The 261,247-nt window shown below is 29.0% G+C and overlaps 1 protein-coding gene across 2 annotated transcripts; it reads right to left on the bottom strand.

Moving 5' to 3' along the window:
• Window positions 1-72,626: 72,626 nt before the first annotated feature.
• On the bottom strand, window positions 72,627-230,308 carry LOC129960800 (polycomb group RING finger protein 5-A-like). Of its 2 annotated transcripts, XM_056074452.1 has the most exons (9): window positions 230,083-230,308; window positions 123,632-123,728; window positions 105,314-105,401; window positions 100,880-100,964; window positions 90,695-90,759; window positions 88,159-88,242; window positions 79,172-79,374; window positions 78,730-78,810; window positions 72,627-72,957 (listed from the first exon to the last, which is right to left on the bottom strand). In XM_056074452.1, exons 3-9 carry the CDS (start codon window positions 105,399-105,401, stop codon window positions 72,910-72,912), a joined length of 654 nt encoding a protein of 217 aa, XP_055930427.1. In that variant the 5' UTR covers window positions 123,632-123,728; window positions 230,083-230,308; the 3' UTR covers window positions 72,627-72,909. The 2 variants fall into 2 exon arrangements, with proteins under 2 accessions (XP_055930427.1, XP_055930428.1); XM_056074453.1 differs by lacking the exon at window positions 123,632-123,728.
• Window positions 230,309-261,247: the final 30,939 nt, after the last annotated feature.

Below are 261,247 nucleotides of genomic sequence, written 5' to 3'. Positions count from 1 at the left end.
ACAGAGATAAGGTCTAAAAATTGCTAGACTCGAAGGTTATTCGACTAGACGTCTACAATGATGAGACAGTCAAGAAATCCAATAGTTATTGTTTAATAGGCAAATTCTTGATAAACGGATAAATATGGATTCTCTGGAAAAGAAAGGCACAGGGCCGATTAGAATTAAGCATTCCTATTTAGAGTATTGTACTAAAACCGTAAACACAATAATGGCAAATCTTGATGGTATGCATTTCAGAATATGTGAAAATAAATGCACAAAACGAGAGAGAGAAATCATGATATTTTTTTTTCTATTTTAATTTTTCTTGCATTAATAAATTAAACTGACTTTTGAGTGATAAGGACAATTGTTAAATTTGAGCCATCTTTTAAATTTCCCTAAATTATTTTCCGAATTCGCTGTCATGTGTACGTCGCAATTATTTGCTTGAATTCTTATTCAGTACCAATTCTACCCATTTAATTTTTACTATATCTTAAAGAAAGGTTTCTTTTTGGCATCATGGGATAGAATTTTTTTCACTTATTAAAATTGTTACAAGTTTTTTTTTTTTTTAATTTGGACCTCTTTTTCTTTCTTTATCAAAACTTTTTACAAGGAAGTCTCTTATTAAAAATTTTAACACTTTTCTTTTCATATATAAAATTAGAAATTGTGTTTAAATGCTTGCATCGCATTTTAAAGATATACGAGACGTACTTTATAATGAACCTTATAATTCTGAGTCATGGTCTGATGATAAAAATAAACCTCGAGGCGGTCTCATCTTTTCTTTATTTTTGCACTAGATGATGTTTGAACCTTGATGGTTTAAGCATGCATCAAGTCCAGTCATATGGTTAAGCATGCACTAAGTAAAAGTGTCGAGTCTTCCTTGGAATTTGATCTCAAAACCTTGACACACAAGTGCTATGAGGTTTAACCTCTTAAACGTCGTGCTCAGCCTTTATAACATATTGGAATTTCGTTTCCAAACTTAAGTTGAAATTAAAGAATTCGAAGATGTTATAATTCGATACAAAAATCCCACATAATCCACAAACATTTCAAGTATTCATATGGACTTACTAATTACTTGTTTTACTAATTCATTCTTAACTGAATTAGTAAAACAAGTACATCCCCGAATTAGAAGGAATAATTCAAATTAGATAATGAAAAATAAGTTAAAGGCTTTACTTTTACGTGATTTCTATACTTCTAACAATCTATAATTTATATGCATGATAAAAATGGTTGAATTATACGACGATGAATGAATTATGTTTATTTTAGAGATTATATACTATATCCTAGATTCTATACGCTTTCTATCTTTATGAATAACTAATGCATGGAATGTTTTTTTTTGTGACATTCTATTCTTTACACTTTGAAATATATATAACGGCGATTTTACATCTTAATGATCATTAATTTTTCTTTTCATTGCTTTGAAATAGAGATATTCAATTCTAATGACTCAGTAATAGCTACTCAATTCTAACCATTCGGTATTATTCTCTTTACTCTAAACAGATTTTGTTTCTACAGAATTTTTTGTATTTGTATCAATTGCTTAATGAAGCTAAATGTTTGAATTTAAAAGCATTAATCGCTCGCCAGTAAACAAAATGTTACAAAATCATACTCATGAGTCACACTCACCCATTATGTGCGCTACGTCAATTTAATTTTGGAATTCATTGCAAATATTAGATTTGTTATTTGTAGTATTACGTCAGAAGATGTAATAAGATAACGTGCAGTTATACGTCGAATGACCTTGCGGCGACATTTACCATATGATTAATGTCACATCAGTAGGCACTCTCTTTACTATATATATAATGATATGTCTTAATCTAATTTAAATCTTAATTTAATTTCGAAAGTTGTTATCTTAATTTAGTCCATACTAAACTTCATTCTAAAAGGTTTTCTTATTTCCTGATCCAACTAATTATTTATTTATTTAATTAATTCTACACGCGCTCTATAACACTAATGACTACAGCATTTTAACACGCTCAGAGTGAAGAGACAAAAATCACTAGTGCTTACAACATTCTTTTAAAGGTATCTAAGATTCCCTTTTCTAAGTCTATACATGTCAAAGAAATTCCCATCAAAATCTCATACTAAAATCAGGGAGAGGAAAAATTTCTTTTGCTTTTGCTCTTGTATCTTTTATTACTTTTTATTTGTACAAATTTTCCCTCCTCGCATGAAATATTATATATATTGTTACGAAATTTCCGGGGTTCATTTGGATAGTGGAAGTTATATGGTGTGAAGAACGCTCAATCACCAGGTGGAAGTAGAAAATAAAACAACGACGTTTATTTACACGAAGACACACAGGTTGGTTGATGGATAAGTTTTCTGGCACAAAAGCCAAATCTGGCCATACTGCGCCACGCAAATGGTAACGAAGACACACAGGAAAGCACAAAGACGACAACTATATATAGCACAGAAGACGATTATCTTCAGCCGAGACGTGCAGCAACAACAGCAGCATATAACAAGACTCTACTGCAGACAGTAGCGCACAGCTTAGTTCAGCACTAGCTTCACTCCGTCGCTGCTCCGCTTATCTCTGGAAGGCCAGTTCTTTAACGTCGATTCCGACTACTCTTCGACTTCACTGGTCCACGACGACTCTTCTCTGTCGCTTCCAACAACTCAATTCACCACAACTCCCCGGGAGCTGCAGCTCTTTTTATAGGTCTTAGGAGGCGGGGCTAGAAGCCTCTCAACCAATCAGGAACGTTCGAGGCATATCTCCTACTGGACGGATCGGGAAAATTCTCGATGTTTCGGGTATAATCTATTTTGGCGCTTAAGTCCCCAAATTCGTCGCCAAGTCGCCAAATGGTTGCCAAGTTTGTCGCCAAGTTCTGGGACCTCCTATGGAACCAACTATGCTGGGAAGCCGCATCACAGATTCGTAACAATATATATCTTCAGGGAATGCATTTGAGACAACCTCTGAGTAATTTGTTGAAGACTACTTGCTTGAATTAAGAAACTAACCAAACTGATAATCCAAATTTTCATCAAAATATCGGTAAATTAGCATTACCCTTTTGAGAAATGAAATAACAAATAGAATGTCGTAAAATAATTTCTATTCTCACACATTATCCATTTAATAAATATAATAAAGCATAGAACAGATGTTCCTCGCCATCGGTTATAATAGTTGCGAGTATTTATAAATTGCGGAAGAAAAATCCGGCAGACAATCATTTTTTATCATCAGTTGATGATTAATTCTATAAACTGAATTATTTCAATTAAAAAATTAAATAAAGGAGATGCGAACTTCTAGTCCGAAACATGGTAGCGCTGTAACGTTTCAGAGTTGATTCGTTAGCCTTCATATTATAATTAAACAGTTATTCTCACTGATCACAGCAATAATGAGAGCACAAAAAATGTATTTAGTTTTGCCTCAACGTATTTTCGTGTATAAATACAATAACAAAACAATGGAAAGCATTATAAAATATACCTACAAATAATTAAAAAAATCTATGAAAAAATTAATATCACTGAAAAGCTTATTTTTTTTTAAAAGTTTAAGTGGTAAAAAATGGTTTTTATGCAATTATATGCTTTGAGGAAAAACAATGTCTTTTAATTAGTTTTTAATAATAAATGTAATTAACATTTAAAAAAACTCGTCTTGTTAATTAAGAAAGGTGACTACGTTAAAAAGTAAATTTTTCTTAAAAAATATCAAATATTTTTAAATTCAATTTTCTTAAATTCTGAACTGTTTTCCCCCCCCCCTTAAAACGGTTTAGATTTTGTTTATAATCTTATTTTTTGGGAAGTTACATTGATTTTTGTATCTGCATAACACCCGTCTTAATGCTATTTTACATCTCTAAATGCGATTTTCCCAAATTCTAAGTTTTGGTAGAATTTTCTTTCAAAAAATATCAGAAATTAATATCTAATGCAAATTTTTTCTTCAAATTTGATATAATAATTTCTCAATATTTTCTGCAGTTCCTGACCTAGAGAACAAACATTCTGTTAGCTAAAAAATATTCTGTTGTCGTTTTGCTACTTCATAATAGGAGAAATTTTTTTAAAATGTTATTTTTCAGTTGAACCCCAATAATTAAAGAGTGACAGAAGGTGAGTTTCTTCTTCTTTTTCATTTCTTTCTTTCTTTTTTTCTTTCTTTCTTCCTTCCTTTCTTTTCTTTTTTTTTTTTTTTTGTTCAAGAACTAGGAAAATATATTAAGCTGCCTACAAGAATCAGAGGGAAATATTTAATAAACTTTTAAACTTAAGAATTTTATTTTTTACCTCTTTTTACCAAAAACATTTCTTTCCAATTTTTTTTTTTAATTTGACATTTAACTGGTATAGTTTGGTTTGATTGATGTTTTTTCAATCTATTTTTGCCGGTTTTCAAAAAATTTAACCCCGAATGTTGTCACATACCTTAAGCACTACAATCCATGAAATAACTACATGCCAAATTTGGTAGTTCCAGATCCAACGGTCTGTCTTATTGAGCGTTTAAAACAGTTTTTGGATCTTTCACATCGCGTCATACATGACCCAAATTACAGATGGTATCCAACTTATAAACAATACGATGTTTTTAAAAAGGGCAGACATTTGCGTTTACAGGAAACAACAGTTTTTGAAAGAATAATGAGTGAGTTTTTAATAAAAATGGGTGATCGAAATAAAATTTTCTACATCCTTACGATTCATGCACGTCGCTTGAAAACACACATGCATGCAATCGATAACTTTCAACATATCTTATGTAATTTCCAAAGTGACATCTTAATGTTTTAGAGCAATTGCTGATACTCTTTTTTCAAATAATTAAAAGTTGAAAGTTTTCAAGGATTTATTTCTGATTATTTAATAGAGACTTGTATGCATAAGTAGTTCTCAGTTTTATAAATAAATAAAAACTTATGTAGTGCTTTAAAATAATACATACATACATATATTACTTTTACAAACTACTTTTAACATTTTGATTTAAAAAGATGTTCACAAGCAAGCTTTGCTTTACATGATAAAAATGCTCCACATTTTCTGAAGTGCTAAAAACAAATGTAAATTTATCTTCAGAAATCTTCAGTAAAAAAACTTTCGCCTTTTTAGAAATGGTTGAGGTATTCCCTTTGTGAGGTATCGGAAAGAATTTTAGATAATTTTTTTTAATAAAATTTTTTCTCAGATTTCACAGTTAACAATTACAGTAATTCCAAAGTTATTTTGTAGTAATTTTAACACATTTGTTAGTAGTTTTAGCAGTTTTAAAGCTAAGAGTTTTCTGAAAATCCATTCCTAAGTAATTTCAGGTCTGGGATTCCCTGGTATTAAGCTTTAGCCAACCTGAAAACAACTTTTGAGCATTTTACGAGAAAATACACTATTTTTTTGAGATGGTTATTAACGTTTTATTAGATTATGCATTATTCAGTGCATCAGGTTTATCAAAAATAACAGAAAGCAAAACATTTTCCTGAGCGATAACATCCTGTTATGAATTGCTATCTACTTTAAACGATACTGAAATGAATGATTTCATGTGGATTAAAGCCTTTCTAACCCAATAACCTCTCAAGAAGTTTTCATTTAAAAGGATTATTTCTTCAAATCCTGTTGATGCGAAATAAAAACTCTCTTCAATCTGTCTTAATCTCTACTAATAACAAAGATGAATGCGTGTGTGTGTTGACATTTTACAAGTCAGACCGCTTGACATACAGTTATAAAATTTGGTTTATATATATTACCTTGGAGGGCGAGAATGTGCATCACGGAGCGATTTTCATGAAATTTTAATTAAAAATTGAGCAAACTTTTGGCGTTTGTCCGCTATAACTTCCGAAATTATAACAGCTCAAAAATAAATTTCACATCGTTCCAAAATTTAAAATTATCTTTTTAATGATACTAATTTAATATTGGTGCAAATGATTGCTAAATTTTGGCAATGTTTTAATATTTTTAATATTTTTTTATTGCCTAATTTCGAACAACTGATTACATTGATTTTCTGAAATTCAAATCGTTTTCATTGTTTCATCCAATATTTAATATAATGATTTTTCTTCCATTTCTGAAAGCTAACGAATTCTGTTTAATATCTATATAGTTTAAAGGATAAATAGAAACTTAAAATTACATTAAGACATTACTTAAAGACGATGAATGAATGAAAATTTATATTTTTAATAGCACTATGATATTAATTGACTGGACTCAATTTGAAGGGTTCATGTTTGCAATAAACTAAGAAAGAAATAAGTAAGAGAAAGAACAAGGTAAGTAAAGAACAAAGAACTAAGTAAGACAATTAAAATAACACGGCTTTAAAGCTTGACAGTTTGGTAGAATCATGGACATGAAATAATATCTAAACGGTTTAAAGAATATTAAATATAAACAGTATCATCGGTGAACCAACTGGCCGCCAAGGCAACTAGCAATACAAATGCATGCATCGGTGAATTGACCGAATTAAAGAGGCACTTCTACTGTTTGTTTTAAGATCGCGAGATTAGCACTTCTCGACGACTGACGTTAGATAAGGAGTGGTGCGCAGAAAGATAAGCGGTTATTACATCTCCAAATCCGCTATATTCTGCTTTCGCCCTATTGCAAAATGTAAACATCTACTTTCATCTTTCTTCTCTCTTCTATTTTGACTAAATAAATGCCTTCTGACGCATGCGCAAAAGCACGGAAGGTCTTTTGAATCCGAGAACGAACAGTACTTCTCTACAAAAAGGAGCAAAACTTTTCTAGTTTCCAGAGCTATGTTACCAGATAGGAGTAGAGCCCCGGAACTCTCGGAAGCTTCCACAACCTTGAGAAATTTTTTACATTAATTTCAGAGTAAATTAATCTTGTGTTTTCATTTAATTTGTAAAGGCCATCGCATATGATTAATAATCGCTTAGATTTCAGATCGTTATCCTTAGGATTTTTTCCCTTTTTTCAAATTCGCTTGCAAAATTCTTACCCATTTCTTTGCGTCTAATTGACTGACATACAAATCAAGCACCCTAACAAGCTTATTTGAGTGTTTAGATTATGCTAAAAAAATTTGCAATTTTTAAAAACATTTTTAAAAATAGCTTTAAATTGAAAATTTTGCTGAATTAGAAGGAGATACTGAATCAACTTTATTGAACAATGCTAGTTTTTTTGTTATTTTTGTACGTCGTAATATTTGTTACTTCAAAATTGCTTATATCGATTTTGAATTAAAAAATAAAAAAATATATGTCTTTGGAAGTTTAGGAGGGGTACAGGAGGCTCTCTGAAGCTTTACTGACAAGGAGCTCTACATGATTCCCCCCGGTCATGTAAGTTCCCTATTTTCATCCTTCACAGATAGATTTCCTCCAATTGATTGATTAGGGCGAAAAGAATATTAGCCTCCCTAATACAAAACACTATTTCACAAATATTTCAATTTAAGTACAGAGATTTCAAGAAAATTTTCATCTAGATAACTTAAGAAATAACCGAGCCTTTGAAATTTCTTCAGCAGAATGGACGAGGAAGGGGGATAGTGAGCTTCTTCGATAGCTGAACTTCTTCACTCGTTTTTAATTTTTCATTCGAAATAAATTTAAAACTTCGAAATAGAAAATGAAAAAGCAAGACAGGATATCTATTTGCTCTCCCAATACGAGATAGATAATTCATAAAAATAATTTTTTTGATTAGTATTAAATTTATTTTTTCAAATTTCATCAACTGTATCAAAAGGAGGAATAGTTTGTCCAAGACGCCCTTCCAAGTCTTTGGATGTAAAGACTCTAAAAATTATCTTCATTAATCGAGATTGACCCATTAACTGCCCCGATCCCTATTTGGAGATTTTGGAATTTTGAGTACACTACTCAGTGCCAAAGATATATTTAGTAAGCCTGAAAGCTTAGTTTCATCCTATATATATATTAGTCAGTATTGTCAGAAAGTGTGTATTCTGTGCTTTGCTTCTTTAGAACAAGCGGGCAAATTTGAATTTCGACTATAAGTTGAACGGAACAGGATTGTCGTATTTGAAGCATTACATTTTTGATCTTATTTTATGTTATAATGAGGTAAATATTAAATATTTTCAAAACAAGACATAATTTGAATATAATTATAATGTTTACAGCTTTCTGAGTATATATATAACTTATTCGGCCGAATTTTTTTTAAAAGGCTGCTAATGGGTTAAGATTTCATACGAGGCATCAAAAAACTATTTGTCTTTTTCTGTAATTTTACAGAATACTTTGTATCAAAATTTATTCAAGATTACCAGGAGTTACGTTTTAGTTTAGCTTAGTTATTTTAACGTCCCGTTTTAAAGTAGGGGGATTTTGGGAAGGACCTCGTAATTTTGAACCACTGTTAGGTGACGAGGACGACACCTGTGATCCCCCTCTCCAAACTTCCACAGACCAGGAGTTACGTAGATAAAATAATATAGATTCGATTTAGAAAGCGAAGAAATGACAGTTATTTGCCTAAAAAATCGAACTTGTATGATTTTTTCAAAATTTGCCCAACTTTCATTGAGATTAAATTAATATTTATATCTACTAATAGTATTTGACATTGCTAATCCTTTTTGAAATGCAATTTTTATCCTTTAAAATTTCATTGTTTTAATAAAAAAATATTTAAAAATAATCATTGACATAATCATTGCTAATTTTGCGTAATTGCATTTAAATCTTCTACCTAGAAAATAAAACTGGAAATGCAGAGAAGATACATCAAGAAAAAACAATAAAATTAACAACAAATTCTCTGTATCATCTAAAATCTTTATCATCTACTTTTATTTAAATTAAAATATCAATTGAAACAGACGATTTTTAAGAACTATCGATAGCTAATTTTCCCCTTAAATATTTAATATTTGTTGTATAAGTTTGCAAAATTTGTTGCAAATGCTGAAGTATAAAAAAGTTTATTTTCGATTAAGCAACTGACTTAAGCTTACTTTCCAGCATGATAAATCACAACTTTAAGACATCGTGAAAAGTAATAAAATAAAAGAAACATTTAAAAAAATAGAGATAAAGTAGTTCAAAGTATAAAAAAAACCATTTTTTTTTTTTTTTTTGCTAATTTCTAATTAGTTGTCGTACTGTGAAAAGTTGATAATATTTTTTATCATGTCTTATATAATATATTAATAATATATAATATAACACACACACACACGTTAAAAGCGTTTGATAAATATTCTAATTTTAAGCCAATGTTACAGTTTCAAGTGAATGGTATGTACAAATGACTTTAATACTGCACAAATTACTTAGGGCAGAAAAAATAAAATTTAAAAATCCTCGTGTTTATTTCTAAAAATGTCCAAACAAAAAATATTTTAATCCCTTTTTAGCAAAGCAAAATTTTATATTTAAAAGCTTAACAAAAATCAGTTGCGTTTCTTTCCTCCTGAAATTCCCCTTTTTTCAAAAAGAAAAAAAAAAAAAAATATCGAGAGTACCTTACCGTATTTTCATCGGGGTTTGGAAAAATCATCGCCTTATAGCTGAACTCTCATTCAGACATCCAAGAAAGAAGATGAAAGAAAAATGGTCCGAAGCTATCTATTTATGCGGCAAGAAACGTGGATCTTCTGGCAATATCGCAGAAGGTAGACTCCTAAGGGGTGAGGGTCAGATAACCCTACACTCATAAAACCTGATTCACAAAAGACCGTCATCTCCCCCAAGTGGTAACGACCAATATGTTTGCCCCAACATCCCGATAAGAACCACTACTCAATGGTTGTAGAAACCATTCCTGTTTCCCTCAATATGTTTACCTTAGGCACGAAGACTGTCAGCATTCTCTGCCTAGGGGTCCACTGTTAATGGAAAGATATGGGGAAGACGAATTTAATCCCAACCGAATTGCACATAAACATATATTTTTCCATAATAAATAAATATATTTCCCTTTTTATTGTACATTAGAACTAGCTAGCTTATTTTAATTCAGATTCTTCGGTAAATTAGTTTTTTTTTCCTGATCCCTTGAATTTCAAATTAACACAATGTTAATTAGCTATAATTCGAATATTTTGTTTGCTTAAGTCGAATTTTACAAGTTTTATTTCTAATATGTTTTTGTTAGTCAGTAAGGTACAGACTTGCTTTATTGACTAACGAAACGTATCCTATATTCACCACATATGTTTTATTTTACATTATAATGTATTTAATGAAAAAAGTCAATAAAAGCGTATTGTACTGTTTATTTTGATATTTTAATCAATTAATTTAGGTTCAACGTCTTTTATACTGTACATTTATTAAAATCACTTTCTTATTTATTAAAAATATCATTTTTAAAATTGCCTTTTTATTTATTAAGATTACTAATAGCTTATTTATTTATTATGCATTAATTTAAATTCTTGACATTAAAAATTTTTTTACTACCATTGCTAACTTAAAATTTGTAGCAATTATTTTTAAACCCAATTTTTCCTCATTCGAAATCTTGGTCAACATACTGCCTCACTTCATGAACATATTAAGGAATAAAATATAGGAAGTCAATTTAGTGATCCTCAAGGAATGTGTTAAATTGGATTTTCATTGTTGTTTCGTTAGCTTCTAATTAGCTAAATTCTACTGTATTATAAGTTTAAAATAAATATAAAAATAACAGAACTAGGAAACATTAAAGTAATTTCGTTGATGTATTTTAAATGAATCCATTAAACTGTAATCGAAAAAATGATGGAAAAAAACTACAGTTCATTGCATTCAATCGAATTTAGAATTAAACAGACGCTCACAAAAAGAATATTGTGACCTTGAAAACTCTTTAATTTATTTCTTGTTTCAGATTCTTTAAAATTTTTAAGAAAAAAATAATTTAGAAAATCCCCATGACTCAAAAGATTTAATTCAAATTTGTTAAATAAAATTTTCTCTTTAATTAATCTTTAATTAATATTTTATCCCCCCCCCCACATTTTAACTTTGAGTTCGCAGTTAATTTTTCTGAAGGTTACAAGGTCTTGAAATGGAAGAGAAAAGAAGGCCCTTGCTCCCTTCACCAGCTATACATAAAGAAGTTTAGAGTTTCAATTAAAGCTTTTTTTTTAGTTCTTCTTAATGGTTAAATAATTAATTTTTGGAATTAAAAGTGCATTGCAAAGCTCTAGGAAAGCGATAGCATTGCGAAATAAGATAGACGAAGTAGCATTTAAAAATATTTCGGATGAAGAATATAATTGAATAAATATTTGTACTGGAAAATTTTAATGATTCTGGAGACAGTTCAAAGACACATTTTTTCAATTTTTTGTTAATTACTAATTACTGAAAATAATTAAGAGAATTACTTGATTCAATATCTATTTCTAGAGTCTGAATCGGAAAAATATTGTAATAACTTTTCTGCATTAATTCTTGCTCTGATTCTTCCTATTGGATCTTCTTGAGCAATAATCAAAATTATCTGTAAAAATGTGGGACATTTGATTTTTTTAGCGCAGAAAAGCTTTTGGACTACATTGTTTTTTAAAGATCTTACTTTAAATCCATCGGACTGTGAATTTGTTAACACAATGCGTAAAATAAAATGTCCTTCTCTTCTAAGTACAGAATCGGTCCTTTTTTATCATATTAAAAAAAAAAAAATATTTGAGTAAGATTAGTTCAGTTATATTTATGTCTGGTTTAAAAGCAACATTCGGTATATTTTGGGACGGACCTCGTAATTTTGATCCACGGTCAGATGACGAGGACAACACCTGAGCTGGCACCCCTTCTCCAAACTTCCACACCACATTAGCTGGAGGAACTTTGGCCCCGATTGAATTTAACGTGTACCAGACACAATTCTTTACACCAGACACAATTCACACAGGTTCTTTAGTGGAATCGGGTCTGGAATCTGGAACCTCCCGTATCCGAAGACGAGACCTAACCACCAGGCCACCGCGGCCCTGAAGTCGGAGGAGAGGGGAACCACGCACATTTGCGAACTTCGAGTGTTTTGATTCGTATTTTTTTGCAGTCTTTCCTGAGATTTCGTGTATAGATTAAAGAAAAAATATAAATTAAACTATTTTTTCATTTTTGAGTAATTTATTTCTACTTGATTGAGATAATTATCACAATAATAATGTATTTTTTAAGTTGTAAATTTTTCCAATTTTCGATTTCACAATTTAAATAATCATATGTTATTGAAATACAAGATGATGATGCATTAATAATTGAAAAATAACCAATGCCTTCATTTTTAGGAATATGAGTCACTAAAATTAGAACGAAACGAATGAATTAATCGAAATTGGGCTTAAAATTATGCTTAAGTTCAAAACTTTTCTCATGGCACATCAACATAGCTTTATAATATTTTTCATGCATTAATTTTATGCAAATATTTTCATCTTTCAAATATTTTGTAAAACTGGACAAATTTCTTAAGGCGATGGATGTGATGCTTATTAATCCTGAGAGATAATATTTTATCCATTGTTTAATTTTTCTAGTAATTATTAAATTAAGAATAATAATATTATAAGGAAAAAGCATTAGAGAGCAAAGCAGGAATGAAAGCATCTGTATCCAACAAAAAAAATGTATAACATGCATTAGCATTTAATAAATACGTATTAAGCACTTGTCTTAAATCTGTTCTACTTCATTACAGACGCCATAATAATTACAATGGGTATTTCATACTTCTCAAAAGACCATAAACAGGATTGGTTGACTAATTTTAAGAATTTGACTAATTGAAGACTTTTGAATTTGTAAATTAAAAATAAATGTCAAGTAAACTGAACTGCTAGTCGAGGCAGATTTTGAAAATTTAAACAAATAATATGAAGATGTCAGTTGACTTACCGTTCCATTCGCCCTGAACTATTTAAATCATGTTACAAAAGTGCATTTCATTCACATTGTCTGATCAGTGTGAATCATTTCTTCAATATAAGTTGAATTTAGTCTAGAATACATTTTGAAACACTTAAACAATAACAGTTTTATCGCGAAAAGTTTTCTTTGCCCGTGAAGAAAAATGAAGTCAAGATGATCATGATTGATGGCAGATGAATTAATCTGCCATCTTTGTATGCTCTACAGGAAGGTAGGATTAAGGTAAAGACTCAGGTAATTGGTTAATAATATGAAATAGAAAAAGCATTCTGATGAGAAAATGAGTCTTTATTTAACATTTGAAATCTTTAACGTTATTGTACAGGAGCATCTCTTATTTAATTTTGTAGTTTTGACATAGAAATAAATTTTGTCTACATTTTTCATTTACTTAATATATCGACATTCCTGCATCATTCTTAACGATAGACTAGATTTTTGCAATTCAACAACTCGCATTTTTATTTTTCTTTTTTCGAAGAATAATATATTAAAAAAAAAAAAAATTAAGAAAAATCTTTTTTGAAAATGGAAACCATTTAAAAATAAAGCTTTTGGAATCGAAATCTATTATCAAAATGATAGTAATTCTATAGCACTGATGTAATTTTACTGTTGCAACAAGAACATCGATTCAAGGTTCAGTAAAAATAGTTTCCCGAAATTTTTCTATGATATTTAGAAAGCTATTTAAAGTTCAAAATCTGGATATTAGTTGACCAGAACCCTTTAAAAGAAAGTTTTAACACTTTGATATTGATTATTGCACAGCCAGCCTGTCTCTTGGTTTTCTTATGTAATTTCCTCAGACCTCAAGTAAAGTAAATTTACTTTGGAGAATTGTTATCATTGAGAATTGTTACTGAAAAGTGCGTATATAGAGATTAAATTGAAATTACCATAAATTATCCGATTTTCAAATTGGAAAAGAAAAACTTTGGTTTTTTTATTTCTTTTGCATTACCTTAGAGCCTATAAAGGGATTAAATACGTCTTTGGTTCCTTGAATTATTAATCCTTGAAATTTTTCTATGGCTCGAAACTGAGTTTCCGGCTTGTTTTGCACCCGATAAGCCCTAAAGACACAGATTCTGGAATCAATAAAATAGTTTGAAACTAATCCTCAAAATGAAATTGATAAGAGATCGTGTTTCAAATACGAAAAACGTGCCAAGAATAAAATATGACTAATATCAGATTAAAATTTTTCTGGTTTTTTTTTAAAAAAATGATAAATTGGATGACTTTCAATTAATTTAATTAAATCTACTTATCGTAAGTCTTCAAATGACGTGCAGTTTTAAAATCATTAAATGTTAATATTTTTTTTGAAAAGTTAAAAATAGATCTATGAATTAAATGATATAAAGTTTCTTTATAGTTTTCCATAATGAAGTCTTATTATTAAGTCCTTATTAACTTAATTGGCTTTTGGAATTGTTTGGAGAACATGCGGTATAGGAAAAGGAAGAAAATTCGGTAGATTAAATCCTTATTTTTTATTGCGCCTTATATGTTTTTATATAAGGCACAATAAATATATATTGTGCCTTATATTGTGCCTTATCCTTATTTTTTGAAGGAAATATAATGAATTTAATGTTACTAGCTCCTTCGGACATGCGAAATAGTTTGTAAACAGAAATGTTTGATAATTTACTTTTAAGGTACTGTTTATTCTCGGATTCTAAAACCCGCTGCTCTTTTCCACATGCGTCAGGATGTGCTTATTGTCAAAAAAGGGGTGAGAGGAAAGATGAAAGGAGAAGAGGTTTACATTTAACTATAATGTGAATTCGAATTAAGCCTTGACTTAGGAGGACTGAAAACTTCAGATAATTCTTAATATGACGGAAAAAGATACTAACTCACAATAAAATACTTTAGAGGATATTTTTTTTTTATTGTGAGGGATATAACCATTAAATTATTATGAATAAATAGAATGTTTCAGTTCTTAAAATTTGGTAATTCGCTTTTTTACATAATAATAATATTTTTAAAGATTAAAATACTTTTTTTATTGCTTATTGAACTTGATAACATTTTGAGATTAATAACGGTAGATAGTCGTTAGGTGGGTTGTCACATTTAATGATATTATATGAAATATTTTTCGCATCAGCTCTGAAAATTTTTTTGCAACTTGAACAAACCATATTAGTAATCAATACGCAATTTCAAGTTACAAATAAATAGTACGACGAGAAACGACTGGACACTCACATACACGTGGAGAAAACAGAACGAAAAAGTATCAAACGGGGCGGAAATCAAAGTCAAAGAATAAAGAAAAATCCGGAAATTCGCTTATAATTCCGCATCTCACCCCTTAGCGAACTAGAATCATCGAAAAGTGGTAGTCTCAAGATACTGAAATGAACAATACCAAACTTATTTTGCTGTTTTCCATGTCACCATTTTCATACACTTGTTTTCGTTAATTATTGTGCAGCGCTTCAGTATAATAAAATTTAGTTTTTGTAAAAGCAAAGCTGATAATATGATCTGTTATAAAGAAATGAAGCAGTCCTGATAATTATTTAGTGATATTTTATGACTTAAAATATGGGTGGAATATACCTGAACAGATTATGAATGTTTTTAAGTAGCAATTAATAGTTGGGTATTTAACAGATCTTGAATTTTGAGTAAAGATTCATGAAATATTAAAATGCCAAATACATATTGTATAATATATTTTAATATCCGTGTGATAATGTTGAGCATAATCGGGTACCCTTTTAACAATACATGACCCTAGACGATCATTTAGAGCCTTGTTCATGAACGGAAATTACGCTTTGTTCCTGGACTTCCGATCTCATATTTAATATTAAATTGTATTATGTGTTCAAATGCAATTTTAAATATATTATGTCAATGAATTATTGATGTTCAAAACGTAATTTAATGAATATTACTGAATTATGTTTCTTTCAGCGCAATTCCTTAATGTGGACATGTATCGTTAATATGTGATTTATAAAGCTGATTTTTGCTTTTTCGTATACAAAGAGACAATTTTGTAATTGTTAAAAAAAATTCAAACTCTAGAGTTTGATAAATTTTCACATTTCACACCTCCGTGAGTCTGAAGCACACATTTTACTTTTTCGTAATCATTAAAAAATTTGAACAAACGATTTTAACGAACCTTAACATTTCAGACCTCCCCGAATCTGAAAAATGTCCGTCCGTCTGTTTGTCTATGACAAAGCTAACTCACAAGGGCTTTGAGCCAGACGGTTGAAATTTGGTGTACGGTCTTTACACCAAATTTACCGATTTATATCAACTTTTAAACGAAATCCATTTGGAAGAAATCAATTGGTATGGTTTGATAACTACAAAATGCTAGGGAGATGAAATTTACTACACAGGTTTAACATCTAAAATATAGATACTTATCAAATGTATTATATCAATACATTTGGAATTAAATTAGTCAAATGGTTGATCGTCTGTCGGTCTGTACTTTCGCATGCATGTAAACTTAATTACTCATAAGCGCTATGATTTAAATCAATGAAATTCGCTATGTTATCATGACTACAAATGTAGTTTTAAATCAAATTTTGGTTTCATTCTGCCGGTTAAAAAAGGCATCCAAAATTCATATTCTCGCGATAGATTCAGTAAAAATGCTAGATTCCCTCTAAAAATCTGTATTTCGTAACTGTTGTTCATAATGCAAGTAATTCGCTGTTTTTCCCAACATCTTCATTTTTATGCCTAGGAAAGAGGATAAGACCTGTGCGGGTTGAGGTTCGAACTCGCAACGTTAGGGTTCATAGCCGAGTAACATAACCACTAGACAAAAGAGTATTCTCGTCTCCGGAAGTTGTTATCTGGCTTATGATGTTACCACCACAATAGTCCCCCACCAGTGAGTCGGTAGAGTTTATCGCGCCAAGCGTTATGGTGAGCGACGAACGTGATTATCGCGCCAAGCGTTATGGCAAGCGACGAACGTGATTATCGCGCCAAGCGTTATGGCAAGCGACGAACGTTGTTATCGCGCCAAGTGTTATGGCGGGTGACGGCGAGCGTGTGTGAGTGGTTGCTGCCGGTAGATGGAGCCACGGCAGCTGAATGAAGGATGCGCTTATTCAGAACCAGGGTCACCAATGTGCGGGTTGAGGTTCGAACTCGCAACGTTAGGGTTCATAGCCGAGTAACATAATCACTAGACAAAAGAGTACTCTCGTCTCCGGAAGTTGTTATCTGGCTTATGATGTTACCACCACAGACCTTTATTGAGACTTTTATAGTATGCGGGAAAATTCCCAGGAGACCACTCCTGCTGGTTGGAATTATTTTTGCCTGACTGAACATGATAACTCTGAGCTAAATAGAGGAAATTTGACATGCGATCTGTACACCAAATTTGTAGATTTTTTTTTTTTCAAATTTTGAAAGAAATCCATTTAGAGGAAGTTTGTTTGTCTATCCATTCCGGGGTAATTAAAGAACTATATGGATAAAATTTCACAACTTTAGCAACTTAAGTCTAGAATTATTTAAGTCTAGTTAAATTTTGAACTATATCCTTGAACTTTCGCATATGCATGTAAAAGTACTGCATGCACTTTTGCATGTGTATAACTCAAAACGTATATTTAATTGTTTTACTGTACTATGAAGCACAAAGCTCTGTGCGGGACTGAAAATAATAATCTGAGCACTCTAGCGCACAAATAATAATATCCCGCCTCTCCTCACTTCCGCGAGAGAACCATCTGACATCGATATGCAGTAATAAGGTGTCATACATAGGACTCAAAATATATTGCAATATTTTGTAGCGTGAGAACTATTTGACTTCGATGTGTACTAAAAATATCTCACATACAGAATCCAAAATTTATAGCTGTGTTTTGTAGTAAGAGAATAATCTGACTTTGATATGTACTTAAAATGTCGCATACACAGAACCCATTACAGAGCATTGAAAATAAACGCTATTTATATTGTTGCTTTTAATGTAAGTAATTACAATAACAACATCCTGTAATTGATGAAGAATTGCACAAGATTTAATAGGAAGTTAATGTAATTAATTGCAATTGCATTCTATAATATCTTGTGCAATTCTTCATCAATGTCTTTTGCAACAAGAGTTTGTCTAAGCATCATGCGATGATTGTACACTACACGGAGAACAATTTTCTTTATTAACCACTTAAGAAACAAATTATTCGTTATTGTCATATGTATACGTACAAACGTAGAAAAAAAAATAACTTTTGTTATATCCTTAAGAGACTAACTCGTTTAATTCTTTATTACTAACGGTTAATACTTCAGCCCCATCAATGCAAAACGTGGCACAGAGTATCTAGGTAAGGTAATTTATTTCAAATTGCCTATAAATAATTTAAAATATTTTTCCTCCAAGTTTTTGAACATAAAATATTCGGGCATATCTTCATAAATGTATCTTACATAAACAATGAGATATTTTTTTTTAGTTAATAGCTTAGTAATGTCAATAGTTTCATCAAGTTGCCGAGCAAATTTATTAAAATGTTTATTTTTTTCCTTCGATCACGCTACTGAACTTTTAAAAAAATATGTTATTAACATAAGGAACTGCAAATTTTATTCAGTATAGAAAAAAAAAACCAAAACAGAATGTATTGAAAGCAGCTTTTTAATGGAGGCAAGAAGCAGGAAAACGGAACTGTTGAGGAAAGGACGGGAAAGGCCGGAAAACTTACGTCACAGAAAGTAATGATGTCGCTCCAAGAGTTTACACGAGTGGGTGCGAATTGGGGGACCGAGGGAGAAATTTCACCCTCTTCAAGTTTACTGATAAGAAACGAACTCTTTTCCTCCCACGCCATGTTTTAGCCAGTGGCCCTCCTGTGTTTGAGTAGACAGGAAGCGCCATTTCTTATTTGCAAGAAAAATCATTTGGATTACTAAAAATAAGGAATAGAAATGCCTTTGATCTGTTGTGTTCCAAACTGTAATGGAAATTACAGGAATGGCCCAAGAGTAAGTGTTTTTGCCTTTCCTAAAAATGAAGAGCTTAAAAAGAAATGGTTAAGTGCCATACATCGTGAAGGATTTTATCCGACGCAGCATAGTAGGGTAAGCTTATTTAATTATTTCAAACCAATGCTTAATGTTTCTAAATGAAAAATCATTTATTCTCACATTAGAAATTTAACAGCTCAGTAATATCCATCATTCGTGATTTTAATCACGTGCATTATGAAAAGAATTATTTTATAAAATGCTGTAATACAGGTAATAATGTCTGTAATTATTGTCAATAATAATTATAATATTTGCCGTAATTATATTCACATGCTTTATTTACTATTATATCTATAATTACGTTTATATAGTTAAATTTTATTATATAACATAACGATAAAAGCATGAGAGTAAACAATAATAATTATATATTGTTTTATGTTGTATATTTGTTACTGTATTTAAATTAAACATTAAAGGAAGTCAATATTTACGAATAATTTCCTTTACAGTAGGTCTGTGAATTACATTTAAAAAAAATGATATTGAAAGAGAAACTAGTCTATTTGATTCGAAGTCAGGAAAATTATTAAGTGCCCCTCTTAAATATCCGAGACTAGTGATTGGAGCAATTCCATATATTTATCATGTAATAACCATTCATTTCGTGGAAACCATGAAAATAATAGAAACTCCTAATAATGGAAATGTTTGTATGTTTAATCGAATAATTGAGTAAATACAAACTGTGCTAATAAATCATATAAACAGAATTAAAAATTCGAAAATTAGAATTGGGCATCATTTAGCACTGCGATCAAATGAACAAAATATTCCTGCATTATGAAATGAAATCCTTAGCAAAATTAAAGTCTATTCAAAATCATCCAAGTACAGCAGTAACCAAATGGAATATAATCTTGATTTTCCCCATTAAGAACAAACGCACTTCAGTCATTATTAGGTATGAAAATATTGAAGAGAAAAGATTAAATATAAATGCGTCGTTTATAGGGGTTATTAAAGTAATCATTGTGACTGGAGAAGGACTAGCAAAACCTCTGTTGAAAAGATTAAGTGAGCTGGATTTAAATATTATGAATTGTAGAGGATAGGCGTAAGGCAAAGATAGCAACACGAAACGGAAGTACAAAGTTTTGCAATTTAGAATAGTTGCTCTAAATCCACATGCAATTTATATGTCTTGCACATCAGACTATTTAAATTTATTAATTTGTGATACCATTTCCAGCAGTATATATTGTAATTCTTTTTTTTTTTTTTTTGGATATTACAACTTCTATATGCTTTTTTTATACCCTTTGGGAAGCCAGAATGGATTCAGTTAAAGCAATGTATACACAGTTTGAAAAAATTTGTAATGTCCTAGAAGAATTTATTGAGGTAAATAGAGATAGTACAGTGGTATGCGAAGTAAAAATATTGAAATCAATAAAAGAAATGCCATTTATTTTAAACTTAATAGTATAGTTTTCAATATTGCCCAAAATTAACACTACCAATGAACTATTTCAACTAAAAACAGTTGTTTTTTATTTGGCTTTTAAATTGATCAGTAAAATTAAAACTGAAGTTCAAAATTTAAGTACAAAATTCAACACATTTTTAGACGAATCAAAAGTGATAGAAGGCAATTTGAATAATTCAGAAAATTTTCTTAAAACACGAATTTGAAAAAGAAAAAGATCATATTCCGAAATAAAAGAAGATGAAGTTAAAGAATTTGGGTATTAAAAATATCACAGCAATTGATACTGTTATTGTACAGAGAGAAGGTAGATTTAAAAATGTGTCAATTTAATCACTAATATAAAAAATTTCAAATTAAATTCAGCAAATTAAAAGTAAGGAAGAAGTGTAGTTGGTCAAGGCGTGAAGAAGCTTACAAGCATTTGCTATACAAATCATCGAAAAAAAAATGGTGATTTTTCTGAAGTAATTAAAAGCAAAAACAATATACAAATATACACGCAATAGCATTATATATAATGTTAGTAATTTTTTTTTTTTTTTTTTTTTACTTAAAAAAAAATTGCGGCTCCAAATGGTTTCTTGCACCCAATCTCCTTTATATTTAAGGCCGGCTCTGATTATAATTCAGAACTTCTGTACCTTATGTGAATATGAAATTTTCTAATCAAAAACATTTCGCAACAGATATAATTTTTAATGATGTAGTGAATGAAGAAGAAGTATATGATTATGGCAAAGGCATTTCAGGACATAAACCGGAAAATGTTTATAGATTGGCAATCTGGTCTGCAGTCAATGCATTATTCAATAATTACATGATAGTTTGAAAAGCTCTTCTAAAACCGGAAAGGAAAGAAAATTTGATAAATTTAGTAAAGATATTTCTAACAAAGCAATGATAAAATATATAGTTAAATAAGAAAGCTCTTCTAATGTTTCAAAGATTTATTGAATATTTTTTTGAATAGAATACTGTTTCGTGAAATATTGTTTTTATTGCTTTCTTGGAGTTGACGCCACGGCAAATATTCATAAAACCATAATTGTATGGAATTGTTTTGAAATTAATCAACAAAAGCATTGCAAATGTATTTTTTATATTATAATTTAAAAATTTATGTGCCATATATGAAGAAGAAATTTTGAAATTTTCTAATCAAAAATATTTTGCAACAGATATAATTTTTAATGATGTACTGAATGAAGATAATAGTTTTAAATCTAAGGGAGATACACCTACTGGGAAACCTGCCCTGCACTTAATGCAAAAAAGGTAATGCATACCAAGCACCATACCTCCAGGGTGATGTGGAAAGCGGCTGCATTTTAATTATTAATGAATTCTACAATATATGTGTGTTAAATTGCATGATATGGAAGTATATGAAATGATATTAACAAGTGAAAAGTAATTTCTCTTCACTCTCTAGCGCGCAGAGACTTGACGTTAAGGGAATGGAGTGTGCCGTCTCGTTGTGACGTCACGGAAACCCGCAGAGGCCTTGTCTATCGGGGGTTGTGGAAGAGCTGAACGATCCTCGCTGTTGACCAGCGCCAGCTATTGCGCACAATTATTACATTACCTCAGGAAGATCACGTGACCTCAATGGGACAATAGCAAATAGTTGTCTCAGCGGGGCAACTATTTTTATTGTCCCATGGGGTTGCGCGATTCTTTCTGATATAGGCGTGGCCTTCTATTGAGCGCTATCTCAGTTGCTTGCTATTATTCAAGTGCATGCGACTTTGGTTTTCGGCACAATTTGTCAAAATTTTACGCTCGTACCTATCTTCTCGTAACTTTAGGTAAACGATGTAATTTCATCCCCCAGACCAATCCTGAGCTGTTATGCGCAGGGAAGTTTACTTTCTCCAACTCTTTTTAACATTTACGTTAACGATCTACCGAGAGTTAGAAATTGTCACTTAGCAATATTTGCAGACGATACCGCCATTCTAACACAGAGTAGGGATCCACACATAGTCATTGCACAATTACAACAGCACATGACCCTTTTACAGTGCTGGCTCATCGGCTAGAGAGTAAAAGTCAACCCAAGTAAATGCGCGTGCCTCCTATTTACTAAAAAAGTGAGCCAGCCGTCCCCTTTGTAAATGAGTATAAATACTTAGGGTTAGTTTTAGACGCGAAATAAGCTTTAATAGTCATATTAAAGCAGCCCTCGCCAAAGATACAATTATGAGTAAAAACTCAACAGCTTAATTTCCAGTAAGCTATCGATTAGGCTCAAGCTTCTACTCTACAAAGCTATTTTAAGACCAATTTTAATGTACGGCTCACAAATTTGGGGGGCGACTTCTGCCACTAACATTAAGAGGTTGCAAGTTTTTCAAAATCGACACCTGAAAAAGATTGTAAACACTCCCTGGTATATCGCGAAAAAAATCTTACATGACGACCTCAAAATTGAACCTGTTTTGGAATTTATCAGAAGAACATCAATTAATTTCTTCGACAAACTACCCTAGATTCGTAACAAGTTACTTCAATTACCAGCATATGATCCAGTTGCACCCAGCTCGAAGAAGAGACCGAGAGTTGCGATCAACTTCCCCTCAGTTAAAAAACTGAGAACTAATTAACTTTGTTACCAATCTGCTGGATAAAATTTTCAAAATTATACCTGTTTTGGCCTTAGATAGCTACAATGAGCTACACGCGTGAAATTTCTGGAATTTTTTTTTTTTCAAAACTAACTAAGCAAAACAGTTAGAACAGTCCCAATAGTTAGAAAGGCACGTGCAACGTAATTCCATTAAAATTCTCTATTTTTAATAAATTAATTATATCAAAAATAATAATTATTATGTACCAAATTTCATGACGTTAGAGCTTTATTGCGCTAGTCTAAATTAGTTCAATTAATTTCAACTTTCCTTAAACTTACAAATTAAAGTATCTATTCCAAATTATGATGTGGAGGTGCTCGTGACCACTTTGTCACATCGCGGAACTCCGAAACATCACGACGTTGCCGTCTATTGCGCGCAATAGTTGGCCTCATGTGAAATAGGCATGGTCTTCTATTTCATGTAATAGTTGGCCTCGTGTGAATGTTGCTTTATTACAGTACAGTATTAAAGACTAAATATCTGAAGATTGAGCACACTTAAATTAGACAAGCTGTAGTAAAGATGGCCGTTACTAACCGACAGACCAACATAAGTTGCAAATGAATCCCATTAGAGCAGGTAAAAGATATCTCAAATTGACAATTATCTTTTGTTCCAGATGTCTGGTCGTCTGCCGTTTAACCAAAGTATAGAAATTATATACTAATATAGTCAATTATTTTACCAAAAGATATGTGGTTCAACTCTTATAAATGATATCTAATTTCACTAATTTACTGGTACTTAATACCCGAAAAGAAGCTCAATTTATATATTTTTTACTGTCAATTAAATATATTTGAACTTGGCGATCCACAAGAATTTTTTAGTGATTCCTCCGAGGGCGTGCTACCGGTTACGCACCACTGTTTTTGAAAACCGATAGAGTTTTTGATTTTTCTGAAAATTATTCATCAATTTTATTCGTATTTTCATGGGTGTCTACACGCTTTCTTTTTTTTTTGTTACTGTCTTTTAAACATTTAACATTAATTTTTTTTTTTTTTTAAATTTTACAAAAAAAAAAAAAAAAAAAAAAAGACTTAGCTTTAAAACTGCTACTTAGCTTGAGACTGACAATGAAAATATCTTATTCAACTAATAAATGACATCCAATTACTATTTATTTAAAATGTATTATCACCCAGACATTAATTTTTTTATGCGTGTTAAAATACTTCATGCTTATTTGTACGCAAAAGATTGTCCTTCATTACCTTAAGTGAAAATTTCCTTTATATATTCTAAAAAAGAGGTAAAGATCTTAAGATTTTCAAAATTGAACGATTTTTTTTTTATTTCATTTATTTTGTTCTTTTCTAATAAAAAATATTCCCAATGTATTCACCTCTTTTCTTTACAGAGCAATGATATTAAATTTCAAATTATTATTTTTGTATTTCAGTTTAAAATTTAAGTAACATATTTCTATTAACATTAAAATTGTATGGAAACATTCAAAAAAATATTATAACATTTAGTAAGAAAAATATTTGTAAAATGTGCATTTAAAAAATAACTTCCTATAATAATTAATTCCATTTTTCCGCTTATGCTTCAAATACTGGTAGTGCTGCCATCTGCTGTTTATAAAATGCAACTTAAATAGCTGTTCATTTTATTATTATTGTTCTTAATAAGCACAGAGAAATTGCACATTTTTACAATGCTGTATAACATCGAAAAGATATCGGAGAAATACCGCAGAGCATTTTGCACTATTAGGGCTTAAATCAAAGCCATCATTATTGATAAATCATTAAACATTGTTTGTTTTTAAAAGGATTTCTGTCTCACTTTTCTAGAAGGGGAAAAAATCTTCACTTTCTACAGAAGCCGAAAAAAAAAAAAAAAAAAAATCTGATATCATAATCTGTATTCTCTTCGTCGTATTTTTTCTTTAAATATTGCATACTACTACAGAATGGCAGGTCCGACTTTTGGGAGGTGCGAGGCACAATTGGAAACAATTTTCGAAAGCTTCTGGTTCCCAGAACTTATATTTATATTGTGGGTCAATTTTGACCCAGAATATAAAATTTAATAAAAAACACGTTTTAGAAAGCATGTGAATTAATGAACTAAGAAACAGAATTTTTAAAAATTGTTTCATACATTTTAGTCATTAATTATTATATATATTGTGGAATCTGAAAATAATTTCTTTTTCTCAAATTCAGTACCTGATGGCGCCAATTATACGAAATTAAAATTTAAGTAAATTAATAGATCAATTTATAAGAAAGAATTAAAATGAACCTTAAAAAAAATTAAACCTTTTATAGCCATAGAAATTACAAACGCTTGAACAATTTCAAAATTCTGACACAACAAGAAATGAGTAAAAATTCCATTACATAGAAAAAATATTTCATGAATTATTCCATCGAGAATTCGATTAAAAAGTACATTAGAAAGAGAAACAAGCAATGTTTGTCAAATGCATGATATATAAAAATAAATAAGTTCCAGATTTATATAAAAAAATTCTATTATTATTTAAATGATGCAGTAGAAAAGAACTAAAATGTTTTATTGCAGATTATTAAAATTACTACAAAGGATAAAAAAAAATATTATTTTAATATTCAAAGAAACTGTCTCAAAATTCAACTCAAACTGAATTTCCATTCTATGTCTATGATATTAAAAAAAAATCTTATTTTTTAATCCGAATATTTGAAAAATCTTTTTTTTATTAATTCATTTTAACTTCATTATCAAATGGAGATAATATATGCATATATTCACATAATTGTTTTGGATTTATTTTAAAAAAATAAAGCTTTTGTAAGCAAATAATAAAAATAAAGCAATATAAAATAATAAAAAGAGTGGAACTTGGCTGATTCAAAGTGTTTCAAATTGAAATTTATTCTATCATAATATTCAACAGTTGTAATAAATCGTACAAAATGAATAAATTAACTATGAAATTAAAAAACAAACACAATAAAATAACATTCTTTGATTAAAAAATTATAATAAACTTAACTTTTAAAATATAATGAATACAAACAAAAATAATAATTTAAATACAAAAATAAACTTAAACTCAAAAAATTTAAATAAGAATTTTTTTTAATAGGAGATGCATTGAGTAGCAGTCAAGTGCATAAAGGAATTAGTGGCCTTAAAAGTTGTTTTTTCCTGATAGTTGAGAATATAAAAGACGGCTGCAATTAACTAATAAAAACAACTCAGAAATAACTTTAAAAGTTGCAGTTTGTACTTTTGACCTTTAACAAAATAAACTCATCTTACGAATGGCTTCTCAAGATTATATTAATAGGAAATTCAAGGGGTCATGGAAAAAAATTCAAATAATCGACGAAGCATAATTAAAAACCTTCATGTTAGTCAAGTTATACAAGGATACAAATGATTTAACATAACTTTTCAAAAGTAGGTTTTGAGCAGATTTTCCTACTTTCATTGTCTAAAATGTAAACTGCAGGGCTTGAAAAAATGGATCACATAGGTCAGCAAACGAATTTAAAAAACATGAAAAAAATTATAAATGAATTTAAAAAAAAAATAAAACGATACTTGATTTTATTTTGAATAATTTCGAGTACATTTTTTGCAGCATTCTGGAGTGAAGTCTTACTGGAAGCAATTGATCCAATCGGCTAAAGCCGAATGATTTAACACAACTTTTCAAAGTAGGTTTTGAGCAGATTTGCTTACTTTCATTATCTTAAAATGTAAACTGCAGGGCTTGAAAAAATGGATCACATAGGTCAGCAAACGAATTTAAAAAACATGAAAAAAATTATAAATGAATTTTTAAAAAAATAAAACGATACTTGATTTTATTTTGAATAATTTCGAGTACATTTTTTGCAGCACTCTGGCGTGATGACTTATTGGAAGAAATTGATCCAATCGGCTGAAGGCCCCTCCCTGAAGATTGGATAATTTTATACGAAAAGTAGGGAATTAGCTATGCTCCGAGTCCTTCAGATTTTGTTCGGCATTTTGAAAGTTATTTAATTCTGCGCTTTCATTTATTTATACTGGAAATACAATTGAATTAATTCGAATTAAAATCAAGTATTGTTTAAATTATTTTTTGGACATCATTCCATTAACATTTGCAAGTTTTTATGTTATTTAAAATGCTAAAAAAAAAAAAAAAAAAGTGCGCAGCTTTATAACATAAAAAAAAAAAAATTCCGATCCTATTATTAAAGATTATTTAGACTGTGTTAAATATTTTACTATTTAGCTCAAAATTACTTTTAAATTTCTTTATTTCTTTATATTCAATACACCGAGACCAAATTTTTCAAAAGTGATTTGAAACTAAGAGTTTGTCAAAATTTGCTACTTAAATAAAGTTTAAACTAAAATTGATAAAAAAAAAAAAATGATTTAAAAAGTTTTCTGGGCAAAAAGGGCCACGTAATTTCCATTACTTAAGGTTCCTCTAGAAGGCTTAAAAAAAGATCTAATAATACTTCTATTTTAAGATATAATAGTCATAGTCGGCCTTTAGCTAATTGTACCAGTTGCTTACTGTTGGGCTTTGTAAGTCAGGGACTCGCAATCAAGTCAGTGGAGCCGTAAGTATGGGGGAAGCACAGTGTATGACATGAGCTTTATCGGAGGTTAAGAAATTAAGTTATAAAATTAAGAGAATTACATTTTTTCCATAGGAAGAAAATGTATTGTAACTGTCAAAAAAATTCGATTTCGAAATGTCAAAAGATCTACACATTTTATACCTCTCTGAGTTCGGAAATATTTTTGGAATTATGTCTGAACGCGATAACTCAAAAACTTGATGAGAAACGGAAAAAATCTTTTATGTGGTCATAACTCCAAAATTTCAAAATTCTGCCAAATTTCGGACAAATTCGTCTACAGGATATGTCTACCCATATAGACACGAAAAAAAAAAAAATTTGATTTTGTCACACAAATTGCGTGACAAAGCACATTCCCTATTTCATCCGTGTATATTACGTGACAAAAATTTTACTTCATATCTATAGAAAGACCTTTAAATTAGCCCTTTTCTGTCTTCTTCCTAATAATACGAAGCACAACAAGTTCCATATTATATTAGTATACAGTAGTTTGGTGTTCCGTATTATGTTAAAGCCACAGGTATATAAGTGGAGAAGAGAATTCTTTATTTGGCTTTCTCTTAACTCCGAAACCTTAAAGATATCCAATTATATTCCAAGATGCATATTAGTAAAGATAAGGAACATGATTAAAGATAAAATTGTATTTAACTAAGTCGTGCAGTTCTTAAGACCAGTCTTGATAATAGCATTATCATGGTCATATTTGCCCTGATAAATCTGTTCGACTAAACTTTTCCCTTTCGAATGGTGTGAAAGTTTGGAGAAGGGGGCCAATTCATATGTCGGCCCTTATCAAAACTATGAGATCCACTCCTAAACAGGTTTTGTACATCTTTAGAACGAAATTCTAATAAATTAATTCAATATATAATATAATTACAAATTAGGACATTTTTCAAGCAATCTGCAACATTTTATCCATGTGCTAAGTTTGGAGGCAGTTAATTAATCAAAGTTTCAGCATTTTTATTAGCAGTTTGCTATAAAAGGTTCATTTAACTTTGGTTTCTGTAATTGATTTCAATTTATTAAAATGTTTAAGAGTATTGTTACGGTGAACTGGTAAAAAGTGATCCTCTTGTAGAAGCCAATTCACATCTCTCAAGGACTCTAAAAATTAAAGAAATTTAAAAAATTCTTAAAAAGTTAGGGCTATAAAAATTATGAAGCAAATACGGAGTATTGGTAAGTTAAGGAAGTTTAGAAAATTAATGGCAGATTCGGATATAGTCTAGACATCCGATTCCTGTTTACGAACCAGAGATTGCATCCTTAATGGATTTTGTGTAATTTCAAGCTAGGCTTCAACTTAATAAATTAAACTAATAAAAGGATTAAATAATTATTCATAGTCTCATTTCTTTTATTTTGACACGAGCCATTACGTACTTTTGATTTACAGCTTCATTTCTCAGAAAAACATTGGCGCATTTGGAATTGAAAATGAAAATATGGAGTTATTCATTGAATTCATTGGTTAAAGATATTAATTTGATTGAAAAAGGTTTGTGAATCACTTACTGAGGGAGGACTTTGATATAAAATACCAAATGAAGAAAATTTAAAGCAAATATGATCACTGGAAAGATTAAATCGCTCTCAGTAGTTTAAAACTATGATTTGACAAGGTGATTCACTATAAAAATGATCAACTACAATCCTGCTCAATGAATTAGGCTTGGCAGAATATTAACTCGCCAAATAAGTGCATATAGTCTAACATGAGATATCCATTTGTTTAGAGAAAAACTTTTCAGCACTTTGTAACGTTTTCTTATAACAGATAAATCTAAAGCCACTATATTTAGAAGACGACAAAATCCAATACTATATTACGCCATCTACCTTGTTAAATAACCACTTCAAAAGTGAATGTTTTAATAGCACATTTATTCACTCACATGCAAGTTTCTCTATTATATAGTCTGATAATCCGTTTTTGATGCATTGGCTTATAAAATATTCAGTTAAAAACTCAGCTGCTTAACTGCTTCGAGTCGCAATTTTCTTAATATCCTATTTAGACAACATATCTCATTCGGAAAAATTATTTTTACTTCGATCCATATTAGAATAAGATATTTGAGGCATATCAGTGTGCCCGAATTATATATATATTATTTATTATTTGCTACTAATGACTTTAATTACAGCTTTTAACTTCTGAACTACTTTACAAACAGTTTATCACATGCCATCATAATGGATGCAGCTGTAATTTGTTGTCTGGCAGTAAAGAAAAATAGAAATAAGGCTCAAGTCATTCAAAATAAACGATTGATGATCATTATAAGAGTTCGACGAACTTTCTTTTCTTTTGGATCTGAAAATTAAAATTAGAGCAATATGTCAGAAAACTAAGGAAAGATCTTTGTAAGTATAATTACGATCCAGCTCCAATTAAGGTTATCATATATTTCGAACAAATATTTCTACTCAACCAAGAAATAATACTTTCATTTAATTCTCTATGGCACACGTTTAAAGCCATTTTCTGTTAAAAAGCAAACAAGAAAATGATAAGAGTTTCAAAATCAGTAAAATCTTTTTTTGTCCTGTTTGTTTCATGCAAATTTTATCTCCATGTTGTTTTAAATATTTATATTTTTTGTCTCAATTCAGTCCAGTTTAACTTAGTTAGATTAACTGTTTGCGCATATGTACAGCGTATAGAGTGCGCCTGTGGATATGCATTGTTAAACCAGATAACCACTGGCGAAGGTAGAGAACCCATCATCACTCTAATTTCTAATTGACACTTCCTCTTCTTGTTACAATAGTTCCCATTGACCTTGAAACTGTTAATTCGATCTGATCACACATGCAATTACATGAAACATTGTGTGTATTCATTTCGAACACCACCCTGACTATCATGAGATGTCGGAAAATTATGCCCAGAAAGTGCTGTGTCGCTATTTTGGAAGAATTAAGCCTTGAAAAGGTCATTTGTTCTACTAACAATACATAAAAATATTTTTGGTTTTGAGATTAAATTAAGAAAAGCGGCCCTTAATCTTCAATTTCACCTGATTCATGAATAAAAAAATTATATATACTTTGATTCTCACTTTTACATTTTATAAGATCCTATATTTTATTTCGCAATTTTTTTAGTAACTTATTCGATGTGTATTTGTTTATTTGATTTTTATTTTTGTAGGATTTGTAGACTTGAAAACTGTGTAAGCTCCTGCATTTTCTAATTACGGTCTATTTATTCGACAGTAAGAAAAAGAAATAGGTGGACCTACATTTCACAATATTTTTACTAGAATCTTTTTATGGTTAAAATTACGCATATGCTGTTACAAAGAAAAAGAATCCATTTAGATTTAAGTCTTATTTTCTGAGTTTTAACTGTTTTGTGCAATTATAAGAATAAAAAAGTGTTTCTTTATGTGTGCATCCTTTATTTATTTAACCTATAAATTTATTTCATCATAAAATAAAATCGTGTATAGTTAAACAAGCGTAAAGCTGGAAAATAAAAAACAGGGAATGGTCCATAGAGTGCGCCACCAGTCCCGAGTGCTCCACAAAAGTAATCTGTGGGCAGAGGATTAACTTTCCATTTTGGAGCTACTAAAGGGCAATTTCGGAATGAGTCTCGTCATTTCGAAACATCTGACGCTGTTTCAAAAACATCTGTGAATCGATATCCATTTCACCAGATCTTCGTGACACATAAGCGGGAAGATATTTAATCCCTCCCGCCTCATAGAGACTTAATACGCATCAGGCCCGTATAAAAGGCGAGTCCATGGAATCCGGTCTCTAATCCGCTATCACTCGATTCTGAAGACGATAATCTCTCAAGGGGCCACCGCGGATGCGCCTTAAGTCAATTCCAGGCGTTCGAAAATATTTTATTTATTTATTTTTTTATTAATCATGGCGTTTGTAGAATTCGATTCCGAGAAAAAGTTAATTTTTTTTTCTCCAGTTACAATGGAACGTTTGCCGAAATAGCTTTAGATAAAAAAAAAATATATATATATATATTCGACAATTGCACATATTGTTTGAAAACAGAATGAAAATTATAACTAATTATTGATCGACGTTAAAAAACAACAACAGTAGAATTATTTGTTTCACTCAAAGAAATATTTTAAAGTTTCTTAAAGATTGTGCCTACTGCTACTAAAGAGACTGATAATAAGCTCCTTTTGTCAAATTGTTTATTATCATTATATTGAGAACCCTGCTTTGAAGAATATGCATGCAACTGAAACTATCTGAATTTAAAATAGCTTCGTTGCATTTAACGTCCCATTTTAAAGAAACACTAGGGCTATTTTGGTACGGAACTCGTGATTTTGAATTACGGTCAGATGCCGAGCACGACACCTTATCTGGCCCTCCTCTCCAAACTTCCGCTCCACACCAGCCTGAGGGCATTCGGCCCGAAAGATTTAACATGCACCAGGCCTGTTTCCACTGCGGTTCTTCGGGTATAGAACCTGAAACGATCTGGCTATGAAGCCGAGACTTTACAACAAGGCCACTGCTGCCCGATTTCAAGATAGAACATTACCTTTCAAATAAACTACGTGCTGATTCTTAACATATCACTTAGTAATGTTATGCGTGGCATTAATATATATATATATATATATATATATATATATATATATATATATGTGTGTGTGTGTGTGTGTGTGTGTGTGTGTGTGTGTGTGTATGTATATGTATGTGTGTGTGTGTAATGATATTTTAAACTCTTAATTTAATCCCAAATTAATTTCCAAAGGCTTATCTTAATTTAGCCCATAGTAATTTCATTCTCTTATTTCTTGATCCAATTCCACTTTCGGTTTAATTAATTCAACTGAAGCTGTCTAAAAAGTACTGCGCCATCAATCTACATATCAAATGAAAGTGATGCCTTCGGTACCCTTGCCAAGGTATCAAAGGTCACCACGTGTATTGAATTGGCGCGAGGCCGGAAATCCCATATTATATAAGACTAGTGATCATTTGTTTCGGCCACTTTTGGCCTTCTTCTTTACTTCTGCTTTTGTGTCGCGCTGCGCCTTTTTGTAATTAAATCATGCCTGTCAACCGTAAGAGAACAAAACGAAATTAAAAATACAAAGTCTCATCTATGTCTTCAAACCTGCACTCTGCTTCAATCAAAATAATTTATATATATATATATATATATATATATATATATATATATATATATATATATATATATATATATATATATATATATATATATATATATATATATAATGTGTGTGTGTGTGTAACACAGTTTTTTTGAAGGCAATTTCGTGGCCGAAGACAGGGAGGAATGAATTTTTAACTTCATTTTATTTCAACCCCGGAGGTATGATTTATGTGCAAGCATAAGCGACGAGCACATCAACATAGAACGACACAGAGCGAAATGAGGAAAACCTAATGAAAATTTCATCACCGTGATTATATACTATGAGATTTTGATAGGGATTTCTCTACACGTGTCGACCCAAGAAAGGGAATCATAGGGATCTTTTAGAAGAATTTTTTTAGGTCAGCATTTTTTTATTCCTTGTGAACCGCCGACCTAAGTAATTTTACAAAGCTTATGTTGAATTAATTAAGTAGAAAAAGTGCAATGGGATCAGGAAATAAGAGAACATTTTAGAATAAAGTTGATATGGGCTAAATTAAGCTAAAAAATTATCAAATAAATTAAGTTTAAATTAGATTTTAAAATATCATTACACACACACACACACACACACACACTGAAACAGATTCATGTCATATAAAGTGGCTTTCAATGGTAAGAGGGTTGAAATCATGTTTAAATATTATGCCACTGAACCCATATCTCATCATTATACTTATAAAGATCATATCCGTTGGGAGCAATAGGTATGTTAGAAAATGGAAGTTGAGGAGCGAGAGAAATTTCAAATCTCTCTCAGATTCTAAAATTCATATTTCGATTGAATTCTTAATCATATTTCAGTTATATTTGTTGCTTCTTGTGTTAACTCTTTGCACTCCTATGTCGAATCATTTGTCCTTCCGAAGGATGTATCTTTTTGACATTTTTGTAAGATAATGATTATTATAAAAGCTGCATAATAGCAAAAATAATAACATTAATTTTTAGAAATTATAACAAACCAATAATTGTATTTGAGCTTCCTACAAGGAACCTTTACACTCATAAATGTATAATTTTGCCTCTCATTAATTATCGTAAAACAAGGTATTTATTAATTAAAGAGTACATTTGGATAATTTTTTTATAAAATCTGAATTTTATAGAATTAAGAATTTATTAATTTTCTAAAGTTTTACAGAATAATTTAAAGTTAAAAAAAAAGTGAAAACGTACTGTTTGGTTTCAATTTATTTGGAAGCGATATATTAGCTGTGATTTTATTTTATTCTTCTTCAAGAATGAAAAGACTGATATAATTTTTGTGTTATTGACAAATGAATTGATAAAAATGACAGATTTTCAACAATTTTCTATTCTGGATTTAACGCAATTTTAACGCTGGATTTTACGTTTTATTATGACTGTAATAGTATAAATTTGGTTACCTTATTTTTTTTTGTCGTGTGACTATTTTAAGCCACATTTTTGAGCAGTAGCTTCTGAGGGTAAAGACCCCTGAGCACATGAGGGCAGAGGTCTGACTTCCAGCTCAAATGGAGATAGCACACACACACTCGCTTGCACAACCCCTTTTTACAGGGGGGCTCATTCATGCACCTCACAGAGAGAACACAAGGAAGAGAACAACCATACTCGAACCAGGAATCGAACCCGGAACGCCTAGATCATGGGGAAGATGCGCTACCCCTAGGCAAGGACGCCGGCGTTGCCTTAATTAGCTAGAGAAAGTTTACATTTAAAGAAATTTATTCCTGATTTATTCCTGCATATTATGAAGTAGTATTTATCTGATCAAATCAATATGTGGTCTATAAGAGATCTTATTTCGATAAAAAAAATATTATAAATTTGAGTGTACACCTTAGTAATGGCTCATTCATTATAAACCGTAAGAGTGCAATAACTTATGGTATGATGAGCTGTAAGGTGTTCCTAAGCAATTTAAATTCGCCCTTTTTAATTATTAGTTAATGAAAATTTCGTATCAGGACCAAAAAGTATGGATGATTAATACAAAAGCAATGAATAATAAGGCTAAAATAAATACTCCTGTAGGGAATATATTTTTGTATTTATATTCAAGAAAAAAGTTAAAGAATAATTTTTTAAATTTATTTTTTATTTATTATTAAATTTCTTATTTTCAAATTTCAGACTAGCGAATAATTTTATCTCAATGACAAAAAATCAAAAAGGTTTTAAATGCAGTTACCTACAAGAGTGTTCGGACACTAAGATAAATAATACTTTATATATATAAAAAAATTAATTAATTAAAATTATATATTGCGAAACAATTTTTTGAAATCCTGCAAAGTATGAAAATATATACTATATTACTGAAATAGTTTTCTGAAACTTAAAATGTAATTAACGCTATGATACTTTTGAAGCACATTTTCAGTCTAAAGAAGTATTCGGGCACTTATAAATTAAATAAAAAAATACTTTTACTGCTTGAATTTTGATCTTTTGATTTCGTTGATCTACCCTTGCTTTTGATTACTTCTTTCCATCTGCTTTACTTTGAATTGACCAATTGCTTCAGCATATTGGGATCAATATTTCTCCACGCTACAATTAATTTTTTTATTTCAGGATATTTTTGTTCGTAATATTACTTTCATGCAAACATTCTTATATATTATCCAATAAATGTTCTGTAGGTTGTATATTATCCTATAAATATTCTATAGGTTTAAGATCGGCACTTTGGTTTTGTGTTTTAAGGAGCGTAAGGCAAAGATATAAAGCCCATAGCTTACAAATATAGGGTATATGAGTCGGATCGTTGTCTTGGTAGAGTTTAAAATTGGCCAACATTCCCATTTCTTGAACATCTTGCTTTATATTTCTTTTAAGAATGTCTAAATAACTAAATTTGTTGACTTAACTGTCAATAACTTCTAAGATTCCTGTTCCAAAGCTACTCATACAACCGCAAGCAAGTTGGGATACATTTTTTGGTATAAGTTCAGTGTTAATCTTTACCGTAGATTTTCCTTACCTCTGGCTTCCCATTAGAACAGAAAATATTTAATTTACTTTCGTTAATAAAAATTACAGTCTCAAATATTTTAAAAAAAATCTAACTAATTGCCATCTCACTTATCAGTTCGTTTTATTAATAAATGGTTTCTCTCTAATTTAGTTTAGTTATATTAACGTCCCGTTGTAAAGCAACACTAGGGCTATCTTGGGACGGACCTCGTTATTTTGAACCGCTGTCAAATGACAAGGACTAAATCTGAGCTGGCATCACCTTTCCGTACCACACCACACCAGCCGGGAGACGTTTGGCCCCCACGGGTTAACGTACAACAGACCCCCTTACACGGCGATTCTTCGGTAGAATTGGGTCTCGAAACTGAAACTGTCTGGTTCCGATCCCGAGACCTTACCACCAGGCCACCGCGGCCCGTTTCTTTCTGGTAATTCGAGCATGAAAGTCATGATTCCGTAAAACATTTTTTACAATTTGAGAGTTAAATATTTTCCCGAAACGTTTTCTAGCTTAAGTGTTAATTTAAAAACACTTACCTTCAAATTGATAGATTTTTTTTTTAACAAACCACCTGGCTGCCTTGTTCGTTCTTTATTTTCTGCAGAGCAACTTTTCTTGTATTTAGAAATTATATTAATTACTATTGATTTACTTAATTTCATGTCACTTATTTTTCGAATAACTTTTTCAATTTTATCGTGATCTACCGTGAGAACTATAAAATTGGAAAATCCACTTATTTCTTATGTTACTTTTTTTCCGGATAAATTTTCCAATTTTACGTAAAATAAAAAAAATGGATTTACTTATAAAAAAAATGGATTTACTTACGGATTACTTATAATACTTCAAATTGCAGATTTACTTATTTTTATGTCACTTATTTTTCGAATAGATTTTCCAATTTTATAACGAACAATGAGTTCTTTTTAAATTTCATTTCTAATTTCGAGTTTCTTTCAACCCATGATTCTCGTTACAAAAACACTTCCCAATTTTAATTGTTAGGACTGATTAATCAAAGGACTAAATCATCTTAAGCAAGTAAGCATTTCATTTTTTAAAAATTTATTTATCGCCAAAAGACTTCAATTTCTTTTACTGTCCGAATGCTTTTTTGTCATTTGTTTTCATTTTATTGGTAATGAAAAATGTGCAATTAATTAATTTATTCGACTAATTTTTTTCTGAAATTATGTCTAACTGTATGTTTCATTAGATAATACAAAAAGTTAGTTATTCCCAAAAATAACAGAAATAATCAACTTCAACTTTTTTTCCCCGTCAAAAGTGTCCGAATACTTTTTTACGCGACTGTACCAATTCTAACTTCGGAAGGGCTGTATTTTTCAATAATTCCTTATTGCTTCAAACTGTGTACATAATTATTTTCTCATATACGTAGTACAGAGAAAGTACAGTAATCGTCACAAAATTTGAACTCAAGATTTTGACAAATTTCCACGTTTTATTTCCCTGAGTTCGAAAAACACATTTTTGCAAAATATCCGTCTTTCAGCCTGTGGCGAAGATAACTCAAAACCGGTTTGAGCTAGAAGGTTGAAATTTGGTATATGGTCTTCACACCAAATTATATATTTAAAAAAAAAATGAGCAAGATCCAGTCAGTCTGTCCGGCGGTTCGAATATTAGTTAACGCGTTAACTACAAAACTAAAAGAGCTAGATAGATGGAGTTGGGTACATAGATTTAACATCTACAATGTAGACACCTGTAAAATTTTGAGTGAAATCGATCTACGGGTTGACTGTCTGTTGGTCTGTACTTTCAGATATATTTAAATGCAATAATTCGAAAATAAGGTGAATTAAATATATCAAATTTGGGATTTTGTGACTACAAGAGACATTTTGAGTCAAATTTTTGTTTCAATCGGTTAAGAAAAGCGTATTTAAAACAGAAATTCGTTTTTTTTGGATACTATTAATGCATACTAGAGATTAATCGTCAAACAACTCGCCAAGGGTGACACGATAAATTCGGGAAAAATGCTAATTCACGAAAGAAGTTAATATTTCGTAACTAAAATACGCTAATGACAAGTTTATTAGAGAGTATGCGAGAAAGTTTAGAAGAGACCAGTCCCGATGATTTTATGTATACTTAATAGCACATTGTAACTGCACATGCATATCAGAATGAAATCAGAAGTGGGGGAAAATCAAGTATTTTCTGAAGTTTTCTCTCTATATGAAGAGAGTTATAATATTTGTCCTTGCGTTTTCTCTAAACACCGAAAGTACTGAAAAAGAAATGGGTTAGAATGTTGAAGAATTTAAATACTATTTGCAAATTAAATACATTAGTTGTTAAATTTATATAAAAAAGTTGGATATGCTGCAGTTTCTGAGACGCACCCGAAATGACTTTTCTAGATATTCAGTTTCTTTTTTTCAGCAACGAAAAAGGAAAAGAAATAAGAATTTAGAAAAATGTATAAATATAAAAAAAGAACTTGGCATTAATAAAAAAACCCTCAAATAAATAAAAGAAATATATCGAAAACGCAACAGACTTTAAGAAGAATAAAATAAACACCAGAATTTTCTGTCAAAGTTCAACATATAGTTATACGGAATCTGAAACTAAATCAATTAGTACGTACCTTACACTTAAATTTATAGGGCAATTAGATTAAAATCAATACAGACAGATATTTCCTATTATTTCTATCACTTATAAAGACAATAGATGTTTTAAACATATTACCAGACCATGAACGAAACAATAGCGACAATTAGGAAACAATAATTCACTTCTAATATAAAAAACAAACTGTTATAATGCATATAGGATAACCAAATATTTGACGTCGTTTATTGAATTACTAATCTGTTATATTTTATGAAAGAATGTGTGAGGTTCAAACAAACCGTAACTTTCTCATCACTGAACTTAAAGAACTTTTATTCAAGATATTAGTCTGTGTTGACAGGACAAATAATGAACTAATGTAACGAAACAAGCGAAGGAAGCCTAGTTTTCGTATGCGGCGAAATTTCAATGGCGAATATTTCGAAATGTGTTGCCAGTGGGAAGGGGCAGGGGAATTTCATTTCTATAACTTTACTTTTTCCTTATTTCCTGTCATAAAATTAATATTTCAACTATAAGTTTGACTTTATATGCTGGATTTACGTCCAATTGTGAATTTCCACAGGGAATCATTTGGAACACATCCAATTTTTTAATCGAGGCCAGATGACGAAGGTCAACCTCAGGTACAAACTACCTGCCCCCAAACTCTTCACTATTCAATATTTTAACACAAATATGGTAGATCGTTAGAAGAACTGGGTCTTGTATTCACAATCTTCTATTCTTAAAGTCGTAATTTTACTTCTAGATCACCTCAATTCCTTTTATGAATAAAACTATAAAGGCTTCTCATATACCAACTTATGAATAAGATATCTTGAGTCTAGATACACAGGGTATCCACTCTAATCATGGCTCAATAATCAATTTTTAAACTGTTAGTGATAGTCATTTTTCCCGATTGGAAAGAAAATGCTTGGAATAACGTAAATAATTATATTTTATGCTTTTTGAATTAATAAATATACCGATAAAAATATTATAATTTATAAATTTTTATACAGCTCTAGGTCCTTTCAATTATTCATATTAATGAAATATTTTTGAAATTAACATTTTAAACAAAAAAGTTCCACTTTTCTGCATTTAAAACTGATCAGATTATGAAGCTCTGGATATCATTATTTTAGATAATTTCAATGGTTCAATGAAGATCTATCAATCAACAATCTATTTTTGCTCGAAGCGGCCTTTAATTGGCCGTAAATAATCAAATTAATATCTTCTTAACTCAGATAATATTAATACAGAAGAGAGCCCCCCCTTTTTTTGTTTAGAATGTTAGAATGCCCAAAATATTTTTCTAAATATTATTGTTAGAACTTAGGGATTGTATAAAAATTTAAAATTTTTTATTTTTCCATCCACGCGTTTATTGACTCAAACATCGTAAAATATAATTCTTTGTAAAATTTAAAGCATTTTTTTTTCTAATTGGAGTTACAAATCTCTAATAGTTTAGAAATTATATAAATACCAATGAGTGTATTTAAATTTTTATATATATGCTTTACGCGATTTTGACACGCATATGTTTAACATCACTCATGAGCAGCTAAGGTGATTTTGGTACACCTATTATTCACTGACTGGCGAAAAATGCTGTATAACGAATCACCCCTTCTAGAAGGGTGAAGATAAATCTTTTCAATACATATAACAAATGAATAGACTCACTAGAAATTCAATTCGCATGTTTCAAATGAATCTAGTAGAAGGGGTCTCCCGAAATTTTCTCCCATATTCTCTAGGGCCGTGGTCTCGGCTTGTGAGCCATAGGGTTTCAGGTTCGAGACTACATTCCACCGAAGAACTGACGTGTAAGGGGGTCTGTTGTACGATAAATCCGTCAGGGCCAAACGTCCTCTCGTTGGTGTGGTATGGAGAGGGGGGTGCCAGCTCAGGTGTCGTCCTCGTCATCTGACTGAGGTTCAAAATGACGAGGCCCGTCCCAAAATAGCCCTAGTGTTGCTTTAAACGGGACACTAATATAGCTAACTAACCCATTCTCTCTAATTAGTTTTACCCCCCTCCCCACCTCCGCATTCGTGGACCTTGGGCAAGGGTATGAATGCCATTAATGCTCATACTTTTATTATCCTTGTCACACACGTGAGAGATGAGTGTTTCATAGTATAGTAAAGAAAACTGGTTCTTGTATATCATTAACCACATATTATTGATGATCCATTATTATGTAAGAGCATAATAAAGTGCGAACTTTGGCGATTAATCACTAGGATGCGGTACCAGATATTTTCATGTACTAGAAAACCGAATACGTATTTCGGACCTCAATTTTCTCCAACAGATTGAAACAGAATCTGACACAAAACTACAAATGAAGTCGCAAGGTTGCATACCAAATTTCATTAATTTAAGTCTTTGTATTTTTGAGTTATCGCTTTTACATGCAAGAAAAAGTATGGACCTACAGACGGTCAACTCCTTGACATTTGACTACAAATTTAATAAAGACCAACATTAGGTGCTAATTCTGAGTATCAAATTTTATTCATCTTTTAGTTTGGTAGGTATCGTGTTATTTTGAATTCAGACAGTCGAATATTCAGACATCTTTTGAATGGATTTTGTTCAATATTTGATAATAGTCTATAATTTGGTCGACAGATCACATACTATAGTTTTTGAGGTATTGTGTTAACAGAGATATATCATTTGAAAAATGTGTTTTTCGGACTTAGGGGTTCAGAAACGTGGAGATACGTCAAAATCTCTATTTCGCATTTTTTTTGACAATTACAATATTTTATCTTTGCCTATTTATACGAGAGAGCAAAAGTATGATGAGGTTAAATTTTCTCTTAGCATTCCCTCAAGATGATGACTTTCCCACACGATCTGAATAAAGTGAAGATGAGGTATTCAATATAATAAATGGACCGAATGACATGAAATTCCATTTGCATCTTTCAATCTGCCAAACTAAAAATATGGCGAAGTTAAAGTTTCTCTAATGAACGCCCTTGGGATAATAACTATCTTTATGGCATGTAAGGAAGTATGTTGAGAACAAATGAAGCATTTTTGATGACATTTAGTAAAATGAAAAGATGTTCCAAAAATGGAGCAAACGATCGAGAACTAGAGAGAGAGAGAGAGAGACAAGTACTAAATGTGGCATACTTTATAATGTAGCTAAAAAAACTCTTATACATTTATGAATTTTTTTATTAGAATAGAAAAAATATTTCACAAAAATAATTTTAATGTACTACTTATTATTTTTACGGTATTATTCCACTTTCTGTCTCATTCATACTTTATAATGTAGCTAAAAAAACTCTTATACATTTGTGAATTTTTTTATTAGAATAGAAAAAATATTTCACAAAAATAATTTTAATGTACTACTTATTATTTTTATGGTATTATTCCACTTTCTGTCTCATTCATACTTTATAATGTAGCTAAAAAAACTCTTATACATTTGTGAATTTTTTTATTAGAATAGAAAAAATATTTCACAAAAATAATTTTAATGTACTACTTATTATTTTTATGGTATTATTCCACTTTCTGTCTCATTCATACTTTATAATGTAGCTAAAAAAACTCTTATACATTTGTGAATTTTTTTATTAGAATAGAAAAAATATTTCACAAAAATAATTTTAATGTGCTACTTATTATTTTTACGGTATTATTCCACTTTCTGTCTCATTCATACTTTATAATGTAGCTAAAAAAACTCTTATACATTTGTGAATTTTTTTATTAGAATAGAAAAAATATTTCACAAAAATAATTTTAATGTACTACTTATTATTTTTATGGTATTATTCCACTTTCTGTCTCATTCATACTTTATAATGTAGCTAAAAAAACTCTTATACATTTATGAATTTTTTTATTAGAATAGAAAAAATATTTCACAAAAATAATTTTAATGTACTACTTATTATTTTTACGGTATTATTCCACTTTCTGTCTCATTCTTACTTTATAATGTAGCTAAAAAAACTCTTATACATTTGTGAATTTTTTTATTAGAATAGAAAAAATATTTCACAAAAATAATTTTAATGTACTACTTATTATTTTTATGGTATTATTCCACTTTCTGTCTCATTCATACTTTATAATGTAGCTAAAAAAACTCTTATACATTTGTGAATTTTTTTATTAGAATAGAAAAAATATTTCACAAAAATAATTTTAATGTACTACTTATTATTTTTATGGTATTATTCCACTTTCTGTCTCATTCATACTTTATAATGTAGCTAAAAAAACTCTTATACATTTGTGAATTTTTTATTAGAATAGAAAAAATATTTCACAAAAATAATTTTAATGTACTACTTATTATTTTTATGGTATTATTCCACTTTCTGTCTCATTCATACTTTATAATGTAGCTAAAAAAACTCTTATACATTTATGAATTTTTTTATTAGAATAGAAAAAAATATTTCACAAAAATAATTTTAATGTACTACTTATTATTTTTATGGTATTATTCCACTTTCTGTCTCATTCATACTTTATAATGTAGCTAAAAAAACTCTTATACATTTATGAATTTCTCGTGATTCACACCTGTGATTCAGACCATCTATCTAATTAGATGACCTATCTTTGCTATATCTTAACTATATTAAAGACTAGCCGCCTTTGGGGACCAGCCGGTTCGCCAATCTTAATGTTCGTTAAAATTTTAATAATTAAATATTTTATGCAATTCCAACTTTAATAGATTCTTCAGCAAAATATTTTAAAACTTCAAATTTTGATAGTCATATAATTCACTCATAATATTATAAAGGCCTTCAGTCATAACGTGATATGTATCTCTCTAATTTTCAGTTACCCCTCGTAGAATTTATGCTTTAAATTAAAGTGTAAATGATTAATCTGCAATTAATATAATAATATTTTTTACTGAAACAAAGCATTTTTTTAATAATATGATTACTGATAATAGAGTCACTGAGCGTTTAAACTTTATGGGCACTAAAGAATATCTTTCTTAATTTATGTAATATCTCAAGAATTTGTCAACAAAATTTTCTGAGATTCATCATGAACAGATCGATTCATTAACAATGTTTAAATTTAAGTGCATCAAACACTAAGAAAATAAAATGAATCGTTTAAAATAATCGGTCTAAAACAGGTTTAAAAAAAAACTACTTAAAAAACGATGTACTTAAAACTATAAGCATATACAAAAAAATATATAACTAACATAAATACAATTTAATTACAAAAGCATGCAACTAACCTAAAAATAATTTAAATCATCCGTTGATAATGGTTGCCATGGCAACAATCAGAACACAATGCGCAAGCGTCAATTTTCTTCGCCACTTACGGTAACGCAAATGCATGAATTTTTCTACGCCAGTTGGGGTGCAGATTATACATTTTAAATTTCCTTTATTCTGTGTTATTTTAATTCAAAAGTACTTCAGAATGAATCTGAAACATGGATTAATTAACAATATTTAATTTTAAATGCATCAAACATTAAGAAAATAAACAGAATCGTTTGAAATAATCCGCCGAAAAATGTTAATCCTAGCCTCATTACTGTTGGGAGAAAAAAAAACTGGAGCCTTACTCATTTGGCGGTGGGGAAAATGGAAGATGTTTTTGGCGGGAAAGTTAGTTTTTAATTAATAATTAAAATTTCAAAAAAAGGGTCACCAGGTGCACATTCCTGACCTCTAAGGTATACATGTACCAAATTTGGTAGCTGTATGTCAAATGACCTGGCCTGTAGAGCGCCAACACACACACACACACACACACACACACACACACACACACACACACACACACATTGAGCTTTATTATAAGTATAGATAAGGTCATCTAATTGGGAAGTAGATTTGAATAACAGACGATTCACGCGGAAGCCAACGTATTAAATTAATTATATACTAGAATCTTACAAGTATGTACTTTCATTTTAGTCTAGAAATTTTGTGAGAGAAATTCATTCTGAACTAGAATATAACATACTTTTATACTTTGTGAATTATTTTATTCGAATAGAAATATTCCATAAAATAATTTTAATAAACTACTTGTGTTTATGATATTGTTCCATTTTCTGTCTCAAGCAAAGTTTTCATAAGACAACGATTATCGTGTATTCTGTTAGTTTTAACACGTTCCCTTCTGTGAATCAGACCTGTGATTCGAACCAAGTATCTAATTATGTGATCTATCTTTGTTGATCTAATATTGTTGTCATCTAATTAGGAAGTAGATTTAAATAACAGATGATTCATGCGGAAGCCAACATATTAAATTAATTATATACTAGAATCTTATAATTATTTACTTATATTTTAGTCTAGAAATTGTTATTTATGCGAGAAATCCTTCTGAACTAGAAATTAAGTTCAAAAACCTCTGTCGGCAAATTTGGATTATAAGCATCAAAATAAGGGAACAAGGATAATATTAAAATAATTGATCTGGAAATGAGATGAAAGAGTATTAGATTCTATTTACTTTTGTTAGATAGTTTATTGAGAAGTATAAACTGAAGTAAAACAGCAATCATTTATCTTTTTCAAATGCGAAATAAGTCATTTTAAGAAAAATGAAATTGAAAAAAAACAAAAAACGATGCATTGTAACAATAATACATTCGATTGTGAAAGTATAGCGCGCCAAGCATCTCTTGCTTATTTGGAAGTAACAGAACATCGGTTCAAATAAGGGTGTAGTAAAAATGCGTACGTGTCACCTTTTTTTTTTTATTTTACACAGCTGTTAAGGTATTCTGAAGGTAAGGTATTCCCAAAACGTACTTGCGTGGAAAAAAAACAAGCTCTGTCGAAACCATGGCAACGGAGAAGGAGAAAGAGTGAAGAGTAGGGAAAACGAGTGTCCTTGAAACGCCTACAGAAATTATACAGACTATAATTTTATATACATGACAGTGCTAATACATCGAATCCAAACTATTGAGCCCTTAAGATAACGTACGTTGATCATTTCGATTCAAATGGTATTTAATGAGCTAATTATCTTAATTTTAGTGACATATGAATTAAATAATATCACGGATCTTGACTCTATTCCAAGTCATGATGTAGACGAAGAAATATAGTTGGGCAATTATGTGAAAATATTGGCAATTAGTTGATACAATGAAAGACATTTGACTATTTGCAGAAAATTTAAAGATAAACATATTTATAAAATATTTTCCAAATGCCATATTATTTTAGGAGATTCTACAGAAAGAAATCAGTTCATGTTTACTTGAGACACATTATTTGTTCCATGTCAGTTTAATTTTCAATTTCATGGTATATCTTGGAGCTATTAAGTTACATGAAATAACAGTTACATTTGCCATGTGATTGTAATGTCATGTGTATTGATTTTGTTAATTATCCATCTAGGATAAGTATTTAAAGGACTAATTTAAATATTTCGATGTTCATTTACCCACATAAATATCTATTAAGCATTCTGTAACGGCAATGAATTCGTTAGAAAGATGTTTTACAAATTTCTACGATGCTTTTTAACTTCTATTATAGCTGTTTGTTCATAATTAAGTAGTTGATGTTTAAAAACAAATTATTTCTAAAATCACACCATCCAGAAACCGAAGCATTTCCATAGAGGAGAAACAATATCTCGTTGTTTTGATATGTTTGGGTATTGAAGAAGCTCTATAATGTCAAGTTCATATATGTCTACAGAGTGCAATATGCATTTTTCCTTTATAAATACAGGAAATAAAGGGTTGCGAATCATATGATTGCTTATTGGGTTTTAATATGTAATAGCCGGATGAACTTGGATATTTTTGCACCGAATTTTTTTACCTGAATTCTGCCTTTGGAATTTTAAAAATTAGAAAGTGAAATACAAAAGATTAAAAAAAAAAAAATTAGCATAAAAAGATGTGATAGAATTCGCCAAAACAAACAACTTTCACCATACAATGTAGGGTCGGAAAGCCGCGAGAGGACGCTTCGTCTGAAGTAGATAAATCATCCGTCTTTTGCAGAGCCCATTATTCTGACGCTATTCCTCGCCATAGATGTCGCACTACTCGAATTCGGAGAAGGCAGATATGCTCTTCATGTACGGGCGTGCAAATGGCAAAGCCAGAGAAGCGGTAAGACTTTACCGGATGCGTTTCCTGAACAGGGCGCCACCTAATTGGAGAACATTTCAACGTTTACACAGACAAATCTCGGAGACAGGTTCATTTCGCGGCGAAAGACACGATACAGGTCGACCACGGACCACGAAAACGACAAATCGAGTAGAGGCAATCCTGGAGGCAGTGGACAACCAGTCTGAAAGAAGCACGCGATCAATAGCTCGGGAGGAAAGGGTTCATTATATGACGGTGTGGCGTGTGCTGCATGAGGAAAGCTTACACCCTTACCATCTCCAGCGGGTCCAGGCCTTACAGACAACTAATTTTCCACAAAGTATAGCATTTGCTTGTTGGTTCTTGAAACAGAGCATCCTGCAGCTCCAGTTTTCAGCATCTGTACTGTTGACAGATGAAGTTACATTCACGTGTGATGGCGTATTTAATATCCACAACAATCATATATGGGCTGTAGTAAATCCATACGGTACACGTTCGAGTGGTAGTCAGCAAAGATTCTCCGTGAATGTGTGGACAAGAATGATCCACGATCACTTAATTGCGGCGTATCTGTTACCAGACATCCTAGATGGACAAAAGTACCTCAAATTCCTACAGTATTCCTCCTGATTTACTGCAACATGCAATAGCAAATGTTCGAGACATCATGTGGTTCCAGCACGACGGAACACCTGCTCATTTTCCCAAGAATATAAGAAACTACCTGGATACTGCCGTTCCGAACCGATGGATTAGCCGCTGGGGGCCAGTCTTTTGGCCTCCCAGATCTCTCGATTTGTCCTGCTTAGATTTTTTTCCCTCTAGGGACAGCTAAAAGGTGTCATGTACAAGACGCCCATCGTTTCACCGGAGGACCTCGTAGCCCGAATTAGCAGACGTTCGTGATATGCCAGGAATATTCCAACGTGCAACGATTCAATGCATCGCCGATGTAAAGCCTGTATTACAGCCGCCGGTCTCTCATTTGAGCATTTGTTATGAATAAAGGTTCTTTGTCTTCACATTGTTGTTCTTGGTCTTTATTGTATTCTCCATTTCAGCGAAGCAAGCACCCTCTCGAATCCCGACTTTTGCTTGCCGACCCCACATTGTATGGTGAAAATTGTTTGTTTTGACTGGTTCTATCACCTCTTATAGTATGGACCATTAGTTTTGCAACACCCTGTATATGAGTAATTATGTATAGACTTTCGTATTATTTTCTTTGTTAAATTCATATCTTTATAACTCGTTATTTCACTATTTCTCTAAGTAAATAATCCTTTAAAACATGAGAACTTATGAAATATCTCCATGAAGCAATTCACCGCAGATCTCGGTATAGCGTTGATCAAGTGGATTAGTTAAAAAGTAATTGTGATTTTAAATTAGATGAATATGTATGTTTTGAATTATTAGTAGGTTCATTTTAGATGATAAATTTATTATGTACCCTAATAATTAATAATGCATGCTTGTTTTTTTAAATAAATTCATGTGATTTCATCAACAATCACATTTTAGATTAAATTTATCAAAGTAGATTCCTTTTTATGCGTTTTTACTTTGTTACTTCCAAAAAAGAAAAAATGCGTCACAAATTTGTCATAAAATTATTTTAAAACTACAGAAAATATCAAAATAATCTTTGATAATTTTGTTAGATATTTGGAAGTTAATAATACATTAAGTTCAAAAAGCCTGTAGAAGTTAAATTTTCCTCTCACAACTGGATTCACAAGTCTCTCATTCTCTTAATAGTGCCGTACTCCCTTTAGTGTGGAGTGGAAGTTTGATAAAGGCTTACAGGATCAAGTGCCATCCTCGTCTTCTGACTATAGTTCAGGGTTAGGAAGATCATTCCTAAATTGATCTAATGTTGTTTCGAAGCAGGACGTAAATAATACTAAACTAAACAAAATATATTTCTTAAAGGAACCTGTGAAGAAACGGAAGATCCCTTTACAAACTCTGTAAAAAAATGGATCTAGTTATAAATTATTTGAACCTTTGATTTGATTATATATCAATAATATTTTACTAATAAAGGTAGAATTGTGGTATAATGTCTTCAAGTCTTTTCAAAAGCGGTGATTCTAAATTCACACAAAAGCTAAACATTTCTGAAATTAAAATAAATTAATGATGGGAATTTATAATAAGTTTTTCGTAAGCTAAATATTCGTCATATTATATGAACAACTCATGACTGAAAATAAGAAAATCATAAACGGCTTTTAATAAGTTTAGTTTAGTTTAGTTATATTAACGTCCCGTTGTAAAGCAACACTAGGGCTATTTTGGGACGGACCTCGTAATTTTGAACCGCGGTCAGATGACGAGGACGACACCTGAACTGGCACCCCCTTCTCCACGCCACACCACACTAGCGGGAGGACGTTTGGCATGACGGATTTAACGTGCAACAGACCTCCTTACACGACGGTTCCTCGGTGGAATCGGGTCTCGAACCTGAAACCCAACGGCTCAAAAGCCGAGACCTTACCACCAGGCCACCGCGGCCCACGGCTTTTATTAAAGCCGAGCTTATATTGAGAGAATTAAAGGGCATAGGTGGAAGTAAAGCGACTTCATGGAGATTACAGGTTGTCAATACCGCCAATCATATACTGTGTAATTTTGGCTTATTGGTGGGATTGATTGTGACGTGGTTTATTAATGCGTCTTGCAAATGTATCGGTGTAAACACGATTCGATGCTTGGGAATCTGATCTAGAAAAATATAGAATTCTACCCAAGATCTGAACAGCATCTTGTCAATTTCTCCTTTTTTACAGTTTACGTCGGTCCTTTTCTTTATTGCTAACTGTTTTTTTTTAAATTAGTGAGTATGACTGAAGAGAATAGCCCTTGTACAGACAGATCAAATTTCTAATTACCAAGTGTTATTGCATTGAGAACTAGTTCCTTCGCTCCCAGAAAACTGTGCTGTATGCACGCCTTTGTTCCAGTGAAGCTAATTTAATCTATAATACGCGGGGATATCTCACTATGCCTTCGGAAAATAACCGACAGTTCAAGAAATTGGAGAGTACGACAAATTTTGCGTGGGACATAAACAACTTTGCTATTTTAGAAATGTTAACGGAAAGGGGACATTTGGTACTAAGCCCACTTTTAAATTTGTATAGCGTTAACGAAGTTTGGAAATTACACATATATCCGAAAGGGCAATCTGATGCAGATTACATTGGCTTTTACCTTTTTAAAACGCATATCTCAGACCAAGCTGTGTATAACTGCACACTATCCATTGGAAGGCCGGATGAAACACCAGTGAAATCCTACAAGTATACCGGCGTACGATTTTTGGATAATGGTATTGGCGAGGAATTCTTCTTATGCAAGAAATACAATAGTTGGATTTCAAATGGATCGGTTAGATTTAGATGCGATATTACCAAAACCGATCAAAAGAATCTACATTCGCCAGACGGATCTTCACTTAAATCATTTGTTCACTTTAACCTCGCAGACACCGCAAACTTATCGCTGGATCTTGAAGAACTGCTGATGGTACCGTTTCATAGTGATTTGACTGTGAGCATGAGTCGTTGTGAAATATACGTCCATAAATACATATTACACGTAAGGTGCCCTAATATAAGATTTCAGAACCATTCTCTAGCTTTTGCGCCCCCGAATGTCGAAACTGAAATTAATGATGAAATCTTTGGACTCTTGATGTATTATTGCTATACTGGTAAACTGAAAGATTCCTTTGTTCCTCTTGAATTATTCCGTTTAGCTGAAAAACTGAAATTGTCATCATTAATACGCTGCTTGCATGAACAATCTAGCAGTCATCATGCTCGTTCACAAGCAGATGTAGAAAATCAAGTTATAAGCTGGGATCTAGATGAATTGAACTTTTTCGAGGAAGGCTCGAGAATCGCTCACATTCTACGCACAGCATCGTATTCAAAGCAGCTGGTTATTCAAGTAAGTTTTTCAAATGATTGTGGAAAAGAAAAATTCATCGATATTTCGTTTAAATTTTTAAGCATTACGGATTGTATACCTATTTTATTGATATGCAAAATATCATTAACTTCTCATTCTGGTCTTGAAGCTTTCAAAGAGGACCATCATGTTTTTCATCAAGTCGATCAATGGAATTTTCCACGTATTCCATGTCAAAAAGATGAATATATGTATATCTCAGGCATGGGCTTAACAATCGAATTGAGTATCTGTGATGGAACACATTCGCGCTTGGTGAGGAATATTAAGACAAAAACTAAACTTCTTACAGATTTTCAGACTGTTTCTGATAACCTTGAAAGTTTGCGTAGTTGCATGGCGTTACTTTTCCAGATAACACGCAGCACAAGTAACTTAATTTTATTATCTTCGGATAGTAAATTCTTTCGGGTACATGACGGAATCATGTGGGCACGATGGCCAGGATTAAGGACACTGATTGATAAATCTTCAGTTTCATCCGAGGAAGATTTATATAATGTTACGAATCCGTTGGAATTGAATTTGCCCTCCGAAGTTTTGGATATTTTATTACCGTATTTATACACTGGTTTTATACCAAGTTTTGATCGAGAAAAAGCTGAACTTTTTTTAAAACATAACGATTATCTGCCATTTCCTTATCATTTAATGGAAAAATGTGAGGCTGTTTTGTCTGATGACAATGGAATGCAATGTTAAAATATTTTTGATCAGTTGAAAATGTGTTGACTCTAAGTTTTTTTTTTAAAGATGAAGACATAGCATAAAAAACAGCAACTTTTTATGCCATTTGCAACATTTTATTATGGCACTTGATATTTGACTGATACCCAATATGTTGAGAAAAGTAAAATCTGAATACTGCAGACCATATGATTGAACATCATCACACAAAACTTTTATATTTAAACGAAATAAACAATTTGTAGATTAGTAATTTTTAATGACTCCTTTTTTTTTGTTCTGTTATAATATTAAGTAGTCAGCTCTATATTAAAACACGAGGGACGTGTCTTTTAAAGATGATTTTAGAAAGATATTTACTTGTTTTAGATATTAAAAGGTACAATGATTATGATTTCCAATTTCTTACTTCATATTTGCCAACTTTTAATGCATTTTGATCTATGCTTATATATTTATCAGTCCCCTAAAATTATCTGTGATTCTGTAATATTTTTAATTATAATGAAATGATAAAACGAAACCAATAATTTAGATGTAAATAAATTGCAAAAATCGATTGCAGCCTAAATTATGAAGAAATTTTAATACAATCCGCTATATATGTATATATATATAATATTAATATTGTCTGATAACTTATTATAGATTTAAGAGTCTAAAGTCCAAAAAATTAACTAGTAGAATTATATATTGAAAAGGAATGTATATTTAGAACTTTCAAAATGAAAACAGTAAAACATGTTGAAAAATTATTTAAGAAAAATTTGTTTTTATCTCAGTAAAACAATTAGCAATCTGAAGTAAATATCATTCGTGTTTCAACAAAAGCTATAATGAACGGTTTCTTTGATTTTTTTTTTAAAGAAGCATTACTGTTTTTATGGCTAATGCTGTGATTTTGTATTATTTTGTAAATGAAAAGATAAGTTAATTCCTGTTAATTTTGATGCTGAAGCTCTTTTGAATCTTTTAATAATGCTTTGGATCTCAACAAATATTCGACTGCTCTTTGAAATTCTGCCTTATTTAACAGGCTGATTGCCTTTCACTCATGCTTGTTAGTCATATCTACTATCTAATTAGATGACCCTTTTCTCTGCTGTAGTCATCGGGAGGATCATCTTAATAGAAAGCCAAGTGAATTAGAAAGTTAGGGGAAATTTCAAACTTAGATTGACATCAGGAGTAATATTTAAAAATGAGTTTAAATTTATTTTATTTATTAGTCCTATTTTTTTTTCTAGAATAAAGTATTTTGCCTATTTAAACTTTCAATAGTGAATTATTTATTTATGAACTTATGAAAATTATAATCTGAACTTATTTTTTACTCATAGCTTGTTGAAATAAATTTTTTGGAAACTATTCTTAAGATTATTTCTAAAAACAACTACACTATGAAGACGGCTTTTCTCGCTGTGTTTTATACACATAAATTTGAAATCGTTCTACTCATTATGCAACTTTTGAATACATGTTTTCACACGCTTTTAACTTGTTTCATGTTTGTAAATTTCATGCTTATGAATATGGAGTTTTGAGAGTAATTTTTTATTTTCTGATGTTACACAGTACTGTAATTTTTTCCGCTTGGTGTATTCTTGATGACAACCCAATATATTTAGATATTTATTATCAATTAATCTCTTAATTGCATTTAGTTTTGATTCCATATAAGAGACCCCATGTGATTCCGAATTTGCGGAAGATTAATAACAAGATTCCATTATTATTATTATTATAGTACTGTATCATGAAAAATATTAAAGACTAGCAGCTGTTTCAACCGCTCCGCTTGTGTTTATTTATTCTTTGTTTCTTAGAAAAAGAAAATGCAAGTTGTTTGCCAACGGATTCTAAAACCCTCCGCGCTTTTGCGCATGCGTTAGGATGGTTTAATTCGGCAAAATAGGGGTAAGAGGAAAAAAAGAAAAGAGATGTTAAATGTTAACATTAAATTCCGGAAATGGGCACATCCTTCCGCATGTCACCCCTTAGTGAGATAAAATCGTCGAAAAGAGTCGTCTCAGGATACTGAAATGAACAGTATTCTTTAACGTCTAATAACATTTGTATTTTTATATTAAATTTTTTAAGGGACATTAAAATCTTCGGTAAAAGTGTAGTTTAGTGTGCCCCTTGCTGCGCCAAGGATACCAAGTCGCCAATAAGGATGGCGCACAAAATAAAACACTTCTGCGAAACAGTTATTTTTCTGTATTCCCACTTTCTGTATTAAAATTATGAGCTTTTCTGATAAGTATTGGTTTATCTGAGATTTTGTTTGAACCTTTGGGATCACTATTGCTGCTTATCTCAACAAATTTAAAATAAGGAAGTTTTTACAAATCAGCTGCGCCGGTCTGTTATGTAGAGAGCAAAATTTAGAGCATGTGATGCCTTCGGCATCTGAAGAAGGAACAAGGCAAAATTTTTTAACTTAAAAAAACATCCTATGGCTTCGCTAGCAAAGGGAACCTAGTAGCTTCACTAGCACATTGAACATAAGGACTGTGTGGATAGCATGAATAGTGCATAATCAAAATAAAAGAAAGAACGGAAGAAGAAGCAATCAAAACATACACCATTTAAAATTTCAAACAAGTAAACTTTTCTCAACTTCATCAACTCGTAAAAATATATATATTCCACTCACCCTTCATCCACTCTGCAGGTTCAAAATATTTCATGCCATCCCATTCACCACACATTTGTTCTTGGACTATTAGCGACTTAACGAATTACTAAGGAAACCATCAGAGCACAAAAAGAATTACGAGAACTGTAAGAAATTCCATTGCAGACGATTTCTTAAAGTAAGAGTTCAGACGATTTCTTAAAGCGCATACCGATAGTTAAAAATTGCAAAAGAATAAATATTTTCTGTTCGTATTCACATCAAAAATAAGATTGCAGTGTCTTATTAGTAGTAAAAAAAACTTTTAATTATAATACAGAACTAAATTAAAATATTAATAGATATTTTTTTATTATTTTTAATTTGACATTTTTCTTAAAATAGTTGTAATTCATGTACGACTCAAACATTGTAAAAAGTAATAAGCAAAACAGCATTAGGGTTTCTAGAAGATCGTTTCGTTGGGTTGCCATATTGTCGACAAACTCAAGGGGCACACTAAACTAGATTTCAACCGAATATTCATCTTCGATTAACTACTCTACAATTATGGGATGAACGATGATTACTACTCTACAATTTTGGGATGAACGGTATTTTTAGTATCACATTCATATGGTATATGCATTTGGTACATATGTGCAAAAATTATTTTCAATTTCCTCAATAGAATTTACAATATAATTGATCATGGGAGAAGAGGGGAAATTCGAGATTGAATCTGGGAACTCAAAAAGATCACTCGTAAGTTTTATTAAAATTAGTGCGAAAGTAAAAGGGATCAGACACTGAAAGCGGTAAAAGTTGAACGGCATAAAAATTTGAAGAAAATATAAAAGCTCGCTTCATTGCTATTATTTATCTGTAAGGATAGTTGCATACATTCTGTGCAGCATAAGTTTTTTGAAACACAGTCTGGTTTCATCACAAAATTTAAAAGCATCTAAATTCCTGAGTAGCATGATACACAAACCAATTTTTATATTCAGCATATGTGGTGGAATTATAGATGGATCAAAGACCATAAAACTAGTAAATAGCTTCCTCTTCATCCTTCCTATTATCACAGATTTCTGTAATAAAACTTCTTTGCAGCTCTTTATAAATAATTAATTCTTTTATTAAAATTTTAATTCTTGAGAGCTACAATTGAGAGTTCAGGAAGTCATTGAAGGTCCAAATATTTTTGAAATATCACTAAAAAACATTTTGAATTAATTTTTTCAACCAGTAATGCCATTGGTGTGGTGCAGAATTTAGAGAGAGGAGTGCCGGTTCAGGTGTCTTTCTGGTCATCTCACCACGTTTCAGAATCACGAGGTCCATCCCAAAATTGCCTTAGCGTTGCTTTAAAAACAGGACATTAATATAACTGAACAAAATTGGCGGGAATGGTCTTCCCAAAACTTGCATGGCATTAGTGAACAAGACGTTATTTGGCAATCTTTGGCAGTGAATTTAGCCTTTTTACTGAATCTATCCTTGGCGATTTATTTGGCGGTTAATAATATCCGAAAATCAAACTTGTGTTTTAGAGAGGTTATTCCAATCGATTGGAACTAAAATTTGACACAGAACCACAATTGTAAAACTTAGTAGAAATCTATACTTTAGATGATAAATCTGTGTAGCAAATTTTATCCATCTAGATTTTTTCGTTTTGTTGTTATGTTAACTTATATTTGGACAGCAGGACAAACAGATTTTTCGCTCAAAACTGTATAAATTTGGTTGCATGTCTATATATCAAATTTCACTAAGTATGTATCACTAAGTATGGTTTGCATGATCAGATAACTCTGAAATATATAATATTCACAAAACAAGAGGGAATTTTTGTGTGCAAATTTTGTGATTTGCATTCATATTCGTACTATTTTAGGAACTTTGGATATCCAAAATTTTTTTTAATGACTTAACCCTTTAAAGGGCCATTTTTTTCTAGTCATATTATGTTAAAATATTTTTAGGCTTGAAATTAGAATAAAAAAAGGGATTCATTTAGCTTATTAGATGCATTTAATTTGATTAATTAATTTGGTTAATTAATAATTAAGTAACAAATCAAGACACATCATTTTGTCTGAGATAAAGAACTGAAGCCTCTAAGTTTCTGACTTATTAAAAAAATTTGTCAGAACTTATGCCAACCTACATAATTTTATACAAAGATTGAAAAATTTGGTGGGAAGCATACTTTCCACGGCCCTAGAAAGGGTTAACAAATTTCCTTGAGATCGATTAAATTTTTTAAATTTTATTTTTATATTCTAGGGATAATTTATTTATAATAAAAAGTTTTTAAAAAAAATGAAAAATGTAGTAGGTAATCGAAAAAGCCGATCCTATTCCCTGTTTCATAAAATATCACTTTATTAATAAAGTAATGAAAATTTATTTTATTATTTACAAGAGTACTTTTCAAACCAAAAGAAATGTCAAAAATAAGGACTTTTCAGGAATATTTTTAGGATGCTGATAGAAAAATAGATTAGGTTTGAAAGATGCATGGAAACAACGCAATTATACACTATAGGCTTGTATTTATTTCATTCCATCTAGTGTGAAAATTAATAACGAAAATGAGAGGAAATAAAGATTTATTTATGATATATAGATACAATGAAACTCTCTTTTTTGGAAAATATATTGATACCATGATATATAAATGATTCTACCTTAAAGAATAAATACGATACTTCAGAAAATGCTGTTTCAAGAACGTATTCGCATTATTTCCGGATCTAAAATTACATGATTATTAATGTCTTTCTGGGAAAGTTTTGAATAAGTTTATCTTTTCCTTCCGGAGTACTGAATTTTTTGACATTTGTAAAAGATTTTAAATATATATTTCAATAATCTTTATAAAGTAAGCTATGTTCATTTCTCTTTGTACCTTAGCTAAAAGGATTTGGGGGAGAAAATCGGTCATCATAAGCCAGATAATTGAAAATTTCTGGTTGACATCTCCTTTTTGAGGGTTTAATGTATTTTATGCATATTAGATGATAAGTATTTATTACATTTACAGTCAGTTTTTCTGCAAGATGAATCTATGACATTCGCAATCAATAAAAATGTGCAATTTTTTTGATAACAATTGCCACTGACATGTATTTTTGTAACATGTAGTTTTAATATTCGTAATATACCAAAAAAGTAATTTTACAAAAAGATACTAATTTAAAACGATAGGTATTTATACATTGCAATAAATACTTATTAGGTTTACAGTCAGTTTTTCTGCAAGATGAATTTATGACATTCACAATCAATAAAAATGAGCAATTTTATGATAATGATTGCCATTGACTTTTGTAACATGTATTTTTGATATTAGCAATATGCCAAATAAGTAATTTTACAAAATGATACTAATTCTAAACAATCCTTTGCACTTCAACACACAGGGCAAATGGCCACCACGGGTTTGCTGGCACATACGCACTCTTTTGTCGAAATTTTTCATGACTCTTTTGCATAAATGTGGATGAATTTCGTTGATGCAGCGTTGAATTTCCTCTTTCGATGCACGCGTGTTTGTTGGCTTTTGTTGGCAAAGACATTTGACTTCAAATAACACCATAAAAAGATAACTAATGGTGTTAAATCACATGATCTAGGGGGGCAATTCTCAAATTTTCGAAATGTGTCCGCCAGACTTTCATTAATTTTGAAATATTGGTCAACAATGAAAACACATTGTTTTATCGTGTTACGCTCCATTTTTACTAGCCCATAACTATCAGCTGTCAAATGGTTTTTTTAATAGAGTTGCCAACACTTTATTGCATGAATGGTGGAACATTCAAATATTTTGTTAATTTTAGGACACCCTTTATTATCTATTTTAAGAGATATATTGATCAACTGCCTCCCAAGTTTCATCACGAAGGAAAGTATCTAGCAAGGATGGGTTTAATAAAAATATTTTAGTGGATTTAATAAAAAAGGATTTTTAGCACATTTATGTCATTTTCATAAATGTGATAAAATAATTTAAAAAATTAAATACATAGAAGAAATAATTTTTTTTTCTCAAACTAGCTATCATTTGGTACCAGTAGTACTGAATCAAAACTAGTTTAATTATTTAAACTAGTCAATTAAACAGCAACTAAATTATAAAAATGATGTATTGGCATTTTTTACATCGATAGCTCTTAAATATACTAACATAATTTCTAAAATCTATCACATAAGGAATCGAATAAAAAGTGAATAGCAAATTCTATATTAGAAAGAGGGACAAGTTAAATTAAATAAAAGTAAATAAAATAAAGGAATTTTCTCTCCTCAAAATAACTTAATGATGAACAATAAAATGATATTGAATATCCCTCTACAAAACCATTTACTTTTAGAAGTATCAGAACTTCATTAAAAAAAATTATAATGATGGTTTGCATATTGAAATGTGATCAAAATCAAACTCAAAACAAAATAAACAACAACAGAAACAACAAGTAATGGGATAAACGCAGAAAGAGACAAAACAGATTCTTTTAATTTCTTATCTCCAAATGTTTTTACCCTACATGCACAATTTTTATTAAGATTACCATCATAAAACTCATGCTAGTTGTTACAACATTACTTACCAACTATATATACACGTTTTTTTTTTTTGCTAATGAATATAAAACACGAAAGGCCCTTATTTTCTTTTTCATAGCAACATTTCCAAACTAAGATGTTTCTTTTCATGCAAAAAAGTTCATTATCGATTACATAATGTAATGCCTGCTCAATTAGCTTTAATACATCTCAGTAATAAATGTAACTGATTTCTTTTGATTATCGTGGCTTCATTTGCATTCCAATAATAAGACAGAATTTTAATGTATTTGTGTCGTAATAGGGACAAAGAAAAACTGGAAGTGATTTTCTTAACTCACCAGAAATCTTAATGAGACTGAAACAAGTGGGAAGTAAAGAGATAATTCTCTTATCGTTTTAGGATAAGCATTCGCATTTCAAAATGCATTAATTTCTGAGTTTATTGAAAGAAAAAGAAATTTATCTGAAAGAAATTATTGAGAATGAAGTTATGTAAAAACGTACAATTATTTTTTGGAGACGTTTATTCATTTGCAGTAAATGAATTCATTGAATCGCGGGCAATACATAAAAAATACATAAAATGCAATTGTTTTTTGTTATTTCTCTCTATCATTTAAAGCAATTTTAATTTATCGACTCTTAATACAAAGTATATTAATTTTAATGACGATTCCATCAATCTATTTATAACGATTCGTCATTTTTAATGCATTAGTCTTCCACACAAAGAAAACATTATTATAAGGTTTGAATGAAGTTTTTACATGAAGTTTATACATTTTTGCCACATTTAATCAAATTTTGATTAATGAAAAATGTAAAATATATTTTGTATAATAATTACATCTAATAATCAAAAAATAATAAATATTTTTATTCCCGAAAAGCATTTTGAGCTTATATTGTATAAAAGCGATATACAAAAGGTAGAGGTAACTAAGAATTGATTCAAGTTTTACTTTTTCTATTAATTCCTGAATAATATGAATGTTAACGTTAAAAAATATTATTTTTAAGAATGATATGGGTACTGGCATTAAATTGATATAACATTTAAGCATAAATGTATATTTCACGAAATCACATGGTATCATTTCTATGAGCAGATAGATTAGATTTTTAGGGTTTATTTTTTAAACAAATATTTAAAAATAAATTATTAATAATTATTCTTATATACTATTTAATAATTAAAAAAAAAACTTTAGCAATTAACGCGAACAATCATGGCGAAAGATAGCTAACAAAGCCATCCATCTTTATTGTTTGGGTTGCTATACTGACGATAGACTTTACTGCACCACGAAGGTGTTATCAGTTATCAGGACTGATGTCGACTAAAAAAAATGACTTTGATTCCTAACTAGGAGGATGTAGAGATAATTTTGGAGGAGTTAACACGATTGCGCTGTGTTTGCCTTATTCTATCAATACAAGCGATTGAATAAAAAATATTCCTAACTACTCTACTCCTAAAGCAAAAAATCTTACGGAAGACTGTGACTAGACCACCACTAACTTGCTGCTTTACCACACCAACATAATTCTCCTACCCAGTCTTTGCCAATTAATTTTTAATGTAAAAATTCATGGTTCTCTCTATTTTTCTATTTGTTTTTCTTATATATATTAACTAATAACTTATATATATTATCTCTAATTTAGCACTACCTTCATAATATGTATTGTCATTGTTAAGCCACTTTTCTCCCATCCAATTTTTAAGACCGGAGGATAAGAACCTTTAAATGAAAAACTCTGCCCACCATCCGCAAACTGGCTAAATTATTTGAGATTCATTGATATCTATAATTTATTTTATTTCAATCAATGTGTCAAAATTTGTAGCAAGGATTTTTATTGTTGTAATGAAATAAAAATCTTATTTTTAAATCACTTTTTTTTAAAAAGTTACTGAAGTTAAGATGAAAAAGTATATATTCTAGATTGTTTTTCCTTTATTTAATTGTGCATCCATCTTTTGAGATTCACAGGCAGTGAAACACTTTACGAATATTGCCTACGAAATTCGTTTAAATTGTTCATACATGAAGTGCATGGAAATAACGGTCTGGAAGGGCATTTGTAGGATGAGAAATGCATGGATTTACGAACATATTTCTGGTACTGACTATGAACCATTTTTGCCAAGATTTGAGACAACTTCATAAATGATATAAGAAATTGACATTTAAAATATTTACTAACTAAAAAAAGAAAATGATAATTTGGATCAGAAAGAAGCTTTATGAGTAAATGGATGCAATAACATGTTTTCTCTGTTCAGTATTAAAATAAACTTTAAAAACTTATTATCTCGACTTATTATTTTAATTGTTTCAAAATATGATAATAAGTCAATAATATTCAAGTTGATAATATTTTCATACAAAATATTATATATAATATATTTATAAAATAAAAATATTTTTATAAAAATATTATCAATAAAATATTCACTTACTATATTGTCACGAACTATATATGACGTAGGTTCTTTAGTGTGGAACTCAATGACACACACAAGAAGTAGAGCTAAACCAATTTATTAACTGAACTCTGAACACAGTGACTGACAAATCTTCTGCTTTTAAACTAGCAGGGAAAGTTCCAGAATACTTTTCTGGAGACAGTAAGAAAAGTCCAGAACACTTGTCTGGTAAACTAAAGAAATGTCCAGAATCTTCTGGAACATGAAATAAAGGAAAACATAAAATCAAGAGATTAAATATTTACATATACTATGAATCGCATTGTCTCTAGCGGGATTCGAACTTAAGGTCTCTTGATTATAAGACCCGTGCCATGACCATTCGGCCATGAAGATTCGACTGTCTTTCTTCAATGCGGCAATATATTGACAAAAGATTGTTTTAATATTTTCAAAACTTAAAACATTGGAAAGGAAAACAAGAATCTGAAGCAAAAAAATCAGAGATTTTTTTATTAAAAAATTTTTAATGGCAGATTATATTTTTTTCAAAATGAATTTAGTATTTTTATTATTACCGCATTATTAAATAATTAATAATAAATTTTTCATAATCTATTTTAATCAGAGAACTATATATTCATTCATTACATACATCATACTATTTTCATTTCAAATAATAAATATATGAGTAAAACGCTTACAACTAAAAATTAGAAGAAATTGAAGTAAAATTCTCTAAATGTAAGTAAAAAGAATGTATTTTATTCGTAATGCATTTTGATGAATGATAATTTCTCTAAATCATTTACTAAACAAATGTTTCTATTACTTATGAAAATTTATAAAATCATATTGTGCGTTTTTTTTTTTTTTTTTTTGAACAAATTCTATTTTCTGCAAACATTTGAGACTAAAAGAGAAGTAGTTCTCTGAGTGAAAACCAAATTCTTAGTTGAAAAACCGCAATTCAATTATCCTTTGCTGACAGATTTATTACTTGATTGATCACTCAGTACTATTCAAAATCCCAGGTGTTTAAAGGGACGTGATAGTCCAGACGCGGAAAAGTTTACCCCCTATTGTTAATGGTCTGGGGAGAGCAAAAACATAAAAAGCCGATTTACGAACGTCCTGCCACTTTCTTTTTCAGTAAATTGTGTTCAACCTTTATCTTGATTGCTGCCATTTTAAGAACATTCTGAAGCTAGACAGCCGGCAATTGAGGGGTTAAAAATATTTAAATAAAGAGTATTATTCATTATTTCATCAATAAATACCCAAATTACCTAGTTCTGATGCTGATAAGCATGCACCCCGAACAAAACCCCCTCCATCACCATATTTTTCTGTTTCCACTAAGTACTTTGGATTAAGGTATCCGACTATAGGTTGTAAAAATGTTTTGTTTTTTTACAGAAAAATTTGAATTTTTTTTTTATGATCTAAAAATAAAGTTAAAGCTTCTTAGATTCTAAAACAGATTAAAAATATATATATGTAAAATAGAACTATAGATACAGTATATTCAGTAACACATAACAAATAAAAATGAAATTGGAAATAGTGGTATTTTAAACTGGAAATGAGTGATTTATTTTATTTTTACCGCAAAATTCTCCAAAATAATATTTTATATTTTTATATTAACTCTACACCCACTCAGCCATAGTTTGCTTATTTTTGGCATTTCTGTTCAAAAAAAGCTTGAAAATGTGATTTGTTTCTAGCGCATTTGGATGAACTATTTTACAAGTACAATATCTAAACACATTTTCTGAGGAACGAATATTTCACTGTAATTATTTTACGGAAAACATGATATCTCAAACTCAATTCAATAAAATTTCATGAAATTTGGTATTCATGTATCTAAAACCTTTGAGGGTGCGATAGACCACGGAATTTAAGATAGCTTCATTTTGACATATTTTACAAACACTTTCAGTTTTTCTTGTATAAGTGATCTTTGAAGTCTGTTTTAGCTATTTCGTGCTATAAAAAGTGTTTACGTATCATTTAAAAAAAAAAAAAAAAAAAATCCGCATCTAGTCGGATGCCTTACGTTCATCATTTTTCGTTCTCCATACAATTATATGCCCATCAGAACCAAGTTTTCTATCATCTGCAATTAAGACATGATTCCAATCCACTTCGCGCAAGAGTGCTCAAACTTTAAATTTTTTGCACTTACAAAATTTTTTCTGCGGGCAGAGCATCTATGTAATCCAGTTCATCTGGGAATTTGTCAAATAGACTCAGGTGAAACTGAAGTAGAAAACATTTTGGTAAATTTTGTAGAAATTTTTACACCACTCAAACGTGGATTTTTCACAAATTTTTTAACTGCAAATCTCTCATTACGTTGAGTTAATTTTGCTGGATTTTTTTTCTTACTATTTTTAGCATGTGATTTTCTGCTTTAAAGCCTTTATCATATATTGCACTGCAAAATGGGAAAAATTTACCAAGTAATCGATATGCGGAATTTCATCCAGTATGATGAAAGATAATCACTACTTAATGCTCTTTGTTGTTTTCTTACAATTACGAGCCATTTGAAAATGATAAATTGAACATAAATAAGTACGCAAACGAAGATTAACGCCAAGCGATTTTTAAAGTATCACTAAAATGCAAAAATAAAAAATATGCGGCAGACAATCATTTTAATAATGAACTTATCTGGAAATTTGCCGATGTACGGTCACTTTTCTGACGACTTTTACGTCTACCTTCTTGCATTTTTATTTTTATTAAAAGAATAAAAATAAATAAATAAAACCAATTTTCTGTTTCAGAATCATATGGAGATGATATGAAAAAGATACCGGATTTCATATTCGAATTTAATTCCAGGCGACAGCGCATTTTCTTAGTATTTTAAAAGTGCGAAAACACTTTTGGAAGTCACTCTATATACATTTTTGTTCCACATAACTGACTCTTTTTATATAACCTAAAAACAAATACGTTCAATTAAAATATTGCATGCCCTTGTATGTCAAAATACAGCTTAAAATATGCTAAAAAGTTAAAAAGGTTTTAAATTAGCATACCTTCAATAATAAAATTCGAAATCATAGAAAAATGGGAAAATTCGTAATCTTCCCAATCGACTTCAAAAAAAAAAAAAAAGAAAAAAAAAAAAAAAAGGCAGTTAGTATGCACTTTTTAAGGAATGAATAAAAGAAGGAAGGTTGTGTATTTTAAAATTTAATACTTGTATAAATGAAATTTGCGCAATTCAATAATTGCATTTCAAATGAATCATTGGCAGGATTTGATTTGCAAGAAATTAATACACTTAAGTTTTTGCAACTTTTCTAATTTGAAAGATATTACAGATAATCAATACACATCACAGTCAAAGAAATAAATAGTAACCGCTAAAAAAATAAAATTGAAGAACAATTAAGATGATAGATTTTTTAAGAAAGTTTTTTATTAGGGAGGCAACCCCCTCCCCCTTATTTTCATTATTTTTTACTTTTTAGTCTTTAATTTATAATTTATTATTACAAATATTAAAGAAGCTTAAAATCAGTTCTCTCAAACTCACTTACAGGTGGTGCCGCTTGCATGGAATCAAAATTGAGTTTTTTGGTTAACTCATAATTAAGTTCTGATAATATCAATATCGTATATTGTTATCGAGAACACACAAGTGTGCGAAATATTGAATACTTTAGTACATCAAAAAGTCATTGTAAACTCGATTTCTAAATTCCATCTGTCCAAATAGGAAACAAGTCAAGTTAAATAAAAGTATGTTTGTAAAAATTTTTTCTGAGTTAAATCCTCGTTTAAATAAGTTGGAAATGGTACCTACTTGGATAACAACAACAAATGTTGTAAATGTGATTGAAATACTTGCAGCTCAGGGTACAATTATTAGGTTTTCCTTAGGAATTGATATTAATTTTTCATGCTTACTTATTATGGGTTTAACATAAAATTGTATTTTTTGAGTTGCGAAAATAATGTTAACAATACGTGATGTATTTAACCTTATAAAAAACTGTTCTCGTGTATCTACCTTGCTTTAGTAGACAATGGCTCGGAATTAGATTTTACTGATGATGCTCCCTGTCCATGGGTTCAGTGCATGCTAAATATATAGATGTGGATTAGAAGTCTTCAAATTGGTTCGGTGCTGAAATTCGGCCAAGCACTGGTGTGGTCACTGTGCTGATCACAATTCAAAATCAGGGATTTTGTTCTCTATAACCCTATAGAAGATTTGTAGCCCAATTCCATTGTAAAATAGCCTTGTAAGTGGGTTTGGTGCTCATTAAATTCGTTGGATCAAATGTCCTCCCAATTATGTGGTGTGGAACTTTGGAAAGGGTTCAGCAGCTCAGAAGTCACCCTTATCATCTGACCATTGTTGAAAATTACTAGGTACCTCCTAAAATATCTCTAGTTGTTCTTCTAAAACGGAATGTTGACTATAAACCAAACAAATCAACGGTAAATTTATCAAAACGTCGTGTCAAACCTTTTGGATGACTGTCAACAAATTTGAAAAACATTTCTAAAGAATCCCTTTTTAGTAAAATTTCTATACTTTTAAACAATTGCTAGTTAATCCACAAATGTGTACCTAAATGTATCCTAAATGTGTAAACATTTTAGGGTTAAAATGATAATGGCTATCTACTATTTTCAATCGTATTAAGAAAGTAAATTGATCAATGATAAATTTTAGTATTCAAATAAATTTGAATTTTACTGTATTTTACAGAATGTTATAAAATTTTCAAAATTTTCCATCACCTTAATGACAATGAATGATATTAACAGATTATATTATGCCCGTTTTTGGAATGATTATATTTCGAAAGATGGTTGAAATATCGAAGGCTTATTTCGAATATATTATAAAAGTACAAAAATTGAAGATTTCTCTGTCTATTTTTTCTTTCTTTCTAGTATTATGTTAAAATAAATAATAAAAACAAAGCTACATCATTCTTTGAAAAGAAAGTACAATAAGTCCTGAATTACTAGGAACAAGAAAGGCGCGAAAAGCTGTTCAATTATTTTTTTGAAGAATAATCAATACTCTCCCTGAATTTTAAGAGGACATGCTTCGGTGAATGTTTTCACATCTTTCAAAGGGTAACAGTTGAAAGAATAGATTTTTAATAATTTTCTTCTTCCCCACTAATAAAGCTTAAATAGATTTCATCAAGAAGTTACGACGTCAATGATTTGACATGCATTTTTTTTTTAATTCCAAGTACCAGCGTCCATTATAAAAGAAAATTTTACCATAAATTATATTTTAATCGAATGTCCATCGTTTAATTTCTCTTGTTTACACCTTTTTAAGTTATCGTCATTAACTTTACAAAACCTGGTGGGTGAGAAATTCCACCCAAACATTTTAAAATTTTTAAAAGGCATTGGCTTTTATACTTGTATTTAATACTTTTAACTTCTGTTCATGTTTGACTTTTACATCGCTTCATTGTAACGCTTTTTTAGCACCACTGTTTCATTTAAATTTATTAACCTTGTACATATTTGAACTTCTTTTTTTTTGCATTTTTATGTTGATACCTTTAACTTAACATATGTACTTTAATAGTTTGCTCCATGGTTTTACCATTTGCTTGGCGCAGCATGGCCAAATATGGCTCTTGCCCCACAAAAAGCCAAATCAACCAATCCTTATAAAAGAAGTACCAGATTTTATTAAACCGAAATTTATCATGATTGGGATAAATTCCTGTATATTGGGATAATATCATGATTGGGATAATATATAAATTGGGATTAAAAGGAAACCTAGTAAAAGGTGAATCCTAGATTTAAAATGGTAATCAATTTGTTAACAGAATATGCAGTTTCAAAATGTAATCATAATTCATTATTGATTTTAATATATTATGTGGAACCAGTCTGATGAGGTTTATGGTTTTCGACACTTCGCATTGATATGAAGACGCTTTGTCAAAGGACTATTAATTACATAGTGCTGATATGAAACACCCGCATCTGAATATAATCATGTAGCTAAGAAAAATAAATGAAACTTATGTAGATATACCTCAAAGGACTCGCATCTAGTGATATATTGACTTATTTTTGCATTAAATGTTGCCCGGTTAATAATTGCTTCAGTCCCAACTGGAAAGTTTGATGACTATCTTCTTCCCAAAAGTTTTCTGATGACAAAGAGTTACGGACAACCTCTATGATAGAAATAAGTTGAAGAAATGCAAGATTATGTTGGGATTATGGGCTATCTGTGTGAATTGAATATTTTACGAGAATCTCTTGTGGTGACCAGCGTGTGGCCTCTGCTTGTGATACAATTCTGTGATACAACAATAGTCAAAAGTTGCTGCTAGTATAAGTACTTATGATTTCGAGAAATTTCAATATTATTTCTTACTTGTTTGAATACTCTGATATTACTTGCCCCAATGAATTCATGAGGATTCCAAAAAGTTTGTGTAGAAAAATCTGAGGCGAAAAAGAGAAACATTTTTACTTAGGTAAGCATTAGGAAAAAAAAAAAAAATCTGTAATTGAAGACAAATTTTGAATGCCTGGGAGGGCGATCTGAAAAAATAAATTATTTTTTGCGTCACTATATTGCGGAAAAGTTGCGAATTTGTGAGAGATTTTTAACCTATTTTATTAATTAAAAACAATAAAATTAATTTATATCTTCTACACCAGCATGGGATTTAAAAAGGATAAAAAATGGCACACATCTTCTATTTGTCTTTAATTTTTTAAATAACCAGTTTTTAGATCATCATTATCAATTTAATTTTATTTAATTGCAAAAGTTCTTTACGATAACACATTGAAAAACTAATTTCCAAAACAAGAAAATATTTTATTATCAAAAAAAAAAAAAAAATCAGCTATGAATCATTAAGAATTCATAAAGATTGAACTAAAATTTCCCTTCTTTTTGGCGGCTTTTCAGTTATTTCAGTTACACCGGGTTGAGGAGAGGAGTTCCTGATTTCCGATCAAAAATAATTCCTTTTTTAGAAAAGTCCATAAATTTAGCTTTATAAGTCTCTATAAATTTATTTCTAAATTTCCACCTTCGTTTTCATAGAATAATTGGCGGATCTAGAAATACTTATATAGTTTTTATGAACATTGTGTATTTTGAAACATAGAAGATTCCTTTCTCTTTTTATAAAGTAAAATTTATTAAAATAAAAAAGATGTTTAGTAATAATCATGCATGAAGATAAGGGCTTATAATTATTATTTTTAATTGTTTCGAAATTTTTTTTTATCTCTATAAATTATTTACTTAATTTGAAGCAAAACTTTATAATATCAATAACTTAAATATTAGAAAAACCATGTCCAAATATTAGTAATGCATTATCCAATCATTAGTTTTCTGTTAAAATTGTTTAAGGAATTTTTCCAATTACTTTTTAATTTTATCAAATGTTTTTATGATCTTTAACAAACTAAATAATTATGTATACATTTTAAGAAAGATATAATAATTAAAAGTGACATATTGCTTAAATTAACATTTAAAATAAGTGCACAACTATACTTTTTACAAAGAATATTTTCTAAGAGTGAATATATCAAAACTATATTTCATGTTAAATTAAAGGGTTCTATAATTTCAAGGCCACTCTTCCCTAAGAATCCAATGATTCAATCATAATTTCTTTATAATTTCGGTTTTCATATACATTGGTATCTAACGTAAAATCAGATCTCAAAGTATGTACTCTGTATATAGTTTCTTATTAAGCCTATTTATTCAACTACTATAATGAAAACCACATAATAAAAAAAATATTACCCGATATTTTCTAAATTATTCCGCAAAACATGCAACAGAACGAAAAATTTTAAGATCACAAATTATAGAAATTTATTCTTAAATATATTACTTCCCAAAATGAATGAGCTCCTCATATTTATTAATTCACATAGAAATGTGCAGTTAATCATTCAAAAGAGAAGAATTCAGTTTTTGCCATGCTGCATAAAAGGTGAATTCTCTTGGTTTAGTTAGATTAACGTTAGATTTTAAAGCAACAATAGGGTTATTTGGGATGGACCTCGTAATTCCGGGCCGCTGTCATATGAAAAGGACTATACCTGAGCTGGCACTCCTTCTACAAACTTCCACACTATACCAGTGATAGGACCTTTGACCCCGACGGATTTAACGTACACCAGCTCTGCTTACACGACAGTTCTTCGGTGGAATCGGGTCTCGAACCTGAAACCATCCGGTTCTAAAGCCGACCCCAGGACTCCGCTGCCTGTGCAAAGCCCCTTGGAAATCACTTCGATTTTAAAGAAATAAACGAGAGTATACCATGAGGAAATAAATAGTTTAACCGACCTTGATAAACACAAAATTTTGCATCATTGTAAATTAAAATTAACATACAATGCCACTAATTTCCAAATATTCGATTTTAGATCGCAGTAATACAAAATACATTCAATAAAATTTTAACAGGTGAAAGCAGAAGATAAATCGATGCACAGAAATATGACGTCGATTGCAGTTATGGTAAAAATAATGAGCACTAATTTTTCTTTTTTATATATTTTATTTTACATTTTATGTTTTTATGTATTAGCACACAAGCATTAATATTAAAATTTTTAGCAAAGAAAAGCAAACAGCTCATAAAGTTCATAATATTTTATTAGAAAAAAGAGCTACACAACTTTTTCAACAAAATTTTAAATACATTCGAGTTGTTTGAAGAAACACACAGAAGAAAACATTTCCTCTTTTATTTTAAAGATACAATATAAATAATTATATTTTTGCATAAATATGCAGATCGTTTAAATTCACAATGATATCTATAAGAATGCCCAAATAAATACAGATGTTATAAAACTCATTCATGGAATATGAACAACTCTTTTGAATGTATTTAATAATATGAATTCCTGAATCAGATATTTGCTTTAAAAACACATAAAAAACGATGGAAGCTTTTAACAAAGACATCTTGATAGTACAATGATTTTTATTCTTTTTATATTTAAATAGTTTAGAAAAAACATCTTTTAAAATATCTCTGAATTTACATGAGCAAACAGTTTACTCTGAATTTACATGAACATTAAAATTTTTAGCAAATACAAACAAAACGCTCATAGGCTACATAATATTTGATAAAAGAAAATAACTTCTCAACTTTTTCAAAGATATTTTAAATACATTGCAGTTGTTTGATGAAACGCACAAAAGAAAATTTTTTCCTCTTTTCTTTTAAGGATACAATAGAAATATTTATATTTTTGCAGAAATGTGCAGATCATTAAAATTCCCAATGATATTCATAAGAATGTCCAAACAAAGCGGCATTTTACAAATGGGGATAAGTAGCTAGATACTATAAATGTTTCTACACAAAATAAAACCGATAATGTTTTAAAGCATGAAATTCATTTGAGTGGTTTACAACGATTCTGCTATTAAATAAGCTACTCTAAATCTCTCTAAAATACAGATGTTACACAACTTATTCATGGAATCTGAACAGTTTTTCTGAATGTATTTAATGATATGAAGTCGTGAATCAAATATTTGCTAAAAAAAGCATAGAAAACGATCCAAATATAGCGGCATTTTACATATGGGAACAAGTAGCTAGATACTATAAATGTTTCTACACAAAATGAAACCGATAATGTTTTAAAGCATGAAATTCATTTGAGTTGTTTACAACGATTCTGCTATTAAATAAGCTACTCTAAATCTCTCTAAAATACAGATGTTACACAACTTATTCATGGAATCTGAACAGTTTTTCTGAATGTATTTAATGATATGAAGTCGTGAATCAAATATTTGCTAAAAAACGCATAGAAAACGATCCAAATATAGCGGCATTTTACATATGGGAACAAGTAGCTAGATGCTATAAATGTTTCTACACAAAATGAAACCGAGAATGTTTTAAAACATGAAATTCATTTGAGTGGTTTACAACGATTTTGCTATTAAATAAGCTAATCTAAATCTCTCTAAAATACAGATGTTACACAACTTATTCATGGAATCTGAACAGTTTTTCTGAATGTATTTAATGATATGAAGTCATGAATCAGATATTTGCTAAAAAACGCATAAAAAACGATGGAAGTTCTTTACAAAAACATCATGATAATACAATAATATTTCTTTTTTATATATTTAAATGGTTTCAAATAATATATATACTAAAATGTCTCAAACAATAAAATTTTACTCTGAATTTACATAAACATAAAAATTTAAAGCAAAAAAAAAAAAAAAAAAAACTTTATAGGCTTCATAATATTTGAATAGAGGAAAGACCTTTTCAACTTTTCAACAAAATTTTAAATACATTTCATTTGTTTGAAGAAACACACAGAAGAAAATTTTAAATAATTTTGAGTTGTTTGAAGAAACACACAGAATAAAGTTTTTCCCTTTTTCTTTTAAGGATACAATATAAATATTTATAATTTTGTATTAATGTGCTGATCGTTTAAATTCATAATGATATCTGTAAGAATGTCCAAATAAGCACAGATGTTCACTCATTGATGGTATCTGAACAATTTTTTTTAATGTATTTAATCATATGAACTCCTGAATCAGATAGTTGCCTTAAAGAGACATAGAACACGATTTAAGTTCTTTATAAAGACATCTTGATAATACAACAATTCTTCTTTATATATTTAAACAGTTTAGAAAAAACACCTACTAAAATATCTTAAATAATAACAATTTACTTTAAATTTGAATGAAAATTAAAATTCTTTTAGTAAATAAAAACCAAAAGCTCATAAGCTTCATAATATTTGATTAGAGAAAAGACCTTCTCAACTTTTTCAACAAAATTTTAAATACATTGGAGTTGTTTGAAGAAGCAAACAGAAGAAAAATTTTCCTCTTTTCTTTTAAGAATACAATATAAATATTAATATTTTTGCATAAATATGCAGATCGTTAAAATTCACAATGATATTCATAAGAATCTTCAACTATAGCGTCATTTTACAAATGGTAAGAAGTAGCTAGATACTATAAAGGTTGGAGCATTGCTACACAAAATGAAACCAAGAATGTTTTAAGACATAAAATTTATTTCAGTTGTTTACAGCGACTCTGCTCTTAAATAAAATAACATAAATACCTCTAAAATGCAGATGTTACACAACTCATTCATGGAATCTGAACAATTTTTCTGAATGTATTTAATGATACGAACTCCTGAATCAGATAGTTGCTTAAAAAACACATAGAAAACGATGGAATTTTTTTACAAAAACTTACCGATAGTACAACGATTTTTCTTTTTTATGTATTTAGTTAATTTAATAAACGCATGTGCTGAAATATCTCAAATAATAAAACTTTACTCTGAATTCTTCAGGTTTCTGATCTAGTGGATTTTTAACAATGCGATATAAACATGAAATTAAAAATCTACAACAAGGAAAAGCAAGTACATCATCAATAGCATGACTTCATAACATTTGTATAGAGAAAAACTTTTTTAATAATTTTTTTATCTTAAAAATTTAAATAAATATTAGTTCCTAGAAACTTATAAGAAAAATAATATTCCTCTTTTCTTTTACAATTCTTCTATGTAAATATTTATATTTTTGTCCAAATATATTGACGGTTAAAATTCAAAATGACACTTACAAGAATAACCGAATACAGATGGAACTATAACGAATTATAATGAAAGTTTACAAATGGAAATTTGTAGTTAGATACTAAAATTATTGGAGTATTGTCACACACTCAAAAAAATTTTTAAAATATGAAAGTCATTTGTACAGTTTAAAAAAACTCGTCTCTTAAATATGTATGAGATTTTCTCTAAAATATAATCTTAAAATAATCATTTGTAACATCTACAATTTTTCTACAATTGGAATTGGAATTGGAATTCTCGGGAAATCTACATTTTTTCTAATACAATCAATGATATAAATGCTTGAATGAGATATTCACTTTAAGGAAATGCTGAATTAATAAAAAAACCACGATGATGGTACAACAATTTCATTCTATAAATTACTTTTTATAGAACTTTTTTTTAATCCTCATCCTCATTTTTTTAATCCTCATTTTTTTTAACATCCTTAATCCTCATCCGATACTTTTAAGAACTTCAAGACCATCGGAAATCCCTGAAAATAAAGGAAAAAAAAGTTAGAAGACATTTAAGCATTAAAATAGAGTTAGGAAATTAGAAACCACAGAACAAATAAGGAAGAAAACTAACAGATTCAATTAATATAATTTTGAATGATAGTTTAACACTACTTAAGATTACATCTTTGTCTATTCATTTTTGATGTTATTTAACTTGATTTTTTGTCAAGGTCATAGAGATAGAATTTTGTAATTCATTTCTCATTCTTTATCATTTGTGCTAGAATTCTTAAATTCTATACAATGGCGAATCTCTGATGTCAATACAATTACAGGGTGCGGCAGAAAAACCCGGGCAAACAATTTTAAATAGAACTTAATTAAAAGTAAAAATATTATAACAAATAATAATAAGAGTAGACTTTTACTGATTAATAAAATTAATTTGTTTCAAAGTGGCCGCCTTTTGCAATGACGCAGAGGCGTAAATGCTTATTGAAATTTTCGGCTATGGGCCGCAAGTCTTCTACCTTTAATCTATCCCATTCCTATCGAAGCTATTGCTTTAGAGGGTCCAAACTTTTGCATGTTTTAGTGCAAGCCCCAGACTCTAAAATCGACCATACACTATAATTATGGGATTGAGATTCGGCGAGTATAGTGCCCGCTCTCCAGATGATATCACGTCTGGAAAATGCGCCTTTCACCACTCTTCTGTCTATTTGGACTTGTGAGCTGGTGTGGAGTCTTATTGAAACTCCCACTTTACATTGCCGAAGTGCGTTTTGGTTCACGGAAATTCAATTTCTAGAATGTCCCTCTGGTACACTTTTTGAATTTGTTTTAACGCCTTCATCCACAAACACCAGAGATGTTTTGCTGCTTGCGCAAATTCTGCCCCAGACCATAACTGATTTCCGATTTTTTGAGATGTTCAATAATTGTTGAAGTGTTTGGAGTGTCTACAGATTAGACCCTAGAGTTCTAGGAGTATGAGCTTTTAGAGTTTCTCATTAGTGAAAAGGAATCTCTCTCAGCGCTGACTTGCGGCCGCGCGTTTCAAAAGTTTTCGGCGTCTTTGGAGCCGCACGTTTTTGTTTTCTTCAGTGAGAAGCTGAACTTTTTGGAACTTGTAAGGCTTTAGCCGAAGCTCTGTTTTTGCCATTCGTTGCACTGTTCGGTCCCTTATTCCCAGTTCACAAGCGATCTTTCTCATGGAAACCCTCGAATTTCATTGAAATCGCTTTTTGACAACCTTACGGCTACTGAAAGTGTTCACCATACGTTTTCGTTCACTTCCTGGACTTTGACCATCATTGCCATGCTCTTTGAAACGATAAATTACATCAGACACTGTTTGCCGGGACACATTAAGCAAAGTAACGACATCATACAGTTCGTTTTCCTACTCTTAAATGGCATATCTTTTACTTGACATTGTAAAAAAGCCAAAAATCAGTACGTAAACTAAAAGATAAATTATAAAATATGTTATAATTGAAGTGGTAGACAAAAAGAAACGAACAAAAATTAAAAAGAAATTAATTAACTTCAGTTCTATGATGTAATAACTTTGTCCGAGTTTTTCTGCCGCACCCTGTATTTGGAATATTAACTATCAATTAGATCTTTAATGAAATAACTTTAAGTTTCAATTTTAATTAGAAGAAATTGGTTTCTTCCATTATTCCAAAAGCAACTCTAAGCTGCTTTTATAAAGTAGAAATATTTTCAGACAAAAGTTTTCTTCACCAATATTGCTTCATATTGACAGATGGTATATGCCCGTAAAATGAAGAGTAATTTATGACTTTATTTCTAACCCAGAAATAAAAATAAGAATACCATCCATTGGTAATTCAAATTAAATCAGGACATCGGAGATTTCTCGCATATTTCCAAAGATTTGGAAGAACGCAGGAAAATAAATGCATCTGTGGAGGAATAGGTACTGTTTACCATTATTTAAATGAATGCATAGAAATCTCGGAACTAAGAAAGAATCTGAAAATTGAAAATGATGTGATTGAAAATGAAGTACAGTACTGATGGTACCAGGTAATCTTGAAACTCTGAAGGACATGATATTAAAAATTGTCAGTTTTATACCAACTGTTTGAAAGTGTTTGGTTTTCTGTAGTTGTGAAACGTCTCCTCTAAATACTGAGTATTTAGAGAAGATTTTCTTTAAGTGATGGGCTGTACCTTGTTTAATATAGGTGAAAGGGAAGATGAAGAGGAAGGTCAATAATTAACCACTTTGTGGCTAGGGGCCAACTGCCTCAAAGAGGATGTGAGTTTAATGAATCGGTCAGTGTCATGGACAGACAATGCTAAAGACATCAGTCGCTCACAGCAAAACCTGTAGATACGTTCAGTGTTGGCGGGGTGGTCGGCTACACATAGGAAAAAGAAGTGCTTCATATTGAAGTTTCTTGATTTAGATTGTAAAAAACCAGCAGATATATAAGCAGGAGTAGATTTTCGATTAGGCAGCTATTTAGAACCGCAAGGCTGAGAGGGGTTGCAACAGGTAGGTCAATTAAAGAACATTATTTTTCTAATTGAAAAATTAAAAATACAATACAAATTTTATGATTAGGAAATATTAAGATAATAATAATAATACTTTAACAAATATAATTTGTCATCAAATTTTCGTATATTTCAGTATTTTCACTATATAATTAGAATATTTATAAACATAGAAAAACTATTTCAAAAGTATTGTGCAAACGTGGATACCGGGATGTCTGGAGTAATAATAAATAAATAAAAATAAATACTCTTTCACAAAGTTTGTAAAAAAAAAGTTAACAGAAAATAAAGCATTAAAATGCTAAAAATGCGTTGAAATGTGAAATCAAATTAAACAGTTCTTTTAAAAAAAAGAGTTTCAAAACGTGCACTGCTTAGGGCCGCAATATATCCAAATCTGCCACTGTTTATAAGCCATTTAAGATTCATTTTGCGGAAAAATCATAAAGCTGTGACTTTTACTTCTTGAAGTCCTTGCATTCAGTGGATAATTTTACGATGGAAAGAGCAAATGCAAAACACAAAGAATATGTATTATGCATAGACATTAAGAAATAATTGGTGAACTGAACAATGAAAAATAGATTGAAATAATAAACAATAGTGAATTATTAAATATATCAAAGACCTAATTAGAAAATAAAGATTATATAATATTAAAAAAAACAATCATACGTTTTAGCGGTTATTACGAAGGTGAAAATATTTTTCATCAAAACTTTCCAGGTCAAAATAAACACCAAATAAAAAGCGTAAAGTGCTTAAATAATTACGAATCAACAAAATTAAGCCACAGTAAATATCAGAAGAAAGAAAATCCCATAACATTAATTAATTAAAATGTTTTGAAAAATTTTAAGGATTTTAGTTTTAAATGATTTTTTTTTTTTTTTTTTAGTTTTAGATATATAAACGCTCCGTTTTAAAGCAACACTAGTGCTATTTTGAGATGGACATCGTAATTTTGGACCGCGGTCAGATGACAAGCACGACACCAAGCTGACACCCCCTCTCCAAACGTCCACACCACACCAGAGGGAGGAGGTTTGGCCCCGACGGATACCATGGAAGTGAATTTAGTAAAAGAGAAATTTTACTCTGGAAAAATATTATATTGATACACATCCTATGATGTATTAAAATATTATACATCATAGAATGTGTATCAATATAATACATCCTATGATTTGTTATATTTAATAGGGGAATATATAGGAGTTTTTTGAAATTTTAAATTAAGTAAATAGATGCATTGGATTCAAAATTATGAACCGAGTTATAATCAGACTTAAAAGAATATTTTAACCAATAAATTGATCGAATCATCTCTTTCAAATCTCGATATTTATTTAGGGCTGCGATTCGTTGGTTTGGACACACTATAAATTAGTGGCTTCGAGATTTAAAATGCAGTTTAGTTTAGTTTAGTCATATTAAGGTCCCATTTTGGAGCAACACGAGATCTATTTTGGAAACGACGTCGCAATTTTGAGCAAAAGTCAGATGACGAGGACGACACCTGAGCTGGCACTCCCTCTCCAAACTTCCGCACCACTCTTGTGGGAGGATGTTTGGCCCAGACGGATTTAGCGTGCACCAAACCCGCTTACACGACGGTTCTCGGTGGAATCGGGTCTCGAACCTTAAGCTCTCCGATTCCGAAATCGAGACCTTATCACCAGAGCACCGCGTGTTATGAATAAGAGAAATGTGTTATGAATAAGAGTAAACGTTAATTCACCAAGAGCCTTTCTACTGGTGGATTACCTTTTCTGACTTTTCATTAACCACCAGATTTTTGATATAAAAAATGTAGAATCTGTTTTTTTATACTTATTTTCCTGTTTCGCTTTTAAATTATTAAAAATTATCGTTAAATATATTTAATAAATAAGAGAAGTATTTTATTAAAATTCATTCACATCTTAGTTACTAACCCTGTCCTAAGTAAATCAAGTTGCTTCAGTGGCTCTATTTACAACAAAATTTTGTTTACACATATAACTAATGTATTTCCAGGATGCATCTCATAATCGGTGCTATTTTTAATGACCATAGGAAGCTATAAAACTCAAAAGAAAGTCGACGATCTTTTGATCAAACCTTCATTATCTCATGAATTTATCAACTTTCATTACCTCATGACGTTCAACAGTAAAATATATAGTTTAATTAATATTTTACAAACCATTTACCACTGCATGGCTGAAGCCCACACATTTGATCTTTCTTAAATCTAGCTTCTTATTTTTATCTAATACAAAATTAAAGAATTTATGTAATGTTGAAAAATTGTTAATACTGATAAAATTTCAAACTAATTTAATTAAAAAAAAGTGAAAATATCATCAACATTTTCTGTAAGTTAAAAAAGAATAAACAATATGGAAATTCTTTTTGGTAGATACTTGTACACAAATAATTGTATCGTTTGAAAAAAAAAATAGTTTAAAAGTAATGAAAAAACTGAAATATCCAACAAATACATCGTTGAAAGTCTTAAGGAGTGATGAAAAGTTTAGTATGGGAAAGTAAATAGTATTTCGCTAATTAGTCAAAGTTTGAATTAACTCACCTGCTAAGAGTGCATAGGAAAATTTATAATTTTTATTTAATATAAAATAGCCGTATCGTGAAAGTTTATTGTACACCTCTTAATTATAAAACTGATTATTCATTATATAGAAAATTTACTGTGAGAAATAGAGTTCTGCACCCTCTTTTAATAAACATAACGACATCTAAGCGATATATGACTTTTGTGCGCCAATCATTAAAATGGAATAAAAAAACGGTATATAGGTAACCGAAGACAATCTATAATTGAAGCAATAAAATTATCGTCAAAGGCAGTTAATTATCTTAAGCAAAATTATCGTCAAAGGTAGTTAATTATCTTAAGCAAAATTATCGTCAAGATTCCAAGTAGTACAAGCTACATGATCTGCACAATATTGCATGATAGAGGAAATAATGTATGATACAGTACAAGAGTGTAGATTCTTAAGTAATTGAGGATACTGTTAAAAAATAGTATTTCATCGCCTTGGAGAAATCTGCAAATAAAAATTCATGAGCAAACGGTGGAAACTAGAGCTAAATTCATGAGACAATAAGCTCATTCCACAGTTCCTAAACTTGGGAGCATTCAGATTACATAAATTTGACATACAGATAAAGATCATTGGCTAAATGCGCTAAGCAACTGAGGAATAATTAATAAACCTCGAATTAAAGGTCATTATGTTTAACGAAATATAGTAACTTACATTATTTCGCCAAAAGGATTGGAAGACGCCTCCCAAACTATTTCCGTTCTGCAGCACTTGATAATTGCACACAATCTCAAACTAATAAAACAATAAGAAAAAAAAATGTTGATTTATAGATTTCAGTACAAGAAAAGTTAAAAATCAAAGTTTGACTCAAATGAATCATAAGACAGAAAATGACAACAAACTCAGCTATAAAATGTAATTAATGAAAATGAAAATGAAAAATGGGTTACATACAAAAATTCTAGAATAAGAAATTTATAAAAAACTATTTAAATTAGGTAAATGTAAAAAATTCTTTTGAAGACAGTTGAAGTCGAAAAAAATGTATAATTATTATTTCAGATTGCAATTCAAAATTTTCATAATTAGATAATACTTAAGAGAAGAATATCAACGTAAATGAAAGTTATTGTGAAAAAATATAAACATTTACTTCATTGTATCTCTGGACATTCTGCAATATCCGTTTTGCCAGAAGTTTCTTTAAATGAACCACGCACGCATATCTGGAGGTCAGTACGAATTGTTTAGCCAGAGGCGGTACATTCAAAGCAATTAATTTTAACAGGATTTTTGGGTCAGGTCTGTCGATCGCCAAGTTTTCCACCGGTGATGCAGGCCTCGAGCGGACAACACCTTTGTGGGAGAAAAATGATAAATTTATTAGTGTTTAATTGATACATGCGATATAAACAAACAAAAACTGGTGATTCCCTGAATGCCAACAGATGGCACATTGAAAGGATTTAAAGCTGAATTCTCTCTCTCTCTTTTTTTCCTCAGGACTTTGGTATTCTATGTGTTTTCGATGTAAGCAGTCGCACTCTACATATACGCTTGAAAATTTGTGCATTTTAAATTACTAAGCAATAAGTTTTTCATACATCCATCGCAGCCCATTAATACAACGAATCGCAGCCCTAAATAAACATCGTGATTTGAAATAGGTGAATCCATCATTTATTGGTTATAATATTCATTTTCGTATTTAACTTTGATCAAATCTCTAATTCATATTTCTGAACCTAATTCGTCTATATACGTTATTTAAGTTACCGTGTTGGTTCGTTGTTAGCCTCAAAACCCCTATGGATAACTTCTGATAAAATCTTAAAAAAACAATTCAAAATTTCAATAAGTCGGGAGAATTGACGGGGGAGCTAAAAATTGCGTTGAAACAGTAGACAGTTCAGAAGCATAATTTCACTGTGTTAAAAACGAAAATGATTATTTATGAATAAAAATTAGAAAGTTCGTTTTCAAATTTAAATATTGATTATAATGAAAAGGAACTTGAAAAATATTCGGAAATTCAGGATGAGTAATTTTATTGTACTGTGCTACTGGAAAACACTTAAACTGAGACCGAAAGTCAAGCTGATAGCTAAAATTTTAAAAATCAGGCATTTAAAAAATTGCCTAAACTTAATTGCCCCATTTTTATGGAAAAATGGAAAACGGGAAAACATTCAAAGTATTATTTCAAGAAATAGTAATTGATATTTCAGAGTCAACAAACATAGACAAATTACTATATTTGTTCGCATCTACTGAAGGTAATGCAGCAAAATGAATTTGTGGATTTGTAAGTGAGAAAAGAAATTCAAAAAAGTGCTGGGAATTATTATGCAAAAGATTTGAAAACAGAAGTCAGTTAGCTAATTGTCAAATTCATATCTTATTTTATCCAAAAATATAAAACGCAAATTCGTCAAAACAATTATTCGAGATTCTAGATAATTTTAATGAATATATTAGAAATTTAAGTGCTTCATGCTTGGAAATAATTGAATTAATTGTATTATTCTTATTATTATAATATATCATTGAGTGGCAAAATTGCATAATTCACCGCGGGGATTTCACTTAGAACACTAAAACGTTTCCAAAGCTAAATTCTTTTAAATTTTGGTTTAGTTTATTTATATTAAAGCCCCCCATAAAGCAACACTAGGGCTATTTTGGGACGGATCTCGTAATTTTGAACCTCGTCAGTTGAAGAGGACTACACCTGAGTTGGCACCTCTCTCCAAACTTCCACACCACACTAGCGGGAAGACGTTTGGCAACGACGGATTTAACGTGCACCAGACCCACTTACACGATGGTTCTTTGGTGGAATTGGGTGTCGAACCTGAAGCCCTCCAGGTTGCGAAGTGGAGACCCTACCACCAGGCCACCGCGGCTTATAAATTCTTTTTAAGTCTTCATCGAGAGGAAACGATATCTTTAAGTAGCCGTAAATCGGTTTAGTAGAAGGAATACAGACAAAAAAATATCTATAGGTAAATATAACTGACGATAAAAGCGATTCTTTTTTTTTTATGCCAGGAAAATTCAAAACATCCGCTTTATAAGAGTTCTCTTTTCAATCGAAAAGCGATGGAAAGCCACAGAAGGAATTTGTCTTCTAAAAGATTACTGGACGGATAACTGAAATATATCTATCGGGTGCATGGTTTGCGAAGAACGACATCATACGTTTCTTATATATAAAGTAAATTTTCTAATTGAAAAATATGTGTCTGGTGTAAGGTTCTGCAATGAGTGACATCATACGTTTATTATATATCAATTAAATCTTCTGATTGCAAAATATATATCGGGTGAAAGGTTTACAAAGAACGGTATTATTTATGAAGTAAATCTTCCAACTGAGTAAAGGGAAAGTCGGGTAAGGGAAGTAAAGGGAAAGTAAAGTTGGGGAGGGTAAGTAAAGGGAAAGTCGTAGTTGTTTCTAATGGAATTCAGCTGCAAACGAATTTTCAAAATAGCTCTGTTCTTTTCTTAACTGCCATGTTAAAGGTTAAAGCTGACTCTGGGAAATTTATTGATATGAGAGCCTTAATTGGTAATGCTTCACAGTAATTATTAATATAAAAAAATCGGAGCAATTAAATTTACCGTTAAAGAATTAAAATCATAAATTAACCAATATTAACAGGAATCGGGCGGAACATTCATTACATACTTGGTAACTAAAATTTACGCCTCGGTTCGCGTCTCTTTAATCTTAAAGCCCTTGTTCAATATAAAGTCACTTTGCTTCTTCCCAATTTCGACACTCAAAAAAAAAAATGAACTTATTTAGATAAACTTATATTCGCAGATCCATATTTTTATATACCACAACAAATTGATATTTTGTTAGGTGCAGGTATTTATGCACTCCTCTTGGACAGTCTTTTATTATTGGGAATGGAAAAATATACACCTCACAAGTTCCTGAGTTTATTATCAACTTTGTGTGATCAGCTAAATAAACTCTGGACAATCGAAAGAAGTCATTCCGAACACCACAAAAAATCCTTGTGAGGAATTCTATCAACAATCGGTTTGTCGAAATGATGAAGGCAGATTCATTCCGTTCGTCCGTCCGTACGTCTGTCTGTCTGTGATAATGATAACTCAAAAAAGCTCTTTGAGCTAAATGTTGAAATTTTGTATACGATCTTTGCACCAAATCTGAAAATTTCTAACAAATTTTGAGCAAAATCCGTTCAGAGAAAGCCCGTCCGTCCGGTTGTTCGAATATAAGTCAAAACAATAACTACAAAATGAAGATATCTAGATAGATAAGATTCGGTACACAGATTTAACATCTGTAGCATAGAGACCTATCAAATTTTGAGCCAATCCAGTAGGGGGGGGGGCTTGAACGTCTGTCGGTTTGTACTTTTAGAAACATGTAAAAACGATAATTCAAAGTTGCAATGATTTAAATATATTAAATTTGGTATGGAATTTCGAGACTAAAAGTGCAATTTTGCTTCAAATCTTTGTTTCGATTGGTTGAGAAAAGCGTTTCTAATGCAAAAATTAGATTTTAGGATACTATGAACGGCATGCTATTAATCACCAAGATTCAGTAAAAAATTCAATCAAGAATCGATTCGTCAAAATGATGAAGGCAGACTCATTGCCAGCCTTCCTTTCAAACTGGACAAAACTGTCAGTGAAAGCAAGGTAAGAACTAGGTACCTATTTTATGTATTAGAAAACAAATTTAATCGAAATCCACAACTGAAAGAAAACTCCTGTAAATTCATGAATGAAAAAATTTCGGCCATATGAAGGCAATTTTGGTTGTCGGAGAGAGAATCACTTATTTGATACAAATACATCATCCACTATACAGTATGATACAAAATGAAAACTCCAGTACCCTGAAATACTGTGTTTATTTAACGCGTCGTCTAAAACTGGTAAGTAATTAAATGATGTTTTTATAATAGGATCTAGTTTAGTTTAGTTATATTAACGTCCCGTTCTAGAGCAACACTTGGGCTACTTTGGGACCAACCTTGTAATTTAGAGCCACGGTTAGATGATAAAGACGATATCTGAGCTGGCATCCCTCTCCAAACTTTCACACCATACCAACGACAGGACGACGGATTTAACGTGCACCAGACTCGCTGACACGACGGTTCATTGGTGGAATCAGGTCTCAAACCTGAAACCATCTAGTTCTTAAGCCGAGACTTTACCACCGGGCCACTGCGGCCTATCATAGGATCTAAGGTTCCAGCTAAGATTTTCTCATTTAATCAAATGCAATCAAATCTGCTTTTGTGTGGTAAATAGGGATTGTATAGGAGATCCAATAAAAATACTAAATTCACACCAAAATTATTATTTTGTAACTGTTGTGTCCCAATTCTAGGTAAGCCGTTCTATGATACGACAAGTTTAATAGAGAGTATGCTGCAATATTTTTGGGAGACGGCTCTCCTTGCTTACGTATATGATTTGCTAGTAGAATCGGACACTAAAGAAGAAGCTAAAGAAATCTTTGTCGAAATGAAAAAAATAGTGAATTCCGGGGGATTTAACTTCGAAAATGGTTTAATAATCATAAATTTATTTTGCAAAAGTTAGATCATTCCTTTGTAGCCTCAGAATCTCTACATTCACTGGACGATGAAGAATCAAAACAGAGTGTATTAGGAATGTTTTAGAATCTTCTAAGGGATTTGATTCAGTTTAGAGTTGATGGAGAAATCGCTAATGTAAAGAGATAATACTGTCCATTATTGCTAAAACATTTGATCCTCTGGGTCCATTTTCACCATCCGTAATTATATTAAAAATTGTTTTGCAGCAATTATGGAAATCCAAATCCTCTTGGGATGATTCTGTTTCTCCTACCATTCTAGAAACCTAGACTAAATTCAAGCAAGAAAGATATAACCTAAACTTGATTTCAGTTTTCGGTTCCTGGGAGTTGACAATAATTGTAGCATCCAATTAGATAATTCTGCGACGCATATACAAAAGCGTTCACTGCCGTTGTATATTTACGATCTTCACAGTATAAAATATCATTCGTAAGCTCCAAAACTCTTTTTTCTTCTATAAAACGGCTTTCTATCCCAAGGATGGATTTGTAAGAAGCTTTTCTACTGTCTGAGCTAGTGAATGGCAATTAAAAGTCCTCATCATGTCCAATAAAATATCGGTATTTGTAGACAGATATAACTATCGTATTAAATTGGATAAACAAATCCGAAGATAAAGGTAATATCTTCATGTTAAATTTGAGTTAAAAGTATCTTAAATTTAACGTCGATGTCTCATTGGTAGGTATCACATTCATTTTAAAACTCAATCAAGCCGAATGTGCCACTGAAGGACTTTTTCCAGAGCATCTCAAAGATGCGTTTTATTGGTAGAATTGCCCCGATTGGATCAAACAAGACTGTCATCCTCTTGTATCACCCTTAGAAGTTTTTACCAACTTTGACGAGCCAGGCTCTGTGCCGCAACCTATCTCTTTAATAGAAGAAATCAATCCTTTGAATGACATACTACTCAAACTTCCTTCTTATACTAAGCAGAGAAGAATGTTTACATGTTTCTTATTCATTCAAAACTGTAAATCTACTCTTAAATCAAAAGGTTCCTTTCAAACAGAAGGAGTAGAATCTTCGCTTATACTTAAATTTATTCAACAAACCGAATTCTGTCAAGAAATTAAATGTTGAAAATAAAAAAAAATCAATTTTCAAATTTCGTAAACTACTTTTATTAAATGTATTTATAAATAAAGATGTCAACGTCCTGGCATAGGGGTAGCGCGTCTTCCCCTTGATGTGGGCGTCCTGGGTTCGAGTCCCGGTTCGGGCATGGTTGTTCTTCCTCTGTTCTATCTGTGAGATGTGTGAATGTGCCCACCCCTCCTGTAAAAAGGGGCTGTGCAAGCGAATGTGATGCGTGGGTAGCTAAAACGTACTCTTGGCCCAACTAAAAACAAGAGGGCGCCCTCGGCTTAAAATTGTTGACTTCGTCAGCGAGCTTGTTCATGGCAAGTGCCATTAGAAACAACAACAACATAGATAAAGAGCTCTTTTCACAGTTGGAAGTCGATTATCAAAACATCCGACTATCTCCTATGATCAAAAATTTCCTAAATCATCTTCTTACACTTTTTATAATTCGAAATTTTCATCGAATCATCATCATGTTAGTCCAGAATTAATTTTATCCCTCATTCGTCAGAAGTTCTGGTTTACATATATTAACATCCCGTTTTAAAGCAACGCTAATGCTATTTTGGGATGAACCTCGTAATTTTGAACCACGGTCAGATGACGAGGGTATCTGAGTTGGCATCCCTTCTTCAATTTTCACACCACACCAGTGGGAGGAAGTTTGGCCCCGACGGATTTAACGTGCACCAGACCCGCTTATATAAAGGCCCTTCAGCGGAATCGGGTGTCGAACTTGAAATCCTCGGGTTCCGAAACCGAGATCTTACCTCCAGGCCACTGCGGCCCGTCAGAAGCTCTGATTTCAGTTGATCGTTCCGTTGTTCGTCATGAAATCAAACGTTGTATCGTTTGTTGTCGATTGAATGCTAAACATTTGAACCTAAGATGGGAGACTTACCAAATATTTGAATAACAAAATCTCGTCGTTTTGAAAGGGTTAAAATAGATTTTGCTAGGCAACTAATCACAAAGTATCAGTATCTTAGAAAGGCTACCCAATTCAAGTCTAACCTTTGTTTGTTCATATGCATTGCCAAACAGTTGCTTATTTCGAACTCGTGTCTAATATGTCAGTGGAAGCATTCCCCATCGTATTTCGTCGGTCATCCACCTGAGAGTTTGTCAGACTATTGATAGAACTTCGTAAATTCAGATAATTATCGAAAGCAGTTATTCAGGTTAGTCCAATAATGGTATATACAAACTTTCTTACAGTGAGAAACATCAGTTGGAAATTCATCCCGCTGTTTACTCCCCAATTTCAACCAGGTTTCAGAGTCATCCCTCAAACTCGCCAAAAGACATCTTTTTAAGACATGTAAAGGGCATTTGTTTAATTTTGATTAACTGTCTTTACAGTCTTATACTCGATAGAGGCCTTTATCTATTCAAGACAACTGGTATCACTTTCCAATGATCAAGCTGATCTCAGGTCCCTCACCACCGGACATTTCCTTGTTGGGGAACTCCCTTGAGATTTCTGAAGTAAGCGGTTCTTTAATCAAAATCTTAGTCTTTCTTGAAGATGAAAAAGTCTCTTTAATTAAAACAACAATTTCGGAACAGATAGACAAGAGACGTCCTTTATGATTTGCAAGCTTACATTAGAAAAAAAAAGACTTCTTATTTTTTCTAGTGTCGGAGATCTCGTCATTATTCAAGCCTACAATTTGCCTGGACATTGGCTCGTATCCTGCAGATAATCTCCAATTTGCTTGAACACCATCTCCATAATCCATAATATCCGATTATGGATTATGGAGATGGTGATTTGCTTGAGCAAATTATGGATTATGGAGATGGTGATTTGCTAGAACAGATTATGGATTAGGGAGATGGTGATTTGCCTGAACAGATTATGGATTATGGAGATGGTGATTTGCCTGAACAGATAATGGATTAGGGAGATGGTAATTTGCTTGAGCAAATTATGGATTATGGAGATGGTGATTTGCTTAACAGATGGTGCATTGAAAGGATTTATGATTTAAGATTTTTCTCTTTAAAAAATTTGATGCTCTGGGGTATTTTTGATGTAAACAATTGTACTCTGTATAGGCACTTGATAATGTGTGATATCATAGCCGTATGCCTAAAACCTATTCTCTGTATTTTAAATCTCGAACCCACTAATTTATCGTGTGTCCATGCCAACGAATCGCAGATAATAACTCTGTTCATGATTTTGAATCTAATGCATCTATTTACTTAATTTAAAATATAAAAAACTCCATATGATGTGTTATACAGAATATTTTTCCATAGTAAAATTTCTCTTTTTTAAAATTCACTTCCATGGTATCTCACTAACAATTTGTAAGCAAAAAGATATTAAAAAGAAAACTATCTCAGAAACTCTATGAAGATAAAGTAAGAATTATTATTTTAATTTGCATAACCGCCAAAATCTAAACATATTTAAAAAATAAATAAAATCTTAAATAACTTTTTACATATATGGATATTTTCCCTTGATTAAAAAAAAAAAAAAAAAAAAAAAAAAACTTCGTACAATTTCACGCAACTTACATTATTTACAATAATCGAAAAAATAATAATGTAAAATACTGCTTCAATTTTCGATTCTTATATGGAAATAATGGTACAAACCAAATTGCTAATGCAATTTTATAACATTTCATTTTAGTTTATTCTTTTTTCTTGTAATATGAATTGATAATCATACTACAAGGGGTGTTCAAATGAAAAGGTACGAAACGGCACTGTGGGTATAAATAAAGACTTTGAATAAAGTATACACCATAGACCTGAGCACAACGATCCCATTGATTAATGAGCTGAAAAATTCCTTATTCCCAGAATTCCTGTGGCAGTGACGAGACCAAGTACTTCACAGCGTCCTTCAGTTTGCCGTCCGAGCTGAAGCGCTTCACTTTCAGATGTTTTTTCAGGGGACAAAACACATGAAAATCACAGGGCGACATGTCCGGGCTGTAGGGCGGATGGTCGAGCTGCTCCCACTTGAACTTGCCCAATTCCGCGTGGGTGACCCTGGAGACATGTGGACGTGCGTTATCATGGAGCAGAACTACACCCTCCGTGGGTAGTCCCTGTCTTTCGTTTTTGATGGACCTGCGTAGTCTTCGGAGTGTCTCACAGTACACATCGGAGTTAATGGTTCTTCTGTGCTCGAGGAATTCAACAAGTAGCGGACCTTGGACGGGGCTCTTTATAAAAGCCTCTGCTCTCTCCTGCGCATGCGTGCTCCGATCTACGCCGGAGATTCCAATCACATTCCTAGATGTCTCGCTACGTTCTCCCATAGCGGCATAGGCAAATATGTTAGCGGTTACCTGGTTACGACGTTTCGTACCCTTTCATTTGAACACTCTTTGTAAAATTGCCATTACGAACAAACATAAGAAAGATTTTGATACATAAGAAAGATTTTGATTTCAAATCTTACCCCTAAGAAATTCGTCACCATCTACTAGCGTCCAGCTATCAGGGTCCCAACATTCAGGTTCTCTCGTTTCATCATCATCTGAATCTAACAAAATATAAAAAAAAATGTGAAAAAGTTTAAATATTTCAGACTATTATATGTAATTTTAAAAAAAAACCCTTAAAAAATTAATGCTAAAAATATATTAAATTTGCTAACATGGAGTTTAGCCACGGACAAAAGGAAAAACAATCCCAATTTCAGTAATCAACATTCTTCACAAAATTAAGAAATAATTAATTCTTCCTTGAAAGTGAAAGATATGATTATAATAAGCATTTTTTAGTATAATTTATATAAAGGTTGCTCCTAGAGCTATATTTCAAGAAAATTGCAGATTTCTGTAAGAAAAAAGAATGTTGCGTCAGTTATTTCGTTAAAAAGATGAAACTTGGTAGTTAATATAAAATAGATTCCAAAGAAGACAGCTTATTGAAAATTTATTTCATGCACAGAATAATCAGTATTTTTCTACGTGATGCTATTCTATCAAATAAAGCTTCAATTTTGGACAGAGTCTAGGACTAAGCAAAAGTTAGAAATTCACTGTTCCTAACTTCTACTTAGATAACAAATAAATTATTACTAATATAAAAATTTTCTTAATGACAGAACATTAATAAATTTAACATTTTATTTTTCAGATACAGAACGATGTTTTTATGAGTTTGAAATTATTTTTTGAATAAAACTTATTATCGATTAAACAAGTGAGATAAGCTAAAGGACATTAAATAAAACTATGCAAGTGAATTCCTCAGAAATTTAGAGTGAACGACTACAAGTACAGTCAAATCTCGCTTAACGAACATATAGCCTAATGAGCTATTCGTTTAACGATCAAAACAAAATGTAAAAAAGTGACCCGCTTAACGAATGATGTTTAACAGAACGGATGGTGAAGAGACACCGTGACGTTCACAAGCAGGGTTAGCCTGTTTCAGTATGTTGAACGCTTGTTTGAAGAGAACCCTTGTATCTACACGGGAAATTATTTGGCCGGATAGCATTGTCGAACGCGATTCCGAGAGGACTGGTGAAATGCCCGTGGAGAAAAAAAAAAGTGTCTTTGGCCAAGGTTATAGGATTAGAGGCAGGTAGCAACAACATCGTTGTGTTGGTGGAAGAACATAGCCAAAAATACCAAAGAACTCATAGAGTTGTATTCTCTGTCACAGCAAAAGAGATTTGGTTAGGAGAAAAAGAAATAGTATACTCAACAGAGCAACAAATTTACAGAGAAATAAAGAAAAAATCTGAAAGCATAGAAAATGATTGTATCGCACATTGGGAAGCATCAACCTAACAAGAGAGTAATTATGTGCGCTACAAATTCAATGAATGATATTGCTATTTCTCATTTTCACCAAATTTTGAAATCTAGCCAAAGAAAAAAGACCTCAGTCAATTTTCTTCTTAAAAAACGCAGATGCATTAGAAATAACAAACTGCATCAATATAAATTTGTTTAAGTATATTTTCGGAATGGAACGCATTGCTCTATTTTACATCCCTATGAAAAATGTTCCCCTTAACGTGTGTTTCACATTAAGAGCAAGATCCAGGAACGAATTACGCTTGTTGAGCCCTTACCCTGTATAAACAGATATTTCATGTTGAACACTTTTATGTTAATTCCTTTGGCTCCATATTAGTACATAAAAGGAATTGAAAATAGTTTTCTATTTTCATTCATTCAATAGTTTTTACCAAATTAATACATTTTTGTCAAAATTACCATTCTTATTTTTGATTGTAGTAATATTGCCATTCTTATTTTTGATTGTAACAATATTACCATTCTTATTTTTGATTGTAGTGATATTGTCATTCTTATTTTTGATTGTCGCAATATTACCATTCTTATTTTTGATTGTTAATAATATTATATCACAAATGCTGTTCTCATTTGAACAGCATTTTAGTTTATTTTAGTCATTAGAATTTCAACATGCCTATTCCCTTACAAATTCAAGTTACTGAACTAAACGGGGTCACCTGAACTGCAGGAAAGGAGTCTCTAAATGTACTAGATATATTTTAACTAATGCTTTCTTATGTTTTAAAGCGTTTTCGTTCACATGGTCATTTCTTATGGAGTCAGAGGAGAGTTATTGGAGGAGAATGAATTTGTCCCCAAAATTGTAATGAATACGTAAAGGTGTAAAACAATTTCTTTCGAAATCAATCGAAATTAACATTTAAAATGGATAGTAAAAATACAATGCTTCCTTTTAGCTACACTTCTTTTGCATACTATCGTTAGTTAACTCATGGTGAGTTATTTATTTCATAATGCCCATTTGAATGCAGGAAACAGTTTTGAGAAGAATTTCCTATAAAATGAGAATAGCTAATAGGAAATAAGTAATTTAACTTAAGAGAAAAATTATAAGAGAAACGTTAAAAGAATGAAGTTTTTATAGGAGTATTACAATAGGTTAGTTACAAGCAGCTTAATGGAGGTATAAATACAAAAATTCGCTCTGAAAGTTACCTTCTTCCAGTGGAGGGGTGGGGAGCATATTATCGACGAAATCACTGAGAAGTTCATCGTAATGACTGAAATATAAATTGAAAAGATTATAATAAAAGACCAGCAACGCATCGATTAATCAAGTATACTTACCACACTGGAATTTAAATTAATTAGAGCTCAATATAAGACAAGTTTAAATGACATAATAATAAAAAAATATTTAAATTCAAGCTATGAAAATGTTGCGAAAAAGATGCATTGATCATAGGGTATCGATAAGAAGATACTCGCAAAATTTAATTATAATATTGAAATTAAAAGAAGTTCTATTTTGAACTAATAAACATATATAGAGTATAATAAAGAATTTTAACATTCTTCATAATGTAACATTGTTTAACTTTTTTAATAATTGTTTGTGGTGAAAAGCTTATAAGCCAGATAACAACTACGAAACACGAGCAATCGCTTTTGTCTTGTGGTTTTGTTACTCGGCTGCGAACCACAAGATCACAGATTCTATCCTGGCTCATGTTCATTCTTTAAATACATAATTACACAAAAGAGTTAGAAGCATCAAACAATTATTCTGGGTTACCAGACCATAGTGATCCTAGCGGAATGCTCAGATAAAAAGAACCATAGTTATAGGTTTTCCGCCGCATTAAAAAGAGCTACTCCAATTTTAATTTAACAGTGAAGTTCCATCTGAGCACTATTTAGAAGTTCTGTCGATGCCCAAATAGTGATAAAGTTCTAGACGATTTGAAAACTATTACGCTGTTATAAATTCTGAAAAATGCGAATGCTTATCAATATATTCGTATTGAATTTCATAATCCAATGTTTATAAATTTTCAAACAATCATAGTTTTTATTACCCATAAGCAACAATCTAGAAATCTACTCTAAATTCTACTTTTGATTTTCATTCTATCTGTCTACACATTATCATTGCTACTACACTGACCTAATAGTTTGAAACTACTCTAAAATAAAAGCATTCCCAAAAGTTAATAGAAATAAACTTACATTTGTTTTTCAAAACTATCAAAGACAGTTGGTTCGTTTTATTTTCTTTGAAATCCTCCAGTGGAAAAATGACGTATTTCCACTGGAAGTTAATTGCGGCGCTCTTGATTGGTCCATGACATCATGTGGCCAACAGAATATGCTTTTTAATGATATAATAAATGCTTTTTTAATTACATAATAAAAGAGACAATATCTAATTTTCTACTTCTATACTATATGCAGATTATGGAAAATAAAGTTTAATTAAGATTATTTTTAAAAAAATTGGTATAATTCGCCTTGAATGTAATCCAAATTTGTGGATAAATTTCCTAGAAATTTTTAACACACTTTCATTATTTATCTTACTGTCAATGCAAATAGAAACTGTGTCTAATTATTTTTAATATTATTTCTCGTTATAATTATTATTTCTTAATTACTTTTTAGAATTTGAAAGGATGTATTTGCAGTGGCGCCAAAAATGCATGCGTTTTGTTACAAAAGCATTTGAATTTATTCACAAGAGCTGCACATAGATATCAATAAAAAATAGTCCATATTTTTTTCGAAAAAAGCTAAATAATCGACCTAAGTTATAGGGTCAAATCGATTACTCTGATCTTTAAAATAAGCATTAAATTTGGTTTCACGAGCCATTAATGCTGTAAGGGTACTTCTCACCAAATGAATTTTCTTGACTGATTCAAGCTTCACAATTTTTATTTGCAAGTAGATTCTAAATTTTCTACTAGTTTTCGAATTTGTATAAATACTTTTAGTTTGAGTAAAACATATAGTGAAAAAAAAATATTCAAAAGAAGGAATTCGAAGTAATAAATAATGTTACTTTGAGCACCATCTTTATCTTTTCTTAAATCTTTATTAAAAAAAATCCTTAATTATATCGTATTGCTAATGATTTTTTAAAAACATCAATAGCAAATTCACACATAGGACTCTTACGTTATTTCTATAAATGTATACATGAAAAGATAATAACAAAGAAAATGGAAATGACTAAAAAATTAATTGAAAAGTAGATTATATAATATATAAAAATGAACTTTTGTTTGTTCGTATTTTATGCGCTGTATACGGTTCATCCGATTGCTATAAAACTTTGCCAACTTATTGCTTGCACTCGAGCGATGGTTTTAGGCACAGTACAATTATTGACCTTTATTTTGAACACAATAAAATTCATAAATAAATCACTTCATACGTTTCTATGATTCAACATTATTTTGAAACTGACAATTGACAAAAGATAAACAGTAACGGCAAACGGCACATATCATTCGGAGTTAACCGCATACATATCAAAAAGATAAAATTATTATTAACGATGTTAATCAATATGAGTGAAATTAAATCGAAAATACTTAGTGCAAGCGCTAACTTTTCTTCTCTTCTTCAATGAATAGTCAACTATGCAAGCGCTAACTTTTCTTCTCTTCTTCAATGAATAGTCAACTATGCAAGCGCTAACTTTTCTTCTCTTCTTCAATGAATAGTCAACTATGCAAGCGCTAACTTTTCTTCTCTTCTTCAATGAATAGTCAACTATGCAAGCGCTAACTTTTCTTCTCTTCTTCAATGAATAGTCAACTATGCAAGCGCTAACTTTTCTTCTCTTCTTCAATGAATAGTCAACTATGCAAGCGCTAACTTTTCTTCTCTTCTTCAATGAATAGTCAACTATGCAAGCGCTAACTTTTCTTCTCTTCTTCAATGAATAGTCAACTATGCAAGCGCTAACTTTTCTTCTCTTCTTCAATGAATAGTCAACTATGCAAGCGCTAACTTTTCTTCTCTTCTTCAATGAATAGTCAACTATGCAAGCGCTAACTTTTCTTCTCTTCTTCAATGAATAGTCAACTATGCAAGCGCTAACTTTTCTTCTCTTCTTCAATGAATAGTCAACTATGCAAGCGCTAACTTTTCTTCTCTTCTTCAATGAATAGTCAACTATGCAAGCGCTAACTTTTCTTCTCTTCTTCAATGAATAGTCAACTATGCAAGCGCTAACTTTTCTTCTCTTCTTCAATGAATAGTCAACTATGCAAGCGCTAACTTTTCTTCTCTTCTTCAATGAATAGTCAACTATGCAAGCGCTAACTTTTCTTCTCTTCTTCAATGAATAGTCAACTATGCAAGCGCTAACTTTTCTTCTCTTCTTCAATGAATAGTCAACTATGCAAGCGCTAACTTTTCTTCTCTTCTTCAATGAATAGTCAACTATGCAAGCGCTAACTTTTCTTCTCTTCTTCAATGAATAGTCAACTATGCAAGCGCTAACTTTTCTTCTCTTCTTCAATGAATAGTCAACTATGCAAGCGCTAACTTTTCTTCTCTTCTTCAATGAATAGTCAACTATGCAAGATATTGTCATTCAGCGTGCAAAATATTTTAGCTGTGACGAACCGCACATTTTATTCAGATTTTATCATGCCTATACAGAATAGAATTATTATTACCTATACCTATCAAGGTAAGTTATATATAATGGAAATTTTCCAGTGAAAACAGCAATTTTTCTATTTATTCAGTGAACCGATAAACAATACAGGGTGTTTATAAAGTCCCGGACCCATTTTGATGTTTAATAACTCGTAAAATAATAAAGATATAAACAAACTTATGGCATTTATTGATGGAATAACTCATATATTTTCCTTTTCAGGTTTGAATATTTTTACTTTTGTAAATATCGTCTGCACATGTGGTTAATTTCAGATAATTTCATTTTCCAGTCTAAATATCTGTACTTTTCTAAATATTGTCTGCTTATTAATTGCATTTTTCTCTCTTTTGTTTTTGGCAACTATTGCAATATTATGTTTACTTTTGATGTGTTTGTTCTATGTAGTACTTTTGTATGTGATGTTTTATTCGAGCGGATATTAAGGAGAATGCATACACCACAAGAGAAAGCACAGATTTTATGGTGGTTCATAGAAATGAAATCGATAGTGCAAGCACAGAGACATTTCAGAAGAATCTACCAAAATGATCCTCCATCCAAAAACAGCATCTTGCGGTGGAAAAAGAATTTTCTAGAAATTGGAAGTATCGAAGATAAGAAACGTTCCAGACGTCCTTGCACAAGTGATTTTGATGTTGAGCGTGTCAGAGAGACATTTTTACACAATCCTAGAATATCTGTGAGATCAGCGGGAACAGAATTGGATATGCCAATTTCGACGGTGTACAAGGTTATTAAGAAAAAATTAAGACTGCATGCATACAAAGTTCAAATTGTTCAAGTTTTGGAACCGAACGATAGGCCTAGGAGGATGGCCTTTGCAACAGATATGCTAAGGAGGATAGAAGATGCTGCTGATTTTCTGAAGAGCATAATGTTCTCCGATGAAGCATCATTTCATGTTTCTGGCATTGTTAATCGCCATAATGTGTGCAAATGGCTCTGTGGATGCCGACATGCTTGTCGCTACCTGGCGTGAAATTGACTATCGACTTGATATTCTCCGTGCGACGAAGTGGGCACACGTGGAAGTTCATTGACAAGGGTCATGAAACTTTTTGAGTCTATTTAACCATTTATGTTATTAATTTAAATCTATCTTTATTATTTTATGAGTTATTAAACATCAAAATGGGTCCGGGACTTTATAAACACCCTGTATATCGTGTTACTTGCCTCGTCAAAAAATATACCTCCGAAACGTTCGTTACTTGGCAGATACTGGTAGATATTCTCTGGATGTCGGTAATATTATTTTTTTTCTCAATTTTGTGATAATTTAAAAACCACCGTAAAGTTACAATCAACCTATTAAAATTGATTGCTATTTCATTCATGACAAAATATTCACATTGAAAATTTTTCAAAGAATTCTGATTGTTTTTTGCTAAGAAATAATTCAAGAGCATATAAAGTTTTTTTTTAAAAAATTGTACCTCATTTTGAATCATCATTACGCTAATAGCCCCAAAAGTAGAAAATTTTGTTGTATGAAAAATAGAAATAAAATTAAATATATTTTTATTGTTCAAAATAGATATTAATTTTAGAGTAAACATTAATATCTTGCTGATAGAGAGGAAGAAAAAAAATGAGCACATTTTTATATCTTTTTGTTTTTTATTCTTGCATTTTTTTATCAGCATATGCTATTGCTATCATCACCACTTACTGCTCATAAATAGACATGAAATGATACACCATTTTATTCTACAGTAATGCCAAAAAAGAAAAAAAAAATAGTGCATTTAATTCTCTGATAAATGTAAATCAGTTTTCTTCCATGATTAACCGACAACTTAGTGTTATATATAAATGCCTTTTGTTTGCGAAAGATTTTATTTTATAAAGTTATGTATACAGGATATATGCTTGTTGCAGACGCGAAAAGTAAATAACTGAACATCACTCAAGATGTTCACTCATATTTTTATTTTCCGTTATTTTAGCATTTTTTAAAGATATTATTTATCACATATTTTGGTGCTTATTAAATGAATAGATATGTGAAAGAAATTATAATTATTAGAATAATTATATATAATTATAAGAATAATTATATTTAACCCTTTAAAGGGCTATTTTTTTCTAGTCATGATATATTAAAATATTTTTAGGATTGTGATTGGCCTAAGAAAAGAGACTCATTTAGTTTATTAGATAAATTTCTTTTGATTAATTAATTAATATGGTTAATTAATAAATAAGTAACAAATCAAGACACACCATTTTGTGTGAGATAAGGGAATGAAGCCTCTAAGTTTCCGTCTGATTGAAAAATTTGTCAGAACTTACACAAAATTACATAATTCCATACAAAGATTGATGAATTTGGTGGGAAGCATACATCCCATGGCCTTAGAAAGGGTTAACATAAGAATATTATAATTATTATATATCTGTACTAATAATAAAGATGAATGTTTGCGCGTGCGCGTGTGTTGGCACTTTACAGACCAGACCGCCATCTGACCTACAGTTACAAAATTTTTCCCGTGTATGCTTCGGAGTTTGGGAATGTGCATATCGGAGCGAGTTTTTTGAAATTTTAATTAGAATTTGAATGAATTAAAAATGAAGCTGAATTTTTTGCTTTCCCATGATTGCTTTCGAAAATATTACTACACCAAAATGAATTATGCACCGTTTTAAAATATAAAAGAAATCGTCTTTTAAAAAATACAAATTTAATAATTATGAAATTTTTTTTTTTTGAATTTTGACAATTTTTTAAAGACATTTATTTTGCCTAATTTCCAACAATGGATTACATCCATTGCTCCATGGACAATGGATGACATCCAACAATGGATTACATCCCTGAAGCTCAAATCGTTTTCATTGTTTCATCAAATATCTGACAGTGTGATTTTTTCCATTATTGAAAACTAAAGAACACGATTTCTGTTTACCATCTGTGTATTTTAAAAGGTGTATAAAAAATGAAATTACAATATTGGGATCTTTATAAGTCAGATGAACTTTACATTTAAGTTTTTAATTGCGTCATGGTATCATGTGACTGACCTTCATGAGAAAGGCTCATATACGCAGTAAACAAAGCGTATGTAAGAGACAACGAAAATAATAGAATTAATATAATGAGCATGAGCTTATTTCTACAGAAATTAAAAAAATATATTACAGAAAATTAAATATAACCAATATTTCCAATGAACTAGTCGATAGCCAAAGATTAATAGTTTTAAATGAAAAGAAAGATCCTCTTTATTGTGACTAAAACTGATCGAGTCATGAATATTTGAATTTTACTATTTTATAAAAACGCAAGATTTTAGAGCTCTCTATCTGCCATCTCAAAAAAGATAGGCCAATCAGAGCCCGGAATTTTCCCAAGGCTGATTGGCCAAAAATTATGAAAATGTTGATTGTTCTAAAATTGTTATTTTCAAAACTTTATAATTTGGCCAGATTTGATTTCAAAAGATAGAAACTTTTATTTATTTAAAAGCTGAAGTGTGAAGAATATTTCGCAGAATCTTATGATTCTTTAAAACCAAAGGTTTGTATAAAAGTTTGATTTTTTAAGCATATTTATCACTGAATTGTAGGATGAATCAGAGAATTTTTTATTGAATAATTCTTTAAAATATTGCTTAAATTATGGAATTTATTCTGCATTGCAAATAAAACTTCAATGCCGAACGTTTATATTTTTGTACTCTTATTTTTCAAAAAACATGCTTGGTTTCAACAAAATTTTTTTGTACTAATCGAAGTTCAATCACTTCCATCCATTTTATTCAAAGTTGAAATTTTACGAGAGCTGACTGAAAATTGGCGAGATGCATAACACAATGAACAAAATGGCGTAAGGCTTCTATAATGGTATCCGTTATATGACTATCAAAATTTGGAGCTGAGAAATGTCTTGTTGAAGAAGCTATTAAGATACAAGTTACGAAAAATATTTAACTGAACCATTTTGAAAGCATTAATTCAGGTGAACAAAGCATTAATTCAGGTGAACAGTTTACCAAAGAAAACTATATGATAAGTATTATATATAATTACAAGAACAATTATTCCATTGGTTGCTTTTAAGAAAAAACTAGTTAAATAATTGAAAATTTATATTAAAACTTATTTGTTTAAATGTAACAAGGTTAGTTTAATTAAATTGGCAAAGAATAATCCAGCATTTATCAAGCAGTTTTATTAAATGGAATAATAAAATCAATAAAAAAGAATTACAAATCAGAATATATCTAAACGTAAATTACTAAAAGCAACATAATTATTCTTAAAAGTTTGAGAACAGATATAGATTTAAATTTTGTATTCGTTTTTAAATTTGAAATTCTTTAAAAAGGTTATAAGAACATCTTTTTAATAAGTATTTTTTTAAATGTATTCTTTTTTGTTTTTACGTATGTTTTGTAAAAATGTATTGTTTTTTGATCAGCTTCTTGCTTGCTTTAATTTAAATTTTAAGAAAAAAGCGTAATTTTATATTGACAAAAATAGTAGTGGATTAAAATGTTAATCAATGCATCGTTAAGGATTGAAATTGTTTCTTCTTCGTTTTCAGATGTTTAGGAAATAAATGTAAAATATATTCGGCATCCAAAATATTAATAATAAATGTGTTATCAAATTCTGTTTTGATGCCTGAATTTTTAAAATTCTGTTTGTGATTATGCACAATGATATAATAATTTTAGTTAAGGCAGATTTAATCAATGAAATTTAAAATTTATGTAAGAGATAATGGGAATTTAAACATAAATAAATATATCCAGGTAAACACAAATTACCTTTTTTGATATTAGAGAATATAGAGTTTATTATGCATTAACTATTAAGAGAAATAATTCCACAGAATGTGTGTAAAATTAAATAGTTAATTCCTATAAAATATTTATTGGGAAATAAAATTCTCATTTTCAGCAATTTTTTATATTCTATTGAACTCATATGAACCGACAAGTAAAAAGTATAGTACTCCAAAGAGACATAGATTATTCTAAATATTTGAAAATCGAGACTGATAGTAAAATATTAAGGCAAAAGAGTCAAAAAGTCTTTTTCTTTTACCTTGCTTTCATATTTTTTGCCAACTACGAAGTTTTTATATATATATATATATATATATTCTTACATTACAACGCAGTGGTATATTTGTTTCAAGGATTACATGATCAGTAGCATTTAAACCTCACCTGACCGCGATTTAAAATTACGAGGTCTGTCCCAAAATAGCCCTAGAGTTGCTTTAAAACGAGAGGTTAATATAACTATACTAAACAGTAGCATTTAAATGCCAAACATAAAGTTATTAACATATTGAAATTTGTGAACGCGCCTCTAAATGCATCAATTTATGAGCAATATTGAAAATTTAATGTAACTCAAAACTACTCGTAGGAATGAGCTGAAATTTTACACGCCCTCATAAAATGGTCTTGTCCTTCGATTTAAGTCCAAATATAAGTGGGGTGCCTTTTAAAATTTTTAAAAACTTACCTTCTAATTTTGATTATATTAAAAATTACATTTTAATAATAAATATGTGCACAAAATGTGTAAAATACCTTATATTTTCATAACAAAAAGAGTTTAGGTCAATTATTATTATTATTTGTTAAGATATGAATAAAAGTTCAACATTTTATTTTAAGATTAGAAAGACAAAATTTTGTTTGTTCCTAATTTTTGAACGAACAGACCTAAACTAATGAAACGGTTTCCATGGATAACTTGATATAGTTTAAAAATTTATGAGAAACTTGGGTGTTACTATTGGAAATTTTGAAGTTTGTTCTTATTTCAATATATAGTCGCTCTTTTATGAAATCCTGAACTCTAAAATCTTTAAGAGTACGCTAAATCCTTTTAAACGATTCATATTTCTATGACGAACGACGTGAGAATAAGGATGTGTGGTTTCTTTTTCTCTTTCTCATATACGAAGTATGTAGGAAATATTTTAATTGTCAAAAAATTCTAACTCCAGATTTTGACGAATCTTCATGTGTCAGACCTCTTGGAATCCGAAAAACACATTTTTGGCATTATCTCTATTTGTCTGTCTGTGAACACAATAACACAAAAACGCTTTAAACCAGACAGGCGAAATTCCTTATATGGAATAACGACTAAATTTGTGGGTTTTTATCGAATTTTGAAACGAAATCCGTTCATAGGATGTCTGTCCATCCAACTGTTTGAGTACAAGCGAATTCGATAGCTAAAAAACGCAAATAGCTGGGTAGATAAAATTTGGCATACACGTTTAACATTTAAAATATAGATACTCATCAAGTATTGAACTAAATCCTTCGAATGATTGAACGTCTGTCGGTCTGTATTTTCATACGCATGTAAATGCAATAATGCGTAAAAGCTATGACTTAAATCAATGAAATTCGATTTGTTATGATTACAATGTAGTTTTGGGACACATTTTGATGCCAATCGGCCATCAAAATGGCATTCAAAATACAAATTCTCACAACAGATTGGATTAAAATAATAGATTGACGTCAAAGATTTATATGTTGAACTATCATTCACCAATGCTTCACCAAGGAATTATATGGAGGAAGGGGAATAGGACCTTTATAGGAGAATATACGAGAAAGTTTCAAGGAGGTTTCTCCCTTTGATTTTTTCCGCACCTGTACATAAAAGGAATAAACACACTTGCGATTATCAAGTTCCAATAAATTTTTTTTTACTTTTCATGACGTTCTTCCACCGTTTCACCACATCTAGGGCACCGGAATGCAATTCTGAAATACGTGTAGAAACAGTATTTGCAAACTGCAAAAGAAATATAAATTAGTTTAGATTTTAATTAAAGATATTATTATTTATAAATAGGTAAATAGTTTTAAAATAAAATATTTTCTATAACAAGTACACTCTGTCTCAAAGTTTATAGAACCTTGTATTTTGTCTACATTTTTTGTTGTATATAATGTATTTCGATGCAATTTACTATATAGATTTGCTATGCCAATTATATTGAAAAAAAAGCAATTTTACCCCGTTTATTTATTGCCAATTTTTAAATCATAGAATAAACAGAAATAACCTTTCCCAAAAGTTCACAGACAAAAAACGCATTTTTAAGCAAATATGCTATCGGTAATTATGACACCGATTCGGTGCCTAATAAAAATGTTGCAAGAAAAATAAAACGGTCGTTTATCCTGATTTTCATGATGCCTAAAACTTCGCAGCTTTGTATTGAAGAAATGAGTAAAATTCTGAATCTGAAATTACTCGGTAAGACTGTAAAAGTAATGTCAAATTTTTAAATCTTTCCAAAAGTGTGATTTCTCTTGTATTAACTTGTAAGGCATTATATGTGCCAAAATTTCGTTTAAGAAGACCACGTGTGAAAGATATTTGCAGTGATAGATGGATACAAAGAATGGTTTCAAATCAGAAATCGTAGGTTCATGAAATTATTAGGACTTCCAGATTGCAAATGTCCACTGCTCATGGATGAATTATAGAATTTGGTTTTATGATCCACGCACAAATGAATCATAGGTTACTACTCTCAAAGTTTCCATTAGTAAGAGATTACAATGGGCTCGTAATCATATCTACAGGGTGTTTCGCAAGGTGTGCAGCGTCTAATATTTACAGATTCGGATAGAACATGTCAAGGCGAATATTTTGATGTATAAGATATGGGGTCCCCGAATATAGCGTCATAAGTCTAATTACAAGAAGAACGTTAGTTACGAACTCGATAGTTTGTATTCCAAATTACGATGCATAAGACGACTGCACATCATGGAAGCTCCCCTAGGTGACTATGGAAATTTGAGGCAAACAATGAGAGGAAATGCGCGTTTGCAAGTAAATATCATATTCTTATGCGACTCTGTTCCCTTACAAAATTCAAATCAATTATCATTGACCGATTTGGATGGCTTAAGGAGGTTTATTTTGCAGGCACGATGATTAATAAGGTTCAATGAGTCGAAATTTATTTTTGGTTCAGTGACGAGGAGCATTTCCACCTCTAAGGATATGTTAACAAACAGATCTGTAAGTTCTGAGCCACTGAAAATCTTCATCATGCGATAGTCCGGCCACTAAACTCACTTAGGCTTACAGTTTGATGTGCGTTATCTGCCAAAGAAGTCATTCGTCCAGTTTTTTTCATCGAAACTGTCATCAGTGAAGCTTATTTTGACTTGTTGAATGAAGGTGTCATCCCATTCTTGCATGGCACAAACAAGATAAGCGATTATTGGTTTATGTAAAATGGTGCAAAACTACACCGGACTCAGCGAAACTGCGATTCCTTAGCTAAACATTTTCAAGGTAGACTAATTGGGTTGGATTACATTACTAGAACAGGCAATGATATAGAGTGACCACCTTACTCACCGGATATTAGCCCTTGGAACTTTTTTTTCTATGGGGACGTCTGAAAGACACAGTGTATCTCACACAGTCCTCAACAATGGATAACTTGAGAGCAGCAATTAAAACCGAGGGCAAGGAAATTAGAACAGATTTTTTGCAGAAAGCAGTTGCTAACTTCCACTCCAGACTTCACCATGTCATTTGTTCGAACGGCTGGCATTTCAAAAATCTGGTGCATTGACAGTTCTCAATAAACATTGATTTTCACTGTTTTTTTTTCTTTCTCATTTCTTGTAATTTTCATGACACAAGCTTCACACCTTAACTAGACTATGACACTATATTCGGGGATCCCACATGTTGCACATCAAAATACTCGTCATGACGTGTTCTATCCGAATCTGTAAAAAATAAATGCTGCATACCTTGTAGGACACCTTGTAGTATGATGATAAATGGATGGTTGTCTTTTTCATTGATAAATGGAACCTCAATGGACCTGACAGAAATATAAAATATTGGCCTGATTTAAGAAAAGACCCCAGGAGCTTTTTCAGTAGGCAAAGTGGTGAAGGATCAATGATGGTGTAGGCGACTTTCGGTTTCGACGGTCAAGTAGGTTTAGTCTTTTTAGATGGCCCACAGAATTCTACTAATTACATAGAAACATATTAGAAAATCATCTTATGCTATTTGCAGAAAGCGCAGGAGAAGGAAATTGGGAATATTGGCATGATAATGCCCACATCCATAGCTCCAATGCTACGAAAAATTATTTGAACTCAAAAAATGTTATTGCTTTTGAATAGCCACCGACGAGTCCTGATTTAAAGTTGAGAATATGTGGGACATTATGCTCTAGAATGTATCTGAGAATGGAGGGCAATTTTATTCAGCCTTGATGAAGTTATTGAAAGTGCATGGTACAACTTGGGACCAGATATATTAAAAACCTTAATTATGTAGTAGAAAAAACGTGTATGTGATATCATATTGAAAAACGGAAAGATTTTAAATTATTAAGAACATTGTATCGAGCATGTTTGGCTAAAATATCATATTCTATAAACTTTTGCGTAAAATGATGTTTCCATTTCGTTATATAATTGAAATAAAAATTACTATTTTTTCTAAATATTTCGTTGAATGCAAGTCGCATATAGTTTGAATAAACATATTTGTGATTGGTGTTTGTACATTTTGCTGTTTTGCTAAAACGTATATTTTACTAAAGTCTATAAATTTTTGGGACAGAATGTATCTATATATAACAATAATTGCTAAAATCAAACCTCATTATTTGATTATATTTCTTTTATTTAACAAATATTAACATAGAGCTAGTTTCTGGTAGCATCATATAAATAAAAAAATAACTGCACCCGAAACAAAAGTATCATATAGAGAAGAAATATCACCTTAAACATAAATTAAAAGGATATTATAAACTTTCATTTATCTTAAGAATTTTCAAAGAAGGGGTATGTATAGAAGAATTGATCAGAATGACCTGATATTTGATTTGAAAACCCGTAAATAAATAGAATTTTGTAAGATGGAGAAAAAGAATTACTTAAAAAATTTACCGACCACAGTGTGGCGATTATTATAAAAAAAATGAGGAAACTAATGAGGGAATATATTTTTCAAAGAGGGAAATAATTTCTCAGGGAAAATTATTATCTCATAAACACAAGTTTTTATGGATTATTATCAAGTGAAGAAAAATAGTCTGCCATGAGAAAATGACAATATGTGAAAAACAATAGCTCATGCAAACAGTGACAATATTATTGATATTATTACAAAAAGAGTGTCACGAAGCAATATATTTTCAATTGTCACAATAAATGTTCAGAATGCTGCTTACGGGTTCAGAAGCAATTTTTTTCCATGTAAAATCTCATTGCAGCAAGTATATTGAGGCTGAATATTCAAGCAATTCTGACCCCAATTTTTAAGTGTTTCCAATATTTCAAAATGGAAATTTTGAAGAGAATCGCTGTTATAATTTTAGCATTTTCTTCATTATGTTGTTTAAGGAAAAAGGGTTGAATGTATTTTTTTCTATACAAATTATATTAAATCGAAATTAATTTAAATCTCACTAGTTAAAAATAAACTTTTAAATTAGATTTAACGATCAGAATTATTGAAACAATTCAAATTTGTTTTTAAAAAGTACTAAAACTACAGGATATAAAAAATTACTACTACACATACCAAGAGAATTTCTAGTGAAGATCATTATAATAGTTTTTCTCTTTAATTGTATTAACTTTTATTAAATATTAATGAATAGAAAGAAAATGATTCGAAGTGTTGAGAAAGTAAAGTAAAAAGATAATAGCTTAAACATTCTCTCGAAGTATTACAGAATTTTTTCACAATAGAAAACATAGGGAATAAGGTATTACAAATTTTTATTTCAAATAGTGTCAAACTATCACAAAAAGAAAAAAATCCGGTAGACATTGATATGCTGATGGACAGTACGCCCTCAGGCGTCAAGCTCATGAAAATGCTACGACAGAACGCCTTACGACGTAAACGGCTTAATCCGTTCTATCATATCACATAATTTTATAATTATGCGTTATGACACTACGTCTATAGGCAATGTATGAAATATAGCAGTGTCTCAGCAGGCACTGCCACCAAGTTTGTACTGTCCCTCAACGTGTTAAAGTTGATTAAAAAACTAGATACCATAGATAATTAAAAGAGAGATTATACATTTAGCTTTAGAGTATTTTAGGAATAAAGTATATTAAACTTACCGGTGTGTCCACACGCGTACAGATAGTCAGATGAATCCATTTGGTTTTGGCACATACTGCACATGGGTGGCTCACCTCCTGTTGCCATCTGAAATTGACAAATTAATCATCAAACAAATCAATAAACAAAAATCCGTCTGTTAAAGAGTTCATAGTTAACAATATAGTTTTAATGAAATATTTTTCCTAGTTTTTTTTTTTTTTTCAAATAGAGAAATAATTTATAAAATTATATACAATACATTTAACACAATTTATCAAATACAGAAATAAAATACCAAAATTTATATAAAGAAAAAAATCTGAATTTTTTCAATATTCTGTATTTTTAATGTTTACAGAGAGTTGGAACCAAATTATATGAATAAAAAAAAGGGGGGGGGGATACCCTTAAAATTATGTACTGTAATCAGTCAATAGTAGGGATTGCAATACCGGACCAAAATTTCAATACCGGTATTCGGTATTTTTTAAATCTTAATACCGGGATACCGGTTTTAATACCGGTATTAGAAATTTTGGAAAAAGAAAGAAAACACAGGTGTTTCTTTGTTTTATTTGCTAGTTTTGTTAGAGAGTGCAAATATCACAAAAAATAATTTGTAACTTATAAATTATAACAGTATATAATCACAAAAAAGTAAAGAAACATCTTATTTATTTAAATCACAAAAAAGTGTAAATATCACTATTCAGTTTGTGGTACTATTACAAATTTTTGAAATGTGATCTAAAAAAAACATAATGCGTTTATTGTACTGTCATTAAGCCTGAAAAGTAATTTTGTGTAAAAATTACCAGCTGTCGAAAACGCTCTTTCGGCATCTACGCTAGTTGGTGGTACTGTTAGCTATGCGCGATATACTTTTTCCAAGTATTTACCTCTAAATCCCTCATCTTCAAATAAATCGATTTCTCGTCGGATGGTTTTGGATATAGCTGATTTCTGTATTGTATTTTGGTTCGTTGAAATTTTTTTTATTTATCGCTAATTCTAATTTTTGTTCAAGAGACAATTCCTTTTCACTATCGACATTAGCGTCATCATAATCTTCGATAATTGAACCAAATTCTGAATGTGGATAGGTTTGTGGGGAAAAAATATTTAAGAAACTTTACTCTAACTTAATCAGATTTGAATTGGTTATTTTCTTTCCTTCTTTTCATTTTCATTTTTAAAATCATTAGAATTATGTAAATACCATAAGACATTTTCTATTTCGGTATGCCTTTATTCTGTGCGATTTTTCAATGTAATATATAATTCTTCAGATACTAATGTGTGCTGTTCTTTCAGTGACTGCAACATGAAATTTATTGTTGCATTATCTGTTAATAAATTAGAATCTCTCCGACATAATGCCTCAATAGTCAGTTTTATTGGAAGTAGAGATGATATAGTTCTGGATATTAAGTGGAATTCATTATCTGAAAAATTAATTTACAGGTTTAAGTCGCTTATTGGTTGGATTCGATTTCTCAGTTTCAAAAATCGTTCCATCATTAGGAGTAAACTTTTCCAACGTGTTTTCAAATCTAATATTAACATATATTCTGTTTTATTTTCAGTTAGTATATATTTTAGTAATATATCCTTTTTATAGGGGAACGTTTAAACATTTTAACAATTTTTCGAACTTCATAAATTATAGGAAGCAATTCTTGATAGTTTAATATTTCATCTTCATTAGCAGTATCTTCTTCAAAAATTACATTGTCATTATCTTCATTGTCAATATCACTCTCACACTTACTCTTTTCAAAGTTGGAATCCGAAGTTTCTATATCCACAGTATTTGGATTCTTCTGTTCTTTATTTTTTTGGTATAATACATCTATTACTCCTAATTGAATTCCATGTGCATAGCACAACTGCTGATTTGTACCAATCAACTTTCCAACTTTTTTCATAATTGTTGCTCCATCAGTCGTTATGGATACAATATTTTCTTTCAGGGATAATCCATGTTTCGCTAATTTAGGTTTAAGCAATTAATTAAGCCATTAATTAGCCAATTAATTTCGCTCGCTAGGGAAACATAAAAACAAAAACGTATACTATATTGCTATGTTCACGATACCTGAACATATAGTGGAGACAATTTTGAAAATTTCTAGTAAATACCGAAAAACCGTTATTTAAACTTGTGAATACCGGTATTACGAAATTGTACAAATGGCTCAAAATACCGGTATTCGGTATCCCGGTATACCGGTATTGCAATCCCTAGTCAATAGTATTATGTCAAGAAAGGCAGCTCATACAAAAAAAAAAAAAAAAATCCTCTAAATCTGCCTGGATACCAAACAGTAACCAACTATACATGATATATAGTTACCCTGAGCATATTTTGAATTAAATTTCAAAACTGAATTCATTCCAAAAAATAAAATACAGCGAACGATTCCAATATACGAGGGCCATTATTTTTTCAAGCTCCAATGAACCTTAAAAAAGACAACAGTAAGATACAAAACGAATTTATTACTAAAAGTCATACCCAAACATGATTACTTTCTCCCATAATCGCTGAGAAGATTCAGGCATTTGTCATATAGGTGGGTCAGATTTCCGATTCCTATTGATATGAGTTGGATTTTCACACTCTTTTTGAAGTTTCTCATTAGGCTGGACGTTCTTTGAATCTTCTTTTAATCAGTAGGAATGTCTAATAATTTTTTAATACGCAGCACGAATGTTTTAACATTCAACTTTTAAAGTCAAAGTTTGGTTTGCTGATCGGCCAGCTCGCTGTTTGGAATTGTAGTATCCTCTTTTTTTTTTTTTTTTTGAACGATTCAAACATCTTGCACCCCTCCACTCCTTCATTGAGAAAGTGATTTAGAGCCAAGTGATTTTCACCTCTTCCCTCAATTGAAAAACTGACTAGGATGCCGAAACAATAACTCCAAATTAACGAGGAGCTTTAAAGGAACTTTAAGGCCCATCTCATATTACTGGCTGCAACATTTTTTTAAGAGGATACCGAAAACTTCATCATCTGACATAACACATTTCGAATCTTTATGGCAATTATATCGAAAAATAATCATGCTTTGCATGATTGGATAACTTTTGGTAATACATTAATTTTTTTTCTTTACACTTGTCATTTTTTTTATGGTTCAAAGAAGCTTGAAGAAAAGTCCTTGTATATAAATTTAAAAAGACATTCAATAAAAAACAAAAATTCAATTTAACTAATAAGTAGTTTATATTAAACCCATTAAATTTTGATTTGATTTAGCATTTTCAGTGCCATTATTTATTATACTTTTTCAGTACGATTTACAAAGCTTGATCAACTTGAATACAAGAAATTACTTTTAATTAAAATGAAGTTTCAATATATCATCACACATTTCAGAAAAAAAGTTATACAAAGCAACAGAAGTTTAATACGATAAAAATACAAAAATCAGAACTGAAGTGGAGAAGCGCAAATCTTTGAAGTCTTTCTTTTTGATATCAACAAATGAAGAAAAAAGAATAAATTATATCGCATTAAAAGCAAGTATGTTATTAAGTTTATATTATTTATTGTAATACGAATCTGGCATATGCAAATAAAGCTAAATGAGTGAATTAAAGTGTGATGATTAAAATATAATGGGGTTTCATCACAATTATTGTTTTTAATTGAAATTTAAAAAAATTATGTAAAAATATACTGAAAAACTACTGGGCACCGTCCAGTAAATGAAGAAAATAATCATTAAAAAGATAATTCATATCATATTGGACTTTTATTAAACTTTATGATATCTAGCACATTATTTGGCATAGATTTTTCCAATTTTTTAACGGAAAGCTATATAGATGAATTCTACAGGATTTAAAATGGAAGGGAATATGTTCTGCGCATCTCTTAGTAGCAACAGAAGTGGAACTGTAAGGGCAACGCTTATTACTTCTAAAAAAGTTTGACTATTGTTGGACTTTGAGGCAAGGACAGATTTTCATAGCCATCTAAATTGCTCTCTGAAACCTTGGGGGCCTTTACTGTGACCATTCATTAAAAAAGTGATTGTAAATTTCCGACGATACTTTTTTGTTTAATTTTTCAGTTATTATTAAGTTAGACAATTCCTTAAAAGTTATTAACTTAACTTCATGATCCCATTCGTGCAAATAGTTCTTTATTTCATATTTCATAAAAGTCGCTTAACATACATTTATCATCAACAACAAAAAAGGAACAATTTGTAATTTTTTTTTATTTATTATCACATTTTCACAAAATTGATATCGATGGAAAATGGTTTAAAGGGACAGGTTTATTGAGATAAACAAACTGATTAACCGAATTAATTAACTTAATTAACTGCTATCTTGAAATTTATCCATTTCGGGAATCGATATTTTTTCCTAATTCGATTCAACAGGCCTTTCTATGTATGTGTAAAAAATTTCATTCCAAAATTCGCAGTAGCTATTGAGCTGTAACTAATTTAGCTTTCTGAAAATTGCTCCCAAAAAGAGTCAATCCACCGGGGACCATATATTAAGTAACTCTCAGCTTTTTAATAACTGCCGGTAAAGAGAGAAAAAAAGCCATTCATTTTTTTCAAAAAATAAAATGAAATTCATGTTAAATTAAAATCGTCTGATCTGAAAATAAATTTATTAAACTAACTGCGATATTATAATTGCCGTTGAAGCTTGTGCTTCCTGAAAAATAGATCTATAAATATAAATGCATTTAATATATAGTCCCCTAAAATAAGGGCGTTGCAAATCGACTGTTGTAAATTTTATAATTACTGCAAATATTTCGAAAACTATTTGAGATATGTTCACAGTTTTTTGAATTCTGGTATTTTGGCATCCAAATTTTACTATGTTACAATTCAATTTTTCCCAAATTCACATTTAAAAATTTATGAATTCATAAAAAATATCAAATTTGAGTTATTTCTGTATTCATTTCATGATTTTATGAAATATGATAATTTTCTTTGAATAAGGGAAATTTTTTTTTGAGAAATATTTAATAGTTTCCGAAATATTGGCGAAAGTTCATAAGACTCATTTAACATTGGAAATGCCATTTTTCAAAACCCTATAACTCTCAAAATTATTATCAGAATTCCATAAAATTTTATTGAGAGGCTAATTTTATGACGACAAACGGATTTAGGGGAAAAGATGATAGCCATAATCGAAAAATTTTGAGATAGCAGTTAATTAATTAGGTTAATCAATTTGTCTATCTGCCTCGAATTATTTCACCAAATTTATGAAAATGCGATAATAAATAAAAAAGTTACAGTGGTGTTCCATTTTTTTTTTGTTGATGACTGTACCTTGTAGAACTTTATCGTGCTTCACGAATAACTGTTGATGTCTTTCTGCTGTCAGTTAATATTTTTTAAGAATACTTTTATTTTATTATAGTCTTCCGTCAATTCGTCCTCTTCTCTCTTAATAATTTGTGTCATATCATCTGGTATTAATCCAATAATTTGAACCCATCCAATATCTTTTTTAAATATCTCCTCTTTTCACTTTTCTCTCAAACAGAATCAGATATCAGATAGCCTTTACTACTAGCTTTCGGATCGAATTCTTGTAATATACTGTACAAATCAATTTTCAGTTTTGCACAAATCTCAGTATTCATTTCACCATCAATCTCAATTTTAATTCCTTTGTTATCTAATGACAGCGTCAGCGTCTATTGTTCAAATCCTATCTCTTCCCTTCTTCAATTTCCTCTTTCCTAATGTATTCTTCCTCTTCTACGAACATATGATAAGATATTCTTCGATATTCTCACGGTTCTTAATCGCCTTAATCATTTGTTCTTCTTGTTCTATGAACATATTAAAAACAAGATGTTCTTCGATATTCTTTCGGTTCTTAATTGCCTTAATCATTTGTTCTACCTCTTCTACGAGCATATTAGTGACAATATGTTCTTCAATATCCTCACGGTTCATAATTTCTTTTATCATTTAGTCTTCCTCTTCTACGAACATTTTCATGACAAGATGTTCTTCGATATGCTGACGGTTCTTAATTACCTTAATCATTTGTGGTTGAACCCTTTTTTTGTGTTTCTTCTATGCCTACTTCTGTGGCGGATGTTCATAGACAATCTTTCTTCGCTTTGTTAAGGAAAGCCAAGATATTTAAGGTCGGGTCCCAGGCAATTTAAAAATTTCACTCTTGTGGTGAGAAGATGGGGATGGGAACTGAACACCATTTCTTCAAATGCGGAACCTACCGGCAACCCCAAAGAGGGTTTTAAATCCATAACTCCCGTCACTCTATATGAAGACTCATGATTCTAAACTGTATTTGCTTTATTTAGGGCTTCTTAAATTTAGTATAAATGCCCACATCTAAACTTTCACACTAAATCACTATCTTTCTCAATCAGGATATGTTAAAACAATTCGATTCTCATCAGCGTAATTTACTAAAATATATTTCATTGTCGATTTGTAGCTCATATTATTTTTATTGATAGGCGCAATATTTAATTTTGGCTTTTTCCTATTGTTAATGATCAAGATATGAAGATTCGATTTATTTTTCTTTGAAGTGTAGATTTTAGTATAATGGATGCATTTAATAAAATTTTTAAAATTTTGTTGTATTTACAATTAAGGTTTATCTTCAGAAGTAAACAATCGTGAAAATCTTTAAGCTGAATCTATTTTTAAGTACTCTTGCTCTTTGCTATGATTTATTTATCTATATAAATAATCAGGTAGGAAATTAATAAAATGCATTAAACAATGAGCCAAATTCATTCGTATCAGAGATTCAAGACATGTATGGAACAAGGAAACATAACTAATAAAACACTAAAAAAGCATACAAAACATGAATGCAACATTAATAAAACATTACGCCAACACTTTAGTACTATAATAAGTTGATGAATTTTTTAAACAAAAAAATCATAAATGCACGAGACACTGAAAATAAAATAAGAATTTTTTTTTACATTCATTAAAAGCTAAGATGTTATGAATGTTATTGAAATTCCAATTTATTTAGAGTTATTTATATCTTTATCTCAAACATTCACTATATGTGTTATTGATCTAGGAAAATTTTCATAATTTTTTTAATATTATTATGCTCTGAAAAAAGTGTGATATTTTTTAAAAAACCCATCTATTATCTATAATACACGTTTACTCTATTCGTAACTCTAAAATTTATCAATATTTCATTTGACGTATAAGAACGCAAAGCCATTTTTCAATTCTAATTGTATCATATAAACATTATATTATTGATAGCGTTTAACTGTTAAATACTGATAATTAACAAGGAGATAGATATCATAAGAAATATAAGGAAAAGAGAATTTACTTCAGATGTTCTTAAAAATCTTTTAATTGTATTTTGTATATCCTACAGATAATATAGGATGCAATGGATTTCAAAATGCAGAATATAATCTGTAACAGAAAGAAAACAACACCGATGCGATTCCCGGCTTTTAAAATAATATTCTACTGATAAAGCATTGAAAGTTTATTCTATTTTTTTCAAGAACCCTTTTAAAACCAAAATAGATTTTAAAAAAATAACTGATGTTTCATGGAATATTTTACGAGGTTGTCAAAAAAAAAAAAAAAAAAAAAGACCAGGTTTGAAAGACGCATGGAAGCAGTGTAATACACTTTAGTCTTGTAAGCATTTCATCCCATAATATGGAAAGTTAATAACTGAAACTAGAAAACGTAAGGAATTCTTTACGTTAATTTACAAAGTAGCATCCTTCTTTTAGAAAATGTATTAATACTATCATACAAGAATGTTTCAATTTTTCTTTTTTAAAAAAGCACTATTTCAGAAAATGTTGTCACCAGAACGAATTCACATTAATTTAGAAATGAGGGAATTTTAATGCCTTGTTCCGGAAAGTTGAAGAAATTTCTTTTCCTATCCGAGTACAGAATTTTTTGACATTCGTAAAAGATTTTAACAATGTACCTTAATAATCTTTATACAGTAAGATATGTTGGTTTCTTTTTGTTTTCTTTGTACATTAGGTAAAAGAATGTGGGAAAAAATCGATCATCACGGTAGAGATAAATGTTTCCAAATGTCATTTATTTTTGAGTTTTATATGGATTCGATGCACATTAAGTGATGTAAGTATTTTCTACCTATTTTGTATCAAGATGAATTTATGATATTCAGTTTTATGATATTAATTGCTATTGAATTTTGCCGGACGCATTTTTGATATTCGCCAAATAAGTTATCTCGCTAAGTGATACTGATGTAAGACGATATGTTATATAACAGACGTCCTTTAACGGTAACTGTTGTTACTTTTCAATAATCTCAGCATGGTTCTTGAAGACAGCACATTTATTGGACATAGAAAACGAAAAGAAAAGAACACAGGTATTGACAATTACGCACACAGCATCTTGTTCGCGGGAGGAAAGGTGCCGGAACGAAGCGACAGAAGCGCAGTCACACAGATATTCCTACGCCAGAAAAATAGCCCGCTCGCTTCATCCCAACAGTAACTCTCCGTCCTACCACTGATGTGGTGCGAAAGTTTGGAGAGGAGAATGTCAGCTCAAGCATCGTCCACGTGATCTGACCGTGGCTCAAAATTACAAGGTCCATCCCAAAATAGCCCTGCTTTAAAACTAGACATTAATAAAATAGAACTAAACTCAATGGTAACTCTCAGCATTGGCATTGCAATGGTACATGCAGGGACAGGGTTATAGTTGTCTCAAATGCATATTAGTAATGCCTCCATTACATTTTATAATACTAATAAAAATATTATGTTCTGTGTACTATTAAGCATTTCTACGCCACTGGTCTTGGTTCAAATGGAATCTCATTGCTTAATTTTGGAACCAAAAAAGTTTTGTTAAAGCGTTTGCCTGATTTTTCTTATATTTGTAAACTAAAATAATAACGTAACCAATTTTATTTAAACTTTCACTAAGGTGATTCATGCAATCGCTGAACGGAAATCCAGATCGAAAGCATATACAATCGGCTGATCAGTTCTCGATATTGAACTTGTAATCAAATGCTGAAGAACGCAGCATTTATAATGATTTGTCTCCTTATATAAGGTGCAAAAGTAAAGCTAACATGTTAGGATGTTCATTGTATATACTTATATAAGATAAAAACATAGTTTTTAAGCACTTCCGTGGTCGAAGAGAGAGACACTTTTGAAAATTTTAGAACTTCGCTTTTATTCCATCCCGGGAGGCATAATTTATGTATAAGAAGCGATGACGAACAGAAGAGCAAAAAGAGAAAAGAACGATAGAAATATTTCCCCCGATGATTATATACCATGAGATTCTGATAGGGATTTCTTTACACGTGTCGATTTAGATAAGGGAATTCTATCTTTTAAAAGAATTTATTTAGATCGACACATTTTTATCTCTTCGCTTGGAGCGTGAGAGCTGCTGATTTAAGCACTTTTACAGAGCCTCTGTAGTATTAATTAAATAAAAAAAGGTGGAATCAGGAAATAAGAGAACATTTTAGAATGAAGTTAATATGGGCTAAATTAAGATAACAATTTATAATTAGTTAATTAGAATTTAATTTAGATTTAGAGATACATTACACTTACATATGTGTGTACTCAAATATGTACGTAAGTATGGGACCTGAATATGGGCATGCCATATAATGGGCATCGCATGGGGTGATGGCTGTTGCAGTGAGGTCCATTTTGCAAAGCGACTTTGATGCAAATAATTATCATCATAATAACTACCATACGATCTTTTAGTTAAAAAACTAACGGCTAGAAAAAGGTATGCTAATTAAAGCTAAAAGCTAGTAAGGTAATTAAAAAAAAGAATGAAAGAAGAAACACTTTCTGAAAAAGTGTTAAGTTATGAAAATTCTGGAAAAATGGTTGCTGTTAATTAGTCGTTCTATACGCCAGGTTAGTAAATAATATCAAGGCCATTTGTTCTTCTAGAACACAATTTTTTTATTTGGAATTAACAGGAGTCTTATTTCTATTTTAATTAATTAATTTACAATTTTTAATTCTAATTTTTTAAAATTTTTTTTAACATGTACTTGTTTTTTCATGTGAGTTTCTTTTCATGATGTTATACAATACTCTTTTTAAAAGGTATACTGATCAGCTACATCAGAAAGGAAATATATTTAACAAAAAAAAATATATAAAAAAAGGGTTTTTAAAACACGGTTTTATTAATGTGCTAAAATGGAGAATTAAAAAAAAAAACTAATCGCATGAAATTTTGAAATTAATTTGTTTTGAAATTCACTACCATTTGATGCTACTAGAAGAATAATATTTTAATTGAATCAGTAAATTTAATAACATTTTAATTAAATCAGTAAATAAATGCTACTTAACTTCTATTGTTATACTAATATCGTTATGCTGCTGTAAAAACAAAAATATACAAAATTTCAAAACTTTCAAACTTTTAAATGAGGAACCGATTACAAAATTTCATCTTAATAAATAAGAACAAATCTAATTAAGTGAATAAAAAACTCTGTTAGTATTGAATAGTAAAATTCTATTAAATATTATTAAACTCCCCAAAACCATTTGATTTTTATCGTCACCGTGTTGCCAAATTTTTATCACAAAATTATAATAATGGTTTGCAGGTTTATTTAAGAAATATTTCACGCAACCAAAATCATAATCATAACAACAATTTAAGGGATAAACTTAGTATACAAACTTACTTTAATTTCTTATCACAAAGAATTTTTCCCCCTGCACGTACAATTTTTATTAAGTTTATCATCCTAAAACTTATACTTTCCAGAGACATTCTGTACTTATATCACCATTCACCAAAAATAAGCAAGTTTCTTTTTCCTAATGAATACAAAGCATGAAAGCCTTTTATTTTATTTTCCACAGCAAAGTTTTCAAAATGTTTCTTTTCATGTAAAAAAGTTCATTATCGGTTGCATAATATAACGCCTGCTCAATTAGCTTTAATATATCTCAGTAATAAATGTAACCGATTTCTTTTGATTGTCGAGGCTTAATTTGCATTCCAATGTGAAGAGATAATTTTAATTTCTTTGTGTCGTAATAAGGACAAAAATGTGATTTCTTTTTTTAATTCACTAGAAATCTTAATGTGATTGAAATATGGGAGAAGGAAAGAAACAATTCTCTTATATTTCCAGGAAATACATTCGCATTTGAAGATGCATTAATTTCCGAGTTTATTGAAATAAAAAAAAGAAATTATTGAATATGAAGCAATCTAAGAACTTACAATTATTTTTTTTTTCAATTAAAGTAAATGAATCCATTGAATCGCCGGCAATAAAATAAAACGTGGTTGTTTTTTTAAAGCTTTCTCTGTATCGTTTAAAGCAATTTTAATTTATTGAGTTTTGAAACAGAATAAATAAAAATTAATAATAATTTCACCCATCAATTTTTAATGATTCTTTATTTTTAAAGCATTAGCCTTTACCATTGAGAGCACAATAAAAAAGTATTATGATGAGGTATGTGCTAAAATATTTTCAATCGCTATTTCGCCAAATTTTAGCAAATCGATTAATCAAAAATCAAATTATTATAGCATTTTCATACATTTGGATATTTTATTTGAAGAAACTCTGCATTTGGAATTGTATATCTAATCACAATAGATCAGAAAATAAACACTATTTCAACTTTTGGGGCACCCTGTATATGTATATTGATTATGGGCAGCATTACAATGCTAGTAACTAGAAAATTTGACGATTAAAATCATGTGAAAAGGAATCACATTTAAGATATTGCATGCCATCCTATATTAGATACTATATAAAAAAATAGCTGGAAATATTCTAAAAAGTTTGAAATATCTAAATTTACAATACATCTAATAGTAAAGTTCAAATTTACAGAAGAATGAAAGACGGAAAATTCATTTCAAAACGTCCAAAACATTTTTAACCTATACACTATAATAATGGTATTTCAGATAGAAGTGAAAAATTCCAACAGATGTTTCGTACGGCCAAGGTTCAATAGGAATGGCACTAACATAATACTGCCTGTATCACAAGTTGAAAAAATGATATATAGTTAGTCTTCCCTGCTTAATTTTCCTGTTTCTGTACGTTTTAAACATATTTCTTCATTATTGAAAATAATTTATAATATTCACAATTTCAGAAATAATAAGAAAGCTTAAAGATTTAAAAAAAATTAATTTTGTGATATTCCTAAGTATTTGAGATAAAAATATCTCAGAAAAACATTGCATTACTTCGCAAATATATTTGAATGGCTTCAATTCTTTCTGGGGAATTTGAAAAGACTTATCACCAAACTCTTAAAGAAGCAATCGCTTATGGTCAGTCATAAGTGTCAGCCATTTTTGAAACTAAAACCTACAAAATTGCTTAAACTTTTAAAATTATGAATAAAAGAATGTTGGTCGTCAAAGTAAAATTTAATGTTCATGTAAATGATGTATGGTCAATTCAATAATTATATTTCAAACGAATCAGCGACAAAAGTCATTATTAATGATAATTCCATTGGTTTTTCTCAGGTTGCTAGTTTGACTGTCAACACGAAAAATTACAACAAAGCTAGCAGCTCTAAAAACACACTGTTTCAACGAAAAAATAATTTTAGTGAAAACAATTTTTAGCGATACATTCTTATCAGTGAGCTGAAATAAAACTTTCCGTTTTCATTATTTTCTATTTTTTAATCTTTTATTTTTAATTCATTATTATAAATATCAAAGAATGTTCAAATAAATTTTCTTAAATTTACTTCAAGATAGTGCCAATAGTATGGAAGAAAAACTTAATTAATCAATTAATTGATAGTTAAATTTTGAACTTATTAAAATCATATGTTGTTATCACGAACACTTAAGTATGAAAAAATTTTAAACTCCACTACATAGGAAAATTATTGAAAAAATAATTACAAAATTCCATCTATACAAACGAGAAACTAGTCGTGCTAACATAAGTGTTCTCATGAAAAAATTCCTGACTTAAATTCTCATTTGAAAAGACCTGAAATGATACCTAATTAACACGATACGGCTGTAAATTTGATTACGATACTTGCTACTAGATGGCGCTAGTGCCGTTTCTCTTGGGAGGTGAATTTGCTGCTTTATCCACAATTGTACAGCAAGTGTAATAGAAAACTGCTTTTTTTTTTTAATTGGAAAATGCTCGCAAAGGGATGTGAAGTTTTTAACTTTCCAAAAGGTTGTTCTCTACTACCTACAGTGTCTTAGTAATAGATTATTGGAATAGGGATTTGATTTTACTGAAGATTCTCCATGTCTATGAGCATAGTGTATATTAAATCTATTGTTGAGGACTAAAAGTTGGCTCGACCTTGAAACTTGGACACATTGGTATCATCAGCGCCATCTGACCCCGATTTAAAATTCAGAATTTCGGTCTTAGTTTCGAAATGGAGCCTTATCAGTCTAGCAGAGCAGCATAGAAAACTGGAAAATATAATCACAATTTTTTTTTGAAAAATTTTCTGCATAATTAAGCAGCTGTCAGTTGATATGTATGGACATTTTAAGGTTAAAATGACATCTACTGTTTGTAATATCCAATTGTATTTTGTAAGACATTACTAACCATACTTTGTAAAATTGTCCATGCTACATTTTAACACCTGAATTAATGTGAATTTTATTATACATCATGGAAATTTATGCTAAATTTAAAATGTTCGATCGCTCTAATGATCAAAAAAAAGAATGACATCAGTTGATTATTTCGTGCCAGTCAATTACATCTCAAAAGTCGTTTCAAATATTGAAGGCTTATTTCGAAAATCTTATGAAAACTCAAAAGTTGAAGACTGCTGTGCTTATTTTAAATTTTTTCCTTGTGTCAAAAAAACGACAGAGAAACGAAACCATGTCATTCTTTGAAAGAAAATAACTTTCTTTTAAAAAAAAATCAAACGAAGCGTGTCATGAAGTACTAGGAACAAGAGAGGCGCGTAGAGCTGTTCCGGTATTTTCATGAGGAATAATCAATACTTTCATTGAATTTTGAGAGAACTCGCTTCGTTGAATGTCTTCGTTTCTTCCAAAAAGGAAAAAAAAATCTGAAAGAATAGATTTTCAATATTTTTCTTCTTTCTCACTTAAAAAAAATAAATCTTAAACGAATTTCGTCGAAAAGTTAAGGTGATACGACATCAGTGATATGAAATGCCATTGTTGTATTAAAAATCTAAATGCCATAGTCTCTTATAAAAGAAGAATCGAAAATATATGAAATGATACTGGGTCATGAATTACAAAAAAGGTTTCATAAAAATGTAAACTCGGAATTAAAATGGTTGTCAATTTGTTAGCAGAATATGCAGTTTCAAAATGTAACCATAATTAATTATCAAATTTAATATACTACATAAAACCAATTTGATAAGGTTTATGGTTAAATGATAATCACCGAAAGATAACAATTCGTAAAAATACGGAGAATTACATAGAGTTCAGAAGTTGTATTCAGTGAATACTGCGAGAGAAATATCACAGATATTTGCTTATTTAATCTATGGTGATATCACACCTTTCATTCACAATCTTCATTATGCTTATTATTCATTTCAAAAATCAAGTATATTGATATCTGTCATACCCATATGGGATTAAAAAGTCATATAAAGTGACAAAAAGCGACTGATTGTATTTTTTAGGTCTAAAAAAATATCTAGTTTATTTATTTTTTGAGGTAATACATGACAAAATTAATATCCAAAACTGAAATTTCTTCTTTTAGCAAAATAAATAAATAAATGTCGAATATTCAAATATTCCTAATGTAATAAAAGAAAAAACATTTCTACTGATAAAACTTAGTCCAGATGAATCCTTAGTCTAGATTTCTGACTTAAACTTAGATATTTTCCGACGATTTTCACATGAATATAAAGAAATAAATTGAAAGCAAAAACATTTTTTTCAATAGTTACCTTTTTTTTCGTTATAACAGCCAAGAGGCAATTGTTTACAAAAACCAACTGTTTACAAAAAGTACGATGCTATGATGAGTATATCATTTGATTTCATTTTAGGTGGTTAAATCCTAATTTTGTTGTTGATATATTTTATTAGCCGCATTTCATACTGTTATGATGATTTCGCATTTGGAATTCAGTGAAAGAAATATGGCGTGGAAATACAAATTCTGTTGCTGTGGTGTTACTGCATTGTTTTATAATCGTTTGAAAAAATGTTCCTGGAAACAAGATTTTTTCCACGGTGGGAAACGGATGTTTTCAGTTGCCTATAAATTCATATTCTTTGTTTTTAAAAAAAATTAAAAATGTTTTTAAAAGATTAAATGTATTGCTATGCTTATATCGACAAATACTTGAACTGTTCAAGTTCAGATCAAATTATTTCCTTTATTGAAAATTTCGAGTGATGATAACGAACTGAAATGAATTATGATTGAAGATGGTATGAAGAGCATCAGTGATAATCATCAATAATACGTTCACAAAAACAATCCTTCCCCTCAAGACAATGTTTTCTTATGATCATGGATAATTAATTGAGTTAAAGCTAATAATTAATTTAATTTAACTTAATAATATTAAAAAGCTGCATTTTGAAGCTAAAAGGAATTGATTTTGGGAAGATTTTGTAATTTTGAACTGTGTCCAGATAACAAGGACACCTAAGATAGTATTTCCATTTTGAAATTTCATCGCCACAAAGACCTGAAGACGCTTGACCTGAATGTCAGATTTAATATGAAGCAAGATTCTATACATTATGCTTCTTTTGTGGAATCTAGTTTCAAACATGGAATTCTCTAAATAACTATTTAATAACATAGCTAAATATTAAATGTCCTTTCATTTAACTAAATATATTTGCTTCCTGAGGCTCTTAAAAGTTTTGAAAAATCAGAAACTCAGCATATTTATATTCTTGAATTGGAACTGTATACTATTAGAAAATAGATGATATTTTTTTTTACACAATCTCTTTTATTATGGTTTTTTTTTTGTTATGGTATAATCTTGTATTAAAAAAAGGAACTTGGTTTACTCTATTAATTCTTCTGAAGAGCAAATTTAAATCCAGAGAAAGTATTATAAAGTCTCTGAGAGCAATGATTACAAATGTCAATTCTCAGAATATTTGTATTATTAAATTTATTTAATCATCAGTAAAATAAATTTTATAGTTAAGTGTATTTTCTTTAACATTCAACATTTTGTTATATGATGGAAAGTACATTCTTTTATGATTTTTCTACGTTTAATTAGTAAGTTTCTTCTTGTGCAACAATTTTTTACCCTCAAATTTATTTTAATTTTATTATGTACAAAATTGTGTAATCATAACTAATTTAATTGGAAAAATCCTTAAAAATTCTGATTTACTTAACACTCATTTATGAGTACTTTTAAAATGTACTTATTGTACAATAAAGTACTTAAATGCATTTTTTTTAACATTTTTAAAATTTCCATAAAATATTTATCCTAACATTTATTTTTCTGTAATGAGTTACTTTTATATTTTAAATATTGATACCATCGATAAATTAAATTATATATTTTATTGATAATTATAAATTTTAAATATAGATATACCGATACTATCGATTTATTTTTATATCAACAATTTGATAAACAAAAATCAAATTGTTGTAGATGAAGAATACACAAATTCGAGATCTTTTTCAACAAAATGCAATTAATTATGCATATATTTATGCATATTAGGATTAGTTATGTTGCATATTTATTTCATATGCAATATATTCTTGCAGTGAAATATTCTTCTACAAGTCTAAACATTTTATCCTAAACACATTGTTATTTTCGATAAATATTCTTTGTTTTCTTTGTATCGAGATCTTAAAAGCTCTAATGAGACATTCCAAAAGATCAAATTCATCCGGTCTAGTATCATTCTTTTCACGAAATGGAAGAATGGTATGTTCCACGAAATGGAAGAATTGGAAGAACACTCCAGAAAAAAAATTTGGGACATGAATATAATGCTCATAAGAGATGTGCATCAGATCTCTTTGCTACTTCTAAGACTAAAATCATTTTCATGCATACGTTATATAAATGTACTTATAAATCATTGATATTTTAATATATACTGTGTCAGTAAATAGTGTTGTATCTCAGCATTTTAGTATGAAATTTTTAAAAGTAATTCTGATTTATATTATTACTTTTCAGCAACAAATGCTGACAGTAACATGGGCAGAAAATAAAATGAAAAACGCAAATTTCAAAAACTAGTTTTCTGTGTGACTATAAGAGCAAATAGCTGTTTCGGTCAGTTTTTTTCTTTTTATAAAATAAATGAAAAAATTGAATTATTTTGAGGGCCTGTATTAAGTACGAAAAAGTAAAAAGAATCAAATGTAGGAAAAAATATAAATTATTTGATCCAGAAATTTGTTTAGAGGCGCTCCTCTATATTTAAGCATTTTGCCAAAGCCTGACGAGAATTCCAGTTCCATGCATTAAAAAAATGTAATATAATTTCCGAAGCTTTTGGACAAAATCGATGATTTTGCAAAGAAATATTTATTTTTTGACACCAGAAGAAAACTTTCGATTGCTGTGATCTGGTGACAGAGCACTGTTTGACTGTAGTGATGATTGACTCCAATGCTCCTTCCAAAAAGACAAACATTTTACAATGATCTCATACTATACCAGGTCAGCTTGTAGCTCCCAAAAGGACAACTAGACCGATAAAAGCAGAAAACACTTAAATGATAGTCTTCTAGTTTAATTTCATTAAAGTCTTTCTTTGGTGTAACCCTAGGATTATTTTGATACTTCCCTCGAAATTTTGAGCAGTTGACAGCAGAAGACACCTGAACTGGTGCCCCGTCTCCAAGCGTCAGCACCACACTAGAGGGAGGACATTTCCTCCCTATAGATTTGGTATGCACCATGTCCACTGACACGGCGGTTCTTTGGTTTAATAGGGTTTCGACCTGGGATCCTTTCGGCATAGAAGCCGAAACCTTACTACTGGCCCTCCTCAGATCAAGAAGCTTTTATACTGTCACCCTTTAAATTCTTTCAAAATTCTGAACCTTTTACTTCATATTATTTACTTGAAGTTATTATTTAAGATCTTTGCAATTATTGTCCACAATTTAATAATAAATTTAAGAATTATTATTTTCCAGTTTTTTAACGTCATTTAGAACACATTTATATATTTAATGTCTGGTTCTATTGAAAAAATATCGTATTATTTCAACACTTACCTGGAAAACCAGTAATCTTAATGCTCTAATATTGAAAGTAAAAAGTAAAAAAAAATATCACTTACCTTTAGCTGTTTGCTGAATCAGAAGCTGATACCAAATTTATAATGCACAATGCCACAGAGCAAAGTTTATGCACAAAGTTTAGATTTACAGTTCAACCTAAAAACCATACAAATATTAATTACCATTCTTTCATTTAGAAAGTAATGTTGACAAAAAAAAGTCTATTATATAGAACTTCAAATTATTAAGTAAATCATATGAATTTTCCAAACGCACATTAAATTATTTGTTTATAAAAGCTATCCTAATTGTATTAGACAAAGTTTTTAGCATAAGCGTTATACCAAAATCACTAAAATTTGCTATTATAATTTATTTAAATATATAAATAATATCAATATGCATTTGCTTTTATAAAATATTTATTTTGTGATGATAGGGGCTTTTTTGCGTTTTGTGAAACAAAAATAGCATTTAAGCAGACTTTTTTTATTTCATGATTTGTTTTTGAAAATATAATAATTCTGGTAACATAACATAAAACACGCTGTTTGTTTAATTCCGTCTGTGAATTCTTCGGATATCCCTACATTCAAAACTCCAAATGAGGCAATATTTTATATTTAAATCATATTTATTTTATTATACAATCACTGTTGTCTCTCGTAAAAATCATGTTGACAAAAATGTTTCCTAACTGTTAGAATATTATACTATTCTGAATAGAAGTCATGTTAGATAATGTGAGTTTCGTCCAGAAATTAATTTCCACATTCATTTGTGCATTTTGAAAGGAAAACAATTTTTTTTAAAAATATGTTTCAGTGATTGAACGATTCCATGTTTAAATTTTTAATTAAAAATCTTTAGTAAATCTTACAGTACTTAATAAAACATTCTATGGAATTTATGTTTATCTTCTTTTAGAAATCATGTTTTTAAGAAATTTATTATGTTTATCTGCTTTTAGAAATCATGCTTTCAAGAAATTTATTATGTTTATCTGTTTTTAGAAATCATGCTTTCAAGAAATTTATTGTTTATCTGCTTTTACAAATCATGATTTCGAGAAATTTATTATGTTTAAAAATATTCTTTTTTTACTTACGACATATTAGATTAAAATTAAATGTTAATTTATTTTGCAAAACCCTTTGTCTGATAAAATTAAAATCTATTTTCGGTTGGTTGTATATGAAGGCACAAACTTTTTCTCTCACAAAATTTTTTAAGAAATGAATAAATGAAAAAAAAAAAAAAAAGAATAGAATTTCAGCTAAATTATACATGACTGGTGACCGTAAAAAAAAGTTTAACAAGCAATCAAGGTTACTTTCATAAACAATAAAACATTTGATTCAACTTAAGCAGTTTCTTAAAAAATATATAAGCCAAAAAAACTCTAAGTTTTACTTACCTGTTTTTATATTTGTCTTTTTCTAAATGTACAGTTATCAATCTTATGGTATACTTACTCATAAAAGATTTGATCAAAACAAAATATCATTTTATAAAATGTCTAAGTAATAAATTAATGTAAAATTTTTCTTTTATAATGGTTTCATCCTTTAATAATGCCACTTCATTTTATTATTTGCATTACTCTGCAAAGTATGTTCTTAATATATGGTGCATTATTAAATCAAATACAATTAGGGGTAATGGATTCTAACACGAAGAATCATGAAGCGACAAAAGAAAAATAAGACTTGTAACATGAGACAAAGAGAAGCTGTTTGCTCATTATCATTGTTCTACGACGATATCATAGCGCATTATCGAGCAAAAAGTATTACATGGTATCATGCTAAGAAGATGTTGAATATAAAGTGAAGAATTTATTGATAATATAATTCTAATGGCACTGAAAACATAGGGAGGCTAAAGGAAGAAAGCTGCAAATGAATATATTTCTGTTGCTCAGCATTTAATTGAGTTGTAAATTTAAAAAAAAATGAAATTTGGAGTCTAAACATATTTCGATTTCTTCAACGCGAAAAAGGGCTTACATGCATCGCCGCAAATAAAGATTATAATGAGTTTATATCAAATGCCTTGAGATTAGTTTTCTTAAGTTTTAATTAATATGTCTTTTGAAATTAGTACGAGGGTTATTTTGGTACGTAATAATTCCTCATAATTTTGAATCTGGTCAAATGGTAATGGGGGGGGGGAGGATGCCTGTGGTGCAATCCCCTCTGCAAGCTTTTGCGATGCGTCAGCGGAAGGGTGTTTGGCCTACGGCGTCGGATTTAACGTGTTTTATACTCGCATACATAGCGGATCTTTGGTGACAACGGGTTTTAAAACTAGAGCCCTCAGATCCGGAACACCCTACTACTACGCTAATACAACAACCTGTAGTGTTTCTGAGACTCATTGTTACAAGAAGAAGGATAAATTAAAAGACAATATTAAGTAACTGAAAATTACTTCTTTAAATCTTCTTTATTTAATACTAGTTGATATTTTCGGCATTATTTTCAATTTAAATATTTTTATGTATAACATTTGAGATGAAAAAAAAAAAAAAAAACTAAACTAAACTAAAACTTCACTCAATTCTTTTATCACTTGATTGACTGCTAATGAGCCTTATTCACTAGCAATCGCTTGAAAAGAAGATTGCATTAATTCTTTCTTTCAATTATTTTAGAGGCTGTTAAATAACAAGATTAAATCAATGGGAAATTTCAAAAGATATGAAATATAGATTTAAAAAAATAGTGGCAGAGTGGATCATTGTCTCATTGCAATCGTATTTCAAAATCATCTGCTTTAAATTTTAAAAGTTTTAATAAAAATTGAAGAAAAAGTTGCAAAGAAATTAATTTGATATCACTCAAAAGGTAATAATTTTACAATGGTATTACAATATTTCTTGTGGAACAATTTGCTTCAAAATTACTGCTGAAAAATGACAAAAATTCAATTATTTTCTAATTAATTGAATATGTAACTTTAGTATTTTCAAAAATTGATGATTTTTTCCACTTGTCTCAAAAAATAAGTGTGCAAAATTTGGTTGAAATTGGCCCAGCCGTTTAGGAGATATGAAACAACATGATATGCATATATACATGACATATATATACCACAATGACTTTAACTCATATTATAAGATTAAAGTGAGAAAAAGACTGATCTCGATACCTATCAGATTTATTCTTGAAATTTCTATACATTAAAAAAAATCTTTTTTAGGTATTTTTCAATAAATTCAAAACAGAATTAAGTGTTAAGAAATTTCCACATTTCTTTTCCCACTTTTAAAATACTTCATACTCTATGTTCAAATAATTGAAGAATCAGTATAATCCTTTCTATTATGAAAACCTTTCAAGTTGATGGAATAGTGCTTAAAGAGATCGTTATTTACATACGAGTTTTTGTCCATATGTTTATGCAGATCCTTGGGTAAATAATAAAATATCTCTTTTGGACCCCAATATTTTAAGTAGGGCATGGAAAATAAAAGGATGGTCATTTTCGTTTATTATATTGAACAATGACTTTGATAAGAAAAACATACAACTCATATGAGGATCATATGTTCTTATATACACATCCTCACGCGAAAAGCACTTTGGCTTTCATCTGTTGTTTCGCTGCTTTTTTGGTAACGTTTACGCTTTTGGTTTTGATTAGTTTTCCGCCTCGAAAAGTACGAACAAAAGATTCTACAACTACCATCGAGTGTACAGCTTCTCAAAATGTTTTCCAGAAATCAACAAATACTAGGGATTGTCTATATATTTAAAAAAGGAATGAATGTGATCTCAGTTTAAGATTTGTCTAATAAAATAGCTTAGAAAGAGCGATACAGCTACAGAAAGAGAAAATATGAATATTTTAAAAATCATTCCTATCTTTTGTTTTATTAATATTTTCACAGAAATTAATTCATTTTTGTGTGATATTTTTAATATAAAAACAAATAGTTTCTTCAGCATATATTGTTAGGACTGTATTTTTTATAGTGTTTTTTTCATTTTTTAACAAAAAGGGAAAGTGGAAAAGCGAAAACAACTACTTATAAATTTGTGGCATTTTTTATTGTATCTTTTTGTGACATTAAATCTAATCATAATGTCTTTCTATTAATGTTCAACAATTCCTAGATGTATTTATACAGTTAAAAGAATGAAAATGGTTCTTACTTAAAACAAAGCTAAAACAGTTATCTTCGAAATGCAGTTGAAAAGAAATTATTTGAAAACTTTTATATCTTTATTCATTAATATGTGTATGAATTTTTTTTGTATGATATTTTTATTACAACGAATGAAAAAATTGTTGAGCACAGCAGTGTAAATTTTATGATTTGGTCTTGCAGACAAAAGAAAAAGACAACAAAAAACTTTACTTATAGATCTATGATTTTTCTCTTGTAAAGTGTGTCCCAAAATTAATGCAAGTTTAAAATTTTTACCATTCGTGCAGTAAAGTGTTGCCAACCCTATTAAAAAATCCCTTTGACAGCTGATAGTTTAGGGTTAGTAAAAGTGGAGCTTTACACGAATAGAACAATGTGCTTTCCTTATTGAACAATATTTAAAAAATAATGAATGTATGGCGGCCACAGTTCGAAAATTTGAGAATTGGCCCTTAGATCAGGTGATTTAATTCCACTGAATTTCTTTTTATGGGGTTATTTGAAGTCAAAGGTCTATGGCAACATGCCCATAAGCAAGCGTTCATTGGAGGAAATTCAACCCTGCATCAACGAAATTCAGCCACATTTATGCAAAATGATCATGGAAAATTTTTACAAAAGAGTTCGTATGTATCAGCAAAGCCATGGGGGCCATTTGCCTTATATGTTATTCCATAAATAACCCTATCCTGTGTACTTTACGATTCGATAAAAGTATAACAATTTTAAAAAAACTGTGTTTTTCAATTTAATTCAAATCTTGCGTTAACACGTTGTTCTATCATGTATCACTCCATTTTTACTAACCCTAAACTATCAACTGTCAAATAGTTTTTTTAATAGGGTTGCAACAATTTACTGAACAAATGGTGGCAAATTCATATCTTGCATTAATTTTGGGACATCCTTTACATATACTGGATTTAATCAAATTATAATATCTCTCGTATAGAGAAGAGAACTTCAATCGTAATCAAACTTGACTGCAGTTAAAGGGAAGAAAGGGAAAAAATGTCTGAGAAAGGGAATAAAAACAAACTTGAACACGAGAAGAATAGTTCAGTTGGGCGTCAAGGAGGGATCTCGAGAAAAAGTCAACCCGAGTAAAAAAATGGAGAAACGGGGAAAAAATTGCTTCCGATGCATAAAAACTGTGGAGTTCAAAAGATAAATGAAAGAGAATGAATCATTTTATTAATCAAATATTAAATTGGGAAGCGAAAGTATAAACAGATGTCTAGGTTATCTTCGTAGGAAGAAAATGGAAAATTAAAAGGATTTTTTCTTTACTCCTGATATCGGATAGGGTAATTAAAAACACTAGGGAAAATGAAATAATTCATTTTAAGTAACATTTCTGGATAATTTGTTATGTTTACAATTATCCGCATTTTCTCAAGAGAAATACGAGATTCAGTAAAATTAGAATCTGTGTGGTATATTTGTTTGACTTTCATTTTATTTGTTTGCCTAAGATATTCAAAAAACTTCCATCTTCTTTTATATTTACATATCTGTGATATTCTTTCAAAGAAAAAATAAAAGATTTTGCCTCTAACTTTGTCACCAAGCGATTGAATTCTTTTATTAAAATAAAGTAGATTTTTTTTTTTGCATTGCGACAATTGTCTAGGAATTTCTGATAGAATCTAATATTTTTTAATGGATAATCAAAGTGATTTTTATAAATGTATTGAAATAAATATTCGAAAATTATTTAAATCTGAAAAATTTATATTTTAATTATCATTGCTGAATAAAAACCACTCAATCTAAAAGAGCGTTTGAAACAAGCATATTCATTCTTATGCTTAATGTACTACTAATTTAATAATTGCAACCAAAAATATGCTGCATTATAGGCTTTATATAGTTTAAAGTATTGATTTACGGACGCTTCTTAAAAATTTGTTTCTAATGATATTTCTGCCCAGAATTGAATAAAATTATAATAATAGTATACTTACTTATGTTTAATGAAACTAAAATGAAATGCAGAAACTAATACATATTCACATACTTAATGAAATAGAGAAGTGAATAAAGTGTTACAAAACAATATATATTTAAAAAAATTTAGGCTGTTTATTAGTCATTACAGATCTATGATATGCTTACAAACATAATATGAAAGGTTTCCGATTATAAAGATTTCTGATAGAATGTAAACTTATATATTTTTTAATGGATAATCAAAGTTATTGTTATATTTCTATTAAAATCGAAATTTGAGAATATTTCAATAAGAACAAAATTATTTCCTGCATATTAGCGCTGGATAGCAACCACTGAATTTTATATAGTGTTTGAAAAATATACTGATTCTAATGTAAAAATATTCCTAATAATTAATTTACCTAAGCTAAAAATATATTGCATTAGAAGATTTATTTAGTTTTCTACATTGCTTTAAGGGTTACTTGAATACTAGTTTGAAAATGTTTGTCGAAATTTGAATAAAGATGTATTAATAGTAAATTCAATTATATTTAATGAAACTCAAATGAAGAGCAGAAATTAATATTAGGCACAAGCTGAATGAAATAAAGCTCTGAATTCAATTTTAGTTTGCATACAATTATACCTTCTAAAGTCACAAACACATGCTTAAGTGAAAAATAGAAAGATACTAAAAAATAGATAGATGCTAAAAACAGTATATATAATAATTTATAGTGAAAAGCACTTGAAGTATTTTTCTGTTGACAGTTTGAGATGTTCTTATGGGATTTATTTTAGCTTTCTTAAAACAATATTGAAGCAGATATTTAAAATATGTCAAAATTAAGCATATATATAAAATAATTTACAAATTAAAAATGCAAACAAATAGAAAATTAATTTATTTGTAATATCATGTAAAATTCCTTTCAATTAATTTATTTATCTTAATTTGTTATGAATTATAAATCGTTTTACAAGTTTTCAACATGTATTAATTTCTAAATAAATACATATGGGCAAAACAATAATTTAGATATTAATGACAAGCATAAATATGTTAAAATCCTACATTGAATAAGATAATTGATATTTAATGTCGTATATTGATACAAAGTATTACAAATGTATCTGAAGATATGCACATTTTTTTAAAACAATAATGTCAAAAATTAACGGGCTGTGATGAGGTTGAATTTGCATACAGATAAATGCAACTTAATTTTTTAAAGAATTCTGTTGATTCAAATTATTTCTTTCGAGTATTTTTGTAAAGAAATATGTATCTTCATTCTTAATAAAAAAAAAGAGCATTCATCACGATTTGTATCTTCATAGTTAAAAAAAAAGATCATTCATCACGATTTGTACCTTCATAGTTAAAAAAAAGATCATTCATCACGATTTGTATCTTCATAGTTAAAAGAAATAATTCATCACTATTTGTATCTTTCTAGTAAAAAAAAAGGATCATTAATCATGATTTGTATCTTCATAGTTAAAAAAAAAGATCATTCATCACGATTTATATCTTCATGGCTAAAATAAAAATCATTCACCACGATACTCACAAATCATACGAAAATACAATATACATAAAAAATAATACTTTAACAAATTTAATTTTTCAGATATATACGAAATACAGTTTAAAAATTAAATATTGTAGAGTATATAAAAATTTCAAGTCAAAACAATCATATATGTATAATTAATTTAACGGTTAAGAATCGGCAAAGACTGAGAGAAAACTTTTCTTCGGTGTCTTTTTCAACCAAGATCTCTTCCCCCCCTCCCCTACAAGACCAGTAAATCCATTTTCACTCCAAGGGGTAATGTTAAGGGATTCATTTTCCAAAGGGGTGAGGGAAAGGGCTGCTGCTTTTAGTCAATCATCATTCCCATCATAAGTCTTGTTCCCATGGTGGAGTTGGATTTGGCCATAAATCCGCCATCCATTATGCCGTGCCATTAAGCTTTATCTTAAGCTGGTGATGAAATGAAGTTTACCATAAAATGTCGATAAAATACTTCAGCTTTGAAGGCCCGTGCATGGTTCAGACAGCTTGTTGATTATACAGCGAGATTCTAAAAAGTGGTTATATCACTTTTTAGAAACTGTTTTACAGATTAAAGTAGTTGATTATGGAGTAGAATAATAAAATACTTTTTTTTTTATACAAATTCGATTATTCAAAGAAAGATTTTTTTCATATAAAGTAAAAAAAAATGTTTATTATATTTTCAATAATAATCAGGCATTTTTTTTAAATGAAATTTTTTAATTTTGTGAAATTCAAATTAATTTTGAGGCATATTTATCGTTTTTTTTAAATCAGTGTTATCTTTAATTCTCTCCATGTTTTTTATCAAATTCAGACTGGAAATTTCTCCGAGTATGAGACTGAAAATCTAACCCCCCCCCCCCCAAAAAAAAAGGAAAAGAATGAAACCCATTTTATCCCTAATGGTCTTGTTTTTAATATAATTTGGAATTTTAATTTATATTTTTAAATATATTAATAAGGTAAACTTCTTACAGATATACTTCAAATTTGAATTTTAAGTTACTTTCACTAAAAGTATAATTTAAATTTAATTGAATTTTACGATTATGCTATAATTAGAAAAGTAATACTTATGAAAATAATAAAACGTTATTAGTACTCTTACAAATGTCAAGGATGATTCTGTAATCTGTTTTTTAAATTAGTTTTTAAAATAATTACATAAAAACAATTTCATTATTTTTGATAAACACGATTCATAAGAAGGATTTATTCTAATATTAAAAAAAAATTAGCACAATTATTTTTAAATAATATATGTGTGTATTAGTGTAAGTATTATTGTGTGTGTGTATTTAATTAATATGTGTATTAGTATATGTCTTTGAAATCCTCATTTGCATTTTATAGAGAAAACTCACAATTTATGTAATTCAAATGATTTTATTATTAAATCTATTCGAGATTATCGGTTAAAAATACAATTTAAAACAATTATTAATTATTAAAATATTTTTCATTTCAGATTATATTCATTAAATGACTCAGAATTTTAGTACTGTTATATAATAATAATAGCATACTTTTCGGATGGTAAGTTTTTTCTAGGGGGAGGAGGGATGGGGAGTTCATCCAGTGGATATATTAATAGGAAAAAAAGGCATGTAATTTAAGATCATAATAAATAAATAACCTATTAAAATATACCTCAGGAATGCTTAGTTTATTTTAACATATAACAAAGTTAAAAAAGCAAAAAAAAAAAAAAAAAAAAAAAAACTGAACAAAGATGCAATTCTTCAATAACTAGAATCTTACTTGGAATAACTAGAATAGTTAAATATTAGAAGGAAAATATTAATCGAATCCTATAGGAGGTATATTTGGCAGGTAATGATAATATTGTTGTAGTAAATACTGTATTTCTTTTGAACAAAATCAAGCACAAAATATTTTGGACTAATAGCAGATTGAAATTGCATTTAAAATAAAATAACTATTTTAATTTGAAGTAATTTCAGAATAACAAACATTTTATGAGATTTGTTTTAGAACAACAATCATCCATTCAGATTTGGAATATGGAAATGAGGGTTCAGAGTTTTATAATTTTATTTGAAACTATTTAATACTCATTTTTGCCTTTCTGCAATAAAACTTTCATAAATTGAAACTGCATTTGCGATGTGGTGATTACATAAAAGTATTTTATCATCGAAAAAATTCATGTTTAAAATAACAAGTTTAAGGAAAAGGAATTTATTTAATATTTATGTGAGTAAGCTGACATATCCAAACAAAGCTATTGTTCAACTCTTTAAAAAATTTTAAAATGTGATTTTAAACAATTATGCACAAGATATTTAAAAGTATCAATTCTAAAATGCCTGAAGGCAAGAATATATTCAAAATGCGAAAATGCAAATATAATGATTAGTCTTAGTTATATCATTGATCTAAATTAAATATAAATTATGCATATCGAGGAAATTATTCAATATTAGAAAAGGAATTTCACTTAAAGTCAGCGATTTTTGCAATTTTTTTACTTTAATATACTAAGAAAATTTTTTTATGAATTGGTTGAACAAAAATAAATTTTGCCTAAATGACCTTTAAATTATTTTGCAGTATTAACTTTTCCTGTAAATACAATCGCTTTAAACTGATTTTGAAAAAATATATTTAATAATCACTTTATGTTTGTACTAAGAAATGCATGTAAAATAAATAAATCATTAAAATTATAAAATTAATAAGCAATATCGTTACTAATAAAATGAATTTATACAATATAATTTTAAAACATCAAAAGAAAGAACGTAGACAACACGACATGGAGAAAGCAACCATCGCTTATTCTTTCTCCCTTATGGATTGTTCACAGGCCGTAGTATGAATCTTTATCGCGGCGTTTCTGCCTTATGCTGAGGAAAAGCGGTCGACTAGGTTTCGGAAGAATATGCGCCAAAGAAAAGGCACCCCTTTCGACTGACTACAAGTGCCGGAGGGCTATCGTTCTCAATTACGGACAATTCACAGCGCGATTATAAATGAATCAGGAAAGTTTTTTTTCTGGAAAAAATCATATGCATCCCAATCGCTTGATACAGCAGTTGGTAACACATCCGATTTAAATGAAAAAAAAAAAATCTTTTTCTCTTCAAATAATACATGGAAATTTGGTTTATAGTATAGAGAGAGAAAGCGAACAATACAAAACTCAATTGCCATATTCATATTTTAGTTGCCATAAAATCTGTTAAATGTATTGAAGAATTGGTTTTCCGCGATCCTGGCAAATTTTTGCATTTTAGGGGTTAATCGTAGCAAACAAAGTACTCAAGTGGTGTTAAATTGCATAATGATGCAATTTTACTCATTTTTATTTACTTTGCATAGGATAGGCAACTAGAAGTTATAGACAGACATTAATAAAACTTTTTTATTATTCCTAAGAAATTGAGTAATTAACAATTAATGCTATAAAAACAGACAGAGAAATTCTTTTTAAATTTTTAATTAAAGGAAAAACATTTGTTTTTTGCCATATTTTTACAACTCTCCATGCGGGAACCGAACCAATTTTATTAATGTTTTCCCCCCTTTTTCCCTACTTTTCTTTATTTAGTAAAAGCTTTTTAGATAATTTTTTTACTTTTCCAGCCTACACTAATTGTTATTGTACATCGCTGACCAAATATGACTATGAAAAATAAATGAAGATATGAACATAATAACACTGAAAAAAATTAGCATTCAAAAGTTGCATAAATAAGTAACATAGAAAAATTTTTGGGGAAAAATATATGATTTTCAGCCATTTAAGTCACATTTGCTTTAAATAATTCTAACAATAGTTACTTTTGTCAGATGAATAAAAATTAATTTTTAATATAGCTATATCACAAAAAATAACATAAATCAATAGCTGCAAATGCTTAAAAGTCATATGAAGTACATAATTAAAAATATCTATTGCTTTAAAAGCTATAAAATTTCTTTGCATAGTTAAGATGAAATTAATTAATAAATGCCACATAACTTAATGAAATAAATATGAATTTATCTTAAAATAATACAAAGAAAGGAAAACCATTTGAAAAGAGGAAAAACGAGTTCGACTTGACAAACATAGAAGTTTGATACAAAATTTTCAATAATAAAATTGCTATTACATATAATAATTTTTTTTAAAGTTTATATATAAATTGCATGAAAATACATTTTAAATAATTAAAAAGATTATTTTTGGAATTTTGAGATAATGCATAAATTATTTTTGCTTAATATTTATAATTGTGTAATATTTTTTTACGTATTATTTATAATTGTGTAATATTTTCAAAAATTTTCACAAAGAAACATTAAAATTGATAATTCTATATAAAAATTAAAAAAAAAATATCTTCGTAGTGCGTATTACCACTATATTTGTACCACCTTATAAAGCACCAATAGGCAGTCATACAATAAATACAAGAATACAATTTAATATAAGTTGAAATAATTGCACAATAGATATTAAATATAGATGACTAATTGATGTAACAGGCATATATGGATATATCACAAAAAAGTTTGGAGAGCAAAATTGACAAAATCATTTCGAAATTTTTAATGAAATTTTATTAATGTTGCTTACATAAACATCATAACTTTAACCACTATAAAAATACTTTGTAAATAAAAAAAAATCTACCTACTGTTTGTATAATAATTTTAATTTGAAAAATGTAAAACAAATATGCAGGTCTCTAATCTCATGCTTAAGCAACTCAAGATATAAAGTATACTATGTACTTGATACAATAGAAACGCTAATACGAATAACAAACTAACTAATATAAATAAAGAAAAAAATCAGTTCCATTACTTTTTATCAACAGAAATTCTTAATATGATTGGAATTGACTTTACAATTTATTAAAAAAAATGTTTCGTTACATATTAGTGGAGAACAAAAATAATACTTTATCCCTAAATTATCATATACTTGACAAATTAAGTAAACAAGTAAAACTATTTACCTACGTCTTTGAAAGTATGAACAATTGTTTTATTATAAATCTGTCATAAACTTGTCAAATTGGGAAAACAAGTAAATGTATTTTCTACGTGTTGTTTGAAAATAAGAATGATTTTTTATTCCTTATTTGTTATGAGCTTCAGCAGAAGCGGATATCCAGCCTGCATGAATATGGAGGATACAATATTATATCTCTATAGTATTGCAAGATATTCTTAGATACCGTATGAAGTTAGGAGGACTCGTTACTCAAAAATATTTTCTTTTTTCAATTAGGGGAAAAAATGGTTTTGTTTTGTTGTGATTAAATATAAATTGTGCATAAACTTAGTTTGCTCAAATGACTTTTCTGTTCAGAAATTTCAAACTTTAAAATTTTCTTAAGAAATGAGTTCTTTTTTAAAAAATGTTTCTTCTTATTCAATTTTCTTTATTTATGGGACCTGACTTTGGATATCTAAATTCAGGGGAAAAAATGTTAAACATTTTTATCAGTTTTGGAAAAATATCAGATTTTTTTTAATTTTCAGACTTCAATTTTTAAATCAATATTTTTACAAATCGCTCCACAATTCTATTAAATTGATATTCGGGATTTTTTAGTAAAAATTTCATGTCATTTAAATAAAATGTGTTTGATAGCTAGCATTTTATTTCCGACATGATTTCGGAAAAAGCAAATAAAAAAAATAAAAGACTCAAAGATTTATATATTGAATATTATGAATCACCTTGTATCAAACAATAATCAAATATAAATAAATAAGAGAGGTACAATGTAACAAAATTTTATTCTTACCCCTGATAGTAAAAGCTCTAGTTTAGTTTAGCAACAATTAGAAATATTTTGAAAGATTAAAAATGTTTTTTATTTCTTAAAATTTTATATTCACCATATTTACGAAATCATTCCTAGTTCAATCAAAAACTGCTTATTAATACATGAAAATAATTGTAAATTATTTGAATAAAATACAAAACGAAAATCTCATATTGGAATTATTAAAATTTCTATGAAATTAAAGGGATAAAAACAAGTTTGAAAGCATCTATACAAATGTTTCAGTCACTCATAAATTGAAAATTGAACCATATTGAAATTAAAATATTCACAATGCAATTTCAATTTTGAACTTGACAGAAAAATTCATGCTTTTTAAAACTGTTTCATTTGGAGTATTCGATTCACGTTTCCAACTTTTGCCATTTATAATAAAACAATACGCGTTTCTATTAACTCGGTGATTTTCAAAAAAAAAAAAAAAAAAAAATCAGAATTAAAATAAACAATATATTTTGTTGTAGCTTTGAAAATCTGGTTTTATTTCGAAAATGTTTCAAATACGAAGGAGAAGAATCAACACAAAAAGGCTAGAGAAATAATTAAAACAAAAAAACAGACAAACAAAAAAACAAAAAAAAACAAACAAACATTAAACATTTATTGCTTGCCTGTAAAATTGAATTTATATTTCACTAAAAAGTTATCATTTTGAGTTTTTCAGAGAGTTCAAACATAATTTTAAACTCGAAATTTAAAAAGTCAATATTTTTTATCGATTTTAGAATACCAAGTTCCCTTAATCGATATAACATCTACCTTTTTCTAAAGATATTCTCGAAATTTCCATCAACCGCCATCTTGGAAAAGGTTGAGAGATTTGGCAATCTTAAAGATCTCTATTTATCGATCAAAAAATAACTTTCACCTTCAATTAAATAAACATAAAAAAAAAGAAAATTATAAATAAATGTTTTTACGAAACGTAAAATGTTTTTGATTACATTCATTCATCCATGTTTGTAGAAGTAGAATCTTGCTCAATTTTAACAAGATGGACAAGATAGAAAATATAAAGACATCAAATAAAAATTACACTTACCACAGAAAATATGGTTAAAAAAACAACATCTGTGTGAATCTCGCATGTATTTCTTCAGTTTATTTTTTTGCTTTGGGTCGATCTTTATTACGCCAGGGATACCAGAAGTTTGACGAAAGATGGACGAATAGGAAGACCCAACCGTTCTCTTCAAGTGAAAAGTGGCTAAGTGACCTGTCTTCACTGGAATGCCCGGATGGGCCCTATTGACGTCAGCAATAAGCTGGAGAAATTCTAAATATAGACCGATAAAAAGAAAATCAAAGCTGCTGCATCCTCCGTTCGGCAATCTTCCATCCTCCTCTGACATTCATGGAGGTCATCAATTAGTTTTGTAACATAAGACTTTCTCAAAGGAAAATTTTTACCCAAAGTTATTTTTCCTTACATATCTAAAGCCCCCGCATTCCGCTGTACCCTTCTCATATTTCGGGGAAGGAGGATTGGAGAGAATTGCATTCCAGGAATCTAAGCGTAGGCGAATTTCTAGGGACTTAAGGAATGGGATAAAGTTTTAATTCTTTAATGGCGTCAGTTAGAGTGAAGTATGGCTATCTCAAGTTTCTTGCTCCGACAAGGTAAAGTTATGGTTGCTAGGTGGAAAAATGTTATGAGCAATAAGATATTTTTTCAATCTTTTTCGGTATTATTCGAAAACAACACATTAAATTCTAAAAGCTGACATTTAATCTATAGAGCATAAACAATTTTGTAAAATGCACACAAACATTGTATATGTTGCCTCAGAAGTACTATCTATTATTAGAGATGAAAGGAGGGTGACATCTAATCAGGCCTCGACATATACACCGCAAATCAGGGATTTATTAAATTAGCTTTTCTTCCTGTTTACTGAGGTTAGAAACATCAAAGAGGGAAATTAGTAAAAAACAGAGTCGTGGATCGGAAACATGAATGTGGATCTTTGGACATATTTGAGTTAAAACTCTGCAACAGTTATTATATTTCTCATTGAATTTGATATTTAAGATGCAAAAACACAATAAAAATAAAACCTGAGTAGATTTCAACAAGAAATAATTTTAATAAGGAGGGAAAAAAATTGAATGGGGAAATAAAAGAACAAGAAATTTGTTTAAGATTTTTGTCAAGTAAAGTTTTAAATAAAATTATGAAATGAAAACATTAAATCAATTATTAATTTTTGCATTTAATCCGCCATGAACTCCAGTGATTGCAATATTTATGGTTATTTAATTATGGCTAAATTTAAAAAAAATTGAAATTTTAAAAATTTTAGCATTAAAAGATAAAATGATAGTTTCACAACAGCCTGACAGCACAAAAAAATGCGATATATTCTTTTACGTGTATTTTGTATAGCTATATTATCAAACAATGTAAAAAAGTAAATAATTCACTACATTTTAAAATAATAGGAACAGTGTTATAGTAGCATCAGCAGAGTAATCTTTAGAACACAATCACAAAACCTAATTTCAGAAGATGCTTCTTTTGAACAGTTTTTCTTGGTTTAGACAAATCTGATATGACTACCTTAGAAAAGAAATAAAAGCTTTAGATATTTTCAGCTCAAGATATATAAAACGAAGGAATTTTTAATTTACTCAACAAAACCTTTTTTACTTTGTAAACTCACTATTCGAAGTTTTGGGACTCGAAAAATAACTTGAATTCTAGTGAACAAAATGTTTTTTTTTTTTTTTTTTTTTTTATAACGCAAAAATTATTTTTCTCTTCAGGATCTCATCATTTTCCCATTTCAGTTTGAAAGAATCTTTAATTCGGTTTTAAAGAATTTTAAAAATCTTGGATTAAAAAAAAATCAGGTTTTATTTTGCAAGGATACTCATTCATACTTCAACTTTAGAAAAATGCAATTTTGGCTGCATTTTCCTAAATTGTAATGCATGAATTGTTTTTATGGATAAAGCTCCATATACTTTAATTAAGAAGCTTAAAATTACTGTTAAGTAGTTAAATATGAAGCGTTTGTTAGTTACTAAATTTTTTTATATGCAATTATTTGTTTGAATTAGAGTAACATCAAGCATGACCATTCATTCATTTATTTAGAGCTTTTTCATGAACTCTGATCATCGTTAACTTTCCTAAATTTGCTCTTTTCTCCCTGATTAAAAAAACAGAAAAATTTCGGACAGAAGCTTAAATCTCTGAAAAACTTCCTAAAGTGAAAGTCTTACTAAAACTTTCTTGCATACTCTCTTATAAAGGTCTTAATCTTTCCACTTCGCATGAAATTACATATCTTGAGCAAAATCGCGAACACCACCAGTACTCAGATTTTTATTTTTCCACATATGAGAGTATTATGCATCGTATAGTAAAGTAAATTGGACGCCTATTTTAAACCAACTGAGACTAAAATTTGATGAAGAACTACAATTTTGGCATCAAGATCACATATCAAAGATAATTTATCTATATATTTGCGTTTTTGATTTATTGTGGTTGCTTGCATGGGAGTGCATTTTCCGATAGAAGATCAATCCCTATGTGGATGAAATTAAAAAATTAATACTAATAAACATTAACCCTAGGGGGGGACCTCGAAATGGAGATGAGATACTTCCTGCATGGTGGTTGGATCTCGCCACCCTAGACGGTACACAAATAGGTAGGGGATCTGACTCCTCCCATCGATAACGGGACGTACTTCCTTCGGCAGGGTTGTATTGTGGCCGGTGATGGCCCTTAGGACTCAACGACAGTTCCCGCCAGTGTTGCTGTTGCGGCAGTCCGGTCACCCAGTCATTTTTCCGTGTGCCTTCGTGGCGGGTTGGAGGCCAGACGTATGACTTACTAATAAACACTTTAGATGCTAAAACTGCGTGTTAAATTTCATTTCTCTATATCATTGCGTCTTTCACTTATCTCCTTTACATGCATCCAAACGTATAGACAGATAAATGGCCAATCCCAAGATAGCTTTGGTTCAAAATTTGATATATATCAATACTTTAGATACTAAAGCTATGTACCAAATTGTATTTTTGTATTTATCTAGCTTCTTACATTTTATAATAATAGTGTCCCATTGTACTTGGACTGCCAGCCAAATAGGCTTTCTTTTACTTAAACAGTTGGACAGACAGCCTTCACTGGAATGGATTTCGTTGAAAATTTGATAAAACTTAATGTTAAGACTTTATACCGATTTTCATACTTCTAGTTGAAAGCGGTGTTCAACTCTCATGATCACAGGCAGACAGACATAATTCCAAATATACTCCTTCTGATTTAGGGAGGTCTAAAATGTGACAATTTGTCAAAATCTCAATGTTTTGAAGATAAGAATGCTTTCTCTTTGTATACGAGAAATTAAGCAGCTAGACTGGTCTCCCCAAAACTTTCTCGCATGCTGTCTCATGAAGATGAATTTGTCTTTTAGATAAGCTTTTCCCAATTGAGTGAAATCAAAATTTGCAAAAAAAAAAAAAAAAAAAAAATTCTACAATTAATTACATGCCAAATTTGATATATTTAAGTCATTGCGATTTTGAGTGGTTACGTTTACGTGTTTCTGAAATTACAGACCGACACTGTAACACTGTCAACCACTTACTATATAGCTCAAAATTTCATAGGTGTCTGCACTATAGATGCTAAATCTGTGTACCAAATTTTATCCATCTAGCTCTCTTTGGTTTATAATTAGCATGAAACTTATATTCGAACAGCCGGACAGACAGACTTCCTCTGAATAGATTTTGCACAAAAAGTTGATAGATATCTACAAATTTGGTGCAAAGACCGTATTTCAAAGTTCATCCGTTTAGCTCAAAACATTTTATGTGTTATCTTTGTCACAGACAAACAGACATAATGCCAAAAATGTGTTATCAAACTTATTAATGACATGCTGTCTTTGAAGACCTACTTTCTCACTGGTAGAAGTTTTAAATTTAGGAAGCTAGTTTTGTTTTGTTTTACTTAGTTATCTAATAAAGTTAAATTCGATTGACGATATATCCTCAATGAATGTGCTGCAGGAGCCTTAATCATTTGCATTTTTTATCATTAACCCTCCAGCTGTATGTTCCATGATTTTCAGCTCTATTTTCTACTGCATTCCTTCATTTCTTGAGGATAGTATTTAGCTCTAATTATTTTAACGTTGAATTATATATACTATTATACATAATTCAACTTCCCAAAATTAAAACAAGATAAATTTAAAAATTAATAAATAATCAATTAAATTGATAAATTAAATAATAATTGATAAATTAAATAATAATTGATAAATTAAATCAAGATTTTGATTTTGGGAGTGGGTGGTGAGGCTTACTCCCATGTGAAGTAATCAATCGTGGCAAAACTTTTAAATTCTTTTCCTAATTTCAAAGCGCTTCGCGGTAGTTCAGCGGTAAGGCCTCGGCTTCGAAGCCCGGGAGTACCGCCATGTAAGTAGGCCGGCTCGCGCTCAATTCTTCGGAACCAATTGCCTCCTACTCACTCTGGCGAAACGCCGGAGAAGGAGCGCTGGCTGAGGCGTTGTATTTATCATCTCGCCCTGATTCGAAATTACGAGGTCCATTCAAAAATAACCGTCATGTTGCTGCTAAATGTGACAAAATTTTGAATAAATTAAAGTATTATTCTCGTTTGAGGCAAGAACGTACGTCTAGGGCAGATGTCGTAGGGCATAATTATAAGTCTTAAATGTAAATTAATTTAAGATCGTATTGCATAAAATTCATTTCAAAACTATTTTAAAGTTTTTGATTCTGAATTGCTGTTTAAGATAAGCTGATGTACTTGCTGTATTATGTAGGAGGTTGTTAATATTAGTTCGATCTTTCAATTCCTTTATTTTTATTCTTTTTTTAAATATAATTGTATGGCAGTAAAGTTTACATATAACCAACTTGCAATAAATAATTATAACTTTATATGTTTATCACTCAGATATATATATTCGAAGATAGTGATAAGGGATTTCTTCAAAAACTTCAATAGTTGTACTCAACCTGTTTACAAAATATTATTTATTCAAAAGAATTTTATAATATTTATATTGTGTTTTTTCAGTTAGTACAGCAATAGAGATGCATTTTTAAAAGCATCTTTATTTTAATCATCAAATAGACACTTAGGAGTTTGACAAAAAAGGAAGAAAAAAAAAATGAATAATCTTACGCGATTTATACACAACACCAGATTTACTTGATTTACATCTCTTAACGTTTTATTTTAAATAGGTTTTTTATTCTAAAATAGAGACCTTTAGTTTTTAAAATAATAGTTAAACTTATTCTTAAACTCTTTTCTTGAATAGAATTATAGGGAAGTATAGGGTTTCAATATAATCAGCTAGTAATAAATAATTATAACTTTACTTGATTATCACACGATATATATATATTCGAAGATAGTGCAAAGGATTTCTTCAAAACTTCACTAGTTGTATTGAGCCTGTTTGCAAAATATCATTTATCTAAAAAAATTTATAATATTCAATTTTCAGTTCAAGAATTAAAAAAAAAAATTAAAGAAATAGAGATTAAAAATATATTGTAAAATTATGATCTCATCTTTAGATTTAAACACTATAACTAATTTTCCTTTATAATTTTGTTTACAATAGTTATCATTTCTATAATGTAGCATGTATTATTACATCTATTAGGTGTCATTTGACTATTTAATAAAGCGCAAAAGGTACTGCAGAGTTTTTATTCTGTCAGTGCTTATGAAGCACGATTTTATTTTAGAATTAAAAAAATAAATTCGTTGTAAATTTAAGTTTTATGGTAACTCACAGTGTTATGACAAAGCAGAATTAAATTATTGAAAGCATACGGCAATAACCTTCATTTGTTTCAGAAAACAAAGCAAAAAGCAAATCATGCGCTACAAAGTAAGTCAAATGGAGTTTCAGTAATTATATTTGTGGCGACATTACTAATGTTAATAAAACAGTAAATAAAATATAAAAAAAATGTAATAAATCTTCGCTATCAAATTCTCTATCTTCAGTAGCAAATAAAACAGTCGTAGGACCATCTTCAGAAATATATTAGAAATTCGTTTCCGTATCCTACTCTCAACATAGCTCTGATATATTGAAGACTTACAGGAAGTCATAATAAATGGAACAGCTATTGCGCGTTGAAAAAGGATATACGATATTTTATAGAAGTTCCTGGATCGGGAAATTAAATGTGTTTTTTGGAAAGAATTTCTTGTTCCCCCCAAAAAAAACTTTTAGCATTTGTAGTGCTTTCCTCACCAATTTTCTTGTCGTCTAGTCTGAAGAATTTGTTACAGGAACTGGCTTCGGAATTGGGCAGTTGTAGTACTTCTTGATGAAGGAAAAAATACCTCTCGAGATTTACAATACTTTTCTCATTCGTATGAAATGAAAGATTTTTTTTCATTCCCTTTCCCTTGGGAGATGTATCATACTTATTTGTAAGGCAAAGAGTGGTAATAATTTTTTCTTTATTTACATCCTAAGGAATCAACACCTATATCATTTAATATCTATATTAGAAATATTTTTCCATTTACTGACTGTGCAGACAGAATGTATTGTATTTAACATGATACTTATATCATGACATTATAACACTCTTTTAAATCTAGGAGAACTCTTTTAAATTTTATAACACTCTTTTAAATCTAGGAGATTTAAAAGAGTGTATCAAAACATGTTAATCTAACAAAGAGATATTTTTCAAGATGGATGGATGTTTTTTAGCCTTTCAAACAAGAAATTCAATCCCCTCTTTTTATTTAACTACAGAAAGAGGTGGATGGATTATCAAAATCAAAAAGATTGAATTCAAATGTTTCTAGCAAAGAAGTAGAGAAAGCTTCTTAATCTTTTCTTTAGAAAAATATCTATAGAATTTTGTAGTGAAATGATAGATGTACCTATATATTGTCACATTTTAAAATTGGCTTTAAAGCAGTACTACTTCTAATATATTTTAATGAAGTCTGATTTTGTTCTTGATAGATACATAGAATAATATTTGATTGATTCCATTTAGATTTGAAATATTTTTAGAAAGATATTGTGGATAAATTCAAATATTTCTAGCAAAGAAGTAGAAGAAACTTCTTAATTTATTTTTCTCAGAAAAATATCTACAGAATTTTGTTGCGAAATGATACGCGCAGCTTTATATTGTCACATTTTAAAATTGGCTTTAAAGCTGAACTACTGATATTTTATTTTAATGAAGACTGGTTTTGTTCTTGATAGATACATAGAATAGTATTTTTGTTTTTGATTCCATTTAGATTTAAAACATTTTTAAATAGATGTTGTGGATAAAAGATTTTTTTAAAATAAATCTAATATTATTTTCATTAAACCTAGTAATCGTATTTCTTCACTGCTAATATACTAGTTTGAGAAATCCGCGAGAGCCACACTTACGCAAGAGTAAGTTCATTACTGGTGAAACAGGACTATCGTGTGATATGACGAGTTAGTCTGAACTGAGAAATGTGCCAGTGATGTATACGCACATTTCCAAGACTAATATTTTATTAATAATCAATTTATAATCCGATGCTAATTTTCAAAAAAAATGTTATGGATATGTTTAATTTTGATATGAAAATTTAAAAAGTCAGATGGCGTCATATCAGTATATTAACCCTTTAAAGGGCCATTTTTTTCTCATATTATGTTTAAATATTTTTAGGCTTGAAATTAGAATAAGAAAAGGGATTCATTTTGCTTATTAGATAAATTTAATTAGATTAATTAATTAATTTGGTAAATTAATAATTAAGTAACAAATCAAGACACATCATTTTGTGTGAGATAAAGAACTGAGGCATCTAAATTTCTGTCTTTCTAAAAAAATTTGTCAGAACTTATGCCAACCTACATAATTTCATATAAATATTGATAAATTAGGTGGGTAGCATACTTCCCACGGCCCTAGAAAGGGTTAAAAGACTGTTATTCTCCATATTTGATATAATATGTTTGATGATGATCTTTTTATTTTTTTAATCCATTAATAACTACACTTTGTGTTAGATATCAACTCTTTAATTCTACTCTTCACGTAAGGAAATGAACCTGCTTTAATATTCATTGTTTATTTTATATTTTTTTCATAATTGGAGAGAGGGAAAAGGAAATTACAAAATGGTGGTTCGCTTTCCAAGAATGATATTCTAAGAATTTGAGATTATTATGGTAGCTTGCTATTTTCTTGCATATCAAGTATACGAAAAAATGCATCATAATCATCAAAAAGTTCTACCTTGAGATTTTGATGAATCTTGATTTTTTTAGACCTTCTTGAGATTTTAAAAAGTGTTTTTGAAAATAATCGTATGTCAATCTATCTATGAGAATGGTAACTCAAATCCGAAACAAGATTGATTGATGAAATTCGGTATGTTATCGTCAAGAGTGAGGATTATTGGACGGCATCAAGTAATATATCTCTTTTGAGATCTTACTGCTCAGATTTACTGACTATCACACATCGTCTGTTTTTGGATTATCTTGGATGTTTCTAAATTATAGTTAGTGAAGTCTATTGAAGTCAAATGAAAGGGATCTTATATGAGAGAAGTCTATATGTTCTTCAGTTTGCATTAGATGTGTGCAAATAAGTAAACACGATAGTTCAAAAACACATTAATTAGTTAGATGAAATTAGGCATGTGGTTTACGATCAGTCAATGCAAATACGATAACTCAAAAATTCAAAAAGCTACATTTTAGATGAATTTAATGGATGAATTTTAGTTCATAATCTTCGAATGAAAGCTGTAAATCTGTGTCTAATGTCGGACTAAATTCATCAAAGGCTAATTTGAATATAAGTTCATTTGCATATGATTATCATAATTCAAAAGCTCACCAAGCATGAGAAATGAAATTAAGGAAATGGTTTTGACTCCAAAATTTTTGGTGTATCTTGGATTTTGGATCTAGCCAATAAAGAGGAAGTTATAAATATATACTCGATTCTCTTCGCTAGGATACGAAGTGAAAAACAAAACTTGCCGTATAATGTAAATAACAAGAAAATTGAAGGAAGATCTACCCACCGACTATTATATGATTTTGTATTTGCCATAATAAGTAATTAAGTAATAAACAACATAAAGTAATATGCGATATAAAGGTATTCTAAGTTACTTTAAGTTGAACCAACAACAACAATGACACAAATAATAAAAGAATTTGACTGTGTAAAAATATAAAAACCAATTTCTTTTTGATGTATATACAATGCGAATGTCTGATATGAAAAACCAATTTGACAGTTAAAAATCGTATTTTATTTCTTTTATCTTATATTTCATACTGCAATACTAAGATATAAAATTAATATATTTTTTAATTCAAATAATTTCAACAACAGCTAAGTAAATGTTAAGAAAAAGAAAAAGGAAAGTTACCTAATGGTAGGTGACAGAAGGTAAGCAGAAATAAGCAACAGGTGAAAGATATTACCTAGACATGAAATTTAACTTGTAGAACATAGTTCATGGCTCTCTCAAGCTTCCAAAAGGGCATTATTTTTTCAGAATCATTTTTCCACCCGCGATATCCAAAGAAAAATATATTTCCTCTTTCTTTTGGAACAAAAATAATCTTTCCTTTACGAAACGGAATGTGTATTTTTATTTTCGGATTTTAAGTTGGAAAAATTGTTTTAGTGGGGATAAGGTAGTGAAGGTAGCGAAAAAATTGCTATACTTTCTTTAATACTAACGATTCAACGTGAAGATGCATTTCAAAAATTGCTAATATGCACTGGTTTTAGAACTTTTTTTACTGGATCACATTAAGGAGTTTAGTTATTTTTTGCTGTCAGCACTTTTATAATTGTTACCAAGAATCTGATAAATGTTAATGGAAACTTATAATGATGTTGTTTTATCATTCGTAGAGGTTTCATATAAAGTGCTATTTACACTTTTTTTTTCTATTTCGTATCATATAAAGTGCTATTTACACTTTTTTTTTCTATTTCGTATCATATAAAGTGCCATTTACACTTTTTTTTCTATTTCGTATCATATAAAGTGCTATTTACACTGTTTTTTTCTATTTCGTATCATATAAAGTGCTATTTACACTTTTTTTTCTATTTCGTATCATACAAAGTGCTATTTACACTGTTTTTTTCTATTTCGTATCATATAAAGTGCTATTTACACTTTTTTTTTCTATTTCGTATCATATAAAGTGCATTTTAGATTTTTAATGAATTATGTAAATTTTTTATAAAGTTTATTTTCAGTAAAGGGTGTTTATTATTGTTGTTTTAATTAATGTTTTGAATTTGGAATTTTTACGATCACATATAATTCTTTGTTTTGTTAACAATTTTTTTTTGTTTACATTTAATTTGTTTATTAATATTTTTGCAAAATTTCGGTAAATGTTTATGAATTTGTAGACATTCGTAATGATACAAGATTTAAAGAGCGTATCGATATTTAATTGAAGTTGGTAACTACTTATTTAAAGTAGGCGACTAATTAGGAATACGCAAATTTGGGGAGTTGAATGATCTCAAGATTTATTTTGGTAATTTAATTTACAAGAATTGTGCATTCAAATAAAAAAGTGTTCAAATAATATCCAAAGTGTTTAGATAAACTCAAGTATCATTTAAATTTTATAAAATTTTTTAATAAAATTCTTAGCTAATCATACTTTGCAATTCTTATTTTACGTTGCTTTATATTTCTAAAAGCACATGTAGCTTTACAACTTGGAAAAATATATCAGATCTTATTATTAAATAGTATATAGATCAGGTTAAAAAGTATTGCCATTTTAAATTCTTTTGTTAAAAATTACTTTCAATCCGGCCCTGATGATTTATCATTCAAATTTATAAATTTGATTTTTTAAATTACTGATAGCCTTAAATCAGCTAATTTTTTTTTAAATTTTTGATTGCTGATATGTGTGTTTTAAAAAATGACATATCACCACTCAGAAACAAGTGATTCCAGAAAAGATTTTCAAATAATTGTCTTTTAATTTCTTTTCAAACAGAACTTGTGTATTTAGTGCCAGGTTTTAAATTTTCAGTAATTTAACAGCAAACATAAAAACACAGGGCTGAAAAAGTTATTTAAAAAATAGAAAAGTCTGCTAAATTTAATTAAACCAAAACTGCTATATTCAGTGTCGAATTCTCTGCAGTTAAATATATAAACACCTCTTCTGAAAACATATTTTAAGAAAGGTAAGCTTATATTAAATCAGAATAATTGCTTTCAGCTTCATATGTTACAGTTTCTACATTTTAACATTAAAAAAGCAGGATTTATTATCTATTAAGCCTGCTCAATCGGCTTACATGCTATGATTTGAAAATTTAATCTAAAACATTTATTTTCTTTGACTGCTAACATATATTTACAACCAGCAGTTATCGGTCTGAAAAACAGTTACCTTTGAACTTCCAGGAGCGAAATAAAAAAAATTAAATAATAAGCATATGGATTTTAAAAAGAAATAATAAAATGAGAATTCTAAAGAAAACAGCTTAGGAAAGGCAAAAAATAAGGAAATGCTCTAATTTTCAATTTTCTTTTGATCCAAATTGTTTTCTTCCGAATTCGATTGTGATTTAGGGACAAAAAATGTGCGATAATTTTAGATTTTGCGGATTTGGAGTCAAAAATACTTTATTATGTTTTTATTTAAAAATTCAAATCTTCTACTGTATAATGAATTCGAAATAGTACTGTTATAATTACTAGCTTTAAATTTGATTCCTACTTATTGCATTTCTGAGTTGATCGCAAATTTGATTTTTCTCCCAAGTAGTATAAATAAATTGTTCAATAACGTATAGTATTTGCAATTACCTTTAATACGAAATAAAATCTTTTTCTAGTTCCGTTTTAACGCTGATTTTAGTTATTCTCTTCAAAGTATTGATTTTATTCTATTCTTCATTTTAATATATCTGATTGCCTTTTCTGCAGTTAGTTGAATCTATTTTAAATCGAATTGCTCAAGAATAAGTATTTAAATCTTACATTTATGTTTCCTATTATTTTAATAATATTAACTTTAAAAATATAATGTTTTACTATAATGTTCTCCCAACAGTATACTTTTAAATTACTTATTAATGGTTATTTATTTTAGGGATTTAACAATTTTCTACAGATACTTATAAAGATAAGAAGAAATATGATTATAAAAGTATAACGCTAGGATATAACAATTATTGGAAAAAATTGTTAGTCTAAAAAAATGATTGCTTTGTTAAAAAATTTATTTTGTTGGAATTTGCTAGTTAGCGTCTGTATTGTCGAGAAACAATCTTTCTAAAACAAGTAAAAACAAGAAAAATCAATTAAACCGATGCCAAGGATTTTTTTGGCCTTTCCCATTAAAAATTTGCAGTTTTTTCAGGGATCAATTTCATAGGAAACTCTGGATCTTAAATTTGAGAAGCGTGCTGAAATTTTCTCATTAATGCAGATGTCGCATTTCTTCAAACGGGGATCAAAAGTTGATATTGTTTACCTAATTTCATTTTACGATACTCTTTAGAAAGATAACTTCTATCTTATTATTTCACTTTATCTAAAATATATCTACATGTTAAAAACAGAAATTGAAAATGATTACTTTTTCTCCTTTCATTTCTATCTGAATCAGATCGTGAACATGAAACGTAGCAACATGAAACATGCAATAGCAGGTCTTCGTTTGTGGAATTCGCTTGCCTTATTTTTTTGCATAAAGAAAATTTAAAAAAAAAACAACATTTTAAGTAATCTTCGAAAAGCAATCAATTTTTCTGCATCGGTTTAGTTAAAAATCGTTTATAGAAAGTATATTTCTGAGGAAATCAAATAATGAAATTTGTTGAGACAAAAAAAGAAGCGCCATTGTTTTTTTTTTGTTTTTTTTTATTACAAATCCTACTCCAGTATTGTAAAAATGTAAATGCCCAAGGCAGCTACATATTTTTACGAATTCATTAATTAGTGAATATTTACTTTGTAATATATGCAAATATTAAAAAATCGGAGGAGTTTTATGTACAATCCAACTAAGTGAAAAACGTATTCCTTGTTTTTGTTCGATATTTCCGAAAAAATAGAATTTATATCTTACATTGAATTGCTACATTGCTAAAACAATTATTTTCAGAAGTTAAATTAAAAATTTGAAGAAAGTTTTTTCATTCCACTTGAAATGTTATCGTATAGTTAAACATTTTATAACAGTCACTTACACTTTATTTTTTAAGAAAAAGTGAATTACACGAAGTTACTAGAAATTGCATTTCTTTCATTGATGTTGCATTATTTTTTGAAGATTGACTGATAGCAATGCTGTATTGTTTTTAAAAACCACTTGTTATTCATTGTATCTATTTCTTCAGTTCCTCTTGAATCTACCCAGTGTATTAATTGTATTTATTTTTCACTGGAAATGATATTTGTCTGTCTGTGGTATTAACTAATTTATGTTTTATTTTGTTCATTAATGTAAAATTTTCTTTATAATACATTATAAATATATTTTTATGAAATATAAAAGAGGAAATTTTGGATGTGATAGGGTCTAATTTGTTAAATGAAGGATTTGTCTTGGAATTAAAAGAGCACTTTTGGAAATGATCCCACTTGTAATTGTTACGTTTTTTAAACCTGCTGCCGACTTATAAGCATGGGATGATGTGTATGTCCCAATTACACAAAATAATTGCCATTCACGGGAGCCATAGCATTTTCTTACATTTATTATAGGTACGCAGTTATTAGGTTAGTGCGTAGTAAAAGTCTATAGAGTAAAAACAGTTCTATCTACAGTTACAGAAAGAATTTTTCTTTTCTTACATATAAAGGGAAACGCTTTTGCCTAAAAAAATAAGCCCATCACCAAGAATAGATTAAAAAAATGAAGTTAATTCCTGACAGAGAATACGAATAAATATTTTCTTAATAGAAGTTGATGCATGTATTTTGATTTCTCAAAAAAAAAAAAAAAAAAAAAAAAAACATTTAAATCTTTTGAGTACCGGTCTATTTGCAAAAAGTTTTGCACTTGGGAATAAATACATCTTAAGGTGTTGATATACCGAGTAGTATAGCGACGAAAGTGTAAATCTCTCTTTCCACCGAAAGCCTTGAAGTGGCAAGAAAATGTGATTACAAATTAGTATTACGAATCTGTTATACTGTTTCATTGCCACATTATTATTATCACAGAAAAGAGAGATATACAGAGACTCTTAACGGATGCTAATACTTAATAAGAGGAATCTGCTTTTCTGGAATATTGAAAGAACTACTTATTTATAATGGCTCCTAACATCTCTTTCAAGAATGCTATAGGTGAAAAATAGAGATACAAGGGAATCTAGATGCACCAGTTCAAATGTCAATCTTGAAGATTCTACGACAGAACGTAGTTGATATCACCGATCCTTGTATTCTTGAACCGGATTTTTTTTTCTCGAGAATTTAAATTTATTGTAGAAAAGAAGAAGAAAGATATCTGCAGAAGGAGAGGGAATTCCTTTATTTTCAGCTAATTCCCAGCATTCAAAGGTATTTGCTTTATTAGGAAAAGAGATATATCAGTTAGATCAAAATATCTTATCAATCTTGTCATCTTAGCACCACACCATATCTCCCTTTCTGTCATGTTTGGGATAGATATATGTGGACTTTATTTAAAATGAAAGAAATATTACATTGCCAGGAATTTGGATAAAGCGAGACAAAAGAGAAATTTTGACGTCTTGGATATCTGAATTCTGTATGAATAACATGTTAATATACATTGCGAAAAAGAAAAAAAAAAATATATATAATACTGACAACAATGAAAAGAAGGACATTTTGAAAATATCTCTAGAATACTGAATGAATGATGAAAATGATAATCAACAAGTGAAAAAAAATTATAAAACGATAAAAGTATTATGAGAAAAAGTTCGGAGTAATTTTTCATTGATTGATCGGAGTAATTTTCCTCGATTTTTTATAAATTTAAAAAGTTTAAGATTCCTTCAGGGTTACCCAAGCTCTTTCAGAAGCAAGCTATGATACGTTTTTCATTTTAAATTATCCAGTTAAACAAGGCTCCTATTCCTTCATTACTAGCATGTGTTAAGGATCTCTGTAAATATTTCTTTTTGGCAATGACACTACCGTGACAAGTAAACAGTATTAGAGATTGGTAAAAAATTTAAAGGCAATCGATTTTGTTAACATTGAATGAATCATTAAACTTCAGAATAATATGTTAAAAGCTTTAAATTTTCAGTGAGCAAAAGCAAACAAACTTTTAATCTTCCCAGTTTATTTTTAGTGGTGTTTTAGTTTCATTTGATTCAATGTATAGTCTTTGTTACAAGGACTCATTATTATCTGACATTTTCTTTTGATCCATTCGACCCAGATTATTTAAGTAGCGTTTAGGTAGAAATTTTACTTAGCGTTTGTATATGGAGGTAAGATGCTTTCCTGAAGAATTTTCAGGAGATGTTTTTAGTCAAAAACAAATCAGAGTAATACATGATTGCCAAATACCAGCAATTTATTTCTGAAGTGCATATTGGATTATCAATTTTTAAATAATGATTTTTAGAGCACATTCAAATGATAGAGATCATTTCTTTCTTTTTTTTCGATTTATGTTTCTCAACATTATCAAACCATACTTTTAACATTCTAGGTAACTAATTGTAGCTTCTAGGTTAATGGACAATATACATTTAATATTAAAAATGTATATCTTACCAAGTAAAGAAAAAAGTGATTTATATGATGAGCATGTGATTTATATGGATTTCAACTTCCAAAGGTTATTCGCTATATTTCACTCTAACAATGAAATATGTCGAAAACACTTAATTACCTTTATTGAAAATACACTACCAGCATTTATTGAGATCGCAGAATACGTTTGAATTAAAGTAAATGAATCCAATTTATGATTTATGATAAACATTTTGCTAAGCTTAGATTTAATTATTAAGTGAGCAATGCCCATTAAAATGTATTTGGATGATTTAATTAGGGATAAATCACGAGTGTAGCTTATAATAAATATTCTATTTTCATCACAAATCATAATGTATTAATTGTTCAGGATTAAGTAATCAGTTTTACTTAGTTCAAAATTCGATTAAGAGTTTATCCCTTTATGGGTTTCTAAGTTATTAAGTTCAACTCGGCAATTCTGAAAAAAAAAAAAGAAAAAGAAAAAAGAACTTCTTATATTGGGATAACTCTGATAAAAAAAAAATGAAGGAGCATTACTGACAGCGGTAGATAATTTCTCTTCTCGGAAACTAATAAAAAACAAATCAAAATGATGATCCAAACTTTCTCAAGGACTTTTACGAAACTAGTGAAAGTAGGAAAAAAATAAAATAAAATAATAAAGATACAGAGACAAGGATTTGAGGTTGCATTAAAATTTATACAAGCATGTGTCAAGACTATTGTAAAAACGTAGCTGCACACAGTAATATTTATAAGGTTGCTTAGTATTTAGAAAGCATTGCAAAATAAGTTTTATCTACAGCTACAATGAAAATGATATATAAATGAAAAATAAATTGAGGTAAGTAATGGGAAATTTAATTGCACAGGATTACGAGTCCTTATTTCTTAAAATTAAATAAAAAATAAAATGCCCGAATTCAGTTTTTTTTGTAAAATATTTCAAAATGCAGTTACGCAAAGATTTCTTATATTTTAAGAGTTTGCACATAATTAAAAATTTCTAATTTTGATTTTTCTAATTCAAAAAGTGGCATATTTTTTATTTCACATTTCTATATTTTCATTTTTGAACAGTTTCCTTCGAAATACAAAGTGATAAATTTCATTCTAACAATTTTGAATTTTTTTAATATATACATAACTATTTATTAATAATATATGTACTTTATGATTTATTTTATTTATAACGAATAAGTACTAGTAAATAATTTGCATTTTGAAATCGTTAACACAAATCAAGCGAATTTTTTCTTCTTTTCATGTGTAAAAATATATAAGCTAGATAGTGAAAAATAATAATATAAATATGAAGAAAATTTATTCCATTATGTTTATTGCTTTCAAATATAAAAAAATTCCAATTTTCCCATATTAAGATTGCACAGTGTGATCGAATAAATACTTATATGCCCAGAGGAAATTATAGTAGATTATTCGAACGATTATTGAAAATTTCACTATATCTCTTTCAATATATAGAAATTTCACTTCCAATAACTTTGATCTCGTGTTGGATCTGTGATTTAGAGAAATAAATTCATTATTTTTTTCACTGTTGACGGCAATCAGTTATTTTCATATAATATGATTTAAAAAATCAGAATATCCAGCATTATAATATTAATACCTCTTTTGCCTTTAGTTTATATTTTAATGAAAAACTATTTTACTTTCAAAACAGTTTTTCAAGTGCACCATTAATTAAAGAATATTTTTGAAATAAATTTCCATTTAAAATAATGAGAAAATTACTAATAAGAAATCTAAATATGCATATTTAATTCTTTGTAGATTTTTTATCTTTCTATTTGCAATACTATCTCAATTTCTTCTTAAATTCAAAATGTGAGCAAGATTAATTTAAAAATATAAAAAAAGGTTGTAAAATAGGAAAACATCTACACCCTGGAACAATAGGTGAGATACAGAACTCTAAATAATTTCTTTACTGCCCAGAGACAAATTGTATATTAAAGAGCAACCTTTTCCCCTGTTATTAATTAAAGTTTTATCAACATGTTATTGTTGTAAATAATTAGCTTCTTTTAAACCTACAAAAGACTAATTATTTTGATTCATTTCCTTTAGGCGTTTTGAAATGAGTTTAAATCGGAAAAAGGTAAAACAATAATTAATAAAAAATATTGATTAAACATGTTACCATATTACAAAATAGGAAATGTGTTTTTAATTGAAAATGCTGAAGTAAAGTAATAATTTTAACCATCGTACAAACATTACGTTTAGATAAAAAGTAATCACAGTAAATTAAAATTTAAAAACCATTAATGAAATATTTCAGTTTCTGATGAATTCACATGAATTTAATGTTTGTGAAATTCAATGTTGCTTTATTTTCTTACTGCAGCATTTCCAATGTCTCATAGATTTATGATTTCCAAATTTTAGATAAAAACCTAATTTTTCTATACAGTTCATTAATATAAAAGTGCTTGCCTTAAAAATCATTTGTTAATCATTATTTTTACTTTTTTAGTCTCTAATATATTTCATAATTCCTCATTATATTTATTAACTAAAAGTTTAGTTTGGTTTGGTTAGTTTCTTACAAATTAACCAACAGATGGAGCTACTATCAAAATTTAGACGAATTTCCTCGTTTAATGGATGTTTTTGAAAATAATCATTTTTTTACTGTATTATGAGCAATTAATTTAAAAGTTTACAAGATTTCCAAACTCATACATATCAAAAAGTGAGGGAAAAATTGATAAAAAACACTTCTTTAAAATAAATTTTATTCATTAAATGTCTTTTTATATGCAAGATATTTATTAGCAAAAAAGAATTCAAGTTGAATAAAAGCGGATAAAATAGTTTATAGAATTTCGAGAGATATTTTAGTAAATTCTGCTCATATTCTGATTTCAATACAGAGTGTTAGATACCAAACGGTTTTAAGCTTTTGTTTTGACTTTCATTTTTTCGATAAAATATTATTATCTAATCTCTAGTATCCAAATAAAGGAGTATTTTCCAAAAATTTTATTTTTCTGATGAATAAAAATATTACCCTAAAAGGCCATTGCAGAAAAATTTGCAGAATTTCCCAAAAACTGCACTAATTTGATACAAACATATACAATTTTCTATCCGAAAAATAGAAAAACTCAATTATAAGACAGTAGATTCCGAATAGAACAGCAGTGATAAAGATTCTATATTTATATTTCTGAACTCAGTTGAGCTTGTAATGAGATTAAAACATTAGTAAATAAATACCCTCTCTTAAATCCTGATTAATCGGAGACGGACAGGTTGAATTAATTTGAATCTGAGACTGAAACGGTATTATTATCCTTTGCTTTTCTTCCCACTCAGTTTTTCCACTCTATTCAGATAGAATGAAGAAAGGTTTTGTGAAATGTTTTGAATAGATCTTCCCGGATCTCAAGAGAGTTAGTGTAATTTTCATTTCTCGCTCCGTGAATCCCTTGTGTACGAATGTTTGCAAATCAAGGAAAATTGATGGAATGAGGTCTCGCTTTGATACCTTAATGAGGAGTTGCGTGTTAGAAACGTTTTCCTCAGTAGAAAAGCTTTTCTGTTTGCTTTTGAATCAATCAAGGAGTTGCGTTGTAATTTTTGAAATTTTCGGTTTATTCCATACATAAAATATTTAATTAAATTTTTAATGAACCAAGAAATTAGCAGAAATGTTTGATTATTCTTCCTTTTTGAATTTTTTGTTGGATCTGCTTTAGTTACAACTTCATTGTTCGTTAATTAGAAATCAGAGGATTGATTTTAGTTTGATTTTTATTAGTGTTTAAGTGTTGCATGCGATGCAATTGAATTTAATTAATTTCACTAAAATTATCATTTAACTATTTGTCAAAAATAAATATAAGAAATAAAAGGCGAAAATCAAAAAGAAATATTCAAATGGAAAAAAAATGAGCTGTGTATCCCCCTCCACCATGTTTAAAATGGAAATTTTATGCAGTAACATTAAAGTCGGTAATTAGATTTTAATTAAACAGGAAATCAATAGAAATGTTTGTTTGTTTGTAGTTTTGAAGTTGTCCTGGTATTTGGATATGGAAAGAATTAAATTGGAGGTTAATTTGAAAGATGATAATTTATTTTAATTGAAATTTGTAAGCATTTAACTCATATTTTGGATGTAACTAAATTTACTTAATGTAACTTAAATTTTGTGAAGACAACTATCTGACGAAATGACAAATAAATGATACTTACTTGTAAAAAAGATTTAAGCAGAAGAAATATGAAATATGTGTTGCTTTCCTCATTTCAGAGACAGAAAGTTTGCTTTTTGTACTTTTTTTATTTGATCTTACATTTTTCATGTTTGTAAATGCTCAATTATTTAACGGATTCTTCAATGGCTCCCTTATGTGCCAGAATTTTGAAACATTGTACATTTTTGTGCTGCCAATAAAAATAGCTGTTTTAATATTTTCAGAACTTAGTTGTTAATAAAATTTTGATTCCTTATGAGAAGTCCTATCCTTAGTAAATTTGAGTAAAATGATTATAAGATTCTAAAATATTTACAGTGATGAATTATGAAATATAATAAACACTAAGAAAAAGAAAATAAGAAAAATGAAATGTTTTAAAACCGGTTTTTTATTTGTGATTGGAATATATAGAATAATTCTTTAGTAAAAATTAATAGGATACAAAATATAAAACGCTTGACACGCTGAAAACAATTCTATAAGAAAATTAAACCTTAAATGAATATCGTAAGAACAAAGACTTCTGATTACCCACTGAAAACTTAAAATACTTTTCGTTTTTGCTTTGATTTCTATATTATTTTGATAAAAAGTTGATTTTCTACTTGTTTGTACTCCAATTGAGACGTATTTGAAAAAACATTTTTATTTTAATACTCAAATAAATACCTATAATTTCGACAAAAAATGCATAATCATGCGCATTTATACACAGCACCAACTTTGCGTGATTGACGTTTCTCAAAGATTTTTAAAAATATATTTTTTATAGTAAAGGAGTGCCCTTTAGTTAAAAAAAATAGCTAAACTTTGTTTTCAATGCTTTAGATTTATTGCGTACAAATTAATCTATATTAAATGTATAGAAAATTTTAAAAATATATTTATGATAACTCAAAGCAAAACATTTTGCATTCAATAGAACAGAACCAAAAACAATTGCTTAAATATATTATTATAAAGCATTATTTCATAACTTGTAGCTGGTTTGAAAACTTATTATACTGTAGTACTTTTATGAAGCAAGCATAAGGAATTTATGTTTATTAGATCATAAATGCACCGCATTGTAGTAATCTACCATCTTAAAATTAAGTTTTTATTAATAATTCTGTCACACGAAATTATTTATATTGCGAAATGTTAAGCTCATATCATTAATTAACTTGATTTATTAACTCGTTTTCATTCATTATTGAAAAAGGACACTATATAAAAAAGTGACAATTAATTAAAATGATAAATATTCATTAAAAACAAAATAATAATTGTCAGCATCAAAAACACTTAATTTATCGATGACCAGAATTCATCTTATTATAAATAATTGAAAATTTTTATACGTTAAAAAATCGCAACTAGAATTTGTATATTTCTCCCTACTACTTCCGTCAGTCAATAACATTATATCCCTAGAAAATTCTAGAGCGATAAAATATTTTATAACGTTTGCAAACGCCTCTCTAAATATCTTCCATCACCGACTGACAGCTTGAAAGAAATTGATGAAACTTTAAATCTCAACAGAATTATGCAAAGAATTGCTGTATGGGAATAAAATCTATGAAGTACTTTTATTCATAGGAAGAAATTGAATTTTCATTCCTTTTAGAACAGGGTTTTTGAAAATATTTCGGAAAAATCATCTTCGAAGGGCAATTGAATGCTTTTTGTATAGTTATAAAAAAGACATTAGTGAAAAGGCATCTAAGAAAAAGAGCACATTTAGCATTTATTGGTTTTTAAAAAATGTTTAAAAAAAACTGAAAAATATAATTTCGGTGCTTTAAATCCATTTCATTTTATATCATGATTTCAATGCATTTTGAGCTGAAAATTATGAAAAAAACCCATACATTTTCATGATTAATGTTTGACTATGTAATTAATAGATAACCTGTTGAGATTCATAATAGCGAAATTCTAAACTTCATGAGAGAAGAAAATGAAATTTGAAAATTCATTTCCTTTGTACGAGTTTATCGCCAGCTGTAGGTTTGTTGTGATATCCATTCGCCTCTTTTGCATGTGAAATAGGAATTATTCAGATGCATTTTGAAATTTCAAATGAAAAATCGATTTGTTTTTTCAATTTCACTACTATGAATTTCAACAGACTATATAAAGTGTATTAATCCATGACATGAAATAACTAAATGATGTTTTTAAAAATTTGGAAAAACTGATAATTTTTATTGTTATTATCAATGTATAAATAATGAATCGAAACCTCACTTCAATTGAAAAAAAAATGCCCTTTGAATTCTTTCAAAATTTCAAATTCATTTATTGATTAACAATATATCATTGTTATAATTGTTAAATTTTGATATTTTCAGGTAATTACGAATACAGAAAAATTCTGTATTCGAAGGTACCATTGTTTAAATGACTTTGAATTTAACGAACTAACATTTTAGACAAATTAAAGAGTACCTAAAATTAAAGTGGCAAAATAAATCCTTCTGAAATTCAGTAGAATGACACTAGAAAAATTATGGAAAATTTTGCTAGTGAAAAAAAAAAAAAAAAAAAAAAAAAGAAGATAAAAAATTGTTTATGAATATACCATCATTCATTTCTCACTGAGATAGTTTTGCTTATTTATTGAATAAAGAATTATGAATATTTCATTACAGCAAGAAAATTTGCTTTATAATTGCTTGTATTTTATCAAACTAATGTCTTTTTTTGTCTAACAACTGATTTAGAAATATTTAGTAAAAATGCATTTATAAGGAATTTTGTAATCATAGTTTTAGAGACAGTTAACTCGCCTTATTTAAAATTTGATACCGTCTCCTCATATAATAGAGTGGAGTTTTATTCATGACATAATGGAATGGAATTTTTTCATAATACATTATACATTCAAATTTAATAAGAAAGTTGTTTTGTAGCAAGTTATTTTATATATTTTACTATGTGACTTTAACTTTTAAAATTCTTGTGTGTTTTTACCATAGCTATGATTTTTAATCTAAAATTTATTGCTGATTTAGACAAAGCATTTTTTTTTGTATTTTTTCAAAATCTAGCCTTTTCAAATTCTAGAATTTGAGTGTATTTTTTTCTCAGAAATTCAGACTATGGTTCTGAAATATATAAAAGCCTTGACTTTGGTGTCTCTCAAAATTTCTTATAATATTTTTGTACAGAAATATGCATTTAATATAAAAAAAAAACTTGCGTTCATATATGTGATTCAAACACTGTAAAATCTGTTGCCAAACATAAAATTGAGCATGATAAAAGTAAGAAAGAAATAGTTTCTAAGTGATTAAAGCATATCAGATTGCATACCTCGCTTAAATGATTCTAGAAGTGAGTATTATTTATCCTTTTTTACCGTTTATTGATAAAGTACTCTGAAATTGTTGTTGAAATGACTTTTTTATTTTATTAAAGATTATTTATATGAAAATTTATCACATGTGAAGTATTTTAATGGGCACTTTTGGAAGTTTGGAAGTATTTTAAATACGTTTTTTTCTATTAATGTTTTATGTAAAACGCCAAACATCTATTTTTGAAGGATGATATTCATTGCTTTGATATTGTACTTTAAAATGCTTTCTAGCACTTTTATCCATTTCAAACACATTTGATTTTTGTTATCATGTATGATTATTTGCCTCCCTTCCCTTTCTTTATACAGGGTATTTTTTCCATTATCTCTATCACTTTTTTCAGCATTTCTCCTCCGTTATTTCCCGTACTATATTTTATCTTGAAAATAGATTTTATTAATGTAGTTATTCCACTTTGATTCTGAATCTAGTCAAGTGTTAATGCCACAGGAATATGTTTTCATTTTTACAGTTTCCATGCAATGGTTTTATACGTGTGAACAGAAGAAAAAACAAACATACATATAAAAAAAAAACGCACAAAAATTACTTCCGGTGAACCTAAATGATTAGTAGGCTGTTTCGAAACAACATTTTATTCCCGGCAGAGTGGAACATTTCTATTTAGAGAAACATATTTATTTATTTGTTGAAAGAGAGAGACTTCATAGATCTTTACTTCATAATATTTGAACCTATTTTTAGAAGAGTCATATCTTAATCGATGTTTTTTAAATAATCGATTCGGAGTTTGAAGAATGCATTTTGTGCTATTTGGGAAAAGTGAAAATTTGAAAAAAAGAAATGTTGTTTGGATTAAAATAATTAAGAGTTTTTTGTACGTTATGTAAATTCAGGAAAGATAACGAATTTCTTTTAGGAATCTTAAATTCAGTATGTAAAAAAAAATAATAATAATAATTAGGAATTGAGTTTATTTTATTCGTTTTTTTTCAAGTTTTTAAGGCATAGTTGGTTGTATAATTTTTAAAAAAATAAATAAATGATAAATTTATTGAAACAGAATAAATAAAATAATGAAAACTCAATAAATTTAATAATAATTTAATTGAAGTTATTTAATAATAATTTAATTGAAGTTATTTAATAATAATTTAATTGAAGTTATTTAATAATAATTTAATTGAAGTTATTTAATAATAATTTAATTGGAATTAAATATACACAAACATATTATTAATTTTCTAATAATAGTATCTTTTTTTCCTTTTCATGTGAAAATTAAAAGTTTTAAATCAATTTTAATAATATATCAATAAGTTTTAAATTCCTTTTCTTTATTATCATCTTCTTACTCAAAAAAACAAGTTCATTATTCGATCACTATCACTAAGTGAAAAATACAGTAAGAAAATAATGAAGATATGAATGAGAACATACAAAAAAAATCAAAATCTACTCGTCAACTACGTTCCTAATGTCCTGAAACAAAGCTTCCACGATGCCGAAAACGATTCAATCTGTTATTGCTTAAAATATTTAGAAATGATTTCTTTAAACAAATTAAAGTTTAAATTTGTTGCATTTACTATCTGTTCAAAATTTGCAATTTCCTTATACTAATATAAGGAAAGTGTCTCAAATATTATCCACTTAAGTTCTTTTATTAAGTAGAAAGCTAATATAAACACCATTTATCTAAAAATAGTTCTAGTCTATTATCTTGCCTATTATCCAAAAATAAACTGAATTATAACTATAACGCAGGATTTTACTACACAGCTCCTCCCATTTTTTAAGTGCTAACAGTATTTTTTTTCTAGTAAAAAAAAAAGATATTTCCAATCCTGTCTACGTCTAAAATGAACTGACGAATGGGTTAAACAATATAATTTCTTAATAGGGAGCCTTTTTCCCAGAATAAAATATTCATGAAAACCTCAAAAGTAATTTTCATAATTTTGACACTTTATAAAAAAGACATACATATGTGATGACACTTTATAAAAATTACATACATATGTGATTTCTAATATCTAATTTATATAATTCTGAATCTCTCCCCTTTCAAGGATTGAAATGGAACCAGCTAATTGCTTTTAAAAACGTTCTTCTAATTTCAACCGAGTAGTTGTTGGAGAAGGAATTGTAATGCTAGATGATAGTTAATGGTGTAAATTTTCGTATAGAGATAAATTGCTTTGTTAAATGGGTTACAGCAACTCGGGTAGACTGAAATGAAATATATATATATATATATATATATATATATATATATATATATATATATATATATATATATATATATATACTAAAATTTCTATCCATTTCAGTTGTTTCGTTGATTCTGCAGATTATGGTTATAAAGAATAATAATAATAATAAAAAAACTAACTTAATATTCATAAATATAATATATTTTCTTTTATTTTTATAACTACATCTAGTTTTGTAAATAGTACTTCTTTATTGTAATATAATTTGGACTGATTAAGGTTAAAAGGTACAAGTTACATTTTGCTGGTTTTTCCAGAATTATTGTATCATAAGATGTATTGTATTATTGGGCAACAAAATTGTAATGCCATCATTTTAAGAGTCTTTTGGACCTACATTTAATATAAGAATTTAATTTAATTTGTGCATTCGATGCAATTTTTTTAAAAAGTGTCTTACACTATAGTAACTCTAATTTCCCATTTGCTGAAAGTACCTTTATACCTTCTAATTTTAGTTATTCATTCTTATAACTACATTTCTCTTTGGAAATATCATTTTTGTATTATAATATAATTTGGGCTGATTAAAGTTAAAAGGTACAATTCATATTTTGTTTGTTTTCCATAATTACAGTATTATAAAATGTATTCATGGGGCACGGTTGTAATGCGATCATTTTGAGGGTCTCTTAGACCTAAATTTAATATAAGAAGTTAATTTAATTTGTGCATTCGATGCAATGTTTTTAAAAAGTGTCTTACACTATAGTAACTCTAATTCCCCATTTGCTGAAAGTACTTTTATGCCTTCTAATTTTAGTTATTCATTCTTATAACTACATTTCTTTTTGGAAATATCATTTTTGTATTATAATATAATTTGGGCTGATTAAAGTTAAAAGGTACAATTCATATTTTGTTAGTTTTCCATAATTACAGTATTATAAAATGTATTCATGGGGCACGGTTGTAATGCGATCATTTTGAGGGTCTTTTAGACCTAAATTTAATATAAGAAATTAATTTAATTTCGTGTGTTGGATAAAAAGTTTTTTGAAAAGTGGCTTACACTAGAATAACTTTAACTCCCCATTCACTGAAAATACTTTTATACCTTCTAATTCTAGCCACTGGAATGGCAAGACCAATAGGCGTGAAATGAAGCTGCCATGCTTCTAATTTGCTTAAACTGAAGTGAAAATATTTGAATAATGAGTTCATGCAGCTATTTTTTTTATTAACTACAATTTTAAAGAATGCGACCGATTTTACAAGCGTTCATTGTGAAACTCTTTTGTCAGAGAAAAAAGAAATCCTTTGTCGTGCTCGATGCATTTCGACAGACGAAATGTTTACTCGGAGTTCTTTCATTAAAATTTTTTTAATTGATTGAATGATTTGATTTTTTGAATGATGTTGCGTTCTGAAGACACAGGCCTTTGTAGTGGTCGATAGGAGAATGGATATACAAACCAATTAAAATGCAGACAACTGTGGAAATTGTAGTTGCAATTGATGAACAAGCAATAACAAACGCATATTTATAGCAATAATGCCCGTGGAGTAAAGAAATTTTACATTTTCTTTTGGAAAGAAAAATTGTTGTAGTCAGTTTTTGAAAACAAATATTTTATTTGCACAACTTTGGCATTTCCTTAAATCTTCGAATATGTAAATTTTTTCCCTTCTGAAATCAAATTTGTGTACTCAGGGTAGTATTGGTATAAAATTTGGCTGTGGTCTCGAATGTACCTTTTGCTTAAGAGGTATCTAATCACTTCCTGTTTAATTCGTGTAATCCTATATTTAAAAAGAAATGAAGAATCATATGGTTTTAATACAAGACATTTGTGTTTCTTTATGATTAAATAATTTTTTAAAAAAGAGAAAATTAATTAATTTGTTCAAAGAAATTCATTTTCAGCAAATTTTTGTTTTTAATCTGAATTTTAATTTATGAAATGAATTTAGTTTCTCATATTACTTAAATGTGATTAGATTTTACTAGTAAGAGATCCTGTTTAATTCAAATTGTCTTCCGTTATTCGGGGAAACAAAAAGTATCAGTTACAAAATTCCATCTGTTATTTTACGAAATGCTGCAACTATAGGAAGATTGAAATTAAAAGGAATAAATTGAAAAATGGGGAAAAAATGATTAAAAGTTAAAAAAAAAAAGTTGAAATATTTTTTTCATGTTTGATTTCTATTTAGTTCAGAAATGTAATATCATTTTTAATTATAAAATAATAATGAGATATTTTTTCCTTTTCAATTATCAATTTCGCTTTTGTAAAACATCAGTTTTCAACTTTGAATGTCCTTATTTTTCAGAATTATTTCATTGTTGAAAATTATTTGAAATTTGACCAAAATTTGATGCTTTTTTCAGAATTTCTAAATCAATAAAAGTATAAAATTAATTATTTTTATCTATTCTAAAAAGGCTTATTTCTTATACATCTCTTAACAGATTTTATCAAAAGCATCGGAATTCATGGAAAATCTATGTAAAAAAAAGAAATACTTTCTGTAGACATGTGAATTAAAAGTTTATCCATGAAAACAATTTGCAGTTTAAAATAATTATCTAATCATCTTATTATCAAATTTTTATTGTGAGACCGCTTTGTTACAGCAAGGGACATAAAAGAATAAAAATAGTTTCAAATTTCAGACAATAGCAGCTGTCTAACAATCCGATCGTCTGACTAAATAAGAAATTATAAGGTACAACAATGAAATGTATTCAAACGAATATTTCAGAGTTCATTTTGGAAATGGGAAAAGAAGGTATTGAAATCGGGAACGCTTTATTTTAGCATTATAAATGTGATGATTGTCCAAATATCCAATAAAATACAAGCGGCTATCTGGAAATACTATATCGATGTTATTTAGTGAATTGATCCTTTGTTAATAATTATCTAATTTTTATCATTAGAATGAAATCTTCGTGAAGAAAATATTTCCTTCTCAAGAACGAGGAATGATTACTGGGTCGTTTGGAAAAGATTAAACTTTCAACTTTTACTTATGGCTATTTCATTTATCTGAACTCGGCTCTTACTTATGGCTATCTTCTAAAACATTTGGGATATTAAAGAATAAAAGTATCTATTTTGATATCAAAAGAGCTTCAGTTTGGCGCAGTTTTCAATTTTGGCGTATTTTACATCCAATTCATCTAACATTTTACATTTCAAGCATGTGTATAACTAACATGTGGTCAACTATTTAATTCAAATTGATGTTATATGATATGATTAATAAATATTTTTAATTACGCCAATTTTTTTCCCATTTTTATTATGGAAAAATGAGAAATTTGTCTTTGAAAATAAAGTTTTAAAAAATTGTTTGGGGTACTATACATTTGAAACTTCTTCAGTCAAATCTTTACTGTACGCCCGTGTCATAACGTTCTAATTTGTAGGTGCAAAAGGAGTGAATGACATAAGCTTGTGATAAACATTCATAGAATTGTCAAAGAAAAGAAAGAGAAACTAAAATAATTGCGCATTTTACTGTATTTATTGTTAATGTAACTTACAGTTCTTTTAATCCCGAATGAAGTTGGGAGACGCATTAAAATATGTAAAGAAATCCCTCACAGACATTCAAAGACAACGCAAAAAAGAGATTTCTTAAATTAGCAGATGTTTTAAGCGTCTATTGATTGTTCTTTCATATTTTGAAAAACCAATTGTTTTTAGTTTATTCAATGCAGGGAAAATTTTTTTTTCAAATTGCGAAGACACGTTTAAGCTAATTAACTATTAAGAAGGGACCTAAGAGATTTAGCGATGGATCGATTTGTTTTTCAGCGAAGGATTAGGAAAAATGAATAAAAAGAGCGAATGAGAGACAAATGAGTGATATTCCAAGTTAAGATATCTTTTCTGAGTGCTTATGTGTACTGGAACTTCCACTAATTAATGAATTGAATATGCATTCAGAAATTAAAAAAAAAACGAATTAAGAGGAACGAAAATAAGATTAAGAAAATACCGATAAAAAATTTAAATTCATGTTCTAACTCCAGATACGAAAGCGAAAAAGCAAAGAGGAAGAGGAGGCTTCGACTGTTTCGTTGTTTTTTTATTACTAAAAATGAAAAAAAATGATTTTCTTATGTTTCTCAAGTGTGGGCTTATAAGCAGAATCTGTTTTGATGGTTATAGTCTCTTACTTTCGTTAATCCTTTTTTTTCTGATTAAACTGTTGATGGCATGAAATAAATGAAGTTTCATTTTTTTATTATTGACAGTAAGTGCGGCTTTTTCTGGAATGAAAACAAATCCGGATAATAGTTGCTTCATCGCTTACAATTGTCTTTTTATATGAAAGCTAAAAATAAAAATCTCTACGTATAATAAAGATGAATGTATGTGCAAGTGTTGAACCTCGAAAAGACAGACTGTTATACCTAGAGTTACTAAATATTGTAGGAATCTACTCTGAGGGTGAGAATAGGCACCTCGAAGCAATGTTTTGAAATGTTAATTTTAATTGTTTAAATTGTTTAGAATTGTTTTTTTTACTGCAAATGCGAAAATATTATGAATATTATGATACAATTCGAAAATACGAAATACAATATATATATATATATATATAATACAGTTACGGATACGAAATACAAATGCGAAATTATTATATTACAATTTTACACCTAACAATAATTTTTTCAGCGATACCAGTTTTGTTGCTACACAGTTTTTTTTAAAATCTATTTTGAATTAATTTTTTTACCATATCAATTAAACATGTCTATTATCTCTTTTGAAGTTAATTTTTTTAATTAACTTTTCCTTAATTCTTATAAATATATTTCACTTTGTAAAAAAAATTCAAATCGTTTTTATTTTTGATAAAAATGTTTGATCCTGGAATTCTTACCCACTTCAGGCTTGAAGAAACCGTTTATATATTTAAAGTTAACAGAAATTTTGTTGTACTTACAATCAAAGTTTAGAATCACAAGGGAGAAATGATTTCTATTAAAAATGCGCCGATTTTGAAATAATTTCAGCAACATCGCGTTTGAAGAATTTGAAATAGAAAATTAATTACTTCTTTTCTAAATGGAAGTTCAAATTCTAGGTGAGAATGACAAAAAAAAAAACCCATTACGAAGTTGAAAAATGCAATAAACGAATTGGTGTAAGTCTAAAAAGCATGTGTTTCAAAATTTAAAAATACTTAGATGAAGAAGCTATTCAGAGCAAGCTACGCAAAATGTTCAATTTAAAATTTTAGTAACCATTCGTCCCGTGGACGAATGGTTACTAAAATTTATTATTCGGCAAAAACAGATACTATATATACTATTCGGCAAAAACAGATAATTGGAAATGAAACATACAATCAAAAATACGGAATTTGCTTACATATCCGAAATTTTTTTCACAAAAAAGATAAAAAGATGAAGCTATAAATCTGTAGAATAATTTTTAATGAATTAAAATTAAAATTTAAAAAAATCGCCCAGAGGTGCATATTCCCACCCTCCAAAGTATAGAATTATAAAATTTTGTAGCTCAATGTCAATTTATCTCACTTGTAGAACGCCAATACACATACAAACACACACATTTTGCATCATTATTGGCGGAGACATACCTGTGTTAGTCATGTAACGCCTAATATTTTGGGATTATTTTAAATTTTTCGTAAATATGTTTAGAGAATTTTTTGTAAATAATTATCAAGTTGAAGGATAATTTTGTCATTCTAAAATTTAACTGCATTTTAAAATTGCAAACTGTCGAGTTGGAGAAATCATGAATCTTATTTGGATTATAATTGAAGAGCTCAAGAGTCATTCTTGAAAACATTTTATGCAACTAAGGCTTAAGTGCGTTTCTTTATTTTCTATCAGTTTTAAAACATGATATGATTAGCCTTTCTCATCAAGAATCATAATTTTTTAAAGTTAATTTTCGAAGAGGGAAATGGGCTTCAAATCATTAAGAGCTTAATTATCTCAAGATTACGGTGAAACAATTCTTAATTTTCTAATTTAATCCTTCAATCTACCTTTCGTCTTAATATAAACGAGCTAATAGCTTTTGAAGCTATTGATAAATCTTCAAATTAAGAAACTGAAAGAGCAGTTCCTAACTTTGTTCAAAACGTCTCTTAAGATTTCTAAATCATTAAACAGGAAAAGGAAGTAGAGGAATTAGAAGTTCATTTGAGTTTTTTTTTATGATGCTGCAGATATAACGTTTCACATACCGGTTTCGTAACAGTTCAGTTTTTTGGGAATAATTGGGGAAGAAGGAAAATGAGAGCTTTTTAATGACCTTCATATACCGCGACTAGCGAGGAGTAACTGGATTCCAACTCAGCATCTCTCATAATTAGTAGACTGAGAGAAACAGAATGTTGGATATATGCCTGATTATCAGGAGAACCATTAAAAATGAATAAAAAATTTTTTGAAAGGCAATCATTCATTTCTTAAAGTATTTAGATTTTATTACCCCAGGATTAAAGCCAATTAAAAAGAATTTAATTTTCTTTTGAATGATATTTCAATCAATTTCAAAAGATTTTATTAAAAAATTAAAGACATTTCCATTGGAAAGGATCAATGCCATAGGGGATTTGTTTGCAGAGCATATGGCTATATAGTCAAACCTGCTTTTGGACGTTATATAAAAACCAAATAAAAGAAATCGCACAAAAATATTTCAAAACTACATAAATAGCTATAGCAAATAATTTTTACAGTATATTAAAGAAATTTTTTTTTGTGTTAAAGAGAAGCGGTATTTAAAAAGTTTCCCCTAGAAAATCTGCCGAAGATGTGCGAAGTAATAAGAAAGTGCTTTGAAAATAAAATAAATGATTAAATTACAAAAGAAACATTTTTTAAAATTTAATTTTTCGTTTTAAGTATAGAGAAATTTTAAAGATTCCTATAATTCAATACTTTTCGTCTTAATCCAAAACGTGCATCTTCCTGTGATGAATTAATTTAAAATCGCTTCCATCACTTGAAGATATTAGAGTTGATTTACTTTTGAAATATATTATTTATTTTACTTTAGAATATTGGAATTAGTTGACATAATATGTACCCGTGAACCTTGTATTGTATACCATACACATTATATTAGTGTGCCTATGTGCAGTGAAAGAAAAAGTCACAATGCCAACACCGTTGGAATTCTTATACCACATACAAGAAAAAACCTCGCACAAAAATCAAATTACACGCAAAAGGACTGCACAAAACCGGGTTTGACTACTTATTCATAAAACTAAATATTATAACAATTAATGAGAATAAGATATAAAAGTTATCCAAAATTGAACGTAGAAGCTTTTAAAAAGCATACAATTAATAAAAATACAATACTAACGTGAAAAATTATTTACGTATTCTCAAAATAAGAATGAAAACCCATATTGTTATATTTTTTATTAGAAGCTCCAAGCAGTAATAGAAATATATAAATCCTTGAACTATTATTAAACAAAAATTCCGCTATTCAATTTAAAAGTATAATTTTATGTATTTAATGTATTAAACAGCCAGCATTGGATGGATTGTTATTTTAAATTAAAAATACATGCCAGCGATTTTTTACTATATTTCAGGCTCTTATAAAGCGTCGATTTCTTTACGAACTGTAAGTAGAAGGTCAGTTTAATAAAGTATTCTAAAATAAATTCAATTCTGTTATATAATTCTATTTAATGATAATAAGAGAAAGAAAAAAAAATTAAACAATTCGTTAAACCGAAAGCGTATTCTATAAACCCATATCAAGGGGAAGTAATCAAAAAGGGATAAAAAAAACTTGTATGGGTACTCTAAAGTAGAAGCAACAACAACAACAAACAAATGAGTACCAGTTTCGTATTTCCCCCTATGATTGGAAGGGAGCATACAGAGCTGAATAATCTGCATGGAGATAGATACTTTTCTTTTATCCATTTTAAAAGCCTCTCCATTATGCTGTATTAACCCCAGCTATTCTCTACTCTTTCTCATGAAGTCCACACTTTCATTTTCGCTTGCAATGGTGTTTTATGGAATAGCAACAGATCCTCACATTTTCATTGTGACCATAGGAACCGATCAAAGTATATGTTTATCTACATTTGCCGGATTCTTGATATCTCAGTGTAGAAAAGTCGAATAAAGTTATGAAATAAATATGTAGAAAATATTTTGAAATTATTCGAAGGGAACAGTTGCGATTCCGCTGCCATAATATTTCCTTTCCGTCTTTAGGGAAGTGAGAGAGAAAATTAATAGTATGAGTTCTTAATAATTTTCCTTTTAATCCGAGTAACCAAATAATTAGATATTTGTTGGTAAGAATTCAAGATTACTTAAAGGTTCGAATTTCGTTGGAAAACTACTGTAATTTAACGATAAAAAATCTGTACAATTTTAATTTAAAGAATTAAAAAAAAATAATTCATATTGAACCTAGTGTATATTGAGCCATAGTATTCAAGTAAATGTTAACAAAAATTTTCTATAGCTTCAATTAAAAAAATAGCAGAAAACGAATTATACTCTTAGATTAGCACATATATTTTTTTCATTTTTTTACAATAGAAGCATATTTGGAAACTTAAAATGCTTTTAAATTGAGGCTTAACTACAAAAAAGTCGTAACCAATTCTGGTATTTTTTTTCACCGTGGTGTCGTTACAATATATAAATTTTCCTACTCTTTTTCATTATATATTATATTTAAATAAGTATAATAAAGATAAATTAAATACAAATTGAGAGCCGGCGTCCTGGCATAGGGGTAGCGCGTCTTCCCCGTGATCTGGGCGTCCCGGGTTCGAGTCCCGGTTTGGGCATGGTTGTTCTTCTGTTGTTCTATCTGTGAGATGTGTGAATGTGCCCTCCTGTAAAAAGGGGTTGTGCAAGCGAATGAGTGATGCGTGAGTGGCAAAGTCGTACTCTTGGCCCTAGTTGGCGCTGCTATAAAAAATAAGAGACGTCCCCCTCAGGCTTAAATCGCTGTCTTCGTAACAGTGGGCTTGTCAGTGGCAAGTGCCATAAGAAACAAACAAACAAATTGAGAAAAATTACCTTTATCCAGTTGATTGATGTATGTCGCACAATAGCATTGAGAATGTTATTTCGTCATGTTGTCTAAGCTGAAGAAACTGATTTCGATAGAAATTTTGAATAGTTCTTAAATATATATAATTTTTTAAAAGTATTCAATAAAATCAAACGATATCGTATTTTAGATAGTTTATATCATCTCCAGATAGAATAGTCTTTGGTTTTATTATTAAAATAAGTTTTCTTGAGAGCTTGCTGACTTTACTATTAGGTAATGTTAAATTCTTAACCCAGAGATTTAGCTTCCTTAACATTAGCAGAGCTTGAAGAAATTTTCGAGGCAATTATTCTCTGTCGTCTGTATAAATCTCCAATATTTCAATAATATTTATAGGAAAAATTAATTGTACTGTAATTTTTCAATATGTATAAATAAAATACTATAAAAAATCACGAAACTTCGATTTGATATTAATTAAATAACTAATGTGTAAGCTAATTGAAAAAAATTACAACAATTTTTTTGAAAGTATTCTGAATTCAAAATTTCAGGGTCAATGATATGCCATCAGAAACTTTCATATTCTGATGATTTTACTGAGAGGACTTTAAGAAATGTTGCTTATATCTCTTTTACTTTTACAGAAGTGAAAAAATGTTTAAAATGACAAACTCTGAGAATTGTAAAATTATCAGAATTTTTTAATTACTATATTTATTAATAAACAGATATCTAGAATTATAAGAAAAATCATGTGACACAGATAATTGTTTTGGTTTCATATTATCTCCTCTTGATTTATTAACATAAGACATTTTTTTTTGTTATTAAATAAAAGGAGAAAATTCGAAAAAAAAAAATTGGTTTCCTTGCTTAAAATATGAAAAAAAAGTTAAATTTTAACCAAGCCCATTCTTTATGAAAGAATGCTGTTACATTGAAATTTTCATAAGCTATCTTAAAAGTTAAAGAAACTATTTTCGTTTAGCTATTCTGTTATTTTTATTTCACCATTAAGTTTTTCATATTAAAGGCGCAAATTTTTTCCTTTTTGTCAAAAGTGTTTTACTTAAGCGGAATTATATTAATATCTTCATCTCGCCCATGGAGGTTTCTAATTTGTCTCACTGTGTATAAAATTAAATTTTTTAAGTAAGAATGAGCCATTTATTTCTTTATTTCTTTAAAAATTTATATTAACTTCTTGGATACATTTGACATCTGGGAATCGTTATACACTTATTTTGTCTTACGGATGATGCGCTTAATTAACCTTTGAATTCGTCAAATTTTGAAAATCTACTGATTTTAATACAGTATCAATACTGTTTTTGTTGAATTGTTGGAATGTTACAAATATCAGCTTACTTGTCGTGTAAGTCGCACTGCTAGAAAGAGTGATTTACAGGGATTCTAAACGGATAACGGAGTAATGAGGAATAAGAGCTATGTTTTCCGTATCAATTGAAAACGAAAACGTATCATAGCTTATTTCAGGAAGAGCTTGGTGAGACTGAAAGAAATTATTTCAAAATAATAATAAAATTATAAAAAACATTATAAATCATTGTAAAATCTATGGGTGAAACGGCTCAATGATAAGAAGCATTGTTCCAAAACCCACAGTTCTTTCTTTCTATTATACGCCACAGCTAAATGTAAAACATGACTTAGGGCTAAGAATATATAACATTTATATGTTTTTTTTTATTTGTGCCATTAGAAAATGCCATTGAAATGTTGTATTTTTACTTGTTTATAGATTATCTAACGAAAAATGAGCTTCTGTAGAATTTTTCAGTTAGATTTTATTCATTAAATCAAAGAGTAGTTCCAAACAATAGCTTAATGGCAACACCAAGAAGAATTTAGTCTGAAATAAACATATGAAATTCATAAACAATGGCAAGTTTAAGTTTAATTATATTTATATTCCATTTCAAAGCAACCTGAGAGCTATTGCGAGATATTTTGAGCTTCGACTTCTTTTATCCCAAGTAACCAATTAATTTTGAGCTTCGTCTTCTTTTATCCCAAGTAACCACTTAATTTTGAAATATATTTATTTGACGAGTACAGTACCTCCTTCTTCAAACTTTCGCCACTTGCCATCGGGAGAATGTTTGATCCCGACAGATTTAACATGCACCAAACCAGACTGTTAAAAACTACCGTTTTTTTTTTTTTTTTTTTTTTTTTTTTTTTTTTTTTTTTTGATATCTCCTCAAAACGAATCTTCGGTGCTTTCGGTGCTTAATGTTTATTGCAATTAATTATTTTTAAAACCATAATTTGAAACAGAATACTATAGTGTTTATTGTGAGTTTATTTTTATTTCTCGTCATTTTTTCATTAACTAAAATTCGACTGCACAACTGATCATCACAGAAAGTATATTTTTAAAGAAAGTATTTCTATCTTGAAGATATTTTCTCCAAGCTAATAACATCTGTTATCGATGTCAAGTTTTCTCAAGAAGATAGAGCTCACAAGAAATTCAGGCTTGACAGCACACTTTTAAAATGCTCAAGTAGGACATGAATATATACCTCTTCGTCAACTGACAGCTCAAGAATTGATGGATAATTTTAATCTCAAGAGGCAGCACAGCCAAGTTGTTGTGTTTAAATAAAGTTTATATCTCTTTTGCCGTAGATGAGTTTCAGTTTTATATTAATTTTTAAACAGCATTTCCCCGTTATGATACTTTGAGATTGAAAAGAAAAGCTTGAGAATTTTTTTTGTATGTTCCAGGAGTTCAAAAAATAAGTATTAAAGCCCTGAAGAGTTTACTTATTTATTTAGTTTTAATTTCTTTTCTGTATATAAATGAAAATTTTTATTTTGTGAAAATAACGTAAAGTGTAAAATGATTTCATGTAAAGAAAAGCTTCTTAGTTGTTATTAAAAACTCTAATATTTTTGGAAAACCAGGGTTGCAATGCAATTAATGAGCAAAATAAATTTTTGACAATATTAATTTATCCAAAATAGTGAGGAAAATCAGTTTAATTCTTAAATGACATAATATAGGAAGTCCAAACTAACAAAAAAAAAATGATCGCATTCAACTTATATCAATTTTCGATTTCCTAGTTAAATATTTTCTGTCCCTTGGAATAAATAAATCTAACATAAAATGTTAATAGTTAGCTCTATTAATTAATTTGACAAAATAAACAAAGAGAGAAAACGCCGATACAAAAATTATTTGAATATTTTCAAAATGCAGTCGAATTTGAAACAACTAACCAATTTGCTAGCTAAATTTTAATCAATTTTTTTGCATAAAAATGTAGAATTAGAAGAAAAAAATGCTTTTTACTCGTTTCTTTGACTTTAGATGAAATCATTGAAATACTGTTCGAATCCTATAAAGAATACAACCAACTAATTTTATTTCTTTTTCATGCATATTATCAGAGAAATATAACTCCTTAGATAGCCAGTTACAAAATCCCCTTTAGATATAACGTAAATATTTCTATAATAGAAATGTCAGCTTCAAGGTTTCCATCAGTTATTTCCAATTCCTACAAAGGAACAATTTCAAGATGGGGTTAGAATGTTGGAAAAACTTATTAAATAAGCCTGTTCTTTTTTATGATTTCAAAATTGATTATATTGAATTGCAGAAAAAATTTTGAAATATTTTTTGCGGAATAAGCTTGGATTTGATGCAATCATTTTAGAAGACAGTTAACTTGTATAAATAGTTGAAAAATGCCGAAAATTATAAAAAATTTCAATGATTAATTAAACAACCCTTTTTCCCGTGGAATCTGTTTATTTTCAGACAGATATTCACACAATGGCAGATTACCAAACAACAAATACTTTGATCAGATGACCTATTTTTTGAGAAGAAGCAACGAAGTTAAACGCCTGTTGTCTTAAAAATGAATATTTACTCAAGCAATGCTTAGTCAAGTTCACAGGGATCGCCGCTGATTCAAGCCATGATTTCGGTGAACAGCGAGGAAGTGATGCGTACTACAAATGCCGGAGCTACCCTCCGCTCTGCACCGCCGCTGAAGAAGCAGGCAGAGGGTCGGGAATCCAGGTGCCGTCAAAACTCGTCAGATTCCACATTAGGAGTTCGTTCTTAAAAATAGTCTTTTTTCAGTCAGTTAAAGATGATACACATTGCAATTAAAAATGAGACATTCATTGCATTTAAAAATGGGACACTCTTTGGATTTAAAGATGAGACACTCATTGCAGTTACAAAGGAAACACCCAATCATTCTCAAGATGTCCAATATTTTGTGTATTTATTGTTTTAACATTGGGAGTCCACCATTTTAGTTTTAAGATAAATGGAATTATAATATATTATAGTAAGAAAAATTCGGCACATAAAATAAATTTAAAATGGAATCGTAATCATTTAATCATAAATAGCGCATAGGACATCATAAATAGACAAAGAAATCCTTTTATTAGAATATCATATAATTTTCAATACAGTTGTCCATTTGTGAATTATTAAATCAACAGCTTTTTACTTCTATATAAATTCGACTTAATTTGCAGCCAAAGAAATATAAATCCTGTCTCCATTCGTTTTACGTTTCATTGGATTGGAAGAGAAAGGACACGAAAACACTTTATTGTTTTTCTTATGAAAACAACTGTTATTAACTTCTTGTGTCTTTCTTGAAGGTACAATTTGAAATTTAAAGCACATCAAAAGAAAAATGTATAATTTTTTTAAAATCATTTTTTTATCCAATTGTTGGGTATTAGGGCGTGAAAAAATATCGAGTTGGGTTAATGGTTTTAACAAAGGACTGTTTTTGTGATAGAACAATTAATCTTTTTGAAAAAAAAAGTATTACTTTTTTTAAAAAAAAAACGTTTTTGCAGTCTTTTGTGATGACTCTGCTATTGTTGGCAGTTACAGCTCAAGGAATTGCTTATGCTTGGGTTGACACGAAAAGTAAGTTCACGTATTTGTAGAATTTCGTTAAGAAAAAATTATCAACTTATTTTCAAGGCATTTTAACAAAGGCAATTTATGGATTAATAAACCGCATTTATTCGTGAACATTGTTATCACGCAGAAAAAAATATAATTATCAAATTAAGACATGGAAAATTAAATATCAAAAATAACTTTGTATTTTCAAAAGGGATTATTTAGTTTATTTTTATTTAATATTGTGATTGTTGCCACCTCTAAAGTTTACTTCATGTTTGGAGGCTGTGTGGTGGGAAACCTCCATCCACAATATAATTTTTTAACTAATTCAAACCCTATCCTACTTAACTTAGTTTACTAATAGATCAAAGAATTCACGTCAACTTTCCCAGTAAGTGCGTATACAGAAATACTTAATATATTACAGTACTAATATGTGTGGTGAATTCCATCCAATGTACTTTCTTAGCTAGTTTAAATCCTAACCTAACTAGTTAACCTAGTTTCCAAATAGATTCAAAGAATTCTCATCGACTTTTTCAGCCAGTGCATATGCAGAAATACTTAACCTGCTTATCATCCCTACTGTAAAGTAGGTTTATGGAATGATGATTATTTAGGAAAAAATCATATCATAATATATGATCAATAAATTAGAGCAGTACCATATGAACCATCATTTGAATAACTAAACCATGTAAAAAAAAAATCAAGTTTGAGGAAATCGCGTTGGTAGTCTTGATATTCAGCAGCAATCCACGTTAAATCTGCATATCGGTTTCAATAAAAACACAAAATTGCTCAGTTTTCTTAATTGCTTCAAGATCTTGAATAACAGTACAATTCCGTTTCTCATAACATGTTTTTCATTCTTCGTTGCAAACAAAGCAATAGAAATAATTCCACCAAAAATGTTCCAAGAATTCATATAGTACATTCTATTTCTTTAAAAAAAATGCCATTCGTTCTTCCAGAATATGATTTCATCAGAAGTTATTTTTTCAACTGAAGAATGTCTTTTTCCATTTATCTGTGACAAACAAGACAAGAAGGTATGTCTTTTTAAAGATAGAAATCAAAGACGGAAAATAGCGAAGACACTTCACAAAAAAAGAGAATCCAAAAGAATCTCGATCACTTTGTTTACTAAGAGTACAGAGAACGAATATAAATTAAATGATTAGTGGGCGAAAAGTTTCCCTTTTTTTATGCTTTTTCCGAATGGTTCACTTAGATAGTAAATGAAAAATAATTATTAATTGCATTTAAAATGAATAAATAAAAATATGTTTAAACTGGTACATCATGAAATAGCGTTTTTTTTTCTTTTAAATATTTAATTTCCCAGAATTTAACACCACACAAGCCTGAGCTAATTAATTGAATAATAGTTGCGTCCACTATAATATGGAAAGTGAAAATGGAGTCATACAGCCCATTACTGGCTTTGGCTCAATCCTTTAGCAAGAGGCAGATCCTGTCAGAGAAATAGGCAACTCAAGCCCAAAACATTACTGTATTTACAGGAAAAGCGAAAGTCCGCTTATTTATTCGGCGTCTTCTCATCAAAGTATTCGTGGTACCCCCATTTATTGGAGAGTCCATAGATTAATGGGAAATAAACTAAATAATTGCCATAAATTTAATTTTCTCAATTCTTGTTTTTATTTTAACTCGTCATTGCGAAAAAAAACCCACCTTTGCATTTTTTGAATTTTAAAGAGGATTAGGATTTTCACTGAGTATCAAGAACAACAATTTAGAAATAATATGAAACCTTTTTTAGAAAAGGAATAAAATTAAGAACTCTAAAAGTAAGAGTCTGATATCACTTAAATCAAATAAGTAGATTCGACATTTTGGGATAGTAAAAAACGCTTTATAACTTTAATTTTCTTGTGTTATAATATTAGAGATTATTAATAAAAACAAAATAATAATGATGACAACATTTATTAATGATAAAATATAATCATCAATTTTCTTGAAATTATATGTGGAATGAAATTAATGATTATATTTTATAACGCAGTAACATAAAAGTATTTCACCAGAAAAAATAATTCATCATAAGTGCAGATGTATTTCTAAGAAAAACGTCAAAAAACCCCGAATTCATTTTAAAGGGAATTGCTAAAATAAAGATATGGTGTTAGTTTTTATTTTTTTCTTTTTGAACAAGGACATTATGCTTTCTTGGAATGTCCGAGTGTCCTTTTTAGTTTTCCATCTCCTTTTGTTTTCGAAAAAGACCCACTATCACCCACTGTATCCTATATTTTGTATAGTATGAGTGGGTTGCTGAATACATTCGAAAGAAAATCCAGAGTAATTTTATATGCGATAAAAACAAATGGGATGGGGATCTTTTCTAAGTGAGTCGCTGAAAGGTTTCAGGAAATATGCAAATCCATTGAAAAGGTGGGGGGGGGGATATACTTATTCTCACCTTTTTTAGAGCAAAGGCAGGAAAATTTTTTCAGACTTAAAAGATTTTCTTGCCAGGAGATATTACTCAATTATGCATTATTTAAGGTGAAATTTTTTAAATATAATACGCCTCAAAAGGTTTATATTAGAGAAATCATACGAGAATTATCTCTGATTTGCCGGAAAGTATGGAGTATTTGAATGAACGCAATTGCTATAGAATGGAAGAGGGGTAAAAAGAGTTATAATGGTTGTCATTGGTCATAGCACTACCTAATCCACAGAGAGCTATGTCACGTCTTAGAAGGGGAGTTAATTCGAACCCACAGCCTTAATTCTCCCACTCAGAAAGCGTCAACTAGACAGAATTGTAGAAAGTTTCTCATCCCGTATATGAGGTGCTCCAGATAGTACTAAATTTATAGCAAATTATTTTTACGCACTCTTAAATTTGTTATGAATATGAAATTGAAAATTTAAATTGGGGAGATGATACTATTGAAAAACAGGCAGTTTTGATCAATTTGCTGTAAGAATACATATTTATATCATCATTTTTATATTTTTGAGCCATCTTTTAAATGATTAAAACGATAAGAACGACACAAAAGGTTTAAATAATTGAAAAAAAGCATAAGATGATCAATTTTGTATATATGCCATATATACAAGATGCCTTAGCAAATGACCTGCAAGAAAAATTTTGAATTTGCCTAGTACCAAGCATAGAATTTGATACATGAAATTGGTTAAAAATGGCACTTTATCATGTGACCATCATTCGATTGCTGAAGAAACAGTTTGAAATTGTGCACATGGTGAGAAAATCCGGAAATGGATGTCAGCATATGTCATCTTCAAGACCAGATATGCATTTACTAAGGCTTTCGCACAGAAATTTTAAGGTAAGTTCAGCGGAATTGAAATGGAATTGGGAAACAGAATTTGGTACTGAAGCCCACAGGCTAACTATGGAAAAACGGTTGTTTGATTTGACAGCATACCATCTATCGATTTCTCATCTGAAAGAATGCGTATCGCTCGAGTTCAGTGGTCAAAATTGCTTTTTAATTGAATAGCAGAATAATGGGACCAAGAGATTTTCTTTACTGAGATTAAACGTAATCGCAATGACTCAAATGGAATGAAATATATCAGACACGGACAGGAAGAACATTTTCATGAGGAGGACTCTTAAATTTCCGAGTTCTTAGATGATAGGCGATTATATTTCCAGGAAAGGAGTGGGAAAATTGAGCTTTCTGACCGGGAATTTGAAAAACGGTGGATAAATACATATTCTATATAAATAAATCTTTTGTGCAATATGATATCAAACTGCCGAAACCGCGAAGCAAAATAACTACTAGGACGGTTATGATAAAGATAAGAAGATGCATTATCTTTGATGGGGCACAATTTTTATATTCGACAGAATTTATTTTTCTTGCAAATATTACATTTGCACACAATTATATCAAAATTATGTTCATAATTATCTGCTTGGGCTAATTACCAGCTATTGAAGCATACATGGCTTGGTCCTTAATGAAAGAAGTGATTCCCAGAAAGAGTAATTCTCTAAATGGAAAGGTTAAATGAAGCACTTTTTATCACTAAATTTCAGTTGCGCTATTAAATCACTAAAAATATTATGATCAAGCATTGTAGCTATTAAGATAGTTATGATCGATCTAAGAAGATGGATTTTCATTAATGGTCATCAATTTATGCATTCTGCTGAATTTATTTTTCTTGTAAATATTACATCTGAATGCAATCATATTAAAATTATGTCCATGATTATCTGTTTGGGTTAGTCAATATCAGTTATTACTAAAGAATATATGGCTTGGCGTTTAATGAAAAGAGTAATTATTAGGAAGAGTAATTCTCTTAATAGAAAGGTGGGGATGAAATCATTTTCATCACAAAATCTCAGTTGAGTCATTAAATCACTATATTTTATTATGTCCCAAAGTAATTGAAGCTGCGGTAATTTGCAACAAAAGGTGGTATTAAGAAGTAAAGATCTTGATTGAAATGAATTGGATTATGCATTTCCTGACACTTCATCGATGTCAAGTGTTATAGGACAGAAAACGACCTTGAGACGGTTCAGTTAATTGTGGTTTTTGATAGATTGTTTTCCATTATTAAATTTCAACATTTTCCAATTTTACGCTTACATACTTTTAATCAAGTAATTTAGTAATAAAAAATAAATTACCTTTTATAATGATGAATAATTATTTTTTCAAAGCCCCACAAATAGGATGAAATCTTGTGCTTCATTATCCATCATTGGACATATAACTGTTAGATTGTAGACAGCCGCATGATTATGAGAAATGAGTCAAATTATCTTTACTCTTGAATGAAATAGACTTTTACATAAACTATGCTCCTTAGTTTAATATTGTTAACATCATAACACGTAAACCATATTAATGAGGGCAATTAATGATGATCCTCGATTTAGAGTTTGGGCATGCTCGAAAATGAGATTAATGATAGGCCACAGGAACAATGAACTATATATTAGTTCTGTCTCGACTGCTTTGTTAACAACTGTCCAGACGGCCATCCCTTCTCACTATATGTGGTACCCTTAAAAGATACATATAATCATATATTCGTTAACAGGTTGCTATCTACACTTGAAATATCAAATATAAGTCTCATCCTCGCGTAATCATATGCATTGTCTCCCATAAAATATTATTTTTGTAAAAAAACATGAGGTATTTATAAATATTAAAATGAATTTTACATTTCAAAAGAGCGTAATAAAAAGTATGAAGTTCAAAGAATTTATCAGATAATTACCAATTATTTACCAGCTTACCAATTATTTACCAGCAGCTCAAAATCTGCGGGGCAAACATATTGCAAATGATGACACTCAGTATTGTAAAAAACATGAGAAATTAACTTAGATTAATGTTTTTTTGAAGTACTGCAAGACTAATTTGATACGGTATTCAAAAAAAAAAAAAAAATCAGATAACGAGGGTGACACCTGAGTCGAAATCCTTATTTAAAACTTTCATTCCACTCGATCACGAGGATGTTCAACCCAAAGGATTTAACATGCATCAATCCAACAAATAACTAATCTGAGTCAGAACCTGAAACTATAACCTTGCTCTAGGCCACACTAGCCTTTGTATATTAAAATTTGATGAATTTCCCTTTGAGATTTTCGGATATTAAAAATTAATTCAAAAACTTCCGTTTGTTTTAAATAAATGTTGGGAATATAATATACAGAGATACATAACAAAAACATAAAAACTATTATTATTTACTTTTAATTTTTTAATATAATATACATTGATGCATAACAAAAGTATAAAAACTATTATTATTTACTTATAATTTTTTAATATAATATACATTGATGCATAACAAAAGCATAAAAACTATTATTATTTACTTTTAATTTTTTAATATAATATACATTGATGCATAACAAAAGTATAAAAACTATTATTATTTACTTTTAATTTTTTAATATAATATACATTGATGCATAACAAAAACATAAAAACTATTATTATTTACTTTTAATTTTTTAATATAATATACATTGATGCATAACAAAAACATAAAAACTATTATTATTTACTTTTAATTTTTTAATATAATATACATTGATGCATAACAAAAGTATAAAAACTATTATTATTTACTTTTAATTTTTTAATATAATATACATTGATGCATAACAAAAACATAAAAACTATTATTATTTACTTTTAATTTTTTAATATAATATACATTGATGCATAACAAAAACATAAAAACTATTATTATTTACTTTTAATTTTTTAATATAATATACATTGATGCATAACAAAAACATAAAAACTATTATTATTTACTTTTAATTTTTTAATATAATATACATTGATGCATAGCAAAAGCATAAAAACTATTATTATTTACTTATAATTTTTTAATATAATATACATTGATGCATAACAAAAGCATAAAAACTATTATTATTTACTTTTAATTTTTTAATATAATATACATTGATGCATAACAAAAACATAAAAACTATTATTATTTACTTTTAATTTTTTAATATAATATACATTGATGCATAACAAAAGTATAAAAACTATTATTATTTACTTTTAATTTTTTAATATAATATACATTGATGCATAACAAAAACATAAAAACTATTATTATTTACTTTTAATTTTTTAATATAATATACATTGATGCATAACAAAAGTATAAAAACTATTATTATTTACTTATAATTTTTTAATATAATATACATTGATGCATAACAAAAGTATAAAAACTATTATTATTTACTTATAATTTTTTAATATAATATACATTGATGCATAACAAAAGCATAAAAACTATTATTATTTACTTTTAATTTTTTAATATAATATACATTGATGCATAACAAAAACATAAAAACTATTATTATTTACTTTTAATTTTTTAATATAATATACATTGATGCATAACAAAAGTATAAAAACTATTATTATTTACTTTTAATTTTTTAATATAATATACATTGATGCATAACAAAAACATAAAAACTATTATTATTTACTTTTAATTTTTTAATATAATATACATTGATGCATAACAAAAACATAAAAACTATTATTATTTACTTTTAATTTTTTAATATAATATACATTGATGCATAGCAAAAGCATAAAAACTATTATTATTTACTTATAATTTTTTTATGTAATTCCTGTTATTTAAGATGATGAGTCATTTTAAATTCCTAACTCTGTTATTAAATTAGTGACAAAATTCTTACGGTTATTATAAAGTGGTTCTTCGTCGGTCAAAATATATGTTTTATATTTCATCTAGATTCTTTTCAGCTATCACGAAGAATTATCATAATTTAATAAGAACGTCATTTTGAAGCCAAGTGGAATAATCACCGTTCAACAATCAAAAATTATTATTATGAGAAGTTTGTTGTTCCTTGATTTGAAAACTACTCAAAACAAATTCCTCGTCACATTTTTCAATTCATTAAGGATAAGCTTCAAAATAAAATACTAATTTATCTCCATCACGACTCTAGGAATGTATTAAACATTTTTCCTCAAATTCTATGAAAAGTCCAATTTTTAATTTTGAGAGTGAAAAGTATTTTATATTTCAACCGCAAATAAATTATTTTATATGTAGAGAAATTACCAACAAGTCCCATTTTGATCGATTACATACGAGTTTAATTTTTCTTGTTCCTATATTTAAAAGTTAAATTGAAAGCTTATCAAGTTTGAAAAAGAATTCTGTCTGTTATACGAATTATACGATCAATCTTATTTTAATCTTACTATGTTATTCATGCTGCCCTTATAGGGCTATTCATTTTAAATGTCAACTTAAAGGTTAATATTTTTATATTTTAAGTCAATTCGTTTTTAACATATTCTGGTTTGAGATTAAATTGAGTAATTTATTACATTAGAAAAATGCAGACACTTTTTTGTGGCATATATATTAAAACCAAGTTTTATTCCAGAATAAATAATCAAACCGAATTAAGTTTTCGTGTATGCAGTTTTTCTTTCACTGTTATACAATCATTATAAAATACGTAATATGTATGTATGTCTCAACTTAAAGTATCCAGATAATGTCAAATTAAAATCTGCACTATGAAAGTCCTTCCTTTTAATGCACAAAAAGGGCTTATAGAATCAAATTTCTAAAACTCTTTCACATCGTTTTGCTTGATTACGTCTCGTTTCAGGGTTATTTCAGGATTTCAAATGGCCGTTTTTCCGCTGAAAGGGAACCTGCAACGTGACAGGACATGTCATGTGGCAGGTACGTAATGACAGATGCAATTGATGAGAAGGACAGGTGCTGACGATATCACCTAACCCTGCAATCTATTTTTATATTTCAGACAACACTATTTTAAGGATGGTAGATATACGACTAATTTCACGCACAAGAGAATTTCAGTGAAATTGGGCTTTAGAAAAACGATTTTATTTAGAAAAGGAATGTGTTATGAAATTACAAGAGTACTATTTTGGAATGGATCTTGTCGAATAATTAAAATGACACCGAGATAGTACCCCTTCTAAAAATTTTAGAGCGTCACGGATGTTTAGATTTCATATGCAATGTCTTTTAGATATTAGTGAGCCTCGAATCTGCAATTATTTGATCATGATTAGATTTACTAGACAAACATCCCGATTTGAAGAAGCATGACAACTATTTTAGAACGAATTTGACATTTTGTATTGTGATAAAGATGATTCTTGAATAGGCTCTAAACACTCTAAATCCTCAAGCCATATTAACGTGAGATAATTTGATGCAGGAAGAAAGATCATTTCATACGAATCTGGCCTCGAATATTAAAGCCTGAACACATCAACATTTCTTTGTGCAATATTTTTGCCAAATTTGAACGTTTTTTTAAATATTTGACTCTCTCCCTCGAAGAATATAAAATTTAGCCCCAAACTTCGTATAATAATCAGTTAAAATACAAAAGGTAAGCAAAGATAATAAAATGCTTATTTTAAAATTCATTTTTGAAATCAGAATCATTGTTCAAAACCAGCTTTCAGAATCATCTGTTTGTTTTCGTCAATCACTGCAAACTTCTTTTTAAGGGTAGTTGTGTTTGGTATGGTAAGTTTCATGAGTCAGAATATTATTTCCAAAATAGTATATTCTGAGAGCACTTCAATTAGGATTAAAAGAAATGAGTTCTTCTTTCTCGAAGATGATTTATTATTATCAGGGAACTTCACCATTCAAATTAATTGAGTTTATAATAAAGAGGCTAATACTAAAACGTTGCAGTACTTTCAGTTACATTTGCCGTTCCGATATTTTCGTAATGATAGCAAGATTTTGAAAAAATATACATAAATTAAATGACAAATTTTTCTGCTTTTCGCTTCTTAGTTTTTATTTTTGAAATTTTCAGCTTAGGAATAGTTATACTTGTTCTACGAGAATATTATTAAAAGCAGGAAAAATCTAGTTCTTAAGGGTTCTATTATTCTGATAAATATTATAATCTGAAATCTCCGTGATGAGACTTTTTAAAAACTTAAGAAATATATTTTAGTAACCAAGAATTATTTTTATAGTCTAGAATAAATGAAAGGTTAAGAAAATAATTGTAAATAAAAATTTCATAAATTTTTTTTCTGTTGTCGAAATCATTCTACCTAATCAACTCTACCAAATCTTTATAAGCTGAATCTTCAGAGATATTTTTTTATGAAAATGGCTGACAGATAAAATATTTAACTATGAATAAATTTATTATTACATGAAAACCCTCTTAGTACTTCAAAGAATCTAATTCATTTTCAAAATTATCGATTTAAATATTTGATACGATATATTTTCTGAAAATTCAGCATAATATAGGGAACTTTTCTTTGAAATGAAATTGGATTTTCCATTCTTTTTAAATACCCAAATTGCTTTCAGTTGGACTTGAAGAATGAAGAACTACTAAAACAAAATGAGTTTAAAATAAGTATCTTGCAATGTCATGTATTTTAAAGATCCAGTTCAGAAAAGTATTTAAAGTGCTATTCGATCATTTCAGATGTTTCACCAAATGCGGCGCATTTGCTTCTTGACAGTGAATCGTAAATGTCGACTTCCGAAAAGAAGAGAAATTTGCCCTAGATTGGAAAGTTTTATTCTAGGGAAATGCTGAAATACTTCTGAAAATTCCCAGAATAGTAAGAACGGTAAAACCAGTATATAGGATTCTAAAAATGAGAGGAAAGATAGGAGAATATGTTTCGTGACAAATAGAAATAAAGCTTGGAAAATTATAATTTTTAAAAAAAATAAAAATATAGGCTTAGATGAACGTACCATAAGTTGTTATTAACAAACAGGAATTAAAATAATAGGGTTAAAAATTTTTTGCAATCTAAATAATAATAGGATAATAATAGAATGCTGAATATTAAGTTTATATCTTTTGTTAAGTTATTTTAAAACAAATATTTGTAGAGAGTGAATGAATTTGATTGGATAGTTCCTATTTTCCTCAATCGGCTCCTGCTTTTCGAAATTTCTTATTATTCAAAATTTAGTTGAAATGTGAATATGATACTCGTATATACAAAATGTTTCTAAATCATAGAGCAATCCTTAAGGGTAGGTCAGATGTGCAAAAACAAATCTATTTTTAATAGATTTTAGAATACCAAACACAAAGAGTGTCCGCTATCGGGGATTATTTCTTAGTGAACTTTACTACAATTATAAAAACTATTGCTGATATATGAGGTTGCCTTCATTCACGATAGTGCTTTAAAAAAAATCTGGATTATTTGTGAAATATATTGAATTTAAATGCTTTGTTTTTTTGTTAGTTCTTTGTGCTTTATTATCTGCTTCCATCTTATTTTAGATTAATTTGTTCATTCTCCGCGTGTTGCTAGTGTTTTGAAGCAACAAGTGCCATTCCAATGCCATTTATGGATTTCATCTTCAAAATTACATTCCAATAAGAAAAAAAAATATTGTAATTTGAAATACCATCAGTTTAATATCAATTATGAGAGCTGAGCATTTTTTTCATATTTTTCTTTAGTCCATTCCTTAGATTTCTTGCACCCAAAATTCCATTTATTGTATCAGTATGATCACTAGGAACTCACATATCGGCAATTCCTTTTTCATTAATTCACTTATAAAGAGCATGAATTAAAATGGAAGGATTAATTTATATAATATTGCTTATGTAATTTTGTGTTCTAATTGAGATTTTAAGTATAATTACAGTTTTAATTTATTAGATAGTTGATTAACTTTTATTATATCTTAGCGACTCTAATTTTTTCCTGCCAAGATTTAAGAGCTAGTATAAACAGTGGCATATCAAGGATATATTGTGTTTAAAGTATATTTGTTCCTTTCATTTCACCTTTTCCCTCGTCGTATGCGATTTAATAATACATTATTTTGTTGTATTATTAAATTTGTTGTTTAATAATATAGCATTACCTTCATTACTTGCCTATACCTAGCTACATTTCTGTGTTAATCCTATATTCAAGAAATCAAACTGAGGAATGCATAATGGACATTTTCGAATGTATTGCTTATAGTTCAAAATGCATTATGAAGCTGATCTAATTGTTTGTAAAAGTATTGAGATTCTAATCAAAATATCAATTTGATATTTCTGGAAAGCGGATGTATAACAATCCCCCATGAAATGCAGAAATCTCTGTGACTTTGAAATGGAAATACCCTTAAACTTATTTCATTTGATTAAGAAATATTTACACATAATCATTTCTCAAAGCATAATAAAGGGTGTCTCAATTCTAAATCGAGTTGTCCATTTTCGGTTCTCTTACGGACTACAGAGATGGTAAGTTAGTGAGTGATTAAGTATTCAGGAGCTAAAGAGGTTTAGTTCCGATTCCAATGGCGTGATTGAAGGGATCATCGAGTTAAATCGGAATATCCGTGGTTAGAATAACATTGTTGCATAGAATTATACATGCAGTGGAATATTAATCAATCGTTGAGGTATTTAATTGAACCACTGTCTAATAAGAGTCACCTCCAAACATTCCGAGTGTTCTGGGTACCATATAAACTAGAGTAGATTACCCAAACGTTACTGTATTCGAAACTCTTTGTTCGTAAAATTCAACTCCAGTCTTCTTGTATTTAATGTATTATATTTTTAAAAGAAAATATAAAGGACAAATCACGTTGCATTTTCTATACGAGTCTGAAGTAAAACTAATTTTATTTATATTATTAGCATTTGAACAATATAAAATTATCTGAATTCCTACTATAGACCTGAATCCACCTACCAATCAATTCTGCACAAGCTCTTTATTAAAGTCAGAACTTATCTACTTATTAGTATATTTACAATACAGCTGCTAAGAAATAATTTATATTTCTAGATTCCTAAATTTTGTTCACTAACTTTTATCATTAACTAACATATTAATCTAGACTATCCTCCAATTATATTACGTTATTTAAGTTTGCATATGTATTATCAATAACTTATCCATTCTTGAATCGCATTAACTGTACGAGATTCGATTTATAAATGTTCAATTCACAGTTACACAGTATTTCTTTAATTTTTTTCAAAGTTTTTTCTAAAGGTTTACAGGTTAATGAAGCTCAGTATGATTATGAAGAATCTCCCGTTATGATTCCTAAATAGTAATATTTTTTTTTAACATTTTTGTAGAATTTCAAGTAAATATTGAATAAGAAGCCCACTGCTTAGCTTTTCAGATTTCTGAACAAAACTGTCTTCTTTAATTAGAGCTTTAAATGATTATGGTGCAAATAAAAGTTCACAATTTTGATAATTTGAAATAGTGTAAGCTCTTTATTTAAATCGAAAAAAGTAAATTGACATTTAGAGATATATAAAACGACAAAAAGAAAGAAAACATTGAACAGATTAATGAAGCAAAAGATTTTTAACAATTTATTAAAATCATGACTTCATTAATTTCAAGATCTCTCTTTAACGTAATAGAAAATAATCATGTGTATTTCTTTCAATAAAAGTCATTAATTTCGGATAACTCTATTTCGAACATCCTGTAATTTCAATGATTATGAAAAATTGTTTTATGACTTATTCCTGATTTGCTACATTTATTTGAGGAACAGAGATAGTAATTTCACCGAAACCGGATATTAATTGAAGTAAACATTTGAAATTAATAAAACCCGCACATTTTACTTGAATCTTTTCGATTTTTTCACAGGAGAAACACAAAAATCTCTTGTTAACGTTTCACCAAATCACAATTTCTGAGAATGAAAATTCGGATTAAATAGAATCATGATACAAAAACTAAAACAGAAAATTAAATTTCTGCTTTCAGTTCAAACAACAGAAATAAATATTTTTTAATAACAGAAACATTCGTTTAAAGTGGGAGATAATCTCATCAAATTTTATTCATTTTGAATTTCTTTTCAAACACAAGAATACTTATCAGCAAAAACATATTCAGACAGCCGTATTTCGGAAGACTTCAGGGATAAATTAACCCCTATAATTAACCCCGAGATAATTCAGAATGGAATTTATACGAGAAACAGAAGATATTCACCCATATTGCAATGTGAAGTGGAATAAGAATGCGTGTTTAAAAGAATTTTTATATTTATATTTTAAATATCTATCCAACTTGTGGAATAAGTCTCTTTAAGATTTAAAAAAAAGCACGCGATCTTCCATTAATTTGTAGTGGATTGAAGCGTGATTTCCCATTAGTTAAAGTTACCATTACATAGTTTTGTACAATGTAATGGAATAGTTCAGTTTTAATATATGAATACATTCAGTAATTAAATTAATGATTCACATATTCATTAATTATATCAATTATAAATTAATGATTCACATATTCATTAATTATATCAATTATAAATTAATGATTCACATATTCATTAATTATATCAATTATAAATTAACGATTCACATATTCATTAATTATATCAATTTTAAATTAACGATTCACATATTCACTAATTATATCAATTATAAATTAATGATTCCCAAATTCATTAATTTTATCAATTATAAATTAATGATTCACAAATTAATTAATTATATCAGTTATAAATTTGTAATTAGAGGCTTAAAGATTACAGAAATTTTGTGTTCATTAGTTGAACCTTCATGATATCAATGCGTCTGTTAATATCTGAAAACATAGCAAGTTCCTTTTTAAATCTAATGGAAAATTTTGATTGAGCAAAAAGGAACTGATTCTCTTTTTCATTTTTAATTGAATGAATTTGATTTTCTGAACTTATATGATAAAGGGTCTAAACCTCTTCTGAATAAATCAGGACACTAATTATCTAGGGAAAAGAGAAGGAACAATATCCAAAACAGGGTAAATAAATAAACGGAATTAGAGAAGAAAAGCTGTTATGCCTTTTAGTACTATTGGAATATTGTAAACTTAATAAAAAATCATATGAATATGCTAATGAATGAAAGAGCTTCCAATCTGGAATTCACCGTAAAAAGACGAAATGCGCTTACATCAGTCATTTTTTTCCTAGCCAATTGACAGATTAAATTCTTAGTTTCCAATTTACAAGAGTATCTCTAAGAGATTGAATATATAGCTTTCTGAGATCAATTGCGATATAAATTGGTTTTTAAATGCATCAAATGGAATATGAATGTAATTATGTGGTTTAGAATAATTTTAATTTTTGCTCAGATTTTATAGTGTTTTCTTTAATTACAAAAAGGAATGTGTTAATAAACAATGGATAGAAGGCTATTTTTTCGTGGATAATTTGATTTCCTTAAACTTCTTGTTTTTTCACAAGATTTCGAAGAGTTAATTATGAGAAACCGCATTGAAAATAAACCTTTCCTGCATAAAATATCGAATTTGTAATTACAGCGATTTTCAATTTTTATCGACTTTTGCTAGATGTCACCTTCAAAAGGACGATTTGTGTGTCTAAAAAGTTCCTAAATGTCGTTTATCTCCCTTTTTCTTCCTTTTTTTGATTCAAAAAATTTGCTTTCGCAACTGAGTTATTGCTTTCACCTGAAAAGTCAGCGAAAATGTGTCTTTATCTCCAATGCCATTTTTTGTGTTTGAGTCATTTCTCATAAACCATTTAATATTTTTTAAAATGAATAAAAATAAAAAAAATCCCGAAGAGAAAATTAAAAGGAAAAGAAGAAGTAAACGACGAGATTGATAGCAGAAAATAAAAGTGAATTATTATTTTTTAAAAAAGGCATTTAAATGGAAATCATTATCGAGTAAAGAAATATTTGTACCGAATTAAAAGTTTTACATCGAAAAATTCGTAAAAAAACATTGTATCGTGAAAGTGTAATTATATTTAACGATTTTTATCGCAAAATGGAGGCAAAAAGAATTTTCTACATTCTAAAAAATCATTGTATTTTGAATTCAAAAATAATAATTCAAAAATGACTTTTTTTTTCTCCGAAATTAAAAAGACTGCTATTAGCTTATCTTTACCCTAGGGAAATAAATTAATATTTCCTCGTATTTTCTAGAATTTGACCTCATTTATTTTTTATTTTTTTATTGATTTCGGTTTTTATATAAGACTATGGAGTTAAACTTTAAATTGCATTTATGAATTAGATGAGAGAGATAATCTGCTTTAGTATTAACTTAAGGTTTTTATTCCTATTATTTCATTTTTTAATCTCCAATTAGGGAATTGCACTGCAGCATGAATATTTTGTCAAAATGGCTCTGAAAACTGCGTTAATAATCTTAAGAGAAGTTTTTGTGCAGATGCTAATGGCTTGTAAAATAAATTCTCAAAAAATATAAGAGCGAAATTCTTTTCTATTTTTTTTCTTTCCATATGGAAATAGCTTGTTGTCGTTTAACAAATCTCTTTCCAACTGATTACTGCTAAAACTATTTCAGCATACATTTTCCCAAATGTCCAATTTTTTCATAGATTTTGTAGAATTTCCCCGATAATACTTTTCTAAGCTTGGCGAACCGTAGGTAGAAATTTCTGAAGAGTGCCAAGTCATATACCGGCCGGTCAATAATTGAAAAGGGTTTTGTGGAATTCAGATTTTCTGTGGAATCGATCTCTTATGCTTATCCCGAAATACTGAAAGTTTCATGATGGAGAAAAAGAATTAGAATTTCTCGAAAGCTGCAGAAAGAGCAATAAAAATTGGAGACTTTCCTTTTTGCAGATGTGGAGTTCTATCTTCTTTTCCACTGAATGGTATCACTTAAAGTTTTCAGAATTTTGTGAAAAAATATAAAACAACGATAGTTGGACAGAAAATTTCCGAATTTCAATAAATATCGTTATATTAAAAAAAACATTGAATCCCGATACCATAATTAACATAATCGTATTGCTTATAAGTTTTATTGATGTTACTGATTTGATAACAATGATAGATGGATAGAAAATTTTCCGCATTTCTATAAATATCGTTATATAAAAATCATTGAATCCCGATACCATAATTAATATAATCGTATGCCTAGTGAGATTAATTGATGTTACTGATTTCCTGCTTTCTAATCTTTTCTGAATTTATACGATCACTGCTCTGACTAGTGCATGTGATTCACACTTTCTCTCCAAGTAGACGATCTTTTATCTACAACCTATCAATTGTATTAGAACAGCAGAAATCTAATTAGATATTATGAATAATGTAAGTGCGAGTCAAATGGCATTCAGCGGCAGCCAAAGTGTTGAAATAAAGTTTTCCGGTAATCAGAATTGGATTCATAAATTAGAAACAAACTTTCTCATCTTCGAAATTCATAAATCTGCTTATGTAAAATGAATACTTTCGTAAACTATGGTAATGCCATTTTTATTTTCTTTTTGAAGATTTTTCTCCAAGAAAATCAATATATTTAATTATATCTAATGCCTAAAAATTGTTATTTAAATTATATACATTCAAGACATTCTTCATTTACTTGTCTTATATCTATTTGTTAACATTTGATATCGATTAGCAAATATTATGCTGTTTAAGCAAAATATGATGACATATATTTAGTGGTTTAAATTACTGTGGGAAACAAATTTTTTTCTTTACATATACTCGTTCATATATATATGGAACGCATTGATAAAATTTAATATTTTAAAGAAGTCTTGATTTGTGCTTTTTCCGAAGAATAAAATAAATATGCTATTTCAAAGACTATATATTTTTGTAGACTTTTTTTAAGATAATACAAATACTGGAATACTAACAATATTAATTTGTTGGTTGAAAAAATTCATTCACTACATTTTTTTATTATGAATATTTTAATAAAAGTATATATATTATAATAAGTTAATATCTATTGTTTTCTATAACATGCTGAAAATATTAAATTTAATTCTTAATTTTTTTTTTCAGATTTTGAACTTATCCTAGAAATTTAAAATCTCATGATTTAAAAAGCTATTTTAACTCATGTTTAAAATTAAACTCATTTACCCAAAGCAAACATCGAATTACATTTATCCATATTATATCAAAAATTTCTGATAATTTCTAAGACGTTTCTGATAATTCTGATGATTTCCCAGACGAAAGCTCTGAGACGATAGTTGTTTGCTACTCATATCTTCTTTAAAATTGAAATTTGAAGCCAAAAAAGTACCAACATCACAACAGTGGCGCTTTATTTTCGATTTTAGTAATTCTTTTAAAAAAAACCTTATTTAGATGCCAAAACGCGATGTGTCTATAATAAGCATAAAATAAATGTAAATAATAAAATTATTAATCTGTGATAATTTTTGTATTTACTTCTAGGTTTTCATTTTTTCACTTGTATGTCAAAATTACGAAAGATTTGATAAAGAGCCAAAAATTAAGCTAAGGAACTACGAATTTGAAACCTTTGCTTATTCTATATTAGTCAGTATCTCAAGTAGAATTAAATGAACGCAAGTGTTTTTTTTACATTCTTAGCCTATCCAAATGGGTTTAAAGCCACTAAAGAGTCAAAGGAGAAAAATTTGTTTATTAAAATATATTTCAAATAAATTTATTTATTTGAATTTCATGTTTTACAGATCTCTAGAATTTAAGTTTATGCCCGTGAAATAAAATTATAAACTAAAACATCATCACGCAGGTATATAAAATTAAGGAAATACTTTTGTATAGTCAAAATACAACATTTAGAATTATTTCTATTTGCCAAAGAAATCAGTACCGACTGTTTCAAAGCAATACAATGCTGGAAAATTTCACTGGCCTTCGAAGACTTAAGGTAGCCCATATTTTAAAATTTATATTTCGAACCAGTAGTTTATGTTGATTAATCTAAAGTTTTTACAATTTGAGTATTATCCAAACGAAATTAATTGAATTTCATTAACTCTCTAACAAAATTTCATGCCTGTGAAATGCGAAATAAACTTAAGTATTAAAAATGAAATTTCTTAATAAAATATTAAGAAATTCATCTTTGTAACGCACAATAGATTTTATAAAGTTTCAGATCATCAAAGATAGCGTTCCCTTAGAGAAAAGTTATTTGTATTTACGAAGTAATAAAAATTTAATGTAAATAATTCACAGAGCTTCATAATTAATTATAGCAATCCTATAAGCTTCTATAAAAACTACGCAACTCAATTGTTTGAACTCATATAGTATATGTTAATCTAAGACTTTACAAATTCTTGAAGCATACACTTTAAAAATAATAATTGTCACTATCAAAATAAAAATAATTAATTTTTATGAGAAGTGAAAAAAATAATGATTTGAAAAATCTATTCTGCTATCCTTATATTAGGATGAAAGAAAAACATATCTGCAGGAAAATCGTGAAATGTCTAAAACGTTTCTTCGCTCTTAAAAATTACAATAATACATAAGAAAATTATGCTTATTTTTAATACTAAAAATAAGAAGAAACCTTATGCTTATTTTTAATACTAATATTGTACTTATTACCATTCCTTACGATAAAACATCCTTTTAAGCCAAATGTTTTCGATATCTCCAAAATTAGAGTTTGTTCATGCAAAATATCCAGTGATAATATATCAAATTATCAAAATTTGTAAAAATATTTTTAAAAAATGCAAGGATCTAGATTTATTTAAAAGATTTAATTACAAAAATCATGCTAAAAATTTGTGTAATTTTTAACTATTAATTCGAAACATTAAATACAAAATTATGCAATAAATTAACATCAAAATCTTTTTACAATAATTTAATTATGAAATCTTCTGTACCTTTTCATTCTTATACTAAATAACAATAACTGATATACAAATAATATGTATGAAAAAAAGGGACCCATACCTCAAAACCCACCCTATGCTGCTAAAAAATCGCTTGAAAACCAAGCAGTGGTGAAAAGGAATGTTTTATTGATTAAAGGTCAGCGAATTGAACATAAGTTTAAAGATTCATTTAAATACATTTTGTCAAAATGTCTCGAAAAGTTTTATTGTTAAATCAAATGAGTTTATGACAGAGAAATTTTCTGTCTTGAAGCACTTCTGCGCTATGTTTTATTAACAACCTTCTTCACAGATACAGAAAGAACAGAGTACACTGCTCATAGGAGATTATTATTAACGTATGTTTGATTAACTTATGAATCATAAGGATACAACAATACTCTTCAAATATTTATGAATTCTAAAATTTGTTCAGGTTGTTCGCAGAAGGGTTCTCCTACATTATATAGAGCGCTTGCGTTTGAGTTTATTTATATTATTATATTGTAAGCAACTTTCAAACACAATAAGTGTTTTAACTTCTTCCTATGTACCTTCTGAACGAGAATAATTTCTCTAATACTTCTTGATTCTCTTAACAGCTCTTGGCTAAAAGATAGATTGAACATATTAGAGAAATGCATTTAATGCTTGAGTATGCAATTATGAGTATGATATCCGAGACTGCAGCAATTTAAACAAAAACAAGAAAAATATAATTTTGATTCTAGTTAATAACTTTAGGTATACGACAAGACTCCGAAAGTTCTCACTGTAGATCCTATTGAACTGCAATTATTACTCATCAAAGTAACTTAATTCCCATTATCATAAATTCTATGAAACAAATAACTTAAATGCCTAATTGGCGAAATTAGTCTCAAGATCTTTCATTTATACAATGGATAATTGTAACCATGGGATATGAAGTAATTTTTAAAATTCTTCTTAGAAAAGTATGAATTTTTCATAATATTTTCATTTTACAAATAATATATAAAATATTTATTCTTTTGGAAAAATTAAGACTTCTTAAGCATAATTTAATGTTACTTGTAAACATTCAATAAATATTTACATTCTCTTTATAAATGATCTTTACTTATCTCATGGAACTTCAAAATAGTAGAAAATAAAAACAGATTAAATTAAAATTAAATTACAGATATAAACAACAAAGGGTATCAACTCATACTTTAATGAAATTCATTTTTAGTTTGTTGCATTCTACTATTTAATTTTCATGTTTCCCATTTGTATAATCATGCTTTTTGATCATTTGATAGAAAAATTAAATTACTAATTGGACAAATAATATGAACCCTGGTTTATAAAATTTCTAGTACTGGCCTTGAAAACTACCGTATTGTCCTCAACATATTGTAATAAATGCACATCAGCTTTAATCATTATGTTTAAATATATATCAAGACATGAAAATCATCTTTAAGAAGTGATGAAAAGATCCAAGTAGGATTAAAAGTGATTAGCAATTTATAAAAGAATAAAAATAATTTTAAATATAATTTAAATAGGTATTTACTATTCAATTTTAAATAGGAATTACCGAATTTATGAGAATAAGAAAAGGCTTCTAATAAATTCTTATTTTCTAACTTAAGCGAACAGCGGACTCTATTAGACACTTTTGGGAATTATTCTGTCAGGGTTATGAAATTTTTTATGCCTATGTATTAAATAATAAATGCATCAAATTTCTTAAAAGACATTTTAAAACAAAATATATTATTTTTTAAAAATTTAAAAAATATATATTTTTTAAAAATGTTAAAATATTCCAGGCTTCTTAATTTTTAATTTTTTTCTATTCTTTTTTTCTTACTATCCAATATAAATTTATTTGTTCAAAACTACGTATGATTTTGTAATTACAACCAAATGCTAATTTTTTAGAAATATTTTTATGCACATTTACTGAATTTTCATAACAATTTTATGCTTTTCTGAACTAAAATTGACTTTTAACGAGCTAAAAATGCATACCTCATTTTATTTTAATGCTTGACCGAAATCTTTATTATCAACCTCATATAATTTCTTCAAAAATTAAGACACCTGGAATATTTCAGAGATATTTAAATCTAAGTACAATTTTCTAAGTAAGAAAATTCAATTACTAAGTAAGAAAATTCATTAAGATGTACTTCTTTTCCTTTTAACCTTTAAAATATTGATTTTACTGAGAAATATATTTTATAACATTATTTTAGGTGAATATGAACATTTATTTTTGGAGATGAAACGATAAAAATAAATGCATGTTTTCGTCCATTGTCCCCTTAAGATAAAATGTGTCAGGCAATTAACAAATGCATACCAGCTTTAATTATCATTTTTAGATATGTCTCATCAAGATAATCTTTAACAGTAAGTGAGGAAGAGTTCACAGGATAATTAAGAGTAATTAGCAATATATAAATAATGAAAATAATTTTAAATATAATTTAAATTGGTATTTCTTATTTAATTTTATATAGGAATTACTAAATTCATAAGAATAAGAAAAGTCTTCAAATAAATTCTTATCTTCTTACTTAAGAAAAGATATGTCAAACAATTTACAGCTTTATCTTTCATGGAATGTTCTTAGCTTTTATCGTAATTGGCAAACTTGCACCAGCTTTCAAGTTAATTAAACAAGTCTTGTATCAAACAATCCAAAGATTTCATGACATAAATAAAAATCACCAGCTACTGTGACTCTAGTCACGGTTTTCCATAAATATCTATTGTTTGCTGTAAAAGTAACCGGTAACCAGCTCAAAGAATAAAGATTTATTGAGCTATCACGGAAAATATCCTAACCTTCTGTGTGCTGTTTATCGTAAAATTCAATCGTCATACTTAGAATAAAAGCCGAAACGTTTCTGTGTTATTATACGAGAAAATGAAATCTCTATTTAATTTCTAAGGACTGTTTATACTCTGCACGACAAACAAAGTAATATGCGGAACTAAGTTTCTCGGCTCAAGTTTATTAATCAGAAATTATACGCAGCGAGGTCAGCATATTACGTCTTTCTAAACAGCATATTCCCTTTGGAATTTAACTAATTGTCAAAAGAGCATCATAGTAGCATGCGAAACCGCGGAATTTAAGAAAGCATTTCACAGTCTCCATTAATTTACATCTCTTTGACTTCGTTTCGCGCTTCAGTTCGGGAAAGCTTGTAGCATAAGACAGGAAATTTGGTTGCAAGTTTAAAGCTAGGCGATGTCACATTGAAGTCCTTTGCATACTGCTATTTGAATGTCAAATACTAACTTCTGGATTCTTAGAATTAATGAAATATAAAGTAATTAACAAGACGATTTCAGATTATATTAAAGATAATAAATATTTTAAAACTAATTTTAAGCCACGTTAAGGGAAGGACATATAACTATGGGTATAGTTTATTTATTTGCGAGATCCCATTCTTACAGTAGGAAAAACAAATGCAAACTTCTAAGAGTTTAGGTAATCTGAGCATCTTTAATCTGATTAATCGGGTTGTATTTCAGGAATCTCAGATAATAATGAAATAGAATGTATGTATATCTGAACAGAGCGTTGGACTTAAGCATACCAAATTTTTCAGATATATGCAAGAAGGCGTTTAATTATTATTTCAACTATTGAATAATTTTATTTTACAGATATAAATAAAAAGTGATCAGCGTAGTTATATAATATATATCATAAATAATATATTAACTTGGAATAATTTTATTCAAATCCAAAGCCAGAGATATCGATGATCAAATGCAATCTTTTACGCTTTTATCCGATCATAACATGAGTCACTTTAAGATGTAATCTTTTCCATTCACATAATATGGAAACTTTAAAAGAGTTTTAATTTCTACACTTCTCAGTATTTACTTAAGCGTTTAAGGTATTTATAATGCAATGACTAATAAAGGATTTAGATACGAATAACACAGTAGCCAGTTTCTACGTTAGACAAAATTCAAACAAATAGCATGAAAAATTTATCACTGGACTGATATCTATTAAATTTTTGTGTAATTTAATTCTTAATTTTAAGAAATGTTCTTAAATATGATTTACATCAATATTCTTTTTCATTCTTAAAAGACATTAATTGAAATAGAAGGAATTAAAGAATAAACATTAAATACCTTGCTTTCCCTTCCTTTGCAAGAACAAGATGGAGATCTGGATGGCTAAATTATGAGCTGGAATTTTCTAGAATGTTCCTTATATAATTCCCCAAAAATGTGATTCTGGAGGCGGAGACAGTTATCAACCTGTAGCATACTTTTATTTCATTTTGTGGGCGGAGTCTTTTTAAAGACTGCAAATGGAGTTCAAATGTCTGCTGAATAGAGAGACCTCATGTCAATGACGTAGTTGCTTAGATCAGAGCCCCCTATTTTTACCCAATAAGAAGGCAGGAAATCCTGAAACCTTATAGTATCACTGCTAGTTTGTGCAATGCTTTACAGATAAATTGGATTTTTGGTATGTGGGTGGGGGCTTGTGGCCCACATGAAATTTAATCATAAAGCTTGGAAATAGAACTTTCTTCTCTTGAAGCAAATTTCGCTATCGGTGTTCTATCCCCCCCCCCGTCACTTAGGCTGACAATAGTTCTCCTCTCGCTCCAAAAAATGTAAAAATAATTGAAGATAGAATAAAGTGAAAGATAATGCAATTGAAATTCTTCTGATAAACACGTTTTTAATAAATGAACAGGATTTTTGTGGCCTCTTTTAACATCAAAAGTTATTAAAGCGTTTATATATGGATATAAAAAAGATGTTTTTTTTAAAAAAAATTAAGAACTGAGATTATAATTAAAATATTTTGTGAATATACACCAAGAAAACTTTCATTACGAAAACAGTTTCATTAAAGACACTAATTTGCAAAGAATGTAATATGAATAAAATTATGATGACAGAAAAGTAGCACAATATATTCCAGAAATTTTATAGGATGAAAGTTTTTTTCTTTACATGGGTGCATTCCTTCATTATATGATTAACACTGAGAGGGATCCAAATTTTCTGTTTAACTAAAATAACTGAAAGCCCAACTAAATGTCCTTGGAATTTATTTAATCTCTAATTATTCGCAATTTTAATTTAAGAGAACTACTTTCTCTACAGAAATGATTTATAGATTTTTTGATTTAAAATTACATTTATTGAGAAGCGTATATTTGCATGAAATGTAAATTTATCACAAAAACAGTTTAATCTTAGCTCCAGAACTGTACATTTCAGTTGCATCAGAATAATTGATACAATCCAGAACAACGAAAAGAAGTTATAAATATATATTTATTTGACTTAGATCATTATTAGTCATAATCATTGAAATATAACGAAAGAGTATCTCAATGCGGAATTCTCTAGAGAAATCAGTGATTTCCTCCCATTAGACTAATAATACTAATGAAAATTTCAGAGTTCACTAGTATAGATAGTACTCTTACTTGCTTGTACGGGATTTAAATTTCTAAAACAAGGAAACATAAGCTTGTAGCAGAAATATCTTAGCTATTTCCTCTTTTCTGTAATTTGGTTTATAATAAAGACGTTAAGGGATTGTATATTTCGAAATATTATGCAATCTAGTTTTAACTGTTTAAATAAAAATTAATGTCTTAATTTTCTTATTTTTTTCGTAATTATGATTTTCGTCATAGCTCTAGAGAACTTATTATTTCAGGTATAAGAAGATGTATGTGCAATTTATATTTGTAGCAACTTTGTTACTGTATATGGGAGATTGCAAGAAATAAATTATAATTGGTAAGAATTTGCTATTCATTTATAGAGTATATTATTGAAACTTTTTACATCGTACTTATTTACATGATTCTGGAATGCTGTTAAGTAGGAACAGCACATTTACGAATCCGTAAAACTCTTTTTTCAGCGATCATATTAACATGGTAAGGAAACAGTACGGGAGAAGTTAGGTGGAGTTGTAACACGCATTTTTACTGTGTTTTTTTTAATTTTTTATCTACATTTTCTCTAAATGTGATTCTGGTGATTGAATTTATTAAATAAACACAGTTAGCGCCCTGCCGAAACGGGTAATGAGAAATTGTGAGCACGTGCTCCAGTTTAGCTCGTTAATGAAAAAAAAATATTACTTACATTTGATTTAAAATAAAATAATTGCTATCAAAAATTTTTTACTTATTTATTTTGTCTATCAATCATGTTATAAAAGGCAGTTTTAATCTTTTTTAGTTAGTGAAATATTAATTTATAACTCAATAAAAATGTCCGAAACTATACAATGAGGAAAATTGTAACAAAATATTGTGGCAAGTTGTAACACGCATTTCCCTGGTATTTCGAATTACGTAGTTAGACTTCCCGCTTTAATTCATATCATACCAATTACTTAATTCTTGCTAAAGTAATTCATGAACAGTTTCATATCAGAATAAAAAATCATTATTTATGAAAAGATGACAAGGTGGTAAGGAAACACATATACACATACATATCAGGCATATATTATCCTATCACATTAAAAAGGATCCAAACCAAGTACACAGTTGTATCATACATTGGTAAAAGAATTAGAGGAAACAAAAGTGATTACAGAACAAGCTATAAATCTGAATGATTCTATCTAGTTATTTTCTTGCTTTAGACTGAGTAACTATAACAGGAAATCTGAACGGTGTGAAAAAAAAATACCGAGATATCTATGAGTTAACTACATTAGAAGTCTTAGGAAGAAATATATTGGAAATACAGTTAAGTTATTCGATATTTGTCACGTGTCTCTGCATAGATATAGTAAAAAGAAAGAAAAAAAAAAAAACCTCTGTTCTTTAGATATACCATGGTTAGTATTTACATCTGCAGGAAGAAGAGAAAATATCTTCTTATTTGCTGAAATGTGCAGATATTTACTGACTGGAAATATCTTCCACTGGAAGTAAGAAAACTGGTTTTTCAGAGAACAGTAAGCATAGATATTCAGAATATGGCTTCTTACTCGCATGAAAATAAAGTGGCTGGTCTGGATTGGTTTAGTAAATTCACGAAAAAAAATCAAGATTGTCTTTAAGAGCTCCCAAAGCAACGTCTCTTATATCGTAAATGTTATGTTAAAAATTAAATGAGTTTACGTAAGTAAAATTTCCTTTCCCTCTTTTTCTAAATATCTTTTCTTTTAAAAATCCTTTTATATAGAGCAATTAATAATTTTACATAGCATTAAAAATAATTTATATGAACTGTAGATAAAATAAATTCCTTTCTCACATTAACAAATCCAGACATAAATTTTCATTCCCTTTCTATCTTGATTAATTCAAGTCTGGAATAAAATAAAATCAGCATAAAATATTTGTATAATTAATTCTATGAGTTTAATAAAATTATTGAAAAAAAAAAGAAAAAAGAAAATATCTTGTCAAAAATTTTACCATCTATTTTTAGATAAAGGCAATTCTAATTTAAGGAAAATTATCAAGAAAAAGAAATGTTAACATTTTCTTTCGAATTTTAAATGCAAATACTATAAATATTAATAGAAAAAATTATTTCCATAATTTTAATAAAACTCATGTATGGTTTTCGATGGTTCGAATTTGATTCTTTGAATTTTTATATCGGAACCGAGTGAAATTAATTATTCATTGTGTAACAAAAATAGAATCAAACAAAAATAGTAAGAAACAAAGCGCAATACTCAAAATTTACAGAAAGTAAGGAAAAAATGGATTTTTTCCTTGGAACATGCTCGCATTTATTTTGCATGCAATCGACATACATTAATGGATATTTCCTCTCTGATCTTATAAATAGAAATTCCAAGAAAGTAATTAATCTCTGAATCCCGAAGAACTTTTCTTTATTTACTCATATTTGAATTGATATACTATGCAACAACAAATCCTTAAATACCAAACAATTGAATTTTGATGAAAAAGCAAAAAAAATTGATTTCTGTTGTTTTCAAAAATAAAAATTTAATGAAAATGCAAAGCAAGTAACAATTCTGCCATCTTTTCCTTTAATTTTAAGTGATTTTAATTTCCTTTAATTTTTAATGTGACAAAATTGATGAATGGTGCAAATGAATTTCTAAACGAGACAATTAATTAAATAACATCTCTTTTCAAAATGCTGGCCGTCGTAATCTCTTGGTGGCAGACTCTAGCTTTGGAACCAGAGAAGGAATCACAGGTTTGAATCTCGAGCGATAGTACTCGCAGAAGGGTTGTATATTATATGCATCAAGATTAAACCGATTAAGTATGTCATGGAACCGTCATGAGAGTTATGACGTTTCTGGTTTCCTCTTTGTTATGCGACCATAGTTTAAAATAGTGAATTCGGACCAAATATAGGACTCGTGTTGTTCAAAAGTGGACGCTAATCATATTAAATAATTTCAGAATGCATTAAAGGTTTATAAATAAGAATATATTTCAGCTAATTTTAAGTAAATGCTTATTTATTTTATATTTTTACTTTCTCTTAAATGAAGTATACAAGAAGAAATTTTTGTTATCGTAAAAAAATTCGAACTCACGATTTTTGAGAATCACCATGTTTTAGACTTCTCTGGTTCTGAAAAACAACTGTTTTGAATTATGTTTGTCTGTCTGTCATCCCGATAACTTAAATTCGTTTGGAGCTAGACGAATAAAATTTGGTTTATCGTCTTTACTAGAAGTATGCAAATTTCTATCAAATTTTGAACGAAATACATTCAAAGGAAATCTGTCCACAAGGTTCTATAATATAACACGATAACTACAAAACGAAAAATGCTAGATGATTAAAATTTGATGCACAGATTTAAGATCTAAAATGTAGATACGAATCAAATTAGGAACCAAATCCGTCAAGGAGTTCTACTTCTCTGTAGATCTTATTTTCACAAGCATGCCAATGCAATAACTGAACAATGCAATGAATTGAATATATGAAATTTAGTATGTGATTTTTTTTTGTCTCCAATCGGTCGAAAAAAAAGTACCCACCAATAAGTATTCGATTTTCAAATGCATGTATGTTTATTATATCCCAGCGATTAATTGCAAAAAAGAATTGCCAATGATCGTACTTTAATAAACTCTTTATGATTTATAACACATAAGTTCATTTATTAGAAAATATGCGAGAAAATTCCGAAGAAAATACACTCGCTGATTTGAAAATTTATGCGATAATATCTACAATTATGGAAATTTAGGAAATTATATATATATTAGGGAATCAATTATAGTTGTGAGGCTGGAAGATTATTTTATAGTTCTAACAAAATGCATATCATTTTAATGAAAATTAAAGAATATTTATGAAAACAAAAATTTTAGACACAGTTTTCGAATAACGATAATTTAAAACTGAAGCAAAGAAAATAGATGGTTCATTTGTTGCTCCTTGCGAGTTTTTAATGTCCACCTACAATTATCCGCAGATCCTGATAACTTAAGCCTAACTGTGTTAGGAATAAGCTCAATTTTTTGTTCTCATTATTATTAATATCTGATATTACTGGCATGCTTAAATATCAAATTGTCATGATAGAAGTTTTAAATGGAATACGTTTTTCTATCCTGAAATGATTTATTTTTATTAACTAATTATTTTTATTTACTAATTTTTTTACTGATTTATTTTAATTTACTGATTTTTTTACTGATTTACTAATTTATTGATCGCTTATTTTTATTGAACAATTTATTATTATTTTCTTTTTATCTACAAGGAAAAATTCCACCTTTTAACATAATCACATCCATTATGAATGATGCTTATTCTGAAGCACGGCACCATTTGAAGTTGAAAATATTATCATACTATTTTTTATTGTAAAACAAATTTATAAATAAGTACAAATAAAATAAATGACACAATTTTTTTGTATTTAATGTATCTCACACTTTAGTTATTTTTGAAAATTTTTGACATGAAATAATTATAATTATTTAGCGATTGAGAATTGTAATGAAAAGAATCTTGGAGATAAAAATTTTGTGTGTGATAGAGGGTTATAATTTCATAACTGTTTAAAGGAATTATCGGGAGTTTCTTAGATAATGTACAGGTTGGTTATAATTTAAGTTCTACTTTGAAATGCCATTAAAGGAAAACTACTGGACATTATGTCATCAATAGTTTAAAGGAGGTCATAGAAATTTCTTTTCCGTCAAAAATAGTTCAAAAATGCCACTGCATGCAAAATTATTAAGCAAAGTAGGACATGAAGACATCGATTTAAAATGTGTTTAATCTTTTCTGAAACATGTTACAAAGCATGTTCAATGTTGCATTGACCATATTCTGTTCTATGCATACAAGTTCTAGAATTCTACTTTAAAATCAAAAGGGTTTTCCATTCTTTTTAATTTCTCGAATGCCCTTCTATTATTTGCTAAGAATCATGGTCTACTTAAACAGACTGAATAAAATGAATTGAAAATAAGTATCTTTCAGATATATTTTAAAGACCCATTTTAGGAAGGAACTTTAAGTGCTCCTCGATCATTTTAAAGATTCCACCAAATGCGGCACACTTCCTTCTTGATGGTGGGTCGTAAACGTCGACATCCGAAAAGAGAGATATATCCGCGATTGGTAAGATTTACTTCAGGAGCAAACTAAAATACTTAGAAAAATTCCTGGAATTGCAGGAATGGTAATGCTAGATATCAGGATTCTAAAAATGAGAAAGATTCTTGGAGAATGTGTTTTTTGATAAATGGAAATGTCGTAGTCAAAATCTTTGGAAATCAGGACAGATTTTAAAAGAAAATTCCCGTCTTTGGTAAATATACCAGCAATTGTTATTGGAAACTTAGTGCTAAAAAATCTGATTATAACCCATAGCAATCTGAATGCCAATAATAGATACATTAATAAAATGTTAAATATAAGTAACTTTTGAAACAAATTTTTCAGACAACTGATAAATTTGAAGAATATTTATAATATTTCTCATTAGTTAATTTCTTAATTTTCTGGAATTTCTTACAGTTTGAAATTTATTAAAAAATCATGAGATTACATTTTTCAGATATATTGTGAAATTTGCACAAACGCAGATAATTAAAATTATGAAAGCTATCAAATAAACATAATTCTTTAGTGTAGAATATAGTATATAAGTATTATAGAGTTCATTTTAAATTTTTAGAAAATTTATAATCCATAAATATATTGCTCATCAAAATACAGCTCGCGGATGCCAAGCCAAAGATGAAGGGGGGAGCCAAAGATTTGATCAGGTACAAATTTATTTACTATATGCATCTCCAACGAAAGCTTGGGTGTACCCAAAATATTCTAATCATGATTTCGCATTAGTTTAGTTTAGTTAAACTAGTATCCATTCTTGATAGCACTTGAAGTCATTAGCATTTGAAGTACTAGTACTTTTTAAAAATAGGTAAAGTTCAAGGATGACACATGAACCCGAAGATCTGCTTCAAACCTCCATATCATACTAATAGCAGGAGGGCGTTTGATATCGACGTATTTAAATCTCTACAATTACGCCTACATTAAATATATTTAGTGGAAACAGGACTTGAATTTACAACCCTCTTGTTTGGAATAGCGATTCTTTCAACAGGATGATTAAACTTAAATAATTTGTTATAAACCCATATTTATTGATATACTAAGCAGCAGATTTTTTTTCCTATTAGTTTTTGCTTTTGAGATCTGCTGATTCTCAATCTCGGTACAAAATGACGCCACTAGTACAGAATCAAAATTTAACTTAAATGAAGATTATCTAATAATTAAGTTTCGAAAATTCTAAAATAGAATATTTCCTTGTAAATATGCTTCCTAGTAAATATAAACACAGGTATATGAAATTTCAATCCTCCATCGCATAAAAAGGCGAGAGAAAAATCGATAATGAAATTATCTAGGAGGATCATCTATCTGTTGATGTATTTTGAGCAATTGCTCATCCCGAATTTTGAAAAGACTGGTAATCGAAGTTGCATCCAAAACAATTCATTGAGAAATCTCGGCAAATCTATTTTATAAGTTGTTTTCGGAATAAGTATCAAAACAATTCTCAGATGAAATGGTACTCACCTCTTCTACTTATTCTATAGAAAGGTTGCTTCCACATGATTTTCACTTAATTCAAGCGTTTATCTGAGCATCAGAATTAGTGGTATATTCCCTAGTTCTAAATCTAAAATTTTAACTTTTTTATTCTGGAACCCTTCAAACTGGATTATAAAAAGATTTTTAAGTCCTGAAAATGAATGCGAGGGCGAATCATGCAATATTTCCGTGACATGAGAAATAGGTTATGATTCAGATTGAAAGCCGCAATCAAGTAATCAGATTTAGTTTTCTATATTCTAACACCTACTAACTTGAAACTAGCTTCAAGTTGCATAGAAAAGAATTTAGCATTATTTGTTTAAAAATAAGGAAACTTAAAAGTAACCTGTGTTCGAATCTACAATAACTTCACTTGTTAAAGACTCATTCTCCTTACCTTCATCTGACATAATAATATCAATATATTTTCAAAAGCTCAAAAAGTAAAAGTAAGAATTTTACTGACCGATTCGGCCTTAGAAAGAAGTATGGAGGTTGGTTGGTTGAATGTGAGTTTTAATGGCGCAAGAGCTAGGAGAATTCGAATGATACCTCACATTCAAATGACTCTGCTTATGATTTCTCGCCTTATGGAGAGATGAAGGAGAAAAGAACTCGGCATCAACATTTGTTTCTTACAAGCAACTTTAAAAACGTTAAATTAAATAGCATTTAAAAATATGTTGAATACGAATATAAAACTTACAATCAGAAGCGGAAGCAAGATGAGTAGAAACAATATATGACGGGGCGCCTAGCTCCGGCAGGGGCTTATCCCCTGTAAGGACAACTTTCAAAGTGCTTGATGTTCAGTACGTTGCCGTGACCGTGTCCGATGGGCTCTGGAGATGAAATGAAGGCCTGATGCTGCGGTTTAAGTAGTATTAACATTGCTGGAGGAGGAGGTGAGGGGGAGTGTCAGGACTAATTCTGATTGGATGTTAACTGGGTGAGGGTGCTGCAGTATACTGCCCTTTGACTTAGTAAATTTTTCCGATTAAGAGTTATTTTTGAATATTGAGTTAATGTTTAATTTTGAATTATTACAGTAATTGAATGAAAAAAGTTAGCAGTGAGGTGAAAATAAATTAAAGTAGGATATTACGGGGTCTTCTAGAGTTTACAGTTGTGGTATATTTAGGGATTTTAACTATTGCCTCATTTTCATTCTTGTCCATGTTTTTGAAGAATCTTGTATCTAGTTTAATAATGAATTTTTTAAATGGGGGATAATCTAGGCATTGGTACATGTTTGTGTTAGGCATGAAATATTGCATATTGCAGAAGTTTCTAATTAGATTATTTTGTTGTCGTTCAATTAGTCTAAGATTAGACTTGGCGGCAATAGCCTCATTTTCCTTACTTGCTTGTGCTTGTATAGTATCACCCAGAATTGCACAGTAATACGTCAAAATGACGTCAATACGCCGTGATGAGAAAGCACGCCAAGTCGCAAGTCGCCAAAGGATACTCATTTTAGCCAAATAAAAGCATTTAGAAAAGCATCTATAAAGGAAAACGTAAATGTGTCAAAATTTAATGCGGGAAGAGATTTAGTGTGATGATAATATATCATTAGGATGATCATTCATTAAACTTTTAACGCCCATATCGCACTGAAAAATGATTATAATTTTAGGTGTGTTTTTAAAAACACTTAAATTATTTAAATTAATAATTTGCCGAAAATTTCAATTAATATGCTATTTTCGATACAAAAGATAATATTTTTTCCCTTAAGACTCGAATTATAATTCAGCTCTTAAAAAGTAATTATATAGATGTGTTTTTCGAAAGGAATTATAAAAAAGCATTTAAATAAAATTAATAACTTATAGATAATTTCATTTAACATTTGATTCTTTTTGAATGAAAAATAAATTCTCATCCACTTAATACTCGGATTACAATTTAATTTTGAAGCAGAAAAATAATTACATGTATAACTTAAATTGTGATAAATATTAATAATAACTATTGGCACCATAAAAACTTTCATTCAATATTTCAGAATTTTTTTCGCATTCATTAATTATTAATTATATAAATAAAATAGAATGGTAATTATCGTAGAAAAATTGGAAACAAAACACATTAATAAATAAAAATTATTCACAAAGGCAACATTTAACAAATCTATTGGAAAACAAGCTTTATTTACATTCAAAAATATCTGACATTCTTCAAAAAGTTGAGCAGCGTTCCAAGTATATCATATCATTTTATTCAAGGTTTTAGATCATCTGCCTATGAATTCAATAGCTTAACAACTGCTTTATATTTCTTTTTGATTATTAATGTTGAAAACGTTTGTTTAATAAATTATCAGTAACTCTCTTTAATTTCCAATATAAATCCCGATAGTTTCGTTAAGCACAACAAGCAATTTGACGTTATTAAAATGCAAAAATTTAAAAATTTGATAATTTGTGATGATAAGGAATTGTCTTCTTTATAGGTACATTTATGTATATTTTAAAGATTAAATATCAAATTATAATTATAATTCAAGTACCATACATGCGAATGAATATAATTTTGCATTAAAAATTTGCATATTAAGTGAAATATTTGTAGGTTGCTAATTTAATTAAAAATATATTTATAATTTTTTTAAAAACTCGCATTTTAATTTATAATTATTTAAAAAAAATAAAATTATAATTCAAGAATTAGAAGTATACAAATTTATTTTTGCAAAAAAAACATGTTAAAATATTGATTAAAACTATTTTTAAAATGTTAATTTTAAATAATTTAGGACACTCAGCGATTATCACAAATGATTAGTATATAAGTTGTACTGAAAATTGGAGTGTCATTTTCTGGGAATTGGCTGGCTATTGCGCTTTAACATTTTAATACATGAACTTCTTAAAGTTATACTAACATTATACTAAATCTCATCTCGAACTCAATTTCCAAACCCGTGATTCCCCCCCCCCCTTGTAAATCAATTTCCGCTGATTGTCAATCATATAGAATTAAAACTATCAGAAGGTAACATAGGAAAATTATACCGATTTTCTCACATCTGAGCAATTGTGCAGTAATTGCAAAGATTTTCAGAGCATAACAAGGTATAGAGCTAATATAAATTACATTCGACGTAATCTGTTACAGGATTGTTTTGTGGGACAGCATTTTGAAATAAGATTAAAACCAAAAAAATCAGAAGAACGAAAACGAGAAGATATTTATTACATACATTTTAATTTTATTTAAGATAAATTCTAAACAGCAATCTTAAAAACCAATTCGTGTTTTGAAAATGATATCGGCAGTTGTATTTTGACATAAAAAAAGTTTACTAAAAATTGAAAAAAAAAATTAAGAGAAGATTATAAATTCTGTTAAAGAAATTGAGAAAAGCTTTCTGTATGAGCTTTTTTCTGTAAAAGCTTCAAACTGGAAGGGGTTATTCATAAAATGTTCAGTATCCTTACATTTTGTTAGACGCATTTACTTTTTCTGTTTGTTGTTTGCTAAAAGCTACCAAATTATTAGGAAGACACTATTTTATTAACTATTATTATATTAAATAACTTGTATATTGTATTTCGACATTCGAATTAGTTATTTTTGGTTAATCTTTTGGCGTATGATTTAATCAAAAGATGATACAAAGATCTTGAGACAATATAATAATTATAAAAAGAAAATATTTATTTTTAATATTGCTAAATTTTTAAAAGCCCTTTGAAGAAAAGAGGAGTGCGGTATTGTTACAGTTTTAATGGCTGTTACTTTACATTAATAGAATCTGGAAGTAACATATTGTGATACACACGATAAAGAAAGAATAAATAAGAATCAATTCAAAATATATTTGCTAAACGACACAGATACATTTTCAGATATCTCCATCTATTTTTAAAGAAATATTTTTAAATTACCATCTTCTAACTAGTCATGACTAGTATGTTTCTAGTATTCTTTATCGTTACCGTTACTAAAAATAGCCATTAAAAATATTTTTAAAAAATGCTGGAGAATTTTCTGCAATTATGTGACAGTAACTTGCAAAGATGTGAGAGAAATTAAATACTATAACTTGATAAGAAATTTTAATTTTATAAGCTTGATAAGAGCATGATATTACCTTGGTAAAAAGATGAGTGGACCTTCACAAATCTGTTTGATAATTAGTTACTCATAATTTTGTGGGTCCTTATTCGTGGGAGAATTATTGATGAACATGAGCTACTTATATTCTACCAAAATCTGTTTCAAGTTTTAGAAAAGTGCAGAAACCAATACCTTTTCAGAACGAATATTTAATATATTTTCTTGCAGCTGCGATTCCCCCGAATAATTTTAAACTATCTCGAGATCTTCAAGCGCATTCCGTAATGTGCATACATAAGATATTAAATTAAGAGTATGAAAATTATTAGGTTAGAATTCCGCAAGATTGCGTTAGTTATGAAATTAACATTATGTAAGATAACGTTAATTATTAAATTAGGTAGATTATTTGTAAACACACTACTTACTGTAATGGTTATCATGAAACGGTTTTCAGCAAGATAATTAGAATAATTTTAGCTGGTTTTGAGCCGGTGGGAATATGCAGTAGAGAAAGCGCTCTGCACTTCAAGTAAGTAAAACAAAATGGAATCTACGTCAGCTTCCAACAGGGAATTTTTATTATTAACTGTTTTATTAGTTTAAAAGCAGAGAAAAATATTTAACTATAATACACCATCTAAAAATTATTTGCTAATTTCATTTCTTTCTATTGAAAATGGTGTGAAAATAAAACGGCAAAATACGGAGTAAATTCTTCTATATTATTTCACATATTCTATTATTGAAGCATTACCCTTATTTAAAAAATTGTTATTCTAATTGTTTGAAGATATATTAGCATTAATCTATACATACTCTGTATACGATATACACCAGTTTTAAAAGAGAAAGAAAAAAAATAGTATATTCCATACAATTACCTTTTTAAAGTCAAATTTTTTTCCGAAAATTATACGCTTCTTGCTGTGTTTATTAAATTTAAATACTCCAAATTTTCTGTACTTACATCTTAAACAAGAGCAAAGATTAATTACGAGATGTTCAGAGATATATATTTAAGTTTAATTAAATAACTATTGAATCTTACTTAATATAGAACATAAAATTAAGTAACCTAAATAGAGTACATCAATGTCTTAAAAGAACAGAAATGTGAATAAAAGATTTTCATTTGCAACTGTTTGAGTGAAAAACTTAATCCAAAATTGTTTATATACAAATAAGAGTAAAGTTATAAAAAATGAAATAATACTTTGAAAAGTAAATTCAAGCGTTTGTTAGAAAAGTTTATTAATTACTTTTCATTATTTAACATTTTTATGATATATTCTTTAATGATTTGACAAACATTCGTTGTTAAAATTAATATACTTAATGCCGTTTTATGGATTCTAATCAGTTATGCTTTCTAGCTGAAAAAATTAAATTTCCTATTGCCTGTGTTCTAAACTTCAATTAAAGGAAATTTTGATTAACGTTTATTATTTAGTATACTAATTATTAAATATTAAAATTAATATTTGTCCTCTATTTAGTTGCTTCAATAAGTACTTATTGAATTCAGTATTTCTATCCAATCACTGTTGGTTATATTGTTATTTAAATGTAGTTAGTAATTTTGTAAATGTAGTAGTAAATTTTATGTAAATATAAACTAGCCATTATTTTAGTGCTGCAAAATCTCCCGATGAAGTAGGTTTTTTTTGAAAGAATAGACGTTGAATAATTATTGTTTAATAAATAATAAATACTTTAATTTACTCTTCGGAATATAATTTCACCGTTTCATAGCCTTACTTTCTCATATTCAAAGTATACAAGGAAAAATTATTGCAATCAATAAAAAATTTGAATTCGATGTTTTGATGAATTTCTACATTTCAGACCTAAATGAGTCTGTAAAGCACATATTTTTTGCATGATGCCTTTCTGTCTGAGGAAACTATAACTCAAAAACTTTATAAGCTTGAATGATGAAATTTAGTGTATTTATTTTACACCACATTCGTAGATTTTTTTTCAAATTTTCGGTGAAATCCATTATGTTGAAGTGTTCCGTCCAGCAGACTCAATATAAGTTAACACGGTAAAACACACACAAAACGAAGAGAACCGGATGAATAAAATTTCTTATACAGATTTAATATCTAAAATGTAGATACGTATCAATTTTGGAACTAAATCCATCAAAGAGTTGACAAACTGCCGGTCTGTACTTTCTCAGCATATAAACGCGATAACCCCAAAACGCAGTGGCAAATATATGAAATTCAGTATGTGATTATAACTGTAGTTCTAAATCAAATTTTTGGTTTTATCGTTCGAAAAAAAGGTATTCAGTTTCCCGGTATTTGTGTATTAAGTGCATTCCGACGATTTACCGCCAAAACACTCGCCACTGATAATAGATCACAGTTTAATAGGTTCTTTTGAAACCAATGTAGACCAACGGCGCGCGATGAATAAAACGCAATTACATTTATTAAAGAGTATTCAAGAAATTTTCAGGGAGATTACTTGCGGTGGATGGGATTTGAAAAGTCTCAGATTTCTAAGAAGTTATAAATTACAGTCTTTTATTCATATTTTTTCTGCTTCAAGGCACTGAGAGGCCAGAGCGGCCTGATGGTAAAGCAGACGTTTCGAAAGCCTATTATCCACTAATCACCCATTTATCCGGACATGGAGCAAGCCAAATCCGACACGTGTCCTTCCTCCCTCGCTAGGGCAGAGCTGAAGGATAGAGCGGGGGCGTCAGCCTGGGCGTCGCCATCGGAATAAGACAGGGGCTCAAAATCCATGCGAAATCTGCGCCAAAATAGTCCTAGTGCTGCTTTCCAAAAGGGATGTTAATGTAGCTAAACTAAGCTTCAAAGCACTGAATTATACAGGAGTATTTTCTTTTCTTTTATTTTATTTACTGAATTAGATATGGCAAATTAATTGTTATTTAAGTTTCTATAAATATTTGCTTAAATATTTCTCAACATTTCATAATTAATATTTTTACTCAATGTGTTAGTATAAATAGAATGGTAGCATGAATAAGTGGCGATCAAAGCAATCTATTTTCAAGCCCTCACATTTGACCTTAAAAAGGTAACTTAATGGAATATCGTATATTTGGTTTTGTCTTTAAAATTGGTACTTGTGGAATTTTTAATTTATGCCTACAAATTGCTACGCTAATTAGCAAAACCATTATCCACCATAATACCTGATATTGAGAAATGCATGCATTAACATTTTGTTTACTTTGCGTATTTGAAGTAATTTTCTGTTTATAACACGAAATGCACTCGATATCTCAGTTGGTATTTCGCATCCTTTATTAGCATCAGGGGTCTCACAAAAAGTAAATATTTGATATTATAGAGCAAAAAAAGTCCCTTTCAATAAAGTGATAAGAATCTATCTGAATTTTTACAATTAAATGTACTGAACAATACTTATTGACAATTACTCTTCAACTTTTATAGAATACGTAGTTGATTATTTCGGTTTATTTATGCAGTTTTAACAATCTCTCAGTGATTAAACCTACCGCAGCATAAGATACTTAGTTCACTGCTATTATTGAAAGGATTGTTGTAATAAGATATCTATGATCATTTCTATAAAAAAATTGCCTATTTATGTGATAAAGTCCAGTGATATTGTTTCTTTGAGTGATTTTTAATAAATTTGGATATATGCGGTTTAAATATCTTTTCTGTGTTCTGATATTAGAACACTATTCCATTTTTCACGTGGATAAAAAATTAATAAATTAATTACACAGCTTAGGCTTTTACATTTTTGATAAAAGCGAAATAAATTTTGAAAAAGGTAAAATTTAAAAAAAAAGCTTGTACAGAAATTTAAATTTTTGAGAAGGAGGTTTGCCATTATCGTAATTAATATAGAAACTATTTTTAAGTGAAACATGATATTTAAAAAAGTCAATAAAGCCTTGGTAAAGCAAATATATGGACCTTTAGCGATTAAATTCAATTAATAAATGGAACTCAATTAGAAATAATGAAATTCCCTAATTGAACTTAGCAAAAATATTCTTTTTTGAGCCTGATTAAATTTGGGGTTTATTTTACCTTTTCTAAGGTAGAACAAAATAAATTTACCAACAAATTAATTTATAATTGTGTTTTGCAAACTATCTTACTATTGCTCGTTAGAGATGCTATTTATTCAAAAGTAAAAACCTTTGAAATGTTATTAATAAACACTTTTACCACATATTATGGCCTTCTCAAAAATTAATTAATTTTATTATTAAGATATAGTAAGGTGTTAAAAGAAAGTTGGCAATTTTTGATGAAATAAACATCTATGATTTTTCAATTTTCTACAATTCTTCAATACTTCAATTTCTCTTCGCAAAACGTAACTAAATGTAAGTTAAATATTAATTAGTCAAATTAATAGATCATATCATTTAATAAACTCCTTCCCTGAACTCTTTTGTTAAGTCAATCTCATTCCTAACAATTTGTTCATACACCTTTGCTATAAAAAAAATGGCTATTTTAAATATAATAGTAGTAATATTTAGACGGAAATCGGAGAAAGTGATGAGAATGAAATTAAGAAGATAAGAAACTCAATAATTTGTACTAGACTAAGTTAGCCTTTACTCAACATACTGTTCTGTGAAGATGGTTGATAATGATGTGTTTCATGCTATTAAATTGAAAACGTCTTTCCCTACTTTTGAAGAATTAAAAGTCGGTTTCTTTTACTATGCGAGCTTTGTATAATTATAATGGTACAAAATATCTTATAATATACTTTGTATCATTATAATGGAACAAACCATCTTAATATAAAGATACTTAGAATCATTTATTGCTTTCCAACTAAATTTTGTATTCCTGTTTTGCATTTGCCGTCTATTTTTAGTTTCCTAATCTCATTTACTCAACATCCGATTAAATAACGAAATCAGTTATCTAAAATAAGATAAGAGATTTTGTTACGTTGTATAGGCTCAGTATACCACACAGAGTGAAGGTTGTGTTAAGGTTGTTTTCAGAATATAGTTAATATGCTTTAATGTATATATTTTTTTTTCAAAAAGAGGTTCGTCCGTATCTATGTTGTATGAATTTAAACCCCCCCCCCATACATTTCCCCAAAACGCGAGGTTTTTTGTTCCTTTATAAATGACAATAAAAAAATGCGGTCCGAGATTATAATCACTGACAATCTCTTCAAGTATGTAGTCGGCCGTGATCCTGGATAGCTTGATGGTTGAGGCTTGGTCATCAAGCAACAACAGAGGATCACAGGTTCGAGATTCGGTTTCCTAACATTTGAGTCATTTACAAAGGTCCGGTGCTGGGTAAATTCACTGGAAGTCAAACATCTTCCTGTTGGTGAGAAAAGTCAGTTTGAGGAGAGATTTCTGTGTCAGGAGTAATCCCTTTAATTATGGTCCAGGCAGTTTAAAAGAACATAATTTAAAAGAAATTTCCAACCGGGAATTATATCCATAACATTTATAACAATGCATGCAGTTCTTTTAAGCAAGATTCGTAGTTGTTGATATGCATTCTAGAATAACAATTAGACCTTGTGACTATAAAAACTTCATCAGGTAGTTGTTAATACTTCATTGCGATTTAATAGAATTTGAAGTGTTATTAAATGCTAGACTGCAATAAGCGATTAGATCGTAAAAAACTATTGTTAGATCGAACCAAGCCATTGACTCTTTTCCTGAATCTCTAGATGTAATTCGGTTTTATTTTTTTACTTGGAGTTCAAAGTCATTGCATAGCAACAAAATATTTAAGTGAATGGAATTCCAATGCAATTCTTTCCTGCAATTTCTTTAATCTTATTCATATCGAATTTCTTTAACCTGTAAATTTAAAAGTAACTTTCTTTTATGCAAGTGAAATAACTAATCCAATGTGATATGTTCAGCATAAGACATTTATTTTGGATAACTTTATCATTAAATTTATTTATATTGTATTCATTATATTTCAGTAAATCTAGAGACTATTTTTGATTTTCTGTATTTACTTGAAGAAGAGAGATTGTAATTTTTCTGAATTCAGAAATTTGTTAAAAGCAAAATTTATAATTCATAAAACATTTTTTACTTAAATTTCCACAGACTTAGGGAAATTACGAAAAATTCATATCTTATCTGTCTACTAATCCCACTATTTAAAACTTCAGATTAAATAAATGGATGATACGAAGAACTAAAAAGCGAATTTAAAATCCCAGCTCTTAATATAGACTGTATAAATAAATTCTTTTACTTTAAGAAACATCCATTCAAAGTGGGTGGTAATCTCATCAAAATTTTATTCAATTTGAATTTCTTCATTTCAAGAATACTAATCAGCAAGCGGAAATTCAGAGAGCCGTATTTCAACAGACCTCGAGGGAAATTAACCTCATTTAGCACTCTGGGCCCTCGGGATAATTCAGAATGCAATTTATACAAGAAATAAGGATATTCACCTAGCCTGCTACGTGACATGGAATAGGAATGCGAGTTTAAAAAGAGGTTTTATATGTATATTCATTATATCTGAACAAATTGTGGCGTGATCTTCTTTAAATTTTTTAAGAGGAACGCAGTCTTCTATCATGTGAAAAGGTGCTTTTTTTTCAGAATTTACATAAATATACGAAGTAACGGATTATCAATAAGTAACGCGCGTAATTTTATACCCATTAAAATAATTATCTAAAAATTTGTAACAAAAATGGAAGTATCGTTAATTTACTGAATTTAGACATAACTGCCATCCAAAATTAAAGGATTTGCTCAAACGCAGGATCAGTTTGAATAATCCAGATATCGTAGAGCGCCATCGGTTGCGTGTAGAGCCGCTGTCTCACGGCCCGTTTGAGGTCGCCGTCGGAGTCAAGCGTCTCACCGGTGAAGAACCGTCTTTTCACGGGCCTTCAATCTCCCCCTCGTTCATACAAAATCGCAAAGACTCGGTTTGGAAATTTTGAAGCACCCACTATACAGCCAGATTTTCTTATGTTTGAACCCATAAAGAAATTTATCGGTGGTAAGAAGCTAAAAATCTGATGACGATTTTTGTGACAGCGTTTCTACTCGCAGATGACAGAATTCTATGATATCCAGCAATTTGAATGGCAATTAGGTCAAAAAGAAACAAATTGGCGGTATTTTGATCTCCATTTCATAATAGCATTCATCGAATTTTTTATTATCATGTTCAACTTTATGCGCTTTTTTTTATTGATATACTCTCTTATTTGCTCGATTATGTATATGCTACTGTGAAAGACTGAAATTGGAGAATGTTAACTTTCACTGGTGAATGTCAACGCATACCAAATAGGGCGGTGAATGGATTAGCATTTGTATAATAATCCTGTACATTCGAAACATCACTGTTGTGTGTCGATAAGCACATATATACTTTGGTGGAGGTCGAAAAAAGATAACCACAAACAAAAATATATGTTGTTAAAGTCTTGTTATTATATGAAAATAATTTTAAGGGGTATAACTCAAAAGCTGATAACATAAAATGTAATAGGAATTTTTTAAAACCGTTTTTTTTTGTGAATGATAAAGAAATGTTTGAGTATTATTAATTTTTTTTAACAAAAAATCGATATTTTTTTTTGAGATTTTCCAGTACTGGATTTCCTTAATAATAAAGTATGAATTAAAAAAGCAGCAAAAGTAGCTTTATTCTGGCGAGATTATTTCTCCTTGAATCCTAATAGTGTGGTTGTAGCAGAAAAGTCCACTACAGTATAAGTGTCAAGTTATTTATTGGTTAAATTTAAAACCAAAATCTTAATGCTTAACATTCATCCTGTGACTGCTATCATTATTAAGAAGGCAAGTAATATTGAATATCCCTTCTTCTCACGCTAGAATCTAGAGCTGCATGTTCCCCTTCCCTTTCAAAAAATATCCCGTGCTGCCCTTTAAATTTACCGCGATGTTTAAATTCTACGGATTAGTCCCCCAGTGAAAAGTCCTCTACAGAGGGACGGGCCCCTGTCCTGATTGGTTACTTCTCTCAGCGGGTGAGGTGAAAAAGTACGTCACCATTGTGACGTTTTATCGTACCTTAAATGCGGAGAAGAAAACACAAATATCCGACATATTCAACATTCACCATTAGTGTATGGTGAATGTCGATATTTTCCTTTGTAAGTGAGAAATAAAGATATTTAGCAAATATTTCGGACATAAAGAAACGACTGTATGAATGTGGACATTCATCTATGAAAGTCGACATTCTCTAGATTTTGATATTCCAAAGCTGGGATGAAAGAACAAAGAGATTAACTTCACTAACAGATTTATAATGATTCATTAAAGTACAGAGATTTGCTTGGTCATCTGTTATTTCACTTTTTAATTTGTGCTAGTTGCTCATAATTTTTCACGGTCCCATTAATCATGCCTTTAGGCAATCACTGTAAGTGTGATTAGTCGAATGAAAATGCAAGCTTTGTATCTGCTGTCTTTTCAGAAAATGTAAATTACGTAGAAAGCAACCAACATCCAGTTTTAATAACTGTATACATTAAGGTTACATTCCCAAAACGAAAACGAACAGCTTGTGGAAATTGATAAGCATATGAAAAAAATATTTTTTCCTGTCGTTTCTGAAGCGTTATTTGTAATGTTGTTCTTTTTCAGTGTTTATTTAATTTTATCAGAAATATTTACTTCTATTTTGAACGATGGACTATTGATGTATTTTGAAGACAAACAATTAATATACTTTTCCCCTTTGCTTTTTAATTTGTTCTTCATATATTTGCTCTTGATAGATACCTCAAATAGCAGATTTACTTATAAAACTTAACATAAGTTAAATTAGGTTTAATTTCAACTCATTTAACTGGAATTTAATTCAATTCGGATGCTTTTCATTCCAAGACAAACAATCAAAATTTGGGCAGTCTGTCTTTTTGTCTTAACCAAATGTTAGGTGTTTAGGTTATTTTTTTAAAAAAGAAAATAATTTATTCAAATTTTCATTTTTGCATTTGAAACATCATCCGTGATCCCCTCCCCCATTTTTTACCTTCTCGTATACGAAGTATAGAAAAAAATATTGCAAAAAATTCGAATTCTAAATTTTGATGATTCTTTACATTCCGACCTCAATGAGTCCGACAAACAAATTTGTAGCATTTGAGCTAGATAACTGAAATTTGGCATATGAAATTACGACCAAATTGGCAGATATCTATCAAATTTAGAAATGAAAGCTTCCTGCCAATGGATATCTGTCTGGCTGTTAGAGCACAAGTAAACTCGATATCTACAAAATGCAAGGAAGGTAGATAAAATTTATTATACAGATTTAGTATCTTAAATATAAATACTCAAATTTTGAATCAAACCCATCAAATAGTTTAGCTTTTATCTGTCTATATTTTTGCACGAATATAAATATAATAACTTATAAACGCAATGACTCAAACCAATAAAATTGGGTATGTAATTTTGGGATTACAATTATAGTTTTGCGCCGAAATTTGGTGTGAATATGTATTTTGGATGCATTTTGTCACAAAATGCATCCTAAATACATATTCTTGCAATAAATTCAGTAAAAATGCCAGTGGTCTATATTTCGTAACTATCGTTCACCAATTGCGTACAAGGTACTCGCGGCTTCCCAAAGCTCTTAATTTTATGCGTAAGAAGGGACTAAGACTTTTATTAGAGACTATGTAAGAAATTTTTGGGAAGACCCCTCCCGTTCGTTCTTAAATCCTTTAAGAAATGCTATTCATTTTCAGAAAATACTTTCTTTCCCTAAAGTGTAAAATAACATTGATATACGTATTCATTTTAAATGCATTTCTTTTACAATATATCATTTTACTGGATGCTTTAGGAAAAAATTCTCCATCACTTCAAGGCTCATATAAATGGCCAAAAGAATAACAATAAAATTTGATATTAGTCTTTTTCTTGCTACATTCAGAATAAAACTAATGAAGCCTAACAGATAGTATTTATGGTTGTTTAAGTGGCATTAACACTAATCTATTAAAATTGATCAATTCTAATGCCACTTGCCGCTTCACTTGTTTGAATTAAAAAGCAGATATTTCTTTTTTTAATGATTTTTTTCCCACTAACCATAAGTTTATACATATCATTTAAGTGCACATTCACCATTTTGAATTAAACATTTTTAATATCTTAATTACTATAGATTTGTGAAAAAGTAGTAACATCTTTCCATAGAGACTTAGGATTATCTAAAAACTATTTTTTCGATACCTGTAAAATCTCTGATAATACGTACTTCATAAATATAAAAATATTACTTCGTGTTTAATTTAGTCAAATAATGCAACATCCCTACTCAAATCAGTTTCTATCCTTTTTGTTTGAACATAAAATTAATTTATATTAAAAGAAGTCATGTAATCGGCTTTGTATGACCACGTTCTTTCTCAGGTTGAAGACTCTTTACCGTGGTGAACTCTTTGTTCCAATTTGTAAAAACATTAACAATGTGCTGCCTCAGCATTTTTCGATAGCTAGCTATTCATTTCTCGAAATCCTAAAGGTTCTTTTACGACTACAGTATTCATGGAATATAGACAGGTCTTTTCTGAGTTTTTTGCGGTGTTGGCATGGTATTTCATAAGAATAAGAGTGTGAGAAAAATCGAAAAAAGGATCAATGATTTTATTCGCAGATAATGTGTGGAATGAAGTTAGTTTTCTGACCGGAGATGTACTATTATAATTTCGAATAATTCACAGTAAATATTGAACATATTCCTGCAACTATTTTATATATACTTTTGGTACCATACTTTCTCCAGGCAGACAGGGCTTACAAAATGCTTGTGTGCAGGTATATCAGTTTACTGTAACATTTTCCTCTATTGTGAATGTCAATTTTTTAATTATTTATTTTCAATTACATTTTTATCGAATTTTATTTCAATTATTTATTTCAATTACAATTTTATCAAATTTTATTTCAATGATTTATTTCAATTACAATTTTATCGAATTTTATTTCAATGATTTATTTCAATTACAATTCTATCGAATTTTATTTCAATGATTTATTTCAATTACAATTTTATCGAATTTTATTTCAATTATATATTTTCAATTACTAAATTTACATCAGCAGATGTGATTCGTAAATTCAGAGAATTAATACTTTTTCGGAATAACTATGGTAAAGTAATTATAAAAGTGTGTCTGAAAATGGATCTTCTCAATCGATCAAAAGCGTCGATGCAACAAGTTTTGAAACTTATACAGCATGATTGTCAGACATATTTTTTCAGAAATAAAATGCAAATTATTTATTAATACTTTATTTAATTATTATATTATTTAATAATTTATTAATTATTTACTAATATTGTTATTATTAATATTTTATTTCAGGTATTTTTAGAGCATTTTTCCTACCATTGGGATGCAAATGATAGATAAAAAAATAAATAATAAAAATCTAAAAGTGGCAAATGATTAGGCACCAAAACAGTTTTTTGTCCATTTTTATGTTAAAAAATTAAATAAAAAATTCATTATAATGTGATAAACATGAAAATTTCTCAGTGGTCCTCTAAATATTTCAAAAGAGTGCGGGAAAATATCCCAGTGCACTGATTAACTGAATGCTAAAAATACCACGTGAGTAGGTCCTCGTGACCAGTAATAATTTATTATTTCAAGTACCAGAAGAAGTTGTAATGTGAAGATTTTTGAGAATATATTTTGGATAGCAGAAAGAATTTTGAGAACATTTTACGAATTACCAACATTTTCGCTTTTGAAACTTCGTTTACTACTTTAAGTCCTCAATATATATTTGATGTGTTTGCCAAAACACTTAAAAATTCCATTTTTTAAAACTAGACAAGATTAGCTGGTATGCTAAAATTGCATAAATAGACTTTCTTCGGTAAATCGGAGACAGATGACGGTTCGAATGAAAAGTTTTAATTTTATCTGTTGGTGGCTTGATGTTTTTATTCATAAGTAAAAGGATAAAGAGTTGATATATCATTTCAATTGAAAAAAATTGGTAATTTGGAGTCTTTACTCATTTTCTGATATAAACATTTTCCAAAACTTAATTCAATTGAAGTTTTTTCACATATTACAATTAAAAATTAAGAAGTTACTTACATTTTTTTATAATTGATATATTGAAATATTTTTTCCAATTTGAGAACTTCGAGAACTAGTTTCAGCATATTTCTGTTTGTAATCATTCACGTTTGCAAAACATGTTATGGTGCTTTAAATGCATAATTTCTCACTTTCAAATCTATTTTATAGAAAATATACTTTTTACAATACTATAACTAAAGCCCTCCAATGTCTATCATTAATAAGTTTTTCATTAAAAAAGCTCATTAATCATTAAATGTTTTTGTATTCATTTTATTCAGTGTCAAACTAGAAGTTTCGAACAATTGCTAATGAGAGTAAGCCCTTATTTCACTTTAACGCCAAACTGGTTAAAATAGTAGCTATAACCAACTCAAAAACAAATGTCTAGTTGACTAGTTAAATTCACTTCAAGAATTAAAAAATAGTAATAACACAGCTCTTTTCGAAAAATCAAAAATTTGAAAAGTTTTCTCTTCGTATCCAAAATTCGAAATAGAGTGCAAAGTGCACAAGAATAATGTGAATTTTAACCGAATTAGCATTTCCTTAGAAATCTTGAGAGAAATTGCATTAACGCTAATGGTTTTAACTAATTAGATTTTCCCGAAATTAGGGTGACAATACAAATAACAATTGTATTCATCATAGCAAAATAAGTAGATGACTTCTCATGGCGCAAATCATTAAAAAATGTTACCCTATTTTTTAATGCAAAATACGTACATTTATAAGATGCAAAATTATTTGTGATATGTCTGATTCTAAAATGTTTTTATAAAAAGCAAAATTATTTGTGATATGTCTGATGGAATGTCACATGAAGGTCATGATGGCATGTGAATGTCAGGTTAAAAGGAGGTAATTCAAGTTCGAATTGTTATCTAGAATTCTTAACAAAAATACGATGTCCCCAAAAAATGAATGAATAAGCAAAACTAAGACATCACAGATGGAAAAGGTCAAGTGATTTAACTCCATAAATGAACTTTCTACACTGAATTTCTTGCACATATTTTGATGAGAAGAGTTTGGTTTAACCTGTTAATCAGCTGTTACAGAATATTTTATTGTAGAACAAGTTGAGCAAAAATTGTTTCCCACCATAAGCATAAAAATGTGAGTGAATGTACGATAACTCAATCATATATAGCATGCATATAATATAATCATATGTTGCTCAATCATATATAGCATAGTATAAAACACAGCATCAGTGAAAGCTATTTCTATTTTTCTTTATCTAATTTTGTGTACTATAATCACCTGTTAATTAATTTTTGAGTTTTGAAATAATAACACAAAATTGCTTTAATGAAGAAGAAAATAATTCTGTACATTTTTTAGAAAGAAATATTGTGTATTAAATGCAACTGATATATTTTTAGCCCAAACAGATGATTTAAGAATACATATTTGCAGATTTGAGATTCCATATGAAATTCTTAAGGAAAAAATTTTCTTTATCAAAATATGCTATTTCCCACAAACCATTGGTTTTAAAATAGTTACCAAAATAATGTTATACATTTTAAAACAGTTATGTATAATTTCTGAAATTAATCAAAGGAATATGAAATTAAGATATTTATTCCAATATCAAAATACTAAAATTTCCTCGTTTTGAAATTTTAAAATATTACAAACTTTTATGTCAAAAGTCGACAGTTAATATTTTTTTGATTGCTTCAATCATTTTCAGTTAAAAGAATGCTAAACTTCTTTTTATTTTAATGACTTTTTGTTCGAAACTGTTTAGTATCACAATCTATATAGTAAATATGAATTCTTTAACCATTTTAATTAAAGAACTTACAATCAAGAGAATAGAACTAAACCAAAAAAATTTTTTTATCACAAAACTTCATTAAAAAGTGGTAATTATCATTCAAACATATAAATAAAAGTTGTATGGAATTATCTTATTCTACTATTTACATAATTATTTTTATGTGCATACATTTGAGGTAGGTATTCTATTTGCTCATTTAACAAATAATTCATTAAATTCATTACATCATTAAAATCAAAATAAATCATTCATTCTTCACCAGAATTCATTAAAATGTAGGAGGTAATTATCTCTCTAACATATCAATAAAGGCGGTTTGAAATTATCTTATTCTGCTGTTTACATCATTATTTTTTTTATGTGAATGTATTTGAGGCCGATATTCTATATACGTATTTAAATTAAAATAGCATAATTTTAAGAACTTTTAGATGCAAAATCTTGCGCATTATTTAATTTTTATAATAAAGTGCATGCAAAGATTCAGGTAATTACAAGATATGTGAAAGTCTATCTCTTGAAAAGTTTTATCAGAAAATGACGTAGCATTGTGAGAAATTCAAACAATATGAAATCGACCCAAGGCGAAAAAGATTTTCTGAATTTTAAAGATTTCAACATATTATTTTTGATTGATTGATTGAGAGAAAGAGAGAGAGAGGATAAAAAGAATAGATAGAATTAATAGAATCATAGAAGTAATACTAGCACATATATCAAAATAGGATTAAAAACCACAGAAAAAAAATTGATTAACAAATATTTTCGAAATATAATGAAGAGAATAATAAAGAAAGAAAGAAGAGAAGTCTTTTTGAATCAGAGTGGGAGCGGGAAGAATAATTGGGAAAAAGGAGTAATTGGCGACGGTGACTACTATGGCTTCTAGCAAAACTTCTTTCTATTCTATTTTCGAATATTCTTTTTTATGAGACTTCCCTCTTTTTTCAATGTTATTTTATAAGTTTTACTTTCGTTAACTGCAGTTCTGTTCTACAGTTCCACATATTAAACTTCCATAAATTTAATTATTCGTTCTTTATACTGATCGCATGAAAGTAAGTTGCTAAATTCCATATTTCTTAGATTTGTGGGATACAATAATTGCGAAGAAATTTCACTTTTAATTTTGGAATTTTCTGCTGAGGAACAGTTGAACTTTTTAATTTTATCACTGATAAATGTCATTCTGCAGTTTTTTAACGAAAATAGCATTGCCCAATTTAGAAACTCCAAAAAATTGTCAGACGACATTTGATATCGTTTCGCTCTCAATTGAATAAACGATCAGTTACAAAATTAATTATATAAGGACGATTCAGAAAGCAGAAGAAGCTTTAAAGCCATTTAATTTCAAATTAATGAAGATAGGAAAGGCCATCTTGATAAAAAATGATAGAAATAAAATTTAATTTTTTTGCCTCAAAAATTAGAATTTATTGGTTACGTAATTTTTTTTAAAAAAAATCAAATGTATAATTGTTGGAGCAATATGTTGCGAAGGATAAGACGAAGAGTGAGTAATGGTTTACAAATGCTCAGTGTGTCGTCTTCCATTAAGATATATAGAAATAAAACGAGGGGCAACAATTTTTATGACAGAATATGAGCAACAGAAATATTTTTGTCAACGAGAAAAATGGCTTTCCCCCTCATAGTTGGACTACTAAATCGAAATGATTCACTGCGAATTTGTAAGTCTACACACTGTGTCGTTGTTTTATGTTATGGCTGTGACAACTGAAAAATTATTTAACCATTTAAATTGCAAACAATAAATTGACAACTAATCTATTGACAAAAAAAATCTAGTTTCATTTATTTCCTTTTGAAAATGATATCTTTAAATCTTCGTTCGTACTGAAATTACCTATCTTTAAACTGCTCTTTATTTCAAAATCACTTTTAACATTATTATGTGGATAGGTTAGTGGTATTTATTTCAATAAGGGATGTATCAGCATACGTTTCTATAAAATGACTTTTTTTTAAATTTCTCTTTTCAAGAATTGGAGAATATTTTTGGAGCCAATAATTCAAAATTGTAAATAGCAATTTCTTACATTCACTATCACACGTGTTTGAAGCAAAACGTTTTGAAAAATTTGTTATAAAAAGTTAATGTTGAGTATCAATCATCATTCATCAAAAAGTTAGATATCTAATTACAGTAATTTCAAATTCTCAGCAATCTTTGATAGAAGTTACTTTTGAAAGATCAATAAAAATTTCTTAGCAACCTGTCTTTCCTATTTTCGTTCAAAAATTTTTACTAAAGCAGTTAACTTATAGCCTTCATCTAAGAAACGCTTGAGAAAGTATTTCTTTGAAATAGATAACCTAAATGCAAAGCAACAATGTACTGAGATCTTTTTGCATTTTAATAATTTTTTATGTATCCTTTTAGAATTTTACAATCATAAAAATACAAAATGCTGAAGAGAAAACGAGAATTAGTGGAGACCTGGTCTGGTTGTTACACTTTTTTTCCAAGAATTCTTTTTTAAAGATATTACAAGTACTTTTAAGAAACATTCTTTAAAACTGATTCTATTTATTGGAGATACATAATATTTTTTAAAAAATGATTAGACAAAGATAATTCGTCAGTATTCACAGTTCTGTATTTATTGTAGTTCTATAGCATTTAAAAATTATTATTCAAAAATAATTCAACAGTATTAACAGTTTTGAACGCTTATGTATATAGTAACAACTTGCCCCATAATGGGGTAAGTTGTTTAAACTACATAGGGTTGTTTGATACATATAATAAGTTAAAATAAAGTAAATATTATTCCAAAGCATATTTTACTTGCGGATATGTTAAAATTAAACTCTAAAAATTAGTAAATTTTATATATATTGTCTATTAATTTATTTTAACTATCCTTAAAGTAGTTAAATTACAAATTGATATTGATTAGAATAACAATTTATAGTTACTAGCAGATTCCATTTTACTACTGAATCTCTAGAGTGTCATGAAATTAATTTCACATTAATTAGCATTTATCGCAAAGAAAAATTAATTATTGCTTCTTCAGTTGCATCGGATTCGAATACATCCCTATCTGTTTTTTTTTTGATATTTATTATATCAACTTTAAAAAGAAAGCATGTACAATAAAATTAAAACTTAAAGTTATCACACTCTAATAACTAATTCCAAAAGAATTGTAACATATTGCACCTTGTGGGATCATTTCATATCTTAATATTTGTGGGAGGTATTATAAATTATACAGTACTTTTAAATGTGATATCACTTACCTGAAATAAATGCTTTCTCGTTATATTCTCAACGGCTCTGTCGTAAATATAAAAGAAAAATTGCGAATGGATGCTTAATTTATGTTTTCTCAAACAATTTTTTCGTTTATTACCCCAGGTAATTCAACGTACGTTAAGGTAGAAATAGAAATGAAAGACACCACACACGCAGAGAAAAACGAGTCTCAACCAAAGTCAAATTTACAATACGAATGAAATAATTTGCTCCGTGTGCAACCTACTTCTGTCTCCTAAATGAAAATGAGAAAATATTTTGACAAATCAAAACATTTTTACTTTTATCAGCTCATAAATACATATTTTGCATTATTTTCTGAGAATAGAATCGATTTTAATGAAGAATGAATTTATGAAATAAGATGCAGCTCCTCCCAGCTGCCCTATTTTTCCTATTCTCAGAATTTCTTTTGTTGCATTCGCGGAATTCATCTCATTTCAACATCATGATCATGCAGACAACAATAACGACTGATGCTTAGATTCCACCTTTGATGAAATCCTCCTTCCATTTCCTTTGTAGCTTGATGAAAGTTTTCGTTTTTGCCTCGTATTTGATTGCACTTAAGTTTTGAAAATAATTGAATGAAATTCTGAGCCCATATTACACACTAATATCTTGAAATGTGTTGATATTTCTTTCAACAATAGATTTCTAATTTGGATGTTTTCGATTTCCAAGAAAACTATTTACTAGTTTTTTTTTGAAAATATTTCCAAGTTTTTTTCTAATTTACTTCCATTTTTAGCCCGAATTTTTCATTTTTTATCATTCCTCTGATTTCGCTCCGGCGAGTAATTTCCTTACAGATTTGCTTTGGATAAAACAGGGGACACAAAAAATATTCGGAACATTCATCATTTGAAATTGACGCCTTCAAAAACTATTTTATAAGGCCTAATTTTACATGGTCGAGTCACATTTATGTGACCACCTGTCAAAATCCAGAATAACCACCTTTCGCAGAGCGGACAACTGCAAGACGTGCTGGAAGAGAGTTAATTAGGTTCCTGAAGATGTTCACTAGGATGCTGAGCTATGCCAACTCCAGTCCCGTGGCCAGCTGGGCTAGGTTACTCGGGTGAGGTTCCATGGTGCGAACAACCAGATCGAGGTGGTCCCGCAGATTCTCGATTGAGTTGTGTCGATGAAGCAGTGAAAGTAAAACTTTTTTTGGATTAATTAATCTTTCCATTAAAATATTTTTGACTACATATTTCAATTTCTCGGATGTTATTTATTTATGTAATACTTTTTTTCACGATTATTCAGTTCCCAAAATAAAACCAGAATTTCGTGTAATCGCTCAACTGACGAATTAACATAGCTATAACATAGAATCTTAACATAATCTGAATCGCCTGTTTGTGCTCTGAATACGAAATTTTATTAAGCACTCATTTAAAATTTTTATAGCATTCTTTTAAATGAATTGAAGACTCAGCAGTTACAGAAGCCTTTTCATTGTGCAATAATATTACTTTTATAATTCTTTTCGTCGATTCAGTAAAAAAAAAATATACATTTGTGAGGTTTCCACGCATATTGAAAGATTTCAGAACCTTGCTGCTATATATTCATTTTGTTGAAAGGAGCACGAGAGAGGTTTTTCTGTGTGAGGGAAATATTCGAACTGAAGGAAATGGTGTATTAGAAGGCAACAGTTTTTTTCTGTCAGCCTAGAGCCTAAGACTTATGACCATTCCTTTGGAAGATCAAAGTTTCTGACTAAATCTTTTTATTGAAATCGGATTGAATTTTAAGATTCACAGCTACCGGGATCATATATGCCATCACCATCATTATCGTTTCGATACTGTCATTACCTCATTATCATCACCATCATTATCGTTTCGATACTGTCATTACCTCATTATCATCACCATCATTATCGTTTCGATACTGTCATTACCTCATTATCATCACCATCATTATCGTTTCGATACTGTCATTACCTCATTATCATCACCATCATTATCGTTTCGATATTTTCATTACCTCATTATCATCACCATCATTATCGTACTGTTTTTAAATTACCAAAAATTTTTCCCCAATATAAGATAAGAGACGGAAACAGTATATCAGAATCATGAGGGGAAGGGTGTCTGGGATGTTAAAATTAAATACCACTTATAATTTCTCGTACACGAAACGTAGAGAAGGTATTGTAATCCCCTAAAAATTCGTAGAGATCCTGACGAATCTCCAAGTTTCAGAGTTCCCTCAGTTCTAAAAATACATTTTTTGGATTATGTCTGTTTGTCTGTCTGAACCCGATAACTCAAAAATACTCCAAATTAGTTTATTTCCATCAAAGTTTGAACGAAATGCATTCAGAAAAAGTCTGGCTGTCCTGCTATCTCGAACAAAAAAGAGCGATAGCTACAAAATGTAAAGAGATACATAAATAAAATTTGATATACAGTTTTAGCAATGCTGACCTGTATAAAGTTTGTAACCAAATGTTTAAATAACCAATGTTTGTAACCAAGCACAAAGCTCTCATGTATGACATTCTGAAAATAAAAATCCAAGTATCCGTGCCTTTCCCAAGGTTTATAATTTTGAGCGGGGAGTAAAATTATAATATATTTATTAGGGTATATGAAAAAGTTTTTGAAAGATGTCTCCTATTGGTTTGTTCTTTAGATGGAAGCACTAAGCATTTTATGCACAAAAATAACAGACATCAGTTTGATTTTAAAATCCCGCTAAAACATTCCTATACTAAACCGAATAGACCTCGAAACCATTGTTTTATTTATATTACAATATATTTTTTATTATTACTGCAAAAGCAACATGCTTTTATGCGATCATATCTTATCTTGATGCTTAATTTCATGCTGAAATAAATAATGGATTTTCACAATTTTTTTAATTTTTTTTTGTTTTTTGATAATATAATTACCACAAGCAATCAGAAATTATTCGGTGAATTAACTCCCTCTAGAAGCTATATCATTCAAACATTCAAACATAACGCAAACTAAAAGTAAAAAATATTTTTATTTAAAGCTCGGAATTAAATACACTTGTACATCATTTAAGTAAAAAAAAAAAAAAAATCATAATAATGGGGGGGGGGCAGAAAGTTGGTTATTGTTAAAAAAAAAGTGCATTAAAAAGTTAGTTTTTTATCAAGAAAGGTTCAGAGTAAATCTAATTACTAGAATTCGGGAAATTGAGAATCCGAGATCAAGTACAGTAATTTCTTAAATATTATCTATTACTGTTCACGTGCAAATAATGATAATCTCAGAAAAAGTCGAATTAATAAAAAACATTTTCCAGTGGCTTTTTCTCAAAAGGGAAACATTTTGGTTCTGTTTTATAACTTTCTTTAAATCTGATTATTTTTTAAAAAAACATTTTAATACCACTCTTAGAAGGAGTCTTCTGTAATAGCATTATTTAGAAAGCTATATAATGATATAAAAAGTTTTAGCGTGAAAACTATATTTATTATAGGGAACTTTATACGTAATTTCAAACTAAAAAAATGCATGCGAAGTGATAAGCTCCGAAATTTTGAACACAACTCCAAATAATTCCTCGATCAAATAATTTCTAAAATCGATACATAATTTCGGTTATAAAAGGAATAAATTCAACTGTCGAAAAACGAATGAAATTGCTTTTCCAGTTTTCTCTTCCTTTTCAAAAGAAAATGTTTAGCTTCTGTTTATCTAATTTTTTTATCTAGTGATTATTTCCCAACAATCTTTTGACGTTATTTATCACGAATTTCCAGTTTTCTGGAGATTTTCGTAGAGTTTTCGAGACCCCTTTTCTAAAGCGATGAACAGAAGATAAAATGCGTTATACAAGAAAATGATATTGAGTATTTCTGGCTCCTGAAATCGATTTTGTATGCTCATCCAGAAAGTTTCAAAGCGAAAAAAAAAAGATTTATCATTGATCGAAAGGTGCTGAAAGATTTTTAAAAGTGGAAATTTTCAATTCTGCAAATGGGGAGTTCTATTTTTATTTTTTTATTATTGATGATTTAACTTAAGTTTTTTAGAATTTGAATTTAAATAAAAGATAGAAAGCGATGGATAGAAGATTTTCTCATATGCAATCACACATCGCTGCATTAAAGGGAAACATAAGAATAATATAATTGATACTTTGAATAACTTAACTGAATATTATATTTGTAAAAATAATTGATCTGGTATTTCAAATAAATAATATTCAATGTTTTAAAAGTCTTTGTCTAAAGGTAAATTTATCATATTGTCAGAATAGGATTTACAGTACAGGAAATAATTCAGCATCACACTCATAGAGAAATTATAAATATACCGCATAATTTCTACATTTGTGTGATTTTTTAAATTCTGCTCTTTTCTCTTTTTCAATGCTACTCCATGGAGTGCAGTACTCCTGTTCTTACTGTTTTATTCTTTTAAAATATCTCTTTTAAAACCATAAATACAATATATTCTTCGCTTCCACTTCTATACTTACTTTTCAAAATTGATTGACTGATATAGACTACCTATATCATGCTGTTTAAGCTCAATACAAAGACATTGTTCATACTTGGTGGCTCAAAATTCTGTTTTATCAGATGAAATATTTTATTTATTTATATATATTTAGAAAATTATACGACATACGTTTACAAACCTAAATACTTATAGGGAATCAATAAACGCGCTTTTTATTTCTCATATATTAAGAGAAAGTATTGTCATCGCTAAAAAATTAGAACTCGAGTTTTAAATGAATCTTCACGCTTCGAAACTCATTGGATATAAAGCAATTTTTTAAGATTATTTTTATCTTTTGCTGTGTTTTGTCTGTCTCTGAACAGGATTATCCGATTTCGTTAGGATAAGAACACTGAGACCAAGAAGAATGAAATTTGTTGCACAGCTTTTAAACCATATTTCTAGAATTCTATCTAATTTTGAGCGATATGTCTTCAGAGGACATCTGTCTGTCAATTTTCCGATTGCAAGTGAGCAGGACATTACAAAACGTATATAGCTACATAGATAAAATTTGGAATACAGATTTAGCATCTAAATTTTAGGTCCTTATCAATTTTAAAACCAAATTCGTCAAGGGGTTGAGTTTTTAACTTGTGTTTTCGCATGCATATAAATGCAGTAATTCAAAAATGCAATGACTTAAATATATGATATTTGGTATGTGATCTTGTGACTGCAATTGTAGTTCTGCGTCAAATTTTAATTTCAATTGATTCGAAAAATGCGATGGCTTAAATATACGATATTTGGTATGCGATCTTGTGACTGCAATTGTAGTTCTGCGTCAAATTTTAGTTTCAATTTATTCGAAAAATGCAATGGCTTAAATATACGATATTTGGTATGCGATCTTGTGACTGCAATTGTAGTTCTGCGCCAAATTTCGGTTTCAATTGATTCAAAAAATGGCGTACAAAATACAGATTTGATTTTCGGGTATTTGTGTACAAACCACATATCAACGATTTATAGCTAAAAATACAGCCAAAGATTGCATAGCTAAAAAGCTATATTCACATCATAGATTGATATTTCGTAATTATTGTCCGCCAATACTATGCAGTTAATACACATTTACAGTTTTCTTTACTATACTTTGAAGCAAACAATTTTCATGTGTAGAAATAATGAAATCTAATCACTTTAAGATTCCTGGCACTCCTAAAGTCCCCAATTTTAAGCTGTGGAGAGGGTATAACAGTTTTAATAGGGTATACGAGAAAGCTAGAGGAGACTCCTTCCTCTATTTTTCTAGAGCAAAGCAAATATATTGATTTAAACTCTTCATGTAACTAAAAAAATCATTAAAAATTGAGAGAATAAGAAGATGCTGAAATTAATATGATATAATAAGGTACTATCGTGCACTTAAATTTGTGATTGATAGATATCTTGTTATTAAATTTTTAATTTTGCAATTTTGTCCCCGTTTTCCGTATTTTATTATATGTAATATAATTAAGTTACAAACATTTCGAAAGATTTTTGAGATTCTGAAAATTTCCAAGAAATGATTTAAAATTCTTCAATATCAAAAATTATTCTAACACATCTTGAGAATGAAATAAAAAAAGCCATTTGAACATTTCAAATCAAATTAAAATTCTAGGTAGGATAGCAGGAGTTCATAACGGATGCAAAGTGTTTGCTCTTGACATCTTCCACAAAATCGACAGTCTAGTATCAATATTACAACATTTTAACTTCAATTATACATCGATTATATTTTTAGAAGTTTTCAAATCTGGAATTTGGAATTAAAAAAAAATAAACTGCAACATATCAGAATGTATAATTTGCACGATATTATTTGCTTAAATGAATATTATCTTACAGCATATTTTCTTACAATACTTTGACTTGATTCTCCGATTTCAAATTGGTAATCGCAAGGAAAAAAAAATTCTCAGTAGATTTTTTTTTCGTAAGAGAAATGGAGTTGCTTTTCTAGAATCATTTCATTGCTCATTCATCTAAAACTTCCTTTCTTCTAATTCTTTATCAAAGGCACAAATATATTTTAAAGAGATAGAATAAAAAACGAGCATTTCCGATTAGTTTCTGCACTGGGAGGAGTTTTGAAATTATTATTTTTTTTCTTTTAGATGAAACTAATTGTGGTGTAAAACACGAAATACTATAATACTTTGTACCAAGATTTTAAGATTTATTTCTCGCTCACATTCTACTTTCGATTGATTTGTCCCCATGATCTTCAATTCTCTAAGAAATAGTTCATTTATTTATTGTTTTTATAATAATCCTGAAATTTATTTTATTTATAATAAAAATGAAATTTATTATTTTTGTAAAAGGCATATAATAAATATAAAATACCAACAATAATGTGAATGAATATTTCAATAAAATTTACTGTTTTTGTTTCTTCTCGCCTTGTCAGCAGGTCTATTGCATACATTCTGATAAAGGAACATAAATCAAGCTACGGAATCATAGTTTAAATATATACAAACACAGCTTTATAAAGGATGTATCAATATTTAAAAGAGGCTTAAACATGAATTATGCAGAAATATTTACATTTCCAATTTTGTGAAGGCTGGGCCCTTTGAAAGTTATTTGCTCTATAATAACATTATATCTCCAAAATATGTTAGTTAAAATCAAAAACAGTATTAAGTTGTATTTACCAATTTGACTTCGCGACGCATTCGTATTTAGTCTTATACAAGTGTATTTTATCATAAGTGAAATCACCAGAGTACAATAATTTGTATTTAGATTTCAAAACAAAAATAAGCACTTAATGAAGATCATATACCTGATTGTTTTAAGCGATTTTCTTTACATGTGTTGAAGTTAAAGCAGTACAATGGACTGACTTAATAAAATTATCAATTAAAATTTTGGAAACTTTTGCTCAGAATTTGAAAAGAATAATTAATAATATGAATATCCAAATTGTGTTTTCTGAAAGATGGAAATAGTAATGAATAAACAAGACTGATTCGCAATTCTTATATATGAGAAATAGTAAAAATGAATGTAAATGAATGTTTCAAAAATGAATCTGTATTTCCACTACACTGGACTCCACTGGAAGTTATAGCTTAAAGGCTTTCATAATATTCATTAGATCATAGTAGTTTGCACATCTGTTAAAATTCGTCAAACTTAATATGCTCTCCTTTTTGGTAATGGAATATTTATGTTTCAATTAAATTAATCGAATACTTATTTTCTTTTTTGAAATACTTACACTTATCGAATACTTAGTTATAAAGAATTGCTCTCACTTTATTAAGTATCCACCAAACTATTAATTTAAATCCATTGCATGAAAATCAACTAATTATAAATACTTAATAATCAGCAAAACTTCTGCAATTAATTACTAAACCTCTTTTAAAATGTCAGGCCTTCGGTTATATTAAATATAATAATCACATAATTAATTCAGTTGAATATTAAAAATCCATAGTTTTTTTAGTACTTAAACCAAGTTTAAAATATAAAATTATGAGGGATTCAAACTGAAAAATAATTCACAATAATATTCATACTTATTCAACTGAATCTTTTCACTCTTATCCGAAATAGCATTTATTAATACACATACAGGATACATTTTAAAAAAGCATGTATCAGGACTTACCGAATGTTACAGAAAAATTTCTTGAAAACTTAACAGGGAGGTGAAAAAAAGAATGTTTTGTAAATGAGAAGATATCGAGTGGAGAATTCATCAGTTTGAAGACTTAATTAAGCACATTGCTGCTTAATGACGAGAAAGGTTTATTAATGAAACTGCTAGATTTATGGGAGCATTTAAACATGTGCTCCCACATAAGCGTTTAAATGTGGGAGCATTTCCCACATTTAATTCACAGGCAAGCTGTTCTGTATATATAAACTTCCCAAGAGAATAGAATATATTATTGAGAGAATGAACTTTATTAGTCTTATACTTTACGTAGACACATCAATATTCTGAACACTCTTTACAATTTGTTCAGATTATATGCAAAAGGCTCTCCAATTATATGTAGGATGCATTAATTTAGATTCGAGTTTACATATGTTTTTTTTTTTCTTATTTGTAAGTAATATTCTCACATAAGAAAGTATTTTAGTTTTCTTTTTTCTCTGGAAAATACAGTTATTATAATTATTCTTGCTAAAATAGATTAACAAATCTCGTGAAGAAATTTGATTCCACTGATTATATTAACAGGTATGATTGAGTGAATTGAAGTTAGTATTGAGGAAATTTCGCTTTGAGATATATAATACATTAATTATTGTTCTGAATTAAATGAATTGTCTATTTTTAAAGTATGTGTTATGAAATAAAAAATTTAAAAATAGAATTTATAACATAGCTTAATGCAGAATCAGTTTCTTTTGTTCCATTTATAAGTAAAAGCAGTGATGGAATATCTGATAATTTTTGTAATCGTCCGAAGAAGATTAAAAAAAAATGAAAGGCCCATTTTATGTTGAATAATTAACAAAATATTTGCTGTCAAGGACATATAAAAATTCTTTAAATTTAATTTAAAGATACTTGAAAACATTGAGCATTGTTCTTAGAGAGGATTTTATGTTTAACTCTTGTAATTGTGATTCAGAGTGAAAATATTGAAACCAGATTTAAAGGATTAAACACGAATTTTTATGGGCAATTTTGATTATTTGCTATCCATCTAATATACATGTATATACATTGAAAAGCTATAACATAAAAAATCAAGCCTTGCAAATTCTTGAAGAATTAAAAAAAATATCACTTGAAATATTACTAATCTTAATTTGCTTTCATAGAATTAAGCATATTGTCAGAAAATTCCTTCAAGAGTTCCCCAATTCACAAAGACAGCACATTTGATAATTCAAATAATAGGATTGAAATGAAAAATTGCTCAGAAAAATGAATTCATTTACAAATTATGAGGATCTAATCAAATAGAGCTAATGTTTCTCAAATATCAATGCAATGTGTACGGTTAACAATCAAAACATATTTCCAGCATTCAGATTATTACCGATTGATACTTTTAATAACATTGTCAGCAAATGCAAACATACAGATAAATAGAAACATGTTTTTTCAGTTGAATTTCTAATCTTCTATTATTTGCTTGAAAACTGCAGCATTTTCACGGAAAGTACTACGAAATGCTCGTTAGGTTAGTCATGTCACTGAATCTCCGACTCGCACGAAGGCACACGGATAAATAATACTGAATGGCCGGACCTCTGCAACAGCCACATTGGCGAGAAGTGAGGTTTAGTCCTAAGGGCCATCACCGGCCACGGTACAACCCTTCCCGAAGGAAGTACGTCCCGTCATAGATGGGAGGATCCAGATCCCCCCCCCATTTATGTACCCACCAGCGTGGCGAGATACAACCACCATACCGGAAGCATCTCATCCTCATTTCAACGTGCCCCCCCGGGGGTTATGCTCTTTAGGTTATTATGCTTCTATTTGTTACACCAAATTTTTCAATTAAGAATGTTTCATGAATGGGTAATTGCAGTTCTGAGTAGAAAGAATGATTAACAATTCATAAAAAAACAGACAAAAGCTTTAAATAAGAAATAAAATTTAAAGAAGGTAACATTTATGAGATAAATGAAAAAATCCGCTCGGGAAGCTGGAAAGCAAAGGTAGATTCCTTTACATCTCAGTTATTGGTTGGTTGTTGATGTTAGAAACAGTCAAAGGTAAGGCTTGAAAATCAATTTTCAGCACCTAACTTCTAAAATATTGTAGTTATCGAAAAACTTTGCATACAAAAGTTGCTCGTCTTAATGAAGCACTAATTTTGTTAATTGGATTTATTTTTCTATCTTGCATATTAAGAAAGTTATAGCGAAATGAAAATTTCCACCCACTTTGAGTAAGTTCGGCCATTTACGAACTAGACCCAGAATTTTATATTTCAAACGATATATTCCAAGCCAGTTAAAAACCAAATAAAATTACTCTAGTTATCTTGCTCATAAGATAACATGGTCACAGTGTTATACGCATATTTTATATATATATATCTTTTGAACGTAGGGTGGTTTAGGGTTCTAGGGATCATGATCGGTGAAGAACTGCAGAAATTTTCCCCAAGTCTTGTCATGAGAACCATTGCAATAGATAGTCTTCCAAGACGAACCTACCTAAATGTCGTAAAAGTACAGGGTGTTTATAAAGTCCCGGACCCATTTTGATGTTTAATAACTCGTAAAATAATAAAGATATAAACACACTTATGACATTTATTGATGGAATAACTCATATATTTTCCTTTTCAGGTTTGAATATTTTTACTTTTGTAAATATCGTCTGCACGTGTGGTTAATTTCAGATAATTTCATTTTCCAGTCTAAATATCTGTATTTTTCTAAATATTGTCTGATTATTAATTGCATTTTTCTCTCTTTTGTTTTTGGCAACTATTGCAATGTTATATTTACTTTTGATGTGTTTGTTCTATGTAGTACTTTTGTATGTGATGTTTTATTCTAGCGGATATTAAGGAGAATGCATACACCACAAGAGAAAGCACAGATTTTATGGTGGTTCATAGAAATGAAATCGATAGTGCAAGCACAGAGAAATTTCAGAAGAATTTACCAAAAAGATCCTCCATCCAAAAACAGCATCTTGCGGAGGAAAAAGAATTTGCTAGAAATTGGAAGTATCGAAGATAAGAAACGTTCCAGACGTCCTTGCACAAGTGATTTTGATGTTGAGCGTGTCAGAGAGACATTTTTACACAATCCTAGAATATCTGTGAGATCAGCGGCAACAGAATTGGATATGCCAATTTCGACGGTGTACAAGGTTATTAAGAAAAAATTAAGACTGCATGCATACAAAGTTCAAATTGTTCAAGTTATGGAACCGAACGATAGGCCTAGGAGGATGGCCTTTGCAACAGATATGCTAAGGAGGATAGAAGATGCTGCTGATTTTCTGAAGAGCATAATGTTCTCCGATGAAGCATCCTTTCATGTTTCTGGCATTGTTAATCGCCATAATGTGCGCAAATGGCTCTGTGGATGCCGACATGCTTGTCGCTACCTGGCGTGAAATTGACTATCGACTTGATATTCTCCGTGCGACGAAGGGGGCACACGTGGAAGTTCATTGACAAGGGTCATGAAACTTTTTGAGTCTATTTAACCATTTATGTTATTAATTTAAATAATTTAAATCTATCTTTATTATTTTATGAGTTATTAAACATCAAAATGGGTCCGGGACTTTATAAACACCCTGTATTTAGAATTTACCTAAAAGTCATAAAAGTATACCTAAATAACCTAAAGTTGTTAAAGTTTATTAAATTAAAGCTACCTACCTAAAAGTTGTAAAAGTATTTTAATTAAACGGCGAAAATGTTTTTTCGTTGCTTGGTTAGGATAGAATATGACGGGTGATTTAAAAACTTTTCTTCTACTGAATATTCTGCTTTGCTTATATCCAAATTGGCAAACTTGCATCAACGTTATGTCAAATAAACAAATCTTGTCATAAACAATTCCAAAGATTTCATGACAAGAGCAAACATTATTTACTACTATGAATCTAATAAAGATTTATCATAAATATCTAATGTTTGCTGTAAAAGTAGCCACTAACCAACTTATATTCCCCAAAGAATAAAGATTTAATGCGCTATCATGGAATATATCATAACCCATCGTTTATTGTCTGACGTACGATAAATCCTCCTAAACTTTAATTTTCATGCTAAGTAGAATAGAGAGCATAATTTTCTGTGTCGTGATACGAGAAAATGAAACCTATATTTAATTTTTGGAGACAGTGATTATATTTTGAGCAACAAACAGAGATACGCAACGAAGTTTTGCGGCTCATGTTTATTTACTAGAAAGTAAACGGAGAGATCAGAAAATCTCTTCTTTGTTTGCAGTATATTCCCTTCAGAATTTTAAGTAATTGTTAAACGAGCAACACACTGGAATGCGAAACCAAGGCATTTTACAAAGCGTTTCAGAGTTTCCATTAATTTACATATCTGCGTTTCGCGTTTCAGTTCAGATGTATGAAGTAGAGGCATAAGGCTGAAAATTTAGAAGCAATTTTAAAAATATACGATGCCACTATGGAACCCTTTTAGTGTTATTATTTGAATGTGAAATACTAACTTTGGGATTCTTAGAACTAATAAAATCTACTGGAGATTCCAAGAGGTGCCCAGAATTATTTTTGAAGATTAAGAATATTTTTAAAAATAAGTATGTGAAAAAAACCTTAAGCTATGGGTATTTAATTACTTATTGAAGAGTGTAGCTATTATAGTTCAGTTAATTTCATTGCTTGAACTATTTTCATGAAATTTAGCCAAATTTCATGAAAAAATATAATTTAAAAATTTAAAACCAAATTTGCATATTTTTAAATTCTGAATGAAATAGATTTGAAAGAAGTTTGTCTATCTGTCCAAGTGCAAGTGAACACGGTAACTACAAAAAGTAAAAAGCTAGATGAGTAAAATTTGTTACACAGGTTTGACCTCTGAAATGAAGTTCTATAATAAGATCTGAACTAAATACGTCAAAGAGTTGACCATCTGTTGGTCTGTGGATTCGCATATACGTATGCAAGTTAACTCAAAAAGGCAAAAACGTAAATACAATGAAATTAAGTATTTGATTTTATTACCACAATTGTAGTTCTATATCAAATTTTAGTTTCAACGGGTAATAACGTCCAAAAGTCATACTTAGTTTCTTCTCTATACTACGAAACACAAAACTCTCATGTGCAGGGCTCTAAAAATAAAAATCTGAACAATTGTGGCATTCACGACCTTGACAAAGGTCGAAGATTTTTATTCTTGGGGGGATGTATTGTTTCGTGAAAATAGTAATAATTAATTCCCTTAAATAGATAAATACCTGCCGTTGTTGTTTGTCGAAGATACACAATATTTATTGACATTCTGTATCTCAATTTACGAACATGATTAAAATATTCCATAGCAAGTGGAATCTGAAATTCGGAAGGTAAGTGTTCTCTTTATTTTATTGCAGATTGAATCCTTACAATAGACATTGAATATAGATTGCATAATGAACGGATTTTGAAATATGCACATCAGAGAATATTTCGACTTGAAGATAGCTGTCATCAATTCATAAAAACTCAGTTTTCTAAAGTTCTACTTTTAAGAAAAAATAGATGCTTCATGTTTAAAAAATTTTTTGAAACAAAACTTTTCAAAATGTAGCCTGAATTATGTTTAGTTTGGTTTTAATCACTTGATACTATCCATTCCACTAAACAACAAACATTTTATTTCTTCACTAATAATAAGATTTTCTTTGGGGGGTGTAGATTTTTTGGCGCTGTAGAAGATAGATTGTTCTATTTCGAACAATCAAACAGAGAACAGTTTTACTTTAGGCCGCTGGAATTTGGAATCAGATTTTCAACGTGTCAGAATTTAAATTAATTTACATATTACTTTATACCTTGACTTTTATTCTCAATAATATTCAAAAAATCAACCGATACAAAAATTACAAACGTCATTTTTATGGAATCTTGTAAATAAAAAAAACCTATATCAATCTAAATAATATCTGTTTGATTGTCTTGATGCTTAAGTTTTGATAATTTTTAGAAATTGCTTTTAAATATGATTTACAATATATGTCCTTGTAATAAATTTGAAATCTTTTTAATCGTTTCTAAAAGTATAATTGATGCTTTTATTTCATTATTTAAAATAATATGGCTATCTAAGTAGCTATATTATGCTCTGTAGTTGCTGAGAACGGTCTTTAAATCAAAATCTAACGTTATGACCGTTAGACACGGACAGACGTCCTCATGATGGAGCATACATTCGTCATTGGAGTTAAGTAAGAAATGAAAAGCCTGCAAGAGGAAAGAAACATAGTGAATTGCCGTTAATGATGTGAGTGATTTAGCCAGAAGGCCCAACAATTCTATTCAGGGAACTCATTTCATCAATATTTTGTTCAATGCTTGAGGACAATTTGGCTTGCTTTTCATCAGACTCTTGCGAAACACGCGAATGGATCACCAGCTCAATACATCTGAAAAGGGAACTCATCAGGCCATTCAACGTATCCCATTCATCGAGGGTCCCTCTTCACACGCTTGACAGCCCAGATTAGGCTATACGCAAACGCAGTCATCTTTGTTCGGTTGTCATATCCCTTCATTGCGAAATTCCGCTTTAAAAAACGAGCCCCAGAGACAAGTCAACGGTGCGCCCTCAATGAATTTGCCAATCAGTGCTGTTTGTCTTCTATCATCAACATCATTTGCGTCAATGTTAGCAGAATCGAGCAATTAGCAAAATCGAGCAGCTATTCAGTTCATCTTATAAAAGATAATGTCTCTTATAAAGTACTGCTGATAGAATCTTACGGATGGGATGATCTTAAGAGTTGCAACAACCTCAAAACTGTTATGCTTGATTTAATAAACTCCAAATATAATTCTGAGTTCAAATGAGGCGAAGTCTTATCATTTGATGAATATTATGTTTTATAAGACATCCAAGAATAACGCACATCGCTGAAAAACATCCGATTTGTTATTTTTTAATTCAAATCTAGACACCTCTTGTAAATTTGTAAGTTGCTGTTTCATGATTTCTAGCACTTCAGTTTACAGGTATAAATAACCAGTAGGTGTGGTCCCCTCAAAACCTTCTTGCATAATCTCTAATACAGATCTTATCCACGCATAAAATTACAGATCTTAGATAATGCCGCTAATGCCTTCCATGATATTAGTGGACAATAATTAAGAAATATATATCTTTATGGTGAATCTAATATTTTTACTGAATCCATGGAGCGAGTATTTATTTTGAGCGACTTTTTGAAGAATGAATAAAATTAAAATCTTTTGCTAAATTACACTAGTAGTAAAAAATAATATACCGAATTTCACTGATTTAAGTTATTTGGATTATGCGTTAATGAGTTTAAATGTATGCGAAAGTACGGACTGACAGATTGTTTTGATAATTATCTATACTTGAGGTGGTAAACCTGTGTACCAAATTTTATCTATCTAGCTCTTTGAAATTTGGAGTTAGCGAATTCTCTTGAAATCGAATATCCAGACAGATGAACTTCCTGTAAATGGATTTTGTTCAAAATTAGATGGAAATCTACAAATTTTGTCATTGGTCCAAAGATTAAATTTCAACAGTCTAGATCGAAGCGTTTTTGAGTTATCGTGTTTATAGACAGATGGACAGATAGAATGCTAAAAGTGAGTTTTTGGAGCTCATGAAGGTCTTAGATGGGGAAATCCGTCAAAATCTTGAGTTTAAATTCTCTGACGATTACAATACTTTATTTATATTTCGTATATGTGAAAATAAAAAAAGTTAACATTTTTATTCAATGCGATAAAATTCAGTTTAAAAAAAATATCTCTGATTATATAAAGCAGCTATATTAAAAATACAAAATGAATAATTTACATTTTGTACGAAAAATTGCATTTTGCATTCCTTTAAAGGTTTTTTCCTGAGCATATCGACTAAAGTTTTAGGAATATTCGCTGTTTCTGTATTTATTCAGTCATAATAACGTCCCACTTTGAAGCAATACGAGGATTCATTTGCGATGTGCCTTGTAATTTTAAACCCTAGTCATATGGATATTTGGATCTGCCGGATTTAATATGCACCATATACTTTAGAGGGAGCGAATGTGCACTTCGGAGCTATTTTTTTAAAATTTTGATAAGAATTTAAATCTAAAATTACAGCGGTTTTTCATGATAACTACTGAAATTATTACAGTACAAAAATGCCATATATTTTTTCTATTTTAATTAATTTTTTAGATACTTAAAGAGTATTTTACAAAGAAATATTTGATTTTTAAAGGGAAACTCAAACCATTCTCATTGTTGCTATTAATATTTCATGTTTCCTTTTTTTCCCCCATTGTTGTGATTAAGATTCGGCTTATTTTTGCATGTTGAGTAGATTTCAGTATAATGCGTACTTTTTATAAATTTTTAGTTATTTTATTGTACTTCAAATTAAGGTTTAAGTTCAGCATGAGGCAGATGCGAAAAAATTTTTAAGAGCCTCAGGTTAAAATATAGCTGATTTTTTCCTGTGATATAAATGGATGTAAAAGGATGTAGACAGAAAATTAGTGAAATGCAAAGCGCAATGGACGGAACTGTGTAAGGCTTTTGAAATAATATATTATACAGGGTGTTCATTAATTATTGTCGGGGTTTCCGTACCTCATAACTTTCGATTAAAAAATATTACGCAAAAACCGATAACGTATTCGTAAATTATAACTCAAAGAATTTTATTAATGATATTAAAGTGTAAAGCTTGCACAATTTGCACTTTGTAGGCAATCAGCTGAAAGCGATTATGTATTCGTAAATTACAACTCAAAGAATTTTACGTGGCAACAATGCCAAGAGGTGGACCAATCACATAGCCTCCGAGATCACCAGATATAACACCGCTGGACCTCTTACTATGGGGTGGGGGTTGTCCACAACATTGTGTACAAGACCCCTGTGCCCTCTCTTGATGAACTGAAGTGCAGAATTGTTACTGCAATCCAAAATGTTACCCCACAAATGCTGGAGAACACTTGGATCGAAATCGAATTTCGTCTCGATGTGTTACGAGCCACGAAGGGCAGCCATGTGCAAATTCATTAATCTTTTTAATATCATGAATAAAATTCTTTGAGTTGCAATTTACGAATACATAATCGCCTTCAGCTGAATGCTTACAAAGCGCAAATTGTGCAAGTTTTACACTTTTATATCATAATAAAATTCTTTGAGTTGTAATTTACGAATACGTAATCGGTTTTTGCGTAATATTTTTTATTCGAAAGTTATGAGGTACGGAAACCCCGACAATAATTAATGAACACCCTATATATATATATATATATATATATATCAAAATTTGAAATTAAAAAAAATATTTTGCTGGTGAAGCAACTGAAATTTTCAGCTATCATTAATCTCGGGTAACTAACAGATAGCCAAAGGCAGTTTATTATATAAATAAAAACTCAGCTTTTTCATTCATATGTTTCCGTTAATTCAATATCTGAATAGCTGAATTTCCTAAGATGCATTTGGATTTCTTATCACCATTCCTAGAAGATGTTTTAGCACTATATTTTCCTTATTTGATTCAAGAAAAAATATTTTCGTCTTCAAAAATCTTTCAAGAAAAAAATTTATATCTTTAAACCATACTGAATTCTTAGAAATTCGGTAGTTATTGAACATTCACAAGAACAGAAATATGTTTCCTGAATAAAAATTTTTAGCTTTTTGAAAGATATTTGTCATGTATGAAAACTCCTACGATTTTATTTAATATTATTTTTTAAAACTCAGTTTATTTATATCAATTTCCTATTTAAAAAAAAACACTAGAATGAGTGGTGAACTGTGATCAAATGACGGGTATAGAGTATGCCAGGAAGCTGGCAACTTCCTTTCCATTTCCAATCTTCCTTGCCGTACCGTTGGGTGAGTATTTGGTACTGACGAATTTCGAATGGGTGTACCCAACCTGTTTGGATATTGATTCTCGGAGGAATGGGTCTTGAACCAGTAACTCTCCGGTCCCAAAACAGAGACCTTACTACTAGACCACTGCAGATCCTTATTTAGATATTTATTTTTATAAAAATAGTAACTGTAGCTAACATTGTTAAATGATTTAGAAACTATTAATCAATTTTATTAAAAGGCTCAAAGCAGGAATATTATTTTTACCTACATTAGAATTTCATTAATTCATATTAGAAATTTTTGAATGAATTTTGCTGGTAGAAGAAAATGTTCGTGTGCTCTATGCTAATTATTCTTTTATTAATAATTTAACTGTGATTATTTCGAAATCATCAAAATTGATTTATTTCTATATAGATTTTTTTGCCAATTAATAAAACCGATTTATATAACATAAAATACAGGATTAATTGCATCTATTGACACTAATAAACGGATTTTTAAAATATTTTATGAAAAGGATTGCATTAAACATCGTACTGTATAATATCAATAATTTCATAATAAATCCATCGTTTCTCGTCTCATGGATAATTTCACTTATCTCTGATTCGAATAATTGCCTTCCGAAAGAGTATTGGTAATAAAAAAAGTTTTACAAGCTTTGCAAAAGTTTTCATCTTAATATGCATGAGATCTACCACACATTTGGCAAATTAAATGGCCAAATTTTCTTTTTAAAGCGCTTTTATTCTTAACTGGCTGATATACCCAGTTTTTCTTAGAGTTAAAATGTCTTTATGTCTAATATTTTTCATGTAAAATTGGCTTTTACATAAAATGTTATAACTCGTTATCTTTTTATTGTCTGAAATGTTTTTTTAAAAATAGAGACGAGAATATGAATTGAGAAAGGCGATTTTAAAAGCCACTTATTTTCTCTATTTCAATAGGTCAGATTAATAAATAATCCTGACATTGTGAATAATTTATTTTTAAATTTCTCTTTTAGTGTTTTTCTCTAGAATTCTGTGAATTTGTTTCTGCCAATAGTTTTTAGTTTGTATTCTTATTATTCAAAAAATTATTGTTACAAATATTGTTCATATTGTCTTTTAAAACCAATAAAAAAACTTTGTCAAAGGTATTTTTAAAAATAAAATAAAAATCATAGAAAAGCAAAGGAAGAGTAGTTCAAAGTCTTACCGGCGTCTAGCAATGAAGTATTTGAAGCCTTTTCGTATTTCTTTCTTTTAAAAACTTCTGCTTCTATTTAATTGCCTATTAAATTTTAGGAGAAAAAAAAGAAATAAGTGCAAGTAAATAAAGCTGATGTCATAAATAAAGACACATTTTAAAATGTTAAGATCATATAAAAATATTTCATTTGATAAATTATTCTGAAATGACTGCGGAAAAATGTCAACATTTCGGGTAATATTTAATTAATAGAATATTTATTTGATTTTTGCATCTTGGAAAAATTAAAATATTCTCTTTAAATAATAAGTATTCAATAGAAAAGATGTGTTACATACATGCATGCGTGCATACATACATACATGCATGCATATATACATACATACATTGTATGCATATATACATACATATATCGTATGCATATATGTATGTATATATATCGTACATATATCGTATGCATATGTACATACATATATAGTATGCATATATTCATATATATATACATACAAATATATATTGTATGCATATATTCATACATATATACATGGACATACATATATTGTATGCATATATTCATACATATATACATGGACATACATTCATATATAGACAAATTAACTTTTATTTATATTAAGACGCAAACATAATGTTTCTTAAACAAAAATCCAATTGAATAAAACTATCATAATAAATGCGATTTAGTGAAGTGATAAAGTTATAATAAGTGAAAAGTGATTTTGAAAATCATTAATTTCTTAACATGCAATTAATTTACAGCTAAATCACATTTGTAGCTAAAATATTCATACATATTTCAATTATGAAATGAAAAAAAAACAATCATTAGTTTAATTTGCAGATTTATTTGAAAAAAATATGTACATATTTTATTCACTCTCCATTAAAAAAAAAGAATAATTTATCAACCTTTCTCTTGGATGAAATTCATACCCTTTGCTCAGGAAAATAAATAAAATAGACTATTTCCAATTTTTATATTAATTTAAATCTTAGTGCAAAATGTTTTACTATTTATTTTAGCCTTTTCGATACATTTACATTCAGTATAAAACTGATGTGCAATGAACAGTTTGATAAAACTAACAAATCTTACCAGTTCTCTGAATAAATTTTCACATCAAAGAGATGGTATTCTTTGATCTAACATTACATTTATTTGAAATGCATTTATGCATGGCTTGCTGTTTCATCAACGAAACAATTTACTGTCAGCTCGCGAAATGCAAACAGTCAGCTAAATTGGATCGGAGCTGTGAACATAATCCAGAGCAACTAAAGGAAATTAAGAATATTCCCTACTATGTTATCCAAATTTGTTTGACTTAGACCATTATTTCGATTAAGCCTACAAATACAGCGAAAGTTTGTCGCTGGAGTAATTTTTGATATCTTCCCATTAAACTAATAATTCTACCGAAAACTGTGGAGTTTTCATTAACGAGATGATACTCCTACCTGCTTGAAAGGGTTTTAGGTTTCTGAACCAAGGAAATATAAACTTGTGGCAGAAACTCATTCGCTTCCTTTATGAGTATTCTAGTTCTTAATAGTGATGTTACAGTTCTGCAGTCAATTCCGAGAGAGAATATAGTCCAGTTCCAACTCTTTAACCCTCTGACTGCGTAATTTTTAAAAATCACTATTTGGATGAGATGTTTGCAAATAAATTCAAATATTTTTCAAACAAAGTGAGCTGATACTATATGTTACATGATAATAACATGATATAATACAAATCTGTAATCGTAAAAATAAACACTTTAAATTGCGGAAAACACGAGATGTAATTGAAAACGAACTGATTGCCAACCCGCGGAAATCACGGGATACGCAGCTGAAGGATTAACTTATCTTGGCACTCTAATTTTTCATTTTTTCCCATTGGTATATTAAAAAAATTAAGCATTACAGAATTTCAACAGTAAATTTTAAATTTACATAATTTTTGAATATGTATCGAATATATGATACATTCTTATGAACGCAATTTAATGTTTAAAAGTCATTGTTCGAGATGTTATGGAATGATATTGTCCTGACATTTGGTATGATAAATTAAATATATATGATAAATTAAAAAAACTCATGATAAACTCCACAGATTTTGATGATTAATATAAAATTCTAGTACACATGAATAACATCAATACGTTGAAAACCTTACATTTCTAATAAATATAAGAAAGTTATATTTATACTTATATAAAGGTCAGTGTGTGTGTGTGTTGGCGCTCTACAGGCCAGACCGTTCGACCTACAGCTACCAAATTTAGCACACGCATACATTGGAGGTCGAGAATGTGCACTGGGGTCCCTTTTTTGAATTTTTAATTAGAATTTTAAATATTATTTAAAAACTAACTTTCCTGCTAAAAAATCTTTTCATTTTTCCACCGCCAAATGAGTAAAGCTTCAGGTTTTTTTCCCACGCTAAAGAGGAAAGGCTTAACAAATTTTCGGCCGCTTATTTCAAACGATTCTGTTTATTTTCTTAATGTTTGATGCATTTAAAATTAAACATTGTTAATTAATCGATCTTTCAGATTCATTCTGAAGTACTTTTGAATAAAAATTAAACAGAATAAAGGAAATTAAAAATTTCTAATCTGCAGAGCGTTACACCAACTGGAGTAGAAAATTCACGCATTTGCGTTACCATAATTGAAGTTGAAAATTCACGCATTCGCATTGTGTTCTGATTGTTGACAACTATTTTCAACGGATGCGGACTTGATTTAAATTATTTTGAGGTTAGTTTTATGGTTTTGTAATTATGTTAGTTATATATTTTTTATATATCCTTATAGTTTTAAGTACATCGTTTTTTAAATAGTTTCTAAACGATTTTCGACCGATTATTTTAAACGATTCTGTTTATTTTCTTAGTGTTTGATGCATTTACAGTTAAAAATTGTTAATCAATCGATCTGCTCATGATGAATTTAAGAAATTTTGTTGACAAATTCTTGAGATATTACATAAATTAAGATATATATTCTTTAGTGCCCATAAGGTTTAAATGATCAATGACTTTTTCAGTAATCATATAAAAAATTTAAAAAATACTATATTAATTGCAGATTAATCATTTCAACTTTAATTTAAAGCATAAATTCTACCGGAACAAACTGAAAATTAGAGATATCCATATTACGTTATGACTGAAGGCCTTTATAATATTATGAGTGAATTATATAAATATCAAAAGTTGAAGTTTTAAAATATCTTGATGAAGAAGCTATAAAAGTATGAATTACATAAAATATTTAATTATTAAAATTTTAACGATCATTAAGATTGGCGAACCGGCTGGTCGCGAAAGGCGGTTAATATATTAATAAATTAAGGACATGTCCTTTTCTCCCCAACATACTCCAAAGGGCGGGCATTTAATGTAGGACATAATAGCTGTCGGTCATTTACACATGATGATTGATATAATAATACGCATCAATAGCATCAATACAGCGAATGCCTGACATTTCTAACAAATATAAGAAAGTTGCATACGTTAATAAATTAAGAAACAATAATTTTTCCTTATAATACTCCAATGGCCGGGCATTTACGTATGATGATTAACAAAATATTCTAGTATACACCAATAACATCAATATGGGCAAAGCCTTACATTTCTAACAAAGTCGTATATATATAAATTAAGAACGGTTTTTTTTCCTACATACCCCAAAGGTCTGTCACTTAATGTTGGACATTAGTAGCTGTAGAACATTTACATATGCCGATTAATAAAAAATTCTAGTCCACATCAATGACATCAATACAGTGAAATCCTGAAATTTCTAACAAATATAAGCAAGTTACATCTATACTTATAATAAAGCTCAACGTGTGTGTGTGTTGGCGCTCTACAGGCCAGACCGTTTGACCTACAGCTACCAAATTTGGTACATGTATACCTTGGATGTTGGGAATGTGCACTGGGGTTCTTTTTTTTCGAATTTTTAATTAGAATTTTAATTATTAATTAAAAACTAACTTTCCTGCCAAAAAAAAATCTTCCATTTTTCCCACCGCCAAATGAGAAAGGCTTCAGTTTTTTTTTTCTCCCAACAGTAATGAGGCTAGGGTTAAAATTTTTCGGCGGATTATTTCAATCGATTCTGTTTATTTTCTTAATGTTTGATGCATTTAAAATTAAACATTGTTAATGAATCGATCTTTCAGATTCATTCTGAAGTACTTTTGAATTAAAATAAAACAGAATAAAGGAAATTAAAAATTTCTAATCCGCATAGCGTTACCCCAACTGGCGTAGAAAAAATCACGTATTTGCGTTACGTAACTGGCGAAGTAAATTCACGCATGAGCATTCTGTTCTGATTGTTGCCATGATAACCGTTATCAATGGATGATTTAAATTATTTTTGGGTTAGTTGCATGCTTTTGTGAGTAAATTGTACTTATGTTAGTTATATATTTTTTGTATATGCTTATAGTTTTAAGTACACCGTTTTTTAAGTAGTTTTTTAAAACCTGTTTTCAACCGTATATTTTAAACTATTCGTTTTATTTTCTTAGTGTTTGATGCATTTAAATTTAAACATTGTTAATTAATCGATCTGCTCATAATGAATCTAAGAAAATTTTGTTGACAAACTCTTGAGATATTATATAAATTAAAAAAGATATTCTTTAGTGCCCATAAAGTTTAAACGCTGTGTGACTCTATTTTCAGTAATCAGATTATAAAAAAAAAAATGCTTTGTTTCAGTAAAAAATATTATTATATTAATTGAAGATTAATTCTTTCCAATTTAATTTAAAGCATAAATTCTACGGGTGCTAACAGAAAGTTAGAGAGATACATATTACGTTATGACTGAAGGCCTTTATAATATTATGAATGAATTATATGACAATCAAAATTTGAAGTTTTAATATATTTTGATGAAGAAGCTATTAAAGTAGGAATTGCATAAAATATTTAATTATTAAAATTTTAACTAAAATTAAGATTGGCGAACCGGCTGGTCGCCAAAGGCGGCTAGTATATTAATAAATTAAGAAGAGGCCATTTTCCCTCTACATATTACAACGGCCTTGCATTTAATGTTGGACATTACTAGCTATCGGGCATTTACATAAGGAATGTATGCAGTGACGTTTTGAAATATCAATAAGCAAACATTGACAATAAATAAGCAAAAAAAAAAAAAAAAAGTGAAGAAAATTGAGCTTAGTGGTTATTGTTCCAAACTCCGAAATAAACTGAATTACTACAGCGACATCTAAGGGTGTTGTGCAAGAAACGCAAGTTATCTTGTAAGACATGTCTTAAAAAAGACAACTTTCCCCATTATATTAAAATCAAAATTTCAATGATTTCTTATTAATAAAAAATATAACTAATTGGATTGCGTAAAAACTCATAAATTCTATGATTTGAATTGAAAGAATGCTTCAAATATCAGGGATAAATTACATAGAGCTGAGACCAGTATATTTAAAAATAAAGATATAATAAAAGAATAATAAATACATAAAGACTAGAATGCATAAACGAAAACAAACATTTTCCACATTGTCTTCACAGATAGAAAGTAACGCATTTAATAAAATAATTTTTATTAAATTTTTAAACTTAAAGGAATTTTGTGCAACCTAGAAAACGAATCTCAGTATTCAAAATATGTTAATTAACCATGGGGGGGGGAAGAAAAATATCGCTTTACTGATTTATTTATGAATTACCTCAAAGTGCAACTCCCATTTTATTTCGAGCTGAATTGAACACTTCAGTATAAGGCAATGCATATTTCAATGTTAGATGGAATCTACGGTCATTTACTCTTTATTTACCAACGGTACTTTAAAATACCATTTAAATCCAGCTCCATCTTCACAATATGACTATTTTTACTAAAAGTATTTGAAAGAACACAAATAACGTATTTCCATTAGAAAGCAGTAGATTTCAATTAAAAATAACATTAAAAACCTTTTATTATTAATTAAATTATTTTAATTAAAAAAGTTTTTTTCTTCTTCCTGGGTTTATTTTGTACCAAAACTTAACTAATGGTTCAAAAATAAATTTTAAAAATTGGTGGTAAAATAATTTGGTAAATAAGGGCAACTACTATGCTTTGAAATTTCTTTCAGTTTAATTCACAGTTAAACATTAAAAGCAAAACTTAAATGTTTCTCCCTTATGGAAATAAATACATCTGATGTTAAGAAAAAATATATTTTCTTATTGAAATAAAACACAATTCTATGCAGTACATGACACACAAGGATATGAAAATAATATAATTTTCAAAATACAGGCGAACAAATTTGTACTTGTTAACTATTTTACCAGAGATCGATGCTCATCATCCACTTGTTTACAAAGATTTAATCTTTAACAGCTGGCATATACGCCAAGCTCTCGAAGGCCATCGCCAAACGTAGCCAAACATCAAAGGAGCAATTTTATTTATAGAGCTCTCAAATCAAGGGATAGCAAATCAATAAATTTTAAATGAAAATGGGATGTATGTTTAGAAGAATGTGATGCAGATTCTTCTAAATATACGAGATCGTTTAAAAATATTCAAAACGTCATGGACATAGATCTGTATATTGAATTAAATTCTGAGCGTATATACTGATAAAACATAACTGATCAAATCTGTGTGTAGAAAGCTATCCAGCAATACTATGATGTAGATATTATCTGACAGATTTTAATTCAAATATACAATTCAAGAATGTACGCATTTTTATTGAATGTTTCTGGCAGCTTTTGATGCATTGATTGAGATTACAAGTAATAATTCTTTCTAAAATTACATTAATCTCTGAAAAGAATATGTGAACTGCTGCAACAGAAGTTGGGCATTTTATATTTTTGTATGCTAAAATATTTTTCTGTATTTTATTCTAAGCTTTAAAATCCAATTTCCATATACCTTGATGAAAATCGCTCTATAATGCATAATTTTAATTCACTTTGGGTAGATTTTATAAAGCTATTTTAAGAATTCTTCTCATATTTTGCAATATTTGCTTTGAAATCGATCTATTATTGCTGAATTTTCATTCCCTGTGATATTTTTAGTTTGTCATCAAAGATGAAATAATTAGTTTGCTATTGCAGAGTTTTAGAAGTTTAAATTGAATCGATTTCTCATTTTAAGTAGAATAAAAAGAAATTAAGTATGCATGTATGCAGGGGGTTGATGTTATATCTATTTAAATGTTTTTAAATCAAATATAAAGGACTAATTTTAATAATCGAAAGAAATCGACAAAAAGAAGCCTACTTTTAGTAAAAGAAGTCTACTTTAATGAAAGTAAGCTTAACGAAAGAAGTCTACTTATAGTAAAACTAAAAGTAGTTATGTCATTTAGGTGTTTAGCTTTTTCGAACTGACTTTTGCATGATAAAAATTTTAAATCCCATGTAAAATTGTTCCTTTCTATCATAACCCATGCAACAAGTAGGATTTATTGATCCAATAGGGAGTGATCTCCAGGTTGTGTATGCGCATTAGGGCCGAAAGGGTTAAAAAGTCACTTGAAGGTTTGAAGGTTTTTTGGTCAAGGTCAAAACTTGAAGGTTTTTTTTTTTTTTTTTTCCTGTTATAAAGTTTACAAATGTAGCTAGAGTAAATTCACTTATTAAAAGACTCAATTTTATAATGGATTCCAAAGTTAAGTTGCTTTGATGTGCTTCATGTGAATCACGTGAGTATGAAATGAATCCATTTAGTGTAGCTAATGCTTTATCATTCAAAATAATATGCTTATCATCATTAATATTTAAAAGTCTACAGCAGTTAAAATCTTTTAAACTGATTTCAAGTATCCTCCCCTCACCTTACATAACAAGACATCGTATATACAGAGAAGATGATTTATTTGAAGCGGACTTAATAATACAATTTTAATTTGTACTGCCTCACACAAAAACCATGCCATAAAAGCTTTTGACTTAGCTTGTAGAGCATTCAGCTGCTAGCCAATGGTTCGAATTCTGACCACAGCAAACTATTCTGAGAAAATGGTGTTTTAATCCAAAGTGTTAGCAATTTTCTATCTTATTCTAGACAATTCCAATTCTTTATGATTCCCCATGCTTTTTCTAGAATATTTTTTATTTGCATGAATGCAGAATAAACCGAGTTGTAAGCAAATTCTCTATTCCCTTGCACTACGACTTGCTTCAAGATAATAAATCTAGTTTTTTACTGAATGAAGTTTAGTTCATCTACATTAACGACTAATTTTAAAGAAACACAAGGGCTATTTTGGAACGGACCTCGTAATTTTGAATCGCAATCAGATAACGAGGATGATGCCTAAGCTGGTACCCTTCTCTCTAAATTTCCGCACCACACCAGCGAGAGGACAAATGGTCTCAACGGATTTAATGCTCACCGGACCTGCTTAAATGGCGGTTCTACTCAGTGGATGTAGGATTGGAACTATCTGAGCCTGAGGCCGAAATTTTACCATCAGAACACTGCGGCCCTATTGCTAATTGAAATCAAGGATTCATTACACCTTCGTGACAATATATAAATATTGTTTTAAACTTTTTGATTAAATTAGCTAGAAGTATTAATAATATTTTGGGGTAATTTAAATTGTTTGCTATTGATTTCAGTTATGATGATGATCAAATTAATTCATTGACATTAATTAATTACTTTAATATTACTTAGCGGATATAAAGTAATGTCTTTGTCAGTTGGTCTCCAGATCAAATCCTTTAATCTTCTGCAAATATTCTTAAAAAAACTTTCTATCATTGCAGTAAATAAGTTGATGAAATAGCAAATTGATACATATTTCTTTCAGTTAAATTTAAAAGAGGATTTAATATTTAGGTATAAGTCCGATTTCTGTTATTTAGAATGTGAATGATATATCTTATTCATTTAACTACATTTTTTGGTAAATTTTGAAAGAATAATTTTTAGAAAACTTAAGAACATGAAATTGCTTTTCTTATAAATTGCATTTCGTAAAAAGCATAGTGTATTTTTTATATACCCTCCAATATTCGAAAATTTAATCTTCTTTTTCAGACAAAAAATATTTCATCTAATATTTTATTCGCATTCTGAAATACATTTTAAATATAATGGACGAATGCGCGTGTTATAAACAGAGTAAAATTTGATGCTAACACAAATAGTCATGCAAAATAACAACGGTTTAAATGAGAAAGCATTCATTGCAACAAGCAAATATATCTCAAAGGAGAAAGCATTCATTGCAACAAGCAAATATATCTCAAAGGAGAAAGCATTCATTGCAACAAGCAAATATATCTCAAAGGATTACGATGGAATCTGAAAGTTTTGAATAAGAGAGTATAATACATCCTATTTTTTGCCATTTATTGATAAACACTATTGAAATGTTTTTATTATGTTAGAAATCCTTTATACCAAATATTTCGCATAAGAATCAGCTTTTCGCTTTAACAGCTCTTTCCGGAAGTTTCGCACATTTAAATTACGATATATCCTTTACTGATTTAAATCAGATATGAAATATCCATCTCTTTGATGGGTAGTTTTAAACACCCTTTAGCACTTTTATCCATTTGGAACTCATTTCATACCTTTTATCACTTATGATTATTTGGACTCCATATCACCTCTTACTCCCATATATGAGGATTTCTTCGGTATCTCTTTTCCATTTATCATTATTTTTGTATTATTTCTTTACGATCTTTATCTGAAAAGTGGATTTTATTTATACAGTTTTCCTTCTTCGATTTTTAGTTTGATAACGTTTCAGAGCCAAGGGACTATCTGTGTTTTCCTTTTTGCAGTTTCCGTATAATACGATTATACGTGAGAGTAGAGCGGAAGACAAACATAAAAGAAAAACGGGCAAACAATGCTGCTTTCGAAGAAACCAAACAGAATGGGCCGAACAGTGAGAAGTTGCGTAAAGCAATTTCCCCCCTAAAGACAAGAACTTTTCTAATTAGATTGGTGCATTTGTTTATTTATAGAAAGAAAAAGATTTTTTTAGTCTGTCTTTGGGAAAGTTACCTCCTTCATGAGACAGTCAAGAAATTCCATTATTAATTTTAAGAATACAGAATATAATTGTGGAAAGAAACAATGTCTAATTATGTGCCAAGAATTCTTGGAAATAAGTATCTAATATAATAGACATCACCAATCCCTTTAAATATTCATATATATGGAGAGACAAAGGAAAATAGTAAAGAAAATATTTTTGGAAAAGTCACCTTCTGCATGAGACAATCAAGAAAGTCCATTATTAATTTTAAGAATACAGAATATAATTGTGGAAAGAAACAATGTCTAATTGTGTGCCAAAAATTCTTGGAAATAAGTATCTAGTATAATAGACATCACCAATCTCTTTAAATATTCATATATATGGAGAGACAAAGGAAAATAGTAAAGAAAATATTTTTGGAAAAGTCACCTCCTGCATGAGACAATCAAGAAATTCCATTATTAATTTTAAGAATACAGAATATAATTGTGGAAAGAAACAATGTCTAATTATGTGCCAAGAATTCTTGGAAATAAGTATCTAATATAATAGACATCACCAATCCCTTTAAATATTCATATATATGGAGAGACAAAGGAAAATAGTAAAGAAAATATTTTTGGAAAAGTCACCTCCTGCAAGAGACAATCAAGAAATTCCATTATTAATTTTAAGAATACAGAATATAATTGAAACAAGAAACAGTAAGATTTAATTGTGCTCTAATTCTTGGAAATAAGTGTCTAGTATAATAAATATCATAAATTTATTTTTATATGTTCATTTACATGGAGAGCCAAAGGAAAATAATAAAGAAAATGTTTCTGGAAAAGTTTTCTCCTACATAAAGACAATCAAGAAATTCCATAATTAAAATTAAGAAGCAAAAAGCAATAATGTTTAATTGTGTTCTAATAATTCTTGGAAATAAGTATCTAGTATAATAGACATCATTTTTTTAAAAATTCATGTGCATGAAGAGCCAAAGAAAAATAATGAAGAAAGAAAAGAAAGAAAAATAAAGTTTTTGGAAAAGTCACCTCCTGCATGAGGCAGTCAAGAAATTCTATTATTAATTTTAAGAATACTTGAATTAAAGCTAGAAACAATAATTTTTATTTGTGTACCAACAATTCTTGGAAATAAGTTTCTAGTATAATAGACATCATCAACTTCTTTTTAATTATTATATACATGGAAAGTAAAAAAGAATAATAAAAAAATGAATGAATGTATAGAATTTCTGTTTAAAAATAATAAAAAGGATGAAATATAGCTAATAGGAAAATTTACATATTTTTTTGATAAAGTCTTTAAATAATTACACTAATATCTCATAATGCATTCAATTCCCTTTCGTTATTTTCTTTTTTTTCCCTTTCTGATAGTATCTGTTAATTTGTTAAGCATTCGTAGTAGAATAAATTATTGTTGACAAATGATGGCGAGAGACCAGACAAATATAGGAACGCAAGCCACAACTATATTCTTTAATTTATGTATGAAATGTAACTTCGGCATAATTTATTAATCAAGTTTTTTATTAATGCAAACAATTTTTAATTATATTTGAGAAACCGAATAATCATATTATTCCTTACATTCATTTTCACTTATATATAATTTACCTGCGCTTGCTTAGTATTATATATCAACACAGATTTATTTTCTAAAGTATGATAAATGTAAGAAAAACCTAATAATACCTCTTCATTATTTCAGCTAGATGTTTCTTGCTTGTGGCAAATTCATTTATTAATTTACTAATGTGTTAAATAATAATAATAATTAATTATTCAATGCGTTAAAATAATATTATTGTACTATTGTATTCTGAGAAACCATAGCATCATGCAGAATGTATTATTTAAATAATTTATTAATATATTATTAGTGAACCGAAAATAG

This window comes from Argiope bruennichi, chromosome X2, assembly GCF_947563725.1.
Source record: "Argiope bruennichi chromosome X2, qqArgBrue1.1, whole genome shotgun sequence".
NCBI lineage: Eukaryota > Metazoa > Arthropoda > Arachnida > Araneae > Araneidae > Argiope > Argiope bruennichi.
Note: the sequence above shows the minus strand (reverse complement) of the source record. Positions and strands in the feature narration are given on the sequence as shown.

Coding starts and splice junctions, on each gene's coding strand:
- LOC129960800 (XM_056074452.1), bottom strand. CDS start 105,401: ATGGCAACAGGAGGTGAGCCACCCATGTGCAGTATGTGCCAAAACCAA. Junction 100,965..105,313: donor GTACGCGTGTGGACACACCG/GTAAGTTTAATA, acceptor TTTCTTTTGCAG/TTTGCAAATACTGTTTCTAC. Junction 79,375..88,158: donor TGGTGACGAATTTCTTAGGG/GTAAGATTTGAA, acceptor TCTCCCACAAAG/GTGTTGTCCGCTCGAGGCCT.